Source organism: Agelaius tricolor, unplaced genomic scaffold, assembly GCF_023055355.1.
Source record: "Agelaius tricolor isolate 1412-34295 unplaced genomic scaffold, bAgeTri1.0.p SCAF_96, whole genome shotgun sequence".
Classification (NCBI taxonomy): domain Eukaryota; kingdom Metazoa; phylum Chordata; class Aves; order Passeriformes; family Icteridae; genus Agelaius; species Agelaius tricolor.
Genome location: NW_027269356.1, coordinates 57,860 through 332,880, shown reverse-complemented (window position 1 = coordinate 332,880; position 275,021 = coordinate 57,860). Strand labels below are relative to the sequence as shown.

Sequence of the window (275,021 nt, the reverse complement as noted above, 5' to 3'; positions counted from 1 at the left end):
CCTTCCCACCTCCCCAGACCACAGATCCACATGCCTGAGGCTCCCTTCTCTTCCCTCCTTCCATTTCTCATCACTTCTGCTCTTTTCTCTCCCTTTTCCTCCTTGTCTTTGCTCTTTGCCATGGCAACTCCCCATCGTTTAGACACGCAGCCATCACTTGTTTATAAATAGAGTCAAATACTTTCCCTGCCACGCTCCTGGGTGTGGAGCAGGGGGGTCGGGGTGGGGGGCAAGGACATGGTGCAGCAAACAGATGGACAGATAGATGGACACATGGATGAATTACTTGGCCCAGGGGAAGTGTGGGAGGCAGAAGTTGTGGTCCCTCTCCCAGCAGGCTCAGCACAGCCCCTCGGAGCAGGGACAGTGCTGTGCTCACCCCACTTCTCTCTGCCACAGATGAGACCTCGTTCGAAGCCGGGATCAAGGTGCAGATCCACAGCCAGGACGAGCCCCCTCTGATCGACCAGCTGGGCTTCGGGGTGGCTCCCGGCTTCCAGACCTTTGTGTCCTGCCAGGAGCAGAGGGTAGGAACTGGGCAGGTGTGGGATGTCCCCTCCCACCCTGTGCTGTGGGAGCAGAGCCTCCTCGCTGTGTCCCTGTCCCCACGCTGGATGGAGGGGAGGCCCTGTCCTGGGGCCCAGTGCCACGAGGGTGCCTGTCCCTGAACTGCAGGGGGTTCTCTCCTCACTGCCGGCTTCTCTCCCCTCCCAGCTCATCTACCTGCCGCCTCCCTGGGGCGACTGCAAGGCCGTGGCGGGCGACTCGGAGTTCTACGACACCTACAGCATCACGGCGTGCCGCATCGACTGCGAGACCCGCTACCTGGTGGAGAACTGCAACTGCCGCATGGTGCACATGCCAGGTGAGCCCCGTGCCCGGCCCAGCCCGGCCCTGCCCTCCGCTGTGCTCCCACCTGGAACACCTGCTCTGTGTCTCCCCAGGCGATGCCCCTTACTGCACCCCGGAGCAGTACAAGGAGTGCGCGGACCCGGCCTTAGGTGAGGCTGCCCGGCCCCGGGGGTGGGACGGAGCTGCGCCCTTGGGTTTCTCCATCTCGCCATCCCCCTCTCTCCCTGCACAGATTTCCTGGTGGAGAAGGACAATGAGTACTGCATCTGTGAGATGCCCTGCAACATGACCCGCTACGGCAAAGAGCTCTCCATGGTCAAGATCCCCAGCAAGGCCTCGGCCAAGTACCTGGCCAAGAAGTACAACAAGTCAGAGCAGTACATCGGGTAAGGTGCCACAGCCACGGCAGTGGAGCAGGGTCTGGTCCCTCCATCCCAAACCTTAGGCTGATGCCACTTCTGTCCTGCACAGGGAGAACATCCTGGTGCTGGATATCTTCTTTGAAGCCCTCAACTACGAGACGATTGAGCAGAAGAAGGCGTACGAGGTGGCGGGTTTGCTGGGTGAGTCTTGGTGGCTCTGGGGAGCCCTGTGACAGTCCCCAGCCAGAGTCCCCCAGCGAGGTGGCCTCGTGCTGGCCCTGTCACCATGGTCTGTTCCCAAGGCACCAGGAACAGCTGAGAGCACAGATGTGGAGCAGGGCACCTCAGGCACCAGTCACAGTGGTGACAAGTTCTGCCCCTTTCTCTGCTCCCTCTGCCACCCAGCTCTGGACTGAGGCCACCCTGGTGGTTTCCCTCTCCTCTGCAGGTGACATTGGAGGGCAGATGGGGCTGTTCATTGGGGCCAGCATCCTCACAGTGCTGGAGCTGTTTGACTACGCCTATGAGGTGAGTGTCTCCTCCATCCCAAGGCTGTGCCCGTGTGGGACGTGGGGACCCCTGAGCCCCACGGGGGTGACACGTGGCTCTGGCAGGTGATAAAGCACCGGCTGTGCCGGCGGGGCAAGTGCCGCAAGAACCACAAGAGGAACAACACAGACAAGGGCGTCGCGCTGAGCATGGACGACGTGAAGCGCCACGTGAGTGTGGGGCACAGCAGGGTCCCCTCTGCCTGTCCCCTCCTGCAGCTCGGGGGTGGGGAGCCACCGTTTTGGGGAGCCCCTGGGAAAGGAGCAGAAGGCCCGGGCAGAGATGCTGTGGGGGGATGGCACTGGGTCTCTGCAAGAACCTGGATGAAAGCAGCGGCCCCAAAATCCCATTTATCCTGCAGAATCCCTGTGAAAGCATACGGGGGCACCCAGCAGGCATGACGTACGCAGCCAACATCCTACCTCACCACCCGGCCCGGGGCACCTTTGAGGACTTCACCTGCTAACCGACGTCTGGATGTACAACCTGAGCTACCAAAGCCCTGCGAGAGCTGCCCTTCTCCCTGCCAGTGCCAGCGGAGAGACACATCTAGGGGGCCTTTGCTCCTCGGCACGGTGGGACACGGACAAGAGCGACGGCCTCGGATTTCGGGGCGGGCAGTGGGGTCGGGCAACGCCAGACCCTGGCGCAGCCCCCGCGGCAGCTGCTCTGAGCCTGCCCTGCTCCTTCAGAGACTCCAGGATGCTCCAGCCCGGCCGTCCCGCGGAGCGGGAGCGACACGCACAGTGGGCCAGGGCACGGGCCTGCCCCGGCTCCCCCTTGGCTCCCCTCGGCCTTTTTAACTAAAACCCAGAAGCCAAGAAGAAGCAGCCGTTCGGCCGCAGTCTCCATCCACAGCCCTGTCCGTCTGTCCTCCATCGTCTCCATGCTCATCCTACTCCAACGCCTTGGCCGCGCCTGCTGGGCCCCCTGTGCCTGCTGGGGGGCTCATCGGGGAGCCCCTGGCGTGCCCGGCACAGGGCAGCAGCCTGGGAATCCCTGGAGAGCCCCTCTGTCCCCCGGGACCTCAGCCCGGGCGCCCCCAGCACGAAGACGCAGCAGCTCCACCTGCCCAGAACGTCTCCCTTGGCCCTGCCCCGGGAGCAGCCCCGGGAGCACCGGAGGGGGCTCAGCTGGGAGGTGCCACCTGGGCCCTGAGGACACCGGGCACTGTCCCTCCCTGCCCGCCCCTCCTGGGCTCTGGGCAGCCTGGCCAGTTCCAGCACTGCCCCGCGGTCCCTCCTGCCCACAGGGAACCCTGTGGCCCCAAACCCGGCCATCCTCGGGGAGAAGGGCACAAGGAAACTCCTGGTCCCATCTGTCCCCAGCTGGGGACACCCTCTTGGCACCACCGTGGCTGGGCAGGCACCAGAGCCCCAACCCCTCGGGGTTCACAGGGGGCTCTGGGGCTCCAGCCCCGCTGTGCCCCAAAAGCTGCTGCCCCGGGGGGTTTGGGGTGTCTGTGGGTTCCCAGAACCTCTGCTGCCCCTCCCTGGCACAGCCCTGCCCTGGCTGGGGTCTGTGGCCACTGGGTCAGTGCCCCCCAGGCCTGTCAGAGTCCACCAGTCCCCTCTGGGGTCCCTGTCTGGCCCCCCGAGCCCGTCTCCTAGCCCCCAGGCCAGAGCCCTCCCCGGGCCCAAGTGCTACTTATCTTTAAGAGCTTTTGCAATAAGTCTTTTTAGTAATATTTTTTTTTCTAAACTGCAGTTTTGTTTTTTATTCTTGTCATTTTTATTCTTATTATTTGCTTCCTGACCAAAATTAGGAACTGGGGGTCAGTCCTTTGTATCCAGCGATCACCCAAAGACGACGGGTCGGCCACATCCATAAATTTTCTTATGGATTTCTCCTAATGTTTCATCACGTTTCATTTATTTATTTTCTTTCTTTCTCTTTCCCATTCAAGCTTTTAAAGATGGGGCTGGGATTTGACCTTGAGGCTCACCTGTGGAAGAAAACGCTTTTTTGTTATGTCATCGGCATTTTATATTTCTTATATATAATATATATGACTATATATATATGTGTACATATATATATATATATCTATATGCATCATGCCAGTGTAGATACCCATCCAGTAGCATTTAGGCCTTGTTCTTGTGCCATTTTTTTTTCTGTTACTGATCTCTGAATGCCTTCAAGTGTATAAAGTGTGGAATTCTCTCCGGTATCTGTACTATGTACACACATTTTCATAGGAAGCACAATAAGATGACAGATGCATTGTACATCAATACCTGCTACTCTTAACAACGATGATATAAAGAATGATATAAATGATATAACTCCCCCACGCCGAGCCTTTCTCTCTTGCTGAGCTGCTGGAAATGCTCCCCTGAGGAGGCAGGTGGGGACAGCCTCATCCCGGGATGGAGCCAAAAGGGAAGGGAGGAAAAAAGGGAAAGGGAAGGGGAGGAAAAAGCTTTGGGCCAGATTTCCAGAGCAGAGCAAAGCAGAGTGTGCCCTGGGTCAGAGCTGAGGCTGAGCTGAGCCTCCCTTTCCTGGGAGCTCTGGTGCCTCACCCAGCTCCAGCCTCGCTGCCTTCCCAAGGAGCTCCTCCCAAGGGACACAGAGCTGGAGGAGGGAGGTGATTCCTGCTCTCGAGCAGGGAAAGGAGAATTAACACTCACAAAGCTCTTAATCCCTGACAGCTCCAGCACCTCCATGGTTTGGGACCCACCTGAGGTCCAACAGGAGTCACCAGGTGGAATTTCACCCTGGGAGCACAACCCAAATATAACACACACCTTCCGTCCTAAAAATTTCCAGCTACAAAGAGCAATAGTAACAACAGAGCAGATCCAACAGTGGGCATCCAAAAAAAGCCCTCAGGACTCCATGGAGACCGAAGAATAGGGAGTGGGAGTGGGCAGGGAAGGCTGAAATGCCAACGCACACCCACACCCACCCTCCCCCCGGTCCCTTGGCTCCGACCGTGTCCCCTGGCTCCTGGAAATGGCAGAAATGCAGTTCTGCATCTCAACGAGAGCACTCTCACCCCGCTCTGGCGCTTCCCGGCCGGAGCTGGAGCTGCAAAGGCCAGGGGGTGGGATTGGAAGGCGAACGGGGCCAGGAGGGCGTTAATGAACCCGGTTAATCACAGCCCAGCCGTGCCCGCTCCCTCCCTGCGGCACCGCCGGCTCCGGGAGCCGTAATCCCCGCGGGAGCTGCTGGCCGTGCTGCGAGCAGCTCACCCCGTCCATCTGTCACAGCTCGGCTCCGAGGGCTCCAGAGGGCTCGGGGGAGGTGTCTGAGCCCCAGGGCAGCACAGCTCTGCAGTTCCCCTGGAACGCAGCAGGTACCGCCGGGATGGGCAGCAAACGCTGCTCCTTGCAGGCACAAGCCTCCACCGTGTCCATCAGAGCATCGTGGGACAGTAGGAGTGGGCTGGGAACATCGGCCTGCTGGGGATGCAGGGCTTCAGGCCGTTTGGGGTCTGGGGACCCGCAATCTGGTCAGGATCTGAAGCTGTTTTGGATCCAGGCAGTCTCACCCTGACCAGGATCCAGGGAGCTTCAGCGTAATTGAGATCTGGGGACCTTCAGCCCGTTCAGGATCCACAGAGCCTCAGCCCATGGAGACATCCATCCCACTCAGGCTCTGTGGAGATCCCGAGATTCCACCACCTCCCCTCGTGGGCCAGAATTCCCAGTCCCCCCTCGCTGGCTGCCGGGGCAACAGGAGCTGAGGGACAATGCCAGAGCCCGGGTGCTGCTGTCCTGCTGTCCTGCAGCCAGAGCCAGGCTGGCTGGGCACCAAAGTTTCCATGGAGCCACCAGCAGGTGCAGGGGAGGCATTTCCAAAGCTGTTCCACCAAACCCTCGGGGCAGGAGAAAGGAGGAAGAGCACAATGAGGTCACCCCGAGCCTCTCCAGGCTGAACCATCCCAATTCTCCCAGCCTTTCCTCCCAGTTCAGCTGTTCCATCCCTCGGATCATGCTGGTGCCTCCTCCTGACTCGCTCCAGCAGCTCCACGTCCTCCCTGTGCTGGGACCCCCAGGCTGCAGGCAGCGCTCATCAGATGATCATCATTAATTTTTTAATTAATACTCGTGGTGTGACTGCGCACTTGGCTTTTTCCATGGATTAATGCTGACTGGGTTTGTGTCCCTTTTCTCTCTGAGCACAGGAAACTGCTTCAGGGAGAAGGAACTTAATGTTAATACTTGCAGAAAGTGGCCTTTAACTCCAACCTCCTGCTCTGGAGGAACCCCAGGGGAGACAGGAATCCTTTTCCTCTGCCTGAACCTGCACAAACTGGGCCCATTCGTGGCCATTTGTTTTCCCCATAAATTTCATCCCTAATATCCCAGAATCCCTGAGGTTGGAAAAGATCACCAAGTCCAAACTGTGAGTGATCCCCACCAGAGCTGCCATGTCCAGCTGTTCCTTGGACACCTCCAGGGATGGCGACTCCACCACCTCCCAGGGCAGCCCCTCACACCCTTTCCATGGAGAAATTCCCCCTGAACGTTACAGAGGGCAGCTTAGGTGAGGGGTGTCACTGCCCCACCTGCACATCAGAGCCCTCCATCCCTGGGAAAGGCGCATCCACCTCCTTCCAAACACATCCCACAGCAAGGGAGGCTCCAGCACCAGGGAACAGGGGCTGTAATCACGGCCGGGGAGTGGGGGTTGAAACCCCCAACCCTTCCCAGCGTTTGGGACCATCCCGCACCCCAACCCCACCCCTCAACGTCCCCGATCCCCTTCCCGCACCCCCAAATCCGCCGTCCCCGCCGCTCGTTCCTCCCCTCCGGCAGGGGGCGCCACGGGCGGCGGGCGCGGGCGGCTCCTCCCCGGCGCTCCGCGCGCCGTGCGGGGCCATTTCCGGTTCCGCTCCCTTTGTGCGAGACAAGATGGCGGCGCGGGCCGGGTTCCAGTCGGGGCCTGCGAGCGGCGGCGGCGCCGGAGCCGCGCCCGGGGCCGCGCTGGGCCCGGGAGCGCCGGGCGGGGCGGTGCGCATGGGCCCGGCGCCGGGGCAGGGCCTGTACCGCTCGCCGCTTCCCGGAGCCGCCTACCCGGTGAGGCGGGGCGGCGCGGGGCGGGGCGCGGGGCCGGGCTCGGCGGGCGCTGACCGGCTCTGTTCTCTCCGCAGCGCCCCGGGATGCTGCCGGGCGGCCGCCTGGCGCCGCAGGGCCCGGCCATGGGTCCTCCCGGCTACGGTGGGAGCCCAGCCGTGCGGCCCGCGCTGGCGCAGGCCGGGCTGGACCAGGCTCGCAAGCGGCCGGCGCCGCAGCAGCTTCAGCAGGTGCAGCCGCAGGCGGTGCCCAACCGCAACCACAAGTAAGGCACGGGGGGCACGGGGAGAGGGCACATCCCGGGGTAACGGGGACATCCCGGACAATGGGAGCATCTCGGGGCACCAGCAACATCCCCTGGGCTGTCGTGGGCATCGGGAGGAATTTCTTCATGGAAATTGCCAGGTTTTGGAAGGGGCTGCCCAGGAAGGTGGTGGAGTTCCCATCCTTGGAGGTTTTCAAAGAATGATGGGCATGGCACTGAGTGCTCTTGGTTGGTGACAGGGTGGGGATCAGGCACAGGTTGGAGTCAGGGGTCTAGAAGGGCTTTTCCAATCTCAAAGATTCTGGAGTTCTCAGCCATCCTGCAGCGCTCAGGGGCTGAGAGGTCCTGTCAGGTCCTTGTGCTTCCCCTGGCACTGGAGGACAGCACTGGGCAGGGCTGAGTCTATGTCACGTGCCTGCATCCTGATGTGATGCCCCAGTGAGAATGAAATTCATGCTGAATTTAAAATGCTGTTCCTGGAAAAGCCAACCCAAAGTTGATTGAGGCAGGAAGGTCACTTGGTGTGGGCGTTGTGGCAGGTCTTCCTTCCCAAGGGATGAACCCCCTTCCCAACAGATGTAATTCCCTTTGTGAGTGCTCAGAGGGGTGGGGGGCATTGAGATAACCAGTTAGCCACACTGAGCAGGGCCCAGCTAACTGGGGAGCTGCAGGTTTTTGAGTTCCTGTGCCCAGAGCTATTCCCATTTTCACACCTCCTTTGCCTCTTGCCCCTGTCAGTGCCAAGAAGAAGAAGATGGCAGATAAAATCCTCCCACAGCGGGTGAGTGGGACATGGGGAGGGGCTCAGGGGGAGGTGAGGCAGCCTGGGGAGCTGATGGGCATTTCCATCCTTGCCTGGCCATAGATCCGTGAGCTCGTGCCCGAGTCCCAGGCCTACATGGACCTGCTGGCCTTCGAGAGGAAGCTGGACCAGACCATCATGAGGAAGCGCCTGGATATCCAGGAGGCTCTGAAACGCCCCATCAAGGTAGGGGGGTCCATGGTTGTATCCAGGCTCTGCAGGCTCCTGAGTTCAGGCAGCAGGAGGGCACTGAAGGGCTGTGTCCTGTGAGTGTGGCAAATCAGGGGTCCCATGCTCTGGACAGTGCCAAGGACTGGGACCAGCAGCTCTTCTGTCCTCACTGTGTGCACCAGGAGGGGGGAATGTGAGGCAGCTGAGAACACTGAGCTCAGTTGTAGCAAAGCTTGTGCAGCACAGTTGGCCCTGTGCAGGAGAATTAACTGATTATTAATTAGCTGATGTTTGTTCTCCTAGCAAAAGCGAAAGCTGCGTATTTTTATCTCCAACACCTTCAACCCCGCCAAGTCAGACGCGGAGGATGGCGAAGGAACCGTCGCCTCCTGGGAGCTTCGGGTGGAAGGACGGCTGTTGGAGGATGTAAGTGGGCAGTACCCAGCCTCAGAGGGGACTGTGGATCTGGAGTTGGCAATGAAACCAGTTTCCTAGTGTCTGAGAGCACAGCTGGGGCTTGATATCCTCCTTCATCTCTGTTTTCCAAGGAGTCTGATGGTGACGAGACCGAGAGCCCAGCTTGCAGACCGATGTGTGTCCCCATGGCAGGACATGAGTTGTCCAAAGTTCTTAGAGTTGTGAGAATCACTGGTGAGAGCAGCTCAGTGGCACTTGTGTCCCCGGCTCTGAGAACCAGGGCACTGGCATTGTACGTAACTGCTGAGGGGTTTAACTCCTGCGAGCTCATCTTTAACTCCAGTCTTTCCCTTTCTCACTTGGAAACTCGATTTTTGAGCACACGTTGGTGAATTCAGGTGGTCAGAACTTACAGGAGCTGTCGTGCACGGTGGCTGTGCTTGAGTGCTGAGACTTGCTGCCCTAACCCTCTTCCTCCCTGTGTTGCTTGCAGTCTGCTCTGTCCAAATATGATGCCACCAAGCAGAAAAGGAAATTTTCGTCCTTCTTTAAATCTCTGGTCATTGAACTTGATAAAGACCTGTATGGCCCTGACAATCACCTAGTAGAGGTGAGCTGCTTTTTGCTGTGTTTCCTCTAAAAGTGGGTTGGTGTTTCAGCAGGTGGGGTTTGTGTGTCATTTACAACTTGGGAGGTGGGAATCCTTGAGGCTCCTGGGAGCCAGGAGCTCTTGAATTCTCACTTTGGCTTTTCCTCTCACTTGCTGAAGGTCGGAACAAATGTATTGACTCTTGTTTAAACTCTAAGTAGGAAGAATTGGAGTTTTCTCTAGTTGGGTGGGATTTACTGGCAAAGCTTTTGGGTGCCCAGCAGCAGGAGCAGGGGGAATCATGTCTGGGGGGCTTCTGAATTCCCTTTCATGTTCCAGTGGCACAGGACTGCTACGACTCAGGAGACAGATGGCTTCCAGGTGAAGAGGCCAGGGGATGTGAACGTGCGCTGCACTGTCCTGCTGATGCTGGATTACCAGGTAACACAGTAGGGAAAAAATCCTCCCTCTGGGGGTGGTGAGGCCCTGGCATAACTGCCCAGGAAAACTGTGGCTATCCCTGGAAGTGCCCAAGGTCAGGTTGGACAGGGCTTGGAGCAACCCTGGGTAGTGGAAGGTGCCCCTGCCAATGGCAGGGGTGGAAGGAGATTTCTTTAAGGTCCTTCCCAACCCAAACCATTCCATGATTCCATGCTGGGAGCAGCGGTGCTGGGCGTGCACCATTACCTGTGTCTGGGCTGCCTCACCTCTCGGTGCTCTTTGTTCAGCCTCCCCAGTTCAAGCTGGATCCGCGCCTGGCTCGGCTGCTGGGCATCCACACGCAGACCCGGCCCGTGATCATCCAGGCCCTGTGGCAGTACATCAAGACCCACAAGCTGCAGGACCCCCACGAGCGGGAGTTTGTCATCTGTGACAAGTACCTGCAGCAGGTGAGCAGTGGCAGGGCTGGAGCAGCAGCGCCTGGAGCAGTTCCCAGCGTGGGCAGCCCCCGCAGGGGTGGCTGCAGCGAGCCCCTGCTCCTCCCTCAGCCCTGTCTCTGTCACAGATATTTGAGTCGCAGCGGATGAAGTTCTCAGAGATCCCACAAAGGCTTCATGCCTTGCTGATGCCCCCCGAGCCGATCATCATCAACCATGTGATCAGGTGAGGCTGCTCCACGGCTGTTCCTGTTTCCAGGAAGGAGTGGAAGGAGTGGGAGGGAGGGATGGATGAGGCTGGCTGGGAAGACAATGTGCTGTGTCCTGATTTTCAGCAGCAGTTCCCATGTTGCCTGTCACTGTTCTTTGTGCAAGAGCAGCCGCCTCTTTCATTACCACATCCATCTTCCAAAGGCACTCCCACATCCCTGCTGTCCTTTGCTGTGGATAGAAACCTTAGTGGAGCAATCATTCTTTTCTTTTGCTGCAAAGCTTTAGCTGTTTTTGGGGCTGAGGCTGACAGTGGCATGGCTTGTCCCTGTCCCTGCCTGCAGCCCGTTTGCTGCAGCATCCCAGAGGAGCTGCATTTGCTGCTTCCTTGAACTGGTCCCAGACTTTGCCTTCTTTCTGGAGCTGCTCCCTGATTTTGGCTTCTTGTGGATGTCCCCAGTGTTGACCCAAATGACCAGAAGAAGACAGCCTGCTATGACATTGACGTGGAGGTGGACGATACCCTGAAAACTCAGATGAATTCCTTCCTGCTCTCCACAGCCAGCCAACAGGAAATTGCTGCTCTGGATAACAAGGTAGGAAAAGCTCCTTCAGATCTGCTCTCCTTGTTGCTCAGCAGGGATGTCTCTCTGGACACAGAACAGGAGTGCTCTGTTGTTTGGAAGCTGCAGTGGGATGAGCCATGTTTACAAACGTGGCTGTACCTGGAAATGTAATTTTTAAAGCAACCAGTCTATGGGAAAATTGGTAATATTTAGAGAGCAGGAAGCTGGGAGCTGAACATCCTGGTAAGTGTAAGTGAACTAGAGAGTGTAAGAATTTGCCTTCATGTGTTGGATCCCTTGATGTTTCTGACTTCTCCCCTGTTCAGCAGTTCCATTCTGTGTTTGTCTCCTGCAGATCCATGAAACAATTGAGACCATCAACCAGCTGAAGACACAGCGCGAGTTCATGCTGAGCTTTGCCCGAGATCCTCAGGGCTTCATCAACGACTGGCTCCAGTCCCAGTGCCGGGATTTGAAGGTAGAAGCTTTGTCTTGTGTGGAAGGTGGTCCAGTTCACACGCTTCCCTCATTAGAATGAGCTCCCACAGAGAGAAGGAAGCAATTTCCTCCTCGGAAAGCGAGGCTGGGATTTGAGTCAAGCGTAAGAAGCTGACCTGAGTGCACTGAGATGTGTGTGAGGAAAGGGAAGGGGGTGGGTTTGCTCAGCAGAGCCAGAGCTTTTGCACTCCCTGAGCTGTTGTGCCTTTGTGCTCCCAGACAATGACTGATGTCGTTGGGAATCCCGAGGAGGAGCGCAGAGCTGAGTTCTACTTCCAGCCGTGGGCGCAGGAAGCCGTGTGCCGATACTTCTACTCCAAGGTGAGCGTCCCCAGGCTGGGGTGCCCCTCTGTGCTGGCACTCCTTGGGCCACACAGTGCTGGGGGAGGTGGTGGTTGCATCTTGGTCCCAGTTGGAGCTGCACCACCCAGGGGTGTTAATGCTGCAACTCTGCTCCTCTTGCAGGTGCAGCAGAGACGGCAAGAACTGGAGCAGGCCCTGGGCATCCGGAACACATAGGCTGCTCTGCTCCTCCCCAGGCAGAAGCATCACAGCTGTTGGTGGAGACAGAGCTGCAGAGCTCACTGTTCCAGCTCACCGAATCCCACTCTGGCAGCGAGGCCCACGTTATTCATCCTGGCATTGTCCCTTCAGGGGCAAGTCCAGGACACCTGGGGCGAGCAGACAGGCTCCAATGAGCACACATTTCTACCTGGTTTTCTTCCTGACTGTTGCCTTGTCAGTCCCAAGGCTTCCACGAGCGTCCCCGTGACTCTGCACTGCCTGTAGTGTCCCCGGTAGCCAGAGTGACTCAGAGCCTTCTCTCAGCCCATTCCTCCCCAACCAGCATCTGGTTGGGCTCTCAGAGCTGGCTCTGAAGCCTGGCTCTGCTTTAAGGTGTGGCTGGGCTCTTCCCTGCCACGTTTTACAGCCCGTGCCAGGCGCTGTCGTGGGCAGGATGCCATGAGCTGACATACCTCCCTGCCCTCACCCCCTCCTCAGAGGGTGCTGCTGCACTGGGCTGCCTCATAGGTCACTCTCCTCCTTGAGGAAGTTACTGAACTGTATAGAGAATTGCTTCTTCCCTTCTCCCTTCTCCCCTGCCCCATTCCCTGCGTGTTCCATGATGGACTGTCCTGGGCTGGGATCACAGGGAGACAAGGCCTTGGCTTCCTGCAGGGATGTGGAAGCGTTGGAGTGATGCAGCGCTCTGCACTTCAAACACCTCCCAGTGGCTTCCAGCAAACCACGTGGCTGCTTGTGTTCCCTGGAGCAGGGAGAGGAGATGGAGCAGCTGCCTGGAATTCTGCAGGGACAGTGTTGTAGGCTCATTCCTTCAGGACAGTTGTCCTGTGTCACTTGCTGTGGGGACCAGAGGCTCCTTCGTGTGGGTCCAAGGGTCCAAGGACAGGACAGTCCTTGGAAAAGGACATTTTTCCAAGCATATGTGAGTTAGCAGGTGTTTCCATGCTGAAGCTCCTGTGGTTTTTATTCAAGTTTTAGGCTGTGGGGCTGCCATAGGGCCCAGCATGGTTCAGGAATGTACAAATAGATTTTCTCCACTGTGAGGAGTAGCAGCCCCGATGCCTCCTCTTGGAATGAGGTACTGGTGGCCAGGCTTAGGAGAATGAAATAGCTCCTCTTCACTCCAATCCCAGTGTTTGTGCTCGCGACTATAATGCAAATGGACTCAAAGCTGGTCTGACTCTTGGAATAGCTGCAGGATCATGTTACTGATGAGCACTCACCCAGTTCAGTGCGGCTGGGGAGGCTGCTGTGAGTTGGAGCACCTGGGTGGCCCTACTACTTACTCCTTGTGTCTGTGTTACTACATGTCTGTGAGTAATAGACTCTCGACTTCCCCTCTCCTCTGCCCTTCTGAAATGCTCCTCCGTGGTACTGGGATGAAGGTCTTGGTGCTGGAGAAGCAGCCCCTGACTCCTCAGGGTACTCCCACAGGAGGGATGCTGAGTCCTACATAGGCAAACGTAGCTATTGCAGAGTAACTGCTTTTCTTAACTGAGTATTACGGTTTTTTCCATGGACCAAAATTTTTTTTTTGTACTGTATCCTTGTAGACGTCACCCAGTTTTAATAAAAGACTCCTGTGAAGGAAGCTGTCCTCCTCCTTCCGTGCTGACAGCTTGCACTCTCCCAGCTGCCATGGGGGATGAGCCTGGTGACTCCCAGGGAAGGGACACCATTATCTCTGCTTGCTTTCTTCTTCTCAAAGCCAGCAGGGTTAAGTGACTGGAGGGAAAATGTTCTTCATATTTTGGCCTTTTATAGCGAGCCCTTCATGGAAGGGATCTCCCAGCTTGCAGACTCTCTGCTAAGCCTTTGCAAAGTGCTTTTGTGGTAAACAAAGTAACTTGAGCAAAACTGGAAATCCAGTGGCCAGTGCTAATAAATCCTGAACTGCCTCGTGTCCACTTGGCTGGATTGTGGCAGCCTGGATTGTGCCGAAGGGAGTAGGGCAGAATTTGAAGGAAACTGAAGTACAGTTTACATGCAAGGTTTAAAATTATGCAGAAAGGGATTTATTCTCTTCACCCTGCTTGTTTATAGAATGTAACTGCTTTGCTGCAGACCTGGGAGCCCTTGGGGCAAGGGAAGGATCCTCTGTGTGAAGGGGAAAGTGCTGCTGGCTGTGGCAGGGGCAGGAGCTGAGTGCTGGGGCTGCACCAGGTGGTTCCTGCTCCTTCATTTTGGGGGAAATGGCACTTTGTAGCAAGAGGGGGACAATGAAAAGCTTCTCTGCAGAAAGGGTCAGCAGTCACGAGTCAGCTTAGCGAGTGCCCTGCCAAGGGGTCTGCAGCTTCCTCACGCGGGGCAGCAGAGGGACAGCTCTGATCCCTGCTCTCTGGGACAGTGTCAGGACCCTGGGGAAAGGCTGGAGCGGTGTCAGGGGGGATGGGATGGATATTAGGAAAAAGGTATTTTCCCCCAGAGACCTCAGGCACTGAACAGGCTCCCCAGGGAACGGTCACAACCCTGACCCTGCCAGAGCTCAAGGGGTGTTTGGACAACGCTGTCAGGCACGGGGTGGGATTGTTGGGGTGTGCTGTTCAGGGCCAGGGCTTGGACTCCCCAGTCTTTGGGGGTCCCTTCCAGCTCAGGGTATTGCATGACTCCGTGATTCTACGGCTCCTGGTTCTGGGGGACCTGAGCCGCTCCAGGGCAGCGCTCTGCACCTGCCGCGCACGGAGGGGGTGCCCGGGGCCCCCGGGGCGAGGCGGGGCCGGGGGCGGGCCGGGGCCGCCCCTGCTCCGGGCAGCCTTGAAATAGCAGAGGCGGCTTCCAAACCGCAGTGCCCCGCTCCCGGCACCATGGGTGGCAAGAAGGTTTGCGTCGTGGGCTCTGGCAACTGGTGAGCGCCGGGCACCCGGCTCCCCTCGGCGAGCACAGCGCGGTCCCTGTCCTGCCCTGTCCCCCCTCGGCAGCCGGTGCCAGCCGTCCCCATTCCTGCAGGTCACAGCGTGACCTGTGGTGCCCTGGGCTCCCCGGTGCCCACAACCACGGCCACCCTCTGCCCTCGCAGGGGCTCGGCCATCGCCAAGATCGCCGGCAGCAACACAGCTCGGCTGGGCAGCTTCGAGAACCAGGTGAACATGTGGGTGCTGGAGGAGGAGGTGGGCGGCCGGCGGCTCACGGACATCATCAACACGGAGCACGAGAACGTCAAGTACCTGCCGGGGCACAAGCTGCCCCCCAACGTGGTGAGTGTGGGCTGCCAGCAGCGTCTCCGAGGGGCAGAGCTGATGGCTGGGCTTTGGAGAGAGACCAGCAGCTCTGGGGGGCTGCTGGAACCCCGGGTGTGAAGGCAGGGTGTGCACCGGGCTGTGCGGGGCTCAGTTATGCCCTCCCACTGACCTTCATCTGTGCTTGGATGAGCTGCAGCCCTGGCTGCTCTCACTGCCCACCTTTGACTCTGCTCTGGCATCCCACAGGCTGGGCTGGAGGCCATGTGGCTGCCTCTGAGCTGGCATCATCCCCTCTGCTCTGGGATCATCCCACCAGCCCCTCTGCTGGCAGGGACCTCAGCATGGTGACTTTGGGCCCTTCCTTGCCATCCATCTTGCCAGTCCCTAACAACAGTCACACTCTATTCAGGTGGCAGAGCCAGACCTGCTCAAAGCCTGTGCAGGGGCTGATGTCCTCCTGTTCGTGGTGCCCCACCAGTTCATCGGCAAAGTCTGTGACCAGCTCAAGGGCCACGTGAAGAAAGAGGCCATTGGGATGTCACTCATCAAGGTGTGAGCAGGAGCAGCGCTCGCCAGGGTGTGGGGCAAGGGCAGGGGAGCTGGAAGCAGCCTGGCTGGGGGTGGCTGCTAAGGGAATCCAGGGATTTTGGAACAGAAATGGGCAGTGTGGGGAGGAAGGGAAGTGGGGGCAGAGTCTTTGTGGGGATTTGGAGGGGTTGGTGGAGAAGGGTGAGGGCATAAGGGGGATCTCGGTGCTGAGAGGAGCAGGGCACAGCTCTGCACATCAGGATCAGTCACAGCACTGCAGCACAGGGAATGGCAGGATTGGGGTGCAGGGCAGGTGTCCAGGAGGGGCAGGTGCTCATTGTCTGGTTGGCAAGGTGGTGTTCAGTCAAAGGCTGGACTCAATGTCCTTAGAGGTCTATCCCAGTGTGATTGATGCTGTGATCTCTGTCCCTGGCTGTCCCCAGGGTGTGGATGAAGGACCAGATGGGCTGAGGCTGATCTCAGACATCATCCATGAGAAACTGGGAATAGAAATGAGCGTGCTCATGGGGGCCAATATTGCCAATGAAGTGGCAGAAGAGAAGTTCTGTGAAACCACCATTGGTAAGGAGCCCTCCTCGTTAGCAGCTTCCATTTGTGATTAGCAGGAAGAGGCAAAGGGCAGAGTATGGTGCAGCTCAAACTCCTGCTGCCTTGGGTGAACTGGCCCTGTTCCCTGGGGAGACAGGAGGCTCCATAGGAGCTGGCTGAGCTCATTCCCAGGGTTTGTGCTGGGATCACTCGCTTCATTAACAATGGGGTTGTGCAGCTAAAAGTTCCTGCCAGCATGGAGCAGGAACAGCAGGCAGCTGCCTGGCACAAATTAAAGAGGTGGGCAACAAGAGGCCCTTTAGGAATAATTTCCATCCTTGATTTCCTTGGGCTTCACAGGATGCCCACCTGGATCTCATGTTATTGCTAGCCAGGGCTGCTTGGAAGTTCATCTGGCGACAGTTCCAACACCCTCCACACTGCTGGGGACTGTGCACAGAGCCAAGACAAACAGAACCGTTTGCTGGGTCAGAAGTTGTGGCATTCAAAGTGTTGTTTTATTAAACAACAGCAAACACACTGGGTAGGAGGCTGGGAGGTGGAGCAGAGCCCACAACCCCTGTGAGCACACAGGACCCTGCAGGGACAACCAGGACAGAAAGCTGCAACCCCAAATTTACAACCTTTGAAGATGCCTTTAACCTACTGAGCATTCAGAAAGTCATTTCTGTCTTGCGTGACAGCAGCATGGATTGTCCCCTGTGTTCTGGGAATGTCAAAGTTGAACATTGCTTATCTGTCAGGCAGTCTGTGCCTGACTCTGTGTGGACCTGCAACTGTTTTGCAACATTGGTTGGGCAATAGGTTCCTCTCACTGAATGACCTTCAGGAGAGCATGGACCTACCTCATGGGTCTTCCCCATCATCTTCTTCCTTGTCCCTTTGTCTCCTCAGGCTGCAAGAACATGAAGCACGGGCAGATGCTGAAGGACCTGATGCAGACCCCCAACTTCCGTGTGTCGGTGGTGCAGGAAGCTGACACTGTAGAGATCTGTGGGGCTCTCAAGGTGAGCAGAGCCTGGGGCTCTGCAGGGAGCTGGGGGGAGGAGGGATGCTGGGCACTGGCACAGACAGCAGCCAGTGCTTGGGATCACACAGGCTGCTCACGGAGGCAGCCAAGCCCCAAGCTCTGTTGGGAACAGATCCCTCCGCATTGCCACTGTTTTCCAGAATGTGGTGGCTGTAGGGGCCGGTTTCTGTGATGGGCTTGGCTACGGTGACAACACCAAGGCTGCCGTGATCCGCCTGGGCCTGATGGAGATGATTGGCTTTGCCAAACTCTTCTGTAAGGGCCCTGTCACCTCCTCCACCTTCCTGGAGAGCTGCGGCGTTGCCGACCTCATCACCACCTGCTACGGGGGCCGCAACCGCAAGGTGGCCGAGGCTTTTGCCAAGACTGGGAAGGTGAGCACAGCTGGGAGCGGCTGACACTGGTAAAAGTGTGTGGATAAAGCTGGTCAGGGCAGCTTTAGGTGGGATAGCAGGAAAACTTCTTCACACAAGGGTGGTCGGGCACTGAACAGGTTCCCCAAGGCTGCCAGAGCTCAAGGGACGTTTGGACAACACTCTCAGGCACAGGGTGGGGTTGTTGGGGTGTCTGTGGGGGGCCAGGAGTTCAACTGGATGATCCTTGTGGGTGCCTTCCAACTCAGGGTATTCCATGATTCTGTGATCTCTGCATCAAGCTGGTGAGCAGGCAGAGAGGTGATCCCCCTTAGCACTGTGGGATCCATCTGTGCTTGGCTAGCGCTGCAGCCCAGCTCCAGGGCAGGAACGTGGTGCAGCAGCAGGGCTGCAGGTCCAGCTCCTCACTGCTGTGTTGTTTCAGTCCATCGAGCAGCTGGAGAAGGAGATGCTGAATGGGCAGAAGCTGCAGGGTCCCCAGACATCTGCTGAGCTGCATCGAATCCTCAAGAGCAAGAATGCAGTGGAGAAGTGAGTGCTGGAATCTCTGTGCTTTGTTGGGGTGGAGCTGGGACCTTTTCAGGAGCAGCAGGAGGGGAAAGCCCCCACCAGCTGGGCAGGAGTGGCCTGTTGGATGGGGCACAGTGCCATTGGCCCCCATTCTGTCCTGCATGCCATGACAGAAGTCAAGGTGCTCTGACTCTGCCATCTGGGGGTGACTTTGTCTGCCCACAGGTTCCCCCTCTTCACTGCTGTGTATCGGATCTGCTACGAGGGAAAACCTGTCACTGACTTCATCACGTGTCTGCAGAACCACCCTGAGCACATGTAAGGGGCTCTGCCTGCAGAGCACAGGTCCTGCTGACATGTGCTGAGAGCTCCTGCCCACACCAACCTCATCTGCTGCCACAGCCTTGGAAGGACTCTGGGTCTCCTGGGAGCCTCTGCAGACTGCTGGAAGAGCAGAGGTTCCCTTCCCCAGCCCCAGACACTGCCCTGGACACTGAGCCTGCCACAGAGGTACCTGCTGACCTCTTCCTCTCTTTGAAGGGCTCGTTTAATTGCTGCTGCCAAGGTTTGCCCTGAGCAGGGCTGAGCATCTTCCTCCTTCCACTTCCTCACAGTGGATTCAGCTCTGGGAAGGACTCTGCCAGGCCATCATGATAGATAAGGGCTGGGCACTGCCTGGCAGGGAAAACAAGCGTCCCAAGTCCTCCCTCTTCGCCCCATGGGCCCTATGGGTGACACCAGCTCTTCCCTACCTGCTGCTGCTTTTGCATTCCCTGTCTGGTGGAGAGGGCACAGTCCCCTGCCAGGCTCCACCTGGTGAGTGGAGCTCTCAGGACTTCCAAAGGCACTGAGCATCTTTCTAGGCAGCACCAGCACAGACAATGGCATTCCTTGCCACCCAGCCATGTGCTGCTTTCCTCCAGCTGCTCCTGCTGACCCAGGGGCACATTGGAGTCTGTTTGTTTAGAGCTTTTGCTCTCCCCATGGCCCCAGCCCTGGGGAGCTCCCCTGTTGTCACAGGAGGAAGGGGGTCTCACACTTTTCCTCATGTGGGGATGCTGCAAGCTGCCCTCTGGCACAGGGGCAGGAATTGGCATATGATCCACAACAGGTACATGGAGATGTCCAACATCCCAGGACAGGACAGAGGTCCTGGGCCTGACACTGAGCCTGTGAAATTTGCCCCTTGTCCGGGGGGCAACATGTCCCTCTGCTCCTCTGAGCTGTTTGCTCAGGCCAGAGTGTCCAGCAGTCACTGATCCTACCTGGGCTGGAAGGCTGGAATGCTGCAAGGCTCCCTGTTCTCCCCATTCAAATCCCAGAACCAAGGGGTCTCTGACTAGCAGCGTTCCTTTGAAATAACAATAAACATGGAGAGGAGATAGGAGATGCTCTCCAGTGCATCACTGTCGCCGGGTTGGTGCCTGCTGGATTTGCTGAGCGCTCAAAACAGGGCACTGCCCGTTCCCTCCTGGCTCTGCACCCTCCTGTGCTGTCCCAGAAACAGCAAGAACGTCCCTGTAGGTCCCTGTTTAGCCCCAACATCACACAGTGTCCCACTTGCTTTGTCTCAGCAACGGTTCCAGGATTAAAATTTGGCCGTAGGACTATGGCGGGTTGGGATTGCAACATTGAGCCAGGTCCAGAGTCCTCACCTGGGGCCAGCAGGAGCCAGGCCAGGACTGCACTGGGCCCCACACACCCCAGGCCTCCCTTCCTCTGACGTTTGGGGCTTCCCAGGACACGCTGTGAGATTTTATTCATCTCTTCCCAGCTGCTTTTCCCAGACTCGCCTTGTCCCTGTGTGTCTTTAAAGGAGCCCCGTACTGAGTGACCTTTCCAGGGCTCTGAACCCTCTGCTCGGTGTCTTACAAGGGGAATTTAATCTGTTGGCACTGCACTTGTTTCTGTGCCTTTTATTAGCCACGTTTTCTCAGCAGGCACTCTGTGACCTTTAAATTCAGCAGAACTGTCGTGTGGGGGGAGCCAACACGGCTTCCTCTGCCGAGGAGCTTTATTGAGCTTGGAGGAAGGATAAAGGAAGTCCAGCGTGTTCCTGCAGGGCTGGCACCACTTCTAGTTCTCTTTGTCTTCAAGGGCTTCAAGGAATCCAAGTGTTTGGATACGAAGCTCATGCAGGAGAGAGGGTCCCTGGGCTCTGCTCCCTCATGCAAACTCCTGTCAGCACCTGCAGCAGAATCCAGCAGGGATTTGTGTTTAGCTGGGAGCTCCTCTGTGATGGAAATGCTTTGTGCATCCCCCTTGTCCATGTTTCTTTGACCCTGAAGCACTCAAATCACTACAGACCCTTGCTGAGGGTCCCAGGTCTCCAACAATCTCTTGCTTTTAAACACACCACACTGGAGCTGGATGTCCCGAGCTATAAAAAGTCTTCCCTTTGCCATTTGGAATTATGTTCTGCAGGCTCAGCACATCCCAGTGCTGCAGCCCTCGGAGCTGCTGCTGGGGGAAAGATGGATGAGGAGGGGAGAAAGAGTAACCCTGGCAGCTTTGGAGCTTGAGGGAGCCCCAGATAGAGCAGGACTGGGAGAGCAGAGCTCAAAGGCTGGAAAGGAGCTCCGGGAGGGGAGCAGCTGCCTCAGGGGGGACAGGAGGGGACCTGAGGGAACAGGAGGGGACCTGGGGGAACGCGGCCTGTTGGAAAGGAGGCTCTGGGCTGGGGGCACACTGGGACCCTGGGCAGGCACCCGGGCCCTTGGAATGGCACTGGGACCCTCAAGAAACTACTAGGACCCTCGGGGAGGCACTGGGACCCTCAGGATGTCACCAGAACCGTTGTGAAGCCACCGTGACGTTCGGGACGGCACCGCGCTGCTGAGCCTCAGGGCTGCAGCACGGCCCGGAGAGCCTCGGCCTCATCCACGCGTGGCCAAGGACTGTCCCCTGTGGGCCCTCGGAGCCGCACCTCAGAGGAAGGCCCGCGGGTTCCGTCGTGCAGGGAGGCCCGTCCGGGCTTCGCCGGGGGACCTGAGGCGGCGGCGATGGCGGCGGGAGCGGCCCCTGAGGGGAGACTGCGGCGGGGCTGCCGCCAGGGGGCGCTGCGGGCACCGCGCGCGCTTCCCGCGCTCGCCGGGGCCACACGTGACCGCGGCACATGTGACGACAGCAGGCACGTGACTGCCCCGCGCCACGTGACGCGGGCCGGGAGAGCGGCGGAGCGGGAGCGGAGCGGTGAGGCCGGAGGGACCGGAGCGGGATGGGACGGGGTGGAATGGGAGCGGCGAGTCCGGACCGGGCCGGACCGGGTGGGATGGGACAGGAGCGGGGAGTCCGGAGCGACCGGGCCGGACAGGATGGGATGGGACGGGAGCGGTTAGTCCGGAGAAACCGGGCCGGACGGAATGGGATGGGATGGGATGATGGACCGGACCCGCGAATCCGCGCTCCCGGCCCTGCTCCCCGCCGCCTTCCTGCGGGCCGGTGCTCACTGAGCTCATCAGGGACCGACCGTGTCCATGACCGAGCTGGGTGAAAGGATGGAAGCAGCCTGAGCGGGTCTGGTGATGGTACAAAACGCGGCTGATGCACCCGAAGGCTGTGCTGCCGTCCAGCAGAGCCTCCATCGGCTGGCGCAAAGAAAAACTTAATGATTCATTAGAATAACCTAATGAAGCTCAACAAGAGCAAGTGCAGGATCCTGCACCTGCGGAGGAATAGCCCCAAGGACCGGTGGGATCCTGGAATGCATGGGGAAGAGCGTGCCAGCAGCTCAGGGAGGGGATCCTGCCCCTTGGCCACAGTGAGCATCCAGTGCTGGCCAAGGAGCTGCTGGAGATGGTCCAGTGCAGGCCACAAAGATGTTGAGGGATCTGGAGCATCTCTCTGAGGGGAGGCTGTGGGAGCTGCGCCTGGTTAGTCTGGAGAGAAGACTGAGATGGGACCTTTTTAATACATATAAATATCTCCAAGGGGTCAGAGGATGATGGCACACTCTTTTTTTTATGATGCCCAGAAACAGGATGAGGAGGAACAGTCATAAACTAGACCACAAGAAGTTTCACCTCAACATGAGGAAGAACTTTCCATGAAGGGGGGCAGAGCACTGGAACAGTTCCCCATGGAGTCATGGGAATCCTCCTTTCTGGAGACACCTGGACATTCTCCAGTGTCACCTGCTCTGGGTGACCCTGCCTGGACACAGGGGGTTGGACTGGATGATCTCCAGGTCCGTTCCAACGCTGACCATGCTGGCATTGTGTGTCTCTCTCAGGTGCAGCCATGGTGTCCAGAAAGCAGCTGGCAGACTTTGGCTACAAGGCCTTCTCGGGCTCCATGATGCTGCTGACGGTGTACGCCGGCTACCTGTGCAGTGTCCGTGTGCAGAGGATGCTCCAGCACCGCCGCCAGCGGGAGAACACGCCCGGGCCTGAGAGCTGAGCCTGCCCCTGGAGCTGAGCCTGTGCTGGGAGCCCCCAGCCCCACCTTGCTGCTCTCCCCTGGCCTGGGGGAGGCACATGGAGTGCAATAAAACCCGTATCCAAGTGGCCAGTGTGGTGATGTGTGGTGTCCCCCAAATCATGAACTGGTCTGGGCTTAAAGGTCACTCTGGTCCACCCCTTTCCATGGGCAGGGATGCATTCCATGAGTCCATCACTTCTGTTCTTCCAAAAAGCTGTTTCCCTGTCCTGGCAGCAGCCCAGGTGCTCAGAGACAGCCAAGGGCCCCATGCTGTCCTCTGTTCTATTTCCTCAAGATGAAACACATCACCCCAGGTTTCTGAAGCAACTTTTAATTGGAGATAAGAGTAAACAACAGTATAAAATGGTAACAACTTTGAGAAGTTTCCAAAATTCTGCTCCTGATTGACCGTTCCATTGCCCCCAAGTACCATTGAGTAAAAAAAAAGAAGCAAAGCCCACAGTGTGGCTGCTCTTCCAGCCCTGGGTTCCTCCACAGCTCTAACATCAGAGCAGCAACAATCACTTGTCTCAGAGTACAGGGCCAAAACATCTCATTTTTTGGAGAGTTAAACCCAGCCCACCAGTTCTGATCCTCCCTCCGATCCCAGCTTAGCCAACTGAATCCAGTAGGTCTAGAGAGGTCCTCAAACCCACAATTTGCAACAGGAAGAAAACAATTTAAAACGCCTGGATTATGCTGGTTATCTCAGGGGCAATAAACCACCCCCCCACCCCCTTGCAGAAGGCTTTGGTCAAGACTTCAGAGGGGTTTGCAGCACCAAAAGAGGCAGCAGACGCTGGCCTGGTCCCTGGTGGCAGCAGAGATGAGCAGCTGGGACCTCCCCAGCAGCCTGGGGCGAGGCAGAGCAGTGGTTCTGGTTAGCACAGTTCAAAGCTCAGCTGGGAGCAGGGTCTCTGCCTCACCCAGGGCAGCTGGGACGCAGAACCTGCGTTCTCTGTGCTCTGAAGTGGCTCCTGGGGAGCATCAAGAGCTGCTGCAGCTGCCGGGAGTGAACCGTTGCTGAGTGGCACCGAACCCTGTGGTCCAAACCTGCTCTGCCTCGAGCTGATCCCAGTAAAAGCCAGTTTGTCACAAACAAAGACACTTCTGCAAATATCAACAGAACTCAGGAGTGTTTCCTTGTCCTTCTGAAATACAAAATGGCTTGAAGTGAAATCTGCAGCTTTGTTTTTGCCCCGGTCGTTGGCTTCATCCCTTGTGCCGTGCAAAGCCTCTGACTGGTCAGGGTTGTGCCCGTTTCAGGTCTGCTGGAGGTTTCTGGGGAAGGGGTTTTTGATTAAAGATCACTTGGGAATGTGGAGCTCAACACAACTAGATATTGAAAGAGAAGTTCGTGTTTGCTCAAGGCCAGCCCAGGGCCTTACTCCTCTCCTGTCCACTGGCCAGCGGCCACGTGGCCGTTCAGGCGGTTGGAACCGTTACTGGAAGTGCTGAAAATTCCTTTGGTGCTGTTGGAAGTCACATCCTCCTCCTCAGAGCTGCTCTCCACGTCACTGCGGTCATCCTTGGATACCTAAACATTGCCAGTGGAATTGGGGAGTGGGAGAGGAGAAGGGGAGTTGAAAAATTGACAGAAGCCAGCAGTTAGAAGGTTGTGTCCCTGTGATGAACCACCTTCACTCACATCTACCTCCTACATCTGAGCCTGGCTCAGTTCAAGCTCCCAAGAAGGAGCCTGTCATCACATTAGGAGCAAGACACAGACACTGAAAAAGACAATTTGGCAAGATGAGCTCCATTTTCCAAATATTCTGTGTATCTGTGAAAGCACTTCACTCTTGTTCTCACCAGATCAGATGATTCTACAGATCTGGTGTTTTTCTTGTCTTCCAAGGGCTCCTCTCTAGATCAGTTAAAGGCCATTTTTCTAAACCATTTGTTTTGAATCAAAAATTTCTCATGCCACGATCACAAGTGGGTCCAACAACCAAAAACCAGGAATGTGTCAGTTTGAGAGAGAACATTTTGTCCTACAGGGAGCAGCTTTGCTATTTTAAAAATTAAGCAGCTTTATTTATCACATCACTGCTCCAACAGAGCACCTCCATTTCCACAGCCCGTGCTTCATCTGGGAGAGACCATTTAGGAGCAGGAGCCTGTTTGGACAGGGCATGGAGAACAAAGGCAGTGTCTGATCCAGCAAACACCTGTTCAGAACAGGAGCAGCCTCAGCCCAGGGATCCAGGTCTGCTTACAGAGCCTGCCTTAGTTCAGAGACTGCTGCAAATCCAGCTCTGTTGGACTTGCACGTGGGATTTTGAACGTTCCCAGCAGGAGGGGAGGGGAAGAGCCCATAAACCCGGCCCCAGCTGCAAACACACACCTGGGGTGGTGGCAGGTGCCAGAGCAAACCTCCCCAGTGTCAGCTGGGCCTGGAGAGCAGCCCCTGCTCTGCCCAAGGCAGCTCCTCACTCCCCTCCCTCTGCAGCCTCAGTCCCTCCATGTGCCAGCACCCTGGCTTGCAGCTTTCCAAGGAGTCCAGGATTTCTCTCTCCTGGAGTCAGGGTTAGGGCTCTGCAGCAGCAGGAAGTGGATGAACTCCAGGGAAGATCTGGCTGGAAGCCAGGTGAAGTTAATGATCTCCAGGAGCTATTTGGATGTCCTGGCTTCTGCCTGTTGCCAGAACTTTTGCTATCTTTCCACAATCTCCTGCTATATTGGAAGTTCAAAGGGTCACTGGAAGGAAGCAGAAATCCCTTGACATTTTTTCTGTTCTTGGGGGAGAAGTGGCTGTTCACTCCTTTTCACAAGAAGGAGTGAATTCCTCCTGCCCTCTGCCCCTCAGTGTGGTGCTGATGGGGAGCAAAGACAGAAACTGGAGTGTGTGGGTGTGTAAAAGCACAAAGTGAAGGTTGTGCAGGCAGGTGACAGCAGGTGAGAACAGACCCCAGGACACTGCTCTGACCTTTGGAAAAAACAGTATTTTAGCACTCTGTCAGGACCAGGGAGAGAAGGAGAAGGCACCAGGGCTCTGCTTTTGTCTTGGGGCCTCGACACAGACGTGTTTCAGTGAACAAACAGAAACACAGGTCACACTTACATGCACAGGGTGAAACTGTCCAGCTCCAATCTGGCACAGAGAAAAGGAGAAAAGAATGAAGAAGACAGAGCTTAGAGTCCTTTCTCTGGCTAGGTCACCTGGACAGGAGAGAACCAAGGAAAGGGAAAAGGTGTAGAACTCAGGATACAGAAACAGCTGCAGAGAATGAAAATCAGGCATTTGTAGCAGCAGCTGTGGGGAACAGATGAAGAGCTCGTACCCTGAAACCTGCTTGCCCCCAGAGCCAACCAGAATAATTGTATTTTTCAAGGCCACATTCCATGTGTAGAGGCAGCTAAATTCAAACACAAAATAATGCAGAGCCATCAGGGAAACCCAGATCAGAATATCAGTATCTGATAGGAAAAAGCATTTGTGCTACTAAATCAGCTTTTTTGCTGGTTTCATAGAATCATGCAATGGTTTGGGTTGGAAGGACCTCAAAGCTCACCTTGTTCCACCCCCTGCCATGGGCAGGGACACTTTCCACTATCCCAGGTTGCTCCAAGCCCTGTCGAGCCTGGATGATCTTTAAGGTCCCATCCAACCCAGGCCATTCTGTGATTTTTGACAGCCAGCAGACCCCACTGAATCCCTGGGCGATTTTCCCTCAGCTCAGTGCCTGCACTGGCAGACAGAAGCCAGTGAAGCAGCACAATCCCAGCACATCCCAAGGACCAGCTGATGTTGGAAAACATCCTGTATGTCCATGCTGTTGTCCAAAAGAGAGCCTGCTACCACCTTAAACTCCAGAGTGCACAACAAAAGTGTCATAATTGCCATTTTAGGACATTTGAGTGTACTGTAAAATGGAGTTATCCCCCTGCATGTCCAGGAGAGACTCCCTGCCTTTGAACACATGTGGGAACTCACAAGTGCAGAGCAATCAAGGTAAAAACCACCATTTTTGTGAACTCTTGATGCAAGTCCCTTTAAGAACCAACACCAGCCCTCATTGAAAAGCTCAATTTCTCACGATTTCTTAATGGGGCTTGCAGGAATGACGAGCCAGAAGCCTCCCTCAGGCTTACCTTGCCCCTCACCAGGGCCTTGGAGGCCGTGCGGATGATGAGGTAAGACCAGATGACGTGCAAGACCTGCAAGGTCACCAGGAGCCCATTGAACAGCCACCAGGAAGGGTAGGGACCGATCAGCTCCCAGCTTTCAAACAGGGTCGTGTTCAAAATCCTGAAAGAGATCCAGAAACACATCTCAGATCAGCTGTGCTCAGCTCCGACTGGAGGTGCCAGGCCAGATGCACAACAGTTTGTGTCTCACTGAGCATCTGCTGCTCTGCTCCTGCCAGAGTCAGGAGACTGAGTAAAGCTCATTAGGAGCATTTGAACTGAGCAACAAAACAGAACATGTGAATGTGCTGCAATTTGGTTACACACACGGGATCTGCTGCCAATTTTCTTCTCCAAAGCACAAGCATTTATTTATAACAACTTCACAGGAAGTGATGTCAGGCTGCTCTGGTCACCAAAACAACTGTTAACACCTTCCTGCTTGGGCAGCTTTCACCCAGATTTAAAGATCAAAAATCATATCAAAAATAGGCTGGGCACAGGAGCTGCTCAGGGACTGTCCCTCTGTGAGGCTGTGGCCAGCTCTGGGCCCTCACAGCAGGGAGATATTGAGGGGCTGGAGAGTGTGCAGAGCTGGAACAGCTGGGGAAAAGGGGGTTCAGGGGGGCCCTTCTGGCTCTGCACAACTCCCTGACAGGAGGGGGCAGCTGGGGGGTGTCAGGCTCTGCTCCCACTGACAACAGGACAAGAGGGATGTGCCAGGGAACGTTCAGGTTGGACATCAGCAGCAATTTCTTCATGGAAAGGGTAGTGAGGCACGGGAAGGGGCTGCCCAGGGAGCTTTGGAGTCCCCATCTCTGGAGGTGCCCAAGAACAGCTGGACATGGCACTCACTGTTTCACTGGGGATTGGTCACAGCTGGACTCAGTGGTCTTGGAGGGCTTTTCCAACCTCAAGGATTCTGGGATCAGGAAGGAATTTTGTCCCCAGAAGGGCTCCCTCCCTCCCTGGGTGCTCTTCTCTTCCCTCAGAGTTTTATAGATTCCTCCAGCCAGGCTGGAAGACTCAAACCTGCTTTATGGCCCAAGCCTTGTGTTTCTTTCATTACTGTTTTGCTGTTCTTGTTGCTGGGAGTTATTACCAGTCCTTCAGCAATTTAATAAACACTTTAGATTTTATGATGCAGAGAGGTATGGAGAGACCTTTAACAACCACATTAATTTCACACAGCTTTTAACACAAGAAAAGCAAAACAAGCTTTTCAAACAAGAACCAAAATCCCCCAAAAGGCAGCTCCAGAAGTATTTAACTCCTAGCAGGTTTAAGAAAGAATGAAATGCAATTCCAGAGATCTGCTGATGTTTTACTTTACTAATTAGGGAAGGGAATACACGTGCAGGGTCTGCAGTGCTGCTGCAGCTTGCCAGATTCCTGTACAAAGCTGAGGAGTGACATTACAGCCAGTGGAAAACACATTAAAGATTTACAGGATGCTGAGCACTGGTGTGAGGTAAGAGCATCCCCTCACGACAGACAGCAGCTGCTAAAACAAATCTCTATTCTGTCCCTGGAAGGAGCCTATGAAGAAATAGGAATTAAAGCTTTTCTTCATCCAGAGTCCTTTGGTGCATTTACTGGAAAATAAGCAAGAGCTTTAACTGCAACCCTGATGCTAAAATGAAAGGATTGTTGCTGCCTACCAGGCACCCAGAAAAAATGGGAATGCCAGGTGCCCATGGCCTAGGAAATAAATGCAGGCAGTAAAATGGTGTAAGCAATTGCCACCACACACAATAAATGGACAACAGCTCATTAACCAAAGCACTGCTCCAGGTCTGACCTACTGAGGTGAGAGGGAATCTCATTATGGGATGATTCTCTCTAAGCCATTTATCCAGGGTTTTACCTCCCAAGAAACCTCAGACCTATTTCAGGCTCTGAATAGTCACGACACAAGGACAGGACAGAAGTGTCATAAGAATCAGAAACTGCAGTGATGACTAAGCCAAACACAAACAAAAATGACCTCAAGAGACTGTGCCTCACTTGTAATTATTTCTAGAACTTCTTCAGAGAAGCAGAGAATCCTTCAAGCTTCTCAGAGCAATTCTGGCTGACTCTGCCATCACTGCAGCAGGGGAGGGGCAGCTGTGATGGGACTCTGGGATCCTCCCCCAGTCCCTCAGCTGACTGGGGAGAGATTTCTTCATGTGCCTACTCAAACCTGCTGCCCCAAACAGCACCTGGGCCATGTGCTGCTTCAGGCTGCCTCGAGGGACAGCTGGGATGCTTGGGCAAAGCCTAAAACAAAGGCTCTGCTGAAAGGATTGGGAGAACAAGCAAGAGCTCCCAGCTCCAGTGCTTACCAGAAAGGGTAAATGCCCAGGCGGGTCACGATGAACACGACCCCAAAGAGCATGAAGAAAGCATCACACAGACGTTGGTACTTGGCATAATTGGCCAGTTTTGCAGCCTACAAGAGACAATAAACATGCAAATGTTATTCCCTTTGTGCACTCCTGTAATTACCGGGCTGGAGAGAGGCAAAAGATTCTCAATCACATTTGCAAGTTTGGAACAAAGAGGGATTATTACATTGTATTAGTATTTTTTACTGTTATTTATATGGTCCTACAAGGATAATGGGAGGGACTATTTACAAGGAATGGAATAATGACAGGACAAGGGGGAATGGCTTCTAACTGCCAGAGGATACAATCACCCTGTCTGAGAGGGTGGGGAGGCCCTGGCACAGGTTACCCAGAGAAGCTGGGGCTGCCCCATCCATGCAAGGGTCCAAGGCCAGGCTGGATGGGACTTGGAGCAACCTGGGACAGTGGAACTGGGTGATCTTTAAGGTCCCTTCCAACCCAAACCACTCCATGGTTTTTGGACTCTCAGCACCTGAGCGGTTTGGAGGAAAAGCTGACAGGGCAGGATCAGCAGCACGAATTTCATGGCACATTTAAAGCAGTTTATCAAGAACAAGCAATGTCAGCTTGCTCCCCTGAGATCACACCAGCATTAGGGATGCCAAGATTTGAGAGGAAATTCACCTCCAAGAGGAAATCTGAAGCATCATGGAGGCACAGCACCAGAGTTCCAACCCGCACCATGTTATTCATGTATGAGAATGTGATCAGTCCAATTGTGGCCAGGTGATGGACGAACATGATCAGGAAGTCCTGGAAACAGGAAAACCAGGAATGAAGAATCTTTGGTTGTCACACAAATGCAAAAGTTTGGAACAGAGCCACCCAACTGAGTCACTGGGGTCACAGGATTCCTTCAGTTCAGGCTGTGACTCCACAGCAATCACAGCTCATCACACTCCCACCATCTCCACAACAGCTTCCAGAAAGCTCTCAGCTTTGGTGCTGCTGAAGTCAGAGCTCTGCCTGCTCAGGGATCAGCACAGTCTCTCTGGCACACACAGAGCTGTACCTGCAGACCCCACAGATGAGATTCAGAGGACAAGGTGACCCTTATTTTCATCTCCTTCTGGTTTTCAGACACACTGAAGTCCCCTCAGCTCCTGGGACACATTCAAAGTGCTGCTACTGCTGTCAGTGACCAAACCCTGCCAAGGCAGAGCAGGCACAGAACACCAGGTAAACTCAGCAGGAAGAACAAAAAATGTTTACAATGCACAATATTCAGGGCTGGTTTGCACTTCAGCCCCTGGCTCCCTGTACCTCACCCAGCTGCCGTGGGGAATGTCATGCACTTGTTAAAGTCAAAATGAAATATTACAAACACAGTCCCAGAGGTTGTTCATCACTCCCTGTCTGCAGCTCCATTGTATTCCATAGTGCTCCACCTGCTCATATTTCAGCACAAAAAGCCTGGGTAAACTTGTTTTTTAACAGCCAATGCAAAGATTGGGATAATTTGCTGCTTTGCAGCTCATGTAAAGGAAGCAATAAGCCAGGATTTACTGGGGACTGTTCTCCAACAGCAACAATAAGCAAATCCTGGAACGCAGCATGACAGAATTAGATCTGAGCAACTGCAACCACTCATCATCTGCTCCTCACACAGATGAGAAATTCCTTTCAAAACCCCAGTTATTATTTCCTTAGTGTTTGCCATTTCCTCAGCAACTTCAGCAAGGTTGAAGTTCGAGCAGCTTTGAGTAGCTCATTTTATGCAAGCCTTTCAGTTAAATCTATTTTTAGGCAATGATTTGTTAACTTTTGATTGGGAGGTATTGAGTGAAGCTGCTCTGTCCCCTGGAAGGTGAAAGGAACTCAAGGATACACCAGGTCAGCCTTGCTCCTCCCTTTTTCTCAGGGCTCACAAAGGTGTAAATGAGCAAGAAAACATAATTATCACTACATTTTGGCTTTCCTGGCCATGCACACTCCCCTTTTTTGTTAGTCCTATCTATTATTATTGTTTTCATTATGGCTATTGAGTTGTTAATGCAATTCTGGGTCATCTCACCTTCCGTTTAATGTCTGTAAACTGAGAAAACATGAGAGACCAGTAGAAGGCCAGCTCCAAGATATAGTAATAATAAAGCCTGGATGTTAGAGGCTGGAAAACACAGAGAGAAAGTACAATAAATAAAATAATTCAAAATTTACATTAAAATCACTTTTTTCCTTCCTCCTTTTCCATCCCACTTTAACAATCTCAGCAGCAAATAAACATAAAGTAACTGAGTCAGATGTATCTGAGGAAACCCTGCTGCTGCCAGACCTAACCAGGACGTAAAGGCACAAAGAGTAAATGGCAGAGTTTTAATCCAGTATCAATAACAAAAATAAAAACTGAAATTGTCCAAAAAGTTGGAATTTAGGAGGTGTTTCTCTCATACCTGGAAAGGGTAGTTGTACCAGCACTGTCGTGTGTCCCAAAACCAGGGTGCCTAAAGGGAACAGGTAGGTCTTTATTATATATAAATAAGGAGTTGTATAAAACCCCAGTTTGTACTGGGTGTTTTCCTCCCTAGCACCTAAAGTCACCTGGCACTGGCTCACTGAAATTCCACCTTTATTCTGCCTTTATACTGTAAAAAAGCCTAGTGATTTAAAGTCTAATTCGTGCTGTCAATGGGAGGTCTGCTGCAATGGAAATTTCTAGAATAATCATACAGCTCTAATAATAATAAAGAGTCAAGGAGATGAACCTGTATCCCTTCAAGAGGGAAAGAGGAAAAAAGGAGCAGCTCTCCATAGCAAAGAAAACCCAAAACCCACCTTGTTTTTTTCCAACATTCTGGGGTAACATGTCAAATAATTTTATATTATTTCCAAATTGACAGATCTGTACAGAAGCTTCCCTACAGTGTAAGAAGGTCTTGAACAGAACCCCCAGGAGCCCAAATCAGGGATCATTCAACTGCAACCCCACAGAACAACAGCGTAGGTGACAGAGCAACTCACCGTCCAGAGAAACCTGATTCCATAAAAAAATATACTGAAATAAAATGTAAATCTCCACCTGGAAAAAGAAGTAAAAAATAAACTTAGGACATAGAATCAAGTTTTGATTAGCATTTGTGAAATTAATTTCAATAATTGGGGAAAATCTGACAAAATCTGACACCTGAAAAGCCTTCACCCACCTTCATTTCTAAACATTTCAGGTAACATAAACCTATTGAAGAGTTTTCACACCACACTTGGGTTTGCATCAACAGCCATGTTTGAAACTCAGGGTGAACATGCATCATTCCATATTTAAGAGATACCAAGATAACAACAAGCAAAGCTGTTGTCACCCAGAGATATCCTGATGTACGTATTTTTCCCTCTTACCTTGTGGCTTTAGGTAGACAAAACCATACTGGGGGAGGAATTGAAAGTTACTGGAAAGGAAAGAAACCAGCAGAGGAGAAACAAGTCAGGAAAAAATGCTGAGGTTCTACTGCACTACAGAGAAAACTGCAGGAGCTTGGAGGGAACAGGGAACAAAGAATGGGGTGAAGAGAAGAAAAGGAAACCAAGGAGTGTCTGGGACTGGGGAAGCCAGAAAGTGGGAATGGGAACGAGCTCTGGATGGGAATGGGGCCTGCAGGAGTGTCCCAGGGCATTCACAGCCAGTGTGGGCATGGGGACACACAGACAGGGGGACAGGGACACACGGACAGGGCCAAGGACACACGGGCACTGACATGGACACAGACATGGACACAAATGCAGAGACAGGGACACACAGACAGGGCCAAGGACACACGGGCACTGACATGGACACACAGACACAAATGCAGAGACAGGGACACACAGACAGGGCCAAGGACACACGGGCACTGACATGGACACACAGACACAAATGCAGAGACAGGGACACACAGACAGGGCCAAGGACACATGGGCACTGACATGGACACACAGACACATGGACACAAATGCAGAGACAGGGACACACAGACACTCCCAAGTGCCACAAAGGACCTGGCCCAGTGTCTAAAGCCGCCCAGCACTGACCCCTGTGCCCCGTTCTGGTCTCTCAGGCATGCCCACAAAATATTTCAGAATTTCAAAGCCTCCTTTAACTGCCCTGTTTGCTGGTACAGGAATTTTGGCCCTGGTCTGGCAGAGCACTGCCCCCAGCTCATCTAGAGCTCTGAGATGAAGCCCCTCTGCACAAACATACATGCTCTCACAAAATTTAGTGAGGGTGGTGGGTTTGTCCTGGTTCCTCCGATGCCGAAACCAGCGCTGGATCTTTCGGACATCCCAGTCCAGCTGCTTGGACAAGCCTTCTAACCTTTTTCCATCTGGAGACTGAAGGAAAATGAAACAAATGTCATTTCTCCCACTCCTTAAGCTACTTTGAGTCCTGCACTACGACAGAAATAATGCACAGATAACAAAAACCACACCAGGAAGGGACCACAGAGTCTGGAAGCAAGAACCCATTGCCACAAATGGTCGTTCAGGGTTAACCTTCATAAGCCACTAATTACTTAATTACTCAGAATGGTTTTGGTTGAGCATTTCCTCACCTATTTCATCAGCTGACAGCACATTAAGACAAAGGATGTGACTGTTCTGTCTGATAATTTGGGGGAGGAGCTGTTGAAGTGTTCTGTCCTACCTGTTAAAGCTGCACATCAATTCAAACAGCCCAGAACTCGGCAGCAAAGCTTAAAATGTTTAAGGTTTGCTACTCACAGCAAGGACAGGGAAACTTTAAAGTAAGAGTTGGTTTAACACAGTAGATATTTGTATATTCCATAAAGGCACTGTAGTAATTGTGTTATTTCTGTTATCAAAATTCATAAATGAAAATATATTTGAAGACTGAAGTACTTCAATGACAAATATAGATATTATATATCCCCGTTCTCCACCTGTCTGAATGAACAAATGGATTTATCAAAGTGAACCAAACCTGGTAGCTCCCTCTATAATAGCCCAGGAGTGAGATAATTCAGACCAACTCTGCCAGGAAGCTCTACCACTGAAAGATGATAACACATTTTACTATTTGAGTTACATACCAACCACAAAAACGATGCAGAATGTTGATTTAATAAAAAAATCATCAGTTCACCCAGCTGAAAATCAAAATCAGAGTAATTTGATTTTCAGCGTTGAGACCGTGACTGTCCTGTCGATCCACCACACATCCCTCAGCACTTTCCTGGGATTTAATGGTGGGGAAAGCACCTGACTCCAAGGGGAATGCAGAGCTCCCAGCCCAGAGCAGCAGTGAAATCCTTCCCCTGCTCCAGGGCCACCCCCAGCCTGACTCCCCACACCCCACAGCACACGGGCACAGTTAAAGGTTTCATCAGCCAGACAAATTCTGCACAGCTTGTGACCTCCTGCGTTTTCTAAACATTAATTTCAAGGACATCCCCTGCATTAAAGTTCTCCCAGCAAAGGGCATCAGATTCTGGGGATTTTTCAGTTCCAAATGCCTCAAAACTTCAATGTTCCCACAAGGCAAGTTTTTTGAAGTTTCCCTTTATCTGCTCCAGTAGATGAGGTTCAGCATCACCAAATCTCAACAGAAAACCTTCCATTTTGTTATCTTTAATGAAAATCGATTGCACTTATTCAATGCTGGATAAAGTACAGTGGGATTCTGTAAATCTGCAGGCCTGTGAGCTTAAGGGAAAGAAGGAAACAACCCAAAGAAACACCTCCAGCCACCATTAAATGTCCTGCCCTTCATCAGGACATCCTTCACTGGCTGAACAGCTCCCTGAATAATCCCCTTCCACTGACAACTGCTGTCCAGCTTTACAGTAAATGGCAAAAATGAGAGGAAGACTTTCACAATAAAACCAATAAAATCAGAAAAAGAACTGAGCTCAAGAAAAAGAGGAACACGTTCCCAACAAAAGTGGAAGATGCTGGGAAATCTCTTGTTAAACCAAGAATCCCCACTGTACAACTTGGACCAAAGGCAGGGAGCTGAAGGAAGCAGTTCAGGCCTATCCATCAGGGGAACATTTGTATCCCAAAGAAGATTCTTCTGTGCACAAAACCATAGGGGAGTGAACTCCCATACAGGGAATTTACTTTGCTACCAGAAGGACGTGCCAGAGGCAAAGTAAAACCAGACTGAGCCCGCTTGTGGAAGCAGAGGGTGAAATGTGCATCTCAATCCAGAAAAGTGGAAGCAAAAAGCCCCCCCTGAGACACTTGCAGGCCTCCATTCCCTTCGGGATGGAGGAGGAATTTGAAGCGTGACTCACCTTAGTGATGGATGTAAACACTTTCTCTAAAATTGCATTGGGCTGGGCTCTGTGAGGTCCACTGTCCTGAATGCCAAGGTTTATGGCACATGGCTTGGCAATAAACCTGCAAGAATTGCCCAGAAAGAGCTGGATTAAAACAAGATATTTATTTCCTTCCTCTGCCTGAATCACAAGGACCTGGATTTGTCAGCACCTGCAAAACCTGGTGGAAAAGCTTTTGAAATCTCCATCCCACTGCTTCCCAGGTGAAGAAACTTCTTTTATTAGTCCATGTGGTAACTACAGACACCACATACTGTGCACACCAGAATGAAAAATTAAATCTTAATGCCCTTGGCTTGTAAGGATCTGAATGTGCTCCCCAGGGAGATTCTCATTCCTCAGCAATAAAACAATAGACTGATAGCAGTCTGCTGTGAACAGAAATGCTGGAGATGAAGCCCTAAAACAAAGCATCTTGTTTCCAAAATAGGCCTTGGTGTCACATAGCTCAGGAAAAAGGGAAGTTCAAGTGACACAGCTCCCAAAAGTAACTTTTTCTCGGGGGAAAAATAAAGTGGCTCGTTTCCTTCAGGACAGACAGGAAGATGCAAGTACCCCAGTCTGAAAGATCCCTGATCTCGGGATCTCATCCATCCCATGTGCTCTGTGTATTCCAAACTCATTTAACTCTTCCTGGATTTTACAGCACAGACTCTGGAAACAAGCCTGGGTTTGAAATAAAACAAATAGAAACATGATCCAAATGGCCAGGTTTTGCTGCACATTTGTGTCAGAATGGGCTCAGGGTTCCGAGGGAAATGTCTGCATTACCTGACATGTGAATTGTTCCTCTCCTGTTGGTGGGCAAAAGGAGCAAAATTCAGTATCTTTTAATCAGTAATTTTGAGGAAGAACCTGTTTCTCAAACTGATTTTGAAAATCATTTGAACCATTTGAACCATTAAAACAATTTTGCTTTCACAGAGAGATTGTTTCAGAGAGGGCTAAGCTAAAATTACACATATTTAGGAGCCTCCCAGTGCCACCAAGCAGAAAATGCTGCTTTTTCCAACCACAATTGTTACAATTTCTCCTTGTGTTTAAAAGGAAAGATTAAAATTCAAGAGAATCGTGCCTTTAAGTGCTCCAACAGTAATTATTCTCAGGAATACTCACTGAGTGCTTCAGGAACAAATATCTGTGGCTGTGTTTAAGAACAGTCCCAGGTCGTGGAGTTTTCCCTTGAGGAATTACAGATCAGCTTGTGACTGATCCCAAAGGAACACCCAGCTCTCAGAAAACACTAAACAAACCATAGTCACTGTGGGCCCAGCCTTCCCTGTCTGCCCCAGCTCTTCCTGTGTCTCCATCCAGGATCTGTGAGGTTAAAAATCCCTCCAGGATCATCCAGCCCAAGCTGTCCCCAGCCCGGAGCACCGAGTGCCACGTCCTTGGACACCCCCAGGGATGGGGACTCCAAACCTCCCTGGGCAGCCCCCTCCAAGGCCTGACCACCTTCTCCATGAAGAAATTCCTCCTGGTGCCCAACGGGACCCTCCTGTCAGGAGTTGTGCAGAGCCACAAGGTTCCTCCCCCTGAGCCTCCTTTCCTCCAGGCTGAGCCACTTTCCCACCTCCCTCAGCCTCTTCTCATGCGCCAGACCCTTCCCAGCTCTGCTCCTGTCTCTGGACATGCTAAACTACATTTCAATGCCCACAGCTTAAAAAAAAATAATTAAAAAATAAAAAAGGAAGGAGTGATTTCCTTTGAGCTTGGCTCCAAAGGCTCACAGCTTCCGCCATAATCCAGACCACCAGCCAGAAATCCTGTCCTGATGTTGTGAAACATTTGGCAAGACCCCCACAAAAAATGTAAAAAATATCAAGTATTAAATGTCTTTATACTCTGCTTTCCTGCAGGACATGCCACAAGTACAGCACAGAAGTTCACACGTGAACTTGCAGGTGGAATATGAAGTGAGTGGTGAATCCCCTGCTCAGACAGGGAAATCCCAAGCTGACCTCCTATTTAGGTAAACTCAGCAAGGTGAACTCACACTTCAAATTTTTGGTCCCAGAGCAGGTTTTCAGATGTGTTTTGCACTGAATCCCACAGTGACAAAGTTCTGCACAGCCCCAAAACAGCCAAAAATGCTGCCCAGACAGCAGAATTTCCATTCTCGGGGATTTTCAAACTGAACAGCAAAAGACCATGGGTGACCTGAATTGCCTGAACACTGGCCTTGCTTTGAGGAGAGGACTGGGTGAGGTGGCCTTGAAAGGTCCCTTTTAATCTAAATGATTTTATGATCCTCAATGAACTATACCCAAGGTCAACTTACTGCCAACACCTTCCAGCAAGAAACTCTCATCATATAAATTCTTCTATGAAACCTTTATCAGCAGGGATCAGCTCACACCCCAGCCTACCCTTTCACACTACTTGTTAACACACACTGATTTTAAAACAGATTTTCAAGTGCACAGACTCCTATGTTAGAACAAAGAGTTCTCAGGCATGTTGTGCTTGACAAAAAGGCAAAATCTTTCTTTATGAACATTCCAGTTTGGCTGGTGACTCCTTATTACAGCTCTTAAAAGGAAGAACAATCTCCAAAGTGAGATGTATTGAATATGCATTTTTGAGTTTGTCTTTCCATAATCTCTCAATTTTGCTGTGTTAAGATTTAACCAATCCTCACCCTCTCACTTTCCACTGTCTTCACCTTCCTCTATGAGTCCTGCCTCACCCCTACAGTCATTAACTGCCCACAGACAGACAAATGAATTATTATTTTGTCAATGCCATGATGTAAAAGGTAGTTTTTAGTGGAATTCTAACTAACAGAAACGTGTCAGCGTTGTAGCACAAAGCACTTCCTCACAGTGAGGAGCTGCAAAAGGAGAGAGAAAAGAAGCAGCTCAACCAAAAGAGCTGCACGATTCTGTAATTCTCATTCTGAGTCACCAAGTCCAACTGTGAAATGTGTGTCAAGAGAGACATTTGACACAATCAAAGCCTGAATTGGGATAAATGCACCACAGGAGTTTATTGAGACAAAGCTGAACTTTTATGACATGTTCAAAGTGGCTGGAAGAAACAGAAAGGAGTTTATTCAAAGATATGAACTTTTAAAATAAACAAACTAGAAACTGCCTGAGATGGACTGTGACAATCTGCTTTCACTTTGGGACACCACTGAGACAAAGCTGAGATCAGGAACAACCCCCTCAGCAACCAAACCTCAGCCTCTGAGCTTTGCTCAGATGATTTAACTCCACCCTAAATTAACATCACAAAAGAAATTTCATAAACCAGGGAGACGTTATCAGGACATAGTAAATGCTGCCTGGAGCAGTGTGCCATCAGGTGTAGTGCATCTTCCACAACAGCTCCAGGAAAAGAGAATATTCTGCACCTCATCCCCAGACTGACACCCGGATTAGGAACCTCCCCACAATATCATTTTTATTGTGTCTCACTGTCTCTTTTCCTTATGTCCTGGCAAGTACCAAGGTTTGGCCAGGACCAGCACACACCAAGCTGAGATGGGATTTTGGCAGTGCCATGTGTGCTCCTGGGTTCTCTGAGGCCTTTTCCTAAGGGCAGAAAGACAGCATGGAGAAAATAGAGCCTCTCAATTCCTCACCTCTCTGCTGACCTGCTTCATTTTCCTCCTGTATTTGCCATCTTTTTACTTCATCCCAACCACCTCTTAATTTCTGAAAGCTCAGGAAAATTCACACTTCTTAAAGAAAACCCACAGGAAAAAACCCCAAAAAACTGACTCAATTCCCACTCACTTTAGTCCTGCAGCCTTTTTCATGCTTAGAAAATACCTATGGAATCATGGAATGGTTTGGGTTGGAAAGGACCTTAAAGCTCACCCAGCCCCACCCCCTGCCATGGGCTGAGACACTTTCACTAATCCAAGCTGCTCCAAGTCCATCCAACCTGGCCAACTTCTGCCCTTTCAAGGCAGAAATTTAAGATTAAATCAATGTTTAATGAACTACGTGCACAGCAATACAGGGTGTCTTGGTCCGTTTCACCTAAGGGTTTCCTAAGTAAGCCGCTTTACTAATTAATATCTCTGCCACCCACACACTGCGTGGCTGTGGCAGATCCACACCACACACACACAGGATCTACCTGTGCCCCGGGGCTGAGCTCACGTTTATGGATGCCCAGGTAAATGAGGAATCCCGTTTTACACCTGTTGATGGGCAGAGATGAAGATCCGCACTCACATCCATCGTGCCTGAGACAAGGGAGAGCCAGCGAGTATTTAATAATACATCAGGCCATGTGAACGAGCCCTATTTCCTCATCCAGGAACTCAGGGAAAGTACAATAAAGCACACACGGAAGCCAAGTGCGGAGCAGCAGCCGCCAGCTCCGTCCGTCACCCTGCGAGGTTCTCCCGGGCAGGAGCAGGAGTAAAAGTGAATTCCTCTATAAAACATGGGATTTTTCTTGGCACCACCTCAGCACTGCCGGACTGGAGGGGCCTCTCGTTATCCAGACCCAGGGCAGTAGAGCCCCACGGGCTTGTGCATGTCGCGACAGACGCGACTCCCTCGACAGCTTCCCTGGATTACACAATGTCCCCTTTCCACGCACGGAGGGCCTCGCGGAGGCCCCGCAGGGTGCGGGGGAGCCCCCGCCCAGCCACCCCCCGGCCTGGCCCGGCCCGGTGCTCACAGACCCCGGCGCTTCCCGGCCCCGCCGGCCCGGGGGCGGCCCCGCGCTCACCTCTCGAAGAGCAGCCGCACGGCGAAGATGCCGAGCGCCAGCGGGAAGGCGGAGAGGACGTGAGCGGCCCGCGGGTACTGCAGCCCGCTGCCCGGCGGGCCCGGCTCGCCGGCCAAGTCCGCCCACGTCACGTTGTGCGGGAGCCAGAACCGCTCGTTCCAGAACCAGGCCCGCAGCGCCGCCGCCGCGGCCGCCGCCATCTTCCGCCTGCCGCCGCCGCGCTCGGGCGGCCGCCACAGACACGGGGGCGCGGCCGAGCGCCGGCCCCGCCCTGTCCATCACGGCGGCAGCGAATCGGGCGGCAACCCCGGTCCCGAGGGGGCGGTACTTGGGGAGACCGCGTCCCTCATCGCCTCAGCCCTGCCGCCGCCGCCACACGGTGCCACCGACACGGCCGGGCGGGGCAGGACGAGACCGCGCCTCTCACCGCCCGGCCACGGCCCGTAAGAGGCGGGCTTCGAATACACCGCTCCCCTTGTTGCATCGTCCGCTACAGGCGGTGCGGAGCAGAGACGAGGCAGCGCTCTTTGTCGCCTCGCCCCGCCCCTGCCGGCGGCCGCAGTTCTGGCGGTCACCACAGCCACCAAACGAGGCCAAAACGAGGTCCCGGCGCTCACCGGCACACCTGAGCCCGGCCCTCACTGCGGCCGCCGCTCACGGGGGCCAGGCCGTTGCTCACGGGGGTCCCGTTCCGCCGGGCCCCTCGCGCGGCCCGTTACTTTGGAGCATGCGCAGTGCGGCGTTCCCGCGTTCCCGCCCGTGAGGCGCGCGCGGGCTCGTGAGGGAGGAGCGCGCGCACGCTCGTGAGGGAGGAGCGCGCGCACGGCCCCGCCACCCCCTCAGCGCGCCCTGAGGGAGCGGGACCGGAGTGACAGAAAAAAAAAAGTCACAGAACCACTGAGTTACAGAGCCAAAGCCAAAAAGTGACAGAACCGCAGGGTCACAGAATATACTGAGTTGGAAGGGACCCACGCGGATCATCAAAGTCCGACTCCTGGCCCTGCCCAGGACACCCCAACAATCCCGCCATGTTACGGCCGTGATGTCGATGCACAGTGCTGAGCCCTCGCGGTTTCCACAAGCAGAGACGACTTTTAACTGGTAAAAGTCCTCAAGGCAGCAAGACAGGGCAGCAAACGATCCATGGTTAGTGTAATGTCTCTTTTGGCACCTGTCCAGTGGAGAATAGATTAAATGGCCCATTAAGCACTCAAATGCTATGATAACTAATAGATTCAAGGATAGAGTAATTTATGATCTAGTCACCCTTTTTTTTTTTTTTTTTTAATCAATGACTTTATTTAGAAGTACCCAATGTGCTAATTTCTCCTTGAAGATGTTCAGCTGGATGTGGGCCCCTGTATGTCAGACTCACAGATGCCTCAGATTTAACTAGAATTAATGATTTTTTGATTAAAGTCTCTGGTAGTGCAGCCAGTATTGCTTCAGTATCATGTAACCGGGAAGACACAGTAAAATTCAATTGCGTTTCCTTAGAAACAAGCAGTTGGCATATTCCATAAATCCAAGTCCATGACAAATGATCTTCCCTCCCTTTTCAAATAGCACAATTTAGAGTCAGAGAGATCTCTGGTTGCTTAGCAATTTGAGGAAATCTGATACTAAATGGATTTTGTTAGGAGCAGAGAAAGGTGACAGAAAGCAGCTTGGGTTTGCACATCAGGTTTTTTAGCTTTTCCTTTGTACAAGAGCAAGCCTTACTTCTTAATTTAAAAGAAAGGGAAATGAGCAGTAGATTGTGGAACTGCTAACACCTTCCAACTAGGAAGGAGGCTTTTCCCTTCTTCCCAATACCCATGTCATACACATTTCCTCATTCTGCTGCAGCAGAATGTTCACTGCATTGCTTCTGGCTCTTATCCCACTCTCTCCCAACCAAACCCCTCACAGGCTCAAGTGACAACAACTTAAATTAAAAGCAGCTGATAGGAAGGGGGGAAAAAAACCCTCAGTTGTCCTCAGCTGCCCTCGAGAGCCACCTGGAGCCAGAAATGGAAGTGAAAAATCCCTGCATGTCCTTATTCCTTTTGCCAGTCCTGTTTTAATCCCTCCTCAATCTGAGAGCAGAAACTGCTCGTTTGAGTCGAGCAGCAAACCACGGACACACAGTGTCACCTAGTGGGGCACCAGAGCCAGCCCGGGCTGCCTTCCAGTGGGAGCACCGGGAATTCACCCATCTTTTCCCTCCAAGTTTATAGATGGAGAGCAGCCCTGAGGACAAGTTTGAGGTGCTGGACATGCCCCAGGAACCCCCCGAGCCTGGGCTGAGTCCCCAGCACGGAAAGCAGGGGAAGGGAGAGGCTGCTCCTGTGCCCTGCTCAGGTGAGACTGCAGAGCTGCCCCCAGCCCTGGGGCCCAGCACAGGGAGAGTCCGGGGGAGGCACCAGGAGAATCAGAGGGATGGAGCAGCTCTGCTGGGAGAATTGGGATTGTTGAGCCTAGAAAGAAATGATTTGGGGTGACCTCACTGTGGCCTTCCAGTGCCTGAAGGAGCTGCAGGAGAGATGGAGAGAGACCTGGAGTGCCAGAACAAGGGGCAGTGGCTTTCAACTGCCAGAGGGCAGGGTTAGAGGGGATGTGGGGAAGGAATTGCTCCCTGTAAGGGTGGCAGGTCATTGGAATGGATTTTCCAGAGAATGCCTCACCCCTGGAAATGCCCAAGGCCGGGTTGGTCAGGGTTTGGAGCAACCTGGGATAGTGGGAGGTGTCCCTGCCATGGCAGGGGAGGGAATGTGATGAGGTTTAAGGTCCCTTCTGACCAAAACCATTCCATGATTCCATGACAATTCTCTGGCCCTTTAAACGCTGCCTCTTTGTGAAACAAGATCAATCCAGACTTCAGTTAAAACGGAAATGACCCAAACTTTATTGAAGGTTTTGTCATTAGCAGAACTGTTAAGAAAGCAGAATATTTTACACCTCAAGAATCATTAAGATCTAATTCTCTTGAGAATACAGTACAAATAAAAGCTAATAATAATAAAAAAAGGACCTCCTCCTCCCCCCATTCAAGATTTTATTATTGTAAAATAAATGAAGTCAAGTTAAAAAACGTTCTGATCTTCAACACTGGCAATCTGAAAGTGTCACTGATTCCAGAGATTTTTGCAATGCAGCACAATTTCACAGCTGTAAGGAAAAGATTTATGGCAGCTTGATAAAAGTAGGATTTCAGAGTTGTCAAAAGGCCTTAAAAATCTTATCTGCAGTTTAAAATGATGATGAAGAACTCCAAGTAAAAAAAGAAATGACAACAAAACAAACAAAAGACTCCACTTCAAATGTGTGTGAAATGCAGAAGTAATGCCCTGCAGGCTGCTCCAAAGTGTTCACTTGTCTTTTGCAGAGCCTGCACAGCGCCTGGGATAGCACTGAAATACACATGGTCCAGCAACGGGCACCGTTCCAGTTGTGCAGGGACTCTCAACTGATCACAGGCAGGTTTGAGACACAAATTCACATTGCACTCCGTTTAGGATGCTTAGTTGTTGGACACTACACACAGAGATGCTTTTATTATTAAAAGAAAGCCCAGTTGTGCCCTTTCCATGTATTAAAGTGCACTAAGTGACCATTTTAAAGCAGGCCAGAAAGTCCCTTTGAAGTTGGTCCCTAAGCACTGCAGTAGCATTTGGAGTGGTAGGGGTGGTGTGTTCCAGAGGCCCTGTCCCACACCAGCACGGCAAGGACAGTGGAATTCCATCAACTGTTAGTGAAATACCTATTGAAGCTCAAAGGGATAAGACAGAGAACAGCTCTGTTCTCATGCTGGGGACAGACACTACCTGCTGAAGCTGTCCCACAGCCAGACACTTGTTCCATGCACCTAAAGAATTTGCAGGCTTCCAGAGTTTTCTAGCTGAGATAATTTGTATGTAGATTCCCTTAATGCTGATGTGCAGTGCAGCATCACTTCATCCAGGAGAGCTGTTTGGTAAAGCTAAAAATATCCATTTCAAAAGGCCCAGCACCTTGCAGCAAGTTTTCTAGTAAAAGGCCAATTTATTCATCATCATCATCATCTTCATAGTAGCGATTCCTTTTGATCTGCTCTTCCACAGATAGATCTTCCACGTCTTCACCCTCCCAAAAACCAACGTCTTGCGATTTGCGATTCTGGTTTGGAGATGATTCCTTAGCGGTCACAACACTGCCTAAGCTGGAATGTTTAGGAGAATTTGGTTCAAGGAGTTCTTCCTTTGGAATTTCTGGCTCCTCTGTAGTGTGTTCTTCCTCGTCTGTGTCTGCATTCATCTGGCCATTCTCTACAATGTTCTGCTCTGCTGTTTTGGTACCTGACAATTCCCGCTCTTCCTCCTCATTTTTCTCCCCGGAGTTCTGGATGTTCCTATGCTCAACCTTCTTTTCCTTTTGCTTTTTCTCTTCAACAACCTCTCTCTCCAGTTCCTCATTCCTTTTCAATGTGTCTCTCTCTTCCTTGGAAGGAGATGGTGAATTCTCTGTTTTATGGCCTTTAACAGATATTGTTCTAAAGGAGGCTGCGACTGTAAAGGGGCGACTTCGCTCCTTCAGCGAGGAAGATCTTCTTAACTTTTTGAGATCCAGATCCACATCCTCCTGCACATCGGGCTTGGAAATCTCTTCTTCTGGAGGCCACTTGGGTTTGAGTACTTTGATGCCCTCATCTAAGGCACTTCCTTGGATACTTTGGTCAGATGGGGGTGGCCAGGCAATTCTGAGCTTTTTTGTTTCTGCTGGTCTTTCTTCCCTTTCAGGCACAGCTGAAGCTTTTGCTTCCATACTTGCTGCCAGAACTCCTACTTTTGCAATCGGGGCATCCTCTACTCCTGGGCTTTGTGGAGTGTCTGGTGAATTCACACCATGGACGGTTTTCTCTGGGGATTCTTCACATTCAGTTTTACCTGCCCACAATTCCTTATGCTGCTTGTGTCCAAAGCCCTCATCATAATTGCCTTTGGACTTGAAGAGCTGATTGAAGTGAGGCTTGCAGTAGATGCTCCCACGCAGAGAGGCGTAAGTCCCGAGGCTGTTCAGGAAACAGATCAAACGTTACAGCTCAGGGCCACCAACACCAGCATGTTCCAGTTGTGTTACACAAGAGATTCAATTTCAGTCTTCCACATGTTCAAAAAACAAGCTTACAGCCCTCGGGGTTTGCATGGCTCTTTCTAGGAATTCTTTACAAAGCTGGACATTCTATTTTTCCCCACATAAAATTACATTAAGAGTTTAAAAATGGCATCAAGTGCACCAGGCACTGGCACAAGTAGGCCTGTGTTACCTCTCCCACACAAATCACTGGATTATGGTGACTTCCAGCTCAGCTAGGCCTGAGCAGCACCTTCCTCAGCTGTGACAGGAAAACTGACTTCCCAATTTTCCAGCCAAGGGAGCAGTGCACATACCTGAGTTTGCTGTTGCAATAGGAACAGCGGAAGCAGCTGATGTGAAACACCTGCTGGTTGGCAAAGAGCCTTTCCATGGGGTACACAGTCTTCTGACACCCAACACAGGTTTCCTTCATTGGCAACTGGAATTTCTATAGGGAAAAGAGAAAGTTTGTTAACTGGAAAACACATCAAGTGCTGGGGACTTGGCGTGGGTTCATGCACAGCTTCCTGAACTCTCAAGAACTGCAGAGTTCACTTTCTCTAATTATGGTGCAGCGGGGTCTGCTGGGCAGTGAGAGGCTACAACAGCCCCATGGGATTGCTGTGGCTTGACAGGGAACCAAGATCTCACCCCAGTGAATCCCACAGCTGAAGCAGCACATGCTGAGCAATGGTTGGGAAAGAACAATGAGAGCACTAAAACTGAGCCTGTTCCCCAAAGCTGTCTCATCCTTTCCTGCAACCTGTTTTTATTGATTGGAGAATGATGAAGCATTCCAGTTGATTACAATCAGTGTGAGACTTACCAAAATAATAAAAATAGTGCAGAAAAAAAAAGAATCTTGAAATGATTTGGGTTGGAAAGGACCTTGAAGATCATCTAGTTCCAATCCCCTGCCATGGTCAGGGACACTGTCCACCAGAAGAGTTGAATTGGCCTCACAAAGTACAGGGTGGGAGAGGAAAGGAGGGAAACAGGCTGCCCAATGGTTTGAAATGTTCCATTTTTGTTAAATCTTTTCTCTCAAAGAGGAGGAAATAGTCTCAGCACCAGTACAACAGCAGGAAACACTCCTGGCTTCACTGGTAAACAATTCCAGCTCTATCCCAAAGAAACCCCACTCAGGTTTCAGGACTCACAGCCCCCCAAACTTGCTCAAGATTCAAAGATTCAAAGTGAGCAGAGCTTTGAGGTTAAACAGCTACAATTCTTATGTGCTTACTGAATTTCCTGAAGGTTTAGTGCAAGGATAAACTTGAGCACTGAGGAGTCGAGTGTCACTGCTGTGCAGCAATGATCACAGGTTTGTTTTCAGACAGCATCAAGGAAGCAAGAACATTGGCCATGAGAAAAGGTCAGTGGATGCCATTTACTTCTTGAAATCTATTACCACCGGCCAATGGGGAGGGCACTTTACAGGATAAATTAAATAACACAACATTGGCATTTTGGGGCTGCATGTTGATTACAAGTGATTTAGCAGCCCAGCCTCCACTCCAGAGTGTGCTCAGACATACTTATAAGTGTGGCTTTTCCTTGGCAAAGAATTACCTGCTACAGACTTACAAAAAGATTTACGGAAAATCTGATGGCTAAAGAAAAGGCAGGAAGGTCACAGGAAGACATCATCACAGAAATTTATTTATAACAGTCTAGAAACAATGGTTAGGAATGAAAGTTCCAGCATGTAAGGGCAGATTGCTGAAGATGGAGCCAGCTCAAGTCACTTTGTCACAACCATAAAGTTTGCTGCCAATTTAATTCCATTTTAATATGTATTTCGGGGTTTCCAGGCATTGCTTGAAGTTACAGTAAAGTTCTGATGATAACAGCTTCACTAACAAAATTCAGAATTCCTTTTAAAAAGGAATCCACAGTTTCTAGGTGCTGCCAAAACTCTGCATCTTGAGTCACTACACAAAATCTCAAAAAAATGAGATTTACTGATGCAAACAAAAATCTAATCCCCCATGCTTGCCACATGGAGCAAGGCAGTAAAAATTTGCTTGCCCATGAAAACATTTTCTCCCTAAAGCTCAGTTTTGCACGAGGGCATTGGTTTTGCACGGTGACACAACAGTGCTGGCACGTGCTTCTGCAATCACACTCCCATCCAAGGAGAGGGACTTACTTGCATACAATGAGCCCTATGAGGCGTTTTGGGCTGTGAAGAGACAGAAATTCCTTTCCAGGATACTACAAATAGGAGCTACAGGAGGAAGATGAGGCCCAAGAAGTATAAAAAGGACTTGAGAGAAAGCTGAGAGTTGAGCTCACATTAGGAGGGAAGCAGAAGGCAGGAGGAGAGGTTAGGAACCAAGAACAGGAGACAGAAGCTGGAAGAGACAAATAGGAACCTTGCATGAATAAACAGAAGCTTCTATCTCACAGAGTGCAGCATCTAAAGCTGTAACTGGGCAAAAGGCTAAAATGGTTTTGATAATATCAAGAGAAAGCAGAGAGCACCAGGACATGCAGCTTTTGTGTCACAGACTAGGATCACACAACTCTCAGTGGCAGCTCAGATTTCCCATACTGGCATTCCTCCCTTGCACACTGGCAAGCCAGATCTCCCCAGTCTCTGAGCCCAGGGCTGTTCCTCCCAAAGGTGGGGAAAACAACAAAAGCCCAGTTGTTTCCTTAGGAGGGAGCCAGGAAGTGTGTGGCAGCCTAGGGAATCAGCATCCCAACCCCAGACAACACATGTGATGGGCAAACACAGCCTGAGCAAAATGTCCAGTGCTGCCATTTGTTATCTAATCAGATTAGCAAATACATCCCTGAACCAAAGTTCTCCATCTGCTTTATCGCTCCCTAAGGAAACTCTAACATCCAAGACTCATCACTCAGAAAGCCAGACCTGATTTTTATAGAGTCAGGCACCACACTGCCCTCACTATAAAGTTACTACCAGTTGCAGTTACCTTGGGAACAGCTGGAAGAGGAGCAAAGCCAAGTCCCAGCTTGCTAAAGGCTCTGGAGATCAGTACCAGGACCTCAGGGCCCATCTCCAGGAGCACAGACAAGCCCTGAGACCCTGCCCAAGCCCCTCTGCCACACTGAACTGGCACAGGGCTGTAACAGAGACAACAAATCCCACCCAGTCTCTGGAAAAAACCTGACTGCTTTGAGGTGCTTTTCCACCATGAATTCAAGTGTCCTCACAATCACACTCTGATGAGAAAGGAGCAGGTATTGATCCAGTTACTGCCAGACCTTTATGCTTAAGCACATTTAGGTTTTTCAGTATTAAACAGGGCCATCAGTTGGTTTTCAGCTTCACCAGGTGTGAGGATGAAGAGCTGTGTTACCTTCACGGCTTTTGGAGGAGAGGCCTCTGTGTGCCCAGCTGCTTTAGCACCAAGGTTCTGCTGCTTTGAGCTGACAGGTTTCTGAGCTTCTGCCTCGCTCTCTGACTGTCCAGCTGAGGGAGAAAAGGCAATTAGAATGAATTTAAACTCTGGGCAGCTTATGCTCACCAGAGCCATCAGATCTCAGTTCCAGTTAAATGGTGAGGGAGCTACACTTAAAAGTGTTCAATCAAGGCAAAAGGAGTTATAAATGTCTTAAAATTACAGCTGCAAATGAACTTCTAAACATGAAAGAAATTCTTATAAAGTCTGTGCTAGGCACAGTTCAGATTTTTAGTACAAAACAGTTTTTATTAATTAATCACTTGATAGGGCTCACCATGGCCATCCTCCAGCAGACCAGAGTGCAAAGACAAGCTGTTCTCACCTCCAGAAACCTGTAAGAGAAAATGAGACAATGAGAACCTCTGACCTTCTGAGAGCTGAACAGTCATGGCCCCAGGAAGGCAGCAGGCAGTTTGAGACAGGGAGAGACCTGAGGAGCTCAGGAAGGGAGCGGTGTTGAGGAACAAGAGGGTCCAGCTGAGTGTCAAGAGAGTCCTTGCTACAAGGCAGACACCCTCACAGGCTTCACACATACAAACATCAGATTTCTGGTTTCTGGTACATCTTTATTAACCCTCAGAAATCTTGGTTGATTTGCTGATGTTCCTCCCAGGTTTTCTCACTTACAAATCCCTTGACCCCACGCAGCACATTTACTGGAAATCTCATGGTTTTCTCCAACATTTGACCAATCTCTGACATTCAGCAGAGACTGTGCTCTTGGGGAAAAAAAAACCAAACCCAAAATTAAAAAGAACACCTGAATTTTAAAAAAAAAGCTTTTTTTTGAACCATAAGCCTGTTCCAAGGTTGGGACAAACATGCCAGATCTTCCTTGTTCATCCTCCTCCAGAAACAAATCAGTAACTTTAAAAAAACTTTCAAACTAGAGGAGTTGGGTCTAAACCAGTTTCAAATACTGCACAGATAGTAGTATTTGTTCATAGCATTGTTTAGTATGGAAAAGACCTTTAAGATCATCAAATGCAACCATGAACAAAACCTGCTACAGATAAAGCTCTTGATGTAGAACTCTTTATTAAACTTGGCACTATTGCTATTAAATCAAATAGTTTTAAGTAGCTACACTGAGGAACTAAAGTACTCTAACAAGATTAACTGCAAATCATCACTAATTCACCTTAATGATTGAAAAGTCCACTGCAAGCAACTGAAATTTGTAAATGAAGGAGGTAATGAGGAGGCAAAGTTACACGTGTGAACATCCCCTGGTCTGCTGAAAGCAGAGCTGACCCCAGTGTCCTGGGCAGAGCATGAACGTGTTCTGAGGCTGCTGAAGTCACACACGTCTGGCACTGAATGTGCCACGGGTGCAGTGTGAAAAATGACAGAGTGAAGTGTCTTTTGTTTCCTTTTGCCAGAGGATTCCCATTTCTGACACTAACGACAAGCAGCTTTAATTAGGCTCATTTCCAAGTTCACCGCGTCCCTTCCAAAGGACAATCCTGGCTCCCAAACAATGCCCTATTCAGGTTCTCATTGCACCTGGACACCTCAACAAGTAACTCTGCAATTACAGCTGAACACAAGAAATTTCATTCAAACCTTCCATTCACAGCTGGGAGATATTCTGATTTAACAGGTGCTCTTTTAATTAACTCACCTTGGAGCAGGAAGCAGCCTCGACCAGTCAGACACGAAGCTGCTCAGCTGTCTCTGAGGAACAGCTGAAAGCAAAGATTTGGCCCCTTGCCCAAGGAAGGCTGAAAAGCTCTAAAAGCCCTCCTGGCATTAAGCTGCCACGTGTTCAGCCTGGATGGAATACACAGTACCCCAATTATTATTCAGCTACTTTTATCCCGTCTGCTGTCCCCAGTTCAGGGAACAAATGCTCAAGTCCAGTTTACAGAGTCTCAATTTATAGCTGGAGCTCAAAACCAGGAACCAGCCCAAGCTGCCATTCTCAGTTACCCTAAAATTTAGCTACTAAATGCAGAAGAAACAGTGACAAACTCCTTTGACTTGGCTCATACAAAGCTGCTCATGGGGTTTTTTTAAATTGGTGGGGATTTTTTAGTTTATAAAAAAATCCACCATAAAACAAACCAACCAAGACAGAAAAATTCTCCCAGAAAACTTATCTCTAGACATTCTCTTTCACAGACACTTAGAGACAGTCTAAAAAGAACAACTTCAACAGGAATTTTGCAGCATGTAACTAATCTGCATCAGCTGCTCAATTCCCAGATGGCATGTGGAACATGGAACCAGTGTATCAGCTGTGCTTCCACAGCCAGTTCCACTCAAAATGGAGCCCTTGATCTCCACCAGCACAGACATCTTACCTTCTCCCCATCCTGACAGGAACTGGAGTCCTCAACTGGTGCCATATTCTCCTTCTGCCCAGATTTGTAATTCTTGAGTTCACTCTCACTGGCTTGAATCTCACTCTATAGGACAAAGCACTGGAAAGGTGACAGGTTCTTTTCCCCTAAGAAAATACTTGCTTTCTATTTTTCTTGAGATGTTTTAAGAACTGTTTTTCTAGTATGTGGAGTGATAATTGAAGGAGGGGCCATAAGAATGTACAGGCACTTGTTAAGTGACATATTCTAGTGAGGGAACAGGATTAGGCTGTAGGATTTTACTGTGCTCCAAGGAGGTAATGCCAGTGTTTTCCTGAGCAACCCTTTTCTTCCAAATTCCTGTTTAAAATCATTTAAGTATTCCCTGCTCAATGCACATCCTCCTTTTCAAGAAAGATAAACTTTTCACTTGGAATGACAAGTATTTCCATACAAGCACTGCCTAAAGTACAGTGAAATTGCTAAATACAATATGACATAAAAGCAAATCCCACATTTGCTTCAATTCTAGTCAAAACCCTGACTCTGTTTTCCTGAGATCTTTGTTCTTGATAGACTGACTGAAGACTTTCACAGAAGGATCTTTCAGACTTTAAAACCAATGAAATCCAGTGAAACCTCGTGTTTCTTTCATTGCCCCAGGACACAAGATCAGTGGAAGCCTCGTGCTTTTCACAAGGCATCTTCTCTGTGACATGAAAGAGGAAGAGCCACATGCCAGCACTAGCATCTTCCTGCACTGGGAAACAAATCTCCACAAAGCCAACCACATCCGAGAGGTTCATAGCAAATGTTGGAATTTCAATGCTTAGATCTCTGTATCTGCTGTCCAGCACCTTTCCCTCCCCTTCCAACACACAGAACTGATTGTTCCTCATCCCTACTCAAACCAAGTGTCCATCAGGTTTAATCCAGGCCTTAGTATAGCCCTAAAACAGCTGTTCCTAGGAGAGTCTGGCTGGCCCAGGTATGAAAAGGGCAACACAAATACACTTCCATAGCAAAAAAGCCCTGGTTGCTTTGGCAGCAGGGAAGGAGAAGATCCCAAGGTTAGGGGCACAGTGGCACTGCAAACACCGGCCTCAGGAATCCCTGGCTGCTCCCTCTCACTGCCCTCATCCACGTGCCAGGTCAAACTGGGAAGAGACTGTCCCCAAATGGGGCATCCTGAGAGCATCAGGCTGGACTGACACTAAACCAAGAGCTCTGGGGGCTGCAAACAGGAGCCTCTGCAGAAATGGCAAATCTCTTGCCATCAGGACAGAATTTAGTTACTCAGCCGCCACTCTAAGCCCCAAACTGGAAAAGGCATCAGGAAATGAGCCCAGGCAAGGCACAGGAGGCAGAAATGGGCAATTAGGTTAATCAGATTTGTTGCAGTGGCTGCAAGGACTTTCCATTCATGCAGGGAAGGTTTTACTGACCCTTCTCCCACAGCTGGGGAATCTGACCCATGTGCAGATGAAATTCAGGAATCACTTGAGCTCAGAAGAAGCCCTTGGTTCTCCACAGAGACTCCTGGAAAGCAGGCTCTCCTCTGAGGGAGAACCAGCACTTCGGGCTCTCATTTCCAGGGCAAGTTTTCCAACTTAAAAAGGCCTTTTCTCTTCAAATCTATTGCTCTGGTTAATAAAGGTAATACTTGAGCAATATAAGTTCCCATCATTCAGCAAAAATATCAGAAACTTCCAGCAAATGTACCTAAGCAGTTTTTAACAAAACCTGAGATTCCTGAAACTTCCTCAGCTGTAACACCTCATTAATTGTTCAGCTCCTGGTCAAATATTTGCAAAACAGGCAGAGGTTCATTCACTGCAAGAGTCTAATTGGATTCAGAGAGTGGTGAGAAATCCTGAAGGGAGGTCAAAAGTGAGGAAGACTGACTGGAGATCCCAAAGCTGCAGGCCAAGAGATCCAAGTTCTGAGCACTGTGTGACACAAAGTGACTTCACCTCACTGTGCCTCAGTTTCCCACAGCTTAGAGCTGCTGCACAACATAGAATTGAGTTTTCTTTTTAAAACAAAAACAACAAACACGTAGAGAGCTACAGACACTCAAAGTAAAAGAATGTCAACCATGCTTCAGAAGGACCTCAGTCAGGGTGCCAGCAATTAATTCCTTGGAAAATTTTCAACATTATTCCAGGAAGATGCAAATAGACTTATTTCTTCCTGCAGAGAAGAGGCAACTCTTCATCAGAAATTACTCCTATGGGCACAGAGTTATTTTCAAAGAGAATGGCATTACCCTCAAGAAGCCTGGTTTCCTTAAGAGCTGCTTTCCAGTCTCAGGCTGGGACAAAAATTCACTTCCACATAAACCAAGACTTACCATGGGAATGATGCCTGAGGAACTGCCCTGCTTGGACACAGCTGCCTGGTACTTGGCCAGCCTGTCCTTTATGGATGTCTCTGATAAACGGGGCATGTCCAGGTTCTTCCTGCTCTCTGCCTTGTCTGGGCTGAGTCCTGGACTGGTCTCTACAAGATACCCTGGTAAAAAAAACCAAACATGAATAACAGATAACTCCCAGAACACTCACTAAGATCCTTTTTGGGGAGAATAAACACATTGCCCTTCCCTCCAGGATCATGCCAGTGAGGACACTGTGCGTATCACTAAGGAGTGAGACCCAAGGGAACAGCTGCAGCTGTGCCAGCCATTGCTGGAAACCCCAAAAGATTGCAAATGGTTTGCTAGAAAAAGGTCTCCAAACAGATAAAAATGCATAGTTTTGTTTAAATCAAAGCTCACAGTAGCTCCCTGTGTCTGGTCAGGATAGGAGGGATGAGGATTGAAGGAAGGAGGCAGAAGAACATTGACTGTTCACTGCTTCCTAAATTACCTTGACTATTAAAACTAGTTCTAGGATTGAGACACAGGAAAGAATGGGCTGTATTCCTTAATTTGTTGGTTATGCCCTGTGCCTTGGTTTCCCATGCTCAAGAGTGGAATGGTTTAAAACTCCCAGCAAGGCTTCAGTAATTTAAGGGGATGCTGATGGACTTCCTTCCATTTTGGAAAGGCAGAAGTTACTCCACAGAACCCTTGGGATTGGAAAAGCCCTCCAAGAGCAGTGAGTCCAACCTGTGCCTGATCCCCACACCTTGTCCCCCGACCAGAGCACTGAGCACCACATCCAGCTGTTCCTTGGACGCCTCCAGGGGAATTTCTCTTGTGTAAAGTAGATGTATCTGTTCAGCAGAGCCCAACCCAACCCGCCCCAAGGCCAGCGCTGAGGTTTCCTGACCTGCTGTGCCGTGGCTCCGCTCTCCCTGGGCAGCGTCGCCGTCCTCCGGGGACGGGCCGTTCTCCGAAAGCCGCCTGCCCGCGCCTGCCCGGCGCGGCTCCCGGGGGCCCTGCTGGGGACAGAGCCTCCCGTCAGCGCCTGGGCACGCGGGGATTGCTCTGGGTAATCCCTTCAGAGGCACAGGTGTCACTAGCAAAGCTGCTTTGCTGCAATAAACAAGGCTAGCGGGCAACATCTTATTTAACCAATATGAAGTTTGATCACAGAGTACCTGACCCACTGTCACCTGGGAACACTTTCTTGAAGAGGTCAGTCAGTGCCCTTTGGAAGTTCTCTTGGTTTAAAAGGACCACAAAGATCAGATTTTTAGGTCGTTCACACTACAGATACAAAACTTCAGTCTAGATTTTTGCATTTCATGCAATTTCTGTTGAAGCCAATAGTCACGGTCATTGTATGAAGATTTAAAATCTTCATTTTAAATGAAGGATGCAAGGAACAACTTATCCAAAATCTGCATTCATTTTCAGCCACAGAAAAAGGAATTAATAGTATTGCAATGAAAGTTACCTAGAGTTATTTGTTTTGATTTGGACAGTTCATGCATTTGGTACCAAATAATTCCCTAATTACATCTGATAAGGCTGAAGCTTAAGCAGCAGTGTTAGAGATAAATATTCTCAGATCTCCAGGATAATCACTCTCTGCTGCAGGGCTGGACAGGGTGTCCTGGTAGCACCACACAGATGCTCTGGCTGCCTCAATCAGATTTTATTCTTATTTGTTGAGACAAATTCCCCAAGTCTAAATCTCAACAAAAGAAAGCACAAAAAGAAATTTCTACAGCTTTGATAAAAGTTGTTGAGCACAGTTAAACCGGACTCCATCAAGGCAGGATGTATTCACAGCTGAAAGTCAGCCTATAAAATCCTAGGAGGTGCTGGACCTCTGTTCTCTCTCTAGGAAGAGTTAAATCACAGTTGGAAATTCAGATTGAGGCTAATGTAGAGAAAAAGGCAGGTTTGGCAAGATGCTCCAACCACACATTCCCCCTCAGTTCCAAAGACTTTCTTATTTGCTGGTCACCAAACTGAAGGAAATTCCAAAGTTTTATTTTTGCAGAACTGCAGTGTAAGATAATCACTATGAAAAATCAGGCTGCTTTCCATACAAACAGCGACTTCACCAGGAAAGGAAATGCAGCTGGAAAACCTCATTTTCCATTAGCACGGGAAATAGTTTCTATTTCTGTGGTTTGAGACTTTGGTAGCTTTTCTTACTGGAAAAGAGCTTTAGCTCTGACAAGTCTTGTGCTCACCAATAGGCTCAGCTCTGGGAGTGCCTGCACACTTGTAAAGACTTGCAGGTCCCTCATTCCATGAAAACTATTCTTAGATGATCATTCAGTCAATGTCCCCTTTAACATCACCCCAGCCCACCAGTCTGGGCTTCTTGCAGCTCAGAAATGTGGGCTCCAAAGGGTCCATCAGGAAAAGTTCAAATCAGCAGCAGCAGATAAAGTGCTCCTGCCCTTTGCCACCTCACATCTGCAGGTGTTACAACTTCACCTGAAGAGCTTTTCTGTGGGTGAGCTGCAGAACACAGAGTAAAAATCCCAACAACCAGAATGCAAAAGCTTTAGAGGTCAGGCATAGTTCAGTAAACATACAAATATTCAATAAATCTATAAATATCCTACAAATATCTGTAGGTTTTATATCAACAGTTTTATCTTGGAAAAAAAAAGAGTAAAAGGAAAAGAAATGTTTAACAGAGAAGATAAGGGACTTTCCATATTACAATGGACTGACCAACTGCAGGGAGTCAGCAGGATCATGGCTCATGGAAGGTAACTCCTCTCACATGGAGGAAGCCCCCTTAGGGATTTGTCACTCTGTGGCTGGGCCATAATTCCCAGGGCACAGCTTCTGCTGCTTTGGCAAGGGGACAAAATATTCCTGGTGTGTGGAAAGCCCCAAGTTCTCAGACTTGGGCAAGTGCAGAAGCTCTGCTGTGAGCACAGGTAAAGCTTCACCTGGGGCACAGAGCTGGGCAAAAACCCAAACCAAAGTTACACCTATTTCACTACAAACCCAAACCAAAGTCACACCTATTTCACTACAAACCCAAATCAAAGTCACACCTATTTCACTACAAACCCAAATCAAAGTCACACCTATTTCACTACAAACCCAAACCAAAGTCACACCTATTTCATTACAAACCACCTGTGCCAAACATGACCCTGCCATGAGGTCACCTACACCCCACAGCCAGGTTTTGCCTTAAAGGAAAAACACAAACCAGCCTGGAGACAACTTTTCCAGAAATGTTGCAGATCTGATCCTCCTTTCCCCGGGTGTGCTTTCACTATCACTTACAGGAAGAATCCTTTGAACATCAGGTCTTTTATCAGTTCCAGTCTTTGCTTAGTGCTGAACCAATCCAGGCTGCCTGGCCTACCCCTAATGGGATTAGAGCAGTTTGTTTCCATGAAAATGCAATAAAAGATCTGCCTCCTATCTATTGCAAAGGCAGAGCAAGATCTGAATGAATGAATGAATAAATGATGAGATTTTAATTATAATCCTGAAAATGAGAGTAGGATTGTTTAAAGGGGGAGATGGAATCAGGAAATCCAGGCCCTGCCCAGCAAGCACGGGAGATGATTTATCAGCACTGCCACGAGCCTCCAGCCGTGCAGTTTTTGCCAGCAAACACAGGTTTTGCCAGCAAAGCTCTGGCAGCACCAACACATCAAGTCTTCAGTAAAGTCCAAGGAAAACTGCCATCTCTCAGCTGAATTTACAGTTGGACTCAGTGACAGAAAGGAATTTTCCACCAAAACGCTTCCATGAAGCCTTGCTCAGGAAAAAGCACAGGAAATAAATGGGAGAGGCAACTGCAGAGCTGCAGTGCTGTCGTGGCTCCCAGCTCACCGAGCCACACCTGGGTCCCACAGCACCTACTCCCTTCCCTCACTGACCCAGTCCTCCCAGCACAGATCAATTCCCAGAACGAGGAATGGAATTCCAAACACGCCCCCTCTCCCCCACATCTGAACTTCAGAACCCTCCTTTTCCCTTCTACCGTAACAGATTAACTTGGAATAGGGATTTTGAACCAAACCTCAGCAGTTTTGTGCCTTCTGGATGGCGTTTACTGGCTCTAGTTCGTTTTCAACAGTGTTTGAATTGCTAAACTTGACAAACTATCAGTTTCAGATTCACTCAGCTCCAAAACAATTTATTCCCCAGGCTGAGATAAAGTTACTCGAAGCCCATCTGCAGAATTCCTGGGGAATTCTGAGTGATTAATCCTGCAGCAAGAGTTCAGGGAAGGTCTGTCATGGGCAGCTCTCATACCATGACAAAGACTACAAAAATTCGAGTTGTGAAATGACTTCACACAGACCCAAAATTCCCTTTAACACCGAGTTGCTCCTCTGAGCCCTGAATTGTTACATATTGAAACAACTTTTATCCAAAATGTGTTTGCTTTAGTCAATACCTCAAGAAAACCAGTCTCAGTAAAACAAAGCCAGGAGGAGAGGAAACTATGAGAAAACTGGAAAATCCACCAGCATCGAGGCCTCGGGACTGTGTTGCAAGTCCCCAGCATATGCAACTCATTTTGGAGTTAAGCAATTCCCCCCGGGACACGCCGGCTGCAGTCCACATGCGGGATCAGATTTCATGAGCAGTTGGAAGAAAAATGCGAGCCCTGAGCATTTGCAAGTCAAAACTAGTGAGGGCAGGAGCTGCTCTGGCCATCTCGGCTTCGTTTTCCCTCAGTGAGATTTGTTTTTTCGATAAGAAACATTTTGTAAGACACAAAGATGAGGGAAGAGCGAGGGAAGGATGGGAGTGTTTCACTCTATGTGTGTGTGAGTTTGTGTGATTCATACTGATACAGATATCAAAACCTCTCACTTCTTATCTCGACTGCAACAGTCCCGATTGCCGAGCTCACTTCAAACTCTCTTACTTTTCATATATTAAAAAATACATAAGTACCTACATATGCATTTTATACAATTCATATTGCATTTGATACAATTCATATTTGCATTTGATACAATTCATATTTGCACACCTCATTGTAATCTTCACACGAGACACGAATAACCCCTACTTACTTTACAAAACTTAAGAAATTCCATACTTATTCTCCCCTCTACCACTGAAGGCTATCAAAGCAAATTCACTTTACTCCAACGAGCAATCACGAGCTGCCACAACTCCGAGCACCACGCACGTACTTGCGCGGCTCGAGTAAGTTACTAACAGCACGGTGTTCTATTTTCACTAAAACAATGAACACAATATTTGCAGAGTCAATAGCTGGAGCCACTCCCTCCCGGGATTTTCCCGATGCCGCGGAGGCAGCAGCTTCAGTTTCTCCGAGATCGGGAGGGACAGATCCTTACCTTGGGCTGAGGGGCTTCCCCCTTCTCGAACATCATCTTCAGCTTGCTCAGGGGCACGTTGTACTTCTCGATCCTGCCCGGAGACTCCGACCTCTCGCTGCCCTCGGGCTTTTCCATTTCGCGGGGCTCTCTCGCGCAGTTTTCCGCGGTGCCGCCCTCCCGGCAGCGGCCGCGGGGCTCGGCGCTGTCACCAGCGGGGCACTGCGGCCGCCCGGGGGCAGCTCCGGGCCCCGGCGAAGGGGCGCGCCCGGTCCCGACCTTGTGCCGCACCTCGGCGCCGCCGGCCCGGGCCGCTTCCCTCCCTGGCTCCGCTCCCAGCACCGGATTCTCCCACTTCTTCTTCAGCACGCTCAGATTCCCCCTCGTCAAGTGAGCGGGCAGGTTTTCTGTGTTCTGCAAAGAACAAGGAGTTAACTGCAGCTCTCCGAAGCACTTCCTTTCCATGCGGGAGGAAGCTCAGCACCGACCCCCGCTCCCGGCCAGCTGTGAACAGTTACAGCTGTGCCACATGGAGAAAGCATCCAGGATAGGGAAGGAAGGAGGGGGGAGAAGAGAAAAGTCAGGAGTAAGGCAGGAAGTGAGCAAACAGGAATGGCCTTATAAGGCAAAAGGGAGTCAAACCCCAGGAGTTAAATGCCACACAAAAGACCTGAATCCACATATGAAGGAAATGGGACTCAAATCCACACGAGGAGGGTCTCCAGTCCCAGAACAAGGCAACGGGAGCACAAGAGCCATAGGAGGTGGCTGGTGTGCCAAATACTGCAGTGTCTTGAGAAGACAACACTACCAGGCCTTCCAAAAGCTACAAATTAGCTCTCAGAATCCACTAAATCCTTGGAGTTACCTGTTTCTGCAACACTTCAGTTCCCAGAGACCTGCCCAGGATTTTACACCACGCAGCCAAAGCTCAAGCCAAGCGCCCACAACATGCATCCCTCTGCTCCAGTTTAAAAACAACCAGTAACTTGCTGGGGTTTTTGTTCTATTTCACTCAAGCCATTGAAAGCACCACTGGGGACACACACACACACACACACACCCCCAGAGTCACTGGCACTGCCTCACCCCCAGGGGAACACCCGGAGCAGCATCACCTCCTCCCATCCAGCTGCTGCCAGCAGTTCCCTCTCCCCAGAGCAACAGCGCAGCCCGTGCTGGAGCCATTCCAACCCAATACCTGCCACCATTGCATGTTTCCTGTCTCTCCCTTATGGAGACCACTCCAAACTCATTGCAAGTGGAGCAGGGCTGCCAGGCTTACAGGAATTAACCAGCATTAGTGGCTATATTGGGATTTAAGTCTCTCACCCTATTACTCTTCTGGTCACATTTTGAACGCTGCTTTGCAAATTGACTTGAATCCACTTACACTTCAAAAAAATCAGTGTGTTTGCTGACTGCATTGAAAAGAAAGTATTAAAATTGTAAGGGAAGTGTTGTAATGGAACAGAAATATTGAGAATTGTGTGACAGGTTTCTGTGGGAACACCTCCAGAATCTCAGCACACTTCCTAACACAAGTCCCTCCTGCTTGAGATTTGCCCGCTCCCTGATCACAGGAAGATTGACAGACACAAGCATTGAAGAAAATTTAAGACTGAAAAGTAATTTTTAGAATGCTTATTTTATCCCACCTACATCCCAAACAGCAGCTCCCCAAGCATTAGAGAAATCAAGGCAGCAACATTCCCATGGATCCTGAAAATACTGGCAGTGCTTTAAAACACAAATTACCCTGGGGACCAGGACAAAGCCCTGCAACCTTTGTCAGCCAAGGCTCCCTGACCTCTGAACACCTGAATGCAATGGAGGTTACAGGAAGGAATGTGGGGCTGTAACAGAGCCAAAAGGTTGGTGCTGCCTCATCCAGGGGCATTTGCAGCCCTGGGAGTCCCTTCAGAGAAGATCCTACAGCTCTCAAAGACATGCTGGGTTTCAGGGAGGCTTGGAGGCTCCTTTTAAGCACTTTTAAATTTAGTTAAGAAAGGAAGAGGCACCACACAAGTGCCTCCAGCTAAGAGCAGGAGGTGGGTACTCCTGGCTTGTGGTTAACTCATTTTGCCTTTTGCTTAGGAGAGAACTGGTGATTCAACACAGCTTTGGGCAAGAAACTTCATTTCCTTTCCTCCACACCGGGAAAAAGCATGAAGCAGAAGCAAAGCCTGTGTCTAAGCCAGGTTTTCTGTAGGATACACAGCAGCAATTTTGATATTCCAAAAATCAGCTGTCACAGCAATATTAATGCAGGTGATCCATCCTGATTTCAGGCTGTGCTTTTCCAAGGAAACAAACACTTATACAAAACACTTACACTTCTCTTCTTCTCAGCAGTGGCTTCTTCAGCAGCTTTCTGATACCTTTGAGAGAGTGAAAAACAAACAAAACCCCAGTTTTAACCAGAATACTGAATGCTCCTGAAGACAGCTGAGATTTTTCTTCCCCCACCCCCTGGATGAACTAAAAGGAGAGGCTGGACAAACAGCAGCAAATAACACAAAGCCAAGTGACAGACACATTTTCAGTCATCCAGTTTACAATAATAACACCCATTAATACTTTTCATTCCCTAAGCACTCCGATTCCCAAATAGAGACAGTTTACCTTGGAATAGCTGTATTGTTTCCGCCACCCAGCTGTCTGCTGTGCCCCCTTGCAGGAATAATTCAGCTCTTTATATAGCAGCTGCTGAACCAGAACAAATTCCAGCTTGGCACATGCCGAAAATCTCCCTAAGTGCCAGAGGATTTTACTCCGTGGGCTGGGAGCTGCCCCCATTCAGCATTTGCCTCCTGGGCAGCTGAGCCATCACAGCCCTCTGGAGATAAGCCACCCTGGATCATGAATCAAAGTCCTTTAAGGAGCTGCAGGGAACTCCCAGCAATCTGCACTCCCTCCACAGTCCTCACTGCTTACCACGCTGCACAAGGTGACTGCACTTGGCCTTTGAAATACGAAAATTAGTGACAAATTTTGCCATATTAAAGGAGAGCTCTGCCTTTCAGAGAGAAGGAACCCAGCATCTGCTTGGGCAAAGGGCCTTTCTGTTTTCCTGATTTGTGGAATTCTGCTTTTGACACAGCAGCGAGTGTGTTGCAGGCTGTTGCTCCTCTTTAACCAGTGCAAACACACTAACCCACATCTCTGCACTATAAAGGGTCCAAATTTGAACACGAGGTGCTGAGAAAGTGATGCTGGAGGAAGAGGGGTCAATACTGGAAGAAGAAACAAAGAGGAGCACAGATGAAAGTCAAGCAGCACCTGGAAAACAGATGATGACTGAGGAGTCCCAGCCCTCTCTCTGAGAGCCAGCCCAGCATGGGGCACTTTTCTAATCTCTGCTGTTGCCTTTTGTGCCTCTGACCTGACAAAACCGATTATGTGGGATGGAGAAAAACGTTTTCACATACAAATATTTAATTAACAGCACTTAAATGTCACGCTCCTCCCTGTGGGCATCAGGGTGGCAAAGCCAGAGAGCTGGACTGTGTTTTTCCAAGGCACTGACCCTGCCTATGTAGAGGGACACTACTTGATTAAGGAATAGCAGTTTGGATTACTTCCAGTAAGCCTTTTTCAAGGGATTATCAACATTTAGCAAGATGACCAGGTTTTGTAATCAAGCTTCAGTGAGTGAATAAATTACCTTAACAAGGTGGTGACAGCAAACAGCTTCTCCCTGGGCCTGAGATCCACAGAGGAGCTCTGGAGCTGTGGGTGTGTAACTATCCCTCTCCTGCAGATTCCATAAAGTTTGCCCCACTTAAGATCCAAATACTCCAAAACTTTGTTACACTATTAAAGCAAGAACCTCAGACTCTCAGTTCCCCAAATCCCATTGAAAACCCCAGCTGAAGCCTATATAATTCCTTAAGGGAATAAAGGCTTTTGTAGGGAATGCATTGGTTATTAGCACTCAGCTTTCTCAGGGTATACAATATTTATGGTTTGAGTTTAACCTTTTATCCATCTCTCCTTTTCTATCTAAGTCAGGAGAGGTTTAAGGTGGATATCAGGAAAAGGTTCTTCCCCCAGGGAGTGCTCAGGCACTGGAAAAGCCCCTCAGGGAATGGTCACAGTCCCAAGGCTGCCAGAGCTCCAGGAGCATTTGGACAACACTCCCAGGCACAGGGTGGGATTGTTGGGGTATCTGTGCAGGGCACAGCAACTGCGAGAGCAGCAGTCCCTGCTCAGGGTGGCAGCTGTCACCCACACACAGCTGGTGCTCTCCAGCCCCACAGCACTTACTTGGAGAACCTCTCCGCGAGGGCCGAGGACTTGTTCTTGTTGACCAGGGACAGCTCTTTGGCAGTGATTTTCAAAGACTGGGAGGTCCATTGCCTTCTGTTGAACGGGGAAGGCTCCATCTTATCTGCCCAAATCCCTGCTCAGGAGGAAGGAACAGTGTCAGCAATAGGAACTGTGAGCAGAAAACAAGTTCCACCAAGTGATTTGCTCCCAGCATCTCAGTGCCACCAATCCTAAACCCCTCAGGATCTCGTCCATTAACTGACTTTAAAAAGGCAGCAGATAACAGTTATAATTTCCTCTGCAGATGCCATTGAGATGGTGCCCTGATAAAGCCGTGGGCACAATGGGGAGCTGTGGACACAGAGGATGCCAGAGTGACAGTCCCGTGTCACACACACACAGGAGCTCCAGGAAGCCCCAAAGTGCCCTCGCTTGTTCCGGTTTCAAACCAAATGTGCTGGCATTTATGTAAGAGGGTTTGAGTTACGAAACTAAGAGGATGTAATTACTATACAAACATTTTTCATTCACTCTTGTGTTCACTCTCAGCACAGCAGCGTTTCCTCTGTGAGCTCAAACAAGTCTCGTGTTCATGGAGGCAGCTGTGCCCCTCCTGTCGCAGTAGTTACCATAATATCAGTTAAATAGTATTAATTACCTAAAAAACAGCTCCAACTATCCCATCCTCCTGGAAATGGGAAGAGATTTCATCAAGCTTTTCACCACAGAAGCCAGCAAGACTGTATCAGATTTATTTTTTACATAGTTTTCTTTCGTGGAGGAGGAAAGGAGGGGAGATTAATTTAAAGAGTTCTCTGATAAGACAAAAATAAAGCCTGCAGGGAACGCCTTTCCTTTTTTCCTCTTATATTTTATCCCTGCTCCCATGTCACACAATGCCTGTGGCAAGGGCGTGAACTGACCCTGCAATGCCAACTCCAGGCAGGCTGAGCTCTTCCTTGCATTTTCCATTAATTCCTTTAACGGATTTGCACAGTCACGGAACTCGGGATCCAGTGTGAGCCCAGGTCTGCTGGACAAATGGTCACACACAAACACCTTCAGACAAGGTGCAGCCAATCCAAGGGAGGAAAGACAACGTTTCTGAAATCCTCACAGGGACAGAATGCACCTGCTCAGAAATGACAGGGATGTGGGATTCTGCAACACCTCAGTGCAGGAGAATTCAGGGGCACGGGCAGAGTCTGGCAGCTCCCAGTGCTGGCATGGGAGCCCTGGGAACAGCAAAGCCTCTCCAGTGCTGTTCCCTGCCTGGAGCAGGTGAACACATCTCTGCACTGGGAGATGCAGTCAGGAAGAATGCTCCTTTCTCTCACATTCCATGATTTCTCTGATGTCCTGGAGAGAATAGCACACCATAACAGGACAAGTTTTATCAGAAGAATGATTTTGGTGGCATTTTTAAACGTGCAGGTTGAACTACTGCTGCGAACAAATGAGGCTGGTTTTGTGGGGATGTTGAAACAACTGAAACCACTTATCAATGTTGCCTTCCCAGGTGCAGCCACCTGCAGCCTCAGCCTCTGAAAGGCACACAGCCCTTTCCAACCAGCAAGAGAAACCCAAAGTGGGGTCACTTTGTGAAATTCCTGCATCACCAAGTCCCCTGCAAACCTCCATCCAGGCTGCACTGAGAGTGCTCTGCATTTGACAACAGCACAAATCACCATCCACAAAGACAAAGGATCTCATTTCCAACTTCTCTCTTTTTAAAAGTCATATTCCATACACGAATAAACCCAGTATTTCTGTGATGCAGAATATAGCCTCCACTCTCAATCCCCAGGAGCCTCAGAATGCACACAGAGAGATTACAGATAGAATTTACTGCTGGAAAATCCCACAGAAAGAATTCTGTCCGTGTTAAAGACCAACGCTGAATGAGCCGTGTCGTGCCACAGTTTGAACTTTGTTTTATGACTAATCTTGAGCCAAAGGGAGCTCACCTGAGGCCCCGCTGCAGTTTAAATGGCCTTTCACAGAGCAGAGTCAGCCGTGCCCAGGAAACAGGAGCGGGGCATTCATCAGAGCTCCCCTGGCACACGGAACAGGTGCCCATTGACACACGGAAGGAACAGCTCAGTAAAACTCTGAGAAACAAAACTGAATGTAATTGTTTGGAAAATAACCCCGGTCTGGATGCCTGAGCATCCCGCTGCATCTCCAACCAGCCCTGTTCAGGGCTGCATCTTCTCCCTGTTGAGTTCTTCTGTTTCCCTGCCATTCTCCATCAAAGCCACAGGTACATTGAGTTAATCTGGCCTGTTTAGGCAAAAATCTCTTTATAAAGTCAGTACCTGCTGCTGGGACATTCAGCTGGAAAGAGAAGCAGCCTATCTGGAATCTCAGTCACTAGAAATGACATGAAACAGAACTCTGACATGCCTTGAAACTTGTACTCCCACATTTTTATGCCATTCCACATTCTTAGCACTTTCCATTCATTTACAGTTTTGGCGTGTTCAAGTATCTCTGGGCTTTCTTTAGTGCTCTGAGTAGTTTACTCAGAGAAATTTCAGAAAACACATATTAAGATTTAAACAAGACAATGAACATTCTGCCTGCTGCAATGGAAGCAGGTTCTGTGGAAGGTGACACAGAGACCAGAGATGGAGACAGGGATGCCAGAGGTGTGCCAGATGTTAGGGAAGGGAAGGACTGTGATTGAGCCACAATCCAGCACAGCACATCAAATCTACCTCTAAGAACTTCACCCACAAGTTTAACAGCAGAATATAAATCCCTCTCTGTGGAAAGATTCTGAAAGGAAAACCGACTAATGCTTGCCCAATGCTGAAGTAGCCTATTCATTACAAGTGGCCACAGGAACGGGCCACCCACGGGCACCACGCTCCAGCCCCGGGCTCGAACCCGCCGAGAGGCTGCGGGCAGTGGAGGGCGCGGCCCCCCGAGCCCCCGGCCAGCCGGGCCGGGCACGGGGAGGGATCACCGGAGCGGGGCCCGGACTCACCACGGCCCAGCCGAGCCCCGCGGCGGGTCCAGCTCCGCTGTCGGGGGAGGTCCCAGGGCTCCCAACCCCCGCCCCGCGCTCTTATCCCGGCCGCACCGGGGGGAGAGGTCCCCCCGCACCTGTCCCGGCACACCTGGCCCGGCCCGGCCCGGCCGGCAGATCCCAGCGCACCTGTGCGCCGTCCTCCCGCCCCGCCCCACGTACCTGTCCCGGCGGAACTCGGGAGATCCCAGCGCACCTGTCGCAGCCGAAACAACGGGTCCCAACGCACCTGTCCCGGCCGAACCGGCGACTGCACCTCCGCGCCCGCCGCAGCAACGGGCAGCGGCTCCGGCCACGCCCCGGCCACGCCCCCGGCTCCATTGGCCCTTGCCCCATTGCACGGTCACGCCCCCGGCCACGCCCAGAGCCCTCGGGACACGCCCCGGGCCTGGCTCTGTCCCCCTGGTTTGGCTCTGTCCCCCTGGTTTGTCTCTGTCACCCTGGTTTTGCTCTGTCCCCCAGGCTTGGTTCTGTCCCCCTGGCTTTGCTCTGTCCCCCCGGTTTTGCTCTGTCCCCCTGGCCTGGCTCTGTCCCCCCGCTCGCCTCTGGCCGCAGGTGCTCCCCAAAACCGGCACAGTGAGAGTGGAATGAGTGGTCTCGGAGCTGGGGTTCGACCCCACTGTGGCTCCCGAGGGCTCAGGAGGGGCTGTGCTGGGGGAAGCTGTGCCTGTGCCAGGTGTTTGGGTCTCCTGCAGCCTTCATTTGATTGGAAACAAGAAAAATTGGCTTCAGCAGCCAAATGAGACAGCCAGCATTCCTGAGATTTAGAACATCCCTGTGTTCCTTAGCAGGACACCAGTGCTGCCCCTGGACAGCCTTGCAGCTCCTTGAGGGTTTTGTCTGAACAATTAATTGTGTTTCTTTAGGTGTTTCTAGTTCTTTCCTTGTTATTCTTCCTAATGTGTCAAGTACTAAATTCCTGAGTAAAAACAAACAAAAAAAAAGTATGTATTTGGTGCTCCAGCTCCTTCCCCAGCTGCAGGTCTTGGATGTTGATGTTGTCCCAAATTCTGGGCTGTCCCAAATTCCTTGGGAGCTGCTTGCAGAGCAGCAGCCATTAAGACAGGAAGTGACTAATTAAATTAATATGTTGATGTTACTTTTATGACAGTCTCAGCATTGGCATGTGAAATTTAGTCATTCCAGTCAAAAGTCTGAATTACAGCCCAGAAAATGCACACACTGTAAATTACAGCTCCCATGGTTGGATCTGGTGGGATGGAGGCAGTCCATCCAACCTGGCCTTGGATGGGGCTTGGAGCAAGCTGGGATAGTGGAAGGTGTCCCTTCTCACTGACATCCCCCCCTTTTTCTGGTGTCAGGAACACCATGGGGCACCTCAAATGGCACCAGATGCCAATGTTGAGGCACTTCTGGCAACCCATCCCTGCTTTTCCAGTGTGCAGCCTCATCTGGAATGCTGCAGTGATGTGCTTTGACTCAGGGTTTTATGGAAAACTTTTATTCCAATAGATTTACAGATTTTCAAAATGAGAAATGGATATATATATATATAGAGAGAGAATTTTTAGGTTACACAGGATGGAGTAGTTCTTTGGAAGTGTTTGGAATACAGGATGCACTGCAGTAGCACCTGGAAGTTTGACTGTCCAAATACCAAGGATAAAAGAATGGATCTCACTGCTTGCATTCCAGCAGCCCACAGACTGCTGACTGGAATCAGGGAGGAAAGATAACATGGATCAAAAATCAGACTGTGCATCAAAGACAGTGCAAAGCCTCAGCCTCTGTGCCCATGTGTGAGAGCCCCATGTGCCAGAGGGATCTGCTGTGGGATTAGTGTCCAAATGAGGCCATGCCAGAACGTGAGGCACCTCACAGAGCCATGGGATGGGCCATGAGGAGGAAGGGAGCAGCACTTAGGAGATGCTGCCTTGCCTTAATTAATTGTGTATGAGGTTTCCAGGGTTTAATTTAGGGTGTTACAAACATCCTCCTGGGTCAGACCACGACATCTCCAGCACAGGGACCCACCTCAGGAGGCAGCAAGAGATGCTGTGAGGGCGAGTGTATGAGCAGGGAACATGTCACAGAATCATGGAATCCCCTGAGCTGGAAGGGACCCAGCAGCCTGCGGCTGCAGAGAACTGGCAGTGACAGTGCTGTGATCTCACTCCTGAGGTGCAGCTGAGGCCTCTGAGCTCTGATCTCATTCCCCAGTTGCAGCTGAGGGCTCTGAGCTCAGCATTGATCTAAAATGGGGTTTCTGGTGCTTTGGTGAGGGGTGGTGAATTGCAGATTGATGGGTCAGTGAGATAGGAACATTTCTCCTCCGGGAAACGACCCCAGGTGTAATTATTAATCTGTTGGTAATGCCTCTTGCTTTCCAGGCATATCTGGAGTCACTTTTGGAGCTGCAGAATGGGACCACTCTGGCAGGTTTATACCCAGAGGAGAGAATCCAAAGCAACATTTTCTCTCTTCACCCCTGCCTTTCTGATGTTTCACCCGAGTCTCCTTCAGGCATTTCCTGAGGAGCCAGCACTGACTCTGAGTGTTGGGGCTCCTGAGCTTCCCACAGCCCAAGCCCAGCACCAGCAAACAGGGTGAAGAAACCCCCAGAAAAAGCCTGGGACACCCTCATGGCAGTTTTTTGGTTTTGAGGTCCCCACCCAATCCGTAAACTCCAAGTGATCCCTCCCAAGAGCACCACTGGTTTGTTTAATCAGTGATTAAACTGGAATTTTATTTCCATTTCCAAACACACTCTGTCAGTCTGTACATTCCCTTTTTGCTTTGTGATAAAACCAAGGTAACAGAAAAACACCATCATGGGACTTCTGTGGCATAGCTTTGCTAAGGCAGGGCTGCACACCTGTGGTTCTGATGGCACAGCCTGAGCTCTTCCCTGAGCTCTCCCCTTTCTGCCTGCAGGTAACTTTAGCCAGGAGCTGCTCACTGAGACTCTTTTATTCCTGGACAGTCAGAGCTGCTGCTCCTTCTTGGGTTACAGAATCCTTTCTTCTTCAGCCTTGGGGACTGGGAGAGACATTGGATCCACCTGCTGAACATGGCTGATTCCTTCCCACCCATGTCAGGTTATTGCAGAGGCCACAAATGAACAGGATGGATGGATGGATGGATGGATTCCCTGCAGGATGTGTGTTCCCTGTGGGACAGAGGCAGAACTACTGAGCCCGTTCCTGGCAGCTCTTGGCTGTCACTGGCATCCCTGAGGAGCAGGAAAATCTGAGTTCCTGGTCCTCAGCAAGGGAGCATCTGACAGCCACTCATCCGGTGTTTTTGGACCTTCCTAATTAGCCCTCAGACAGGATTCTGGCAGCGCTGGGAATTCAGGAAGCACCATTCCCACTTCACAAGGGTGAAGCGAGGCACAGGAATCCAAAACTGCTGTTGAGTAACCCGAGCCAGGACTAAGGTCCTGGGTCCTGCCCTGCCCTCGGGGCACTGTGTGGTCCTTTTTAGCCAAGACTGTCACACTTGGATTTAAATGCCCTTGGGAAGAGGAATGAGAGATGGGGAAAGAAGGGAGAGCAGGAAGTGCTGGGGCTTTGCCAAGATCCTTGGTAACAACACATCCAAACAACTCATGAGCTTTTCCTTATTGATGGTGGGAGCTGCTGTGCCCAGGGCAGAGCTGCTCAGATTAACAAATTAATGCCATTAACGTCATTTCTCCATCTCTTTTCTGGTGCTTATCAGGACATTGTGAGGCCCTTTGGACTTTTTTGGAATGTAGCTTTTGATTTAAGTGCCTTTGAGGCAGGAGTGCAGCCCTGAGGACCATCCCAGCACAGCTCCTGGCCAAGCAGGATGTCCCTGATGTCTCCAGGGCCTTTTGCTGAGCCGAGGCCTTTGGAGGAGTTAAACATTAACTCCTGGCCAGCTCCATCTGTCCAAGGTCCAGGAGGAGCCATGCTGGGTCAGCCTTGCAGCTGCATTTCCTGCTCCTGCCCTTTCCTGGTGATTCACCCGCTCCTCCTCCCTGCCAGGAGGTCTGACCTGGATGGAGAAGGTGGGACAGGGACACCTGAGCTCTCCTGAATGTGCCTCTGGAGATCAGCTCCTGCTGGCTGGATGCCCCGGAGGGTTTCCTGGCTGGAATACAGTGCAGCAAGAAGGGAAAATCCTGGGTACCAAAAGATCCACCTGAGCTACAGAAAAGTCCCCCCACACTGTGTAACCAAGCTGGAGCCACAGCAGGTCCCTGCTCCTGGCAGGCAGCTGTGAGTCCATGCGAGCCTGTTGTTGTCCTGCTGTCCCCTGCATGGATTGTTTTATTTGATCCTGTCAAATAAAAGGGTAAAACCTTTTCCCTGTGGCCATTTGAAGAGTGTGGCCCAGCAGCAGGGCAGGAGGCAGATGGGAAGAGCTGGTTTATTTTAAATTATAGCACAGTTTCTACACTGCAGCCCTGCCAAGGCTTTGGGTGCAGCCAGGGTCTGCCACAGGAGATGGATTGCTCAGGGCTGGCTGCCCTGGAGCTGGGTCTGCCTGGCATGGTGGGATCAGACCCCGTGATGGCTCTGAGCTGCCCAAGGCACCTCTCCCACCGCAGGACTCAGTTGTGCCTGGAAAAGCCAATCAGTTACTTCAGCACCGATGGAAGTTTGTGAAAATACAATGGCACAATCTCTGCTGAGCTCAGGCCCAGAAGCAGAGCCAAGAGTTTCCCTGGCTTTGGATAAAACTTTGCTGTGGTTACATGGAATCATGTGATGGCAGCTGATCTCTCCAACCTCCAAAGTTCTCACTCCAGGCCTCTTCTACTGCACAAAAACACCCTGAGTGTTCAAAACATCTCCCTGCTAGGGTTTATTGATAGCAGAATTATCAGCCAAGTGCTGTTGAGTAAACTGCCACTGCTGGTGTTTCTGATCCTGCCAAGGCCTTTTCCCAGCCCTCTTCCCAGCCTGCCAGCCCAGCACAAACCTTCAGCACCCTCAGCTGAAGGGATTTCTAAACAGACACAGTTTCTCCCTCCAGCCCAAGGACACCCTTTGGCCTGCTCAGCACAACATGTCACCTCTGTTGATTCTTCACTTTTGGGTTCTCAGCCCAGGGAATTTAGGGGCAATCTAAGCTGGACTCTGAGCCCCTTTGAACCATGCTGATGGAGAAATGTGTGTCTAGAAATGACTTTAAAGGAACTCTAGGGAGAGAGAAGAGCAGGAACCTGCCAGCTGGGAGCTGCTGCCCTCTCCAAGACCTCTCCCCTGTGAGGAGCACAGCCCTGAATTTTCTGGGACCTTCTTCCTGCAGGATAATGCAGGGTAAGGACAGGCAGAGTCAGCTCTGCCACAGGGTTGGTCCTCTGGAGAGATGAAAGGGCCGTGGTTTGGTGGCCAAATGAAAGTCGTGGCTTTAAGGCAGAATTAAAGCCAGATGTTTCCAGCAGCTGCTGAGCCCAGCCTTTTGTGTCAGAGCCACCAAAGAGGCCCTGGCAGCTTCAGCACAGCCCCGTGGTGGGAACACCCTGTGATCCTGCAGGCTCTGCCACGCTGCTGGAGGCTCCCTGGCCGGCTGGGAGGAGGCAACAGGAGCTGAGGCACAGATAGTGAAGCCAGCTCAATATTTATTCCGTGTCTGAAAATATTTATTCCTTGCTGATAGTGAGGATGGCAGCAGAGCTGTGGTAACCAAATTTAGCAGCTTTGGACAAAACACCGGGGCCAAGAGGTGGTTGAGCCATGTTGGCATCAGCTCTGCAGGCACAGGGCAAAATGTGGGGGACAGGGACAGAACATCCCCCCTGAGCCAGGGACTGGCCTTGGACCCCTTGGGCAGGTTGATGCCCAGGTAACCAACAGATAAATTTGCTGTGCAGGGAGCTCATCAGAGGCAGGGACAATAAACAGGCCCTGCCTTCCTTGTGGTGTTTGTACTCGGCTGGGACTGAAGTGAGCACCCACTGCAGAGTGGAGGTAACTCAGTGAAACTCCAGGAAAAGGGAAGCTGGCTCCTTGTTTGAGCACAGTCGTGGAGGGAGCAGCGCTTTGCACTGGAGGGAGAGCCCAGACCTCGGGGCTGCCAGGGGGAGGTCCCAGCTCACACCCAAAAGCCATAAATCTCTCCCAGCACTGCTCCTTCACGCTCTGCCTCGTGGTTTTAACATTCACTCCTGGCTTCCTAAGGCCAAATTCCTGGTGCCCTCTGCTCTACCCCGAGGTGGAGTTTCCTCTTGCGAAACCAGCGGGTGTCCTGCTGGCCCTGAGGGCTGGGAAAGGCTCTGCTCACAGTTCAGGTCTCTGTGCTGTGGTCCTCATCTTCCTCCTGCCCCGACCCGAGTGTTGGGATGCTCCTGCTCTAGAGGAGCAGGGGAGATGCCCTTGAATGCAGCTGGATCCCTTCTGCTGGGGAATGGGGAATAAATCCATGAGCTACGCCCGAAGCAAGGAAAAGTCAATAGAGCAGAGGGAGGTTGGTGACAGGAAATCCCAGTTTTTACTGGCAGTGGCTCACATCAGATAATCTGACTCTAACAAGAAAGAAATGGCTCCATATTCTGATTCCATGGAGCTGGCTGAGGGACTGCTGCAGGAAAGGAGCTTCTTGCCTTGCCCTTTGCTTGTTCTCAGACTGGGATGTCTCATTTGTGTGTCCACCAGCTCACTTTGCTCTGGAACACCCTGGGTAGGAGGAACAATTGTTTCTGCCATGATCCCAAACCCAGCTGTTTGGAGAAGGCTTTGGGAGCTCCTGGGCTGCCTGAATGGGGCTCAAGGGGAGCTGCCCATGCCTCAGTCACAGCTGGTGACTCACAGGAAAGAACCTGCCCGGGTATAAATACAGAACTGGCTGTTTCACCTCCCAACAGGTGACAGCAGGACCTGGTCATGTCCTGGCTCGAGCAGTGTCCCTCCTGCATTTCTCCCTTGGCTGACACAGAATTGTCACCCAGCAGGAATTCTTTCCTCACTCCATGGAGCAGGCCTGGTTTTCCACCCCAGCCAGTGAGGCTGGGGGTGTTCCTGAGCTGGAATATCCTGGTGACACTGAGCCCTTACCAGCTGGGTGTTTCCATGGAATGGGCAGAAGCAACTGCTGGGAAATGCTCTAATCTGAGCATTAGTGGTAATTTACATCCCAGCAAAGCCTAGGTCCAGGAGTCCTCAGCTCCTGCGGGATCTCAGGTGCTCAGCAGCTCTGGAAATGGGGCTAAGAACTGTTCCCTGCTGTGATCCCTCCATTGCTTTGGGAGCTCCATTTGGGCACATGCAAAATTAAGGAGCAGCTTTGGAGCTCGGGAGGTTTGTGAGCCAGGCTGATGCTTACCCTTCCCGGGGGCGTGAGTGAGGATTAAGGAGTTAATGGTTGCAAAGTGCTTTGGAGAGGACAAGTGTGGGGAAGGGGGTGAGAAGGAAGAAGTTCCCACTCCCACAATGGACCTATGAGAGTGTTGTTCAAACGCTCCTGGAGCTCTGGCAGCCTTGGGGGACTGTTACCATTCCTGGAGAGCATTTTCAGCGCCCGATGCCCCTCAGGGGGAAGAACCTTTCCTGATATCCAACCTAACCCTCCCCTGACAGAGCTCCAGCTGTTCCCTTGGCTCCTGTCCCTGGTCCCAGAGAGCACAGACCAGTGCCTGATGTGACAAACACTGATCTGACAGGGGTTTGCTCCCGTGCTGTCCCTGCGGACTGAGGTCAGGCAGCTCTTGGCAGTGAGAGGATTCAGTGTGTGAACAGTCCCCTCCCATTTATCCTGCTCCAACTTATTTATTTCTGTTTCTGATTCTTTTTCTTTCACTCCTCCATGTCTTGGAGCTGCTACCCACAGAACAGCCAAGGGCCTGCCAGCTGGGCCGTGTTTGCTGGGCAGCTTGTGCTCCGTGTCTAATCTCCTCAATGGACCCTGATTATTCCCTGGCTCCGACTTATCCACACGGATCTGCCCAGCCCTAATTGCAGGTGATGGCGTTGGTGAGGTCCCTCACAGGGCAGGGGACCTGAGGGCTGGAATTTCCATCCTCCACCCACACCACAGTGTTTAATTCTCTTACCAAAACCAACCAGTTACCCCTCAATGCACTGTAATGTATTTTGTGGGTCTTTCTCTGAAGCAAAGTGGTTTCAAGGTGTGTTTTCCTGGCAGGAATCCCCTCAGAGCATCGTTCCTGTCTGGGGGCAACACCCAAGATGGGGTGTAGGACAGGATTTTGGGATCTCAGGACTTTCACGGCACTTTGGACCTTGCTCAGCCCTCCTGATGCCTGAGCTCAGGTGTGCCATCCCCGCAGTGGGAGCGTTGCCTGGGCAAGGCACAGAATGGACAATTTGGGCTCCAGTGGACTCAGCCAAGCCCTTCCCGAACAGATGAGCTGAACCGAGGGCTGCCTTCTGCAGGAGCCTGCCGTGGGTTCGTGCCCCGGCTATATCGGTGCTGTCTGGAGGAAATCCTGCTCCTGTGACATTCCCACCGGAGCCACGGCCCCTTCCCAGCACTTCCCCACCCGTTCCTGGCCGGGCCGGGCCCTGGCAGCCGCTCCGGCCCCTTCGGCACCTGCGGCCGGGGTCCCGGGGAGGGCGGCCGGGGGTCGGCCGGCAGGATGGGGACAGAGGGAGGGGACAGGGGAGCGGAACGTGCGGGATCGCAGCGCCGGCGCTGCCCTGTTCCGCAGTGTCCCTGCGGGATCCGCGGGGTTGGCCCGAAAACTGGGAAAATCGGGAAAAAAAGGGACCGGGGCGGCCGGTGGGGTCGGAGCGGGGTCTGACCGTGCCGGTGCGTGCGGTTTGTTGGAAGAATAAAGGATTATGAGTTCTTTAATTAGAAAAAACAACCAACCAACCAAAACCACCCCCAAAACCCCAAATCCGAGAATTTTCCACAAGGCGGCTCATGGCCGTTCCACTCCCTCCGCGGGGGACGCCGCTTTCCCCGCGCGGCGCTGCAGCCACCGCGCCCTCTGGCGGAGCCCGGCGGGGCAGCCGCACCCCCCCCGCCCCGCGCGGGAATGGTCCGTCCCGGCCGTGCCCCGGACGCGCTCGGTGCGCCCGGAAGAGGCGGCGGCGGCGGGCGGGGAGCGGGCGGGACGGGACGGGCCGGGCCGGGCGGCGCGGCCGGAGGCGGAGCCCGCGTGTCCCGATCGCCGCTCCGGGCACCGGGGAGCGCGGGCCCGCCGGCCGCGGCGGCACGATGCTGCTGTTCGTGGAGGTGAGGTGACGGCGCCGGGCCATGTGGCGGGAGGCGGCGGCGGGAGGCCGCGCACGCCGCGCCGGGGGAGGGGACGGGGCTGACACAGCAGATCCGGGGGCGGCGGCCGCGGGCGGGTGGGGGGGTCGGGGGGCGCTCTGGAAGGTTCCGCCGGGGCAGGGGGCGGGGGAGGCGCCGCCGTGACCTTCGGGTGCCGCCGCGGCCCGGCCGTGAAGGTGACGCGGGACACGCGGGGCCTCCCCGAGGCCTCCCAGGAGCGGGCCCGGCCCGGCCTCTCGACACGCGGGGCGGCCCCGCGGGGCCGGCCCCGAGCGCGGCGCCTCGTTAATTGCGTTAATTAAACACTGGGGGTGGTTTGTGGCGCGGGAGCGTGGGGGGGTTCTGCCGTTTCCCGGCGCGCCGGGTCTGGGCGGGACGAGGAGCGCGGCCCGGCCCGGCCCTGGAGGTCACCGAGGAGGGCGGGCGCCGTGTCCGCTGTGGCCCGGGATGGGGCTTCAGCTGCTCACGGCCTTTCACGGGTTCGGCCAAGCGCTTTTAGCCTTTGCTGAACGAAGCCGGGTGGCCGCCATAAACTTTGCACCGAGTTTTGTCCCGAAACGTGCGCGGAGCAAGGAGCTGCCGGGCCCGGGGGAGGAACGGAGGGAGCCGGGTGGGCGCTGGGCTGTGTCTGCACGAGGGGTTCAGCTCGGGGGGTTCTGCCCAGGGGTTTTGTTCGGGTGCCGGGGGAGATGGTGCTGGTGGGCTCACACACAAACACCGACATGTGCTCCGTGCCTAGGAGCCTCTCAATAAAGCAGTTTAGGAAACACGTTCTGTTTTTTAAGTGAATCACCTCAGTTCTGAGCTGAATGTTCCTTGGCTTCGCGGGGAGGACTAAAAGTTGTCCTGAACACGGTGACAGGCCTGGAGAATTAGAGGTTGCAGTGTTCTGCTGGAAGAGGAACTGCTGAGGCTGACGGGAGGCACGAGCAGCTGCCTCATCCCAGGCTGAGCGTGGCGAGAGGCCCCGGGTGCACGAGGCAGGTTCTGGAATGCAGGGATGGAGATGTGGACGGGAGCTGGAGCAGAGCAGGGAGCACATGGCTGGTGCTGGGGATGGGAGCTGGAGCTCATCAGCACTTTGAGATTTTTTAGGGAGTCCTAAAGCACAAACTCAGCTCTGATCTTGCTCTGATAGTGTTGGGAGTTTCTGTGATCTTCATTCTGGAAGCCTCAATAATATTTAATTTAGAGTTCCTGAGGAACATATGGGCTTTCTGAAGGTTTCGTTTCACTGCCAGGACAGAGAGCTGGAGCTCAGAGCTAGGTGTCCTGGAATGCTGCAGTTGGATGCTTGGGAGCAGCCAGCAGCTTTATCTGAGGATCTTTGGGGATACCTGGAAAATAAGGCACAGAATGTGTGGAAGTCCCGAGGTTTTGAAGGGTATTGGCTGAGTTGCTGTAGCTGTCAGTGTTTGTTTTAGACCTGCTTGAGATGTAAACGTGGTGATTGTGCCCAGCCCTTCACAGTGTGTGAGGGGGAATTGGGTTTCCTTCAACATCCTTTAGTTCCAAATTTCTGCAGTGATGGCTGTGTAAGGGCTGTATAAGGCTTGTGCTGTTTCATACATTTATGTTTGGGGCAGGCCTTTTTTCTCTTTTCCCTCTAAGCCAGGATCTGTGTTAACAATTAATAATTAGGTGCATTGGAATATTAATAAATACATCCAGAGAAATGGAATTGATAATGGCTGCTGGGCTCCACTCAGATGGGTATGTGCTCCTAATTCCGTATATTTGTAATTTATTGGGGAAATGGGAGTCTGTGTGTTTCAGGTGGGTGAAATGCTGCCCATGCTGTCTCCTGGTTAGAAATCCAGGACTGTGGGAAGCACTGAGTGTTGCTGGGCCTCTGGAGCAGGTGAGGCTTCCTGTGACCCCACACTGCCCCTGTTCACACTCCTCTGACCCAGGTACCACCTTCAGACAGCACAGCTGTGCCTTGGCTTTTCCAAGGGCTGGAGGAGGCTCCTGAAGGGAAAACCCTGCAGCTCCTGGTGGGAGGGATGTTCCTGTGACCACTGAAGTTACTGTGAGGTTGGGAGTTAGCAGAGCACTGCTCTGTTACCTGAAACCTGCCAGCAGCTCTGAAGGAGTTCTGTGTGTTGGTTTGACACCAACCTGTCCCTATCCAGCCTCTGAGTCTGCATCAGCCCCCCTCAGGGAGGATGGCCACACCGTGTCTGAGCCCCTCAGGGTCCCCACCTGCCTGTGCCCCAGCCAGCACAAGGCTTCTCTCAGCTGCCCCCCGCAGCTTTGCTGACCTTGGGGTTTTTCCATCTGCTTACGTTTCCATTTCTGGAAAAGGGTTAGGTTCTCCCCTCACAAGTTTGGTTCAATTCTCTTTGGATTTTTTTTGCTTTGTTTCTGTTTCAGAGAATTTGTCTTCTCCAGGAAATCTATCACAAGATCTGAGCTAGGATTTTGGTTGCAGAATAATTTAATACTAAAATCAAATGCTTTAAAACTCTTGAGTGCCTGCAGTTTTGTTAGTTTCATTGAATCTGGTTGAGTGTAATTTAGATGTAATGACAATAAGAAAAATATCCTTTGCCATGTTTCAGAATGAGAATTTTCTTCAACAGCCAATTTTTAGGAGTTGCTGGAGGAGAATCTTTGATCCACGTTTGCTGGAAGTAGTGTGAGCGAGCGGGGAAGCTGTGCTGAGGAGGAGAGCTTTGTCAGCTCGTGGATCCCAGCGAGTGTTCCCAACCTTTGTCACTCTGTAAAGCTTTAACCTCGTCATGAAAGTTCCCGATAGCAGCTGGGAGGATCATGCTGCAGCCAATCCCACGGGCTCAGTGTTTGTAGCCTCAGTTAAATAAGCAAGAATTGATATTTTGGCCTTCTCTTCTGAAGAGCCGCTGGCCAGGACGGAGCAATTTTGCTCGTGGAGCGCAGCATGAATTTCCCAAAAGCTGATGTAAATTAGGGACTTTTTATCCTCTGCAGTCTGTGGGGTTTTGCTGTTAAGATGAGTGAGAGCAGGGCTGCATCCTGCTGGGCTGTTACAGCTCAGTGTTTCTAGCACAAGGGGAAGTGGCCCACGCTCTGTTCCAGGTGTGTGTCCCAGCCATTGTGTTCATCACTTCGTCAGAAAGCTTTTAGTCCCAATCACCTCCAGAAATGCAGTAACCACAACAAAGTGTTTCAGTTTCACTTTATCACATTTATTCCTGCAAATTACTTTAGGCCTGAGCTCAGTGCTACCCTTAGAGATGTAGGTAGCGAGGCATAGTTTATTTTTAGAAAAGAATGAATCATCTCCTGGATGTGTCTTGTTTCTTTTTGCTTTGTTGAGAAGTAAGTTCAAGGAACTGCTGGCTCTGGATCCGTGAACAGGAGCCCATGTGGGCAGGTGATGCTGCCCCAGGAGTGACCAGAAGCTGAGCACAACTAAGTTTGGAACTGCTGAACTGCAGTGACAGCCTGTGGTTACAACAGCTTACTGGGTTTTGCTTTGCAGGTTTTGTTGGGGAACAGCTACAGAAACCTGCAAAGGGAAATACACGCGTGTCCTTTCACCCTGAACTATTTCCAGTTTCCAGCTCTGTTCCTGGGCAAAGATTATCGGGAGGGGAAGACTCTGTTGCTATGTGGATTAAATCAGTTGTGTGTGGGGGGTTTGAATCTCAGAGCTTTGCAAAAAAAACCGTGGTCTTTGTTTTGCTTCTCACATGGTTGTCTTGAACTTCTCCAGTTTTTTGGAGGCTTCTTGTTACTGAGCTGGGGCTTGTCCTTGCAGCAAACAGCTCTGGCACGAGGTGTGACCTTGGCAGAGGAATTATCTCTAAAGCTATTGCAACTGCTTCCTTATCCTTGTGCTGTGTGTTTGAGGCCTGGTAGTGAGCCACTCCTTAACTTCAGAATCCAGGAGCCTGGCCTCCGACATGCCCAGCTCGCTTATCTGTGTGTTTGTGGATATGAGCTGCATTAATGGCTTTCACCTTTTAAAGTCCAGCAAATTGCAGCAGTGAAGTGGAGCATCGTTCAGTGGCTGGAGGAACTCTTACAGCTGCTTGTGGGGTGTTGGGATATCCTGGGGGGAGAATTTTTGCAGAAGGGTAGTTTTGTTCACTGCCCTATAACTACAGTTATTATTTCTCTACACGAAAGGAGCAAAAGCCATGTTTTTCCTCTATGTTGCTGCTGGATTGTTGGATTCCTCACCTCAAATGCCTTTGAGCAGCTCTGGGAGAGGGACCTTGAAGGACTCTATCTTGTGCTGTGGGAATGAGTGTTTCTCTGGGTCAGGTGCCAGGCTGGAGTCCTGCAGTTCTTCTTGTCTGTTTCCTTTGTAACCCTTTGACTCTAATTGTGGTCCTTGTTGCCCAGGCCCAAAGTGAGCAGATCCTGTTCTCTCCCCAGCAGGCTGGGATGGTGTGTAAGTTTGTCTTGGCAATTCAAACCTTTAATCTCCTTGGTTACCAGTCTGAGGAAATCATTAGTGTCTGTTGATGTGTGTAAGATTCCTGGGGAATGGGGTAGGACTGGGGTAAGTTCAGGAGGAATCCTGACACAGCACAGGTGATGCTTGGTTAGCACAGATGTCACTAATTCGGTTAAGTTATACAGTTTCTTCTCCTTGACATATGTTTTTTTACCTTCCTTTCTAGGAAGGGGTCTGGAGGAGGGAAAATTTCCCTTTCTGGTGAAAGGGGACTGGAGCATTATGACAGTCAAGTCTTTAAAAGCTTATGAGTTCCCAGAGTCCTTGCCGAGTAGCCGCTGCCTCCGCTGATGTTGTCGGATGTCAATAAAGAGAGGTTGAAGGCAACACTTCTCATGGAGGTAGAAACGAAATACTTGGAAAATACCAAGGATTTTCCTGTTTTCATTAATAAAAAAATCACATAGGTGCTTAATAGCTGGGTAGACACTTGAGATGTGGAACTCTAGAGACAATCACTAAATTTGCCTGTATTTCCTGGCTTGACTTCTGAGGCTTCTCTGGGTTGCTCTCACTCACCAAAGCGTTCTGCTCTCTTCAGCAGGTAACATCGAAAGGTGCTGGCTTGAACCCCAACGCTAAAGTGTGGCAAGAAGTGCCCCAGGGCAGTGGTGAGGCCGTGCCCCCCACCAATGGCACAGAGCACACGTGGCAGGAGACAGCAGCAGCCCAGGGGACTCCAGCTGAGGGTGAGGAGTTGGGACAGGGGTCGTGATACGGCCCCTCCTGGGGAACACTGGGGGAGTTCAGCTGTGAGGAGCAACCTCTGGCTCTTGGCCTTGAGGCTGTCAGTGCTGATGGAGCAGTGTTATAAAGGAAAATGAGAAAGCAGCAGCTGGTTTGTGAAGGTCCCAGCAGTGGGCTCTGAGCTCTGCTGGAACAGGATTCAGGGGCCCGGTGATGACCAAGTAACGCGCTAAGAGGGAGCAGGGTGCTGAATGTGTAGAAATGGATTCATGACATGGCTGCACTTGAGCATCCACTGGACCCTGTGAACAGGAAAATGAGATCTGAGGGCCACCTGCAATCCTGGGGAGCTGAGGTACTGCTGAGAACTGTCAGAACATTTGTTTGGGACTCCTTTCCATTCAGGCTGTTCCACTGCAGTCCCATTCCCATCCTTGCCACACAGGCAGGGTCCAGAAGTAAGGATTCAGCTGGTTTCACTTGTCTGGCTCAGACTTGATCTGGGGTGTAGCTGAGGTGACTCAAAGCATGGCAGAGGATGCAGAAGATTCCCTGCAAAATGGTTTAGTAAAAGTTAGGGATAAAGAAGAGAACATTCAGCTTGCATGGCCTTGTCAAAGGTTTCTGGTAAGTCAGCAGAAGTGAGGGGAGAGCGCTGGGTTTGTGCTTTGCCTGACAGAAACTCATTTGTCTCTTCATAACAAAGTGAAGCAATTGAGGCAGTGTAAGCAATTTTCATCCCTCGTTTTTAGCAACCTCACTTTAATATTTTAAATTTCATATGGATGGACTGGTTTTTAGATTCTCTGCCACTTTGGGGATCAATTTCAGGATCCTTTATTTACTTTTATTTGCTTTTCCCTGAGAGCCTGGTGCAAACCAGATCTTCCTGAAATTGGAGAGGTAAAAGTTCTATCCAACACAAAGCCTAAGAAGTACAGGCTAAGGTTAGACACTTTCAGGTACAGCTTTCTTGAGTATTTGTTTGAATGTTGGTAGCCAGAATTTTTCAAATGGGAAATATGCTGAAGCTGACAGGAGTTTTCCTGCTGCCAGGTAACATAGAGATCTCAGAGGACAGCTGCAAGCAGTATGAAGTGATGTATTCCCCATCCTGTGAAGCCACAAGGAATGGCACAGGACTTGATGAGGCGTCAGCAAATGGAATTGTCCTGGCGACTGAAGATCTGGGATACCAAATCTATGAAGTGTCTGGTGAGTGTCTAAGTTCAAATGCTGATGTCTGTAACCCCCCTGGAGCTGCTCTAAGTGTGCTGTGACCAAGTTAGAACTCTGACATGTCCATGTGTATCCAAGAAACTCCAGTATGGCCTCAACACGTGGCCAAACAAGAGCAAAGTGGGATCAGAGTCATTTTGAGACTGTGGTGTCTGGGGGTCTTTAATCATCTTGCATGAGCTTTTCCTCTTGGTCCTACCCAGAGGGATTTATTCTTGTATTCTGCAATGAGATGTGTCCTTGCCTGGTCTTGTTGCCATGAAAGTGGGAGCTGATGGTGGATGTGGTCCCTTTCAGGTGATGGCAGCTCCACTGTGTCCACAGAAGACATTAGAGAATGTTTGAGAAAACAGCTTGAATTCTGCTTCTCCCGGTAGGTGCAGTGGTACAAACCCTTTATTGAAATCCTTGGCAAATGTCCCTCCTCTTGGCTAGATATGTACCATCACCCTGATAAAAACACCAACCAAGATTTGCTGATGTGCTGTAGGAGCCCCATGGCACCTTCCAGCTGTTTCAGTCCTGTCTGTGCAGCTGTGTCCTTGGATGAGGATGACTTTGTGCTTCACAGTCATAAGATGTTGAGATCATACACTGTGTAGCACCAGAAGTCTTTCTGGCAGATCCTTTTTGCAGACCAAGGTGTAGGGCACTAGAACTTCATTAAGTTTTTAAAATTATCTTACTCTGCTTTGTGTTGATTTGCTAGGATTTGTTCTAGGAGAGAAAATCTGAGGCTGTTTTGGTTGTGAATGGTACTGGTGAATATTTATTTAAGCCTGTAGTTATCCTCTTGTTTTGAGTTTTCCTTAAGTTCAGGATCTTTATTAGATAATATTTTTCTAACTTTTTAGAGAGAATCTTTCAAAGGATCTCTACTTGATGTCTCAGATGGACAGTGATCAGTTTGTTCCAATATGGACAATTGCCAACATGGAAGGGATTAAGAAGCTGACAACGGACATGGACCTTATTCTTGAAGTTTTGAGATGTAAGTCTGGGATTTTGGTATCTGTATCAGCACAAAGAATCATTCCATGCTTCAGAGGGGTGTTGCAGTCTCTGAGCTGGTTATGGTTTGTTGTTCTGGTAAATGGGGACAGGAACTTTACTGAGTAGGAGGCTGTTCCAAACTCCTGAATTCTCATTCTTTGTTCCAAGTTCCATGAGAGAGTCTGCTACTGCTGAGATGTCCAAATTTTATACTTTATTTTCAGCTTCTCCTATGGTACAAGTGGATGAAAGGGGGGAGAAAGTCAGACCAAACCACAAGCGATGTATTATCATTCTCCGTGAGATCCCTGAAACTACACCTATAGAGGTAAATCAAGAGAAAGGAAATAAGGAACTGGTACTGGTTTTGGAAGGTGTTTTCAACAGGGCTTCAAAGAGCACCAGGCAAAGGTCAGCTGGTGTTTAATTGGATTAAACACGGATATTTTTCTTCTAGACCACATCAGTAACTTTTTCTGCTTGGGTGCAGTGTCAAAATATCCAAAACAAAAACTTATTGTCATTATCCCTTCCCATTATTTACTACTATATTTAAACCTTCTTAAGTAAACTTTTTTTCCACCAAAGCTGATCTAGCTTGGCTTTTCTGGAAGGAAGTTTGAACTGGTTTCTTTACAGATCCAAAAATAAATCAGTCCAGGGCATAGTTTGGAATTCAGGCTAAATTTTTGTCACAGCAATAATTTTACTTGAAGTCAGACAGTTGTTTTGGCAGCAAGAAATGTTACTAAACACTTCTCATTCATTGAGCCCCAGCATGAGCTGAGCTCATTATGCCCGAGGAGGGAGGATAATAAAATTCCTCCCGATACTTGGCAAACAGAATGATTTAGTTCTTTGTTTTTTAAAGTTGTAATACATGGTGTTAGTCTACCAGCATTTTTAATGAGTTCTTTTAATGCAAACTCCGAGCAGCTGCTTGTCCCTCTCTTTACAATCTGATTATTGCAAAGCTGTCAGGTCGCCTTGACTTAGAAATATTTCATGGAATCATTGCTGTCTCCATGACTCTGCTGATCTAAAGCCATGCTTTTCCTACCTGTTTCATATGAAAATATCACCAGGTCTACACAGATCTTGATTTTCTTACAGCTGTGGCTGCTCTGTTTTATCTTGGGGAGCCCAGGAGGCTGAAGGAGGATTTGTGGGTTAAGAAGCAGGTAGAGGGAAATTTGGTCAGGGGAATAAGAAAACATCCCTGGTCACGGGAGAGCAGCAGCTGAGGAGCTGGAGCATAAACTTGGGTCACTTCAGTGTTCACTGTACAAGGGCCCTGAACTTGTCTCCCCAGGAGGTGAAGGCTCTGTTCAAGAATGAGAACTGCCCCAAGGTGATAAGCTGTGAGTTTGCTCACAACAACAACTGGTACGTTACATTCCAGTCCGACACAGACGCCCAGCAGGTGAGGCTGCCTTCCTCTGACACCCCAGCTTTAATCCTTCCCCTGCTCAGGGAAAGTGCACCTGTGCTTCCTGTAGCTAAAAGAAATATTTATTTACTGATCCCCTTTTTGTTGTTTTAAGAGATTACTGGCAGATTCTGGTTAATAAGACCAAAGGTGGGAGATTGTGGGGTTATAATTCCCTTGCCTGGCTCTTGCCTTGGCATTCTCTGGCCATGACTGGCACTAGAGTCCTGAATTTGAAGTGTTAATGAATTTGGCTGGGCTGACAGGGAAGCACATGACTGCACATTTGTGTTAAATCATGGAACATCCTTTGGGAAGTATAACTTTATCAAGATATTCTAATGTTGATTTTTTTTTTTTTTTTGTATCTGCAGGCATTCAAATACTTAAGGGAAGAAGTGAAAACCTTTCAGGGCAAGCCAGTAATGGTGAGGCTGCTTTAGCTGCTGTTTCTGTTGGGATTGCATGGTGTTGTTTCTGTTTGGATGATGGTGGCCATTTCTGGGGGGTGATCCAAGGACTCAGCAGTGGGATCGTCCATAACTCTGGCTCTGGAGGCTGAAACGTGAACAAGGTCATGGGGAGCTCTGACAAATTACAGTTCAGTGGCTGCTGGTTACTCACAGCACTGTTCCCAGGGGTGGTGAAATACATTCCTGTGCTGGCTTCCCTTCTCCACTTGCCCCAGAATCTGGGTTTGCAGAGCTCAGGAGAGGGATTCCTGCCACTGTGAGCCTTGGGTTGCCTGCTGCACAAAGCAGGCTGGAGCAAAGCGCGTGCATTGTGACGGGAGCTGTCACGATTGGAGTCTGGACAGTTCCTACATTTATTTTCAGTTTTAGAGCTCAGCCAGCTAAAGCAACGTGTGTCCTTGCCCTTATCATGCTGTGGGAATACGAGCTGGCCTGATTTTATCAGTTTTTATTCATAAACAGTAATGAACCTTCACATCCCTCCAGCAGGCAAGAAAGATTCCACGTTCTCCTTTTCTCCCAGCTGACACCTGGTGTGATTTGCTGTCTTGCAGGCCAGGATAAAAGCCATCAACACGTTTTTTGCTAAGAATGGTTACCGGGTGGTGGATTCCAGTGTGTATCCCCAGCCCGTGCAGACCCAAGCCCAGTTTGCCTCCCCCCTGTTTATGCAGCCTGTATATAGCCCTCAGCAGTACTCCATTTACAGCATCGTGCCTCAGACGTGGTCTCCGAATCCTGCACCTTACTTTGAGACACCACTGGTGAGTAACAGCTGAGAAGGGGAGGAGCCCAGCCCATCGGGGGTGATTTGGTTAATGATCACTAGGGTGAGTGGGTGTTCCAGGTTTCTTGGTCAGATCCTTCTGGTTTGTGACACTTCTGTCTTGATAAAGCAACGCTGTCAGAGGAGCTGCCAGTCTCACCATTGGCTGCCACGTATTTCAAGGAATTTTGGTGTGAAATTCCATTATTCTGCAGCTTGTGTTACTGGAAGAGCCCATAGCTTTTCCAGGAGTGGGGGAACTCTGCTAAAGCAGATGCAGACTGTGAACCTGTGGAGATTTGGCTGGAGCAGTGAATTCCCACCCCAGCAGATGCTGTAGCCCAGTGTGAAATTACAGCCATGAGTAACTGCTGAAGCTGATCATTAATCTGCAAACGTTCTCTTTGTAGCTCAGCCACTGAGACTGTTGTGTCTGTTGCAGGCCCCGTTTCCCAACGGTGGATTTGTGAATGGCTTTAACACACCAGGATCATATAAAACAAATGCTGCTTCTCTGAGTATAGGTCGCCCATTCCACAGGAATCGGTAAGAGAGTTCTGCCAGGGGCTTGCTCCTGCAAAACTTGCACTGCTGAGATCCTCAGGTGTTCCTTGCATGCCACATGCAGTGTGATGGGATCACATTATTTGTTTTATTTTATGAAATGAGTAATGTTTTTGAACTTTACTAAAAAAATGAAGTAGAAGGTGGCAGCTTAAGAGCCTAAAATAACGGACACAGTGCTGGAGAGAACCAAGGTAACTCCTTTAAAAGCCTCAGAGGAATTTTTGCAGACAAATAAATAACTTCCTCCTGAGGTCATACTTGTAATTATGTTTGTTATACACAGATTATAAACTCCTGCAGCACAACATAAGCCTTTCCTGCTGGGATCAGGCTTGTGGAGCTGCTGGTTCCTGCAGTGGGAGTTGCTTGTCCTGATTGCTGCGTCCAACTGCTCAATGCTGGGGCTGTTCCTGTAATTTATTTGCTTTATCCCCATCTTTCCTGAGAGCTGTAAGGACTTAGCTCAGATACAAACACTGGGGAGGAGGAAACACTTTGTATTGCCAGAGCAATTGCTCTGTGAACACAATGGAGTTGTAACCTGTGTGTGGGGGTGGGAGTTGTTTGTGTGCAGCACTGGGCTGGGATCATGGGAATTGCTGTTGGTATTGTTAGAGAGATCAGTCAACAGCTGCCAGGGCTGTGAGTGGGTTTGTGGTGCAGCTCAGGTCTGTGGCTGTTGGCAGAAGGGGAACTTCAAGCTTTGCTCTGTGGTGACTCAGCAGAGTCTTAACCCAGACTGTGGACTGGGAACGTGACTGCCTGGAAGATGGAGCAGCTGCTCCAGTTGCAGCTGCTCAGCTCCAAACTCACATCTTGACAAAGCTGGTTTGGCTTTTTTTTTTTTTTTTGCTCTAAATTGTGCACAATCTTGAAACCTGTAAAGCTCTCAGGTACATGGACCCTTATGGAGATACAGATGCTGCAGCTGTGCAAGAGCTGTGGTATCCAAGTGCTAGCACCTTGAGATGCCTCCTTGTATATCACATCTGCATAATAACCCTAAGCTTTTAAAATCCTGGTGGTGTAAAGGCTTCAGTTTGTAAGAGTGGAGTGCTTGAGGTGGCAGCTTTAGGGTGAGTGTGTGCAGGTCCTGCCGGCCCAGTGATGATCAAGTATCGCGCTAAGAGAGAACAGGTCACAGTTGGGGCTGGGCAGCCTGTGCTCCCTGCTTGTCCTTCCTGCTGCTCTTCCTTCCTTCTGCTCTCACATGATTTCTCCTCCTCTCTGCTCTTTTTTTCCCCCTCCTTTATTTTTCCTTGTCTTTTCTGCTTTGCTCTTCTGCCCAGACAAGACTGTGGCCTTCTCAATGACGGTTAAGATTATGAGATCTGAGGGCTGAACAGTGACTTGAGAATATGCCATTTTGAGAACAACTCGGACAAAATGGAAGAATTCAGTTGACTTTGCCCCACCTCCTCCCTGTGGTTGTTGCTGATGGGAAACTAAAACTTTATTGGGCCCTTAAATCTGGTTCTTGAAGCTGGGAAGTGTGAATTCATCTCTGTTCAGCAAATCTCCTCTTGCCCTGCAGAAAAGCTTGTTTGGAGAGTTCATCCAGCTGCTGCTTTTGGGTTTCTGTCCTGGCCCATTAAACCTGGTTTGTTTTGTGCTACAGACAGTTAATAGTTAACTGCTGGAGTTTTCTCTGTAGCTAAACATTTGTTTAAGCCACTCGTATTTATTTTGTGCTGATTTGTTGCAACATCCTTGTGGGAAAGGGAGATGGAGGAATTGTACTTTGGCTGGCACTAGGAGAGTTTCTTCTGATTTCATGGAATGTTATAATGAGATTGTTTAAAAACAGCAAGTGTGCAAAATCCTCCTGCTGCCCTTAAATTATGAGATGTGCAGAGTTTACCAAAGGAGAGAGAATTTGGGTTCTTGTCTTTGATCAGTGCTGCATGGAAAACCAGTGAGGAGCAAAAGTAGAAAATAGTTGAAGACACCTAAATGCTGCTCCAGAAAACTGTTCCATATTGTGCTGGATCTGAACTTTTCTGGCGAATTCTGCATTTAAGACCCTGAGCCTGAACTTGCAGCAGCACCGAGAGTCAGAGCTGTGTCTGTGCTCAAAGGAACCACAGCTTTAAAGCTGAGTAATCAATAATGGGGTGGAACATTTGGGGGTTGGGAGCTGCAGAGTCAGTGCTGGGAGTTTGGGAATGGGAGCAGCCAGGCTGAGCCTGGCCGTGCATGGAAGGACTCAGCTGCCCTGGCCTGATCTGCCATGTTCAGTCACTCCTGGCCTTGTGGCTCAGTTCAGTTTGTTTGCCTGTGGCCAGATCAGTCTGTTCCTTGGCCTTGGCTTATTTCTCCAGTTCCATTTCCAATGCCCTGTGCCAGTGCTGCAGGCTCAGACAAAGGAAAAATTCCTCTTTGGGTTCTTCTGGCTCTTCTCTGACCCCTGGGTTTTGGGATTTTTTTTAATTGTTTGAGGTTTTGGGGCTTTTTTTCCCCTCCCAGGTATCTTTTTGGCAGCAATCTCAAACAGAGTTCTGGTGCTTGCTGACCTGCTTTTCTTGTCACTGTGAATCAGCTGCAGGTGGTGGTGGCTCTGCTGTGGTTCCTCAGCACGGGGGTCCCACAGCTCTTGCTCTCCTATGGTTTCTCAGCACGGGGGTCCCACAGCACGGGGGTCCCACAGCTCCTGCTCTGCTGTGGTTCCTCAGCACAGGGGTCCCACAGCTGCTGCTCTCCTATGGTTCCTCAGCACGGGGGTCCCACAGCTCTTGCTCTCCTATGGTTCCTCAGCACGGGGGTCCCACAGCTCCCACTCTGTCCCTGCAGGGTGAAGCCCCATTTCCGCTCGTCCAGCAGCTCGGAGCACTCGGAGGGGCCGCCCGGCGCCGGGGCCCTGCCCATGGGGGACCTGAGCAGAACCAGCTCCAGGAATTTTGTCATGGAGCGCCACAACAGCTCATTAAGTGGGCACCAAGAGCAAGGGTATTCCCAGAAGGATTCTCCCACGGCACAGCTGGAGCAGAACGGCGACTACGGCGTCGGCAGGGGCAGGTAAAGGGCTGTGTCCTGTGTGTCACACAGCAGCTGGGACTTGGCTGGTGTGAGCCAAAGATACCAACCATCAGCACAAAATACATTTCTGTAAGGAGCAGCCACGAGAAAAGTGATGCTTAAGTAAATCAGGAGCAGTAAATGCTGACCTGGGAGCAGGAATGGTTCCAGTTCACTCTCCAGCTCGTAGTTACTCTGACAAACAGCTGGCAGTAAGACAGTGAGGTGTCTTTATTTTAAAGTAACTGATTTGTTTCCAGAATTAAAACAGATGTTGAAGTAAAGTTGATATCTGTATTGGTGTAAATAAGTGAATCCTCAGTTGGGAATTTGATGCTCCTCAGTATTTTAAGATTAACTTTTTATCTCTTTGTAATTCAGGGTTTAGACACTTGAAAGGGCAGATCAGTGAGAAATCAGTCTAATAAGTTTATTACTATAAAATAATTGTCCCCGTGCTCGGTCAGATGCTCATGCAGGGAGCTGAGAAAGAGGAGCAGTTCCCATATTTACTCTTTTCCAACTTCTTCCAAAGTTGGAGCTCTGGCCCCTCCTGAGGAGGGAGAACACCCCAGAGCCATGTGTGGGGAAGGCTCAGCAGGCAGCTGTGCTGCCCCCATGCAGAGCAGTGCCCAGTGCACTGGCTGGATGCACTGACTGCTGTTCTTGTATTTAAAGGAGGAACGTGTTCAGAGGTCGGAGGAGACGGGAGGACGACCGGGTTTCAGTAAGTTCTGCTTCCCCTTTTGCAGGGAGTCACACAAAGTGCAGAGTGTTGGCTTCTCAGTTATTGAATGAATGGCAGAGTCCTTAAATCCTCAGATTACATTGGGGGCTTACAGTTTTCCTAGGAAGTTCCTGACACTTGCTCAGGGCTTTCACTGCTATGTTACAGCTCCAGTAACTTCTGTTTTCCCTCTCCAGAGACCTCAGCCTTCAGCAGAAACAAAGACTCAGACACCAAAGTTTGACTTGCTTGCATCCAATTTCCCACCTTTGCCTGGCAGCACAGCAAAAATTCTGGGAGAGCCTGTGCTGGAGAGCAGGATGTCCGACATCGTTAAAGGAGTCTGCAAAGAGAAGGTGCCTGCTCCTGTCTCTGTACTCACATGGGCATATCTGGGTGCTGTGACTCCCTTTTCCCTGTTAAAGGGTTGGTTTGTTAGAGCCACGTATTCACTGCTTTAATCCCAGACCTCATAGTGCATTTCCCAAGGGTTTTTGTGGGATGCAGTTATGGTGTTGTTAGGGCTGATGCAGTTATGCTGTTGTAAACTCAGTGGTGTTCAGGAATAAAACGGGCAAAGGAGGAATGTTGGCTGTTGGAGTGGGAACAGTTGAGTGAAGTGTGGGTAAGGGATCTCACCAGATGAATCCGCTCTTTGAGCTGGTAGGACTGAGCACTGACATTCTGGATGACCTAGCCTTAGTTCTGGTTTTACCCACAGCTTGTTTTGCCCATATAAGGAGGTATTGCTTTAGAGGTGATGATCCAAAAGTAGTAAAATTCCTGTCATCAGGACTTGAGCAGCCTTTGGGAGTACCCCACTTCTCAGATGTCTTACAGTGCCATATTGTGGAGCAATTTGAGTATTCTGTATTTTGCAACTTTTGTCTGTGTGCAGGAAAGCAAAGACTCCCTGTGCCCCTGCCCTGCTCCTGCTCCAGCTCCAGAAGAACAAACACCCAGCACTGCCCAACCGCCCGTGCCCAGCGTGAGCTCCCCAAGCCAGACTGAGCCTGTGGTGCTGAGGTATGCAGAGAACATCTCCCACCAGTGTCTAGCAGTAATGTTGGGTGGTATCTTCTCCAGAGGCCACCAGATGGAAAGAACAGATCATGCTGGGGATGGCTGTGCTGTTCTCTTCTGCACTTGTGACTTGAAAGCAAGGAAATAATCTCTGAAACCTGAGTGTCGGTAGGTTTTAATTTGAATTGTTGTTGGTTTATCAGCACGGTTCAGCCAGAGAGCAAACCAGAAGAAGTGTCTGCTCCAAAGGACGTGGCCAGCCCGGCTTCTCCGCCGGCATCCGTCTGTCCCATCAGTGCTGCAAAGCCACCGAGGACAAACACCTCCTCACCTTCTGCTCAAGCAAGTGCAGCTCCTGCTCTGTCAACACAGGTAAGGCCCAGAGCAGGAAATGGGAATGACACAGGGGGCGTGCTGCAGGCTGTGCAGCTGATGGTGCTCCAGGCTGTGCACCTGGTGGTGCTCCAGGATGAGCTGATGGTGCTCCAGGTTGTGCAGCTGGTGGTGCTCCAGGTTGTGCAGCTGGTGGTGCTCCAGGTTGTGCAGCTGGTGGTGCTCCAGGATGAGCCGATGGTGCACCTGGGAGCTCCTCTCTGCTCACTGTGCATGTTGCTGCTCTTGTGCCGTGGCTTTGTGCCTGGTCTAGGCTGGGAGGCGGCTGTGGTGCATGAACCTCACTCTTCTCCTTGCTCCCAAAGGAGCCTCGCAAGCTCAGCTACGCCGAAGTTTGCCAGAAGCCCCCAAAGGAGCCACCTGCAGTCCCCGTGCAGCCTCTGAGGGAGCACCGCACCAACATCGTTGCCCCAGCCAAAAATGAAGAGAACGGTCCGTCGGAGAAGGCTCCGGAGAAGGCTCCTCACGAGAGGCCCGAAGGGAGAATGAAGGATTACTGCGGGTTCCGCGGCAGCGGAGCTCCCCGGGGAGCTGCTGGGAAAATCAGGGAACAGAGGCGCCAGTTTGGACGCAGATCTTCGCCTCAGGGAGCGCCGCGCCGCGCGGGCAAGGAGCAGTTCGTGCCACCCCGGTCACCAAAGTAACGCTGGGCCAGCCAATGATTCTCTGTTTCACTTGAGCTGTGGACTAAAGAGCAGCAGAGAGACTGAGGAGGGAAGGATTCGGGAAGGGGAGTATTGAACTGGAGCGTGGCTTGTGTGGAGAAGTTGTGGAGGGTCCCAAAATTCATCTCTAAAAGTGATTTCACAAATGCTGGAGGATTCCAATCACTATAAATATAGAGATTATAATTTTTGTATTTTTTGTTTTTAATTTGCAGAGGGTTTCCTGCTTGAAATCAGCTTTGGGATTGTGAGAGTAGCGTTTTGACAAAGTGAAAGGATATGAGTTGACAATTAACCTGTCCCTCGGTGTAGGAGGAAAAGGATAAGAGAATATTATTTTTGGAAAAAGCATTTCTGTAAAATTAGAACTTTTTTTAACCTATTTAACGTTTGGCTTGCGGGCTGGTGTGTCTGCCATGGCCTGGCATTGCAGAGGCCTCTGCAGCAGCATGAGCGGAGCGAGTGCAGCCAGACCTGTTGTCATCACGTAGTCACTGATGATGAAAACTGAATGTACTACTGTAGTGTAACCCATGTGTTTCCAGCTTGAAGTAGAGTCTCTTGACCTTACTAATATTTCATTCAGCAAGCTTTTTAAGGTGTAAGTTTTGCAGGATACTGGATTGTAGATGAGAGTGTGTGGACAGCAGAAATTGTCTCGTAGACGCAGTGGAAGGAGGCAAAGGGAGCATGTGAGAATCTTTATTATGCCCTTTTTCCTCGCCTCCTTTTGAGGGCAACTCCTTAGGTTTGGGGTTTTGTTTGTTTGCTTTTTCCCTCTCTTGTTACTTTCTCTAATTTCTTTATTACAGACTTTAGTGCATTTTTCTTGGTGTGTTTTCCTGAGGCAGCCCCAGGGTAGGATGGGCAGGTGGCTACACAGCACCTGGTGTTACCTGCACAGGTAAGGAGCCTGGAGTTCCAGCTGCAGGTGCTGAATTCTGCCTTGCAGGTGGGAACTCAGGGCACTCTCTGTCATCTCTGGATGACTGGGCAGCAAACCAGAGCTGTGGCTGGGTTTTCTCTGTGCTGACTCTGGAATAGGCTGTTGGCTGCTGTATTGCCAGAAATCAGGGTTTAGACTCCTGGGAACTTGTTGTTTACAGCTGATGTCATAGCAACTGACTCTTTTTAACTGTTTCAAGTGGGGCTAAAGATGCAGAGTTAAGGAAATCCCCTCTGGAGCAGTGGCTCCTTGCCAGCTGTGTGCTGACTGAATTTCAACACTATTGTGCAGTAAGTGGTTAAGTTTCAGGGTGATTAATGACCGAAATAGGAACATTCAGCGCATTAATCTGCCAAAATCAGCATACCAGGGTTCAAAGTTCTGTATAAAGCGTTAGGGAAAAGTAGCTTCCAGCAGTAAGAATCACATCTTTATTTTTTCCTCTTTTTTTTTTTTAGTGAATAGCAAGTGTACAAATTTAAAGTTGTAAGTTGTGAACACTGGAAAACTCAATTGTGATATATTCCGTAACCATCTTAGTAATATATGCTCGTGTTGCCATAGAATGAATGTAAGTGGCAGTTAAAATAACTGTGAAATTTTTCATCTTCTGATTTCTTAGCCAGATAACCCTTGGCGACTTGGGCCTCAGTAGGATTCTCTATCAACTGCTTGGAGAACACTCATATCTATTTTTATAAATATATATATAAAGCCAGAGTTGTCATTTCTCTAACTTATTATTCAGCTTGGCAATTGCTTTGAGTTGATTCATAACACAATATAATGTATTTATGCAGTTAACTGTTCATTTCTAGGCATGTTACAAAGAGAGAGTCAGAGAATCATCGAATGGGCTGAGTTGGAAGGGACCCATCAGGATCATGGAGTCCAACTCCTGGCCCTGCACAGACACCCCCAAAATCCCACCCTGTGCCTGGGAGCATTGTCTAAATGCTTCTTGAGATCAGACAGGCTTGGAGCTGTGACCCCTTCCCTGGGGAGCCTCTTCAGTGCCCCACCGCCCTCTGGGAAAGGATTTTTTCCTCATCTCCCACCTCAACCTTCCCCAGCTCAGCTTCCTGCCATTTCCTCGGGTCCTGAAGTATGTATACATATATATATTTATATATATAGATATATATATATATATGTATATATAAACCCCAAAATCACTATTCACTTTGAAACTACCTGTACTGGGTTTGGGAGGTTTTTTTTTTAATTTAGTGAAAAAAAATCGTTGATCACATCCACAGTTAGGGATTCTTACAGACCCTTCTCCATTTATTTTGATGATGCTACTCTTCTTGGAGCGATAGGGAAGTATAAATATTTAGTGTCAGAGTCCTGAAATGCAGTGAATGCAAAGTTGAATTCGTTTTAAAGGCTCTAAACAATTCCTGCAGCCAAACTGGAACAAAACAAGCCTGTGTAGGGTGGTTCATGGCTGCTTAGGGGAGGCGTGTTCTGGGACGTGGAGGGAGCGTTGGGATGCTGACAGCTTTGCCTGTTTGGAGCAGGAATCGAGAGGGAAAAGGGGCTGGTGCAGATGTGGCTCAGAATTCCTTGATCCAGTGTCAGTGACTTGCTTGTGCTGAGAGGACCTGAGTGGTGAAGTGGAGCTTTGCCATGGATCACATGAGGGGAAACCCAACCAGCCGTGGCTCCATCTTCCTCCTTGTGGGCTGTGGGAAGGGGGTGCTCTGTGGGTCCTGGGTGTTTCCAGCAGCAGCAGCAGCTCGTGCCTCTTGTGCAGGGGATGTAGGTCAGGCTGTAACTGTTGGCTTTTCCCAGCATATCCAAACCTCTCTCAGCTTAGTGCACTTGGAATATTCATTTCACACCTGCGTGCAAGGATTTCACCTGAGCATTTCCCTTCCACCATTTCCAGCTGTGGTTTGGGGTTTGGTTTGGTTTTTGGTTTTTTTTTCCTTTCTATTCTTTTCTGTGCAGGGGGAAATTCCCAGTTGGATACAGAGGCTGTGGAGCTGTGTTGGGGTGGGAGTTCTCCTCGGCACTGGGACCTGGCAGGGGCTGTCTTTGCCTTTTCCTCTCGTGCTGGGCTGGGAAGGATTTTGTGTCTGTCCCCAGCAGTTTGCCAGCTGGGCAGACTGGGGAGGCTGGGCCAGAGGGGTGGTTTGGAACCAGACCCACAGCTCCTGGGTCCACGGGAGCTGCTCCCTGTACCTGGCTCCAGGTGCTCTCCAAGTGCCCAGAGCTCTCCGTGTTCCCTCTGGGTGTACGGACACAAACTGTCCTGCTCTGCTGATGTTAAAGACCAGGAGGTGCAAATCACACCTAACTTTCAGTTTTAGGAACTGTGACTTGTTTTCAGAGTTGTTGACTTCTGTTAGGGACAGAAATACGCTCCCCAGTTCAGGTCTTTTCCAAATTACTGCGTGTGGAAAAGATTGGGCACCCTCTCGTGCTTCTGCTGGGGAGCGAAAAGAAGAAATTCTTTGCATGTGATAGTAAAATTAAAAGTGCAAAAAGTTTTGTTTCTTTTGATTTCTAACATTAAGTTAGTTTTATAGTATCTTACATTCCTGCTCTTGTTGTTTTGTTGGTTTTTTTGTTTTTCTTTAATTAGCCTGGCACAGTATGATGGTGCAGTTTTAGCTGTAGGAAAAAAAAAAAAAAAAGTAACCCACTATTAACCAGAAGAGAAAGATGATACTGTGGCAGATCAGTAGCAAATAAGTGACTTAATCAATGCTTTACTGTAGTTAAATAGCTATGGCCTTACTACTTTGTCAATATCAGCTTAATTGTCTTGAAACTGTCTGCGATTTTTACTGTTCCCAGGTGAGTGTACCTGGGCTGAGATATCTGGTATGTACAGATGATATTTTAAATTTGTAAAATGCACCATTGTATTACAGATGATGCAACAGAAATGCACTTCGGGGGGAAATGGCTTCTGATGAGTTTTTTTGTAAATCCTTGATTACTACAGATATGCAATAGAGTTTTTGTTTCTAATTTTGATATTTCCTTCTGAAACGTAAGATTGTTGCCATTAATCTGAATGATTTATCATGCTCTTCTTTGCGTGTATATATTCCATATAGTCTGAGCTTCCTTTAGGATGGTACATAATTTTGGGTTGTTGTAGTATTTTAGTTGGCTCTTCTCTTCAGTGCCTTTAGTGTAGGCACTTCAAGAGGTTCATTGAGTCTGTTTTTAATGTACAGTTGGGAGGACTTGAAATGGAGTTAAAGCAACTTATTTCTGAAAAAAAAAATCCATCTGCAAACTAACCTGTAACAACTTTAAAATTTTATATTTAAGAACCAGATGTTTATTTTTATGGAACTTCAGTTATGGATACAGTTTCCAAAAAAAAAATGCAACTTCAAATGTAAACAGACTGTGCATAAATGGGTTTTGTTCTAATTTTTATAGAATACAAAATATTCAGATAATATATTGAGCTCGAGTTACTACAGACATCTTGTTCCTCCCGGATGAATCCAGCTTCCCCTTGGCATTGACGATCTCTCTTCAAAGTGTTAGGAAAGGAGAAAAAAGCGACTTATCTGGCTTTTAGACTGTCTGTTCTGGTTTATTCCTGTTGTCAAAATGTCCAAAACAAAATTTGTGTAAAGTAGGTTCATGCTTTAAGTGTTCAAATGATAATACATGTATTTGTATTTGTTTTTGACATTGCCAAGGTGCTATGGGAAATTGAAATAACAGTTAGAAAAATAAAGCTGATTTAAAAGAGAAAAAAAAAACCCACCAAAAAAAAAAAAAAAAAAGAAAACAAACCAAAAAAAAAAAGAAAAAAAACCCTTAAACCACAAATCCATGAGCTCTTACTTGTGTCTGTGGAGGGTGAAATGGTTTTTAGTGCAGGTTGGTGGTGGGGGCCTGAGAATGGGGGTGAAGGGGGCCCAGGGGCAGGAACGGGAGCAGAACCAAGGCCGGGCCCTGGAGCAGAACCGGGACCGGGGTCAGGGCCTGGGGGCCGCACCGGTACCAGGGATGGGTGGCAGGAGCAGAACCAGGGTCTGGGCTGGCTGTGGAACGGGTCCCGGCACCGGGGATCGGAATCGGCACCGGGAACAGAACCAAGACTGGCGGCAGGGCCTGGCAGCAGAACCAGGACAGCGTGGACTGGTGGCGGAACGGGGACTGAGGAGCGGGAGCAGAACCAGGACTGGGGATGGGGATCGGTCCCAGGACCGGGAGCAGGAGCGGCACCGGGATGGGTCCTGAGGCCGGGAGTCGAACCGGGACCGGTCCCAGAACCGGGACCCGAAACTGGACCGGGCTCGGTGCGCGGACCGGGAGCCGAACCGGGACCGGGCTCGGGGCGGCTGCAGCGCGGGGCGGGGCCGCGCGGGGGCGCAGCGGGGCTCGGGGCGCGCGCGCCGCGCGGTCACGTGCCGGCGGCGCCGGGCTCAGCCATGGCGGAGGCTGCGGCCGCTCCCGCTCCCCCCGCGCCCCGCGGCCGCTGAGCCCCGCCGGACCCGCGCCCGGACCCCGCCCGCCGCCATGGCCGAGCCCGCGGCCGTGTCCTCGCTGCCCCGCGAGGTCCGCGAGCAGCTGGCCGAGCTGGAGCTGGAGCTCTCGGAAGGTGAGTGGGGAGCGCCCGGAGCCCGGCCGGCCGGCCCGGCCCTGCCCGCGGGGCGCCGCGGAGCCTCCGTTTGAGGGGCCGGGGCTGCCGGGGTGCGAGAGGGGGTCGGGAGTGGCGGGGGTGCGGCGAGAGGCTCCGGCGTCTGTGTGAGAGGACCGGGGGAGGAGGGAAGGGCCCGGCCGGGGCTGGGGCTGTGTCTGAGGGGAAGGAGCGCTGGGAGCATCCTCTGTGCGGGGCACCCCCAGGAACCGCGGGGACAGCCCCGGACGGGCCCTCACCTGCCGGGGCTGCTGACCTGACCCCCCCTCCCTCTCTCCCTCCCTCCCTCGGGAGTGTTTTTTTCCTCGTGGCCTCTTTTCCGTAGCTCCCGAGCCGAGGATGCGGAGTGGGAGTGAGAGACCCCGGGACAGGCAGTTCTGGGGCGGGGGAGTCGCAGGAACTTCGGGCACAATAATGACGGCAAACCCTGTGTTATTCCCACTTTCTGAATAAGTTCTTTTGCCATAATCCGTTCAGAGCATGCGCTTTTTGCTGGGGTGGGTTTTTTTTTTTTTGTTGTTGTTTCCTTTTTTGCATGGGTTTGTCTTTGTTCCCCAGCGTTTAAAATGCTGCTCTCGGTACAGCTTTGTTGTGAATCTCCCTTGTGAAGCCGGAGGGCGAGGGATGAAGCTGAGGCGGAGGGGGAAGGTTGCAGAGCAGGTAGCTCAGATTTGCATAATTTAAATTTTCCTCCCCTCATCAGGGTACGGAACTTGATGCCAAAATCAGTGGCTTCTCAGGAGGGTTCACTGCATGGCTGGAATAACCAGAGAATCAGAATATCCTGAGTCCCAAGGGACCCTACAAGGATCATCCACGTCTCTCTTAGCATTAAAAATTAAGAAAAATCAAGTTGCAGGCACATCTTTCCTTGCTGTGTTTATCCCAGAGCCTACAGTACATAAAAGAGGCTTATTGACTCTTTGGAGATCAGGAATTCACTGCCAGGGTGAGCTGGGGACTGTCAGCCCCCGCTGCCCACACTGGCACTCGAGGCTTTGCCAGCAGAAAAGGCCATGGCACTGCTTTCCCAACACAGCTAAACCCCTGATGTTGGCTGCCTGGGGCTTTTGTTAACTCTTTTCCAGATAAACTTTCTGCAGACATTTAACTAAAGTGATAAAACTTTTATCTAGTGTTTGCTTTTGGGGACTCCGTGATAACAAAGAATGAGGAATGGTGGTGTTGCTCAAAACGTAACATTAAATAGGTTTTTTAAAAGAATTCATTAAATGTTTTAAGCGTTGGCTTGGATTTTCTGAGGTTTGTTTCCTGTGGCACTGAAAGCCCATTATGATTTGACCCTGTGATAGATTGTACTGCAATTTTAAAAATAAATGAACTCTGTTGCTGGACTGGCTGCTGTGACATCCCACTAATCTTTAACGAGCTGCTCCAACAGCTTCAACTTTGGTGCTACAGAGTGAAGTTTTGTGGGTTACGTAAGTAATTCTCTGAATATTAAATCCACTGTCCCTTTGTGGGTTTAATACTTGGGTTTCTTAATATGCATATCAGGGATTTGTTTGTGCAAATCACTTTTTCCTGTCAAAAAAACCCACGAGTGCAGAGAATTCTGGGTGACTGTGTCCCCAAACTCTTGGGAACATATTTCAGGGGATGTTGTTGCTGAGATAACTGAGCTGTGGGAAGGGGGAGTGAGGTAATGTCATTGTGGAGTTCTTGAAAAACACGCCCTAGTTTGAGGCTTAAGCTGAGGGATTTTGAGGCCTGTGTGTGCATTGTTCAGCTGAATATAACCATGGGCTGTTGACAGTAAACAATATTGAATAGAAGCATTTTATTAAAAATGGCAGCAGGGCTCCATGTGCCACTGCTCAGTTGTTGCTCAGATAAGAACACTTGATCCTTTTTTTTGCCACCCCCTTGTTGCAGCTTCGATTGTCACTGACTGTTGACTGTGTGGATATTTCTGTCAGGTTTTTTGCATAGGAACATCTCATTTTTGGGAGAGGAGAGGAACTGCAGCTGCTGGGAGCAGCCCCGGGTCCCTGACAGCAGGAGCTGGAGATGGCTCTGTCCTTGCTGGACGCTGTGAAAGTGGGGAGTACCTGACTCCAGGGCCTGGCAGCACAAACACTGTGTGTGTGCTGAGCCTTGCAGTGAATTTCACCCAGGCATTTGCTACTACTAACCACCACAGAGTAGAGAATTTATAACAAAACAGGGGGAAATGTAGCATTCAGACCTTATCTGGCGTTGTGGTTGTGAAAGGTGCTGTGTCAGCAAGCAGGATGCAAAGTGGAGCAGGATTACTTTAATGTGTGCTGGAAATAGAAATCAGAGTTTGCAATGGTGAGCCATGGAGTTCCTTGAGGAGCAATCTGTGCAGACGGAGCAACAGGGCCAATTATAGCCCTGGATTGTTCCTTCCTGAGCCTTGTGGTCAGTGCAGCAGGAACAGTCATCCCATCCCTGGGTGCAGTGCAAACGTCTGGGCAAAGGGGTGGGACGTGTTTCAGAAAACATTAATTGTTCAGAAATCAACAGAAATTGCATCTTACTCTATGTCTTGGGCCTTGGCAATGGATTTGAGCCCAACTCATTCATTTCTCAGTGTGCATAAGAATTCATTGTCTTCTGTCAATGTGAAGGGCGTTTAAACCTGAGTCTAAACCTAGGGAGAGCTTCCATTCCCTCACGGAAGGGATCAGTGTTGATACCTCTGAGGAAGAACCTTCAAGCAACAATATATCAGCTGAGAATTGGATCATGGAGCTGTGGGAGACCTGGAACCTGCTCATTACTCATGTTTTCCTTCTTTTTTTCACTTTTGGGATATTTTTCTTTCTGGAGCTTTTCTTCATCTGTCAGTAACACCCACATTATGCATCACTAATGATGGGAAGGGCTGTCTTTGTATTTACATCTGTTTCTGTTTGATGAGTGAAAGTGCTGGGGATATTAACTTTATTTAACTTTAACTTTCCCCCCGTTTTCACACTTCTGTGAGTGTGGCAGCTCAGTCTCACCTTTGGCTTGAGCTGCAGCCCTGGGTGAAGGTGACTTCAGATCCACCACGCGATGCTGTCCCTTAGAACGCTCTCAGTGTGTGCTGAAGGGTGCCCAGCACGAGGTAAATGTCTGAATTCATCTCATATTTGGTGAAAAATGTCAATATTGAAGCACTTCACCGCTGGGCTTGGGTGTTTCTACACCTTGGGTGAAGCATTGCAGCAGCTCCTCTCACATCAAGCCCATCCCAGCTGTTAATGGAGCTGGGAGGCTCTGGAGTACCCAGCCTCAAAGGCTCTGATGAGGCCCGTTCAGAGGATCTGCTCCTCGCAGGGCAGGTGGTGAGTGCTGTACTCCAGTGTGGGGAATGGGCTCTCCTGGAGGTGAAGCTCTGCCTGTGGCAGCAGGGCAGCCCCACTGCAGGGCCCAGCCTGGTCTGCAGGGTTGAACCCCTCATAAGGAGCTGATTTGGCTGCTGGGCTTCGTGTCGCTGCAGTTTCTGCCCTGCCTGGTGCTTCTCACTAGTAAAGGGGTGCCAGTGGAGAGAGCCCCAGCTGGAGATGCCCAACCCTCCAGGGAAGGGCAGGGAGTTCCACCTGGTAGTAACCAGGAGCTCCTGTGAGCAGCTCAGACCTTGGAGGTCATTTCAGCCACTTCTGGGCTCTGTGACAGGGTTCCTCCCTCCTGCCTAGTGGGCAGGAGCTGCTTTCTGTTTGCTTTCCTAGCCAAACACACGTTTGCTGTCTGCTTTGTGATCTGGGTGGGTGTTTCTGTGAATGGCTCCCTGCACCTGGGTCTGTTCCCTTTAAAGCTGATTGTGTCTCACTGGAGGGTTGAGGCTCTGTCTGCAGAGCAAAGCTTTGTGTGAGCATTTTCAGAGGAAACAGAAGGATGGTGGCATGTATGGAAAAAGGAGTATCAGCAAAATGGTTTTAACTCAGGACTAAGGCCAGCCAAATAGGATAGAACCTTACTGGAAGAAAACATGTTGACTCAAGCAAGTGGGTAGAGCCTTTATTTTGTTTGGCTTGAAAATTTCTTAGGGAATCAGAGTATTTCTCTGATCTTTTAAAAATTGTGTGTTTCAGGTTGCAATCTTTGATTGCCAGGCGCCTGTCAAAGTAGGTGAGGGCCTTTTTTATAGATTAAGCAGCTGAAGCACAGAATTTAAATTACAGAGTCAAAGGAAGTAATTGTCTGAGTAGGGACTGGCTGTATGGATTGTGCTGAGTGAGCAGAAATGTTTCACTTCAGTTTCTTCCCCCACTCAGGGAGGAACTGTGGGCAAAGCACAGAAAAGGTTGAAGAAGAGCTTTATAAACACAAGCAAGTTGGATCTGATCAGCCTGTAGCTAACAGGACTTACAGGTGGTTTTTGTGCATTTATGCAGCATCTCACCCACAAGTCTTGCATTAGGCAAAACCAGCACTGGGAAAGCTTTAATGTTGCTTCCTTAATTTACCTGCAGGACTGGCAGCAGATGGGTCCCAAATCTGCTGAGAAATCTGTGCAGGGCTTTGAGGCAGTCTCTGTGTGCAGGTACAGTCTGAGAGCTTTGAAATGCCTAAAACCCTCCTGGAGCTGTCACAGGGAGCTGGCTGTGCTCACCCAGGCAGGGATCATCAGGTTGGCTCTACAGAGATCCCAAGAAAGATCCCTCATCTGCTTTCACCGTGGATGAAATTGTATTTTCTTTAGCCTCACAGCCCAGGAAAAAGTGATGTAAGCACGGAGCACATGGGTTCTGTGCAGTGTCTGTGGCACAGGAAAAGGAAACCCAGCTCCAGTCGTGAGCAAGAGGAGCAAAGTACCAGATCTGTCACCAGTGCAGCAAACAGAAGGTCCACAAGATGATCACAGACTTCTGCTTTGCAGATGGTCAGAGCAGAATGATTTAAGTGATTAATGGTTTGGAGAGAGGGAGTTAAACACAAATACTGGATGAAATATTTTGGCTACTGTGAGTGGGAGTTGGGTTTACTGTTGGTGCATGATTGAGGCATGTAAACATGGGGAAGGGGAGGAAGGGTTTTGGAGCATCCAGACTGGAATAATAAAAAAAATACCCAGGAAGGGTAAAGAATGTGCATATTTTTGTGTTGTCCCTTTTATACTTAGGAAATGAAGAGCGAGTTTGGGGCTCTTTTGAAAGGCTGCAGCTCTGACCCTTTGCCTTGGGGAGAGGAGGAAATTAGAGGCTTTAAAGGGAGTCCTGCACCTCCTCCCTGGTTGCTCCTGTGAAGCTTTGCTGGAGTCTGAACCAGTTTCCTCAGCTGGGTGGAGGGGACACCTGCTAGCAGAGGTTCCCAGTGTGGATTTTAGGAGTGCTGGTGTTCCAGGATGGGTGATATTTGCCATTCCAGCTGGCAGTGCTCACCAGGCCTCGCTAAAGCCGCGTCTGGAGTTTGCTGTGGTGTCCTAGATAACTGATCTCCAGTTTGCTATTTTAAATGCTGTGGCATGAAATATTGAGTAGGAAATGTGATGGGTGGCAGAGGAGCTGCACAGAGCTGCTGCTCTTCCCAACGTGCAGCAACCCTTGGAGCTCCACAGGGAAGGGCACGTGGAGCACCCCCTGTGCTTCTGGCTCACTGGGGATGTTGTGGAAAGGGTGATGGTTCCTTCCTGATTCCCCCTCTCTGATTAGTGTTTGTCATGGAGTTCTCTGTTGGCTGGATTTATCATGTTTATTCAGTGGCAAGTTCAGGAGCCAAAGAGTGAACTCATGGTGAGCATTCCCGAGGGATGGGCAGAAGCTGGAGAGTTCCTGTTTGCATTTCTTTCAAATACAATGTGCAGATAATTTCTTAGGATGGTTTTCTTTAAACCATGTGTCTCAGTTATAAAAAGCATTTCCTGAATCTCTCAGTGAGTTGCTCAGTTGCTTTTTTGGACATGGATTCATAGAGAGAGGAACTGAAGCATTTCTCTCTGTGGAGGCTGATTCAATCCATTATTTTTTTTTGAGAGCTTGTGAAATCAGGGACGAGTCATCAGACCAGGATGTCTCGTTCTATTAATTAGAATGGAAGACTCTTACATTTGCACCATGTGTGAGGAAACAGTGATTTATAGCTAACGGATGCTCTGCAGGCAGCAGCATTCCATCTGCTGCATGAATTTTCCCATTGCATTTCATGAAAAGCCTTGGAGAAGCCTCACACCTGTATTTCTCATCTTGAATCACGTACTGGGTTGTTACTCTTGCCTGATATTTGGAGTAAAGTGCCTGTTTCCATCAGTTTGTGTTCTTTTCAAACTTCAAAGCCCAGAGTTTGTGAAACACCACTCGGAGTAAACATAGGCAGGACGTATGTTTAAGTTACACTGAGTTTATACCAAAGATAGTAATGTAAGAGTAACATAACTTTCCTTGCTGTGAGCAATCACCTTGTTTTATTTAGTGTAACTTAAGCTGATAAAAAGAAAAAGGAAATAAAAAAACGCTTAAAAGTTTTAGCACTTCTCTGCCAACATAAACTCTTCCTAATTCTTGTTGACTTGAGAATTGCTGATGCAAACTAGGTCTTCCTGGCCTCTGAATTCCACAGGGATGGGAGCCCACAGAGCCTACAGGGCATCCATGAATGCATTCTATGGACCCAGGATTCCAGTTCGTGCCCGAGCGATCGGCGACGCAGCCTCTCGGAATTGTTCCCCGGCAGTCGGGCAACCTTGCTTTCACCATGTCCCCAGGGAGCAAAAACAACCAGGAGAATTGTGTCCCTGCCTGATAAAATTAGGTCTTCTGTAATCTCCCTCGGAACAGCCGGATGGCTGGCTGCCTTGAAAAACATATGGTTTAATGCAGGAATAATGCATTCCATTTAGGATGGCTGTGGGAGCTGGGTGACTGAGTGCACGGAGAGCTCCCATTTTGCCTCTGGGATCAGGACTAATGTCAAACATCAGGTCTAAAGTGCACCAGTGGAAAAGAATTGTTTGGGATGTTTTTCCTGTCTTTTGCTCTTAGGAGGGATGTTGTTCCTGTGGCTTGGTCCTAAAGGAGTTGGGCAAGTGAGCCTTTTACTGGACATAAAGCATAAACTGCAAAGATGAGTCAGTGTTTGTATTCCTGGATTTCAGCTCACTGCATTAAGAAATTTACTTGGGAATAGCAACACTGGTGTTCCTCTAATACAGGTTTATAATTAATTCATTTCTCTGAGAGCAGCACAGGTAACTTTTGGAGGAAATTCTGCTTTATCCCCTTCCCAGAGGGGAACACCTGACACACACCTGAGGCTGGGTGTGTAGGACAAGCCAGGGGAGATTTTGAAAGTGCTAGGTTTGGAATGTAAGGTAAGGTCTGATGGGCCATAAATTGGAAGGATGTGATCAAAGAGGGAGTGATACAGAAGAAAAGGTTGAGAGCTGGAAGATTTGGTTTCAGGCCCTGTCCCTGTGTGTGATTCCAGAAAGGGCTGTCAGGTGAGGAGGTGCTTGAAGGAGGTTTGTGTTTCCTTTAGTGCATCAGCTGTTCATTTTGGCTCCTACAAGGAGCCATTCCAGTTTGAAGCACCTTTTCTGGAAATGCTGTGATTTGCTCCCAAAGAGCAGCAGCAGCAGCAGGGTACATCAGGGGTGGCCTGATACACCTGCCTGCTTTGCCTGGTGCTTGCATCTCTAGCATCAACTTTCCCTGTCCTTTTGAGTGTGCACTTCTCTGTGATCCCAGAGAGGAGCTGACCAGCCAAAAGAAGCCCCCAGGAGAGGAAGGAGGCTTTGAAGTTTTGTGCTCCTTTTCTAGCAGAGGTAAGAGCAGAGTTAACAGTTGTCCAAGGTCACTCTGGGCCATCCTGCTGTGACATTCCTGCTCACAATGTGCATTGTCACTGGGGTGAGGACAAGGAGAGTTGCTCCGAGGAGCTGGGAAGTGACATGGCAGATTCCAGGCTGTGATTATTCACCCTGGGATGGAGAGTGGGGTCAGGGAGTCAGGTGATCGGAGCTGGAGATAAAAGTCCCTGATCCTCTGTAGAGAATAAACAGATCTGCAGTTATTAAACTGTGCAGCCTTTTTTTCCCCCCTTAATTGAATACAAGTGGAAAATGCCTATTAAAGGTGCTCCATTTCTGGCATTCAGGAGATTGCTGTGTGTCCCATGGGTGTTGGAGCAAGGTCCTGATGGCATCTGCAGGGCTGCTCGTGGTGTGTGATGAGGAAAGGAGAAGTTTGCTTCAGATGTGCTGCATCTGCAGGCTGGAGAGAAGCACCTCTGCTCTGTTGTGTGTCCTCAGGAGCTGCACCCCAGGTTTCATAACAGAGCCCTTGGCAGCAGCGCTGGCTCAGGCTGCTCTCACCTCTTGGCACCTCACTCTTTCCATCTCGGGGAGCTCGGGTGCTGCGGCTCCACCAAAAGCCGTGAACTCTGGCAAACTGGAGAGGGCACGGGATGAAACCTTTAGGAATCCAAGCTGTATTTCTTGAGAGAATACCAAACTTTTCACTGCATTTCACTAGCGGTGAAAGAACCAAATTATAAATTATTTTGACAGGTTTTTTTGGGCTTTTGTGTCAATCCTGGCAGAATACTGAACATGAGACTCAAGCCCCTTGTGTTACAAAAAGGAGATCTCTGAATGGCCAAGTGCTGAAGTGTAAATGTTTTTTTGAGACTGAGACCTGTGTTTATTCTTAGGGCAGAAACTTTAAGTGATCCCTTGTGGATTAAAAAAAGAACAATTCTTATTGTAATTGGAATGAAAACCTCCATTCTTACGCAATTTGGGGTTGGAAGTATTGTTATTTTGAGTTGCCAAGCAGGAAGGGGGGGAGATGCACAGGGTGAGGTGAGCAGCTGGGACACAGAGCAGGGGACATCGGGCCCTTGGTGGCTGAGGGGATGTTGTCACTCACACTGTGACATGGGCACTCTGATTAGCAGGGAGTGGATGTCTCACCTGCCTGTTCAGGAAGCTTTTCCATGATGGTGATGGTCAGGTTTGGTTGAGGATGATATAAACCCACTGCATTTGTGGGATTTCTCCTCTCTGCTTTAAATCTTCCAAGTCCTCCTTGAAGATGTCCTGATTTTAAAAAATCGTGTGGTGCAGAAAGAAGTCAATTAGTGAGTCCCAAATAGGGAGAATTGTGGATGAAGGCGAAGCAAATGAGTCAGATATAAATAATCCTATTATGTCTTGGCTGCAGCCACACCTAGAAACCTTGAGCAAACATTTCTGTGTAGTTATTCCTGTGTTTGATACACTTTACTTGTTAAGTCCTGTTTTAAAATTGCAGCATGTAAAAATTGTGTAGGGCCAGTTGCCATTAATGTTAAAGGATTTTGGGAGCATTGTTTTAATCATTTTGACCAGAAGCACAGAGACCTGAGTTAATTTGCTCTCATATTTCCCCAAAATGAGAAAAATCTATAACCTTGGAGCTGGTGTTGCCTTGCAAGGCTTTCAAGGCAGTTCTTCTTGCAGCAGGCCTTCAAAAAAATCTCTGGCAAGAGCAAACAGGAAGCTGTAATTACCCTTTGCCTTTTGTGTATCAAATCCTTGTTCATTGGACAGAGCTTTGGTAAAACACTTTTAGAAGTAGCTGCTTGTAGCATGGAAGCTGTAAGGAAAAGCATTTGGATCCAGCTAAGTCATACCTGATGTTCCTGTGATTCCTGTCCTGTGTCTTTGGGGGTAATTACTCACCTCATGGTGTGGGTCTCCTGTCTTTCATGGTGGATAAGCTGATTTTTAATAAATCTGAACAAAGCTGTTTTTCCAGGTGTGACTTTAGGAAAAAAACCCCACATTTGGACCTTTCTCCTCCGTGCCTCCTCTGATTCCAATTCCTCTGTTGTAGCTCCTGTACAGGGAGGCCTGAAATGTCCCTGTTGCCTGTGGCTGCTGCTGACTCTGAGGGGTTTGTACCAGAGTCGGGGTTTGGATTTTGGTTCTTGTCAAACCCGTTCTGTTTGCTTTGCACTGTTCTCCTGTCCTGCCTGCTCTGCTTTGGGCTCTCTCCTGGGAAATGGGATCCTCTGGCCCAAGGGGGTTACAGGGATTTGTCCTACACACCACAATCCTTCCCTGCAGGATTCCTGTTCCTGCAGGGGTCCTGCTCAGCTCTCGGCGTGCGGTGGCACAGCTGGTGGTGTTCAACCCAGTCACTTCCCTGTGATGATTCCTGGGGTTGAACCCGACGGGAAAAGACAAATGGAAATCAAGGTTCATGTCCTGGAAGCTCTCAGGGATGTATTTATGGAGGCTCACACTCACCAACGTTGAGTCTGCAGTAAAGGTGACGTTTTCTCTTTCTCACCTTCCAGATATTTAATTGGATTCAGCAAAGCACAAGGGAGGGAGATACAAAATAGGGGATGATGGTCATAAAAAAGTTCTCCAGGATGCCAGAACTTGGCCTCTTCTCCTAGAAAAGTAATTACTTGTTTATGTTCTCTTGTTTAAAATGACAGAAGACCTTCCTGGGAATGTTTAAAATGACAGACCAAGTGAAATGGTGTGAGCACAGAGGTGAACACAGAGCGCTGCAGGCTCCTCTTCCAGCAGATGATTTGGGCAGAAGGATAAAAGGAGAGAGCTGGCTGGAGAACTGGAGAAGGGGAAAATGGTCTTCTCTGAGAGTTGAGTTTGGCTTCAGGTTGTGGAGGATCTGACCCCAGCTGCTCCTGGGTTTGGATGCAGGTGCAAAGGAATTCACAGTATTGCAGTGGAATCCTGGATACCATGAGAGCAGTCTGTAAAATAGTCCAAGAAAGGGAGAAGGAAGGGAAGTAGCGGAGTAGAGAGACCTGGGAAATGTCAGAGCTGGTTTTTCTATAGTTCTGCTGTCAGGAAGAGCTATTTCAGAATAGTTTTCTGTGGGTGAAGTGTGACAAGAAGTCCCCAAGAGGTACTGTCACACTGGGGTAAGCTGCAGTCCTTGGATTCTTTCCACCATTCAGAGAGAAGGTTTGAAGCTGTTTCGTGGATTCTTAGTTGAAAGGTGCATTTCTGCTCCTTCAGCACATTCTGCCCCGAGCAGCTGAAGACAGATCTGTGTCTCAACTCACTAAACCAGTTAATGGTGGAGCTCTGAGCACATTGTCTGCTGTCTCCTGTGACATTGTGGCGGGCATGCCAACCAGGAGGACTGTGCTGGCAGTTCCAGGGAGTTCCCTCGCCGAGGGGAAAAGCTGACTCGGGTTTCCTGTGCTGTCCTTTGCCTCTGATTGTGCAGGGTGTGAATTCAAAGCCACCCCTCCTTATCTGTGGATGGAAGCACATCTGAAGAGGAAGAAGGCAGCGAGGCTGGGCAATGTGCCAATTGCTCCGAGCCTTTGTTAGAGACTAAAGAAACCCGAGTCCGTTCAGGCACTGCTGCATCCCCAGGGCCTTCCTGGCCTCTCTGGGAGGGAGGTGAGGGCTCGGAAGTGATCACACACCTCTGCACGTCAGTGTCCATTAGCTCTCGGGGCCCTGGTGGTGTTTGAATTGGAGCATCTTGTGCTGAATTCTCCTCCTGAGGGTCTGACAGGAGGGCTCTGACCCTGTCCATTGAAACCAGACCATGGGCAAGCATCTTCTGCATGGAACTGGGTCCCTCTGGAACATCTGGGCCCACCTGTGACTTCCCTCAGGGCAGGACTGGCCTCAGCTCTGGCTTAGCTGCCTCTGGGATGTACTGGTTTCTCCATGTGATAAATTCCTCATTCTCAGCTTGCTGCATGCAGGAATAAAAAGGAGAGACGAGCTCAAGTATCAAAATAAACATCAATTTTAAACAAGTGCAACCAAGCAAATTAAAACTGGGCAAGATTTCATGTTCCAATCTTTACCGTTCCTTTTCCTCTGCATGAAAAGAAGATTTTGGAGTGATTTATGGCTGTCATGCCAGGCTTCTCAGCACTGTCTGTCAGTTGAGCGGTTGATTTTGACAGGCTGCACTTCTGGGCCAGGTTTTTTTTTGGTGGTTTTTTTTTTTTTTTTTTTGTTCCTCCTTTTAGAGCTTTGAACATGAAATATTCAATCCCTCCCTGTGCACAGCACAACTGATTCAGGTAGCACACTTCAGAGAGCTGTGACCACAGTGTTGGGTCGTGAGCACATCCTGCATTTGTGGCTTCTGTGTGGTTTTGTATTTTCGTGGAATTGGGGGCCACCTGTCTGTGACCTGGCAGTCCTAGGAGGGATTTTGTTGTGTCTTCCTCCAGCAGAATTAGGGCTGGAGGAAATAGCTCTCCAGAGTTTCCTGGGTCCATCTGAGCTACTGCAGCCTGCAGGTGTTTTTATGGGTGCTCAGACTGGCTGTCACTGCAGGTCAGTGCTGTGTTCAGTGGGAAGATCTCAGATTCTCCAAGGAATTAATTTTGTTTCTGCGTTTTTTATACAGTTCTGTGTTGTGCTTGTAGAATCCCAGTGCTAAGAAAGAAATAATCCTGTGCAAGCAATGTTGGAGAGAAGTGGTTGTTTTATTTCCCAAACATCATTTCTCTTGAGAGACTGTTACGTGTGGCATGAATTTTACTTCTGTGAAACACAGAGAGTCAGCAGAGAAGTCTTGGAGAACAAATTGGAGGGCAAGGATCCAACCCGGAGCTGTGTCCACAGTCCTTCTCTTTCAGAGGTTTTTGCTTAATTGCAGATTTTCTATTTGGTTGTTAATCCTTTAGGTTCTCTTTCTTGGCAGAATATCTCATTTTAAATTATTACTGTCAACACGTCCTTAGCCCTTCCTGCCCCTCCACCCCCTAATTGTGAGTGCTGTCTGTGGTGCTTTGCTTTGCTGTAAAAGGCTGTGGTGTTTGCAGCTGAAAGCAAAGCCTGCTGTGAATTTCATATTTTATCCAAAAGACACAAGCAGCTCCCCATTAATATTATTACATTGACACCCTGGTTTTATAAACAGTGGAATGTTCTGTGGAATGGTTGTTATCCTGTGATTATGGCTCCATTAGGCACAGGAACAGATGGTTCCTGTCCAAGTACTTTTTATGTTGTCATTTCTAGCAGGAATAAAAGGGAATGTTGAATTTTCATCTCTTCAGTGGTGAGGCTGAAAAGGTCACATAGGCTGTGGTGGAGGAACTCGTATTAAAGTGAGGTTGAGAGACCAAGCAGGAAGTGAACTGGAATCATGGGCTGGTTTTGGAAGGGGCCTTGAAGCTCATCTCATTCCACCCTGCTGCCATGGACGCCTTCTGTTCTCCCTGCTTGCTCCAAGGCCTGTCCAGACCGGCCTTGAGCATTCCAGGGGTGGGGAATGGCGTGGAATAGACTGAGCAGGACAGACCCCGTGGATGGAGCCAGACTGCAATTAGGGCATCCTCAGATGGGCAAACCACCAGGCTGTGTGGGATCTCCAGCTTTGGCAGGGCCTGGAAAGTCCCTGCCTTCCAGAGCAGCCTGACCAGAGGTGGAATTAGGGCACAGATGTCCAGGAGCTCTGCCAGGGTCCCATGTGGAGCTGAAGCAGCAGCTTTGCCCTGGGCACCTGTGTCCGTCCATGGCCTCCCTCCTGCCTTTTCATCGGGGGGATGTGGAACTGAGCACCTCAGGGTCCCCACAGGTGACTGACAGGTCGAATTCCATACCCTCTGCAAGTCTTACCTTGCATTTGTTTTGTGTCTTTTTTTGTAGGTTTGGGGTTTTTCTTGGATATTTTAGAGTTGTGTATTAAATCCTGCTCTGTCCATGCCTAGAGAGAATTTAGCTGGCAGGATTTTTTCCTGTTGTGAGAACCAGAGAGTTCAAAGCTGGGCTTCTGTTTTCAATGAGTAAGTTGGAGGATTTACCTGTCTTTTTGAATAGTAATAAACCCAAGCTAATTCTGTAGAATTAAGTGCTAATGAGAAATAAGGCAATAAAGTTTAGTTTGTTATTGAAAGTAATTCTGCTTCCACCTTGGAGGAACAATGGCTATTGCTGAGAGAAACTGCACAGTCACCTTTGCTTAGAATTTAATGCATAATGGAAAATTAAAATATGATCTCACTCTCATTAAAATTAAGTAATTGATGTCATCATTCAATTCCAAGATTTTTTAGGAGCTTTCGACAAATCTTTTCAGGTTGTTATTAAAACCTGACCAACCAGGGATCCTTAAATTGGAGGAAATGGGGGTAGTTCTCTGTTAGGTAACAGAGAGGAAAGGGAGCATCTCAGGAAAATGCCCATGTGGCAAACTCAGCCCTGAACTCCCCAAGGCAGGGTCCTTCTCCTTCATGGAGATTCCAGCCCAGCATCACCCAGTGCAGGAAATCTTTCATCTCTTGCTCTGGGCTGTAGAGCTGCAGTGGTGAAGGAGACTCGGGGTTTCGTGCTGGCTTCATCATTTTCAGAGTATGAATATTTAATTTAGGCTTCTTAAGGCTTTTAGCAGATTTATCAGGCTGCTTCCTGTGGTGGTGTATGTGAGGACAACTGGAGAAAACATTTGGATTCGCTTACAGTATGGTTTATTTGTTTTGATTTATTACTGAAATACTTTTAAGAAGCTCATCTTGTTCTGTGAGTAACTTCCCCATAATCTTAAGCAGAAAACAGAACCAGCAGTTCTTACTTTTCCAGTGCCAAGCAGTGTTTTGGTGACAGTGTCCAGCTTTTACTTGGTTAGGGCTGAAATCTGTTCATGCTGCTGTTGTGTGGTTAGAAGTTTATATAAATATTTCATCATTTTGGACCCATTTTTACAATAAGTTTGATCTTGGAGGGTTTGCACCTTGTTAGTGCAAATACACCATGGAATTTTTGCCTGTTATAGGACATAAAGTTCTTTCTTTGCCAAATTCATGATGTTCAAGTGAACAGTGCAAGACATGAGGGCAGGTCTGGTGGCCTTTCAGCACGTGAGAGCCCCTTTTGTTTGTGTTCTTTTCGTTCTTGTCAAGTTGCTGACTGTGTGCTCTTAAATAATCCTGCTGATTTCTCCATACTTCCTTCCCTCTACAAGCGAGACATTGGAGAAATCAGTTTATTTAAATTGGAAGAGGGGATATTGCCCCCTGAGAGAGGCAAAGGGAGGAAAATTCTCTGTCAGAAGTGGCTGTGGATTTGGATATGGCTGGTGAATAAGATCTTTTTTACTTTCAGGCCTGTTTATTTTGGTTCAAGGTCCACTGGTGTCAGTGTGGAAGGGATATATGTCCTCCTAGTTTTGTGAAAATATGGTTTGGCAGTGAGGTACTGATAGGAGGCAAGAAATTTCCACGTGTGAGGATGTTAGTGATTAGAACAACAGAAATATTGGGCTGATATCACAATATCCTGTGTAACAAGGGCAGTAAATTGACTGCTCCTTCTCTTTATGGTAAAAAGGTATTTTTTTCTACATAAAAAGGCCACTTAGCAGCAAAAACTGAATGTCATTTGTTTTAAAGAACTATTAATGTACTTTATTAATTAGGGTACGCTGGGAGAAAAGCCTCTTCTCCCCCGCAGCAGCCGAGTTCAGTGACTTTGGGGTGGGTTTGGCTTCTCTTTTCTCTCGAGTTCGCCTCGTTATTTTGATCTTCCACGCAGTTAAAGGCTCTCCCATGAGCCAGGACCTTGCCACATCCTGCTCTGCAGCAGGAACAAAGCTCTGCCGGAGCAGACCCTGACTCTGCCCAGAGAGCCCCGAACAGAAGTCGCCTCTCGCGTGATCCCTCTTGTAAAGAGCGTTGCAGCTGACAGGATAATGGGGTTTTTTAGGCCTGCTGGTGACGTGCCAACAGGGTTTCCTTAGCAGTGCCATTCTTTAGGAGCCGTGCATGCTGATGTAAACACAACTGAAGGCTTCACACAGCCCGGGCTGAGCGCAGGGCCTGGGATCTGCTGCTCATGCCATGCTGTGCAGGACATTTTTCTTCTGCTCTGTCTATTTAAATCTGGTTTCCCAGGCTTGTAGCCAGCTTGAATGGGTTGTTGTGCTGTTGAGTGCAGGAAAGCTGGCGTGGTGGCTGCGTGGAGGAGCTGTCCTGCTCCGTGGGCAGCCTCCCATTCCCAGGACACACAATCCTGTTTGGGATGGGGCTGTGCAGAGCAGGTTTAAGGCTATTGAACAAGGTGTTTCAGTTCCCACTAGTCAGGCTTGAAGGGAATGAGTAGGAAACCTCTGTGTGCTCCTGGAGCTGCTGCTGCTGCCTCTGTCAGGAGCGCGTTGGGAATTTGGTGGGAGTCTCCGCCAGTCAAATTACAGGTGTCGCACGCTAATTGGAGGCTGGTAAAAGTTTAATAATTGTATTGCTTTGCCTTTAAGTAGTGGGATCCTGCTCTGGTGACTAATCCTGTTTAATAGTGACTGTCCTCGAGTGAGCATTTGGGAGTGCAGTGACTCGGGGCTCTGTTCCAGATTTCAGTGCTTTGGGAGAAAAAAATGTATTTTACTCTCTTGAGCAGCCACCACTTTGTCTGCTGCTTTTTCTACAGAATGGGAGCAACATCCTTATGAAAACACCCTTGGTACTGGCTCCTAGGGAAAACCAGGGCAGGGAGGGTATGGGATACGTGTCTCACCTCTTGATTTTTGAAAGATTCGTTCTTGAGATTGATCGTTCACTGTGCTTGGTGTTGGTTCTGTTGTTCAGTTGAGTTTTGTTTGAGGAGGGATCTTATAAGTGGAAGTGCCTCCATCAAGTTCTCTTTCTTTGTTTCATCATGCATAATCATCGACCTCATTGCTGTGACTTGGAATAGCTCTATCCCATCTGGAAATACATAATTACTGTGCAGGGTGAGGTGCCAACTGGGTTAGGTTCTGTGCTGTGTTTAAGGGCAGGTCGGAGTTGCTGAATGCTTGGTGTGAGCAGCTGTGTTTGATCACTAGATAGGGCAGTAATTGCTCTTAATTTCTTTCTTTTCCCCTTCTTGCATCTTATTCAAGAATCTAGGATTTATTTAGGAAAAGTAATTTCAGGTCCAGCTGGAGTGAAGTGGGCTCTGTATCCAAGCTGGTATGGTTGGACACGGTGTTGCTGTGGAGTCAGGATGGGAGGAGAGTTACCAGCAAGGAGTCCCTGTGGCACTTGGCTTATGTTAAAAATTGAAGCCAAGAGAATTATTAAATATTGAGACCTGAATGCCAAGAAAAAGTGTCTGACAGGAGTCACGCAGAGGATTAAAACCCACAGTGACTTCTCTTTTAATCTCTTTGGGTGCCAGCATGCTTTTGTCTTTGTTTTAATTCCTGGGCTAAAACCAGGCTTGATTTGGAAAATCATTTGTCCACACTTGTCTGTCCTTTGTAAAAGTGCAGACTGCCAGAACAGGCAGAGTTTGTGTGTAATCCCTTGTTGGGCTGGACAGGCAACTCCTGGGACAGTGTTATCAGCACTCCCAGCTCCAACAATTCCGTGTGTACCTGGAGGGTGACAGTGCTCTACCTGCCTGAATCAAGTGCTGAATCACAGGGCTGTCACAGTTTGGTCATTTCCTGGGAAACTTTGCTTTTCAGGCTGGTGGGAGAGAGCGAGGTCTGCGCTTGCACCGGGGGTTGAATACTTGGGAATTTCTGTGAGCAGGAGGTTAGTCAGCAAAAAGAATTATTCAGGGCAGAATCACTTGAGCTGGGTTATTCAATGCTCTGGGAGTTGTCTTGCTTTACTCAGCTCAGCAGGTTCTTGGGTACGTGTGTGACACTGTCTGTGTCCCCTCCTGCAGCTTGTTCTGGTGCAGGGCTGCTGCTAAAACTCTGCAGTGCTCCTGCCTCTCCACTCACATGGTTCTCACTGACTGCATATTAAAAATAGATGAAAACATTTATCCTGAACAGATTTTGTAAAATCCTGCTTGTGACAAAGCCTTGGGTTTGTTGCCTTCAGAAGGGAAAATGCATTTTCCCTCAATGGTGAGTTGTAGCTATTTCAAGGATTTTTACTTTTTATCCCTAGGATGGGGTTGCATGTAAGATTTTTTATTTGTATTTGGGATTCAACTGTTTATGTGCATGTGCTGCACATAAATTTTGTGAGTAACATAACATTTATATGGCTGCACTTCACAATAGAATATCTCACATAAAGTTGACTTTGGTGATTTAATTTTGTAGGTGTTGGTTGGAGGCAGTTGAGCAGAGCTTGTGTTTCGAGTTATCAGGGCTAACACAATTAACTGAGGGAGCTGAAGATTTTAAGAGTTTATCTTCAAGAGTCTTTGGAGCCTTTTTTAAAACATTTTACCTTTTGGAAAGGTAGAGTTAGCTGTGAACTGGCAGCATGGTTTGTGTGGCTGATCACAGAGTCCCAGAATCACCGGGGCTGGAAAAGCCCTCTGAGGTCATCAGATCCACCCTGTGACTGATCCCCACCTTGTCCCCAGCACTCAGTGCCATGTCCAGTCATTTTTTGGGTACCTCCAGGGATGGGGACTCCACCTTTCAGTGTTTAACTGCCCTTTCCATGGAGAAATTCCTCCTGATGCACAAGGACATTGTGCATCCCCTTGTCCCAGCTGAGGATCTGAAAGGCAACGTCTTTCTGGCTTTTAGTTCTTCTGTAGAGGTGAAGAAGAAGAGCTTTGACCAATGTACCTGAGGAAGTCCTTTAAATAAACTTTTCTAGAGATACCAGGACATGGTGATGCTGCGTGAGCCACACACAGTCTTGGTGAGCACGTTCTCATGTCTGCTGTGAGAGAAGAATCAGCCAGAGCACACTTAAACCCATGAGAGGCTCTTTTATTTCCAGTCCTAGCTCCCAAAGCCCCTGAGACCTCATTTTGCTGACCCTGGGTAGTGCTATTTTCAGCAGAAATGCCCGGGATGAGTTACCAGATGTGTCCTTGTGTGGGGGACGGAGGGTTTGTGGCTGAGGCTGAGCTGGTGACACCTCCTTGTCACTGATGCCCCCAGCCCAGGTGTGCAGAGGGGACTGAGCCCTGTCCTGAGCTCACCCACTTGGGGATGCATCACATATGGCCTGGAAGATTACAGCTGGAAATGCACGGCCCAGACGGGTGAACCGAGGACGCCGCATCTGCTGCAACTCGGAAATGCTGCTGGAAGATAAAGAGATTCTTCAGAATAGTTTCAGGAGTTGGATTTACTGCTTAAAGTTAAAACAACAACAACAACAAAAAAAAAACCCTTAAGGTTTATGGCACCCGGTGAATGACCTGGGGAGAAGAGCACCTTGTGACCTGGAATGACCCAGACCTTGAACACAGGGCAGCCATGCCACAGAAACCTCATCTCGAACGGAATTCTTTTGAAATAATAAATGTTGAGATTAAAATAGTTTTAATTTGGTAAAACAACCCTCCTAAGCCTTTAGAAAAGGGTTTTGGAAGTGTAGAACAGAGCCCCCACAGTGCTGCAGCCAAGTCAGCTTGTTCTGTGTGTGTAAATTAATCTGGAGCTGATCTGTCTGTGAAACTTCTAACACCGAAGCTGGAGCAGTTTAATGCTTGTGCCCAACAAACACAGCTTTGTGAGCCCTGCTGGGTTTTCAGTGCCCTATTCATGCTCCTGGTGGGAATACAATGGTGCTGTTAAAGGAAACCACAGAGCCCAAACCTCTGCTGGTTGTTCGGTGACAAGAACAGTGAGTAAGGTGTTGTTTCTCTCAAGAAATCAGAGTTTTACTGGAAGACTGTTAGTTCATAGACCTTGCTAAGAAGGAAACCTGATATACAGCTTCACCCAAAGGAAGGAGGAGGGAATCTTTGAAGCTGCATCATCATTTGGCCTCAAACAGAACGAGGCAGTTGTCTAAACTTGTTTCAAATGTAGTTTTTGTGCTGCAGTTGTAGCTAAGAGTGGTAGGAGGAGTTTAAGGGCATTGCACAGTCTATTTGAGCACACAGCCTTAGAAAAAAAGGTTTAAATGTTGTTTTTAGGCTTGCTGAAGCCTGAAATTGAGGATGTCTCAGTTTTAACCCTTGGTAAAACCATTGGGGAGGGTGTGGGATGTCTAGAAGTTGCCAGTTCTCCAGGAAAATCACAGAAACCCAGAGTGGCTTGAGTTGGAAGGGAACTTGAAGCCCATCCAGTGTCACTCCCTGCTATGGGCACCTTTCCACTGTCCCAGGTGGCTTCAAGGCCTGTGCAGCCCTCCAGGGATGGAGCTGCCACAGCTCCCCTGGGCAAGCTCTGCCAGGCCCTCCCCACCCTCCCAGGGAGGAATTTCTTCTTCAAGAAAGGTGGGGAGCAGCTCTCAGTGCATGAGTGAGTGATGACAGCATTCCTGACTAGGTGCTGGCCCCATGTTGTGCCCATGTTGTGCCCAGGCCACAAGTGCACTTAGCCCTCACTTTGGATTTCAGTCACACTTGAAAGGCCTTATCTGGAGGTGACGTGCAGCAAAAGAACGTTCTGGACTTTCAGCAGCACTTCTGGTCTTCGTTGTGTCGATGCTGGTACTCCAGACCCAGACTCTGTGTTCTGCTCTTTCAGAGCAGGTTTGAGATGATAAAACCACAGGGAGATGTTGCCTGTCCTGTGCCTGGACACCAGCAGGGGAGTAGGCAAGAAAGGCCAAGTCACCAAGGTCATTCACTGGGGTGAGACCCGAAATCCAGATGAATCAGTGATAATAGAATAATTTAATTATTTTGTTACAGTCTTGTTGTCGTGTTTGCTTTCAGTAGAACAGCTGTCTGTGTTTTGGGGCTAATAGAAGTACCAGAAGCACCACCAGGATTCCCTGGTAGCACAAACTGCTGGAAACATCAACAGATTATTTTTTAAAGCATACAAACATTTTTTTAAATGTACACAAACTGCTTTCCAATTGGAATCTTTTCCTTGCTGCAGCCCAGTGTTTGGAGGCTTTGTTGGGGAGATGCTGTGCCCTACGTGATCATTTTCCTTAATTTCTCCACTGTAGTAATTATGGTTTTGTTAGACAGTAAATGATTCAGTGTTCTCATTCCATGGGGGAAGGGGAGCAGGGATGTTGAAAGAGGAGCATTGTCTGAGCTAGCAGGATTAGCGGGTGTTACCACCTTGCACTGACTGAGCACCACTGGTTAGAGCAGATCATCAGCGCTAATTGCTGAAAAGCAGCCTGGCGTCAGCGGCCGGGTGGGGAGTGAGGCTCCCGGGGCTTCTCCAGGGCAGGGTTTGAGTGCAGGTGTGACATCCAGGCTGCTCAGGTGTCCTTCCCTGGCGTCCCTGGGCGCTGCTGCCATTGCACGCTCATCCTTTCCCTTGCACTAACAACCATCAGAACATTCCAGCTGGATTTGTGCAGTGAGCATCGATTCTGTACTTCCTCCCAATAAATGAGGAGAATCAGATGATGATTGTGGCGCTGGGGGGTTGTTTTTTACACCTGCTCTGGTTACCTGGGCAAGCTGCAGACGCTGCTGCACCAGAGCTGTCACTGCGGCAGGGGTGGCAGGAAGGAAGAAGAGCCTCTTCCTCCAGCACAGCAACAGCTCAGCTCCCTCTCATCTCTCTCTAAAACCCCTAGAGCTGCTTCCCTTTGAGCAGAACCCCATTTCCTGGGCAGGGCCTCAGCCTGGGGAGGCTCAGCCTCAGCTCGCTGCGGATATGGATAAACGCAGAGTGAACGGAACAGAAATGGGCGGTGGCTGGGAGGGAGCCAGGACAGTCTCAACACTGTTGGTGTTTTAATTTCTTCCTTGGGAATGAACAAACACCATTTTATAGCCAAATTATCAGCTCTCATTTGCTTTGCTGGTGTTTCTCTGTGGTGCCCTGTCTTGCATCTGCCTGGAGAGGGGCTGTGGTTCTCAGGGTGGGTTTTGAGCTCTCTGGGAGCATTTAGCACCCCAAATGTCACAGAGTGTTTTATTTATGGAAGGGGTTAATGATTGACCAGGTTTATGTCAGAGGAGTGAATGGTTCCAGGGTTTGCAGCCCTTTTGTTCTTCCTGTGGCTGTAATTTATGATATTCCATAAGGAAGTCCATGTTTGTTTCCAGATCTCACCATTTCCATTTCCTGTAGATCAGCAGAAAAGGAATAGGCTGAAAGAAAACTTCTCCCTTAGAGATTCTTTTGTGTCTGTGTCAGTGGATTGGTACCAAATTTGGACTCTGCATGACCAGAAAAGAGGTTTTATTCAATAATTTTATTCAATAATTTCATTCCACCTGTGCCATGTGTCAAAGGCACGCTCGTTCCCAAGGCTGGCCGTGCCAATTTGGTTGTGACAGTTGTGGTTGCAATATTCAAATCATCACGTCCATGAGGTGACTACACCTGCCACCTATGCCTGCACATGAGGTTTTTCCCAGGAGGACAATCCCTGTGTCTTGCTGGAGCTTTATTTCAGGTAATTATGGTTTGGTTTATGCATGGATGGTGCTCAGAAAGAACTCAGATTTTTCTCCTTCCCCAAACCTTTCAGTCCCTGCTGCCCAGTTCCAATTCAGTAGGACTGGTCTCCAAATTGAGACTTTACATTTTCAAATCCTGTGCAGGTGTTTGGCAGTGTCAATCTGTTGGTCAAAATAATAGTTGATCTATTTTTTTTATGTTATAACAACATAAAAATTCAGATGGAATTGGAAATTCAGCACTAGGAAGACAGGGAGGGAGTGCCAGGGAGTCTGAGGAACCTATCAGCTTTATTATATTTATTGCTTGAATTTTTCTTCTTGAAACTTCCCTGCTTTTGCCAGATAGCATTAGGCTTTATTTTTTTATTGGCTTATGTGCAGGTAATCCTTTTTACAACAATAATATCAATCACGTGCACCACGTGGCAGTTGAGGTTGCAGGTGGTGTTGGCCTGAGTTAGCTCCTTGTTTCTCACTAGGATCTCACCTTGGCTTCAGATTTCCAAGTCAAGCCTGGGAACCATACTGCTTCCATTCCAGTGTGGGTGGGTTTGTTTTATTGGTGGGATATTAGTGTGGAACAAGTCATTAGAGAGAATTCTCTGTTTCCCAGCATGTGAAACAGAACGGGGTGCTAGTACTACTTATAGTTCTGGTATTTGTTCATAATGTACTTACATTATTTGTATATGTTGTATTCCTTATTAATTCCACCAATTTTCTGTGGCAAATTTTTCATTATATGTAGCGTGTAACCACCAATGTGAAGAGTACAATTAAACCTTGTGGAGAAATTAATCACAGAATAACCAGCTCTGAACAAACCTGTGGCTTGGCTTGTAAGGAGAAATCCCTCCCCTTCCTGTGTACCTGTGCTTTCCTGCAGTGTCCATGCCCTGGGTGCCTCCCAAGTGCTCTGGCAGCCCAGAGGGTCACCTTGTCCTGGGGGCTGCCAGGGCCAGTGTCACTGGCCAGGTGGGGAGGGGATGGTCACACTCTGCTCCAGGGTGGGCTGGCCTCACCTCCAGTGTTTCAAAACCATCTGAAGCTGTAGGAGAGGGGCCAAAGCAGGGCCAGGAGGCTCTGGAGGAGTGGCTGAGGGCTCTGGGTGTGTTCAGCTGGAGAAGAGACTGAGGGGAGACTCATTGGGGGCTGCAGCTTCATCCCCAGGGGCAGCTCCCATCTCTGCCCCCTGTGACCAGGGACAGGACACCAGGGCACCACTGCAGCTCTGCCAGGGGAGGGAAATCAGGGAAAGATTCTCCTGCCAGAGGGTGCTGGGCACTGCCCAGGCTCCCCAGGCAATGGGCACAGCCCCGAGGCTGCCAGAGCTCCAGGAGCTGCTGCCAGGGATGCCCAGGGTGGGATTGCTGGGGTGTCTGTGCAGGGCCAGGAGCTGCCCTGGATGATCCTTGGGGTCCCTTCCAGCTCAGGACATTCCACAATTCTCTGCAAACTGCCTCTGGAAGTGGAGGCAAGGCTGGTGGCTTTTGAAGCCCCTGCAGTCGCTCAGCACATGGCCCTTGGGCCCACAGGAGCTCAGCTGGACACGTCCCTGTCCTGTGAGCAGGGTCAGTGTCACCTGAGCTCTGCACTGCAACCAGGCTCTGAAATTACTGCTTTGCTTGGCATTTCAGTGCATCATGGACATTCTCCCTTTCAGCTGCTGGATCTGTTTGGACTTGCTGGGCCCTGACTCAAACATAATGTTGGAGGAGTGAGATAAAATTCTGTGTGCAGATGCACACCCTACCCTGAGCAGCACGAGTCAGAGAAGGATGGAATCATGGAGTGCTTTGGGTTGGAAAAACTCATCCTGTTCCACCCCCTGCCATGGCAGGGACAGCTTCCACTATCCCAGGTTGCTCCAAGCCCTGCCAGCCTGGCCTTGGGCACTTGCAGAGGTTGGGCAGCCCCAGCTTCTCTGGGCACCCTGTGCCAGGGCCTCAGCACCCTCACAGGGAGGAGTTTCTCCCCAGTATCTTATCTAAGCCTCTGTCAGTCTGAAGCCACTGAGTCCCACTCCAGCTCTGAAGTCCTGGTCTCAGTGTCTGAAGTGCCACTGGCATTTGAGGAGTGGAGTCCATTCCCTTTGCAGGCATTCCACAAATCCCCTTTGGAACCAAACTGGGCACTTTGCTGGAATGTTTTGGCAGCCTCTGGTGGTGTTGGGGGGCTTAGAGCCTGAAGCCTGGAATCCCCTTTTGTGCTGTGGAGGAGGCTGGCAGGAGGATCCTGTTCAGGGCAAACCCCACGGCCAGAGCTGCTCTGGGGCTGAGGCTGCTCCCTCTCCGTTCAGGCAAAGAAAACATCCTGTTTGTGCTCACTCACTTCTTGTCCTCGTGTAACTGTGGCTTGATTTTAGCTTGATAGCAAATGATTCTGTTTTCTTAGTGATGTGTGTTTGATGGCTCCCCATTTCTGGGAGATGGGAGGTTGTGAGTGCCGGGCAGGCTCTATGAGGAGCCTTGAAACGCTGCAGGGCTGTTTGTTTTAATCCCTCCAAGGTTCCAGTCTTTCTTGTGGTTCTGATGTAATGTGAGAAATTAAAACAAAAGACAGCAGCCAGATGGTGCATCTCCAGGATCAGACAGATTAGTTTTTTAAAAGAGGGAAAAGTTTACAAATGCTTATTCTGGTCTCTAGAGTAATCACTCTAATAATAATCACTCCAGAGGGGATTCTCCCCCTCTGCTCAGCCCACCTGGAGTCTCCTGTCCACTTCTGGGGCCCCCACCACAACAAGGATGTGGAGCTGTTGGAGAAGGTCCAGAGGAGGCCACGAGGTTGATAAAAAAGGGACTGGAGCACCTCCCTTATGGAGACAGGCTGGGAGAGTTGGGAACGTTCAGCATGGACAAGAGAAGGTGGTGTGGAGACCTCACAGCTCCTGCCAGTGTCTGAAAGGGCTACAGGGAAGCTGGAAAAGGAGAATTCACCAGCGACTGCAGTGACAGGACAGGGGGAATGGGCCCAAACTGAAAGAGGGGAAGTTTAATTTATAGATATGGAAGAAATTCCTCCCTGTGAGGGTGGTGATTCCCTAGCACCTGGACCATGTCCACCCTTGTCTCAGTTTTTGGAGATCCCCATAGCAGCTGCTGCAGTGGACTCACTTTGTTTGCTGTTTGATTAGTTGAAGATGAGGCTCTGAGTTTGCACTTCCCCTTCACCCTTTGGGTTGGGAATTATCCCACTTTGTTCACATAAGTTGTTTTTTGTGGTTACGGAATATTTTCATGTACTCCCAGTTTCCCTTTTTAGTTTTTCACTGCTTTGATATTCCATTTAGATAGCTGCTGTGATCCAAGTTATTGCATTTAAATAGTGGATAGTGAGGTCTCTGATCCCAAGGGAAACTGCAGAAGTTCTGTCATATGGAGCTTTGAAATCTTAATGTGCTCGTATTTATTGAGTTTCAGGTTTTCTTCAGCTGTGTTCAGGTCAAACCTTAATAGTACTGAAAAAAAAGCAAGCAGACCTCAAGTTGCAAAATTCCAATGTGATTAAATGAGGTTTCTTTGCTTGTTTTTAGGGGACATCACACAGAAGGGGTATGAGAAGAAGAGAGCGAAGCTGCTGGCTCCGTATGTTCCACAAACCCAAGGTAGGTCCTGGTTCTGGCTGGAATCACCTCCCACTCCCTTGGCTCCTCAAGGGCTCTGGATCAATCATGAAGGTCCTCAAGAACCATTCTGGAAACATTCTCCAGAATATCTGTGCTGTGTCCTTCTTAATGCCTTGTTGGAGAAACATTGGGATTTTTATAATTTGTCGCTTTATTTGGTCAGAGTAGCTGAAGTCACCTCCTTTGGGTACAATTGTTTCCTTTGGTTCAGAGATCCAGAGCAGCTCAGCTGGTTGTGTGTGGGATAATTACATTTAATTGTAAACTGAAGGACATGGCTGAATGTGTGTCTAATCATTATTTTAGGGCTTACCCAGAATAATTGTCACTGATATGCTGAGATGTTCAGCCATTAAAAACTGATGTGTCTGCTTCTGATTTCAGGCAGTGACTGGCTGTGACAGGGAGTCCTGAATGGGCCTACTGGAATTTACTGAGCCTGGTCTACTGCCAAAAAAAAATTGATAAAGAGTAAAAGCTCAAAGTGCATTTATTGCCCATCAACACCACGGGACTGGGGGAAATGACAGCAGCTCCCTTCAGGTGCTTGATGGGGGAAAATAAAGTTGTCATGTGGCAACTTCCTGACTCTGCCACCCCAAACCACTGCCCAGTTCCTGCTCTCTAGCTGGTTCTCAGGTTGGATTTGGTTGTTTATTCATCTCAAGGTGGGGCTCTTTGAGATTGGGTTTTATACAGTGTATTCTGTCCGAGCTGAAGGAAGCAAGGCAAGCAAAAATGTAATTTAGCCTTCAAAATGGAGATTTTGTTCCAAACAGCTCTCCAAGTGCTGAGGGCTCCCTGGAGCAGGATGTGATGGGAATCTCAGAGACTTGGTTGCTGCCTATTTATCAAATCTATTTCTGTTACTTAAAGAAACCAAAAACTAATATACACATGACTAATCCCTCTTGATAAGTAGGTATTTGTTGAGCAGGTTTTACAGTCCTCAGGCTAGCATTTGTGCCAGTGGAGATCTCGAGCCTGAGGAGGAAATGGGGAATCCTTGGGTAGTTCAGGAACTCTTGGCAGCCCTGCTTTTGTCCCGAGTATTCTGGAGTCTAAAGATGATACAATCCTGGCCCCAGCCCTGGCACTGTGCATGTTCGATTTGTCTCAGAAAATGTTTAATTAGGAGGGGGGAAAAGTGTTTGGCAAGAGTGGGCTCTGCTGTGTTAATTGTGGGGCTCTGAGAGCTGCCAGTGGAGCTGAGGTGCAGGCAGAAGCCTGGGATGATGGAGGTCACCAATTAACCCAGAGGTTTGATTGCCCTTCCGGCCCAGCTCTGCAGCTTTTTATCCATCTCACACCCAGCTGCCCCAGTGTCTGGGAACCTCCTGTTGTAAAAACCCCATGGAAGTCATGCGTGAGGGATTCAGAATCAGGTCACCTTGGTGATGAGAAGAAAATTCATTTAGTCCACAACAACAACAACAACAACAACAACAACAACAACAAAATACTTAGTGCTGGCATTTTGTGCCATTTCTGGGAGCACTGGACTGGTGTTGGCTGATGGAGTGTCTCCATTCCATGGATGTGAAATGGGAGGAAGGGAGGGAGGGTGACGTGTCAGGGCATGTCAGCAGGATCGTTTGGGACGTTCTCACTGCTTGATCTGCTCTCCATTCACATGGCCTCAGGAGTTCAGGCAGCACTGGTAATTACCTAAAGATGCATTTTTTCCTGGTGCAGTATCCATTAAGGTCCATCTGGCTGCTAACTCCTAAAGTCTCTGCAATCTGCAGATCCCAAAATCTGAAGTCCCTAATTCCAGGGACTTCTCCACGATGGGGGTCAAGCACAGCAAATGAAGCCCATGGAGTTGGGCCAGGTGTCCCTAGGTTCTGGGAGTGTGTTCAGGCTGCCCTGGAAACCCTGGAGGCTCAGGTTGGTTATTTCCATGTTTTTATGGGTATGCAGCTTGAAAAATAACATCTTCAAGGAATAGCCAGTCCAGCCCCAGCACTGCTGCTCCATTCTGTGTGCAGACAGTGGAGTTACAGGTTTGCAGCTGCTTCCTTGTGCATGTGGCACTTGTTCTCCTTGTTATTCATGCAAACATTTATCCTTGTTGATCTTCTAATGGTGCAGTCTCTGAATCTCTAAATCGTTGGCCCTTCACCAAAACACAGGGATCACAAAGCAGTCAATTCTCATTAGAAACTAAAGACAGTCAACAAATCCATGGCATCCTTCAAAGCCAATCTAAAATAATTCATTTTTCATCTCTCTGTCATATTTGTCATGTTTCTGCCAGCAGAAAGTGCAGCTGTAGCAGGATTATTCTGAAGGGAGCTCTAAATAAATCACCTGTCACCTGCCAGGCTGGGCTTACTTGTGCTGCTTTGTTGTGTAACATCAGTGATTTACACTCTTTTCTCCTCCGTGTCTGAACGCTTTGTGAGGCCACTGGAACATGTTATTATGTCAGAGCAAAATATTGAAACAAAGAGCTTGTTCTCTGTGTGTCATGTCACTTAGAGCCACCTCTGATCCCTTCCTAACTGCAATGTCATGTTTGCCTGTGATGCCCCATGGAGAGATGAGAGGCTTTTACAAGACTTACGAAAGAGAACTGAATATGAATTTAATAATTCATTTAAAATACTGTTAAATCTGCTGCTGACATCTAGTGGGTGCCTGAATTTGTAAATACTCAAGTGATCAGAAAACATGAAGCTTTTCTGTTTGGTCTGTGAAGTCGTGCTGGTTTTGGATCAAAATAAAACTGGGCTGGGTTTGGTGAAGGCAGATAAATGCTACAGAGATGTTAAACTGGTTATCAAGATGGGGAATTTAAAAAATATCTTTCTACAAGAGAGACACTGAGGGGCTGGGGTATGTGCAGAGATGGGCACAGAGCTGGGGAAGGGGCTGGGGAGCTCCTGAGGGAGCTGGGGGGCTCAGCCTGGAGAAAAGGAGGCTCAGGGGGGAATTTTCACTGCCCAACTCCCTGACAAGAGGGGGGAGCCAGGTGGGGGTCAGGGGCTTTGGGTTGGACATCAGGAGGAATTTCCCCATGGAAAGGGGGGTCAGGAATTGGAGCTGCCCAGGGAGTGCCCGTCCCTGGAGGTGGCCAAGGAGGGGCTGCAGGTGGCACTCGGTGCTCTGGGCTGGTGACAAGGTGGGCATGGAGCACAGCTTGGACTCGATGAGGCTTTTCCAGCCTGAAGAATTGTGTGATCCTGTGGAGATTCCTGCAGATCCAGGGTGATTTGCTGTTATTGGGAGTCCCTGAGCTCCAAGCATTCACCTGAAGTTCTTTACCTAAAACCACATGCCTCAAAAGCGGTGTGACTGGATTGGAAGCTCAGGATTTGTGGTTTCCTCTCCATTTCTCTGGTCCTTTGGTAGTTTGTGAGAATTCCAAAGCAGCACATACAGATGACACAGTTGCTCTTGGTTTTGCATGACTCCAGGTGACAGCCTGGAGGAAATTACAGCTGGGTGACCTCTGGGTTTTAGTTTTCAAAACTTCCCTCTGACACACAGATTCATTTTAGAATTGAATCTCCAGTAGCCACAATTCTGAGTTGCTCTTGCTGAATTATGTAAAATTATACTGTCTATCAGATTATCTATTTTCCTTCCTGTTTTAACGGGATAAACAAACTTTTCCTGGACGATAAAGCCACACACTGGACATGCTGTAAGCCAGAGCCAGACAACTGGAGGTCTCATTGGGTTTGTGGTTAATGGGAACAGCAAAGGCTCTTGCTGCTGGTTTATTATTGGGTTTTTATACAGTAAATGACAAGCTGCTCACTGGGACACTGAGTGAAAAAGCAGCTTTGTGACATCCACAGCCCTGTCATGGGAGAAGGGAAGAGTGTGCTCCAAAAAAGCTCCTTTTATTTCCCCCTCCCTGTTTTCCAGGGGTTGATCCAGCAGTACAGAAGGAATCCAAACCTCAGATGCCCGTTCCATCTGCAGCTCCAGCCTCAGCATCATCCTCCTCATCCTCATCCAAATTCCACCGAGCTCGCTCAGGGGGAGCCAGAGATGAACGTTACCGATCTGGTAAGGGCAGGGACAGGAGTTCCCTGGGTGGAAATTCACTTTTGTTCGTATCTTCTGGGGCCTGAAGGTGTCCTTGGATCACAGGCCCAGAGGGGCTGTTTTCCCTAACTAAAACGTGAAGCCAGTTAACTCCACTGTACATGGAGCTCAGAGCTGTGCACTGACCCAGCCCAGGGTTTGGAAATGAGAGAAGCTGCAGTGCTGAGGCATCCCCTTGGTGCTGTGCTGCTGCTGAGGCACTTCCCTCTCGCAGACATCCACACGGAAGCGGTCCAGGCGGCGCTGGCCAAGCACAAGGAGCAGAAGATGGCCCTGCCCATGCCCACCAAGCGCCGCTCCACCTTCGTCCAGTCCCCAGCAGACGCCTGCACTCCCCCAGGTGAGGCTCTGTGGTATAGAGCTAAAAACCTTATTAAAAAAAAATTAAAATATTTATTTATTCGTATTTATTTTAAAATATTTCTTTATTTTTATTTATTTGTAAGGTTTATATTTTTATTTTAAATATATATTTTTATTTTTATAATTTAAATATATATTATAATATGTATTTATAATATATAATATATATATAATTTTTATAATTTAAATATATAAAATTATTTTATTTATTTATTTATTTATTTTTACTTAAAATATATATTTTTATTTTTATAATTTAAATATATATTATAATATATATTTATAATATATAATATATAATTTTTATAATTTAAAGATATAAATTTATATTCATTATTTATTTTTATATTTATATTTATTTATTTTTACTTAAAATATATATTTTTATTTTTATAATTTAAATATATAAATTTATATCTTTATTTAAAATATATATTTTATTTCAAATATATATTTTATTTCAAATATATATTTGAAATAAAATTTGCATTTTAAATAAAATTTACATTTTATTTTTATTTAAAATATCTATTTATTATTTGTATCTTGTTATTTATTTCTTCTTATTTTATTATAAATAAAATATTTATAAAATAATTATAATTCTAATTATATTTATAAAATACAGTTATAATATATTTATAAAAAATCGTAACTTAAGCCTACTACTTCACCTAAGTAAAACTAACAGCCAGATTGTTATGTTCCCATGTAAAAAAAATTATAAAAATCAATGTACATAACAATCTATTCTTGTTTAAAAAAAACAGTTTGCACCTATAAAGAAGGAACTCTACCCCTAAGAATCCTTAAAGAAAATATGTAAACATCTGTGGAAAGAAAAAGCCTTAACACATACACACACACACACACACCCTCTAACCAATAAATTGAGTAGCAAAAAAGTTACTAGCCAATTAAACCAAATAACTTTTAAAACTATATAAAAATAGACTGTAGCATTAAAAATTCGGCTTTTCTGCATAAAAAAAGCCCTCGAATCCTGTCTGTTTCTGTTACAACGAGGCTGTGCTGGGCTGTCCAGGGGCTGCAGTGCTCCCTCCCAGTGTTGCAGCTCTTCAGGGAGTCTGTCAGTCCTTTCTCAGGGCTGGGAAGTGACCTCTCTTCCAGGAGTTCTTGAAGAACCATGTGGTGGGATCCTTGGGATGTCCTGGATGTCCTTGGTGGGATCCTTGGGATGTCCTGGATGTCCTTGGTGGGATCCTTGGGATGTCCTGGATGTCCTTGGATGGTCCTCGTGGGTCCAGCTCAGGGTGTTCCATGGTTCTGTGGTTCAGACTGGCCGGAGCTGAGCAGGTCTGGACTGAGGCCACTTCTCCCTGTTTCTGATGGATAACTCACACCTTGATTTCATGACTGGTTAATGCTCAGCACACAAGAGGAGGGTTTGCAGTGATGTTTGTTTCAGAGGGCTCTGGTGGGATTGCACAACTTGCAGGACTTCTCTCACCCCTGCCACGTGCTGGCTGCAGCAGAGTCCCTGGTGACCCAGTGTCTGTCACCATGCATGTGCAGCAGAAATCAATAACCCTCTGTTTTCCAGCAGCTGGATGCACTGATGACAAACCAGTCCGTGTGGTTTTTGGCAGTGATTTCTATGTTGTGTCTCATTGTGCAGAAGCATCGCAGCCATTTGGATTGACAAAGTCATCCAAAATGTTATGAATCCACATCTCCTGGTGAATTCATAGCTCTGAAACTGCTCTGCTAGGCCACGTCACTCCTCCTCCTCCTCCTCCTCCTCCTGATTTCCTGTTTTATCACACTTCCTTTTTCCCTTCCTTTCTCTGGGGGGCTGATGCATGTTCCTGGTGTCTGCTTGGGTCTCAGCTCTGTGCTCACTTGTCCAGGACTGCAGCACCTCCTGTGCTGGGGGAGTCACACCAGTCGAGGTCAGCACTCAAGCATGGCTGGAGTCAGCCTTTGCCTCAGCTCCTCACTCCGTTCCACTCTGGCAAGGGGGTAGAACATGATTTAGTACTTTGGTTTACCACTCCAGTGTAGGCAGAAAATCACTTTGAAGAACACCTAAATTTTAGGCCGAAGCCATCTGTGTGTTTGTATTTAGCACTGTACAACTCAACATCTCAAGAACTGAGTGCTTGCTTCATGGTAATTAAATAATTAGTTCACAATTTTGGGACAGCCGAGGTGTCTGTGCTCTGGGACACACAGGAAGCAGTTCCTTGCTGTAGATTTCTGTTTTGTTTTGGGGTTGGGCTTTTTGTTTGTTTTCTGCAATTGAAAGGGCCCCATTTAGAGCCCAGACAAAAGCATTTTCTGCTGTGGCCTTGGCACAGTTGTTTCCTGCATTTTCTTTGTTCCTGGGACTTTGCAGTTTGACAACGACCCTGACCCTTCACTTTCCAGTTCAGAATGACCAGAGTTAGGCAAAACAGCATCTGATACTGTGGAATGTGAACGGAAAAGTAATGAGAGTTAAGTTCTAGGCTTGGAGACCCCAGGGGAAGGATGTTGTCTGAGGAGGTGAATCAAAACAGGGGTGAGTGTGTTCCCACCAACAATTCTGCTGCTTTAACCTCTGGTTTGGCCAATGTGGAAAACAGATCTTCCTGTGAAAGCCTGTGCTGTTGATATGTGATTGGAAAGAGCATGTTCAGTGCCATGTGCTTTTCCCTAAGCAGCTAGATTTTCTTTCTGCTTCCACACAGACACGTCTTCCGCCTCCGAGGACGAGGGCTCGCTCAGGCGCCAAGCTGCTCTCTCTGCTGCATTGCACCAGAGCTTACAGAATGCTGAGTCTTGGATCAACCGATCTGTTCAGGGGTCATCCACATCCTCATCAGCATCCTCTACACTTTCCCATGGAGAAGGCAAAGGGACCAGTGGGTCACTAGCTGATGTATTTGCCAATACTCGAATAGGTAGGAGCTGGGTACCAACAGAACAATCGCTTCGAGCGCAGACTGTGTTGATAAAGGCGGAGCTGTCCCTTGCGGAAGGGAAATTCAGAGCAAGAGTTTAGCTGCTGTTGATGGCACTTGCTAGGATTGGTTGGAGTTGCACCCTCACGTTGTTGTTTTCCTGAAGAATTCCAGAAGGTTGAGGTGGTTGTACAAGGGAGAGTGGGGAGCAGAAGCTTCTGGAAGCAGGGAAGACTCCAGGGACAGTGTGGACAGAGCAGGAGGCACAACTCTGTGTCGTGTGTTGCTTTATGTCTCCAGCTCTTGGGAGCTCCCGTGGGTACAAAGCTGCCCAGTGCAAGTGGCTTTTTCATCTGTGTCCTGACCAGCCCCTTAGGGGTGTCTGTGCCTGTGGAGTGGGGAAATGCTGTGTTCAACATCCTCATTTTGCTCTGAGCCCCCATGGTTTATTGTTTGCGTTAGATCAGGGAAGAAAAGGAACCAACTCCAGCTCTGTGTGTGAACAAATGAGCCTGTCATTAAAAAACAAGGTTAGAGGAGTAAAGCTTTAGCCCAGCTCTTCGTGGCTGTCTGAGGAATAACCAGAGCATCCAGGTACTGAGGAGATGGAGCAAAATCTACAGATCTGGATACCCCGGGCTCAGTTTTCTGAGGCTCTGAGGTGCTCCTTGCTGCTGATGCTTCTGTATGAAATGGCCAAGTTTGTTTTTGCTCTGTGTATGTTTGTCCTTTTTAGCTGCTGGTGAGGAAATTCCTGCACCGTAGGACATTGTCTGTATTTCATGTGCTCTCTGCTTCTGCTTAACTGGGTTGGGGCAAGCAGTGCTTAGAAGTGCTGGTGATTTTATCTTTCACTTATTTATCTTTTTATCGCTGTTATTTTTGTTTGTTTATTTGCTGGGATGCAAATTGTTTCCTGAAATGGAAAACTGAGGAGATTGCCCATAAAATGTAGTCAATATAATTAATGTCTTTGAAGCAGAGAGGCTGTTTTTAATTGGAGCATGCAGAAGGCCACATTACCTTTTACAATGAATTAAGGTAACACAGCTTTTTACCTCCAGAATATCCACTGTCTAATCTAATTAGTGTCTTATGCAAAATAGAAGCTTTGGATCTTTGTCAGGATTCTATTTGCCACATTCTTACCTTGTTAACACCTGGTTTAAATGAAAAGAACTCTCACATACACAATTCTGTACATCTCTCTCTTGAGAGCAATAAAAAGTCCTGCAGATGTTTGGATTGTACAAATCCATGTCCTTTCCAGTGATTTTAGAAGTTCAGTGCATGAGAAATATTCCTTGCCACTGTGTCTCCAAAGGAATGCAGAAATGAGGGTTTTTTCTCCTTAGAAAAAGGGAAATCAGCACAGAATCAACCACAAAACCCTGTCAGTGGGAATTCTTTGGGATTTGACTTCACACTATCTGTAAAACCCAAGCCATGGTTTCAGATTGTTGGGTTTTTCCTTTGTAAGCAACAGTTGCTGGTGCTGTTAAGCCAGAATAGAATATTCTTGCCCTATCATGACTGAACCTGCTGGGTTGTGTAGAGAAACCCCACATTAGCAAAATCCCTCGTTCAAGAGGCAGTTCATGGGAGAACTCCTGCAGGATGCAGTTGCAGCCTTGGCTGAAAGGCAGGACAGTGCCTTGCAGCTTGAAGCAGAAGTAAGACCCAGCTCATGCTATTCACTGGATTTGTTCTGTGGCTGCTGGACCAGCTCTGTAACCACCCAGCTGGAAGGGATTGAAACCCAACACAAATTTTGCTGATCTGCTTTGGTCAAATTCCCACATGTTTTGTTTTCGAAAGCCCTCACTCACAAAAAAGCTAAATAGTAGAATTCTAGCAAGAGAGATCAGTGCATAGGTGAGGGAGGGATTTGTTCTGGACTTTGGATGTTTCAGAGCTCATGTGAATCACAAACTTTAAAAGAATTATTTATTTTTTTACAGTACTGAATGTCAAGAGATTGAGCTTCAAGGTTAGAAACCAAGAACAGGAATTCTGTTTTGCTGAAGCACTTTCCTGACATGGACACAACCTTGTGCCTTTGGTTTTTGGTTTCCAGAGCAGATGCTGTGCCTCTCCTAGAGCTGCTGAACCTTTAGGAATCAGTGTGTTTAGCATTAATGAGGGTTCCCATACATCCAACCATTCAATCCTTAGGATTATTGGGAACAGGTGACTGACACTGAAATAATAAAAGGTGTATTTAGCAGCTTTCTTCTTTTTCTAGAAAGTTTCTCAGTCCCTCCAGATGTCACAGCAACTACCTCCACCCCCTCACCACGGCCAGCAGCCATCGACCTCCCTCCCTCTGGGATTGTCAAGGGGATGCACAAGGGATCCAACCGCTCCAGTCTCATGGACACTGCCGATGGTACGGAGCCCTCGGGCAGCCAGCGCTGCCAGCAGGGCCCAGAGAGGCCTTAAATCACATCAGTTGTTCTCCCAGCTCTGGGTGAGCTCAGAATTCACAGAATCGCTGTGAATCACAGAAGAGCCCTCCCAGTCATGGAGTCCAGCCCAGCCCCAGCACCTCAGCTCAACCCTGGCCCCCAGTGCCACATGCAGGCTTTGGGAAACACCCCAGGGATGGTGACTGCACCACCTCCCCGGGCAGCCATTCCAGAGCTTTATCTCCATTTCTGTAAAAACTTTTCCCTGCTATCCAACCTGTATTGCCCTTGGTGCAGCTTGAGGCTGTGTGCTCTGGTTGTGTCAGAGCTGCCTGGAGAAAGAGCCCAGCCCCACCTGACTCCAAGCACCTTTCAGGGAGTTGTACAGAGTGATGAGGGCACCTCTGAGTCTCCTTTTCTCCAGGCTAAACACCCCCAGCTCCCTCAGCTGTTACCTCATTTACCTCTTCACAAAATCAGAATGGTTTTGGTTTTGCATTAAGGTGTTACTGTGCTGCACTTGTGGTGTTGGCATTCTGGAGGAATTCCTTCATGGATGGGGTGGTCAGGCTTTGGAGGTGCCCAGGGAGGTGGTGGAGCCCCAAACTCCTGCAGGTGAGTGGGAAGGACTGGACATGGGCACTCATTGCTCTTTCCCTCCAGGTGTTCCTGTGAGCAGCAGAGTCTCCACAAAAATTCAGCAGTTGCTGAACACCTTGAAAAGACCTAAAAGACCACCCCTGAAAGAATTCTTTGTGGATGATTTTGAAGAAATTGTGGAAGGTAATAGCACAAATAGTGATTTTATGCACATCTGTTACAACTGGACACTCTGGGAGTTGAGTTCTTTTTGCTGTTGCTCTCAAGGTTGGCTCAGATTCACTGTTTGCAGCAGCCTCCATGAGCAGTCTGACACAAAACCAGTGTTTGAAGTAATTCACTGTTCTGCTGAGTGAATTACTTAAAAAAAATTAAATAGATTTTAAAACCCCTTTCATTTACTACTTTTTTTTAATTTCCCAAAGGGGATTGTCCTCACTGGTAATTTTATTCCAGCATTATTTTTAAGTAAAGTTTTCTTTTCTGCAGTTCTGTGTTCTTTTCCTTACTGATGTGTTGAACACCTTTGAACAACATCCTGTGAGAAGCCTCTGTTCATGATCTCTTGTTCTGTGCAAGACTTCCCAGGAAAAGGGATGGAATGGCTTTTTAAATGCTTTTCCTCATTCCTTTAGGTTTATTTTCAGTTTATTCAAGCTGAACTGTCAGGCGATACACGGGCAAGGACGGGGAATATTATTTTACTTGGATTATATTAGAAATACCAACAGATTCTGGAAATAACATGGAATTTTCTCAGTTCCCCAGCCTGACCCCAACCAGCCCAAGCCCGAGGGCCGGCAGATGACCCCGGTGAAGGGGGAGCCCCTGGGAGTGGTCTGTAACTGGCCTCCTGCCCTGGAAGCAGCTCTGCAGCGCTGGGGAACCACTCAGGCCAAGTGTCCCTGCCTGACAGCCCTGGATGTGACAGGAAAACCAGTTTATACCCTCACATACGGTGAGTCGAGCCTCCCCTGCCCTCCCCTGCCCAGCTGCTGCCAGAGAGCAGCACAGGGCTCCCGGGTTCACCGGGGTTGTGAAAACCTTCCTGGGCTTTGCCGGGGTTGTGCACAGAGCAGTGAAAGTGTGGGTGGTAAAAAAAGCCAAGGTGGGAGCTGTTCCTGCTTGATCCAGAGCTCTGCAAGTCTCTGTTCTCTGCCTTCCAGGCAAGCTGTGGAGCAGGAGTCTCAAGCTGGCCTACACCCTGCTTAATAAACTGGGGACCAAAAACGAACCTGTGTTAAAACCTGGAGACAGGGTAAGGACTTTGGGACTCTCTGGAGTAAAACCAGGGCTTTGGGGGCTGGAACTTTCCACTGACTCCACAGTGAGGCTCTGACCCCAGGGACAAGGCTGCCTGGGACAGAAATTGCTGTGATTTTTCAGGGGTCCTGGCTCCCCTGTGAGCAGCTCCTTGTGTCCTGGCTGTGTGTGAGCCTTCACATGCCTGGGGACTGTGTGAGGGGCTCAGACACATTCCACGCATTCTGTGTGAGGAAGAGTGAGAAATAACACCAAGTTTTCCTAGCTTCGGTCACTCTAGATGTGGATTTTGAAATGTTCACTTGTGGGTTGCAGGTAGCCCTTGTGTATCCCAACAACGACCCCGTGATGTTCATGGTGGCATTTTATGGCTGTCTCCTGGCTGAGGTGATCCCAGTGCCTATAGAGGTACCTCTTACCAGAAAGGTAACGTTGATGGAACTTGGAGGAGTGATGTGGGATGGAAACCGAGTCAGGCCATAGCCTCTGACAGCATTTCACAGCCTCCAGCTGCTGCCTGGGCAGCTCTGTACCAACGAGGACTTTCGGGAGCTTGGCATTTAAAAATGGAAAAACATATTGATCAGAGCTGTGCTGAGCAGCTGGAGATGGTCAATTCTCCTAAATGATGCAGCCTCCACTTCCTTACTGCAAATAATTTATACAGAACAGAACAGAGTGTGGATCTACCCCCTGGTTGATGGGAGAGGACTCAGTCCAGCCTTGCTGAGCTCTGCCAGGCTCTGATTTTGCTGGACATGGAGCTGCTCAGTGTTCCTGAAGACACTGAGGTCCTTTTTGTAAATTATTTGCCCAGCAAAGTGTTTTCTTTACCCTTACCAGAATTTTTGCACTGTTGCCATGTTACTGCTGTGTCAAGAGCTGTGTGAAACAATGGGATTTCATAAGAGTAACAAAAACAATGGGGTCATGGCAAACACTATGGCAGGAGAGGTGGCAGTGAGCTGGGAGCTGGTCTGACAGGTGGCAGTGAGCTCAGGAATACTCAGGGACTCACAGAGCTTTGATTTCATTCTCTGCACTGTGACAGACTGCTATAGCAACCAAATGCAAAATTAAAACTTCTCCAGTCTTTGCCCAATCAGTTTCTGAGTGAGCCTCCTCATTTTATCATTGTGCAACAGAAATTGGCTCCAGGGGATGGAGAGGTCTCGTTATCCCAGTGTAATTACATGTTTGGCTTTTTTTGCCTCTCAATTCCTCTTTGCAGCATCTGGGCTTCCTTTGATGCCAGGAGATGGGGTGAGCTCCATGCCTGGGTGCTGGGCAGGAGCTCTGTTTTCCCCTGCATTTCACATCCAGTGCATTCTGATCTTGCCAGTGCCATGTTTCATGGGGTCACAGCATGGTTTGAGTTGGAAGGGACCTTAGGGACCATCCAGTTCCATCCTTTGCCATGGGCAGGGACACCTTCCAGTGGCCCAAGTCCTTCCAGTTGTGATTCTGTGATCCTGTGTGGAAATGGGTTGTTTTCTTCTTTTCCTTGCCATTCCTGCCCCCAGTCCCCAAAGCATTGTCAAGCCTTGGGTTTCAGTAAGGGAAAGCTGCCTTTTGCCATCTTTGAGCAGGAGTGACTTCTCCCCTCTTCCCTCAGGATGCTGGTGGGCAGCAGATTGGTTTCCTGCTGGGGAGCTGTGGCATTGCTCTGGCCCTCACCACTGAGGTGTGTCTGAAAGGGCTCCCAAAAACCCAGAATGGAGAAATTGTGCAGTTTAAAGGTGAGCTGGTTACAGATTGGCTTTTGATTGTACTTCTGCTGCAGCTGAACCACCTGAAAGGAGCTGTCAGGGCTCTGAAGGCACTTGGAGGGTAAAGGGGCAACTCCTGATCCCATCAGCAAAACGTGTAGGATTTGTTTGTGGTGTCTGACACAGCTGCTCTGCTCTTGTGGGGCTCACAAGGAGCCACCCCCCAACCAGGCTTGTGCTCAGGTCCCTTCAGTGGCATTTGGCAGGTTCCAAGGCAGTTTTATTCACAAGCTTTATTTAGGAATGCTGCAGGGATCTTCCCTGAGGAGAGGAAGTACCTGGTTGCCCACTGAACTCCCTGATGAGAAATGAGAGGAACCTTCTGGCTGGTGGCTGGGCTTGGCTTGGAATTTAGCTTGTGTAACTGAACTTGGACAAATGATGGGGTTTAGTGTATTCTTGCAGAATATAAATCCCTCAATAAATAAACTGATATTAATGTACCGTTTAATTTTGTTTCCAGGTTGGCCCAGACTCAAATGGGTTGTGACAGATTCAAAATATCTCTCCAAATCTCCCAAGGACTGGCAGCCCAACATCTCAGCAGCAGGAACTGAGCCAGCATATATTGAGGTAAGTGCTGAATGGGGAATAGAAAGTACCTTCTGTGAGCTGAATTTAATGTTCTAATCACCAGAGGGAGAATAGTTTCACCTCACTCCCTTCAAATTCCCATTTCCCTGCCCCTGAAACAAGCCTTTCACTGGGGACATCCTGCTGTGAAGCTCATTTTGGGTTTGAATCCCTCTGTGGCCTTGAGCACTGCTTGGAATAAGTTGGAGAATTGTTTTTGTTCCAAGAAAGTGAGGGATGGAGACAGCTGAGCTCTGAGGTGGTGCTTGATAACCCCATTTCTGCCAGTGCTTGAGCCAGCAGCACTGGAATTCTCTGTTCTTGCAGTAATGCTGATTTTTGTTCCTATGCCAGAAGGTAACTTGTAGGGATTGTGTTGGTTTCCTCAGCTTTTATTGAGACAGGGCAATTGAGAGGTGTTTTAAAAGATTTTATTCTATTATCAGTCTTGATGAGTAGCAAGACACAAGGAATGTAAACCTCAGTGCCATTCTGTCAGAAGCCAACTTGTTTTCTGGTTACAATACCTTATAAATTACAGTAACCTTTTTCAGCTTAAATGCTGCTGTTACTTCTAACACCAATCACCTCTGTTTTTTCCTACCTGGTCCTGCTACAATGCATCTTTCTCAGTTTGAATTCTCGAAAATTATGTAAGCTTTCTATCAAATTTTAAAAATTCCTTACAAATCCATTTCCCACGGGATTGCAGCAGTTTCAGTGGTGGTTTAGCCAGTCTGAAACACAGATTGGTTTTTCAGTTTGTTACAGGGGCAGGAAGAGATGTTGTGAGCAGCAGTGACACTGAAATAAACCCAACATTCATTTTTTCTCCCATCTCCATGGAGATTTTCCATGTGTGCCACCACAACCACCATCTCCTCAGGTCTAAGCTTTCACACAGGGAGAAAACTTTTTATTTCCACGTGGATTCTGTGATTTAACCTCCTTAATTTCTCTCCTCCTGAACTCCCTTTGACCTCTGTCCTCGCAGTACAAGACCAGCAAGGAGGGCAGTGTCATGGGTGTCACCGTGTCCCGTGTGGCCATGCTGGCTCACTGCCAGGCCTTGTCCCAGGCCTGCAACTACTCTGAAGGTGGGTGAGGGCACAGAGCATCAAAGGTTGACAGCGTTGAGTGGTTGCCTCTCACATCTTCAGCAGCTGCCTCTGAGTAACCAATATTTACTTCCAAAAATAAAAATAAAATTTGGAAGTGTAGATTAATTCTGCCCCCCCCCCCCAAAAAGTAAAAATTAGCTGTGGTGTTTTTCCATCCAAAATGGCATCGTTTTCACTGCCATGATGAAGAGGAATAAAAAGGGGGATTTATATAATTTCTGTGAATTTACTGAGTGTGTTTTGATGCACCAAAAGAGGAACAAATGAATGAAAAATGGAGCATCTTCCACCAAGCTGGAGTCCCCTCTCACTGCACTGATGGCCCATAGAAATATCTTTCATTGCTGATATTGTGTAAATACCAAAGTTTCTGGGGCAGGGGCTGTTCTGGTCCTGTGAGGGTTTTTGGGAAAGCCAGAAATGGAGGTTGGAAGGTGCTGGTGGTAATCCAGAGGGTTTTGCTGTGGGTTGTGGTTTATTCTGGTCTGCCTTGTAAATCTAAGCTAATCCCTACATCCATGAGTGAAACTATTTATAGAGCTGTAGCTCACACAGGTTTAAAATGCAAAGTTTGCCTTTAGAATCCATCACTTGAGCTCCCATCACTGCTGAGCTCCCCTTCCCTGCCCTGCTCCAGACCCTTCCTGTCCTGCTGATGCACATCCCAGGCTGGAATGTGATTTCCAGCTGGCAGCTGGATTTCCAAGTGTGATTTCCTTGCAGCTCTCTGGATGTGTTCCTGCTCAGGCATGGACGTGCAGTTGTTACTGTGCAATCACACAGGGCCCTGGGCTGCCCCTGGAGCAGGGCAGGGATCCTTGTGCAGATTCCAGAATTAGTGATGGGCACAGCTGTGCTGGCACGTTGCACTGACAGCCTCACCTTTCTTTTCCCAGGTGAAACCATAGTGAATGTGTTGGATTTTAAGAAGGATGCAGGGCTGTGGCACGGCATTCTAACGGTGAGTCGCTTCCAGAGCTCTCTGCAATGACAGATTCATGATTACATGGGATAGTCGGAAAAATTTCTTCCCTGTGAGGGTGAGCAGGCCCTGGCAAAGGGTGCCCAGAGAAGCTGGGATCCCTGCAAGTGCCCAAGGCCAGGTTGGATGGGGCTTGGAGCACCCTGGGACAGTGGAAGGTGTCCCTGCCATGGCAGGGTGGCACTGGATGAGCTTTAAGGTCCCTCCCAACCCAAACCATTCCAGAATTTCTTGATTCTGTGGTAACAGTAGCATTTGAGTCCATGGCTGGGAACATTACCTGTTAAAACAACCATTTCTCTTCCTGCCAAATCTCCAGTTCTCTGGGGGAGCAACAGAATCGTCCTGACTAAACCTCTGTGAACTCCTGAAGTTGATGAGCTCTGGGGGTGACTCTTATTTCTAATAACTCAATGAAAGCTTTGGGATCCCTTTCCTAACAATCTTTCTCCTGATTTTCAGAATGTAATGAACAAGCTGCACACTATCAGCGTGCCCTATTCTGTGATGAAAACCTGTCCTCTCTCATGGGTGCAGAGGGTTCACGCCCACAAAGGTAACTTGGGGGGATCCACAACTTCAGCTTGGAGTTCTCAGGATCCAGGAGTGAGGGGCATTAAAATCTCAAATGCCTTAAGCCCTTCTTGCTCCTCCATGACAAATCTCAGGGGCCAAGAGTTTCACTAATACCCAAAGGTAGTTGATTTTTATTTTGCAGTGTTAGATATGATTTTCTAGATGCAGTGATTTTCTAGATCCTCAGGCAGGGCTGGAGCTCATGTCTGTAGCACTCAGAGGGAGATTTTAAGCCCCCAGTCGTGTGCATACTTGTAAAACTCCTTGCATTGGTGACCTGCCAGAGGTTGGAAGAGGAATGTGACAGCTTGGGAGGACAGGGGACTTTGCCATTTATTTCTGTGCACAAAGTCCTGATGCCATGTCAGTGGTGGGGAGCACAATGGGGATCTCGTGACTTGGAGCCAGTTTCTTTTATGAAACCAAGGAAATGGCAGAGTGCAGCAGGAGCCCTTGGTCCCTGGCCTCCCTGAGGGCTTCCAGAGAGTGATAATGATTTATGGCCTTTGGAGGAGGAGCTGTGATGGTGACAGACCCTGGCTCAGGTGGTGGCAGTGCCACAGCAGATGCCATTCTGTGCTGGCTTTGCTGTTACTGCAGCCTCAGTTATTTAAGGCTTCCTTGCTTAGCTGAGAATTCCCTCATTTGGGGGTCTCACACCGTGTGAGTTCTACAAAAATAACTCTTGGAAAGCTTTGATTTTTGCCCTGAGGTGGTGTTTTTGTGTTGTTTGCAGCAAAAGTCGCTCTGGTGAAGTGTCGGGACTTGCACTGGGCCATGATGGCGCACCGGGACCAAAGAGACGTGAGCCTGAGCTCGCTGCGCATGCTGATCGTCACCGACGGCGCCAACCCCTGTGAGTGGCCCAGCCTCCCTGCAGGCCCTGGCAGCAGGAGCAGCTCCCTTGGAGCTCTCCTCTGGGGCACAGCTCTGCCTGCTGCTGCCTGGGCACAGGACAAGGGCGTTCCGAGGTTTTTGTGTTGCCATCCTTTGGGCTGTGAGGGATCCTGCAAAGCAGGAAAAGGGACAGTTGAAGGGGGAGCAGTGTTTATAAAATCAGGGAATTGTTCAGGCTGGAGAAGACCTTTAAGACCATCAAGTGTAGCTCTTCACCAGCACCATGTTCACCACTAAACCCTGTCCCTAAGTCCCCCACATCCACATGTCCTTTAAATCCCTGCAGGGATTGTGATTCCACCTGGGCAGAATCCACTGTCTGAATGTCCAGTCTGGGCTTGTTCCAATGCCTGACCATCCTTGGAGTGAGGAGATTTTCCTTCCTGTCCAACCTAAACCTCCCTAGCCCAACTTCTTGTGCTTCCTCCTGCAGTTTCCCAAATCCTCCTCCTGACCCTTCCTGTAGATGGGCATGAAATCAATATCTGTGAAGTCCTAATGGCATCTTTTCTTTCTTCCTAGGGTCTGTTTCCTCCTGTGATGCCTTCCTGAGCTTGTTTCAGAGCCATGGGCTCAAACCAGAGGCCATTTGTCCCTGTGCCACCTCCCCCGAAGCGATGACCGTTGCAATCCGGAGGTAACAGATTGAGTCAGCCAGCCTGGGCTTTCTTCACACTTGGGGTTGGTCAGAGTTGATTTAAGCATGTAATAAACTCCTCTGACATTTACTCTGTGTGCTCAGGTACTCAAGTTGCTGAGCTTTAAACCTCCCTCCTGAGATCCGAGTGATTTCTGAGGTGTGTGACAGCTCAGCAGTGCCTGAGCTCTGCTCTTCCTCCTCCTGATTTCCACAGCTGGGGAGGTGTTCTGAATCTGAGATGAGATTTGAGATCATTTGGATACTCTCATACTCTGTTTCTGTCCATTGCTGCCTTCTGTAAGAGACAGGGGTGGGAGCTGGGGTTTGCCATGGGGTGAGATAAGGAGCTGGCAGAGGAGCTGCAGTGCCCAGGAACACAATTCCTTAGAGACTGAAAATTTGGGTGGGGATCCTTACTGCCAGCACAGTTTGAAATGATTCTGCAAAGCAGAGACACTGAACACACCTCTTTCTGTTGCTGTGCCATCTCCATCTGAGTCTAACACCAGGCTGGGGGCCTGATTGAGTGCATTTGTTCATTTTGTGTCCTTCCCAGGCCTGGAGTCCCCGGGGCCCCTCTGCCAGGCAGAGCCATCCTGTCCATGAACGGGCTGAGCTTCGGTGTCATTCGGGTCAACACCGAGGATAAAAACTCTGCTCTCACTGTCCAGGACGTCGGGCACGTGATGCCAGGAGGTAAAAGCAGGCAGGAGATTGATGGGAGATGTTTTTGGGGATGTTCTAGGAGCAGAATGGGTCAATGTTCTCTCCCACATCAGCCTCAGTGTGGGAGAGGTGGGGCAGTGCCAGACTCAGTCATTCCTGTCACGATTTTTAAACGTGTCAGTTCTCACACAGGGCAACATTTGGGAGCTGTTTTTAACAAAGCCTGATTTGTCCTAGGCATGATGTGTATAGTGAAACCAGATGGGCCACCCCAGCTCTGTAAAACAGATGAGATTGGTGAAATCTGTGTGAGCTCCAGAGCAGGAGGAATGATGTACTATGGGCTGGCAGGGGTGACAAAGAATACTTTCGAGGTATGTCTAGCAGAATGCATCTTTCCTGCCCCATTTTCTGTGTCAAACTGGTGCTCTTGTACAACCCCTTGGGTTTGTAACTGAAGTGTTAATGCTGTATTTTATAAACATGCACTAGAAATCTCCTTGCAGTTAGAGATACTCACAGTCCCCTCCATAAACATCTCCCACCCTGGCTGTAGTGAGGGTTCCCTGCCCTTCTCCTCTTCCCTTCACTCACGTTAAGTGAAATTCTTGGGGTGGTTTTCCTCCACGATTTTGGGGTGGTTTGGGAAGGTTTTTCTCTCCTCAGGCCTCCAATGTCCTCCCTTGTGTTGCAGGTGATCCCTGTGAACTCCTCTGGCTCTCCAGTGGGGGAAGTGCCCTTCGTGCGCTCCGGCTTGCTGGGATTTGTCGGACCCGTACGTGAGGCAGCTCAGAGCCTGCACTGCTCTGGCCCTTCAGCGTTTCAAAGAAAAGCTTTTGGGGAGGGGGGATGTGTGAGAAGAGCTCGCTGTGAGCTCCTCACAGTTGCCCCCTTGTCTTGCAGGGCAGTTTGGTGTTTGTGGTTGGGAAAATGGACGGGTTGCTGACCGTGAGTGGGAGAAGGCACAACGCCGACGACATCGTGGCCACGGGACTGGCCGTGGAGTCAATAAAAACAGTTTACAGAGGAAGGTCAGCACAAGAAACCCCATCACCTGCTGCATGTAACACAGCAAAGCACAAGCTTTAGTACTTTCTTGGATTTCTCTTTGGTAGCTCAGTTAAAGTAAATGTATTTTTGATTTATGTAGTAACTGCCCTGATCCTGCCCAACACAGATCTTTTTCCCACTGTCCAGCCTGGCTTTTCATCAAGTCTGTGCTTCAGGGAAAGCAATCAAGTAACAAGATAAGTCAGGCACATGGAGAAATTAATTCTCTTGTCTCTGCTGACTGGTGCAGCAAAGAAGAGTTTCATTAATGTCCAAAGATATTTGATTTTTATTTAGCAGTTGTGCATACAATTTTCTAGATCTTCAAGCAGGGCTGGAGCTCATATCTCCGAGACTTAGTGAGAGATTTTAAACCATCCTGTAGGTGCCTTTAAATCTCCTTTCATTTGGGCTTTGCCAGAAGTTGGAACAAGAATGTGACAGCAGGTTGGGAGAACGGGGGACTGTGCCATATGGAAATTCCATCAGAAAGTGGAATTAACCCCTTAAATACTCCCCAGCCTTTCCTTTTGAGTCAATGTTAATTGTCTGATGCTTTTTCTCTTGTTTTTGCCCCATGGTTATTTTAACAAGTGTGAATTCTGTGAACAAGCCCTGTCTTTAATCTCTCCTTGGCCTCCTGTTTCTGAGGAGTGAAGCTGGAGTGTGGCTCTGCCCTTTTCCTTAGGATTGCTGTGTTCTCCGTGTCTGTGTTCTATGACGAGAGGATCGTGGTGGTGGCAGAGCAGAGGCCAGATGCATCTGAGGAGGACAGTTTCCAGTGGATGAGTCGGGTGCTGCAGGTACAGCCAGGAGAAATCCTGCAGCTTTTGGGGTGTGGGCAGAGCAGAGGCCACCAAGGGCCCCAGTGGAGTTGCCACAAGCTTGGCCATCCCTCTTGGCACAAGGTGTTTGTGCAGGGTCACAAGCTGTGTCCAGGCTGTTCTGTTGTGTCCTGAGGGAGCTGGAGTGACAGGACAAGAGGAATGGCTTCAAAATGAAATAAGAGGAATTTAGGTTAAATTTTGGGAAGGAATTCCTTGACCAGTCTGGGATTCCATGAGTCCCAGAGAGCAGAGGGGCTCTGGCAGTCTCCTCTCAGAACCGCAGAGCAGATCTCTGCTCAAGCTTTGGAGTTCTGCTTTTAGTCTGGATCATGTGGAGCTCAGAGTTTGGCTTCAAAGCCACCCTTTTCTTTGGAGATGCATTTTCAGCAGGGACCAAGTGGGCAGGGAAAGGCCAGAACAGCTGAATGAGTGTGGTCCTAAAAGAATGAGTAGCAAGTAGTTCCTTTGAGGGCTGCCTGCACTGCATGTGTGCCATTCCAGGAATGACATTCAGGGAGTGAAGTGTGCAAGCTGGGGTGGAAAACCAGGGAAGTACCTGGTGCTCTGAATAATGGCTCAGATGCCTGAATGCTGAGGCGGGCAGGAGGGAACAGAGTGTGATGGTTCAGAGGAGACAGATGGATGCAATCCCGAGATCAGAACCGTGTGATTCATCAGGCAGCCGTGGGTATTTTGGGATTTTGGTCATGAAGGATTTAAAAATGGATTTGGTGTCTATGAAATGGGCTGTAAAGACAGGGGTGTAGCCAACACTTCAGGCTCACTGCAGGACTCGCTGGTGGCACAGAGGTCAAGTGGGATGTCAGTGACTGACTCACAAGCCCAGGGATTTGTCTTGCAGTGTGTCAGTGCCTCAGCAGCAGCAGGCTGTGCCCAGCAGTGCCAGGAATGCCAGTGACCATCTCTCCTTTCTCTAGGCCATTGACAGCATTCACCAAGTGGGTGTTTACTGCCTTGCTCTCGTGCCAGCCAACACATTGCCAAAAACTCCGCTGGGGGGGATCCACATCTCCCAAACCAAACAGCACTTTCTGGAGGGCTCTCTGCACCCCTGCAACATCCTCATGTGCCCACACACTTGTGTGACAAACTTGCCAAAGCCCAGGCAGAAACAGCCAGGTAACCTGAACCTCTTTTGTTTGGTGGTGTTGAACTGGGGCTCAGTGCTCAGCCCCAGGGACCTGGGTGATGTCTCCTCCCTGTCCCACGTGCTGGGGACCAGGGCCTGTCTTGTGCTCCACGGCTGGGGCTTGTTCCAGGCCTCTCTTTGCGTGTGTTAGTCAGGAATTTTAATTCCCACCTTTGAACTCACTGGGATTCTCCCTCCTGGTGAATAGGCACCAGCAATGCCTGCTGAACTCCATCAGTGAGGCTCATTCCCAGGAGCACTGGGATCCTGCAGGGACTCTGTGCCTTTGCTCTGCTCCTTCCCAAAGTGCTGCTGTCTCTCCACAGGTGTGGGCCCTGCCTCTGTGATGGTGGGGAACCTGGTTGCTGGGAAGAGAATCGCTCAAGCCTCTGGGAGAGATCTGGGTCAAATAGAAGACAATGATTTAGTTAAAAAGGTAAATCAGTGTTTGTGACAACTGGAGAATGGGAAGGAGCTTTCCCTCCTGTGTGCAGAGCAGCAGTGGGGAGCACTGAAGGAGAAGCTGGTGTTGAATTCCTTCCTGTCTCTTCCAGCACCAGTTCCTGACAGAAGTGTTGCAGTGGAGAGCTCAAGCGACTCCTGACCACCCACTCTTCCTTTTATTGAATGCCAAGGTACAGTCAGTGCTGGGTTGTTGGGTTTTAAGGTCCATGTGCTATCCAGTGCTGGTTAGAGAGTCTTTAAAATGTTTGGCCCTCTGCAGTGCCTCTCTTTAACCTCTGTATCAGATTTTGCCCATAGATTTGTAACTTAAAACTTGACCCTTTGACCCTCTAGGTCCCTTCAGCAAATGGCTCTCATGGTTTGACACTTCATTTTAAAACTGAGCGTGTTTGTAGGTCCCACTGGTTCCTGTATCAGTTAATGGTGTATCCCTTGGTGCCACCATCCCTATCAATGGTGTTGAGTATATTCTGGCAAGGTTCTGGTGCAAGAAGACCTGAACTGACTCCCTGGAAGGTAGAATTTTCTAGAGCAGATCTAACTCCATCTCTGCCCTTCGGTACTGTAGTGGATGAGTGGCTCACTGGGCGCCAGCAGCCTTTAGGTAGAGATAACTCTTAGCTGTAGCCTCCTGCTAGCCAGCAAGCTTGGGTTTATCTCAGAGCAGCCAGTTTGTGTTGTGCCAGCCCCTGTTCAGAGCATTTTTGTCTCCTTTCAAGGGAACCACTGTGTGCACGGCCACCTGCCTGCAGCTGCACAAAAAGGCTGAGAGAATCGCATCAGTGCTGTGTGACAAAGGCCATCTCAATGCAGGAGACAATGTGGTGCTTCTTTATCCTCCTGGTGAGTGAGTCCCACTGGGGAAACACAGCCTGGCCTTGCTTTGGGATCTGGAAATACAGGAAGGGCACTCAGTGCTAGTGAGAGGAGCTCACTGGTGTGTCCTGACTGCCTTTGGAGTCATTTGATGTTCTTTTCCTCTATGATGGAGATGCTTTCCTATGTGGTTCCTTCATTGTCCCCATTCCCTATCCCAAGCTTTCTCAGTTTCCTTGTGCTGCCCTTGCTGCTGGGCTGCTGATGTTGCCCACGTGTGCTGTGGGAGGAGCAGCAGTGCCCTGCTGTGCCCAGGGGTGTAGTAAACCCCATAGATTTAGGAAAAGCACCATGGAGAATATGAACAATAGGAATGCTGAAACAGCAAAAGAAAATTCCTGTTTCCCTGTCCTCCGCCCTTAACCTATCTCTGTAACCCTATAAGGCAATGTCATGTTAACCCCTTACCATTGGTCAAGCTTGGATCCTTTCCAACCCTATAAAAGAAGCATACTGTACCCCATTAGGGGAGAAAGAAGAAGAGCAGAGACCCTTCACGGACCTCCCCAAATAAAGCCATCTTCGTGGAACAGCCTGCGCCTTCTCCTTCTCCTCTCTCTCCGTCTGCTGCAGCCTCCAGCCCAGGGCACCACTACCTAGCAAGCAGAGCTGAAATCCTGAGAGCTTGCAATCACTGTAGAGCTGATAATCACCATGCTTGCTAGATGGTAGCCCTGTGGCCTTGGCATGAGCGAGCCCCGGGCACCCGGTCCCTACCCAGGGACTGAGCCCCTGAGCCCCATTGCTCTGCTTTATGATAACCCCAAAGAGAGGTTATTGCAGGGGCCCCTCCCCAGTGTCCCCTGTGCTGTCCCTGCAGGCATCGAGCTCATCACGGCCTTCTACGGCTGCCTGTACTCGGGCTGTGTCCCCGTCACCGTGCGCCCACCGCACGCCCAGAGCCTGGTGGCAACGCTGCCCACAGTGAGGATGATCGTGGAGGTGAGTGCAGCCTGGGCTCCAGGGGTGACACAGTCAACAGAGCTTGTGGTGGCTGTGTGAGAGGGATTGAGGCACGTCTTGGAGCTGAGGGACAGTGTTCTCCTTCATAAAATGTCAGAGAGAGAACCCCCTCCTCACACACAGAGTGCAGGTGCTTTCTGAGAACACCAACGTGGTGTTGCCACCCAGAATTTCACCTTGACACTCCTTAATGCTGGGGAAGTCCACATCCTGCAGTTAAGTCACTTCCCAAGCCCAGTGACCAGGGGACAGCATGGGGAAGAAAGCTGGATCTTGCTGTGACACCTTCTCCCCTGCTCTAGAGGTTCTGCCAGGGTCTGTGCAGGCTGGGCTGCACTGGGGGTTTGGTGAAGGAGAAGCAGAGCAGAGTGTGCAAAAGGCAGAGAAAAGAATTCAGGTCTGCTGAAAGAAGCTGGCTGTAGATGATAAAATAGTCCCTACACATCAGCTCTTGCAGAGGCAGTGCTGCTGGGACGTGCTCCTGCCTCCTTGTTTCAGTGAGTGTTCCCCTTTGCAGGTCAGCAAAGCCGCCTGCATCCTCACAACCCAGACCTTGATGAGGCTGCTCAAGTCCAGAGAGGCAGCTGGTGCTGTGGATGTGAAAACCTGGCCAACCATCATTGACACGGGTGAGCTCCCTGGCCAAGAGGCTCCTTGAAGTCCTGTGGAGGGGTGGCTGGTGACTTCCAAAGGGACTGTCCCACATTTCATTGAATGGCTCTTGAAAATTTGTTTGAATATGCATAAAAGCCATCCAAAATGTGCCCTTGTTCACTGAGAACTCCTCTGTATTGAGCTGTGCATGGGAAATGATTACAGTGATTTCTGGAGACAGCTTTAGTCTGCTTAAGACAAGGACAAATTGGTATTTTCTCCCTTTTCCTGAGAATAAATAATTTTCTATGTGGGAGCTTTGGCAAGAGTTTTGCCATACACTAGCCTGTCTTTTCTGGAAAGAGATTTAATGGAAGGCTTTATCTTCCATCTCTGGTGTTTTGAATTGGTGTCCTCCTTTCAAATACCAGTCAAGTAACCCAAATTAACCCATTTCTTTCTCTCTTGCACAGATGACTTGCCCAGGAAGAGGCTGGCCCAGATCTATAAGCCACCTACACCTGAAATGTTGGCATATCTAGATTTTAGTGTTTCCACAACAGGCATGCTCACAGGAGTAAAGGTATAGTAACGGGTTAGGAGATGGGCATTTGTGTCTTGTATTGCCTGCCCCTCTGAGCCACCTCCCTTTGACCTCCACCTCCAAGCTGTAGCTTAAACAAAGACCCTGATTTTCTTCTAACAAAGCTGTGGGCTTCAGTTCACTGAGCTCTGCTGAGGAGGGCAACAGGTCTGCACAGTGGAGCCAGGAATTCTGCTGCTGCTTCCCCCTGGGGAGAGCAGCAGAGCTCTGAGCTCCACCAAGAGCAGCAGAGGGATGCAGTCAGAAAAAAAGAGGATAAGATACTGAAAAGGAAAGTCTTAGACTGTTGTTAGGGCTCATGTGGGTTTGGAGTTGGAATCACAGGACAGTCAGGGTTGGGAGGGACCTCTGGAGGTTCCCTCATCCAGGGCAGGGTCAGACAGAGCAGGTGGCACAGGAACACGCCCAGGTGGGTTTGGAATGTCTGCAGAGAGGAAGATTCCAAACCCACCCTGGGCAGCTGTTCCTGTGCTGCCACCTCCATGGAAAGTTCTGGCTCATGTTGAGGTGGAACTCAAACAACTGCAGCTTCAAGTTTAGCTGTTGGTGTCACTGTTGGTGTCACTGTTGGTGTCACTGTTGGTGTCACTGTTGGTGCCAGGGCTCTGCAGTCTCTGCTGTGGGAGCTCAGGAACCAAACCATGGCCTTGCCTGGCCACCAGCTCTCCATGAGCTGCCTTTGCTGTCTCTGGGGGACCCTGGCTGCTGTCCTGGCCCCAGCAGTGTCCCCCTGTGTTGCAGATGTCCCACGCTGCAGTCAGTGGCCTGTGCAGGGCCATCAAGCTCCAGTGTGAGCTCTACTCCTCGCGGCAGATTGCCATTTGTCTGGACCCCTACTGCGGGCTGGGATTTGTGCTCTGGTGCCTTTGCAGGTAGGACTTCCTGGGGACAGGGGCAAATTAACTCTTGGATGGTTGGAAGTGGGAAATGGGTGAAATTACAGACGTGTTGACATTACAGAATGGCTTAATTTACAGTAAGGGGGGAATTTGTCTTGGAGCTGACAACAACATGTTCCCTTTTGCTGCAGATTAGCAAGATGTTATCCCATCTTGATTATGTGTGTTTGTGCTGCCAAATATTCCTGGCTTCAGAATGTTTCTCTTCCCTTTCTTCCTTGATTACATGTTGCAATAAGGGAGGTTTTGTTCTCTGTGGGGTTGAGCCAGTTCTCTTCCTTCACTGTCAGTGTGTGTTTGTGTGTGGATAAATTGTTATTCTTGTACAGTAAGTTGCATTTTTAAAATGTTGCTGCTCCAGTTTGCCTCAGCTGCAGTCCCACAACCTGCCTTTGGACTAGCAGGAATGTAAAATGTGCAGATACAGTAAATATTAATTTAAAGACAGCTACAAGCTTCACTAAAATGTTTTCTCCCTTAATGTTCTTCACAGTGTGTATTCTGGACATCAGTCAATTTTAATTCCTCCTATGGAGCTGGAATCCAATCTTTTTCTCTGGTTATCTACTGTCAGCCAGTATAAAATAAGGGACACTTTCTGTTCCTATTCAGTCATGGAACTGTGTACAAAGGGACTTGGAAACCAAGTTGAAATGTTAAAGGTAAGAAACATTTCCTGAGTGTTATGTCACGTAAATTAAGGAAACTGGGAGTAAAGCAAAGTGATATAATTGTTAAACACAGATTTTCCTGTTGCACAAATCTCCCTGGGAGAGGAGAGGACTGGGGAGGAGCAGGGGCTGTGGCAGTGCAGGGAGCACCTGTCAGGGAATGCCAGGGCAGCCCTGAGCAGGGAGGATCCATCCCAGCGCTGCTCTGCAGCAGATTCCTTATGTAACAGTCTGCAGTGGAGGCTCACACCAGCACATGATGGAAAGCACATGTCAGGAGAGCTGCTCAATGGAGGTGTGTTCTCCTTGGAGATGAGAGAAGGGAAAAAATAGCTCCATGCCATGCCTGAGGTGGTTTTTTCCCTGGGATTTCCTGGATTGTGGCTCTGTGAGATCAAGGCTCAGCCTTGTTCTCTGGCTGGCACAGAGCTCTGCAGGTGCCTGGGCTGTGTCACCAGGTGAGCAGCACACAGGAGCTCCTGCCTGCTGCTGGTCAGAGCATTCACCATAGAAGTAATAATGGATTCAGGTGCCAGTGTTGTTGAAGAGTCCATGCAATCCCAGTGGATGACTTTATTCTGCTTGGGTTTGGTTTCCATCTGTATAAGCAGTGACTCAGAGGTGTAATCTCAGCTGAGCAGCTGTGCTGACGGCTGGGGCAGAGGAGGGAGCACTGTCAGTCCATGTCTTGCTCTGGCTGCATTTCCAGGCTCTGGTCAGGCACAATTCATAATTGCAAACAGAATCAGAGAGAGGGAGAGTAGCTCGGAACACAGGGACTGAGTTTGTCCTGCATTTCCTGGGTGATTTCACGGGCTAAGAAGCAAAGATAACCTGTTGAGAGGGGCCAGGTGAGCAGCTGCAGCCTTTGCCTGGTGTTTGTGTGCAGGCCCGAGGCATTAACCTGTCCTGTGTCCGGACCTGCGTGGTGGTGGCGGAGGAGCGGCCGCGCGTGTCCCTCACTCATTCCTTCTCCAAGCTCTTCAAGGACATCGGGCTCTCGTCCCGGGCTGTCAGCACCACCTTTGGCTCACGGGTCAATGTGGCCATCTGTTTACAGGTGAGGCTTCCCAGGGCCCCTGCTTGTCACTGGCACCAGGTTCCAGGTGCCAGGAGTGTGGGTTGTGTTCCACACTCCCCATCTGTGCACATTTCTGAAGCCCAACATCTGCCCTGGAGAGAACAGCTGGCACAAGATTTCAGCAGCTTCTCTCATTTTCAGCTGCCAAATCGTATCACAGATGCTCAAAACAAGTGAAACATGAATCTGAGCTGTTTATTCCCACATAAACAGTGCCTGGTTGCTCCAGGCTGAGAGGGCTGTGGTGTCTCCCCCCTCCCCAAGGCTCCTTCCCCACACAGGTGTTCCAGAAAGTCACCAGCTTACTCAAGGGTGCATCTGCAGAGGTGGGGGAATAGGAGTAGGAATTCTGCTGCAAGAAACCTCTGGAAATGTTTCTGGGCTCAGGCAGAAGTTCCCCTGATTGCTCTAAATACATCAATGTTTTTAAATATTAACTCCTCAGGGAACATCAGGGCCAGACCCCACCACGGTGTATGTAGACCTGAAATCCTTGAGACATGACAGGTACTGTAAGTTCACTTAAACCAATTTATGAACTGTATAAAACCCTGCAGTGGTGCTGAGTTTCCACACCACTCCAGACACTTCAGCTCTGTTTTCTCCCCTGACAATGTTTTTTTTCTTGAACTTCAGAGTCCGTCTGGTGGAACGAGGAGCTCCACAGAGCCTGCTGCTCTCTGAGTCTGGGAAGGTAAATCCGTGTGTCCCCACCTCCCACTGCCTTTGCAGCTGGGAAGGACAGTCCTGTGCCATGGGAGGGGGTGGCACTTGGTTACACTGTCCCCCTGGATTTGATTATAAGGAATTACCCATTGGTTTAGAAGTGTGTTTTGCTGGAGCTGTTGGGAGAATTGGTCTATTTTGCAGTAAATTAACCATATCAGGAGTGTGGGTTCTGGTATTCTTGAAATCAGGCTGTAGTTGGGATTTACTGTAGCTCTTACTCCCTCATAGCTTAACAGAAAGAAGTTTTCCTGTAGTTTTTTAGCTGAATTCTTCAAAATCAAGGTCAGAATATCTTACCTGTGTGACCTTGGAGCCGTGGGATACATCCTTACCCTGATCTTGCCTTGCTGTACCTGTCCTGCCTGTTTTATCCCTGTTTGTGATGTCCACGGGTGCAATCTTACCTTGATTGAACAGCCTGTGTGTTTTATTATGCTGAAGATAATCCAACAAGAATTGCACATTTCCTTCTTGTGCTCTTCAGATTCTGCCTGGGGTCAAAGTGGTCATTGTCAATCCAGAGACCAAAGGGCCTCTGGGAGATTCTCACCTTGGAGAGGTAAGTGCAGGTTTTGCTCCTTGGGGACCTTTTCCTGCTGCTCCTTGGGCTTTTCTCTGCTGGGGGACACTTTAGAGCTGTGATACAGGCCTTTGTAAAAGATGAATTCTTGCTGTAGCGTTCAGAATTTGGGTATTGTTTCACTGTCAGGTTTAAAGAAAACCCACTTGAAAAGAAGCTTGTTTCACTCTAAATCTTGCAAATGGGCTTCCAAATAGTATAATTTACATTTGGCTTTCCTTTCTTTGGTTACACACCGGTATATTGATCTGTGTTGATGGATTATTACCCAGTTTTGGACTTGACGTGTTAAAAATCCACAATTTATTTACTCAGTGAACCCTCAGTTACAGTTACTGCCAGACTACATCTCAAGGTGCATTTTTAAGGTTCTGCAGGTTATTTGGAAGTTCAAGCTGAATTTTTCTGATCTGAAAAACCGCAGATAAAACCAGAACCTTCTTGTTGCGGTTCCTTTACCCCCTCCACTGGGCAGGTGCTCCGTGTGGGCATTCCTGGGGGGATCTGACCCTTTCCCCCCTCCCTGCCCTGCACAGATCTGGGTGAACAGCCCCCACACGGCCAGCGGCTACTACACCATCTACGACAATGAGACCCTGCAGGCCGACCACTTCAACACCCGCCTGAGCTTCGGCGACGCCGCGCAGACGCTCTGGGCGCGCACGGGGTACCTGGGCTTCGTGCGGCGCACCGAGCTCACGGCGGCCAGTGGAGGTGGGGCTGGGGCTGGGACAGCCTGGGGATTTCTATGGGAGGGCACAGCTGGCAGGGGTACAGGGACAGCCTGGGCATCCCATGGGAGGGCACAGCTGGCAGGGACACGGGGTACCTGGGCTTCGTGCGGCGCACCGAGCTCACGGCGGCCAGTGGAGGTGGGGCTGGGGCTGGGACAGCCTGGGGATTTCTATAGGAGGGCACAGCTGGCAGGGACACAGGGTACCTGGGCATTCTATGGGAGGGCACAGCTGGCAGGGACACAGGGTACCTGGGCTTTGTGCCGCGCACCGAGCTCACAGCAGCCAGTGGAGGTGGGGCTGGGGCAGGGGCAGCCTGGGCATTTCTATAGGAGGGCACAGCTGGCAGGGACATGGGGTACCTGGGCATTCTATGGGAGGGCACAGCTGGCAGGGACATGGGGTACCTGGGCTTCGTGCGGCGCACCGAGCTCACGGCGGCCAGTGGAGGTGGGGCTGGGGCTGGGGCATGGCCAGGGACAGCCTGGGCATTTCTATAGGAGGGCACAGCTGGCAGGGACATGGGGTACCTGGGCTTCGTGCGGCGCACCGAGCTCACGGCGGCCAGCGGAGGTGGGGCTGGGGCTGGGACAGCCTGGGCATTTCTATGGGAGGGCACAGCTGGCAGGGACCCAGGGTACCTGGGCATTTCTATAGGAGGGCACAGCTGGCAGGGACACAGGCAGCCTGGGCATTTCTGATGGAAAGCAGAAATTGGAGCAGCCTGGGACAGTGGAAGTGTGGGACTGGATGGGCTTTAAGGTCCCTTCCAATGCAAACCATTCTGGGATTCTTAGGTTATACAAGAGATAATTTTTCTGTACAAAATCCCATTTATTCCCCTCCTGTCCCGTGTCCCCAGAGCGCCACGATGCCCTGTACGTTGTGGGAGCCCTGGATGAGACCCTGGAGCTGCGGGGGCTGCGCTACCACCCCATCGACATCGAGACCTCGGTGTCCCGAACCCACAGGAGCATTGCTGAATGGTAAAACACCCCTGAGCAGGGGAGCCATCCCAGCCCAGCTGAAATGCAGCAGTTTAGGCAAAGATGCAGGGTTTTAGCTGAAAAAAAAAAAGTAGGGAAATTCAGGGGTTTTTGTGCTGCCACCAGCAGGTCATACACCTGATTTCCCATCTGCAGATGGGAACAGACTCAGTGTTTTCTTAGTTCAACACAGAAATGGTGATTTCCTTCTCTGGGGTGTAAAGAGCCATTTCTGAGTCAGTGGCAGCAGCGTTGGGTTCCTGTCTCATACAGTTAGTGCTGAGATAGGTCTGATTTTTGTCACATCAGGACCAAGTCATGTTGCAGTTAGGTTGGAAATGTAGCCCAAAGCAGGTGATATCCACCTAAGGATAAAGAACTGAAAACTTTGGATCTTTGTGGCAACAACTTGGTTTTGTGTTGTTTTTCCTCTGTCATTTCAGTGCTGTGTTCACCTGGACCAACCTGCTGGTGGTGGTGGTGGAGCTGTGTGGCTGTGAGCAGGAGGCTCTGGATTTGGTGCCTCTGGTTACCAACGTGGTGCTGGAGGAGCATTACCTGATTGTGGGGGTGGTGGTGGTGGTGGATCCTGGAGTCATCCCCATCAATTCCCGAGGCGAGAAGCAACGGATGCACCTCCGGGACAGTTTCCTGGCAGATCAGCTGGACCCCATTTACGTGGCCTACAACATGTGATGGGAGCACACAGTGGTCAGGGCGCTTATGGAAGTGAAGCTGGTGAAAATTACTAATACTTGAGCTAAAGTTTGAGGTTGCTGCCACATTCCTTCCCTCCCGTCCTGGGGGTTTCAGTCCTGCTGGGGTGAAGGAAGTGGGAGAAGCAACAGCAAACGTTTGTAACAGTTTACTGAACCATGAGCTTTAGAGAACTGCAAAGGGGGAAAGTGGGTGAGCTACGAAATCCCCAAGGCCTTTACAGTAGTGTTACTTTTTCACCCGTTGTACATATTTGTATTTTTATCTAATCCCGGGTTAGGATTCTATAAGGGGTGGGTTTATTTAGTTAAGATAATAAACTATTAAGAAAAGGGTCATCAGAGTTCTGCAGTTCCCTACTCCATGATCTCCTTTGCATCTGGAGCTGTTCTTCCCACGGGATCACACAACTTATTGACAATTGTGCCATGACCAAATCAATAACTTACAGAATCAGAGTTACTTATTCATATAGAGATTTCTGGAATTTAAAAAGAATTTTGCCTATATTTTAAATATGTAAATATTATTATACATAATTCACTTAGATAGAAAATTAACTTGGCTAGTGAGGGCAGCTGAAGGTTGATGTTTTTAAGGACAGGTGACTTTTGTGGTCCTCAGCATCATGGCATTGGCTTAGGCACAATGTGAGATGCTCCCACCTTCCCCAGGTTTCTGATTTCATTTGCATCTTTATTCTGGCCAGAAGTGTGCAGAACCCTTTGGTTTTAAGGCACATCTTTCTCCAGGAGGCTGAATTCAGCATGGAACTGGGGAGAAATGGCAGTGCAGGGAAGGAGCTGAGGGGCAGCCTCTGCCTCATCCTGGGGCACCGGGTGTGGAAATGGAAACCATTCCTCAGGCTGACACACAGGTGAATCCCTGCTTGTGCCATTCCCCTGGGATTCCTTCAGCTCCCTGCAGGCAGAGCAGAGCTGCTGTGAGCAGGCTGTAGTGGAAACTGGGAGCAAACAAAAAACGCTTTCCTCAAAGCATTCCCCGAAAGAATGGGAGAATTCCAGGTTTAAGTCAGACACAATTTTACTGGAGGATCCAGCAATTCTGGCAAACACATTGTTAAATAACATTGTGAAAATTGCTGTCCCAGCCTTCCACATCTCCTGTGTCAGCTCCAGCATTAGGGAATGGAAGAAAGAGAAACCTGAAAGCAGCAGGTACAAGCTCTTCCTGCTGGGAGAAAGCTGGTGGTTGAGCTTTGACTCAAAATTATCTCTTTTTTTTTTTTAAAGTTCTTCATCTTTTAACAGCAATTACACTTCTCTGGGTGCTAATATATGATTTTGGAAGCTTCGGGAGCTGCTACCAGATCCTGCAACAGGGTTTTTTGAGTCAGATGTGGTATACAGTGTAAATAAACTTTTCAGATGTTCCAGATTACCTCACAAAAAAAGTTTTTAGGCAGTTTTTAAAAGGTTTGTGGTGTGGACTTGGAAGATCCTGTGGCAGTTACTGGAACAGAGTCCAGTGGATCCACAAGCAAACCCCAGCTGTGTCCTTGAAAAGCTCCTGCTGCATCCTGGTGGCTCCTCACTGAAAACAGGAGCTTTAAAACTCAGAAGCTTCAAATGGTATTTTTGAAAAATATTTGGTGGGGAAATAGGAACTGGAAGTTCTGTGGCAGGTCTGGACTTAAGGTTCTTTGCAAACACTTTGGTTTCAGGGGCACATTTTGGAACCTTGTCTGTGTTTTCCACCTGCAGAATATGCACAAAATCTACAATATATTTAGTTTTAACAAATTGAACACAAAGTGGGGACAGTGGCAGGTCAAAGACTAAAACACTTGGTCCTGCAGCTTATTTTGGGTGTAAAGTGCATAAAGGGTGTTCTCCCCTTTCAGCCAGAAAATTCCTGTTATTCCATGTTCTTTGTCACCATTTTTGTGTTTCCTGCACAGCCCAGGCCTGGCCAAGCAGCTTCACTCCAGTGTGACCTTTCCAGGAAAAACTGGTGGTCTTGAACCTTTTTCTTTACTCAAGGCTTTAGATAAATTGTTTCAACAAACATTTTTTGTCCGCTGAAGTAGATTTTAAGTCCAATCCCAGGATTGTCTTTTATTTTTATTCGTGATTTTTCACAAATAAAACAACGTGTGTATTAATTCCATCAAACGTGGCAGGTGAAATTCCTGAAATGGCATTTTTGATTTGTGACTGGATTGATCTTTTTTTATTTTTATTTTTTCCCTTATTTTTTGGTTTGGATAGGTCCTGATAGCTTCCTGTGGTTTGAGGTTTTATCTTGCAAGTTCCCCGTGCGCTCCAGATCTTCCAGCACGCTCCATTTCTGTGTGCTGGGGAACTGCAGGACAGTGCCCATGGGATGAGAGGACATTCCAGGGACAAGGAGAAGCTGCTCAGTTTGGCTTCCCTGAATTCCCTGAGCACTTTTGAGAGTTTTCTGTAAATCCATTTCCCACAGCGCCGGAGAGGAGGAGGGATGGAGCTGGGGCTCTGGAACCCCCAAAATTCCACCGCCAGCTCTGCTCAGGACTGAGCCTTCCACAGATCATTCCGCTCCTCTCTCTGTAGCAGGGGATGGTATTTCCGTGTTTTTTGGGGAGCAAAGCAAGATCTTTCACTCCTGACATTGGCAGGTGGGCAGGGCTGGGTGCTTCTCCCAAAAATCAGCCTCTCCCCCTGGTGTGGCTGCAGCTGCTGGGCTTGCACAGGGCTCATTATTCCCTTTTCTTGCCCCTGGGGTTCCAACTTAGCTGCAGTGAAACTGAAAAACTGGGAGTTCTTCCCACTGGACTGAAGTGTATTGTGTGTTGTCTCACTGTTTCTGAATCTTCTCTGAGCAAACGCTGTGGGAACAGGACAGATTTGTCCCGTTTTGTTAGAATTTGCACTTCATTTCTGGTTTAAATCAATTCAGCTGTGTCCTACTAACTGTCCTAAAATAAGGTTATAAAAACCAGATCAATTTTAGCCCTAGATGCTTTTTTTTTTTTTTTTTTTTTGCTTTTATTTCTGTCAACCTCTTTCTCATTGTCCAATCCAGACTCCGGCATTCTGTAATTATGTATAAAGGTTTTATTTATTTAAAACTAGATTAGTTACATTTTTAAATTTAACACCTGGCTGGACAGTGTCCCATTAACGCATTGATTGTGTTTCCTTTGTCTTGTGTTAATAAATATTGATGCCTGGTTGCTTGTTTAGTCCTTCCAGCGCTGTTTCCATGAAGGAATTTTATTTTTAAGGAAGAAAGCGCGGGTTAAAATTGATCCTGGGCAGAGGGAGAACTTGTAAGTACCTTATATTTTGTCAGTTGTATGGAGGAGTGTTGGAGTTCTGGGGGTGTGAAGGAGCTGGGCTGGGCTGTGTCCTGGACCTGTAGCTTTGGGAATCAATTTTTGGGGATCGGAGCAGGGAGTGGAGCTGGAGAAGGGGCTGGGGAATCCTGAGGGAGCTGGAAAGGGGCTCAGCTGGAGAAAAGGGGGATCAAGGGGAATTTCTGCCTCTGCACAGCTCCTGACAGGAGGGGACAGCCGGGGGATTTGGATTCGGGATTCATCGCAGGGAACAGGGACAGAGGAGAGGGAATGGCCTCAGGGGGGACACAGCAGGAATTTCCCCCTTTCCATGGGGTCAGGAATTGGAGGTGCCACTCAGAGCTCTGGGCTGGGGACAAGCTTGGACTCGATGTCTCGGAGGGATTTTTCAACCTCAGGAATTCCGGGATCCTGTGAAAATCAGATTCCTGTGAATTCCTAGAGATGCTTGGCTGCAGTTGGTGCTTTACAGGGAACACTGAATTTCCTGTGCTCCCCAGCGATGGCTGAGGAACTGTCCCGTGATGGGGGCCGACGACCGGATCCCAAATCCTTACTGTGATCCTAAAATCGCTGTGGAATATCCCTGAGAGGGACCAAACCCCGTCACCTGCCGCTTCCTTAAAACCCCTCAGTGCCAGCGGCCCGGCCGTGAGGAATCGCGGCCACAGTCCTGCCACACTCCGAGCGGGACGTGCCGGTGAAACCCGGCCGCACTGCCCTTTGCCCACGGCTGGGCGCGGGATTTTCGGGATTTTCGGGCTTTTCCCGCCGCGGTGGCGATCGCGCTCCCAGACCGCGAGTTCCCGCCCGCACCGCGCCGCTCCCACCGGCAGGGGCGCTGTTCCCGCGCCGTGCCCGTGAGCGGCGCTCTGCCGCCTCCTCTCTGTGGTGCGCCCGGGCGGGGCCGGCTCCAGGCGGCCGCTCTAGCCCGGCGCCCGCGCGCTCCGCGCCGCTGGGGCTCTATGGCGGGGGCCCCTGGGCGCGCACTCTATGGTCGCGGCCCGCCCCCCCCGCCGGCGCCGCTTCCCTGAGGCGGGACCGGGCCGGGACCGGGGCCGGGACCCGGCGGCGGCTCCGGCGCTCCTCACGCGTGGCCCTGCGGGGCTCTGAGGTAAGCGCGGGCTGGGGAGGCCGCCCCGTCCCCCTCGGCCCGCCCGCCGCTTTTCCCCCCCCGTCCGCCCCCGCGGGCCGTGAGGGGACGGGCACAGGCCGCGGCCTCGGCGCGGCGGCCGCTGCGGAAACCGCGGGGAGTTCCCCCCGCAGCCGGGCCTGAGGCGCTGCCCTGCGGCCTGGGGCTGCTGCCGGGCCCGGGCCCGCTCGCCCCTGGGACGGAGAAAAGGCTTCGGAGGGGTGACGAGGAGCCCCGGGTGCCGCTCCCCTCAGGGATGGGGGAAAGGTGCTCTGGGGGTGCCCGCGGCTCCAGCCGGTCCCGGGCAGCGGTGGCTGGGTCCCCGAGCCCTGCCCGGGCACAAATTCGGCTTTATCGCTAACTAAACCGCCGTTAATGGACGTCCCTACTCGGTCTCTATGAATTTTGCCCCAGACCCGTGTCTGAGCCTTGACTTCAGTGCTCAGTGAGGATCGGGTGGAGCCAGGGCGGTATAAATGATAAAAATGATGATCTAAATAATTTCTGGGCTATTTTTCTCTCACAACCATCATATCCCTGATGCGAATAGAATATTGACATCTTTAGGCTGCAGCGTTTATTCCTGAAGCTCTTGTCAGGGGATATTCCTGTATAGGCTGGAATTACGGGAGTGGGAGAAATCCTAGGAGGAAAGTGCTCCTGGAGTTTTAAGGAATAACTTTGTGTGTTTGTGGAATGGAATCTGGAGCAGTGACTGGGCACCTTGACTCAAGACTGCTCTCTTGCTCTCTGGCACATCTGGTGGGATGTGCTGCCCTTTGCTCTGTCTTTTACTGATTTCTGTGAGGAAAAAAAAAGGAGTTTTCCGGGTGAGCAAATTTTCTCCAAGTGTCCTAATGGCAAATTTAGGTAAATAATATTTTCAGTGCTGAAAGCAGCTGATTTTGAGGACCCCAAATTCCCCTAGATTACTTAAGTATCATTTAAGAAAATTGAAATCCCTTTGTACAATTTATAAATGTCAGAATTTGACTTGTGTCACTATTTGAGACTCGAATTCTTTGTCAAATATTCTTGATTTCTGATGTTATAAAAAATACAATCATTTGGCTCTTACAGTATTTCAGTGATGAAACATCATTCAGACCCTTCTTCTACTCAGTTTGCAAAACAGAACTTGGTTTCTTCCCCCGGTGCTCTCTGTAGCACTTAATTAGGGAATTTCCAGAATTGGGGAATCAGTGGAAGTTGTGGGAATGGGTTTCCTTTTTTAATTGATGCTCCTTGAGCATGTCAGGTGTTTCTGGTGGGTTTGTGTGGTGGTTCGTGCACTCTGAGGTATTTGGAGGGTGTCTGTGAACTTTGAGAAATGAAATGTGTCCCGATGGGCTGTGACATTCCTGTTCATGTTTCAGAGGAAGGCGGTTTTGAGGCTCAGGTTTGAGGTAGGATGAGTTTTCTTGGCTGGAGGGAGATGATGCCCAGAATTTTAGGAGTTCCTTAAAGCAAATTTCATGAGCTGCTGTTGCAAAATCCTTTCAGTTAAATGACTTCTGAGGTGGAGCTGCACGGAGACTTTGGGTTTACTGTGAAAATCATCACCCTTACCTGCCTGGGTATACAAATGTGGTGTTTGTACAGACTGGGACAATAATCATTCTCTGGAGGATAAAGCCTTGCTGTCTCTTGTCAGTGCTCTGTGACTGCAAAATTCTTCCTTCACCCCAAAGAGAGCTCCTGCTTTCAGCTAAATAAATTAAATGCAGTTTCAGAGCAGTTTTATCCAGGTATTATCCTTTTTGCTGCTTCTTCTTAGAGCTTGAGACCTGCAGGTTGAGGTTTTCCTCCCATTCCAGGGGGAAATTCCTGGTTTTCCAGCTAAATAAAGTTAAAGGCAGGGGAGTCTTGTGTGGCACTCACGTCCCCAGAGGCTGTGAGGTGCAGGATGAATTTCCATCTTGTTGCAATCCTTGCTAAATCTTTTTATTGACTGCTGTTGAATGGGTAATTAAATATTCCAGAGCAAGCAGAGATGAACTAAACTCAAAACTCATATTTCTAATGAGAAATGCTTTATCTTTTATTCCTGTAAGCAGAACTTCACAGCAGTGAAAGAAAGGTCAGCAAAACCCTCTGTGCTTTCCCCCTGGGGTGTTTCTTTGGGGTGGTTTTATTGGTTTCAGTGTTTCTTGGAGGCTGTTCTGAGTCTTTCATGGGACAGTAAGAGAGAGAAACGAAGAGCAGAGAGCAGGGAGGGCAGGCTGTGGTTTTGCACTACAGAAATGAACAGAGCTTTCTGTAGCACTGGAAATTTATTGTCATTTTTGCTGCTGTCTGGATTTCGGTTTGAGGGGCCTTTGTTACCTGAGACACTTTGCAGGGTGCAGAATTTTCCTTTATAAAATCCAAAACTGTGTTTGAGGACGGACAAAGTTGTGTCCAGTGCAGGTTCATCATTAGTTCTGCTCATGATCTTGCAGTGGTTGATGTTTGCAGCCACAGGGGAGGCTCCATCACGGGCTGGGGAAGGTTTGGGCTGTGCTGTAAAGGACACAAACCATGGGTTGGTTTTGGCTGCAAGAGACCTTAAGGGACAGGGGATCACCTTGCACCATCCCAGCCTGGCCTTGGGCACTGCCAGGGATGCAGGGGCAGCCTCAGCTTCTCTGGCCCCTGTGCCAGGGCTGCCCACCCTGCCAGGCAGGAATTTCTGCCAGGGTCCCATCCAGCCCTGCCCTCTGGCAGTGGGAAGCCGTTCCCCATGTCCTGCACTACCCTGTAAATGCCCTCTCTGCATCCTCCCTGCAGCTCCTTCAGCTGCTGCAGAGGCACAGTTCTGGTCCCCTGAAGCTTCTCTTTTCCAGGCTGAACAATCCCAGTTCTCCCAGCTCTTCCTCACAGCAGAGCTGCCCCATCAATCAATCAATCAATCAATCAATCACCAGTTTCCAGCAGTTTTCTCCCTCCAAAGCCCTGCTTTGGTGACTTTCTGGGGGTCCTGCAGCAGGACCCCTCGGAGCAGGGAGGCAGCAGGAGCAGGACTCTGCTCTGGGTTGACTCTTCCCCCCAGGAGCCTTCACTGGGCTGCGTGCTGTGGTTGGGCTCAGCAGGGAAAAATCAGTGACTCACATTTCCACAGAAAGAAATGTAATTTCCAGTCTCATAGCAACTGTCCTTTCAACACTTTCAAACCTTCTGTGACAAAATGTTTAACACTCACCCATCAGCTTCTAATGCTCCAGGCTGGTCCGCCCACCACCCCAGCTGAAACCTGCATTTGTGCATCCCTGAATCCCCCAGAATCCGAGGGGGGATGCTGGCAAGACGTTGAACAGTTAAATATAAAACCTTAGACATGAGAGAAGTGTTGCTGACTGCATTACATCAAGACAGAGTGACTCTTAAAATTCAAAACTGTGTTCTCTTCACTTTGATTTGAGTCCCTGGTTTGTTTTTATACACCTTCAGATAGTTTAAAATAGGTTTGGCTGGTGGCTTAGCTAAAATATTTTTGGAAATTATCTTACTTAGAGAAAGACATTCTTTAGTATAAAGAATCTTGATTTTCTTCCTGGATCATCCTTCAAACTGAAAGAGAGCAGGGTTAGATGGGATATTGGGAATTAGGTATTAATGGGATTGTAGCAGGATGGTGAGGCCCTGGCACAGGTGGAGCTGTGCCATCCTGGAAGGGCCCAAGGCCGGGTTGGACAAGGCTTGGAGCAACCTGGAGTAGTGCCAGGTGTCCTTGCCCATGGCAGGGGTGGCACTGGATGGGCTTTAAGGTCCCTCCCAGCCCAAACCAGTCCATGACTGATTGTGTGTCCTTCACAGCACAGAGCAAACCTGCTCCACTGCCAGCCTGGGCTCAGGAGGTGACCCCGGGGCGGGGGCTTCACCTGCCCAACCCACAGGGGGAGCAGGGCAGGGTCCCAGCGAGCCCCTCCCCTCGAGGAGGCACAGGAGGGTTCGGGTGGTGATGGGAAGTGACAAAAACCCAGGCTGTGCCTTCATAATGGCAACGGTGGAGGGCAGAGAGCTCATCCAACACCTCCCAGAGAGACCAGAACCATCAGGCAGGCACCGAGGCTGTAAAACACTGGTGCAGCTGGGCACCTGTCTGCTCTGCAAATGCTTTACTAACCTGATTGAACTGCTTTTCTCACAGCTGATGATGGAAGAGGTGCACAAGGGCAGCAGCAGCAGCAGCTCTGTCACGTCCCAGCCCTCAGCTGTACAAGGTACAACCCTCCAGGCAGCTCAGCTCTCTCATATTGCTCAACAGGTAAAGCCTGGGCTGGATCTCAGCAAACATTTCAGGGAGTTCTGAGCCACTTTCATGTGCTACAAACTATAGAGACATTCTTAGAAGTGCTCAGAGAAGAAAAAAACAGAAAGAGGCTAAGAAAAATGAGTTTGTTTGATGGTGGGTGACATAAAATTAATGATCAAGTGTTTAAAAGCTATTTTTTGTGTTTGTACAATGCAGAAGTGCAGCCCAGATCTGGGGTTAGTCCTCCACAGGAGCTGCTCAGGAATAAAATGAGGGCCTGGTTTCATTTTTTTTTCTTAGAAAAAGCATTTCCAGCTCCTTTTGTAGTAGCAGCAATCCTGGGTGCTCAGCACCATGGAAACCCTTGGATTTTAGCCCAACATGAATATATTTAATCTAATAAACCATATGAACTTGAAAATTGAGATTTTTCCTCTAAGGTAACATCCATGGCAGAGCTGTAACCTGAATCCCTTCGAACTGGTGAAGGAGTGAATCCTTCCAGGAGGGTTTTCCTGGGAGAAAGCAATTTTTGCAGCAATTTTTGCACTGTTTATCCTGTGAGGCAATTGGGATTTTGATGCAAAATTTAGATATAGGAAAGGAGAGAATATCAGCTGTCCTGGGGTTTGTTTCCAGGCTGGTTTCCTGATCTGTTTTTATCTAAAGTTCTGGTTGTCCCTTAATATTGTGAGTTATGATACAAAAGTAGCATTCATTGGAAATTCAGCTGTGTGTATTTTAATGATCCCCTCGTCTTATGTATTTCAGATGAATAAAAGTACTGAAGGAATTTAATTACAGAAGTGGTTATTTACCTACAATATTCATGTATAACTTGAATTATTTTTGTTTTGAGAACATATGGAAATGTGAACAATATAAATTGAATTAAAGTGTAAAGACTCATGGGAGTTCAACATCAAAACTACAAACCCTCTAGGAAGCTGAAGCATTTTCATGTTTTTAATATGTTATGTAATATCACATATTTGATTATGTGACATAATGCCACATTTGATTTTCTCCAACCAAAGGAAATAACGAACTGTTTCAGCCTTTTTCATATGCAAATAATGTCTAAAACCTGTGCATCTTTAAAGGTTCTTTTGTGAGTTAATTAGAATTAAAATAAGCTGCTAATGGTTTTCCTACACGTGTTGCACTTCCTGAGTCCTGTGGCACAAAGGTTTTACTGATGGTTTCTGGTCTGTTGTAGATGTCTCTCAGAGGTTCTGCTCCCCTCACCGTCGTTCAGCTTCCTGGAGAGCAAGTGCAGGTCCAGGGAGTCATTCAGACAGCTCAGTCCTCCTCTGTGATCCACTCCCCTCAGGTGCAAACCGTGCAGGTAACTCCACACTGCCTTCAAATGCCCCAGATCTGCAGTTATGTAGGTGAGAAGATGGGAAAAGATGTGCAGAGGCTTCTCTGGCCCAGCTGCCTCTGTGCCCTGCTGTAAGAGACAGTGAGCAATCCAAGGACAGCCCTGTGGGATCCCTCCCTCATTTAGGCTTGAAATTGTTCCTGGTGGGAGTCACCTGTGGAGTCAAAATAAAACCATTTCAAGTCACCTCCCTTCATACAAAAATCCAATCCACAGCTCTGTAATTGGTGTCTTGGCAGTCAGGTGGGGTCTGACACCCAAAGGAGGGGAGTGGGGAATAACAGAATAATTCAGTAGTGGATTAAGATGAGTGTTTGGGAAGGTGGAGCTGTGTGAAGGGGAATGAGCTGCTGGCTGCTCTCTCGTGCTGGAACTCCCTGTCAGTGGTACCCAGGTCTCTGCTTGTGTCTCTTATCACTTGCCATGTGATTTTTGTAAGAGTCCCTTCCTGAAGGTGCCCAGGGAGCTCCAGGGAACCTGATCCTGCTCCTCTCAGTCCCTGCTGCAGAGCCCCTGGGCACCTGGAGTTCCACTGGGAAGCCACTGCCTGCCCTAAAACGCAGGGATTTGTCCCTGATCCTTGTCCCCCACTCCTCACAGCACACTAAATTGATCAGCCATGAGGAGCAGACCTGGCAGGGACTGTCAGCTGTCCCTGCTGTAGCATCAGAGCAGGGAGAGGAGAGCACTCAGGCACCTGCATTGGCTGCTGCTCGTTGGTGCTCGTGTCTCTGTTCAGTCTCTTTGTTTTTCCCTCCCCCTGGTTGCACAGTCCCCACTGACTGGATTCATTCCTTTTCTGTAATTTATGAACTTTGTGGCCTTGGTGGAGGGAAAAACAAAGTACAACATGAGCAGGTTTTTTTCCCTGCTGATCATAGGCTGCTCTGTCTCTGCAGTTCAGTGAGAGGCTTTTCCCAGAGCTCTGTGCATTCCTCTGCACTCTGTCACTGGCACACGGATAAGAGCAAATAAATATTTTGTTCACTTATAAGGAGCATCAGAGACAAAATTACACTTTGAACTGGATGAGCACGCAGTGGAATAATGAAAATTGTAGATAGTACTTTGCATATTTACTCCCTGATATGGTGCTGCCTTAAATACTCTTTTCACTGGACTTTCACATTCTCACCAACAAACCCCACTGCTCCTTTTCTACACACAAGATTCCAGGTGCTTTCTGTCTTTGTCCTGTACATCAGTGGTGCTCCTGTTCCCTTCCTCACCAGGTATCTTCCCTGTCTGAGAGTGAGGATTCTCAGGACTCCTCAGACAGCATTGGCTCCTCACAGAAGGCTCGAGGCATCTTGGCTCGTCGTCCATCCTACCGGTACGGGTGTGATACACTTGGTGTTTGTGTTTGAAACCAAAACAGCAGCCCCTTGCCATGGTTTTCAGTATTCTGCTGCCCTCCAGGTTGTTTCCTTTCCCTTGAAACACTCAGTGAATTTGTTCATGCCCTGAACTTTCTGAGCCATCATTGCTGTGAGGAAACTTTGACTCCACTAACTGGAGATTGGCCTCAGCAGGATTTTGTAAAGGGCAAAATGTTCACCAGCTGTAATTTTACTCAGTTGTATCATTTTACTGAAGTGAGGAGTGCAGTCAAATGTCAGACTCCTTTTTTCACAGAAAAATTTTGAAAGATCTTTCTTCTGAAGACACACGGGATAGAAAAGGAGATGAGGAAAGTCCTGGGGTCTCCACTGTCGCCTCCATGTCCGTTCCCACGCCCATCTACCAGACAAGCACTGGACAGTACAGTATGTTACCAAAATATCCTCAGTTTTTCTTCTACTTGCCTCAAAATACAGATTTCATTAAGTATTTGAGTAAGATGAAGGACAAGAGTTGGTTATTATCTAGTAGTCAATAAAGTTAGTACATAGCAGTAACTGATAGCTACAGACTTCAGATAAACTCAGTAATTTTAAGTTTTGCATATGAAGACATTTATGGGTATTGGTATGGAGCACACAGCAGTGTTCTTTGCTGGATTTAACCCAATACATCAGTGAAGACACAGAGATATATATATATATTTTTTTATATATATATATATATATATATATATATATATATATGTATTATAGGCCATACTAAAAGGCTCTTGTGGTATCAGAGAGGTATGAAAAAATGAGGGTTTGTTCTTTTGATGTTCCCACTTGGTGTTCGTGGTGCTTCACGCTACTCCTCTCCATCCTGTGATTGGGTGAGGCCCTGGCACAGGTGCCCAGAGCAGCTGTGGTGCCCCTGCATCCCTGGCAGTGCCCAGGGCCAGGCTGGACAGGCCTTGGAGCAGCCTGGGCTCGTGGGAGGTGTCCCTGCCACGGCAGGGGTGGCACTGGATGGGCTGTAAGGTCCCTCCCAACCCAAGCCATTGTAGGACACTGTGATTTACCTGTGTTTTCTGCTGTACAGCTCCAAATCCTCCTGTCCCTGTGCCTTCCCTTGCAGTTGCCATCGCGGCCAACGGGCTGCAGCTGGCGGGGCCGGGGGCGGACGCGGTGCAGGGACTGCAGACACTGACCATGGCCAACGCCGCCGCCTCCCAGCCCGGCACCACCATCCTGCAGTACGCCCAGACCTCGGACGGGCAGCAGATCCTGGTGCCCAGCAACCAGGTGGTGGTGCAGAGTGAGTACCCGGGGACACGGTGACAGCCCCGGCGCTGTGAGTGCCACCTGCTAACGCTGCCCCCTTTGTGTCCCTAGCTGCCTCTGGGGACATGCAGACGTACCAGATCCGCACCACACCCACCACCTCCTCCCTGCCCCAGACCGTGGTGATGACGTCCCCAGTCACCCTGACATCCCAGAGCAGCAAGACAGACGACCCGCAGCTGAAACGGGAGATCAGGCTGATGAAGAACAGGTACGTGAGTGCACCCTGTAGTAAACCCCATAGATTTAGGAAAAGCACCATGGAGGATATGAACAATAGGAATGCTGAAACAGCAAAAGAAAATTCCTGTTTTTCTGTCCTCCACCCCTTAACCTACCTCTGTAACCCTATAAGGCAATGTCATGTTAACCCCTTACCTATTGGTCAAGCTTGGATCCTTTCCAACCCTATAAAAGAAGCATACTGTACCCCATTAGGGGAGAAAGAAGAAGAGCAGAGACCCTTCACAGACCCCCCCAAATAAAGCCATCTTCGTGGAACAGCCTGCGCCTTCTCCTTCTCCTCTCTCTCCGTCTGCTGCAGCCTCCAGCCCGGGGCACCACTACCTAGCAAGCAGAGCTGAAATCCTGAGAGCTTGCAATCACTATAGAGCTGATAATCACCATGCTTGCTAGATGGTAGCCCTGAGGCCGTGGCATGAGCGAGCCCCGGGCACCCGGTCCCTACCCAGGGACTGAGCTCCTGAGCCCCATTGCTCTGCTTTATGATAAGGCCAAATAAGAGGCTTTATTAGCACCCCAGCTGCTTGGCGGGGGAGTTCAATCACGTGCAGTCACTGGGGCTGGAAAAGACTTCCAGGATCATAAAGCCCAACCTGTGACACATCTCCACCATAACAATGAGTGGCACATCCAGGGATGGGGACTCCAAACCTCCCTGCCAATGCCTGACCATCCTTTCCATGAGGAAATTCCTCCTGATGTCCAACCTGAACCTCCCCTGGCACAGCTTGAGGCAGTTTCCTCTTGTCCCGTCCCTGTTCCCTGGGAACAGAGCTTGACCCCCCTGGCCCTGGTTGCCCCTCATGTCAGGGAGTTGTGGAGAGGGAGGAGTTTCCCCCTGAGCCTCCTTCTCTACAGGCTGAGCCCCTTTCCCAGTTCCCTCAGGAGTTCTCCAGAGCCTTCTCCATGTGCTCCAGCCCCTTCCCTAGCTCCATTCCCAGCTCTGGGTGTGCTCCAGCCCATCCATATTTCTCTTGCAGTGAGGGTCCAGAACTGGAGGGGCCCCAGCAGTGTCCAGCACAGGGGGACAATCCCTGCCCTGGTGCTGTGCCACAGCCCAGGTGCCCTTGGCCTCCTTCCCCACCTGGGCACACCTGGCCTTGTGGCAGATGGTGACCCAAACATGGGAATTTGTGACCCAGACGTGCTCCCTTGAGTCTCCCAGTGTGGAGAAGCCAAAACTGGGTTTCCCCTGCAGACTGGCTGCCATTTGTGTTACCAGATCCTGCTGAATTTCCTGCTCTCCTCGGGCAGTTCTGGCTCGGTTTTGTTCCTCGCTGCAGCTCCAGCTCTCCTGTGTTGGTCAGTATTGTGACATTCAGAAAATAGATCTCACAGCTAAAATCAAGAACTCTGCTTCTCTGTTGCAGAGAAGCTGCCCGGGAGTGCCGTAGGAAGAAGAAGGAGTACGTGAAATGTTTGGAAAATCGAGTGGCAGTCCTGGAAAATCAGAACAAAACTCTAATTGAAGAGCTAAAAACTTTGAAAGATCTTTACTGTCATAAAAGTGTGTAAGAAGAGAAGGTAAAAACCTTTGGGGACTGGTGAAATATCAGAGGAGAATTTTTTTTTTATACTGAATTTTTTAAACTAGATGAAAGGTCAAAAATGAAACTTTTCTACCTAGATTTCACTGCTCAAAGACTCTATAGATTTTCTTTACAACATGTTGGTGACAAAGTACAAAGAGGAAACAAGAAAACCTCACCAAAATTCCTGCTGGCACAACTGGAAACTGCTAAATTCAAGATTGCAGCTACAGCAGAAGGACAGTCACGTGTGGCAAGGCAGGTGATGAGAGTTTCTTTGAAAATTCCTATGAATGCCTCTTATAAGGGAGGCAAAATTTGGTTACAAAGAAAAAACATGGGTGAAACAGAATCCTTGCCATAGCTGACATTATTAGTAACGTTTATAACCAGTGTATGTTTTGATTTCTTACTCTTTTTCAAGCCTTTTTCCTTCAGTTATTTGTCTGTAAATATTTTTATTTTAACCTGTAAGTTGGTCTTTACAGGTGCAGATGATAAAAAAGCTGATACTTTGCTCGAGGTATAAATTATGTTTTTACTCTTTCTCAGATGACAATTTAAAAAGTTGGGATGATTTTTTTTTTCCACGTTTGCCGTGTTTATCAGATTGGGGAAGGATCTGCAGAAGGCAGCAAGAGGCCTGGTCCTGGAAATGTCTGAGGCACAGAAAATTGTGTTGGTTTTCTTAGAGAATTCAACACATCAGTGACTTTAAAGCACAGTGAGAGGGGCAAGGACTGGTGACAAAAGTTCTGAAGAATTTCTGAGATGAAACTTCTCAAAGTTGTTCATTTCACAAGAGTTTGTTCTTAGTTCTGGGCATGAGAAACATTGATCATTGAAAATTAAATTGTGTGCTGATCATATCTACAATTAAACACTCAGTGCTTGTCCTGGCTGGGGATTCTCCTGGGCTTTGGAACATGAAACCAAATAGAAGAAAAATGATGTAGTAAAAAATGAAAGATCTATACCAAAGGGTTATGAGGTTCTAATCTCTGGTTTATTGCTGGAAGTAGTGCAAAATTACAATTTCCAGCCTAATTTTGTAAGGTAGGAGCTATTTTGCAAAGTAATGGTATCTTTGTAAGCAAATACTATATTGCAAACAGGGAGATGGTTGGTATATTTTGTAGCTAAATTGTGATCTTTACAAAACCTGAAATTGAGTTTCTATACGTATTTTGACAGTTTATATCTTTCATTTTAGTAACCAAATGAAATATTTTGTGAACCAGATTTTCAAGGATATATTTTTATGGATAGTACAAAGTCAAATGAGATCCTCTTTGGTGTAGGAGATACTTGAATTAATTTTGTATGTCTGTAGGCAACTTGCAGAAAAAACCAGATCCTAAAGAGTATTCGGGGGGGGGGGGAAAGGAGGAAAAATAAAAGAAATTAGGGCTTTTTACTCCCCAGAGCTGACAATATCTGCACATTCGATCTCATTGTGTCAGAGAGTCCAGTTTGTACAATTTAAACTTGTTTCAGGTGAAAATCAACAGTTTGACATGATCAGGACTCCTTTAGCTGGGGAACCTCTGTGCTTGGAGAGCCCCGAGCTGTCTGGCCGTGGGCTCTGGTGGGACACGGTCCTGGGCGAGGCGTGACCCCGCTGGTCAGGCTGTGGGCTGGGCAGGAGCTGAGGTGCCTGCAGTGCCCCTGCATGAGCAATGAACCATTTCCATGGCTGGGATGGAATCCTGCTTCCATTCTGTCAGCGGGGATTACACCTGGACTGTGCTGGTGGAGGCGGGAGAGCTCCGTGTGTGTCGTGCCTGCTCTGGATGGAGTTCCAAGCTGTGCTCCCTCCCTGGATGTGTAGTGCTTATCCCATGGTCAGTCAGTATTTTGGATTTTGCTCCTTTGGCAGTTAATGGACTTGTAGCAAGCAGAGCTCTTTGCCATGAGGAATCTGCATTCTGCAGTCTCCTGGTTAGTGGGCTAGAAAAAGGTTTTGGTTTTTTTTTTTCCCTGAAGTTCCTAAAAATCTCTGATTGTTGTGGGCACGAGCCCCAGTGCATTTCCTTTAGGCCAGGCTGGAGTGGGACTCCTGGTTGCCATCATGTCAGAAAAAAAAGCTTTGTGACCCATCAGAAATAAGGTTGGGAAAGTCCCAAACTGAGGGAGCTGCTCCTGGAGAGGTGTTGGTGTTTCCCATTTCTTTGGTGGAATTTCAGGAGAATTGAACAGCCTGGAATGTGCCTGGAACATGCACCTCAGAGAATTGGACCTTTCCTCAGCTGTGTGTGTAACCTGGCACGTGGGAGAGGGTTTGACCTACAGTTCTGAACTGCTTTGGGAACTCTGTGGTAGCTGATCCTCACTGTGTTCTCTTTTTTTCCTTTTGTAAGATGGAACAATAATAAACAAAAACTATCAAGTGTTAAGACTGTAAAAACCTGGTGGCCAATTCTTCTTGTATCCAGCAAGGGAAGCACCTGTCCTGCCAGACACACCAGGAGTCAATTTTTATACTCTTAAAATGGTGTGTTGGAAAGAACAGATGGTTTTTCATCATGGGAATATTAAACAGTAACACAAGTTCGCTCTTTAAGCACTCATCATGAAGTTCTTAGTTTGGATTTACTTTCAAATCTCAGTTTTAAAGAGTAAAATCTCATTCCTGAGGGTAAGAGATGCAGCAGCTGCTGCTGTTCTGCTGGTTGGTTCCAAACAGTCCGTGCTTTCCATGAATTGTAAATATTTGTTGAAACAATTAATGGTTGCAAATTTTGATCTTGGTAAATAAAGTCGCTAAAATATTATAATTCTGCTGGTCCCTATTTATTTTTAAGCTGCAGTGGTGGTGACCAGGTGGGAATACCTGTGTGGGATCAAGTGATATGACAGCCAGGAATAAATAATAGTCAATTTTAGTGGATTAAATGGTACTTGTACACACCTGCCAGTGCTAAAAATCATGAGTGCAGAACAGCTTTTACCTTCCTGCAGGGTTTTTTACCTTCTTAGTTTTCAGTAATAAAACTGAGCCACAGGTAAGGTTTTGTTAATTAAATGGTTAATTAAAACCTTAGTGTGCTCTGCTGGTTTTTACCCGGCAGAGGGAGCATCTGCCCTCCCCAGACCCCGGTGGCGTCACTGAGTGTATTTAACCCTCCGATGGCTGCAAAAGCACAGAAATAGGGTGGGAGGAAAGCGTTTCCAGTCGATAACATTTCTATATTCAATTTTCCTCATTAGTGCCGAGGCTGTTACTGTTTCCTCTCCTGTCAGTGTGGATATCAGAGGCAGGAAACAAAAAATACAATGGCAGACATGACTCCTAAAAAGTAAGTGCACATCCTTTGGCTCTTGGATTTATTGTCAGTCAGGAGGGAGCCGGTGTCCCCACGCTTTCCCAGGCAGGACAGAGCTCCACGAGGACCGCGCGCTGCGTTCCCCTCACAAAGCCTGCGTGAGCACTGCGTGCAGCAGAGCCAGGAGGATGGTGAGTGTGCTGCTCTGGGGGCTCCAAGCCTCGTTGGTCACCAGGAGTTTGGCTTTTATCCATTTCCTGTACTGAGACAGGCGCACGTAGATGCCGGGGTAGCGCGGGCGGCCGCAGCCCACCCCGAAGCTGGCGATGCCCACCAGGTAGAACTTGTCGGTGTCAGGGTGGTAACACACCAGGGGGCCCCCGCTGTCGCCCTACAAATGAACACCACAAAAAGCAGCAGCAGGTGAGGGTTTCCTTCCAGGAAACACCTCGGGCACTAATCAGTCTGGCTTTTTAGATGTATTTTAAGCACCTCAGTGAACTGGACAGGCACAATGACAGTAGCATGTGGGCAATTCAAGGTCAATTTGGTGTTGCTGGAAGACAGAATCAGCATCCCTGAGGTTGGAAAGGCCCTCAAGACCATCGAGTCTAACCTGATCCCCATCTTGTTACCAGACCAGAGTGCTTGTCACCCACGTCCAGCTGCTCCTTGGACACCTCCAGGGATGGGGACCACCACCTTCCTGACAGTGCCTTCCAATGCCTGACCACCCTTTCCATGGAGAAATTCCTCCTGATTCTGGTCAAGACTGCACTGACCAGAGCCCCAGGCCTGCACTGCTTCTGTTAACTGAGTTAAAGGTAATCTGAGTATCTTTTAACTCAGATTCTATTGTTTTCTCTCTGCACCTTTTCATGCCTAAACCTAATCCTTCACTCCTCACTTGATGGGGGAATTTGCCCACACGGTGTGGGAGCTCCAAGAGACCCAGTAAGGAGCACACATCCGGTGTCTTGGCCGTGTCACCTGCTCAGGGAAAACTGCTGAGAGAGGCAGGAAGTGTGTCAGACAAAGCACTTAGGATACATTATGGGGTTTCATTAGTAATGTCTCTGTGTCCCAGCTGGTGCTGCAGCTTCTGCCAGTGCTTTGGACCTGAGAACTGCCTTTTCCGAGAAGGAGGTGGTGACTGCTCACAATTTAAACAATCATGGCACATCCCTGAGCCACTTCCTAGAGCCCTATCCCTGAACCACATCCCTGAGCCTTATCTGTGTCCAGTGCTGCTCCCCAGCATAAGAACAGTGAGACATCCATGTGCTTCACACACACTGTATGGTACAGTGTCCAGTGTTTTGTCTCATTTATAATTTACTGACACCTTTATGGCATAAATATGTCACCTTCTTTATCTTTCCTCTTTGTTCACCTGTCCCTGTCATCTTTCCAATATCACCAAATTCTTTGTGTACGTTTTGACTTTGTAATCACTGTCCCAACCCTTTTATGATGTTTCCTTTGCATTTGACATGTTTCCCAGTTAGTATTTCTGCTGTTTTAATTAATCATGCTACAAATCATGATGCTGCTGAGCCTCTGGCTTGGGAGTTCCACTGAGGCAGGTGGGGCACCACCTTCCCTCTCACCTGGCAGGTGTGGCACCACTCCCCTCTCACCTGGCAGGGGTGGCACCACTCCCCTCTCACCTGGCAGGGGTGGCACCACTCCCCTCTCACCTGGCACATGTGGCACCACTCCCCTCTCACCTGGCAGGAGGGGCACCACTCCCCTCTCACCTGGCAGGGGTGGCACCACTCCCCTCTCACCTGGCAGGGGTGGCAGCACTCCCCTCTCACCTGGCAGGGGTGGCACCACTCCCCTCTCACCTGGCACGTGTAGCACCACATCCCCTCTCACCTGGCAGGTGTCGGTGCCTCCAGCCCAGGCGCCAGCACAGAGAGCTTTGTCGTTCATGAGCCCTGCGTAGCCTGCAGAGCTGTTGCACAGGCTGGGAGGGAGGATTCCCACGTGGGCTTCTTTTAGCACAGGTGAGATTTTACCTTGAAAGGAGACAGAATTCGGAAAGGTGAAATATGCTGGGGTGTGTAGCAATTTTACTGTGGGGTTTTTTTTTGTTTTGCCAGCCTAGGTGTGTTCCTGGACATGTTTAGACATGGATATGACACAGACCCTGCCTGTTGCCAATGGATTGGAATTTGAGTGGGTTAAAGGTTTGAAGACTTGGGTTGGATGTAGATTTTGCAATTCTTCCTCAGAAGAAGCATCAGTGATAATATACATGCCTTGCTCAAAATGTCAGAGGTGACTTACCAAACAGGCTCATACAATCTCAGCTGACCCCAAAACTCCCACACACCAACTGGCATTGAATTTGTGCCCAGTGGGAGTAAAGAGAGAATTGGAGGGGGTGTAGTCATTCATAAATCCCATGGGAACCCCTCAGTTCACAACGTGTGGCATCAGAATTGTTGCTTTTCAATATAATAGCTGTTTCCAGCAGCCCACGCTGACCTGCACCACGAATGGGGTGAGTTTATTTTCCTTTTTTTTCATGTTATACTTGGAAGAAAGGCTGGGAAATCTATTCCTGTGGTTACAGCTGTGTGAGTCTAACCTGCTTGTGATGGAAAACCCCTGAGAGCAGATCCTCACTGCAGAGTTAAATGACATTGTGTGAGGAGACCATAACCTGTGCAAATCCACTGAGAATCACAGAATGGTTTGGGTTGGGAGGAACTTTAAAAATCATCCAGTTCCACCCCCCTGCCATGGGCAGGGACACCTTCCACTATCCCAGGTTACTCCAAGCCCCATCCAGCCTGACCCTGGACACTTACAGGGATCCAGGGCCAGCCACAGCTGAACTGGGCAATCTGTGGCAGGGCCTCCCCACCCTCACAGGGAGGAATTTCTTCCCAAGATCTCATCTGAACCTGTCCTCTTTCAGTTTGGTGCCATTCCCCCTTGAACGGTCGGGAAAGGCCTCTAAGGTCCGAGTGCAAGGAGAGTTTATAAACCCGGGGATTTAACAGGAGGTTCAGCAGAGGCAGAGCCCCGTACCCTTCTCGGTGGTGCGTCCCCAGCCGCTGATGTAGCAGTCGGAGCTGTTCTCCAGGGGCTGCACCAGGGCAGCCGGGGCCAGGCACACGGGCTGGATGAAGAGGCTGTAGCGCACCGCCGACCTCAGCTCGAACACCGCCACGTCGTTCTCAAAGGTTTCCCTCTTGAACTCGGAGTGCACCATGATCCTCCTGATCCTCCTCCTCGCCGTGTGGCGGCTGTGCTTCTGCAGGTTGTGCACGCCCAGAACGGCCCGCCAGGAACACGGGTCCCTGCCAGAGAATTCACAGCGTTGGACATCGGTTTCACCGTTTGTTTTCACAGAGCCCTGGGATCCAGGAAGGGCTTGGGTTGGGTTGGAGGCACCTTAAAGCTCATCTTTAGGATGAGAATGCAGGTGGGTTTGACATCAGTTTCACCGTTTGTTTTCATAGAGCCCTGGGATCCAGGTATGGGTTGGACTGGAGGCACCTTAAAGCTCATCTTTAGGATGAGAATTCAGGTGGGTTTGACATCAGTTTCACCGTTTGTTTTCATAGAGCCCCGGGATCCAGGAAGGGCTTAGGTTGGACTGGAGGCACCTTAAAGCTCATCTTTAAGATGAGAGTTCAGGTGGGTTTGACATCGGTTTCACAGTTTGTTTTCATAGAGCCCCGGGATCCAGGAATTGGTTGGGTTGGAGGCACCTTAAAGCTCATCTTTAGGATGAGAATTCAGGTGGGTTTGACATCAGTTTCACCGTTTGTTTTCACAGAGCCCTGGGATCCAGGAAGGGCTTGGGTTGGACTGGAGGCAGCTTAAAGCTCATCTCATCCCACCCCTGCCATGGCAGGGACACCTTCCACTGTCCCAGGCTGCTCCAAGCCCTGTCCAGCCTTGCCTTGGACACTTCCAGGGATCCCAGCTTCTCTGAGCAACCTATACCAGGGCCTTCCTCACAGGGGGAAATTTTTTCCATTATCCCCTCTATCCCTGTCTTCTTTTGCTTATGCACCTTTAGAAATACACATTGAAAATTCCTTAGTAAATATTTCCTGGAACAAATTTGCCTTGTTACCACTCTGCCCATGTGAACGCTCCCTTTGCTATTAGTGGTTATGGCTGTTAAGGAAAATTCAGATTAAGAATTTAAGCTGACACCCAGATTTTTCCCCCCCAGCCCATCTCAGCAGGAGATAATAGTCTGAAAAAGCTGAAAACATGGTTATATTTTGGATAAAGGAAGGAGGCTTATCCCCTACAATGCTCATAAAGACTCTTCTTGCACCTAGACCTCGGAAATCCATTATCTAGAAGTAAAACAATAACTATCTAGTTAATATTAAATTTATAAATAGGGGTAGAAATTTATTAAATGAGCTTTGAATTTGGCCTGAGATGAGCTATAAAATTCAAATTAGCCTCCAAAATTAAGGCAAAAATTAAATTGATAATTTAAAGAGAAATTATATTGCAAATAAATGTTTGTTAAACGCAAACAAGGAGTTGATGTAACGAAGTCCTGATAAAGGACAACAGTTCAAGTTTTGCAGATTTTTACAGTTCACTTTCCCCCAGGTCATGGTTGAGTCAACAGTCAATGTTGACAGATGCAGATTGTGCAACTGTGGTAAAGGCTGGGAAAGAGACCAGTGCTGGGAGCTGAAATGCTCCAGAGTTGCTGTAAGTGCACTTAAAAATCTGTTCTGAGGAGTTATTACCACATTGTCAAAAAAACCTCTTAAGTGCCAAACTGTTGGTTCTGATCAACAACAAAAAAAAAGGGAAATTGGGTTAAAGCTGATTAATTGGAGTGTTTGTAATCTAAATATCACAACATTTTGTGGTGAGGTTTCGTGGTTAAGAAAACTCCATTAACCAGAAAAATCAGAGCTCTGTGGAGCAAAGCAACCCAGACTACTTTGGGGGAGTGGGCTGGGAAAGGGGAAAACCTTCCCAGAAAACCTGGCATGGGAGAGGGCCAGTGCTGTGGCCTGGTGACAAGGTGGGGATCAGGCAGAGGTTGGACTTGAAGGTCTTGGAGATCTTTTCAATCAGTGCTCCAGCCCCTTCCCCAGCCCTGTTCCTAGTTCTGGATGTGCTCCATCCCTCAATGCCTTCCTTGCTGTGAGGGGAGAACTGGACACAGCACTGGAGGGGCCTCACAGTGCCCAGCCCAGGGGGACAATCCCTGCTCTGCTCCTTTGGCCACCCTGTGACACAACTCGGGTGCCCTCGGCCTCCTTCCCCCCATCCAGGGGGCTCGGCCATGGTACCCAGGGGGTTCAGACGTTCAGACTTGGTGTCCAGGGTTCAGCCGTGGTACCCAGGGGGTTCAGCCATGGTACCCAGGGAGTTCAGCCATGGTACCCAGGGTGCTCAGCCGTGGTGCCCAGGGGGCTCAGCCGTGGTACCCAGGGGGCTCAGCCATGGTACCCAGGGGGCTCAGCCATGGTGCCCAGGGGGCTCAGCCGTGGTACCCAGGGGGCTCAGCCGTGGTACCCAGGGGGTTCAGCCGTGGTGCCCAGGGTGCTCAGCCATGGTACCCAGGGGGCTCAGCCATGGTACCCAGGGGGCTCAGCCATGGTACCCAGGGGGCTCAGCCGTGGTGCCCAGGGGGCTCAGCCGTGGTACCCAGGGGGTTCAGCCGTGGTGCCCAGGGTGCTCAGCCATGGTACCCAGGGGGCTCAGCCATGGTACCCAGGGGGCTCAGCCGTGGTACCCAGGGGGCTCAGCCGTGGTGCCCAGGGGGTTCAGCCATGGTACCCAGGGGTTTCGGCCATGGTACCCAGGGGGCTCAGCCATGGTACCCAGGGCTCAGCCATGGTACCCAGGGGGCTCAGCCGTGGTGCCCGGGGGTCACCCAGTACGTACGTCCTGCCATCCACGCAGTGGCCGGCGGTCAGCACGGCTCTCCGGCTCAGCAGGACGCCGCCGCACAGGTGCATGAAGCGGACGCCGCCGCGCAGCACCTGCAGGCTCACCACCCACGGCCAGGCGCCCTCCGGGGCCTCGTGGCCCCCCACGATCCAGGACGCCACGCTCCGGGCCACCGCCAGCTGCTGCTGACACTCTGCAAAATACAATGGGCTCCTTAGAGAGCCTGGAGGGCAAAGCTCAGCTTTTGGGGCAGTGTTTGTGGGTGCTCTGGGTTTATGGGTTGGTCTTTTTTTCTGTTGTCTCGGGGGTTTTGTTTGGTTGGGTGTTTGGGGGTTTTGGTGGGTCTTTTTTGTTGCTGATGGTGGTGGTTTTTTGTTTTTTTTTTTTTTAATTTGAGTTTGGATTTTTAAATCTCTAGCATCACCACAGCACAGGAAGGACATGGACCTGTTGGAGATGAGGCCACCAGGTTGTTTAGAGGGATGGAGCAGATCTGCTGTGAGGAAAGGCTGGGAGAATTGGGATTGTTCAGCCTGGAGGAAAAAAGCTTGGGGCTGACTTAACTGTGGCCTTCCAGGGCCTGCAGGAGCTGCAGGAGAGATGGAGAGAGACCACATAAATGGGTATGGAGTGCCAGGACAAGGGACAACTGCCAGAGGGAAGGTTAGAGGGATATTGGGAAGAAATTTCTCGCTGTGAGGGTGGGCAGGCCCTGGCACAGGGTGCCTAAAGAAGCTGTGGCTGCCATGGATCCCTGGCAGGGTTTGAGGCCAGGCTGGACGGGGCTTGGAGCACTGGGACAGTGGAAGGTGACCCTGCCATGGCAGGGATGGCACTGGGTGGCCTGTAAGGTCCCCCCCTTCCAGCCAAAACCATTCTCGGGCTCTCTGTTCCGCAGGACGCGCTGCCTCACAGATCCCGGTGTCTGGAGATCCCAGTGCTTTCTCAGCCCATGCGAAACACAGTGTATTTATCTGACTAAGGTGTATTTCTGGTGTACAGATTTGCGGTTCAGTGCGCTCGGTTGCCGCTGCTTTACGGAATTCACCAGATTTCTGTATAAACCAGAGACTCTTCCACCCCGCCTCACCCCGCTCAGGCTCTTCCCCGCTCGCTGCCCCTTTCCCCGACCCCTCCGCCCCGGCCCGGCCCCGCCGGGTCCCGGTACCGTCCGCAGGGTCTGTGGGGGCCGTCCCCGCGGGCAGGGGCCCCGCGAGCAGCAGCAGCAGCAGCGGCAGCGCGGGCCGCGCCCCTCGCATCGCCGGCGAGGGCCGAAGATGGCTGCGGGGCCTGAGGGGAGCCCCGCGGGGAGCCCCGCGGGGAACGGCCGGCGTCGGCACCGCCACCGCCACCGGCACCGCCACCGGGCCGTTGGGGCGGCGGGGACGGCGCGGGAGCGCGGACGGAGGAGCCGGTGAGGGGCGGGAGGGGCCGCCCTGGCCTCAGCGACCGCTGGCACGGAGCCCTCAGCCGGGCACAGGGTCAGGGGGTTCGCCTTCACCTGGGCACAGGGTCAGGGGGATAAACTTCACCTGGGCAGAGGGACAGGGGGCTCAGCTTCACCTGGGCAGAGGGTCAAGGGGCAAAACTTTACCTGGGCAGAGGGACAGGGGGCTCAGCTTCACCTGGGCACAGGGACAGGGGGCTAAACTTCACCTGGGCACAGGGTCAGGGGGCTCAGCTTCACCTGTGCAAAGAGTCAAGGTTTTCAGCCCTGGGCCAAGGATCGAGGGTCTCACCCTCAGCTGGGCCAAGGTTCAGGGGTCTCACCCTCACCTGGGCCAAGGTTCAGTGGTCTCAGCCTCACCTGGGCCAAGGTTCAGGGGTCTCACCCTCACCTGGGCCAAGGATCAAGGGTCCCACCCTCACCTGGGCCAAGGATCAAGGGTCTCACCCTCAGCTGGGCCAGGGGTCAGGTTTGGAGGTTCAGGTTCCATCAGGTGCAGCAGCCGTGAGGGAGCGTGGGGAGGGGGCAGCGGGTGTGATGGAGCCCCGGTGACATGCCAGCTGGGGAGCACCTGAAGGGTCCCTGTCCCGGAGTCAACCAGGCACAGACAGCAGTCCCCTTCCATTAATACATTTATTTTCTGCTTCCCAAGCTGGTTTTTGTTGTCCTGGGATCCTCCCTGGCTGCCCTGGGCTCTAGCAAGGCAGGGTCAGCAGTGCCAGGGCTTCAGGAAGGAAACAGCCTCAAGGTATACCAGGAGAGGTTTAATTAGATAAGAGGAAAGATTTCTTCATGGAAAGAGCTGTCAGGCCCTGGCACAGGCTGCCCGGGGCAGTGATGGAGTGCCCATCCCTGAAGTGTTCAAAAACCGTGGGTGTGGCACTTGGGGACGTGGTTTAGTGGTGAACACCGTGCTGGTGCTGAGTTACCGTTGGACTGTGATCCAAAAGGGCCTTTCCAGCTTTGTTGATTGTGTGATTCAGAGACACTCGGAAAATTGACCCTCTCTTCTCACCTGACAGTTTGGTTTCTGATTCAAGCCCTTCGCTGGTTACTGATATGGGCACGTGTGGAGGAGTCTGTGCCGGGCAGGGTGTGTGGGTCACCATGAGGAATTTTGGGGGACAGGGGGGCAGGACAGGGGTTACTTCACCCCGTACCCCACGATGTGCGGCGCGATGGGCATCCAGGGTATCGCCACGCTGATGTGTTGTATCTTCAGCTCGGAGAACTTTGCCTCTTCCAGATTCTTCCACAGCTCTCTCGTGAGGCAGCATCCAGCAAAGACAAGTTTCCAAGTCGGGTAACAGACTTGCTGCCAAAAATACGTCCAGCTGGAATGCTCAGCGGCCACGTGCTCCAAGAAATAGAAAGCTCCTCCCTGGGAACACAGAGTCTTCTTACAGCGGGTGTGGGGGTCACACCAAGCGGCTCCCACTTCCCCCTCCCTTCCCTTTTCCCTTTCCTTTTTCCCTTCCCTCCGTTAGCTGGAATTAATGAAAGAAGGAAAATGTCCAGAGATTCAAAATGCCCGTTCAAAAAGCACAAAGGACTGACTTATTTGATCCCTCTTTTATTCTAGCAATAGTTTGTTGTGGTTTTGTTTCAATTAGTTGCTAGCATGACCGTTTTTTTGGAATTAAGTGATCTTTAAGGTCCCTCTCAACCCAAACCATTCCATGGTTCTATGAAAATGCTACTTTAAAGGCTGAAAGTCTGTTTTAAGCTCAAACCAACTCTTTTTCACTTGTTTATTGTTTGTCCATTTTGTTTTGGGGTTTTTTAAATTTTTTTTTTTTTATGTTTTTTTTGGTTGGTTGGTTATTTTCCCCCTTTCCTTGCTCATGGTACCTCTAGAGCAGAAGTTAAGGGTAGTGCCAGGCTCTTTGCAGGTACTCACCGGCCGGAGCACTCGGAGCACTTCCCTCAGGGTGCTGCTGACGCTGTGCACGGAGCAGAGCACCAGGGTGCAAACCACAGCATCCACCGAGCCGCTGGGCACCTGCCGCAGGTCCTCTCCCGCAGCCACCAGGAACTGCTCGTAGTGGAGGTGCTGGTTCTTCTTCATGTTTCTGGAGAGGCCCTCCTGGAAGTTGGGGTTGATGTCGCTGCAAGTGACTCTGCAGCCCGCTGGGTAGAACTGGAAGTTGGAGCCACTGCCGGTGCCGATCTCCAGCAGGCGCAGCTCCCCGGAGGGGCCCCTGAAGTCAGGCAGATTGCGGAACAGCTCCTGCTTGTACTTCTTTGACTTCTTGTCGTGAGCTCCAGAAATCTTTTCTAAGAAGAAGGGAAAGAAGACCTTCCTGCAGAAAGGCTCCCAGATGCCCAGGAAGGACAGCAGGTAGACGGGCCAGGCCAGCAGTGCCAGGCCAGCGCGGAGCAGGAGGGCGCTTGCAGTGGCCTCTGCCATTTTCAGCGTGGGCAGAGGATCTGTGCAGAGCAGAACTGCTTCTCCTGTGTGGCAGAGCTCCGGGAGCCCAGTCAGAGCTGCATTTGTGTCCTCTCAGAGTACATTCAGCTGCTTGGGTTGCTCTGGTGGATGCCTTTCTCCAGCTGATTTCTCAGTCCGGTCACAGGCGAGGACTGAGCAGTGCAGGTGCAGCCAAGCAGTGACCAGAGTCCAGGGGAGGAGCTGCCAGTTTGTTCCCAAGTGGGACAAGCTGGGCAGCACAACTTGGTGTGTAACCCCAGGCAAAGTTCTGCAAGTGCCCTCCTTCAGTTCCGGGTGCAGTCGCGCCTCTTAAAGCAGCCCGTGCTGCCCTCAGCTGAGCTCAGGATCTCTGCAGGAATTTTGTCAGGGCTTTGATTAATGTTTCAGTTCAGAGTTGTTAGGGAGTTGATTTTCCAGCTGCTGGGAGCTGCTGGGTTTGCTCAGCAGCTCTGTGCTCTCTCTGAACAGCAGTTTGAAGTCTTTGCAGTTTGAGGACACCTTAAATCTTTTGGTGGGTAAGAACGGGCTCCCAGTGATCTTCCAGACTGATGGAAATCATGGACAGAGATAAAACAATTTATTCATTCATTAGTTCTGCATGCAGCATGTGGAGTTTGGGTTTTTATGTGGGTCGAATCGACACTGACCACTCCACAAACACATTCTGGAAGACTTTGTCAGCTTTGCAGTTGACAGTTTTCCAAAGGATTTGGTGGCAGTGTGGGTCAGCCATTAACAGGTGACAGCTCTGCTCCCGGTGGCAGGAGGATCCAAGGTCCTTAATAGCCTTGGAACAGTTCTGCTGGGGGTGCGTTGGAGTTTTGCTTTCCTGGGAAAGCCACCGGTGTGTCTCCACTTCCCTCTGGTGGCAATAAAGCAAATTAAAGCCAGGAGTAATTAGGTGCTCCATTAATGATCTCTGTTGTATCTTCATGCCTCCACCTTGTGGCAGCTACAAACAGATTGAACAGTGGGAATCACTGAATCGTTTATGGAAAAGAGCTCCAAGATGGAGTCCAAGTTTTGGTTACTCTGTGGTGCACCAAATACAGGCAGTAATGGATATGGGGTGACGATGATGATGGTGATGGACACAGGGATGATGATGGACTCAGGGATGATGATGAAAATGGACACAGGGGTAATGATGATGATGATGGACACAGGGATGACCTTGGTGGACACGGATGATGATGATGGTGATGGACACAGGGATGATGATGATGATGATGGTGGTGATGATGATGATTATGATGGACACAGGGATGATGGTGATGGACACAGGGATGCTGATGATGGTGATGGGCACAGGGATGCTGCTCACGATGGACACACGGGTACCGCTGATGATGGTGATGGACACAGGGATACCGGTGATGATGGTGATGGGCACAGGGATACCGGTGATGGGCACAGGGATGCCGCTCACGGTGGACACACGGGTACCGCTGATGGTGATGGACACACGGGTACCGGTGATGATGGTGATGGGCACAGGGATACCGGTGATGATGGTGATGGGCACAGGGATACCGGTGATGGGCACAGGGATGCCGCTCACGATGGACACACGGGTGCCGCTGATGCTGACGCCGGGCCAGGCCCGGGGGTTCCCCGCTCCCCCCGCGCCGCTCCCGGTGCCTCCGGAGCGCCCCCCTGCGGCGCGCGCGGGGCGGGCGGGGGCCGGGCCGGCCGGGCGGGGGGAGCGCCGGGAGCGCACCAAGATGGCGACACCCGCAGTCCCTCCCGCAGCTCCCCCCGCGCCGCAGTCCGGCAGCGCCGCGCCGGGGCCGCGCTGAGCCCGCCCGACACGGTGAGTCGCAGCCCCCGAGACCCCCGCGGGCTCCAGCAGCAGCTCCCCTCGCTTGCTGTCCCGCTGGCTCCATCCCCCCCGTAGCCCTTGGCACAGCTCCCCCGGGGGCTCTGCCGCAGAGCGCGGCCCGGAGAGCCCCGGGGACACCGGCGGCGGCTTGTGGGGCGGTGCGGGGGAGGAGGGCCTGGGGAGCCCCCAGCCCCAAATCCGCCGCGTGAGGGGAGTCCCCGAGCCCTGCCCCTCAGCCATCCCCTCGCTGGATGCCCGGGCACCCCGCACCCAGGGAAGGGGGTCGGGGGCCGGTTCGGTGCCCGCTCAGCACTGCCCGCGGGGCTCCGGCAGCCGCTGCCCCGGCCGGGGAGGGACCGTCCGCCGCAGCCCGAGGCCCCCGGCCCTGCGGGGAGTGGGGGGGACGGTGCCGGGCCCGGGATCAGCGTCCCCCGGCCGGCGGGCTGGCTCTGGGAAGGGGCAACCACCCCCTGCGCCCACCCTGGACCTGGAGCCCCGTCTGGGCCCCGTCCTTCCATCCTCCCGTCTGTTCCTGCATCCCTCCCTGCATCCGTGCCTCCATCCCCCCTCCACCCCACGGCCTGGGGGGCTCACGGGACCCTCCTCCCACGCCCCAAATTCGGGGCCGTGCTCTGTGCATGGTAGGAAGGGAGAGCCCGAGTTCTGCTGGATGTCCCTTCCCCCTCGGCCCTCGCTGCAGCGCTGCTCTGTCCCTCCACCACCCCCTGCTCCCACCGCTCGGCATGCAGAGCTTCCCCTCCCAGAGAGGGGGGATTTTGGAGGACAGGAGGGTTTTTTTTGGTGGGGGGAGACGGGCAGGGGGATGCATGGGGCAGTGTTGGTGTTCCAGCTGACCCAGATGTTGGGTCAGCATCGTGGTTGTGCATCTTCCTTCCCTCTTTCCTTCCGCCACAGATTTTGGGGGGGATGGTGAGGGCAGATTTGGTTTATATTATTTTTTCCCTTCCTGCTGGGAGGGAATTGCACATTCACGAGGTTTTTCTATTAAAAAATCTGGGTGTCTTCCTCCCCTCCCCCTGCGTTCTGGTGCAAACCGATGCCCAGCTGATGTGGGGGTGGGGACACCGGGAGCCGCTCCACGGCAGCGGCTGCGGATGAGCCGGGGTGAAGTCGGAAAAGTCTGGCAAGGGGAGTGAGTGTGTGTGCAAGGGGCGGCAGCCGCATCCGGACCCCCGGGCCCTGAGCTGAACTGTGGAGGGTGATCCCGGCTGCGGGGGGATCGTCCCTGTCCCCCCCGTGCCGTGTCGCAGCGGTCGGCGGGAGCCCCCCGAGGGCCGCGCAGGTGGGGCGGGTTCCGCGGCTCCGGCTGAGCTTGTGCCGTGTGTGCCCGGCTAACCCGGCCCCGGCACACTGCAGCATTCCACCCGCGCCGGCAGCCGTGACCGGGACGTCCTCTTTTCACACCGGGAAGCTTTAATTGCGAGGAGCGGGGGGGCGCGGGGTCCCTGTCCCCCTCCTGCCGCTGCCTTCCGAGGCGGAGAGGGAGGAAGGCGTGACCGTGCTGGTTTTCCAGGGCAGTCCCGCTTTGGAGGGACGGGGCCTGGAAATGGCCCTGTGCTCCTGTGTCGGTCACGGAGGTTCTGGGAAGCTCTGGGGCCGGTTCCTCCAGCGGTGCCCGGTGTGGGTGTGGGTGAGGCTGGAGGGGCCCGTGGGACACTCCCCGTGCCCATTACTGTCCCCTCGGGCCGACACCGCCCTCCGCATCTCTTCAGGGGCAGCCAAGTAAAGTTGGTGAAGCTGTTCAGGATCTCTGCATAGCCCTGGGCGTGGGGACTCGGTGCCGTTGAGGGTAACAAGCCCCTGCACTCCCTTGGGACCTTTCCCTGCTGGGTCTGTCCTAAGGCCTTCCAGAGCCCCAGTGCAGGGGTTTTCCACCCTTTGTGTGGTTAGAAAGTCCCTGTTCTTCACTTTGGCGTTTTATATAGAACTAACAACGTGCCCAAAGGTTTCTTTGATCATTTTAACGTGTTTGGGTGCTTCTGCAGTGTTGTTCGCTCAGGGTGGAGGACCTGGAGCCATCACAGATAATTTAATCAGTTATATAAGCTTGTATGTATGGCTTAGATGTAGATCATGGTATAGATACTGTACTGCTCAGTGGAACAATTATAATCCTGTGGCTATTTGGTGGGAGGAGGTTTCTAATAGGCAAGAGGGTGAACGATCACGTGCCTCAGGAAATGGAGCATGGCTGTGCCTTCATTCTGTTAAATAAAGCAGAAACAAAGTCAGCATTGAATGGAAATGAAGTAGCTTCAAACCATAAATCACAGCATCATCTTCTCCCATTTGGTGCCATGTCTGTGCTTGGTGGTGGGGCTGCCCAAGTGTGTTTTTCATTAGAATGACCTGGTCTGGGTTTCCTGGTGGGTGGAGAGTTGCTGTTTTTCAATGGCTCAGAGGTGGCCCTGAGGCTGTGTGGCCCCATGGGCTCCTGCTGTCACATGGTGGCCCTTCAGCATCGATCGCCTTCCCCAGGCTGCTGCAACTCCATTGACATCGACAGATACTGGATCAATAATTTACTGTTGAGTTCAGAGCCATGGGCTGGGTTAGAGCTGGAGCAGTGAAACAACAAAACGAGTTGGGAGCAAGCACAGGGGAGCAATTTCAGGAATCACAGAGAGGAAAGGCACGTGGTGGCTCGTGTTGGTGATGGTGGGGTGGAGAGCTGGTCCTTTTGGGACATTGGCTGGAATCTGGTGGGGTCCAGGAGTGCTTGGACTGCCCCTCTTGTGCCTCGTTATCCCATTGCTGTGCAGAGCTGGAGAATACAAGTAGGGAGAAGTGGCTTCCTGCTGCAGGAGTGCATTACAAAACCTCCCTGACATGAGCTCGGCTTCCAGCCTGGCTTTTAACACTTCACATGTTCTCCTGGCTTAGGCAAAAGTCTCTCCTTTTCAGGAGGGATTTCTCCACAGAAGGAGTGGTCAGGCATTGGAAGGGGCTGTCCAGAGATTGGTGGGGTCCCCATCCCTGGAGGTGTGCAGAGAATGACTGGACATGGCACTGAGTGCTCTGGGCTGGGTGGCAAGGTGGGCATTGCTCACGGGATGGACTTGATGAACTTGGAGGGCTTTTCCAGCCTCACTGATTCTGGGATTCTGGCTTGAAATGCTGTTCCAAATTTAGAGCAACTTCTGCCTTCCCTTGCCTCAGCCTTGTCCTGTAACTGTTATTCCTGCCTAGTGGAGCACGCCAGAAAATGGGAGATTTTGAGGAGAAAGAGCAGCCAAAGCTGGGACTTTGCTCCTTCCTGAACAGAGCCATTTCAAAATTCAGAGTTCTTGCTACCCTCTGAAAGTCCCATTCCATGCTTCTGGTATTCTGCCCCAGCCAGGAGGTGTGAGGAGTTTGTCATGAACTCTACTGAGAGGTGATTTGGGGAGGAATGTTTGTTGAGTACTGCCTAACACTGCTGAATTGTCCAGCTAGTGGTGGTGAAGTTACAGGAATAGCTACACAGGTGGTCTTAAAGTTGTGGAAATAAACCTTTGATTGCTGGAGAGGGGAGCAGTGAGTGGTGGGGAGTGAGCAGGGGAGGCTCAGGGGGGATTTTCCTCAGGCTGAGCCTCCTCACTGTAAGGTCTCTGACACCCAGGTGGGAAAATGCCCTGGAAACAGGAGGTTGGATGGCAAATGTGGCCATCCCAGTGGTGTTCCCAGTTTCTGGCCTGTTGAGTGGAATCGGTGGCAGGATGGTGATGTCAAGACAGGCAGGAATAGCTGACAGGAGTGGAGGGAGGTGTTTGTCTGACCAGATATTCAGGGGGTGATGAGGAGGGGAGAAAAGTGTCCCTCCACAGGGAAAGCTGGGTTGTGTTCCAGCACACAGGAATTTTTAACAGAGCACTAGAAGGGAGCTGTTTATTCTCCCCCCCTTTCATATTTGCCCCCTTTGTACTCAAACCATCTGAGTGCTCCACAACAAGGAATTAATCCCCCCAAAATTACAGTGTAAAATAACCATTCCCTGACTCCTGTTTTATGGGTCATGGATGGGCTGAATGAACCGAACAAGGAATTAAGTGTGGGTTAGTGGCTGAACTCTTGCACAAAAGCTATTTTGAGCAGTTCTTTGTTCAGAAGTTGGAATTTAAAAGGGGGAAGTGGAAGCGCTTCAGGTTGTTTGGTTTGTGAACCTCCAAGTTCTGTGTGAGCTTGGAGATAAACACAGGCTGGCCTGGAGTAAGGACAGAATAGGGAGTTGGGGATTAACTAATTAACTAGGATTAACTAGTTCTGATTCTTGTAACTTACTGAGGGATGTTACTGAGGGCACCCAGCTGCTGGGAGGGAGGGAGGACCCTGCAGGAATCGGTCTTTAGTCGCTCTTCGTTAAAGTGTTGTTAATTAACAATGTTTTCTGTGTGGCCAGGTTGGACAGGGCTTGGAGCAGCCTGGGGTGGTAGAAGGTGCCCCTGCCCATGGCAGGAGGGGGAACAGAATGAGCTTTAAGGTCCCTTCAAACCCAAACCACTCAACCATTCGATGATTCTGATATTTTTCTGTTGCTGTTGGTTGCTTCTTCTCTTCCCTCTGTACGTTTCTGTTCTTTTTTTTTACTCTTAGAGGTGTGTGTGTCCAAGTTCAGGCCTTTTGTGGCCATTTCAATACCATTTCCCTGCCCTTGACCTCTCCTGTTGAGCCGAGCACTGGGAACTCCCACGAGGTTTTACACAGGGTGGGGAAACACCCAGCACCAAGCAAAAAATGCTGCTTGGGAGTGGAAATATTTCCTTTTTCTTACGCTTTGTCGCATCAAATGTGCCATGAGAGCTTTCCTCAAGGAAAGGTCCCTCCTTCACTGCTGCTGGTCACAACACTGACCCTTCCCATTGATAAACTTGGCCTGTTCTGGACACAGGACTCACTGCAGGTGGGGATTGGAGGCTGAAAGCCACTTCCAGCCGTGGATTTCCCCATGGGTGGATATTTTGCGCTTGCTTGGAGCCTTTTAGGCTCTCCTGCAGCAGGATTTCAGGGTGCTGTTCATCTACACCACATTTTCCTTCCTGCCTCAATCCTCATGTTGGAATCAAGAGGCACCTGTGTCCATGTGGGTTCTATAAAAATTCACACAGAAGGTTCTCTCTGCCTCAAAGACACACTGTGAATGGCTGACTCCTGGTAATTAATAAAGGAAGAAGTGTATTAAAGCAAGGAAATTGCCTCAAAAGTGTTTTTTAATTTATTTTGATGATCAGCTTGAATAATTTATTGGAATATTTCATAATGTAGCAGTAAATGGACTGCTGGGAACATTTAGGAAAAAATAAGTAAGTCTTAGCAATTGGGCACCTCAGTGCAGCAGTTTCTGGTGGAAAATCTTTGGCCTTTGAGCAGTGTGTGTGTTGTGTGGCCCCAGATCCCAGCTCCCAGGATGAGTTCCTGGCTCCCTGGCAGTGGCTGGGAGCAGCAGTGCAGTGTCACCCCCAGTGCAGGGATCCATGGGTCCCTAACCCAGTCACCTCTAGTGCAGCTCCCCTGCATGCTGAGTCTCTGGCACTGCTGCTTTTGGCAGCGTGGTGCCGTTCCCAGTGCAGTTCTCCGTGGGTAAAACTGGAAAAAAACCGTGTCACGATTTTCAGAACCTTTCTCTTGGTAACAGGTTGAAAAACCTGGTGTGGGAAGGGCCAAAATAAATGCTGGGATATATCCACCAATCCCAGCAGGACCATTCCTGGTTGGAAAATAACATTTACAAGGTTTTTAGCTTCCAGAAGCTTTACCAGGCTCTCCTACTTCTCCTTGATGAAGATGAGCTGGAGCCACACATCTTACTTTGCCCATTACCTTAATGGGGGATCATTTATTGGGAAAACAAATGAAGTCAGGACAGGCAAGACCATCCCAAGGAGAGAGACCCTCAGGTCCCTGTTGTGTGTTGATGCTACACAAGGAACAGCCCTGTAAGTAATTCCAGAATGCCAAAATGTGGAGAAGCTGCTGCCATGTGCAGCTGTGAACCAGATTTGGGGAGTGCTGTTGGTTTGTTGGGTTTGGTTGTGTTTTTCCCTTTAAATGGGCAGTCAGCTGAGCTGGTGCCTCCAGTTGTGGGTTGTGTAATTTTGCACAAATTCCTTCATGCCTTCATTTATTCCCTTTTTTATGCTGTGTCCCTGAGCTACTTTGGTTTCTAAATTCAGGCCTTACATATTTATCTGTGCCATTCAATTAGACCACATCCCCAATGCTGCTCTATAGTTTCACAGTATGTGGGAAATTTGGTAATTAAATGCATGCAAATGCTGCAAGAATAGAATAAATTAATTTTCCTTAATATCAGCAGGCCATTTGGTGATGTCTCAGAGATATTGTGACCAAGATACTGGCCCTTCTCTCCCCTTCTTGCCATCTTTTTTGAGTCTTTACTATTATTGCTCCAGAAATACCCAGTCAGGTTTATAGGAAGAGAATCCTGGCACTCTGGAATTACATAAGGAGGGAGATCTGTACTCCAGGATTTTTTGGATCTCCAAATAAAAACTGAGCTGGAAGACAGCATTTGAGCCCTAGGTGTGTGTTTCAGATTGATGTGAGGATCAGGGTGTGGAGGTTGTGTCACAGCAGTTGCAAGGGATAACCTGAGATCCCTCTCAATGGTTTGTACCGGCTGTTCCAGCTTTGGAAATGCCGTGCTGAGGGCTGGCACCTCCAGGTATTCTTCCCAAGGACTCCGTTATTTATTGGGTTTTTATTTGTTCCTGAAGCCCACTGCGCTCCAGAGAGTTGAGTTCAGCTTCCCTGAGCTCCTCCCACGTGAATCCAGCACCATCCTCATGGCCTGGGCAGGCTGGGGGTGCTTGACCTCATGCTGAAATAGCTGAATTTTAACAGTTCAACCCCGTGTCACAGTTTCCAAGGAATCCAAAAGTCATTTTTTTCTCCAGATCTTTAATATTTATTTGGATGCTGTGTTTGTGTTGCTTTAAAAGATCTGACCTTACTGCTTATCTTTTTCCTTGCTTGAGGGACCCTATCCCAGGCAGCTCTGAGATTTGTTCTGTGCCACATCCTCACGGTTTTTGTGCCATATCCTCATGGTTTTTGTGCCATATCCTCATGGTTTTTGTGCCATATCCTCATGGTTTTTGTGCCATATCCTCATGGGTTTTTGTGCCATATCCTCACAGGTTTTGTGCCATATCCTCATGGTTTTTGTGCCATATCCTCATGGGTTTTGTGCCATATCCTCATGGGTTTTTGTGCCATATCCTCATGGTTTTTGTGCCATATCCTCATGGGTTTTTGTGCCATATCCTCACAGTTTTTGTGCCTTTCCTCTTGGCTTTGGTGTTTGGGTCCCTCCCTGAGCACCGTGCCGGGGCTGGGTTCTCTTCCAGCCTGCAGCACTGCAGTGCTGTTGCATCAGTGCAGGGTTTCTGTCATCCCTCTCTCCCTTGGCCTCTTCTGGAGTGAGAGCAGGCTGCCGAGGTAGCAGCAGCTCAGAAGTGCAGGGTATTCCTGGTGTCCCTGCTGCTGGTTCTGGAGCTGGCACGAGGAGCAGAGCTGCAGAGCTCTGGTGGGCGGCTGCATTCGGGGGAACCAATTTCCTCCCAGCTCTGCTGTGAGCATGAAGTTGCTTTTCTGAGTGCTTTTTCCAGAATAGTTTGTGTTCAGGAGGGCCCAAGTTGGGGGGGCCACCAGTGGGGCTGGGGGAGATCCTACAAGCTGCTTCTTGCTTGTAGAACTCATTGAAGTGGCACCTTGGGCAGTGGCAGGAGGCTTCATCCAGCTGTGGTGTGCACGTGCCTGGAGCTCATTTTGGGAATGAAACCAGCAGCTCTGCTCCTCACCCTGAGGCCTTCAGTTTTACCTTTCATATTTTCCAGACTCTGTACTGCATTGGTACAGAGCTCTGAACTTCATATGAAGTGTTTTAGCCAGTTCTCCTCACAGTTCAGACAGACAGAACAGTCCTTTTCCAGCCCCAGGACCAAGGACAGAGCTGCAGCTTCAGGCCCAAAAAGTGTAAACAACAGGGAATTAAAGAGAGCAATCTGTGAGGATGGGACTGCATAACCTGGAGCTAGAACTGGACAATTAACCCAATATAGAAATGGACCAAAACTTATTAAAGTGTGGAAACTGGTGTCCATCTTGGGTGGAGTCACGGCCGGGCTCTTGTGCTGCCCAAGGTGGATCCATTGAGGAGATCCTTTTAATAAATCCATAATTTATTCTTTAACTGTGTCTAGCTCTGTTCCAGGAACCTCTCAAGGCATCACCTACAGCTTCAGGGCCTGAAAAGTATAAATAAAAGTTTTTAATTGTATGAAAACTCGTGACTCTGAGTCCATCTTGGGTGGAAAAAAGAGTCACGGCCAGGCTCTTGTGCTGCCCAAGGTGGATCCATTGAGGAGATCCTTTTAATAAATCCATAATTTATTCTTTAACTGTGTCTAGCTCTGTTTCAGGAACCTCTCAAGGCATCACCTACAGCTTCAGGGCCTGAAAAGTACAAATAAAAGTTTTTAATTGTATGAAATCTCGTGACTCTGAATCCGTCCTGGGTGGACAGTGAACCAAGAGCCAATGAGCCATCTTGGGCGTAGCCCTGGCCAGGCTCTTGTGCTGCCCAGAGGGGATCCTGTAGAGGCCTTTTGAATAATAAATTCCTGCTTTATTCTTCATCTAGCTCTGTTCCAAGGCATCTCCTCCATGGGGCTGTGACGAGCGGGGCTCCCCGTGCCTCTGCCCGTGCTGTTCTCACCTGGTGCCCGTGTTTTCTGCCCGCAGAGCTGACCTGCCCGGGGTGCAACATCTCTAAAGAAGCTGCTGCAGGATGAAAAGATGGCAGCGCGGCTGCTCGCACCACCAGGCCCCGAGAGTTTTAAACCCTTCACTCCGGAGTCCCTGGCCAACATCGAGAAACACATCGCGGAGCTGAAGAAGAAGCAGCGCTCCAAGCAGGACAGCAGCCACCGGGACGACGATGAAGACAGCAAACCAAAACCAAACAGTGACCTTGAGGCGGGCAAGAATTTGCCTTTCATCTACGGGGACATCCCTAAAGGGCTGGTTGCTGTGCCACTGGAGGACTTTGACCCTTATTATATGACCCAGAAAGTGAGTCTGCAAGGAAGGAGTTGCTAAAGCGCCTTTTTTTCCTTGGGAGCTTACAAGTTTGGGTGTGGTTTGAAGAGAAGATAAAGGAAGGGAGTCTTGGATGGGGATGGTTTGGTTGCTTTGTTTTCTTACATGTTTTTCTGTGGGGTTTAATAGAGGTGATATGATTGCCTCGATCACATCAGTCTTTAAGGGTGGAGTTAGGAGAGCAAGCTCTGGAAACTAAAAATAGTTCAGGTAGTGCTATTGTGCCAATTTTAACCATCAGGGCAATAAGAAGAATTTAATTGAGAGGTAACAGTAAAGGTTTCAGTGTGTATTTCATCACCTACATGGAATTCAGTCTGAAGTTGATGGTTATGAAGCACTGGGTCACCGAATCATGGCAAAAAAAGGAGACTAATTAACTCACTTTCATCTTAATTTTTATTTGTCTAAGGTGATGTAGCAGGAAGCATTTATGGGTGCTGAGGTGTTCGAAGAGATGGTGTCATGAGGGAGTGGTGGACAAACTCTGCTGGTGATGGAATGAGGAACACGGTCCCTGATTTTATTCGAAGGCAAAACCGAAGTTCTTTAGTGTTTAATTTCATTGCTTTCTTTGATACAAGTCCAATTGAGGCAGCTGAGGCAGTCACCATCTCAGCTGAGGCTCGGCTGTGCCTCTGGGGGAGCTGCAGGTTGAGCTGTGATGTGGCTGTTCAGGACTCAGAATTGGCTGCGTGTGCAATCTGTGTCATGGGTGACCAATGAGTTTGGTCAGAGTTTGGTCAGAGTTTGGTCAGAGTTCTTGTTGGGACAGACGTTTGTGCCACGCTCAGAAGGGACTCTGAGGCTGGCAGGGCATCATTCACGTGAAATCAGCTGAATGTGAGGAGTGATGAGTGTAACTGACCCTTCCTTACTGTGTTCACACTGATTAATTTAATTAATTAATCAGTCAATTAATCCTTGTGTCCAGAGTGCTGAGGGCAGGTTCTGAGTCAGAACAGGGCTGTGAAATTTGGGGATCTGTGTCCTGCATGGTGGTGCCCAGCTGATGTGCTCCTCCAGGAGAATGCACTACCAGGAGCTGCTGTGGGAAGAGGCTCCAAAATTTGCCCTGAACCGGGACAAATATCCTCAGGAATACTCTTTATTTATTAAACAAATATTTTCTCTTTATTCAACCAATCTGGCTCTGATGAGAGCAGGTCATGGACTTGCAGGATTGGGGTTGGGAGGGACCTTAGAGCTCATCCAGTGCTCATCCATGGCAGGGACACCTTTCCCTGTCCCAGGCTGCCCCAAGCCCTGTCCAGCCTGGCCCTGGGCACTGCCAGGGATGCAGGGGCACCCACAGCTGCTCTGGGCACCTGTGCCCACCCTCCCCACCCTCACAAGAGAACTCCCAAGGCCTCTCAACCCCTTTTTCCCACCTCAGAGGTGTTGGGAAATGTCTGTGGTCCCACTGCCAGAGTGCTGCAGCCTCTCTGTGTCTGTGAGGTGGAGGGGTGGTGGCAGTGGGAGAATTGGGCTGATTTGTGTTTTTTTCTGGCTGAAGGAGGGGGGCAGCGCTCCCTGGTTCTCAACGTTCCACCCCAAAAGGAGGCACAGGGAACCCCCTTATCCCTCCTGCTGCATCCGTCTCCCTCCGCCTTTGCCTCCCAACACGAGGCTATTAATAACCCTTTCATTTTGAGAGGAAGAAATGAGCTGCATTCCCCCTCTGAAGGCATCTGTCACATCTCTGGGAGCGCCGTGTGGAATCCTTGGCGGGCTGAGATGCAGGGAAGGTTCTGGAGATGGGACCAGAGCCCTCCCAGCCCTGCTGACCTCAGCAGGGTCTGGCTCTCCCCACACACCCTGAATCCTCTGCTCCCTGAATCCTCTGCTCCCTGAATCCTCTGCTCCCTCAATCCTCTGCTCCCTGAATCCTCTGCTCCGTGAATCCTCTGCCCTGAATCCTCTGCTCCCTGAATCCTCTGCTCCCTCAATCCTCTGCTCCCTGAATCCTCTGCCCTGAATCCTCTGCTCCCTGAATCCTCTGCTCCCTCAATCCTCTGCTCCCTCAATCCTCTGCTCCCTTCCTGTCGTGTCCACCTCAGCGTGGCCTTGCCTTAGTGCTCCTTGCTGCTTCCAATAGTCAGTGACTTTCCACAAAGAATTTTTTTTTTTTAAGGCCATTAAAAAAGGCCCTTCTCTGAATCATCAGGAATTACGAATCTGCTTGAATCATGGGAAGTTTTCCAAGATTTTTTTTTTCCCCCCCCACCCGCCTTTCTCCAGAAGGTTTTGCATCACAGGTCTTTGCTTTTGCAGCGTGCACAGGGACAAATCAGCTGGTTGCTTTTCCCTGCAGGAGGACACGGTGATCTTGGTTTGTCTAAGGAAACTGAAACTGCATTTTAACAGAGCAGCTGAACCTCCCAGCACCTGTAAAGTGATATTTAAAGGAGAAACAGTGTGACCTGGAAACAGAAGCGTGGCACAGGGAGGCACAAGCCCTGGCTTTGTAGCCCAGCAATGGTTTTGTCCAAGGTGCTGCTCTTTTCTCTGCTCAGCTTTGCAGTATGGGAGTCACAGAATCCTGGGATCCCTGATGTTGGAAAAGACCTTCAGGATCAAGTTCAGCTCTGGACACATTCTAACCCCTGAGTGTCATGAAGTGAGGGGTAAATCATGGCTCTGAGGAGGATCTGGAATCCCTTTGCTCACAGGCAGCAGGTTTGGGAGCTGCTTTAGCTCCCTTTTGTCTCTGTGTAAGGACCAGAAAGAATTTTTTCATGGTTTCTTGTTTTACAACTTGTAATGGCTTGTAATGTAACTACTGCTGGGTAGGAACAGTAGTTACCCATTTTTATTATGGAAACCCAAACCATGTATCATATATCCAAAAGGCAGGTACATGAACTTCCTCGTTCACACATGCAAACAAAATTCAGGAAAAACCCCGTGTGAGCAGCCCCAGCCTTGGGAGCAGAGCAGCCTCATGGCCTTGAATCCTTCAGTGTTTATTAAGGCATCAGGGCCATCTTCCTTTTCCATTCCTACAGCCAGGATTTCCATTTTGGAGATTTCTCCATCCTCTACACCTCTCTTTCCTTGTGATCCATTCATGGCCCAGCCCATCCCTGCTCAACACCTCCTCACCCTGTTCTGGACGTGGCCTTTGCCAGGCTGGAATTCTCCATTTCCAGTTCCCTCGAGTTCCATCCCTGCTGCAGAATGAGCTGAGGGTTCTCCTTTGCTTTCTGCAAAGGCTGCAGTGATGAGGCAGCAGAAGGCCTCTGGATATTCTGTGAGCTGAGGGGCTGTGGATAAGCTTAGGTGGATGGATTTCAGTGGGAAAAGGAAGAGTGTCCACACACACACAGGTGAGGGCTGAGGGTCCTGGGATGCCCGAGGTCACCTACGGCTGCCACAGGAGCACCTGAGGATCTCTCCAGAGCCTTCGTGCCAAGGGAGTGACTTGCAGCTTTGTCAAGTCACATGCCAGGTTTGGAATCGGGCCCCGTGGGTCCAGAATGTCACCTTGGCCCAGGAAAATCACAGGGATGTGAGGGCCCAGCTGCAGGAGGCACGGCTGGCTCTGGAATGTGCCTCAGGAGCCTTGGCCCGTGTGCCTGCAGGGAGAGCTGGTGACTCTGCAAGGTCACGGCACCACTCCTGGGTTTGCATTTCAGTGAAGTCACCAAAACAGAGGAGAGAGTCAGGAGCATCCCAAAAACCAGAGTTTTACTCTTATTTCCAGCGTCTCATTGCCTTTCCCAGGTCCTGAGTGCTTTAATGGTGTTTTTTCTTCCACTCTGTCTCTCCAATTGGCTTCAGAGGAGCAGGAAAAGTGAGCGTGGAAGGGAAAGAGTGAAGAAAGGAGATTGGATTCCCTGGCAGGCAGGGAGTGTTCTGCAGCCCTGTCCAGGTGTTGGAGGGAAGGCAGAGTGGGATGGAGCTGTTGGTGCTCCAGGCATGCAGTGCTGGGATCAGGGAGTGCCAAGTGTGGAATCTGTTCCCATCTCCTCAGTAACTGCAGCCCACTCCTGATGGGGAAAGGGTGGAGAGTTGTTCCTGGCCAGGAGGTGGGGAGTGGATTTCCTCGCACAGGCAGATTGTGGGGTCCTTAAAACTTAAAAATCAGGGACTCCCTCCAGCAGCTCCGCATCCTCCCAGGGCTGGGGCAGCTCTGCAGGTGAGGTCTCACCTGAGCAGGGCAGAGGGGCTCAGCCCAGCCTCGGGGGTTCCTGGGGCACCTCAAACCCTTCTGCCCAGGGCTGTTCTCAGGACTGATCGTGTCTGCAATTCTTCAGCCTCCAGGGTTTGCTGTGAATTCCTTTTCCAGCAGCCCCAGTGGCTTGCTCAGGGTGTCACCAGGAAGTCACTGCTCATGGTGTCGCTGCTGCAGGAATGTGCTCCCATATGTTCTGAGGCTGTTCCTGAAGCTGTTTGCTTCTGAGATCTCCTGCCCACTCCCCCTCGCTCCTCAGCCATTCCAGAGCTGCTCAGTGGCAAACCTGCAGGAAGCAGGAATGTTTCAAATCTTGCTGGAGCTGGAATGATTCTTGCCATCCCCCAGTTGGTTCTGTTGCTCTCCCAAGCAGAGTCATCACTTTGCAGATTGATTTTTATGAAACCTTCTTTTTGTGAAGAAGGTTTTGGTGAGTCCTGAGGAACTTGATGGAAACTAAAGAGGATGGAGTTTTTTCACAGCTCTAACAACAAAGGGAGGCTTTGGGGAGCGCAACCAGACAAAACCATCTCTAAAACTGACTGCAAAATACCTTTTTCCAGATATCAGCTTCCTCTGAGTTTTGAGCTTTGCTTCAGCACATCTTAAAAGCTCTTAAGGATGTCCTTGGCCCGGATCCAGAAAATGTTTTAAGAGCTTGCAGCCATTTTGAAATGGAGTTTTAATGTGTCAGCAGCAGAATGGAAAACTGGGAGAGGGTTTAAATTGCCAAACACTTTTTGGCTTTTGGGCTTTTCTTTCTATTGACAAGAGCAAGTGGAGATTTACTCAGGATTTTATAGGGTACACAGGGGAATGGTGGATCTCAGAACTGTCGTAATCCATGAGCAGATTGGAATTCTGACACCTCACTGTGCTGAAAGGCCCAGGGACGATGGCCTTTGCAGGCAGGAACAATTCAACTGGTTTTGTGGTCTAAAAGGAGAATTCTGGGCAGAGCACAGGGAGAAAACGAGGAACTGCCTTGGGTGCAGTCACATAACAGGTGAGAGAAGAACGTGGAGTTCACGTTTGATAGGCAATGGGATGGAAACTTAAATTTCTTCATGGAAAGAGTGGTCAGGCATTGGAAGGGGCTGCCAAGGGAGGTTTGGAGTCCCCATCCCTGAGATTTCCAAGGAGTGATTGGACTCTCAGCACTCTGGGGGGTTTGGGAAGTTCCTGTCTTCTTCCAGCTCCCCTTGCCCCATGTAATGTCCAGCATGGTCCTGCTGGGTGGTTCATTGCTCAAAAGGTGTGGGAGAGTTGGGAGATCCTTTCTAAAGAGATGTAAAAAGGAAGGGGATGCGGGTCCTGGAAAGTTTGTGGTGTCAGGGGCGGGGGCAGAGCTGATTCCTAGAATTGGGTGTCCCCTGAGCACTCTGTAATGGCAATTCTGCAAAACTTTGGGCCTTTTAGGGGCTTTGTCCATGCCAAGGTGATCTGGTCGTTAATTCTTGGTGCTGCAATTTAAGAGCTGTCCAGGGCTGTCTTTAAAGTGCTTTGGTGGGGATGCATTAGTGGTTCTGCTAACAAACCTTCCTCTCTCTGTGCTGAACCACAATCTGATTTTGATTTCCTTTGCAAATAATTTACTGCTCAATGGTCTAATTGAACCAAACGAGCTCAAACACATTGTTCCATTGACGAGGAACATGACAAATTTCCTAGGACTGAGCCTCCTGGGGAAGCCTGTGCTGGCAGAGAGCCCTGGTGGATTCCCTGGGGCTGGGCTCTGAGCTCAGGGCTGTGCCAGATGGGGGCTGGAGACAGGAGTGAGTCCAGCTGTGCTTTGGGGCCATCCTGGGGAGGATAAAAACGGGATAGATGGGGCCAGGGAAAGGGCTTTGGCTTCCCAGTGCACACAGATTGCATTGTTCCCCCTGGTTGGGATGGTGTGGGAAGCACCCACAGACCCAGTTTGCTCCTGATGCTCCTGGTGCTGCTCTCTGCAGGGAGATGGACCAGCAGAATTCTGCCCCATGCCCACATGGATCATTGCACAGGTTCTGAATGCAGAAATGGGCCTGAAATTCCTTCCACAGGTTCAGAATGCAGAAATGGACCTGAAATTCCTTAAATTCCTTCCAGAGGTTCTGAATGGAGACATGAACCTGAAATTCATTCCACAGGTTCAGAGTGGAGAAATGAATTTCATTCCACAGGTTCTGAATGCAGAAATGGGCCTGAAATTCCTTCCACAGGCTCTGAATGCAGAAATGGACCTGAAATTCCTTCCACAGGCTCTGAATGAAGAAATGGACCTCACATTTTCATTAGCTCTGTAGGGAAAAGCAGTGAGGTTGCTGTGCTGGGCATGGTGGGTGACCTGGAGACTCTGCCCCCACATTTTGGTCCTCTTTGCCTGTCAGTCTGTCTTTCCAGGGATTTGTTGTGGTTGTTTGGGAAGTGTGCTAATTCACTTGTGGGGAGTTTTGAATAAGTTTGAGACAAGACCTCTGAGTTGTTTCAGTGATGCAGTTTATTTTCTTATTTTTTGCATAGGTGAGAAAGGTGAGCTCAGCTCACATTGTTACAGCAGAATTCAGGAAGTCACAAGACCCTTGGTTACAAGACCTTTTAAAGGGTTATTAACCAATGAAACACTGCTAGCAAAGATATTTATTTCTATTTTTGACCCAGTCCTTAAATATTTCATTTTATGGAGCCATACTGCAGTGTAAACTTTCCTAGCCAATCATGTTATAACACACAAACCTATAGTGCTATATTCTAAACTCCTTCTTTACCTCTGTAACTACTTCTATTTTTTGCTACATCCTAAATTCTGAAACTTCAAACTTTCCTTTCCTTAGCTTAACATGTCTCTACTTTAAACCCACACTCTCCCCTCTAACACTTCAGTTTAAAGGCCTTTTCCAAGGTCTCAGATCAAATCTTGTGTTTAATTTTAAATCTCAGCTTACAAGCCCCAAATTGTAAGAGTTCTTTGCATTTCAGATTCCAGCAGGAGGGAGGCAGGGGCTGTTCCAGATCCGCTCCTGAGGCTCTGGGGAGCTGGGTTCCCGTCCTTAGGAAGGAATAATGGGGAATAATGGGAGAGCAGAGAGGGGCTTGGGTGGGAGGTTTGGCTTCTGCCCTGCCTGGGGTCTCACATTAAATGGATTTTTGGGGTAGAATTACCCCTAGTGTCCTGGTGGGTGATGCCTGTGATGTTCAGGTGTGTTGTACCCTAATGGGAGCTTCATAAAGGAGATTATTTAAAAAAAAAACCCAACAGAAAATGCTATTTTTTTACCCTGGAATCCTGTCTACTTTGTACAATTCCTGCTATGATTTTCCTGCATTAACTCTCTCTCTCTTTCTCTCTCTTTCTTTTTTTCTCTGCAGACCTTTGTAGTACTAAACAGAGGGAAAACACTCTTCCGATTTAGTGCCACACCTGCCTTGTACATTTTAAGTCCTTTTAATCTGTTTAGAAGAATAGCTATTAAAATTTTGATACATTCATATCCTTTTTACCACTGAATTACCTTTGTGGATTTGTTGAAAATCTCTTAGCTGTTGTCTTTTGCTAATCTTTTCCATTTGTTGAAAATCTCTTAGCTGTTGTCTTTTGCTAATCTTTTCCATTTGTTGAAAATCTCTTAGCTGTTGTTGTTTGCTCAGTTCAAATATAAATGCCTCAGAATATGCAAAAAATCCACATTTTTACTGGAGGAAAAAGCAGTTCTTTAGCCACATCCAATGAAGGGAAATTCTCCTTTATTTTCCCTGTTAAAATATGTGGATGAGTTTTGGAACAGATGTAACTCAAGGTTGTGCTGCACGTGAAGGAGTTAGGCTTTAGAAGCTACTGAAATGGTTAAATTGAATTAAACTACAATGAAATAAATGCTGGAATGTTACATAGGAATAAATAGAGTGATTATCTGGAGAACAAACCACAGCCACCTTGTCTGTAATCAGACACTGCCTCATTTCTTGCTCTTTTGGCATCTCTCAAGCATCCTCCTAATGGCAGAGCTCTTCCAGAGTGCCCCATTGCGGAGCTTTGGAAGCCCCACCTGATGCTGTTCTTAGGAGAAAAGCAATGCACTTTATTGACTTCTGAGCTGCTTCACCCTCTTTATTTATTTATTTTTAGAAAATGGATCTAAAATGGAATCACATCCACATGGTTCAGAGGCTTCTACAATCTCCCTTCCTGTGTCTCAGATGGAGGAAAAGCTTTTCCATCTTGTCAGAGTGGACCTGGGAATGTTTTCCTTGGCTCTGAGTGGTTTCTGGTGGCCTTTCCTCCCCCTGGATGTGCAGCTGAGGGGTGAATTCCTGTCAGGCTGAGCCTGAGGTGCTGCTGGAGCCTCTGGGGTCTGCTTGAGTCTCCTCAAATAATTTTGGAAGTCAAATATCTGCATTTCACCACTCTGCTCCTAATTCAGGAGTTACTGAATAGATGGATTTGGGGGCAAGGTTTCCTTTAGGCCTCTGGATTGAGTTGCTGAGGCATAGCAGAAAATATTAACATTGATTTATACAAAACTAATTTTAAAAGTATATTAAATTTATATAACCCAGAAGATTTGCCAAATGGTGACACAAAATGCTATTTATGTAGTCATATATATTATATAGTATATATAGTTATATGTATAGTTATATGGTTATATATATATACATAAATATAACTATATATATATATAGTTATGTAGTATATATATAGTATATATAATAGAATATATAAAAATATACTGTATATATTTATATTTATGTTGTATATAGTTTATATTTATATTTATATAGTATATTAATATTGTATATAATACAGTCTATATAACATATAGTATCTATGTTATATAGTATATAAATAGTATATATAATACAGTATATAAAAATATATAGCATATAGTTATAAATAGTATATAGTGTAAAAATGTTATCTATAATACAGTGTATACAGTATATAGATATTCTATGTAATACAATACATTAAAATAAAATATAAATAAAACTATAAAATAATATAATATATAAATATATAAAATATATAAAAATAAATATATATAATATATAATATATAAAATAATATAATGTAATTAAAAATATAAATAATCTTATTTCCCAGTACTGCTGGGAAATATTAGCAGCCCACAGGGAATAGCCTGGAAATGTTGGATTTTCCTCCAGTCAGTGACCTTTGGGGAATTGAGGGGATTTAAAGAGTCCCTGTGTGTCCCTTTGCTCCTTGACTCTGTCCCACAGTATTTAGCATGATCATTATGTGCACTATTTTGACCAACTGTGTATTCATGACTTTTAGTAACCCGCCAGAATGGTCAAAGAATGTGGAGTAAGTAGAAATTGTTGCATTTAATTACCAAATATGTGTTTGTAAGAACCTCCCAAAATGCTGAGTTTGTTCCTTTGAGGACCCTGTTCCTCCCTGTGATTTTTTCTTTTTTTGCATGTTCCCCATGTTTTGGGATTTTTTCCTTCTTTGTGTTTTTGTGGGTCTTTTTATTTTTGGTTTGGTTTGGTTTTTGGATTTTTGGGGTTTTTTTGGGGTTTTTTTTTTGTTTGTTTGTTTTGTTTTGATTTGATTTTTTGTGGGTTTTTTTGTTTTCCCCTTCATCTTTTGGCGCCTTTTATTTAAACCAAAATCTTTACAATTCACCTTTTTTTTTCCCCCCTTACTGAAATGACATTTTCCTCCTCCCAGGTACACATTCACCGGGATTTATACGTTTGAATCACTCGTGAAAATCATTGCCAGAGGTTTCTGTATAGATGGCTTCACCTTCCTGAGGGATCCCTGGAACTGGCTGGATTTCAGCGTCATCATGATGGCGTAAGTTGTGTTTTTCCAGGGATTTCTGTGCCTGGGAGGGAGCAAGGCCTTAGCAAAAGAGTAGGTTTATAAGGAAAAAAAAAACAAATCAAGGAAAACTTCAATGAACCCCCTTGATTTTTTCCAAGGAAAGTTTTAGCCTGGTGGGATTTCAGCTTTAAACTGCAGCAGCACGGAGTTAGTGGGGTTGGTACTGCAAATAAAAAATAAGATTTTCTGTAAATTGCCTTGATTAATACAAGATTTTAGGTGGTTCATGCACCCGAGGGCCAGATCAGCATAGGAACCAAATATCTTCAAATTCCAGTCCCTACCTCTCCTTCCTTGGGCTGTGACTGGAGGCTGGACTGTGATTAACCCGTTAATCACCTGCTAATGAGCCATGATTAACCCCTTTCCCATGAAGCTGCAGTGTCAGAAAGGAGACATTTGATTTTCCTTCCTCGTTTTTCTTCTCTTGGGCTGGATTGGGCTGATGCTGAGGATCATGGCCATGTCTGAGTCACATCAGGAAACACACCCAGAGCCCAGTGTGGGTGCACACAGACCAAATCCCACCTGGCCATTTGCAATCCCTTCATTTCTCCAGAAATTACCAAATCCCAGCAGTTTTAAGGCATTGGTCTGCAAGGAATGTCCCAAATCCCCCAGTGGGGATTGTAACCCTTTCCTTTCCAGAGGCCAGGCTTTGCCTGTGGGCTCTGTACAATTCCTTTTGTGTCAAGGGCATTATTTAAACCACACTGAGAGTTTTTCGAAGCCCTTGAGGCCTTTCTGCAGCAGGAAAAATCTTGAATATCGAGCACTTCTTTGCTTTTTCATAGCAAGTTTCTCCCCACACGGCACAGAGGAAATATTCTCTAAGCTGGGGTAAAATATAAAATATAATATATAAAATAATATATAAAATATATAATATATAAAATATATATAAAATATAAAAAATATATATAATATATAATATATATATATAAAATATAAAATATATATAATATATAAAATATATATAATATATAAAATATACTTTGCACTAAGCCTCTTCTCCCCTGTGTACCTTGGGTTTATCTGCTTGGAAAAAGAGAATCAAACCTTCCTGTGGCTCACAAGCAGACATTGAAGCAGAAAGGATTAAAAATGGAGGATGCTAATTAAAATGAAGGATGCTAATTAAATGGAAGGATGTTAATCAAAGCAGAAGATGATTATGTTTTCTTAAAAAACATGAAGTGAAGCGAATATGCCTGAAACCCCCGATCGGAGGTACAGTCATGGAATCATGGATTGGTTTGGGGTGGAAGGGACCTTAAAGCTCATCCAGGCCCATGGTCAGGGACATTTCCCACTAGCCAAGGTTGCCCAGGGTGGTGTCACCAAATCTCCTCAAATAATTGGCATTTTTACAATTGTCTTCTGTAGAGGTTCAAAATTCCAAATTCTCTCTAGGACTGTGTGGAGTTTGGGGCACCATGGTATGAAAACCATCTGAAGCTGTAGGAGAGGGGCCAAAGCAGGGCCAGGAGGCTCTGGAGGAGTGGCTGAGGGCTCTGGGTGTGTTCAGCTGGAGAAGAGACTGAGGGGAGACTCATTGGGGGCTGCAGCTTCATCCCCAGGGGCAGCTCCCATCTCTGCCCCCTGTGACCAGGGACAGAACACCAGGGCACCACTGCAGCTCTGCCAGGGGAGGGAAATCAGGGAAAGATTCTCCTGCCAGAGGGTGCTGGGCACTGCCCAGGCTCCCCAGGCAATGGGCACAGCCCCGAGGCTGCCAGAGCTCCAGGAGCTGCTGCCAGGGATGCCCAGGGTGGGATTGCTGGGGTGTCTGTGCAGGGCCAGGAGCTGCCCTGGATGATCCTTGGGGTCCCTTCCAGCCCAGGACATTCCATGATTCCAGGTGAGGATGGGTACCCAACCAAGTGCCTGGCTGAGGAGCAGAGAGACTTAAACCACACTTTCCCCCTGCACCTTTGTCTCTGTCTTTCTCTTCAATGCCAATTCTGAAGCATTTTAAATCACAAGCTGTTTCCTACAAGCAGACAATTTGTGCGAAGGAAGGTGACCCCAACGGTGCCATTAACTCTGGTTTAATTCTGCAGGTATATAACAGAGTTTGTAAACCTAGGCAATGTTTCAGCTCTGCGCACTTTCAGGGTTCTGAGAGCTTTGAAAACTATTTCTGTAATTCCAGGTAAGGCGGCCCCGGTTGGTGTTTAGCTGTCGGGTACAGGCCCCTGTGAGTGATGTATTGCTTTGTCTGTAGTTGTTGTTTTATTTTGGTGTGTGTATTGTCATGGTGTTTTTTGTGTGTGACCTCCCTCATTGCAGATATGTCACAGAGTTTGTGGACCTTGGGAATGTCTCAGCATTGAGAACTTTCAGAGTTCTCCGAGCTTTGAAAACTATCTCTGTAATTCCAGGTGAGAACCATTCAGCATTAAAGGCTGGGCTTGTGTGTGTCTCCTCTCTGTATCTCCCCTCCCCTCCTGCACTGCTCATTCCTCAGAAATGGCGCTGGGATTCTTTGGATGGGATTTGCAGTCTGTGGAACAAAGCAGTTTGAAATCAAGGCTCCTGAGCCATCAAATTTTGGGATGAACAGGCTGTTACTCCATATTTTTCTGTCCCTTTTTATGCACATTTCGTACTGATCTCTGAGACTAAAGCCAGGCTTTAAAGTTTCATTCCAGAGGAAAAGGATCAGGCTCCTCCTCAGGCTGAACAGTTTCTGGCTCAGGGACTCGCCCTGTTATTGCCAGTGGTTTTGGAGTTGCTTTGGGAATAATTTTATAAAGCAACAGAGCAAAACCAACTAAGATTAAAACCTTTTTGCCCATTTCCTGTGCCATCCAGAGCCGGACTTGTCAGGACCACCCTTCCCAAAGCTGCTTCTGGACTTGTGACTCAGCTGGGTGTCCCAGGGTGAGCAGTGGCCCTTCCTGTGGGACACCATGGAGACATTTTGGGCTGAGAATCCCAGAATTCCAGTCTGGTTTGGGCTGGGAGGGGCCTTAAAGCTCATCCTGTTCTACCTCCTGCCATGGGCAGGAGCACCTTCCACTAGACCAGTTTAATCCCAGCTCTGTCCAGCCTGGCCTGGAACACTTCCTGATCCTGAATTCCTGGACAGAAAAGCTCTGTGCACATGGTTCCTCAGAAGTGCCCCTAATTCTGAGGTCAAGCTCAAGGCCCAGGTCCTACAGGCACTCAGGCATCTCCAGCTTTTTGGTTTCAAGCCTGTTTCAAGGTGGACACCTGAAATAACTGCTCAATAGTTTTGGTCTCAGTTCCTTTGTGCTTTGTTGCCTCATGCATTCCCCGATCCTGCAGTGCTGGCTCTTGCTCAGGCTGCCAGGGACCAGCCTGTGGAGCTGTGGGGCTCATCCCTTTTGTCCCATCCCAGACTGCCAACCCCATCAGCTGGACCTGCCTGTTGTGCATGATGATGATGATGATGGTGATGGTGGTGATGCTCCTACACGGCACCTGCTTTCCTTGCACCCATTGAGAACGTGCTGGAGTGATGTTCCTACTGAGCCTTCCTTCATGTCTGGTGATATTTAGGAGCAAAAGCCCTTTGGGAATTGCTGTGAGGAGTGGGCCTGAGGGGTGGTTGTTCTCTCAGCCTGCTCCAGAGAGCTCTGCCTTGCTCAGAGGAGAAGCACTGATGTTAAACCAGTTTTGCCTGTGTTTTGCTTTCTTGGTTCCAGCAATGTGGAGATGATGCAGCTTTCAGGAGCTGGTTGCTGGCTGTGTGACAGCATGCCTTGTGTTCCCATGGAGGGGAGCAGAACAGCTCCGTTTTGGATCATTCTCTCCATAGAATTCAAAACTTACTGAGTTTTATTTCAAATGGCAGGGGTTGGGCTGAGCCCCGCTAAGTTCAGCACATTTTTGATGTAATTTTTTATTAGAAGGACAATTTGCTGCATATTTTCATTGAATAAAAGGGGTAATTTGCCACGCACAGCCAAGGAGATCCTGTTTGGGTGTTGGGGACACTGAACACACCTGAAATGGCAAAAACTTCAGGGTTTTGTATCCATTTTTGGGGGAGGGTTGTCCAGGTGTGTTTCTGCAGCACAAATCTTGGCCCCCTCCATTTTGTGACAGCAGGAGGAGTGTAAAGCATTTGAATAATTGGCCTTTCAGGTTATTTAATATGAAAGCATAAAGTGCTCTTTATGGGTTTTACCATTATCATTTCACAAGGAAAAGGTGATTTTTAGAATACACTCAATATTGAAATCTAAAGAGGCTTCCCTTCTGCTTCAGCACATGGAATGGGAATTTTAACTCTGCTGAGCTACTGAGAAGCTCATTTTAGTGTTTTGAGTGCCATCTACACCTTCTGTCAATAACTGGAATTAAGGTGTGTTTGAGACAAGATAAAAATGGGAAATACCACCAGAATTTGACATGCCATGGACAAAGTTCTGTGCTCTCTGTGGATCTGTGTGACAGGAGCAAACTGTGACACCCATGAACTGAACCACCAAAATACCCCTTTGGTCTTTTTTTGGTGGAAAACCTGTGTGAAACCCTGCTGGTCTCAGGAAATTTTCCATATTGGCACTTGAGTTCTTCCATTTTATAATTGCCATGTGGGTCACAGCTGCATTCCACAGGATCCAGGGAAACCTGGACCCACGGAGCACAGGGTGGTGGCTGCAGGGGGAAGTTGCTGGAGTTGTGTTTGTGGAAGTGCTCCCAGTCCTTGGACTGGGGTCTCTCCTGCTGCCAGTCCTGTCCTGGTTCCAAACCTCTCCTGGCACACCTGAGGGAGAGCAGCATCCAAAGCAGGAGCCCAGGTGCTGGTGCCCGTGGGTGCATGTGCAGAGCAGAGCCGTGGGGTGAGCATGGCAAGAGGTGCTGGGGGTGATGTGTCTGCCACAGCAGCAAAATCCTGCTCTGGGTTGGAAAATCCATGGAGAGTTTGGGTGATGGGAGTAAATGACACTTCAAAGTAGAATTCCTTTACAAGGAATGTGTCTGCAACTGTTTTGTTTTGGAAGCTTTATGTTCCTGGGAGGGTTCTAACCTCTGTTGGTTTACAAGGGTTTCTTAGGAGGAGGTTGGAAGGGACCAAGGTTTCTGCTCCAGGGTTTATTGCAAAATGTTCGTGTGGTCTCAGCTGAAACCTTGGATCTGTCTGACCCCAAATCCAGCAGTGATTTTTTTATTTTATTTCTTCTTTTCTCCCTTCACTGCTCATTTATAAACCACAGAATCATCCTACTTCACACCAGAAAGGCTGACTAAAGGAGCCTAATTCAGTGTTGTTTCTGCATCCAAAATTCTAGTTAGTTTAGACCTGTCACCTAAAAATCAATTCTGAGTTCTCCCCACTCATGAGTTCTGCTTCTCACAGACCAGACTGGTGTGGGAAACCAGCAGGATTCCTTTTGGAATATCTTATTTTTGATCCTGAGCCTGTTAATGATCCCCGGGGCCTCAGTAAATCCCAAAGCACCAATACTGTGGGTGAAGCCCTGCCCTGGCTGTAACCAAAGCCACTCTGAAAGGGAAGATTCTGCTCCTGCAAAGGAAGGGAAGTGCTGAGATGGTTCAGTTGAGCAGGAGAAACCCAGGATGTGGAGAGTTCAGGGTATTTGATCTCTGTGAGTTGTTGCAGCCTGTGCCAGCGAGCTCAACGTGCCCATGAGGATTCTTGTGGCAGCAAATCCCAGTTTGATCCTCATTTGACAAACCTTGTGTGTGGGGGGAAGTGATTCCCCGTGTTCTGCAGTCCTGCTGCGAGGCTCAGGCACTCTCAGAGGCAAAACTTTGGGATTCTGGTTGGTTCTGCCCAGTCCTTGCCTCCATCCCAGCGTTGCTCTGGCTGGAAATCGCGAGCACACGCGCTCGTTCCCAGGAACCTCCACCATTCACAGCCACAACCTTTCCCAGAGTAGAGTCACTCGAAGGTACTGTATTCATCTGGGATTTCAGTGTGTTTTCCTTCTACAGGAGTGATTTCCAGTCTTGTTTCCTTCTCCACAGGCTTGAAGACCATCGTGGGCGCCCTGATCCAGTCTGTGAAGAAGCTGTCGGATGTGATGATCCTGACAGTTTTCTGTCTCAGTGTCTTTGCCCTCATCGGGCTCCAGCTGTTCATGGGCAATTTAAGGAACAAGTGTGTGATTTGGCCAATTAATGTGAACGAGACCTTCCTGGACAATGGCTCCAGGGGCTTCGACTGGGAAGAATACACCAACAATATGTGTAGGTATTTCTACACTGAGGGTCCCTAAAACCTCCTGACTTGGCTCGATGCAGGAGTTCCAGCATGGCTCATGCTACGTGTGGTTTTCACAGTAAAAACCCTGTGTGCAGAAGTTTTTCAGGTTTTTTTTGGATCTGACCTTGTTGAGGTGTTCCTAGTTGAATTCATCCTTTAGGAGGGTTTGCATGTGCTCTTTTAGCTAAATAATTAGTCCAAAAAATGTTTTTACTGACAAATTTCTCAGCAGTGCTTTTGGGGGTCTTTTAAGTGAAGGTTTTCATAGTGTTACAGTCTCTTGAATCCTCTAACTCCACATGTGTGTGAATGTAACCTCTTCTTTTTCATCTTCAGCAAATTTTTACATCATTCCTGGCGCCCCCGACCCTTTGCTCTGTGGTAACAGCTCAGATGCAGGGTGAGTGTTGAGCTTCATTAACAATCAGTTTGAGCTTCATTAACAATCAGTTATCCCCGATGTTACCTAAAGCTGGCAAAACCTTTGGAATATTCCCTGTTGCTTCCTCTGTTGGTTCTGGTGTTACTTCACCAGGTTTCAAATTTCTTAACCTAATTTTGAATCCATTGCTGTTGCAATGTAAGGGACACTTTCCGTGTCAGGAGGCAGCTCTGGCCACCAATGGTTGCCAGTGGCATTATTTCCCTCTGAATCCCATCAGAGAAGGGTGGATGGAGGCTCAGAAATGGGAACTTGCCATGGGCTGTTGGTTTTCCACCCCGACATTCAGCTCTGGAGACCCTCCTGGCCCAAGCTCCTGCCTTGGGCTCAGGCTCAGTGCAAAGCTGCGCCTTGCAGCGTCTCATTTCTGTGGGACAGGGGGAGCAGGGCTGTCCTGCAATCCTGTCCCCTTGTCTGCTGAGCTTAAATGGCGTGGGAAGAGCTGCTGTTGGTTGGGAGAGTGGGCAGGGAGAGGCCTGACCTGGCTGTTGTCCCTCCCCAGCCAATGCCCAGAGGGATACACGTGCATGAAGGCAGGACGGAACCCCAACTACGGCTACACCAGCTTTGACACCTTCAGCTGGGCTTTTCTGGCTTTGTTTCGCCTTATGACTCAGGACTTTTGGGAAAACTTGTATCAGTTAGTAAGTAAACACTTCGCTTTGGTGTTGTGCACGGGGAGAATCTGGGGGCAAAACAGGAAAGGGAAATGTGAGAAGCTTTGTTTTATTCCTTCTCTCCAAAAGAGTGCAAGTAAAGCTTCACAGTGAGGTTTTTTGGGAGGAGGAAGGGGGACATTATTGTCAGTCCAGAAGGGATGGTGGGCCCAGCTGAGCTGTGAATTAATTTGGGAGGAGCCTTAGCCCTGGCTGCAGGAGGCTGTGAGCATTCAGCTCTGCTCACAGAGGGTGCTCAGGCTCTTTGGAGGGCACAGAGTTTTCTCCTGACCTGAGGGTGCTTTGGGGACCTTGCTGAAGCAGCTTTTTCTTGATTTGGTTCGTTTTAAGGGAGTCTGAGCATTGAGTTTCACACTGTGCCTCTGAATTCTTTTCAGTTTGGATGCTCCCTTAAGGGAGGAGCGTGGATGTCACCTTTTGTGTTCATGGCTAAGGAATGTGCAGGGGAAATGCTGAGCTCTGGAATATTCAGCACTGCTGGATTTTCTTAGAAACATTCAGGTCAAGAAACTTGGGATCAGCTCTTGCATCTTGTGTCAGGGAAGCCTGCAGTTGCTTTTCTTTCCCTTTTCTAATCCCTCTGCCATTCTCTTCCGCTTCCAGACTTTACGAGCGGCAGGAAAAACCTACATGATCTTCTTTGTGCTGGTGATCTTTGTGGGGTCCTTCTACCTGGTGAATCTGATTTTGGCTGTGGTGGCCATGGCCTACGAGGAGCAGAACCAGGCGACCCTGGAGGAGGCAGAGCAGAAGGAGGCAGAATTCAAGGCCATGTTGGAACAATTGAAAAAGCAGCAGGAAGAAGCACAGGTGAGAAAAAAAACCCAATTCCTCTCTGTAAGGGTGGTGAGGCCCTGGCCCAGGTTTCCAGAGAAGCTGATTTTACTACCTGCACAAGCAGACTATAAAAATTCTAACAAATTCTGGCTGCAAGTTTCTTCCAAGGAGAGAATAAACCTCTCAGTCCTGCCCCAGAGTCTTTTACTCAGGCGCATTAATCCAAATTCTCTCTTCAAGCAGCAAATGGAGCATCAGTGGTGGAAAGATGTGATTTATTTTTCCTTCCCTTGCCTGCACCCTCAGGCTGCTGCCATGGTCACCTCGGCAGGGACGGTGTCTGAAGATGCTGTGGAAGATGATGGCGGGGGGCGGATGTCCCGGAGCTCCTCGGAGATTTCCAAGCTCAGTTCCAAGAGCGCCAAGGAGCGGCGGAACAGGAGGAAGAAGCGGAAGGACAAGGAGCTGTCGGAAGGAGATGAGAAGTGTGACAATGAGAAGGTGTTCAAGTCGGAATCTGAGGATGGCATGAGGAGGAAGGCGTTCAGGCTGCCAGATAACAGGCTGGGAAGGAAGTTTTCCATCATGAACCAGGTATTTTTCTGTTCCTTCACTAACGTTTGTGGTTGGGGTCAGGATAATATTCTGGATTAGATTCCTGTTGGCACCTCAAGGGTTCTGCCCACTGTCCTGAGCTCTGTCGGGTCAGGAGAACACTCAGAGCCCAAGCTGATGACTCTCACACACATTTCCCCTGGCAGGAATTGTTCCTGAGGAATCCAGCCAGGTAACTCCTCCACTGAAACAGCTCAAGCAGCCAGGAGTGAGCAGCTCTGACAGTGCAGCCAAGGAGTGAGGGGTGATGGTCTGTGCAGGCCTGGAGAGGGAGGGAAACAGATGGACAGGGACCATTTACAGGCACCTGGAGTGCCAGGACAAGGGGCAGTGGCCTCCCCAGTGCAGAGGACAGGGCTGGATGGGGTACTGGGAAGAAATTCCCTCTCTGTGAGGGTGGGGAGCTCCTGGCACAGGTTGCTCAGAGAAGCTGTGGCTGCTCCATTCCTGGAAGTGTCCAAGGGCAAAAGTTGTTTTGCTGCATGGATTGGTCACTGAAACCCTCCCTGTGTACGTGCAGGGAAGGTTGTTTGTGAGAGATAATTTTCATTTTTCTGATTAACAGTGTAGAGTTAAGTCCAACAGTGTAGTTTCTGTCTAAACAGTTTATACAGGTGCCAGTTGTTTTTGACCCAGGAATAGATTGGTTTTGTTAACAAACTGCTCACAGCAGGACTGCTTTCACATGGGAACTGCAAAATGCTAGCTTGGCTTAGAAGAAATGACTTCTAAAAGAAAGAAGAGATTACTTCAAAAATCAGCCAGAGAAGGCCTGATTTTGAGAGGACTTTCTTTATTATTTTTCCACCTTACTGCAGTGTCATGGCAAAGGGGTTCCTGCTGGCTGATAACTGACATAGACTCCGTGTATGACACAAGGCTGATCATTTCCTTTATTAAGAAACCCACACTTTTATAGACAGTTACAATACAGCTGGACCTAATTGGTCCTCCAACCAAAACACCATCACCATTGCCTAATTAAGAAACCACCCTTTGGTAAACAAATCTCCATAACACATTCCTCACGTTCACAAACGCCAGGTGCAGCAAGTTAAGATTTGTTTCTCATTCTTTCCTCTGATCTTCTCACAGACTTTCCCAGAACGATTCCTGGGAGAGTTGTCTGTTTCTCTGTGTGGCCAGAGAGCTGCAACACTCACTCTGCCCTCCTCTTCCTCCGCCAGTCTCTCCTCAGCATCCCGGGCTCCCCTTTCCTCTCCCGCCACAACAGCAAGAGCAGCATCTTCAGCTACAAGGGGCGTTTCCGCGACCCGGGCTCGGAAAACGAGTTTGCCGACGACGAGCACAGCACGGTGGAGGAGAGCGAGGGCAGGAGGGACTCGCTCTTCATCCCCATCCGCGGCCGCGACCGGCGCAGCAGCTACAGCGGCTACAGCGGCTACAGCCAGGGCAGCCGCTCCTCGCGCATCTTCCCCACGCTGCGCCGCAGCATCAAGAGGAACAGCACCGTGGACTGCAACGGCGTCGTGTCCCTCATCGGGGGGCCGCCCTCCAGCATGCCTGGGGGCCGCATCCTGCCCGAGGTAGCACCTGAGCGTGGGGCGGTCTGAGCAGCGTGGGCTGGTCAGCATGGGCTGAGCAGCATGGGCTGAGCAGCATGGGCTGGGCAGCATGGGCTGGTCAGCATGGGCTGGTCAGCATGGGCTGAGCAGCGTGGGCTGGTCAGCATGGTCTGGTCAGCATGGTCTGAGCAGCATGGTCTGAGCAGCATGGGCTGGGCAGCATGGGCTGAGCAGCATGGGCTGGTCAGCATGGGCTGGTCAGCATGGTCTGAGCAGCATGGTCTGAGCAGCATGGGCTGGGCAGCATGGGCTGGGCAGCATGGGCTGAGCAGCATGGGCTGAGCAGCATGGGCTGAGCAGCGTGGGCTGGTCAGCATGGTCTGGTCAACATGGGCTGAGCAGCATGGGCTGGTCAGCATGGGCTGAGCAGCATGGTCTGACCACCATGGTCAGGTGAGCATGGTCTGGTATGACCAGCGTGATCTGCTCAGCATGGTCTGACCAGTGTGGTCAAACAAGCTTGGTCTGACCAGTGTGGTCTGGTCTGCTGAGCATGGTCTGACCAGCGTGGTCAAAGGAGCATGGTCTGAGCAGCATGGTCTGGTCAGTATGGTCTGTCCAGTGTGATCTGACCAGCATGGTCTGACTAGTGTGGTAAAACGAGCATGGTCTGGTCAGACCAGCATGGCCTAACTAGTATGGTCTGACCAGCATGTTCTGGTCAGACAAGCATGGTCAGACAAGCATGGCCTAACCAGCATGGTCTGGCCAATATGGCCTAACCAGCATGGTCAGGCCAGCATGGTCTGACCAGCATGTTCTGACCAATGTGGTCTGGCCAGCACGCCCATCTGTTTGGTTCTAGTACAGAGAATTAATGACATCGTATGTAATTAGACACGTTCTCTAAAATGCAGTCTCTGTAATTTGTCTAAGGCTGCAGAGCACTGGTCCAACAGAAAAAAGGGCTGGAGTTTTGGTTGGACCACTTGCATATTGTAGGAAGGTGGGAAGGACAGAGGGATGCACAGAATATAGAAAACACAGAATATGGAAATGCAGACTGAGTGCTGCATTTCTGGGCTGAGAGTGGGTAAGAGAGAAGACTCGAGTCTGTATTAATCATCATCTGAATTTTTCAGGGTACCACTGAGATTGAAATTAGGAAGAAGCCTGGTGGGTCCCTCTTGGTCTCGATGGATCAGGTGAATGCATCCTATGGAAGGAAGGATCGGACCAACAGTGTCATGACCGGGTTGACCAACACCCTTGTTGAGGGTAGGTGTGATTTAGGGATTAGAAGGACACCCTTGAGCCCTTTCCAGTGCCTAAAGGGGCTCCAAGAGAGTTGGAGACAGACTTTGGAGAAAGGGCTGGAGGGACAGGACACAGGGAATGGCTTCCCACTGGCAGAGAGCTGGGATGGATGGGATACTGGGACAGAATTCTTCCCTGTGAGGGTGGGGTTGCCCAGAGAAATTGCCCCATTCCTGGAAGTGTCCAGGGTCAGGTTGGGCAAGGCTTGGAGCAACCTGGTCTAGTGGAATTCAGCTCCCCCTGCTTTAGAGCAGTACGTATTCATGCATGGTTTTGCCTAAATCTGCTTCTTTTGGGTCTTTATTAGTAAAGAAACATTTATTAGACTTTATTTTACTTAGTTTTGGCATCCAAATTGCACAGAGATGGAGGTAAAGGCAACAAAAGAGTTGTAACTTTACAATGAAGAGAATGCAGTGTGGAGACCAGAGGGGTAAGGCAGTGTCAGGTCCGGGTGTTCTGTCTTCTGTCATCTCCAGGCACTGGAGAGACCTTGCTTTGCTCCAGGCCGTGGGAGAGGAGGCTTGGAGCTGCACTGGGAGCTGCAATGTGACAGCTGTCAGAAGAGAAAGGGGCTGGTGGCTGGTGGGAATTCTGGAATGGACAGCACATGGAGATGAGATTTCCCAATATGTCATGCAGGAGCCAGCAAGAATTCATGAACAGCAGCCACATGCGGTTGATGATCTCAAATTCCTGCTGTCTCCTGCAATAAAATCGTAGGAAAACTAAATATACTTAGAAACAGAGCAGGGTTTTGCTGCCGCTCCCCTCCTGCGCAAACGCCTACGGGCTCCAGTGCCACGGGCCTCTTTTTAACTTCAGAAATTCCAAGGCAACTAAATACTAAGCAACCAGAGAACCAATGGGAAGGAGAGCACAGTGGTCCCTTCCCTTCCCATCAAAAATAAAAGGTGAGGGTGCACAGCTGCATGGCCTGACTGGAACCAGCAAGTCAACAAATGGGGGCAACTCCTCGTTTGTATTTTTTTCCTTAAGCACTTGAGATAAGCCAATGTAAAAAAAAAAAAAGAAAAAAAATCAATGGACACAGCATTTCTGTGTTTGATTTCTGTAAATGGATGTAGTTAGTCTTAATCAGGTTATTCCTGTTGAAAATCCTTTGCAGCATTATGTCACCTCTTTCCTCTTTTAGACCGTGTCTGTGTTCAGCACAGAATTCATCTCAGTTATTTAAAAACTGGCAGCAAAGGCAGTTTGGAATCTGTAACTTTGGTTTTAACTGCTTTACCTTGATCAGTTCTGAGTTAAATATAACCCTTCATTTGGGATAATTTGCATTGAATCATGCTGATGTGGCTGAAGCACAGGGTTAGAGCTGCGGGTTTGGTGACCTGGTGCAGGTGTTGTGTAGGGACAGAGGAAAAGTCGTGGAGCTCAATAAAATCATGAAATCCCAGAAGCCAAGAATCCTTGAGGTTGGAAAAGAGCTCCAAGGTCGTTGGGTCTGACTTGTGACCAGTGCCCCCCCTGTCACCCAGCCCAGAGCACTGAGTGCCACATCCTGTCCTTCCACAGGCACGCCCAGGGCTGGGCACTCCAAACCTCCCTGACCACCCTTTCCATGAAGAATTTCTCCCTGATGTCCAGCCTGCCCACAAACTCGACCCAGCTCTTCTCTCGTGTCACCTCCATGGCCGTTTCCACAAAGTTCACAGTTTTGTAATTCTTTGGCCTCAGAGATAAAGCCTGAACTCTGTTTTGTTTTGTACCTGCAGAGCTGGAAGAGTCCCAGAGGAAGTGTCCCCCTTGCTGGTACAAATTTGCCAATACCTTCCTGATCTGGGAATGCCACCCATACTGGATGAAGCTGAAGGAGATTGTGAACTTAATTGTCATGGATCCTTTTGTTGACTTGGCCATCACCATCTGCATCGTGCTGAACACGTTGTTCATGGCCATGGAGCACCACCCCATGACCCCCGAGTTCGAGCACGTGCTCTCTGTAGGAAATCTGGTGAGGAAATCTCTAAATACTCCCCACAGGTCTGCTCCTGCTGGGATGCCTGGAGTGTTGATGTGGGCTTGGACTTTGAATCAGTTGCATTGTCGAGGCTTAGCCTGAAGGTCTGAAAATAAGTTAAAAATGACTCTGTGTGTGTTCTTTGCCTGTCTCTCCTCCCCACTCCAGGTTTTCACTGGGATTTTCACAGCAGAAATGTTCCTGAAGCTCATTGCAATGGATCCATACTATTATTTTCAAGAAGGCTGGAACATCTTTGATGGGTTTATCGTCTCCCTGAGTTTAATGGAGCTGAGTCTGGCAGATGTGGAGGGACTTTCCGTGCTGCGATCTTTCCGATTGGTATTCCAAATTCCAGCTCTTTTTCAATGTTATTTTCATGGAGCTTAGAATCACAGAATCATGGAGTGTTCTCAGTTGGAAGGGACCCACAGGGATCATGCAGTGCAGCTCCTGGTCCTGCACAGACACCCCAACAATCCCATCCTGGGCATCCGTGGGAGTGTTGTCCAAATGTCCTTTGAGCTGTGGCAGTGACCATTCCCTGGGGACCCTGCTCAGTGCCCAACCAGGGGAAGAACCTTTTCCCAATATCCAACCTATCCCTTCCCTGATACAGTTCCAGCTGTTCCCCTCACATAAGGAATTTTCCCTTTTACATAGAACAAGGGAAGATCACTTTTTTCTGGGTTTGGGGAGGAGAGAGATTGAGTGGTGCCATTTTTTATGGTCTCTTCTTTCTTCAGGACTGCTCTTTATGAAATCTGAGCAGCAGCTTGTTGCATTTGGGCAGGAAAGGGTGACTTTTCCATTGGGAAGGGAGATCAGTGTGTGGGGAACATCTGATTACAAAAGTACAAAATACTCAAGCCCAACTTTCCAGAAGGGTTAAGCATTCTCTGCTCCCTGTACCCTCAGCAGCAGAAGCATGGACTCACCTTTATGTGAAACACAAGATGGTTGTCGTTTAGGAAGTTCTGCTTTATTTTCCTCTTTGCTTAAGATTTGTTTGTTTTGTTGTTTCTTTTGCAGCTGAGAGTCTTCAAACTGGCCAAGTCCTGGCCCACTCTGAACATGCTGATAAAAATCATTGGTAACTCAGTGGGTGCCTTGGGGAATTTGACCTTGGTGCTGGCCATCATCGTGTTCATCTTTGCCGTGGTGGGAATGCAGCTCTTTGGCAAAAGCTACAAGGAGTGTGTCTGCAAGATCAATCCGGACTGTGAGCTACCCCGCTGGCACATGCACGATTTCTTCCACTCCTTCCTTATTGTCTTCCGTGTGTTGTGTGGGGAGTGGATTGAGACCATGTGGGATTGTATGGAAGTGGCAGGACAGGCCATGTGCTTGATTGTCTTCATGATGGTCATGGTCATCGGAAATTTAGTGGTCAGTAAATGGTTACTGGTGGGCTTTCTTGGTTGCCTCTGGATGGGGTAGGACTTGGGGAGACGCCCAGGATGAGGGAGTGATGGTTTGTGAGTCTGTTCCTGCCCTGTGCAGGTCCCTCTTGGCCTTTGATCTATCAATCAGCAGATTTTGGTAGCACAATGTTAAAGATATTTTTTGCTTGATGAGGACCATAAACAGTCACCTGTAAACGAAGCATTTTGCAAGAAAAGCTGAAGGTATAAAAGCCTCAGTCCAGGTGCACACACCTGACCTGAGGAGGAAAAGAAGCTAAAAGAAGCAAAACCTGGCATTTTAATTGCCAGAAAACAAAATAATTTGGTGCACAGGAGAAGGTCCTGAAGTGTTAAAATGAGGAATGGAGGTTTCTTCTAAAACCTGCCCACTGCTCAGTCATGAGGTGCTGTTGTGTGCAGGAATGGGCTGTGAAACTGCACGGCCTGTTGTGTGGGAGGTTGGACTAGATCATGATGCTTCCTTCTGGCCTTAAATTTCATGAAGAAAAGTCTGTGGAGGAAAATGTGAGCAAGAATGAAGTCACATGAACAGCTGCAATTCTTCAAAGTAGTTGTGAGCTCTCTCTGAGAGGTCCTGTCTTGCCAAAAGGTTTTGATAAAATAAGCCTTGGGGATGGTCACTAAATGTGGGTGAGGAAGTAGAGCTGGGAGTGATCACTCAAAATGCCAAGATTTTCCCCATTTTCTTTGGGGCAGAGATGGGACTAAATCAGTAAGGCTGAATTTAAATCCCGTGAGGATTAAATCCCTCTCTGTCATCTGCAGTCCAGATCCTGCAAGGGGCTCCATCCAGGGACCCCTGGGACTCCTCAGAGCTGCACCAGGGTCCCTGCTCAGGGAACTTTTTGCAGCATCAGGAGGTCATACCTGGGCACCTGGATGAGCTTGTGGGCCACCAGAGCTGGTGTTTGGAGACAGCTCTGCAGCATCAGCAGGGCACGGGTGCTGAGAGCTCTGCTCAGCTTTGGGAACCCCCCCTTTGTGTGTCAGTGCAGCATCAGCTCTTCCCTTTCAGGTGCTGAACCTGTTCTTGGCCTTGCTGCTGAGCTCCTTCAGCGCAGACAACCTGGCAGCCACGGACGACGACGGGGAGATGAACAACCTGCAGATCTCGGTGATCCGCATCAAGAAGGGCATTGCCTGGACCAAGGCCAAGGTCAGGGAGTTCATGCAGGCCCACTTCAAGCAGAGAGAGGCCGACGAGGTGAAGCCCTTGGATGAGCTGTACGACAAGAAGGTGAACTGCATCGCCAACCACACCGGGGCCGACATCAACCGCGACATCGACTTCCTCAAGAACGGCAACGGCACCACCAGCGGCATCGGGAGCAGCGTGGAGAAATACATCATCGACGAGGACCACATGTCCTTCATCAACAACCCCAACCTCACCGTGCGCGTCCCCATCGCCGTGGGCGAGTCCGACTTCGAGAACCTCAACACGGAGGATTTCAGCAGCGACACGGATCCTGATGGCAGCAAAGAGGTGGGAGAGAGGCCTCCAAACTCACTCGGGGTGTTGGGAGGGAGGGCTCCAAACTCACTTGGGGTGTTGGGAGGGAGGGCTCCAAACTCACTTGGGGTGTTGGGAGGGAGGGCTCCAAACTCACTTGGGGCGTTGGGAGAGAGGGCTCCAAACTCACTTGGGGTGTTGGGAGAGAGGGCTCCAAACTCACTCGGGGTGTTGGTTTGGAGGGCTCCAAATTCACTCGGGGTGTTGGTTTGGAGGGCTCCAAATTCACTCGGGGTGTTGGTTTGGAGGGCTCCAAATTCACTTGGGGTGTTGGTTTGGAGGGCTCCAAACTCACTCGGGGCGTTGGTTTGGAGGGCTCCAAACTCACTCGGGGCGTTGGTTTGGAGGGCTCCAAACTCACTTGGGGCGTTCAGCCCACTGGGAGGACCAGGAAGAGCTGGGTGGTTCCAGCACTCAGCTTTTGTTTGTGTTGGGACGTTGTCTTTGCACTCAAAATGGAATTTCTTGTGCTAGTAGATCTGTAGAAAGGCACAAATACTTATATAATAAAAATATATATAAAATAAATGTATGCAATCATAGAATTGTTATATAAATATATAGACTATATATAGTATATATTTATATATAAAATATAAAAACAGTATAGTATAACTAATAATAAAATGTAATAAATAATAATAAATATATATAAATAGTATAGTATAAATACTATATATTTATATATACTATATATATGCTATATATTTATGTATACTATATATTTATGTATCCTATATATATATACTAAATATGTTTGTATTTAATTTTATATTTAGTGTATATTTATATATTCTAAATATATACCATACATATTTACCATAGTTATAGTAAAAGAAATATAATCATAGTAAAATAAAATAGAAAATAAATAAAATATATGTATAATCACAAAATGCAATGTAAAAATACTAAATATATATATATATATATAAAAATTAAAAATATATTATCATAGTAAATTATGTGTAATAATAGAATTGCTTGAGTTGAAAGGAACTTAAACATGATCTAGTTCCAAGCCCCTCCATGGTCAGGGACACCTTTCATAATGCAAATATTTAATCCTGCCTGTCCTGTTAACATCAGACATAAGCTGGGTCAGGATCTCAGTGACTGAAGTGAGGAAACAACTTCCATGGCAGCAAACGTGGTGAACAAACGGCTGAGTCCTCGTGAAGTTTGGTGCTTTTTGGGGCTGATGTTTGGTGTTGGTTGAGCTGGGGTTTTGTGCTGCAGAAACTCGACGAGAGCAGCTCCTCTGAGGGCAGCACCATCGACATAAAGCCCGAGGTGGAGGAAGTGCCCGTGGAGGCTCCGGAGGAGTACCTGGACCCTGATGCCTGTTTCACAGAGGGTGAGAAGGGGAGCAAGGAGGAGGCTCTGGGATGTTCTGGGGAGCAGTCTGGATGGGCTCCCCTCAGGGCTAGGTCAGCCTGTGTCACAGCTGAGGCAGAGACAAAACAAAGCAAAAAATCCATTTTCAGAAGGTTCCAAACTGTTTTTGTTATAGCATGTGTGCTTTGTGTACACTCTTACAAAACTCATAAGTTTACGCTTTGTTCATTGGTCACGAGAGACAAACAAAGTGCTCATTGGAATAATTGCAGGTTTCTCTTATTTATCCTTTTCTTTCTCAGTTTCTACGTCAGTGACCTTGGTAGGAAATTCTTTCAGGGCTAAACACGGATCCTCTTATCAAATTCTCTCTGGCTCTCAGACACTGCTGTGAAACCTCTTCCACAAGCCTGGATCAGGGCTGGCCCTCAGCTTATCTCGAGGCCCTTCTTGGATGCTGGTGCACTGATTGAGGGGAATTTGCAAAGTGAAGCTCTCAGAGATGCAGCTGCCACCGCTAGGATGTAGACCACAAATCATTCAGTAGTTTGTGTGGGAAGGGACCCTAAACTTATCCAGATTTACCCCCTGCCATGGCAGGGACATCTCCCACCATCCCAGATTGCCCCAGGCCCCATCCAGCCTGACCTTGGCCGCTTCCGGGGATCCAGGGGCACCCACAGCTGCTCTGGGCACCTGTGCCAGGGCCTGCCCACCCTCAGAGGGGGAATTTCTAAAGAGTCAGAGATGACCTGTAATGGAACAAGATGATTTTTGTGCAGCTGGTGCCTCGAGTTCTCAGATGCTGAGTACTTTTCCTTTCCTTTCCTGTAATTGGCCTCGATGTCTTTCGAGGGCCGATCCGTTACAGGAATTCCCAAGGCAAAAATGCTTTAAATGGTTCAAGGTTATTTTATCAGCAAGTTTTCCATTTGTCTCCTCAAGAACGTGGACCTCACCAAACAGAACGAGCTGATCTGTTCCCAAATTGATGTCAGCTCTGGTGCCCAGGCACAGAAGTGGCAAAACAACCCTAAAATCCTCAAGAACGCGAAAATTTAAACTCGCTCAGCATGGTTCATATTGGTGACATCAAAGCTGCTTCTAGACAGTGAGAATTTAATGTTTTTACCATAAATCTTGTGTTTCCTGAGTGAAACTGTGCCCTGTCCCTGTTCCAGGTTGCATGCAGCGCTGCAAGTGTTGTCAGGTCAATATTGAGGAGGGGCTGGGAAAGTCGTGGTGGACCTTGAGGAAAACTTGTTTCCTAATTGTGGAGCACAATTGGTTTGAGACTTTCATCATCTTCATGATCCTCCTGAGTAGTGGCGCTCTGGTGAGTAAAATTAAAAATAAAAAGAAAAAGTAAAACCCCAGCAGTTCAGAGGGGTTGGGCTTGGGGACATCTGATGGTGTACAGGAAATTTTGGGAAAAAGCAAATCTTGGAAATCCCTACCTGGAAAACAAGACAAGCTTTTATTAGTGATTTTTGTTTAGTTTAAATTAAGAACAAAGCCTTCAGATCTGGGTTCTGATCCTAGTTTGACTAGAAATGTGAGGATCTGGGGAAAAGTCAGCCTGTATCTATGTCTGATTTCACAGAAAAAACCAAAAAACCCCAGAATCGCTGAGGTTGGAAAAGCTCTCCAACACCATGAAGTCCAGGCTGTGACTGGAACAAAATCAATTTTCTATGTTTGATTTATATATATATATAAATAAAATATGTGTATTTAATCTATATCTTTATCTATATCGTTATATCTATATCCATATATCTATTTATATATATTTATATATAGTGTGTATGTGTTTATATATTTATATAAAATATATATTTTTAATACTTAGTTTTTAATATTAAAAAATTTTAAAATCTATATATTTAGCTCATCTATAACTGTACATTGGACTCACTTCAGTGTAATTTGAAGCTCCTGGGCTGTGCAATAAATCCCATTTAATGACACTTGCACCTGGTTATTTCCAGGCTTTTGAGGACATTTACATCGAGCAGAGGAAAACCATCCGGACCATCCTGGAGTATGCAGACAAGGTCTTCACTTACATTTTCATCCTGGAGATGCTGCTCAAGTGGTGTGCCTATGGATTTGTGAAGTTCTTCACCAACGCCTGGTGCTGGCTGGATTTCCTCATCGTGGCTGTATGTATCCTCTCCTCTTCCTCCTGCTTGGGATGGTTCCTCCTCACATCCTACCTGGGTCCCACATTTAACAGCCCCAGCATCTGTGAGTTCCCAAAACGAGGAAGGAGCCCTTCACCTCTCAGTGCAGCCGTGGGATCTCTGCCCCGCAGGGACCAAGGAGGATTTTCCAGCCCTTGGCTCTTTTTTTCTGTGCTGAAAATGGAATTTTTTAGGAGACCTGGCCGTGTTTTGGAGGTGTTACCATGGGAAAGCTGTGCAGATGTGGAATTCCTTGGGGATGTTCCTGGGAGTTGCACCCTCTGTAATCATTTTCTTGCACTGTTAATGGTGAGGGGGTGATGGGGCAGCAGAACCTCCCCATCCCAGCACCCCCACTCCTGAACACTGGATTTGTGAAAATCTCAATCCTTGGAGAGCTGATTGAGCACAATCAGGTTCAGCATTATCCATCTTCTGTTCAAAAGAAACAGGAAAGAAAGAGCAGGATGATATCAAACAAAAAGCTCAGAGTGGTGGAGAGTGAGGGACAGATCCACCCTGGAATCCCCTGCAGAACGTCTTGGGAGGGAGGAGAAATCTAAGAAATAAAAAAAAAAAGGTGAATAAATTGTAGAATTAGGAGGGAAAAAAAGACAATAGAGAGAAGTTTTAGCAATAAATTTGGCTCTGAAGCACAGCGAGGGAATTTAAAATAAATGGAATTTAAAATAAATGGAATTTAAAATAAAAGGAATTTAAAATAAACGGAATTTAAAATAAACGGAATTTAAAATAAATGGAATTTAAAATAAATGGAATTTAAAATAAATGGAATTTGAAATGAATGGAATTTAAAATAAACGGAATTTAAAATAAACGGAATTTAAAATAAATGGAATTTCTGCTGTCCAGAGTGGTAGAAAATGGTGTAATTCAATAGGAAATTTCAGAACCAGGAAATTTAGAATCCCAAGTGCTTGGATTCTCTTGAAGTGTTTCAGCACATCCATCTGGGATTCAGTGGCTCTAGTGGCTGCCCCAAGAGCAAGTATGTTAAAAAAGAATTCCCAGTTTTTCCAAGCTTCTCCTTTGGAACACACTGTGTATGATTCAGTTGCTGTTCAGCACCATTATCACTCTGGAAATATTCCTGAGTAGGTGGAAGGAACTAAGCTTGGAATTCAGGGGCAGAAGTGACTCAAACTCTGCTTCCTGTAGGAAAATTGAAATTTTAAATTTCAATTTTTTTTTTATTTTTTTTTTAAATCCTCTCTGATCCCCTCAACACCTTTCCTTGGACGCGACCTGCGTGTTATAAGTTTTATTTTCTGACAGAAAAGAAATTTAAAATAAATAAATAAATAAATAAATAAATAAATGTAAATTTGGAAATAAATGAATAAATAAATTTATTTTCTGGATCTCTCTTGCTGCCTGAAGATAAAGTACAAGTTTAATTCCAGTTTAATTCCAATTTAATCCCAGTTTAATTCCAATTTAATTGCAGTTTAATGGGCAGGTGTGGTACAAGTTTCATTTCCTTCCCATTTGTCTGGGAGTGGAGTAAAGATCAGGAGCTTTCCAGGCAGGAAGGGAACAATGAGGGAACAAATACAGAAGGGTTTGCAATTCCCAGGGCTTTAGGAATTTTAGAATTCCTGTTTCCCCTTGATGCCGTGGACAGAAGAGTTGCACAATTTTCCCTGGGGAGAAAAAAAAAAAAAAAAAAAAAAATTAAAAAATCTGAAATGTGACTTTGAGGTGCCAAAACATCCCTCAACAAAACCTCAGCAATGCTTCGTGTCCCGTATCTGTTGAATCGCATTTTTTGAACCCCAAATTTTGTGGCGTGTCGTGGAAGGGGCTGGAGCGAGGCAGGGCAGCAGGGAATGAGCCTTTGCATCCTAACAACACTCTTGGATGTTATTTTGCAGGTTGCTATAGCATTGTCCAATTCCCCTCCTCCTCATCCCCAAAGCTTCCCGGGTGTGTTTGTGAAGACTTTTTCTGGGTAATAATGAAGGATTCTGCTTTTCAGTCAATCTGGGATTCCCTTTGTCCGACCTCGGTGCCTGCTGTGTCTTCTGTTGGAATGTCCTCAGGGAATAATCCTCAAAGATTCTTTATTAAGAGCTCAAACAGCCTTTTTCTGGCATGGTCTTAGAGTCCTGCTCGGGAGTAAGGTGTTACCCTGAGGGGAAAAATCTCTTGAGAGTGAGAATTCTTTGTTCAAGCGATGGTTTGGGCTGGAAGGGACCCTAAACTCAGGGACACCTTTAACCATTCCTGTCCAGCCTGGCCTTGGGCACTTCCAGGGATGGGACACTTCCAGTGTTACATTTACAGCGTTATTTAAACACACCACATCTCCAAAACCATTGAATTTTTATATTTAATTATATTCATATTTAGGATTTTAACATACCAGGATTGCCCTGGCCTGGCTGAGCTGATTTTGCCTCACAAAAGCTTTGTTGGAACCTTTGGGACACCCCTGGCATGGTTCAAAGCAGTAAAAATTTTAAAAGGGGGTGGAAATCACCAATCTATTGTGGCCACTTACTTTTGGGGAAGATACCATAGAATCCTGGGATGTTTTGAGTTGGAAGAAACCTTAAAATCATCTCATTCCAAGTCCTCTGGGGAAACCCTTAAGAAGATGGAAAAAGCACATCAGCCACATGCCCAAAAAAAAAAGAGAAAATCTCAATTTTCCCACACATTTATGCATTTAAAATTCAGATTTGATATTTCCCAGAAATAAGTGTGGAATAAGAATCATCCTTCTAATTGATTCTATTAATTCTAATTATTATTCTAATATCTCTTCCATAAAAAAATAACACATAGGAAGTGTCCTATTCTGAGAATTCACCTGAAACCCCAGCTGGTCCAGGAGGAGCTCCTGTGTTCTTTTGTTTGTTGCTGTACATGGATGTCTTTTTTTTTTTTTTTTTTTTTTTTTTTTTTTTCCTTAAAAAAGGTTTACGTCTCTTTTTTATCTGTCTGAAGTGTGATGGTAGAGAAAAATGGGAAAAAATGGTAGCAAAAAATAGGGAAAATGGTAGCAAAGAATGGGAATAGTGGCAGCTGCTGTGCTGTGTCTGTCACTGTTTACACGTGGCCGAGTTGTGTCTGGACTTGGTGGGTTTAAGGATCTCTGAAAATTCAGATTTAGAGCCTAAATCCGACTCCAGGCTGCTCAACAGGTCACCCAGTATAACCCAGTACATCCCAGTCCTTCACTGCACACTCCTGTGGCTGATGAGGTTGGGATTTGGGGAAAACCAGGAGAAATTTGGGATGGGACGCAGGGAAATGGGACAAAACAGGATTGGGATGAGGGAAAATGGAGCTGGGATTGGGAAAAATGGGAGGAAAACAGGATTGAGATGGGGAAAAAGGGAGAAAACACCTGGACTGGACGAAAATGGAGGATTCTGGAGCTGGGGTTGGGAAAAAATTGGGAAAACTGGAGATGTTGGTTTTGGGATGTGGAAGAAACCTTGGGAAAAGCAATTCCTGGGAGTCCTCAGGCACGGTGACCATTTTCCCTCATCCCAATCCTGTTTCATCCCATTTTCCCCCATCACATCCCTGTTTTTCCTGGCTTCTCCCCCAGTCCCAACCTCAGCAGCTGCAGGAGCGTGCGGTGAAGCCCTGGGCTGTACTGGGCTGTACTGGGCTGTACTGGGCCAGTTGGAAAGGCCTTGGAAAAGGGATCAGAGATGCTGTAGTTCAGCACAGGAATTTGGACAGCTCTAGAACAGAATCACTGTCAGAGCAGGCAGAAAGCAGAGCTGCTCTGTGTGCTACTGTCCTGGTTGTGCATGGGAGGCGTTTGAGGAAGTTTCCCTACCCTGGCAGTGATGTCCTTCCACTCATCAGCGGCCCAAAATTGGTTTAAAACCAAATTTCCCGGAAATTTGGGGGTTTGGTTTTAAACCAGTTTGGTTTGAAAAGTACAAGCAAAGCATTGAACTTAGCAGGCTTGAATTGGCACCACTCCCTTGGGTGTTTCAGTTATTGCAGTGTCTCACTGCTTTGCCACTAATATTCTGATATTTTGGTGCTTTTTCCCCCCATTTGGGATTGAAAGAGTCTCCTAAGAACATGCAGAAAAAAAAAAAAAAGTGCAGTAAAAAAAATGAAATAAAGGGTATTTCGTATCAATGGATTTCCCAGGTGCTTTTAGAACAAGAATGTGGAATTTTGTACTAAATCCCAATTAGCTCATAACCAGAGAGAAAATAATGTATTTGAAACCAATTTGGTTTAAAATTATTATTCACTATTATTTATTTTAAGCCAATTTGGTTGAAAATGACTACATTTTAAAATTTCAATTCATGGAAAAAAACGAAATTATTCATGTAACATTTTCAGAACATCTTCACCCGATGGGGTCCAACACCTGCCCCAGGCTGGGGCGCTGAGGCAGGAGGAGCTGGGCTGAGGCTCAGCGTTCCCAGAGCGCCGCGGTGGCTGTGCAGAGCTTGGCCCAGGTGTGCAGTGTGTGTATTTATCTGTATTCTTTCTCATAGGTACCTTTAACATTTGTCTGGCTTAAATTTCATGGGCGCCGCCGGGATCCCTGCAGCCGGTAAAGGGCGAGGGTAAGGTTTTTGTCATCGTTTGGGCTCTTCCTTCCAACAGCCCCTCTCCGTGTGTGTCTCTGCCTCTCTCTCTCTCTCTCTCTCTCTCTCTCTCTCTCTCACTGATCTCTCCCCTCTTGGTCTTTTCTCAACTGCATTATTTCCTTCCAGGTCGGTTCAGTCAAGTGAAGTAGGCAGCTGGTGTCATGGCTTCGGTATTTGGGGCGGCCCAGGTGGCTCCTGGGCTGGGCAATCAGGGCTAGGGGATCCAATCTAACAGTCTGGAACCTTTTTTTTTTTCTTTTTTTCTTTTTTTTTTTTTTTTCATTTCTTTTTTTATATTTTTTTTCTTTGTTGTTGTTGTTTTGTTTTCTTTCTTTCTCTTTTTTGTTTTTTGTTTTTTTCTCTATTTTTTTTCTGGTTTCTTTTTCTATTTTTTTTCTATTTTCTGTGTAGGTCTCTTTAGTCAGCCTTATAGCTAATGCCCTGGGCTACTCGGAACTAGGTGCCATAAAATCCCTTAGGACACTAAGAGCCTTGAGGCCTTTAAGAGCGTTGTCCCGATTTGAGGGGATGAGGGTAAGATGCCATTAGCAGCTGATCCTTCTGCATGCCCGTGGAGCATTTTATTTTTGAAAGCATGCTAGAACTGATCAAAACCGGTGGAAAGAAAATTCCAAACAGAATCATGATGCAGCTGCTGACTTGATCACCTTTATGTGGATGTACCCTCACCCTGCCCACCGCTGCACCCTCCCCTCTAACAAAGGGAGATGCATCAGCTGCCTCATTACATTAATTACTGGCCCAAACCACCCATTTGTAGCCGATGTTGACACTTGGCTGTTCTCATTTGGCCTGGCTTTGACCTCGAGCATCCGAGGGGCTTCTCAGCTGTAACTTTTTTTTTACCTAGGGAGAATCACCAGGTGCAAAGAAGCAGAATTGGAACCACCTCAGGGTCTCCAGGTGTTGGCTGTTGGTGGAATTGGATTGAAAGATTCTGTCTGAGAGGGGGTTTTTAAAAAAGTAACCAGGGGGAAAAGGCTGCTGCCTCTGGTGGGTCGCTGCAGGAAGGGACTGGGGGGAGCTCAGCTCTTTGAAAACTTTGGTTTCATTCCTCTTGTTGCACCTTGTTGTTCTCGGTCCAGTCTGGTGGTGACTGGCAGCCTTGTCTGGTAGTGAAGCTTTTCCTTTCTGTCCCCTTCCTTTTTTCCATGCTTTTTTGGTCCCTGTCCTGTCACTGTGGAACCAGAACAAAGCACAAGCAAAGCATTGAACTTAAACAAGCTCGAATTGGCACCACTCCCTTGGGTGTTTCAATTATTGCAGTGTCTGGCTGCTTTGCCACTAATATTCTGACATTTTGGTGCTTTTTTCCCCATTTGGGATTGAAAGAGTCTCCTAAGAACATTAAAAAAAATAGTAAAAAACTGAAATAAAGGGTATTTCATATCAATGGATTTCCCAGGTGCTCTTAGAACAAGAATGTGGGGTTTTGTACTAAATCCCAGTTAGATCATAACCAGAGGAAAAAATCACATATTTTAAATAATAAGGGAAGGGAATAGCAGTCACAGTTTTATTTCAGGGTCTGAGTGGGGCAATTCCACCTGGATCCTCCTGATCTTTGGAGCATAACAGCCCAGAATCCAGCCCAGGAGGAGCAGAGAGCTGAGGAGGCTCCTCAAACTCCCTGGGAAGTAACAGAAATACCTGAGCTCCAAATCCAAGGCAGGTGTTTCCTCTCTAAGACCTTCTCCTGCTGTTATTTCTTTGTGTCGTGAGTTTAATTCTAGATTTGAATCCACAGCAGAGGCACAAAGGAAGAAAAATTTCCTTTCACACAAAGGTGGAGCTTTCACTGGGCTGGGTTTGGGTCCGACCCAGAAGTTTGATCACAAAGAACAGGCCTAGCACTAAACCTGGAGAAACTAAAAGCTAGTTTTAAGCCATGCTGGGGAGAAGATTTCTGATGTACAGGCAGGAAATTCTCGTGCCTCAAGTGGGGGATTTTCACCACGGGAAAATTGATGGTTATGACTGCAGCCCTGTCAGCTCCCTAGGCCCAATTACCTTTCCTTTGTTTTGGAGACGAGTGTCAGTGCCCCGTCCAACCAGAGCAATTTAAAAGATCTGAAATGCCTTTGCAAAGGAGACTGAAACTGTAGTTCTTTGCTTTTCTCTCCTCCATAGCAATCTGCATTTCCAGGAGCTTGGTCTGCTCTGAGCTCGGTCAGGGAGTTTGATAGTGATGCTGTGAGACGTGCATGTGTTCTTGTCAGTCTGCACACAAAAGCCACGCTCCTCCTTTGCCTCCTTTTGGAAAGCTCTGTAGATTCAATGAACCAGAAAGGACCATATTGCAGGAGGATATTACCCTTCTTTTGCTTCACGTGGTAGCTGGAATAAATCAATGGAATAAATCAATGTATTCGTAGGAGGATGTGACCCAAAAAGTGCTGCTGGTCCAGCAGCTGAGCATCCTGCTGGGATGAAGGGAGAGCGAGAGCAAAGGCATCCACCTGCAGCCCTTTGGGGCTCTCACCTGTGCCCTCCTGGCTGTAGTGATGAATTCCTGACATCATTTACCAGCTGGAATGGAGGATTCACCATCTAGACCACTATGGTCTTCATTTTCCCTCCATTTTTCTATCTCAGACTGCTTTGGGTTGGGAGGGACCTTAAAACCCATCCAGTCCCACCCCCTGGACACCTCCCAGCAGCCCAGACCTCCCAGCCCAGTCCAAGCTGCTGTGGTGGCCATGGGTGGTGGTGGCTTCCAGCAAGGAGAGCAGAAGGACCAGGAGGAGCCGTGGCCGATGTTCCACCCCTGGGGCCTCCCAAGTCCCCGTGTGTGGTTGAGCTGCCTTTCAAAACTAAGGCAGATGGTTCAGCTGATGTTCATCTATTAAAGGAACCTAAATTAGGAGATCATAATAAAAGATTTAACATCCTGCTGACCTGCCTCTATTAAAAGCTTACATTTGGCCGTGTGGTGGCCGGGGATGCTCGGGGACGCGGCGCTCCCAAACCGTGAAGGGCTAAAATTAGGAAGAGATGAGCTCTGACAAAACCCATCCTCATTGCCGAGCGTTTGCTGCCCTGTGGAGGAGGGACCGTGGCTTTTGTGTGCTGGTGAGCCCGCCAGGCTGCATGCTCAGCTCTCTGCCTGGGACTACACGACTGGCCTTGCTTAGTCCACAGTATGATCTCGGTGTTAGTCCGTGCTTTAGTGTGACCACAGTGATGCTGGGCTTGGTCCTGGGCCCCTGCAGGGAGCAGGACCAGGCCCCGAGTGAAAACAGCCCTGTTTGAACGTGGGGAATGGCTGCAGGGGCTGCTGGCTGGGAAAACCTCTGGAACCCAGGAGCTGAAGTGTCCTCACACTTGGCTCTGAGAAAATTCCATCAGGAGCCTGTTTGTTACGACAGTCTGAGCCCCCCTCTGCCTTTGGGCAGTTAAAATGACAGAAAATAATTGGTTTGTTGAAGAACAAAGAGTCCAGACTCCATAAATCCAACGATGTGGCTTGAAAAGAGAAATTATTTTGAAATATATACGTATTATATACTATGTATATAATATAATGTAATATAATGTAATATAATGTAATATAATTGCAATATAATGTAATATAATTATAATGTAATATAATTATAATATAATATAATATACAGTATGCAATATATAGTATGCAATATCTAACATACAATATATAATATGCAATAGACAATATATCATATACTATATACAATATATAATACAAACAATACAATATACTATATACAAAATATAATGTAATACAATATACATTACAATAATCATAATACAAACACATATTTTGAAAACACAGCTTCCCTGGTTGCCTTTGAAGCAGAATTTGAAGCTTGCCACAAATTCACTGCCAGATTCTGCACGGATCAATGCCCAGCCCGATGTCAGCGGCCTCCCCCATTCCCCCCCAAAAACAGCTGTACTTTTGCTTGCTGTCTCCTGCCTCGTGTTTTATACTGAAACTTTTTCCCACCCCTTCCAACACAGGTGGTTGTCAATGCCTTGGTTGGCGCTATCCCTTCCATTATGAATGTCTTGTTGGTCTGCCTTATCTTCTGGCTGATTTTCAGCATTATGGGGGTTAACCTGTTTGCCGGGAAATATCATTACTGCTTTAATGAAACAGCTGAGCATCGCTTTGAGATAGATGTTGTTAACAACAAGACAGAATGCGAGGCTCTGATGCCACCCAACTCCACGGAGATCCGATGGAAGAATGTGAAAATTAACTTTGACAACGTTGGGGCAGGATATCTGGCTCTGCTGCAAGTTGTAAGTTTGGGTTTCTACCATTGTCCCTTTAAAGTACCCTAAACTGAGGGGCTGGAGCTGCATCCCCCCTCTAAAATACCCCAAACTGAGGGGCTGGAGCTTCATCCTCCCCTAAACCACCCCAAACTGAGGGGCTGGAGCTGCATCCCCCCTCTAAAATACCCCAAACTGAGGGGCTGGAGCTCTAAGACACCCCAAACTGAGGGGCTGGAAATACCAAATGCTCCTGGTGCATTTTATGGGTTTCCCTCTCTCTGAAATCCAGCATCCACTGGGGTTAGGGCTGGAATGAATTTGCCATTTTATATTTCTTCTCTTTCCTAATTTATGGGTCTCAATAAGAGGCCCCAAGTCCCCCCCTCACCCTCAGCCTGCTTGAACCTCGTGAGGTTCGACTCCTTGAGCTTGATTAATGTGATTTAGATGAAATGAAAAGAGAAATGTTGAAATAATATTAAAGTTCCTTATACAGGGCCATCAAGAGTGCCAGGGAGTCCCTGACAGAGCTGGCATCATTCTTATATTTTGGGTGAATTCTGTCTCTGTGTTTTCTCTGCCAGGCTACATTCAAGGGCTGGATGGACATCATGTATGCAGCTGTAGATTCCAGAAAGGTAACCTGGCAAAACTCCCCTTGTTTCTATCTGCTCTTTTGCTTTGCTAAAATCGAGAGTAAAAGTTGTAGAATTGTGTTTGTAGCGAGTATTTAATGCTGGGATTGTTTCCTTTGGGGGTCTGATGAGTTAAAAGATGCTGAAGAAAATCCCAAAAAGGGCAGGTTCTTCTGGTTGGTTTTTTTTGTTGCAACCGATTTTTGATCTTTGATGATTTGGAAACGCAACCAATCTCATTTTGGCTGTGCTTGTATGATGTCTTTGAAATGTTCTTTGTTGTTTTTCTTATCTCCCCTTCAGCAAGAAGAGCAGCCCAAATACGAGGACAACATTTACATGTACATTTATTTTGTTATCTTCATCATCTTTGGCTCCTTTTTCACCCTGAACTTGTTCATTGGTGTCATCATTGACAACTTCAATCAACAAAAGAAAAAGATAAGTGATCTGTGTTTGCTGATTCCAGCTCAGACCTGTTCCAAGACTGTTGGCTCTTCAGGCTGGTGGGTTTTTCTGCAAAATAAAGTCATTTTGGGGCACAAAGCTCCTTTTTTAGAGCTGTGGGCCTCTTGGTGCCTCAGAGGAATGGCTGAGCATGACATGCTTGGTTTAAACTACAGCCAGATTAAACATTTTCCCTAGATTTTCATGCATTTTGGGGTTTTTTTTAATGCCTTGACTAAAATCCAGACTGGAAGCAAGATGTCTTCCTTGCCTCAGTCTCTGTCTCAAATCCTGCTTTTCTTTGAAAAAAAAGTTGTGAATTTGGGTTTCTACCATTGTCCCTTTAAAATACCCCAGGATGAAGCTCTGATTTGGGATGGATTTCCATGGTTGCAGCTCCTGGAAATGCCCTCACAGCTGCTCACCACAGAGGGAAGAGAGGGGTGGGAAAGGAGGCAGTGCAATGAAAACCATAAATTTCAATTTATAGGAAATTTAAAATTTTATTTTTGATTAAGAGCAGTGCACCCTGGGTGTTGGTGTGAGTTATTTCTGTCTGAGGTAGCTGCCACCACCCTCTCACCTGGCAGGTCTCACCTGAGCTGGGCTTTACTCCTTCCCCTTCTGGTTCACGAGCTGATTGTAACCAGTTTTCCTTTTGCCCCTTTACTTTGGAGGTCAAGATATTTTCATGACAGAAGAACAAAAGAAGTACTACAATGCCATGAAAAAACTGGGCTCAAAGAAGCCTCAAAAACCCATTCCCCGACCTCTGGTGAGTACATGAGAAAATAAACCTGTGGAGGAGATTTCAAAGGAGCTTTTTCTCCAAAATCATCCCTAGTTTTAGCTCATGTTGGGCCCTCATCACCCTGGTTTTGTCAGTGTAACTCAGTTGTCACCTGCCAAGGTGGAAACACTTGTCCTGGGGTTGGTGTTAGTCAGTTCATCACCTGAACCAAGAAATCCCAGAACTTAACTTGATTGAGAGGCCTTAGATGTGGAGTAGGAGCCTCCTGGCACTCGCAGGAGAACCTTTGGCAATCATCCAGCCTTGGGGGCTTTGCTGGTGGAGAACTGAGCTCATTTCCCTGGTTTCTGAAGGGCTCTGGATCCCTCAGAAAGCCAAAAAGGGGGATTGGGTTGAGTCCTTTAGGGGCTGTGTGGATAAAGCATCCTGCTGGTGGTGCCAGGACACCAGAGGGGCTGGGTTCTCCTGCAGGTGCCCATCAGTGCAAGGATCTGGCTGCTCTCCCCAGCTGTGACTGCAAAGGCCCAGCAGAGAGCAGGAGGTGCTGCTAGCAGGGGTGGAGCAGCATGTTGGGCTATAGATAATTGCATTTTCTGCCTTTGCCCTAACCAGACTGGCTTGTGGGCAGGGTTTGCCTTGAAAGCTTTATTCAATACTGACACAATTACATCCTCGTCCCTCTTTCCACCAGTGGTGCAATAATTTGTTGGCTAATGGTAAATTAGGAGGAGATTCCTCCCTGTGAGGATGGCGAAGCCTTGGCTTGGGCTGTCCAGAGGAGCTGTGGGTGCCCCTGGGAGTATCCAAAGCCAGGTTGGACAGGGCAGGGGGTGGAATGGGATCACCTGAAGGATGTTTCCAATCCAAACCATTCCACGCTTCCATGGCTGTTGTTCAGACTTGGTTCCTTGTCTCTCCTGCTCCCCAGAACCGCATCCAAGGAGCCGTCTTCGACTTTGTCACTCAGCAAGCCTTCGACATCGTCATCATGATGCTCATCTGCCTCAACATGGTGACCATGATGGTGGAGACAGACACGCAGAGCAAGCAGATGGAGGACATCCTTTACTGGATCAACTTTGTGTTTGTCATCTTTTTCACCTGTGAGTGCGTGCTGAAGATGTTCGCCTTGAGGCACTACTATTTCACCATCGGGTGGAACATCTTCGACTTCGTGGTTGTGATTCTGTCCATCGTGGGTAAGTGTGACACCTCTCAGAGCTCGTGGCTGAGACAGAGACAACGCAAAGCAGCACAACTGCATTTTCAGAAGGCTTCAAACCCGTTTTTATTTTAGCGTGCATGCTTTCTGTACATTCTTACAAAGCTCGTAAGTTTGTACTTTGCTCACTGGTCACGAGAGACAAACAAAGTGCTCATTGGAATTTCTCTGATTTATCCTTCTTTTTTTCTTGGTTTCTGTGTCGACTACCTTGGTAGGAAATTCTTTCAGGGGTAAATGTGGATCCTCCTATAAACCTTCTCTCTGGCTCACAGAAGTTGCTGTAAAACCACTTCCACACTTAGAGGTCACTGAGTGCCAGGCTGGTTTGGCATTTTTAGGGTAGAACATGTCTTTGAAAGGGATCTGTAGGTACCAGGACCTCAAGGTTCTCTTTGAGCCTTGGGAAGACACTGTGGCAGAATTTATCTGAATTTATTTACGAAGCCCTGACTGATGCCCCTTCCCTCTGTTCTGATATTCCAGTTGTGTGGGGTAAACCACTTGACAATTGCTCTGTCTGTAAAAATGTGAAGTTTCAGTCACTTCATCAGAATATTTTAATGCTCAGTAACCCCTGAAAATTGCCCTACAGTGCTTCTTGCCATAGCACAGGCCTTTCCACATTGTTTGCAGTTTGCTTGAATGTTAAATCCGTGTTTCCTCCAACAGGTTTTGAGGTTTTTAGCATCTAATCTGCAAAATACGCACAACCTCACAATGGCTGTGCCCATTCCCTGGGGAGCCTGGGCATTGCCTGAACCCTCTGGGAATTTTCTCCTGCTATCCCTCCCCTGGCACAGCTCCAGCTGTCCCCTCACTGCTCACAAGGAGCAGAGATCAGAGCTGTCCCTCCCCTGCTCCTCAGGAGCGTTTACCTGCCTGAACACGAGACCCCTCCATCCCAGGCCCCCTCTGAACAGTCCACCCCCGCAGTTCCACGTGTCCCGTGCACCACTGAGCCCAGAGGAAGCGGCAGCCTGTGCGTCTCCCCTGTCACACCTGTTGCCTCTCTCCTTTAGGGATGTTCCTGGCTGAAATCATTGAGAAGTACTTCGTGTCCCCCACTCTGTTCCGAGTCATCCGCCTGGCTCGCATCGGCCGCATCCTGCGATTGATCAAGGGAGCCAAGGGGATCCGCACGCTGCTTTTTGCCTTAATGATGTCCCTGCCTGCCTTGTTCAACATCGGCCTCCTGCTCTTCCTGGTCATGTTCATCTTCTCCATCTTCGGCATGTCCAACTTCGCCTACGTCAAGCACGAGGCCGGCATAGACGACATGTTCAACTTTGAGACCTTTGGCAACAGCATGATCTGCTTGTTCCAGATCACCACCTCGGCCGGCTGGGACGGGCTCCTGCTGCCCATCCTGAACCGGCCCCCGGACTGCGACCTGGACAAGGAGCACCCGGGCAGCGGCTTCAAGGGGGACTGCGGGAACCCCTCGGTGGGGATATTTTTCTTTGTGAGCTACATCATCATCTCCTTCCTGATCGTGGTCAACATGTACATCGCCATCATCCTGGAGAACTTCAGCGTGGCGACGGAGGAGAGCGCGGACCCGCTCAGCGAGGACGACTTCGAGACCTTCTACGAGATCTGGGAGAAGTTCGACCCCGACGCCACGCAGTTCATCGAGTACAGCAAGCTGGCGGACTTCGCCGACGCCCTGGAGCATCCCCTGCGCGTCCCGAAGCCCAACACCATCGAACTCATCGCCATGGACCTGCCTATGGTAAGTGGGGACAGGATCCACTGTTTGGACATCCTGTTTGCCTTCACCAAACGTGTCCTGGGGGACAGCGGGGAGCTGGATATCCTGAGACAGCAGATGGAGGAGAGGTTTGTGGCTTCCAACCCTTCCAAAGTGTCTTATGAGCCCATCACCACCACGCTGCGGCGCAAGCAGGAGGAGGTGTCGGCGGTGGTGATCCAGAGGGCTTACAGGGCTCGTTTGGCACGACGGGGCTTCATCAGCCGGAGGCCTGCCGCCACCAAACTGGAAAACGGGGGAGCCAACAGGGAGAAAAAGGAGGGCACCCCCTCCACGGCGTCCCTGCCGTCCTACGACAGCGTCACCAAACCCGAGAAGGAGAAACAGCAGCGGGCGGAGGAGGGCAGGAGAGAAAAGGCCAAGAGACAAAAAGACGGCAGGGCGGCCAAGTCTTGAGACACACACACACACACACACACACACACACACACAGAGAGAGAGAGAGAGGAAAAAATTAACAACAAAAAAAAATAGTAGAATTGTACGAATTAAAATATTTGCAAGTGAAAAAAAAAAAAACAAAAAAAAAAGATTGTTTACAAACTTCCTGAAATATATCAATACAGAACAGCTGTGGAGACACTTACCTGAAGATCTTATACCAAACATAGTCTGCTTACTGTGTGACAGCGTTGCATCTAAAGCAGTGACCTACCACCTGTTTAAAGGACCCTGTAAACAAACATTTAAACACAAAAAAAAAAAAGGAAAAAAAATGGATTTTCTATTGTTTGGGCAGGTGGATACTGCATGTTCCACATCAGTCAATGCAACTTAGGACAAACAAGCAAAATAAACCACACACACACACACAAACACACACAGAGCAACAAAACCCGCTGCTGGGATTCATGTATTTTCCAAAGCAGCCCCAAATGGATTTTATTTTCCCATTTTGTTGATTATTCTCAGAAGAAAACCCAGGAGTCACAATGTCAATGGGTTTGTTCATGCAAAACTAGATTTGCGTTTAGTTAAGCAGCAAAATAAAATAAAAAAAAAAAAGAGGAAAAAAATTGAAAAAAAGTGTTAAAACAAGTAGAACCAAAAAAAAAAAAAAAAGAGAGAACGAAACAAAGCACCCATTAAGCCCACTGAGTTACCATAGTTTATTTGAGATTTATTATTTGCATTCTACTTTCTACATGGGCTTTACTTGGTTTGGGAGATGGGGCAGTCGGGCACCTTCAGCCTGGAGCCAGCTCGGGCTGATCCCCCCCCAAAGAAAACAAAAAGTGCTCGTTAACGCCTAGAAGCGATTTTTGCAGAATTTTGCAGATTTTTGCATGACGGCATGACCAGGGACCATGCATGAGGAACCACAACCAGGGGACAGGCAGTCACCTGTCCACAGAGGTGTGTGAAGCCATAAATTCGAGGCACTCCACTGAGTATCTCCCGCACACTGTATTTTGGAGAGAAACCTTAGTGATGCTCCTGCCCGGCACCAGTACTCCCAGTTCATAGAGAATCTTCCATAAACCTGCCAGTAGAAGACAACAAAAAACAAAACCAACCCAACAAAACCTCAGTGTTAACTCTAAAACCACAAAATCCCCCAACAGAACAAGCAGGTGAATGAATTGTGTGTGTCTGTTTAACAACTTTGACTTTCTTTTCCATACAGCCATGGTTTTTTGCACACTGAAACAGAACAAAATTCCAAAATGCTGCTCTGGACCTCACCAAAGGGGAGAGGATAAATCTGGGAATGGCTTGTTATCCATGTCACTGTAAATCCAAAACCTAGGGCTTCAACCAGCCAGCAAGGTCAGTTGTATCCTGCAATATTTAGCATTAATATTAATTATCCTTCAGCCTCCATCCTGCAGCGTAGACACTTCTTTTGGTAGAGATAAACGTTCAAAAACAACGAGAAAGCAGCACGATACCTCTGCTGGTAGGAACTTGGGGAGCTCACCCACAGCACTCCTGGGGTGGAGGGTGGGGTTGGGAATCACCCTTGGGGTCAGGAGTCACCTTTGGGGTCAGGAGTCATCTTTGGGGTCAGGAGTCACCCTTGGGGTCAGGACCAACCCTTGGGGTCAGGAGTCACCTTTAGGGTCAGGAGTCACCTTTGGGGTCAGGGGTCACCTTTGGGGTCAGGAGTCATCTTTGGGGTCAGGACCAACCCTTGGGATCAGGACCAACCCTTAGGGTCAGGACCAACCCTTGGGGTCAGGAGTCACCTTTGGGGTCAGGACCCATCTTTGGGGTCAGGACCCACCCTTGGGGTCAGGACCAACCCTTGGGGTCAGGAGTCATCTTTGGGGTCAGGACCCATCTTTGGGGTCAGGAGTCACCCTTGGGGTCAGGAGTCACCTTTGGGGTCAGGACCCACCCTTGGGGTCAGGACCCACCCTTGGGGTCAGGACCAACCCTTGGGGTCAGGGCCCAGCCTTGGTTGCCCCATGGCCATCGTGGCTCCTGCTCTGGGGGTGCAGAGCTGGCCCATGGGGTGCTGGGGTCTGGTCCTGGTGGCCAGGAGGGTTTTGGGGTCTGCAGCCCAGGAGGGCCCAGGTGCCTTCACCTTCCCCCCTGTTTCCCACACCTGCCCCCGGCAGCCCTGGGGTGGCTCTGGGCTGCTCTCACTGCAGCAGGAGCAGCATCACGGGCCAGGTCTGGGCTGTTTTCTGTTTCCTCAGCCCCAGCTCCCTCTTGGGGTGTCCTCAGCCCGTCCCAGGCCAGCCCCATTGGGGTGGGGGTGTCCCCTCAGGGTGGTGGCACCGGGGAGGAGAAGCCAGGGGTCACTGCAGGGGTGACGTCCAAAATAAGGGTACCCAAAGCAGGGGGGAAAAAACCAACCCCAACACACCAGAGCTTGGTGGGAGGAGGATGAACCTCAGTTTGCATAATCCCATAAACCCAGAAAACGCCAGGAACCACCCAAAATGAACCAAACCCAAGCAGGAAGCCATCCAGCAGCCATCTGTGCCACCTTGGCATCCTCGGGGCGTCCTGTGGGGCACCCAGCTCTGCCCCACAGCAGGGACCTCGTCTGTCCTGCCCCCATTGCTCCCAGGATGGGATGTAAAATAATAAAAATAATAACAAACAACAAGGAAAAAAAATAAAATCTACATACATATGTACAGGCTACGTTGTAAACAGCACAAAAAAAAAGGAAAAAAAAGGAAAAAAAATAGCTGAGAAGTGTGGTTGAACTTTTTAAGAGAATATTATAAATACTGTAATATATCATTTTATTTTATTGGCATGCCTTTTTGTAAATACAAAGAACTACAAAAAAAATTATAGAATGGCTTCTGGCTTATGCCATTGTCCATGGTTATTTTTATTTTTTTAAGATTTTTCTGTTGTCCTTAGATTTTAGATAGCCAGGAAATGTCCCCCAAAGGAAAAAACAAAAAACCAAAAACCCACAACAAAAAAAATAAAATTCCGAACGAAAACCTAAACCCCTCAAAATAGATTTTAACAAAAGCTTTATTGCAAGTGGTATTTGCAGCAGCAAAAGTGTCTATTTTTGGGTTCCAATGTGCAATAAGTCGACCACTTCTATGCAAGATTTGGCTGAATTTCATAATTGTTCCTAGGCTGGGCTGAGTCTTGTAGGTGACGCTCGGTGCGTTGGCGTTTGTGCTGGCAACTCATGAAGCTGCTCAATGACTTTAAAATAAAAAAAGTCCCTCCAAACTCTGTATATATATTATTTTTTTTAATGTTTTGTCAGTGTGAGATGCAGCAGGAAGGGGAGGGAGGAGGTTCTTCAGCTTCCTGTTGGCTGCAGTTGGTTCTTCTGCTCAAACAAAAAAAGGAGTTTGGGGTGTTTGGGGATGTTTTTCTCCTTTGGTTTCCTCCCCAGGGCAGATGTTTGAGTTGGGTCTTCACTGGGTGAAGCCAGGGTTGGAGGAAATTTTGGGCAAGGAGCCTCAGGGATCTGTCCCACCCAAATCTCCAAATTCTGACGCGTTTTTCACAGAATTCCCATTCTGGATTCAGGGTTCTGGGAGCAAATTAAGGGGGGTGGTGTTGTTAGGAAGGTGCAGCCAAAACTCACAACCACACCAAGGAGTTCCCTTCCCTCCCCCTCCTCTAAAATCCTCCCTTTTTGGGTTAATTTGTGACTCCCAAAGTATGGAGGGGAGGGCGTTGATGAAATGCCAGTCCAAGCTGCTTTATTCACTTTCCTCTTCACCTTTTCTGAAAATACAGAAGCCAATGTTGGGAAAAAAAAATAAAAATAAAAAATTCAGGTAACCCCGTGGTGTTCCGTAGAGGCCACACCTGAGTTGGAATGATTTTTCTGCTGCAAAAATAAAATAAAATTAAAAAAAAAACCCGACAAGCCAACAACCTGTTCAAGCTGTAAAAGCTCAATAGTGAAGATTAGTGTATTAGAAATTGCATGGTGGCTCATACCGGTCTTACCCAACATGACTAACAATTACTATAAGCCAAAAGAAAATGAAATAAACTGAAATAAATGAAATAAATTCCCTTTTCACCGTACAAGGGAAGGTTGTCTTGGTGTCCCAGTTATTCTCACCCCTCCTCCCCTTTTCCTGCCCCTCTGGGCTCTCCCCCCAAGGCATTTTAGGGTGGTTTTGGGGAGCAGAGTGAGGTGCAGGAGGAGCTGTTGGAAGCTTTTTGGTGTTAAAGGTGTCAGGTGGCTCAGCCCTGCTGGGGCTGTGGGGTCAGTGCCTGCCTGGGGCTCCCTTTGAGGCAGGTGAGGCCCCAGGCAGGTGAGGATGGAGCCCCAGGCAGGTGAGGATGGGGACCCCAGACAGGTGAGGATGGACCCCAGGCAGGTGAGGATGGGGACCCCAGGCAGGTGAGGATGGGGACCCCAGGCAGGTGAGGACCCCAGGCAGGTGAGGATGGAGACCCCAGGCAGGTGAGGATGGAGACCCCAGGCAGGTGAGGATGGAGACCCCAGGCAGGTGAGGACCCTAAGCAGGTGAGGATGGAGCCCAGGCAGGTGAGGATGGAGACCCCAGGCAGGTGAGGATGGAGACCCCAGGCAGGTGAGGACCCCAGGCAGGTGAGGATGCTCCGTGCTGGATCTGCTCTGGCAGGGGAGGATGCTGTTCTGTGATGGCTCACTCTGTAATTGCTCACCTGAACCCCTCACCTGTATCCCCTCACCTGTAACCCCATATCCTATAACCCCTCACCTTCAACCCTTCATCCTATAACCCCCATCCCCAACCCCTCACCTGTAACGCCCCCTCCCCTCACCTGCAGCCCCCATCCCTTGCCCTAAAAAACCCAAGAAAGGCCCCGAATCCCCCCCTGCCCTGGGCTTCCCCTCCTCGCACCAACCCTCAAAGGGATCCATGCCCTGCAGTGACAGGACGGGCTCAGCTGCTCGGTGGGGCTCAAGGGCCCTCAATGGGGCTGGCGCTGGCCACGGGTGACCCTCACCTGCCCCCCAGCACCTGCCTGCCCCCCTTCCCACCCCACTCCTGGCCAGAAGGGCTGAGCTGGGCACGAGCCTCACCAAAGGCAGATTTAACCCAGAGCTGAATGCCCGAGGCACCACCTTGGAATTGCTTTTGATATTTCAGTTTTAGGTCACTTTGGGATTATTTTTCGTAGGAAACATAATGATGAGTTTTGGTCCAGTTTGTTGAACAGGATGTGAATTTTGCTGCTCAGTTGAGGCCGGTCCAGGCAAAGCCAGAGCGCGGTTGTGCCGTCCCGCACCTCCCCCGTGTCACACACACTGGTTGAACTGGTTTAACTGGGCGCAGGGACGGAGGATTCCCAGCTGTCCCCGCCTGTGACCGTGGTGGCTCATTCCCTACCTCACAGGGGTGTTGTGAGGCTTCGCGGGCGCCCGAGCGCTGCACTGAGGGTCCCAGAGCTGTGGGCAGGCGCCGTGGGGCACTCAGGGGTGACCCAAATGCTGCTGTGACAGCCCCACACCCTGTGGGCCACTTCTCCCCTCTGACACCTGCTCGGGCCGCTGGCGCTGGCCCCGTGCTCCCCTCCCACCCCTGCCTTCCCTCTCTGTTGTGTTTTACCCGGGGAGAGGAGGAGGAGGAGGAGGAGGAGGCAGCTGGGGGAGGGTGGAGGAAGGCGATGGAGGGACGGGCTGGGAGTTCCATGGCTGAACTTTTGAGTTCCTTTGTACTGTACATCTTTTTACTTTGGAATTTGCAATAAAGAGGTATGTCCATCTTGTTTTAACAACTTCTCCTGCCTGCCCTGTCGTTCTGTTCCCCTCACTGCCCCAAACCCTCAGCTCAGACGGCTCCCGGGGCAGGGCAGGACTCCAGGGGTGGCTTTGCAAAGTGGGGCTGGTCTGAAATGTGGGGGTCAAACCCCAACCCCTGCCCTGAGGGAGAACCCAGGAATCATTTGGGGGGTGAGAGGAATTCTTTGGGCGGGTCATGGCTTCGAAACCCCTCCAGGCACAAGGCAGAGCTCATCCCAGCCCCATCCCGGCGTGTTCTGGCTCCTGCTTTGGGGAGTGCAGCTTTGGGAGACACATCCTGCCACGATCAGCCTTGCACTGCCCCATTCCTGCAGCTCTTTTCACTTTTCTTTCCAGGGAAATTTGCAATTTCCAGGGAAATTTGCAACCACAGCAGCCCTGTGGTTATGGGGAGCACTCCATCCAACGCCCCCTGCTTCACACAGGAGCTGGTGTTCACCCAGAGTTTTCCCAACTTCAATTTTGAATTTGGAAGAAAGGCCTTGTTCCATTTGCCCCGTTGGCTCTGACCACATCCACAGAATCCTGGCTCAATTGACCCTTTAGAGTGTTTGGCACAGAATATGCACAGAAATCCATCACCACCCTCCTCTCCCTCCACCCCTCCACTGAGCAGCTCCTTGGGCTCCCTTCTGTGCTGTGACACGGCCAAAAAAAGAGAAAAACCTAAACCCAGAGAAAGGGACAAACCCAGAGCCCCCCCAGACCTCTGGTTCAGGAGAGCTGCCATCCCAAATGTCCCCAAGCAGCCCAAAATGACAAAATGCCTCTGCCACAGCCTTTGGTCGGGTCATGGGCGTCACAATTAATCTCTCACCCACAAACAATTAACCGCAGGTACTGGCTCAGCCTGATGACCCAGCAGAGAATCCCAGTGCTGGCCCCGTGCTCCTTTTTCACCTGGAATTGAGGAATTTTGGCTCCTCCAAGCACTCGGGAGCCCTGGAGGCTCCTGTTGGGGGGGACCCAGCGAGGACGCGGCCGAGGGAGCTTTGCCCATCTCCAGCCCTGCCACGGGGAGCTCTGGCACCCAGGGACAGGGACAGGGACAGGGACAGGGACACGGACAGGGACACGGACAGGGACAGGGACAGGGACAGGGACAGGGACAGGGACAGGGACAGGGACACGGACAGGGACACGGACAGGGACAGGGACACGGACAGGGACAGGGACACCTCCGGCCCAGCACCTGGGGGTGCTGCGGGTGCCTGGTGCTCACCTCACCCTGGATGAGCCCAGCACAGGCCCTTCCCCGCCCAGGAGAACACACAGAGCCCATGGCTGGATGCCAACCCCTCCACGAGGCTTTACTGGGTCTGGTTTTCCCTCCAGCAGCTCCTGGCGGTGCCGCACCAGCATCAGGTGCCCAGGAGCCTCCTCCAGTGGCAGAAATACATCGCGGTGCCCGTGAGGAGCACGGAGCTCACGAAGGCTCCCAGGACGCCCAGGAGCAGGGGGCGGACCCAGCCCAGGAGGCCGCGGCTGTAGCGGGGGGGCCGGCGGCGCTGGAAGAGCAGAACGGCGGCCAGGGGAGCCCTCCTGCCCCGCGGCACCGCGGGCTGCAGCTGCGCCGAGCTCAGATGCTGCACGCTCCTCCTGTATCCCTCCACGTTCCGGCGCAGCTCCAGGCTCCGGTCTTGGTTCAGGTTTTTGCCCAGCTCCCGGGCGATGTCGGAGCGGCCGATGTGGTGCAGGGCGCGGACCAGGCGGTCCCAGGTGGTCGCTTCTCCTGCCGTCACCAGCCAGCGCCGCAGCGCTTCCGAGCATCCCCGGCTGCTGCGGCTGCCCCGGCGGCGGCGGGCGGGCTTCTTCTTCTTCTCCTCCTCCTCCTCCTCGGAGAGAGCCCCCGGCTCCTCCAGCTCGGGGATGTCCGGCTCCTCCTCGAGGCTGTTCAGCTCTGCCTGCAGCTGGCGGCACTCGGGGCCGGCCAGCAGCTCGGCGATGCGGCCCAGGCTGTGCCGGCCCACGGAGGCGGCCACGGAGTCATCGGCGCGGCCACGCAGGGCCAGCAGGAGCAGGACGAGCCCCAGCGGTGCCAGCATCGTCCGGGTGCCAGCGTGGGTTCCCCTGGGCATCGGGGAATCGTCCCAGGAACGTGGAACCCCCCTGACCTCACAGAGCAGCTCCAGGACGAGTTCCCCGTCCTGGGTCTGTTGTCCCGTGTCGCATCCTACAGCGGTGGCCCCTGTCCCTCCAGCCTGGCAGCCCTCCTGGCATTCCCAAATCCCCAAATTTGGCGCTGTAGGGACATGGGGACACACCAAACGTGTCCCCGATCCCCAGCAGGGGCCGACCAAAGCGCTGTAGCGCTGTCCAGGAGGAGCTCGGGGTGACATTTGTCCATCTGTCCCACATCCTCCTCCCCCTGGAGCATCCTGCCCTCCCTCCGTGGGACTGAGCTGAGCTGGCACCGGCCGGGCTCTGGATCTGGTGTCCCCCCTGCCAGCACCTCTGGCAGGAATCACCTAAAATAAACCAAATCCAAGCCACCGAGCAGCCATCTGTGCCAAATCCTTGGAGCGGCGGGACGGGGACAGTTCCGCTCCTTGGGACACCTCTGCCCCCCTCCCTCCATGCCCAGGGACGGGGGAAGCAGCACCCGAACAGCCCCGGACCCTCCTGCCCCTGTCCCGCCCCAAAGGGGCCGAGCAGAGCGCGGCTGAGCCGGGGCGGCCCCGCTCGGGACGGGCCCGAGGAGCCGCAAGGCGGCAGCGCAGCCCCGGGGCGCCGCCAGCGCCGGCTTCGAACGGGGGCGGCCGCGAACGGCGAATGCCCCGAATTTCACTGGATTGCCCTGAATTCCCTGATGGCAAAATGGGATTTCCCTGGATCTCCCTGGGTTTCCCTGGATTTCACTGGGTTTCCCTGGATCTCTCTGGGTTTCCCCGGGTTTCCCTGGATTTCCCTGGATTCCCTGGATTCCCTGGATCTCACTGGGTTTCCCCGGGTTTCCCTGGATTCCCTGGATTCCCTGGATCTCACTGGGTTTCCCCGGGTTTCCCTGGATTTCCCTGGATTCCCTGGATTCCCTGGATTCCCTGGCTCTCCCTGGCTCTCCCTGACACCAAACTGGGATTTCCCCAGACCTCCCCAAACCCCCCGGCGGAGGCTGCTGGCAGCAGAGAGGAGCCCCTACCGCCCTTTGCCGCACGGTGAAGAGGATGAGGATGAGGAAGGAGGAGCCTTCCTCCCGTTTTCCTGCCTCGGACCCCTCAGTTCACGCCCTGTATTTGCCTCGAGGGTCCCAAACCCCCCCGGACTGTTCTGGACACCCCCTGCCCAGAGATGTCCCCGTGTCCCCTCCCAGCCCGGGGGTCCCCAGCTGCCCCCCTGGACCCCCGCCCACCCTTCCCCATCACCCCCAAACCCCCCTGGGGTCCCCAAAACCGGCTGGGCCCCCCCTCCAGGAGCCCCCAGGACTCCCCACAGCACCCCAAGGACAGGAGCTGTTCATGTAATCTCTTTAATACTGTGTAATACTTTTTTTTTCTTTTTTTTTCATTTTAAAATACAGCATTTCTTGAGGTAGACCATCCCAGCCCTAGAGCTTGTCTGTCTCAGACATCAATAAGACATGAATTAAATACTTTCATGTACAATATGTTGCAAAATGAGGTAGAAATGGTTACAGAGAGTGTACAAATAGGATAATAATAATAATAATAATAATAAGTCTTCAGGAATCCAGCACGACTTTTTGGAGGTGGGAGGCAAAAGGTAATGCCCTGGATGCAGTAGGAAACTGGGGAAATTAGGAAAAATTGGGAAAAAACCTGGCAGACACCTCTGGGGGGAGCCCCTGAGAGGGATCTGCTCTCTGCACACGCAGACCCTGAGGTTTAGGGGGGCTGCTCTAAGGGGGAAGCCTTTAGAGCGCTAAAAATAATAAATTTATTTTTTTTTAAATGGGGAAATCCCCACCATGATGCAAAGAGGGGACCATGGATGGGTTGGGGGTTCATGCTCTGTGCAAAGCCCCTCGCTCAGCCCTGCTGGGCTTTTCTGGGGGGAATGGGAAGGGGGGAATTTGCCCAATTTGCTCCAAAAAGTGGTGCCAGCAACAGCTCCCAACCTACAGCACTAAACTTTCCATTGAAGACACGTTACTCCACCAAACGCTACGATAAACGATGTTAAACAAAATTTCAAATAAAATTATGGCATAATATATGTGGAAAGCACCTGAAATACATTCAAATTTCATCTTTGTAACAGCTTCAAGTTTATTTTTCCTTTTATTTCTTTCTTTCTTCACCCCCTTTGGAAGCAAATGCAGGAGGCAGCTCTGTCCCAGGTCGGAAAACTCTTTAAAAAATCTCCTTTTTTCCTTTTCTGAGAAGATAAAAAGTGTTTTTAAAAAAACATTCTTTAGTTTTTCTGAGGTAATTCTTTTCCTGAGTAGTTAAAAAAGAAAACAAACAAACAAACAAAAAAATACTACAGACCTTACAAAAATAAAAACCCAAGTCTAGGATATTCAACAATCTACAGCATTTTACTCCAAAACCCCCTGGTTTTGGGGTGTAACCCATTGGTTTGGGGTGCAACCCCCTGATTTGGGGCACAACTTCCTTGTTTTGGGGTGAAATTCCCTGGTTTTTGGGCATCTCCCCCGGCTCCCCCTTTCCCTGATCAAGGTGAGAAGGGGCTCCAAGGACACCCGAGGTATTTCTGTTGAGAATAATAAAATCAATTAATAAAAAAAAAAAAATGACAATAAAGCTTTTGGGGTGGATGGGGGAGCTCCTGAATCCGGCGCTGGAGCCGATGCCGGTGCCGGGAACCTCCGGGGGCGCCTCCGGCCCCGCTGGCACGGCCGCTCCGGGCACGAAGGGTCGGGAAAACAATAAATAGCTTATCCTGAGTGGTGGGCGAGGCTCCCCCGAGCCACAGCGGGGAAATCCCTGGAGGAGTCCCAAAGAGGAGAGGTGTGAGGTATGCGGGTGCTGAGAGGAGGGATCCAACCCCACTGAGAGAACCAGAGCCCCCAAGGACCCCAAGCCAGGGCCCAGATCTGTCCCCGTGGCCTCAGGGTCTGTCCCCATGGCCTCAGGGTCTGTCCCCATGACCTTGGGGTCTGTCCCCATGGCCTTGGGGTCCATCCCTGTGGCCTCGGGGTCCATCCCTGCAACCTTGGGGTCCATCCCTGTGGCCTCAGGGTCTGTCCCCATGGCCTCAGGGTCCGTCCCCATGGCCTCGGGGTCCATCCCTGTGGCCTCAGAGTCCATCCCTGCAGCCTTGGGGTCCGTCCCTGTGGCCTTGGGGTCCGTCCCTGTGGCATTGGGGTCCATCCCTGTGGCCCCAGAGTCCATCCCTGCAGCCTTGGGGTCCGTCCCTGTGGCCTTGGGGTCCGTCCCTGTGGCATTGGGGTCCATCCCTGTGGCCCCAGAGTCCATCCCTGCGGCCTTGGGGTCCGTCCCTGTGGCCTTGGGGTCTGTCCCTGTGGCCTTGGGGTCCGTCCCCACAGCCTCAGGGTCCGACCCCCATCAGTGCCTGGTGCCGTACATCTTATCCCACTCCAGGAACAAGTCCAGCTCCTTCTGGGACAGGGCAGGGCGCACCTTGCAGAACGCCTTCTCCAGGTCCTGGTAGGAGGCGGGGGGTCCCGGCAGCGCGCGGCGCGCGGCGGCCCCGGCGTGCTGGCAGAGCCGCAGCAGCTCGGCGCCGGAGAAGCTCTCGGTGCGCTGCGCCAGGGCCGCCAGCTCGCGCTCGCTCAGGCAGCAGCTCTGCTGGGCCAGGGCCTGGCGCAGGATGTGGCGCCGCGCCTCGCCGTCCGGCGGCGCGATGTACAGCCGCGTGCCAAAGCGCCGGTGCGACGCCTCGTCCATGCTGCCGGGCCGCGCCGTGGTGCCGATGACCACCACGTTGTGCTCAGATGAGGTAGCCACGTTGTCCAGGTAGGAGAGGAGCTGGGATTTGAGGTTGCTGGCCTGGCCGCCGTCCTCGCCCGCCCGCGCCGCCAGCAAGGACTCAGCCTCGGTGATGAGCACCACGGAGGGCTGCCGGCAGTTGGCTACAAAGAACACGGTCTGGAGGATCTTCTCGGCTTCGGCCTTCCAGGTGGACAGCAGCGCGGTGCCGCTGAGCCTCAGCAGGGTGGAGCCCAGCTGGGTGGAGATGCAGCGGCTCAGCAGCGTCTTCCCGGTGCCGCGGGGCCCGAAGAGCAGCAGGGTCCGCAGCGGGTGGCTCGCGCCGCTGTAGGAGCCGGGCCGCAGGATGGGCCACAGCAGCTCCTCCTCGATGGCCGCCTTCACCGACACCTGCCCGGCAACGTCCGACCACTGCACCGGCGGGCCCCTCTCCACCACCTTGGTGTTGACCAGCTCCAGGAGCAGCGGGTCGATGTTCTTGGGCTGCTCCTCCAGCGGGGCGCCGCCGAACACCGGCGCTTTGGATGGCAGCCGCAGTGGGAAGGGGGCTCCGGGCTCGGCCGCCCGCTCCCCGTTGGCGAGGGGGGGGCTGAACTTCTCGAAGGGCTCTGCCGGCCGCAGGGGAGTGTCCCTGGCGCCGTAGGACGGCGACACCATCCCCTTCATCTGCTGCCCACCATACTTGCTGCCGTGTTCTTCAGCGCTCCCGGCACCCGCTGGCCTCTTCCCGGGCTTGAAGGCCACCTGGGGGGACTTGCTGCTGCTGCTGAAGCCGTTGCCCCGGCACTCGCCGTTGTCCGACAGGGGGTAGGGGGACTTTGGCTGCTCGTAGCTGTATTTCCTGTACCTGCCTTCACCATCATCTTCCCCACCGATGTCGAACGCCTTCCTCTTCAGCGTGCCCGCCGCCTCGGTGCCCAGGGGCGGCACGGCCAGGGCGCCCAGCCCAGCACCCTGGTAGCCATAGGCAGGGACCCCCGGCGGGCGGGCGGAGGGCGGCGGGGCCGGGATGGGCGTGGGCGCGGCGATGCCGGAGGGCAGGTAGGAGGCAGAGGGGTGGGGTGGGTGGATGCCCCCGTAGCCCGGCTGGGGCGGGTAGCTGCTGCTGGCGTAGTTGTACATGGGGCCCGAGGAGCCGTAGCCTGGCACCAGGGCGGGCGAGGGGTGCGGAGGCTGCAGGAGCCCTGAGCTGTGGAGGCCGGGAGGGTGCGGGGGCGGCAGCGCTGCCGCCGGCTGGGCGCAGTAGCCAGAGGGCAGGTAGGTGCCACCATAGCCTGAGGGGTACTCCTGAGACGCCCCGAGTGCCCCGGAGCCGGCAGCAGCCGCCCCGCACGAGTTCCCGGCGTACACGGGGTCGCTGAGGTTGGCCGACACCACCGGGGAGCCCCCCAGCCCGATGGCCCCGCTGCCCGCAGGGACTGCAGGTGGCACCACGGCCTTGGCACCAGCCAGACCATCGTGGATGGGGGTCAGCGGGTAGGTGCCATCGGAGCCGTGCGCCCCCGGCCAGGGCTCCCCGTCCCCCTTCTGCCCGTTAACGGGGCCGAAGGCGCCATCCCCGTAGGCGCCGAGCGCCGGGCGCTCGTAGGGCGCATCCAGCACCCCCGAGTACTTCTCGGCGTACCTCTTGAGGAGGTTGGAGGCCGTCAGCGCCGAGATGTCGTCGTTGGCCCAGGCGTAGTTGAAGCGCTGGCGGGTGCTGGGGTACAGCTCGGTCTTGTGGGCCGGCGAGGAGGTCGTGGAGGAGACGTCCAGGTGCTGCTCCGGCCACTGGTTCAGGGACTGGGCATGCTCTGGTGACCAGTGCATCTTCGACAGACCTGTGGGGACAGCACAGGTGAGAGCAGTGGAACGGGAGCTGTGCACGGAGTGTCCCCAGATCCTGCTGTGCTCTGCCCTGTCCTTACCCCAGCACACCCCCGGGCTGTGAAACAACTGCTCCAGCTGACTCTGGATATTCACAGCATCATCAGCAAGGCCCTTCAAGATCATCGAGTCCAATAAATAATCTGATTGTGCTGAGTGGCTTAAGGGCTGTGGGCAGGGAGGGAGTGGGGCACAAGGTCCCCCCCAGTACCCCCTGAAATTATTGTTGTCACTAATAATGAAGGGATGAGACCATCCTCAGATTAAGAAGGATTTGTCAAAGTGCTCCTTAAGGATAAAGGCACAGGGGATCCTCCTGGAGCTGCCTGTGGGGCTGGCTGGGCAAGGGGCAAAGGTACCCAGGGAGCTCTAAAGGGAAAAATGAGCATTTGGCTGATGCTGTGATGAATAAGAATGATGATTCATGTGACGAATAAGGCATTTTCCCTGATATTTTAATTTTTAAAGGAATTTTAACCCTGGGAGTTTCCATCCCTGCTCAGCAGGTGAACAGTGCTGCTGCTGCTGCTTCTGTCCCCCAGCAATGTCAGGCTGCAAGTGCCCAGTGCTCAGGGCTTTGGGGACACCAAGAGAGGTGTCTGAGCACTCCTGGCCACCAGCACCACCAACAAATCCCAGTGGCATTCCCAGGCTTTTGGGACCGGGAGCAGCTGCCCAGGGCAGCGATGGACCCCGCTGCTCAGACACCAGTTAAAAAATCACCTAGAGGTGGGCCCGGGGATGGAATTGCTTCTCCAAAAGCCTGGAGCAGGGTGTGGTTGGAAGCCCAGCACAAGGGCACAGCTCCTCCCGCCCCGATCCCAATCCCGGATCCCAGAGCCGCTCGGGGGGAAGGCACAGGCGCAGCTTCGCAAGCCCCGGGCGCCAACCACCCCCTTTAAAGAGGCGAGAAGAAAAAAACCCCAAATCCATGCGAAAGCTGGAAAACCCAGCGAGGGGGAGGGCGGCGGGCAGGGACGAGTTGTCAGGGTTGAAATGGGACGTGAATGAGTGGCGGAGCGGGACAGATGTTTCAATGCTCCCCTTGGCAGTGTGAGAAAATTACTGTCCAGTGACCAAATGGCCGGGCCGGTTCCCACCCTCGCTGCTGCCCATTATCCCCAGCACAAGACAAAGGCGGGCAGGGGGGCTGGGCAGGGAGAATCCCATTGTTCCCGCCCGCCCTAATTATGGAAATCTTGTTAATCTATTCAGCAGCGAGTCTGAACTGGGCTTTTGTTCGGGGGTTTTGAGCGGGCGCGCCGCTGAGGGTGTCCAACGGCTCAGCGTGGGGATGGGGAGCGCTGCCTCCCCCGGGAGAGGCTCCAGGACAGCATCGCGGAGCGGGGACAGCTCATCCTCGGCCCTCGTGTGCAGGGCACGCCGCGTTCGCACGCGTGTGGAACGCTCTCACACTCGCTCCCCAGCCCCACGCACACGGCGCTGATGCTGGGGTATAAAAATTTGGGGAAAAAAAATCCCAGTGGAGTGACCCCCCCCCCCCCCGCCCCCAGGCAGCATCTGCTGATGGCTGTGATGACCCCACACTCCTGGGGGGATCAGGAGGAGACTCCAATGGGTTTGGAGGGGAAAAAAGCAGAGAAGAGCAAACACATCCAGGCTGAGGATGCACTGAAGCTGGGGTTTAAACGCTGTCAAATTCACATCCAGACTGAGGATGCACTAAAGCTGGGGTTTAAACGCTGTCAAATTCACATCCAGGCTGAAGATGCACTAAAGCTGGGGTTTAAACGCTGTCAAATTCACATCCAGACTGAGGATGCACTGAAGCTGGGGTTTAAACGCTGTCAAATTCACACCCAGGCTGAAGATGCACTAAAGCTGGGGTTTAAATGCAGTCAAATTCACATCCAGGCTGAGGATGCACTGAAGCTGGGGTTTAAACGCTGTGAAATTCCCCTGAGCCCCAGGAAGAGGGGCTGGCTCATGGAGGGAGTGATCCAGATGGGTCTCATCCCTTTGGGCAGTCCATGTCCAAGGAGCACCCTTGGACCATTCCCAAGGAGCATCCCAGCCCTTGGGTGCCAGGCTGAGCTGCCAAAGCCACAGCTCTGTGGCCATCCAGGGCCCATGGTCACCCACAGCTTCTTGGTCATCGACAGCTTCTTGATCATCCACAGCTCTGTGGCCATCCAGGGCCCATGGTCATCCAGGCTTCGTGTTCACCCACAGCTCCATGGTTGGTCACCCACAGCTCCATGGTTGGTCACCCACAGCTCCATGGTTGGTCACCCACAGCTCCATGGTTGGTCACCCACATCTCCGTGGTTGCTCACCCACAGCTCCGTGGTCCTCACGCTGCTGTCATGCCGGTTCAGCTGCTGCTGGCTGCTCCTCTGCTGAGCTTGGAGGATTCAGGCTTTTTCCAAAACCCACTGAGCACAGAATCATGGAATCACAGAATCCCATAGGATCACAGAATGACCAGGTTGGAAGAGACCTTCAAGACCATGGAGTCCAACCCATCCCCAACACCTCAGCTCAACCCTGGCACCCAGTGCCACGTCCAGGCTTTGTTAAACACACCCAGGGATGGTGACTCCACCACCTCCCCGGGCAGAACATTCCAGAACTTCATCACTTTTTCAGTAAAATCTTTCTCTTAATATCCAACCGAAGCTTCATGTGGTGAAGCCAGCTTAAGGCTGTGTCCTGTTGTTCTGCTAAAAGAAACCCACCCGTGACACTGGGGGTGTCACAACCCACCTGTGACACTGGGGGTGTCACAACCCACCTGTGACACCAAGGATGTCACACCTGACCATGACACCAGAGGTGTCACAACCCACCAGTGTCACCACAGCACCAGCCAAGGCCGTGAGGCTCCACCCCAGCCCCATCTGGGCAGGGTTCCTTGGCAGCCACCGAGTTTTCCCCAGATTTTTGTGTTTGGAAAATCCACGGGGAGGCGCGGTGACATCCCAGGATGGCACCGCCACCAGGGCAGGGCCAGGGCACGCGTGGCACAGGGGTCTGGGCTGGCTCTGCCGTGCCCATCCCGGGCTCGTCCCAGGCCCCACGGTCACTCTGGTCACTCAGAGATCAAGTGCAGAGCAGCTGGACACCAGCGAGTGACCGATGGGCCGCTGTCCATCTGTCCTTCCTGGCAGCAGCTGAGCCCGGCCCATCTGTCACTGCCAGGACAGACCCCCACGGCCTGGGAAAGGATCCATGGCCTGGGAACTCCGGGATGAGGAATGCTGCTCCAAGGACACACCCCAAAACCCCCAAAATCCCCCAAATCCTGCTCCAGGGACACCCCCCCGTTATCCCAGGCCAGGGCAAGGCCCCCGGCCATCACCACAAGGGAGGCCACGACGGCACCGCTGCAATGAACCAAACACTTCTGCCTTTTGCAGCTGTGCTCGGGAGGAAGGAGGCAGGAGCAGAGCCCCTCCTTGGCACCCTCCTGGAGGGACGAGCCCTTCGGAGCACACTCAACCTCCGTCACCCCCGCGCGTGGCCCGGCCTCGCTGCGCCTCACCCCTGGCCTTTAATTACGCATTTCTGCGGCCATTAGCCCTCTCACCATCAATTACAGCCGCATTATCCTGCTCCAGCAGCAGCGGGACACGGCCACCAGAGTCAAGTGCTGCGGCAGCGGCTCTCTGGCCACTCAGAGAAACAGAACTTCCCCAGACTTCCTTCTGGAAAAGTCTGTGAGAAGGTCAGAGGAGAGAATGAGAAACGGTTCTTTTCTTGCTGCACCTATTGTTGTGAACTCGTAGAATGTGTTGTGGAGATTTGTTCACCTAAGGGGGCTTCTTAATTAGCCAGTGGTGATGGTGTTTTAATTAAAGGAGCAAGCAGTTCAACCTGTAGCAAACTAAGATATTAAAAAACAATGGATTTCTTGATAAAGATTATTATTGATCAGCCTTCTGTGGATCAGAAGTCCACTAATTATCCTAATTATCCTAATTATGCTAAATATTCTTAATTATTCTGTGAATCATGGAGCCTGTGCTAATTATGACCCGGCCAGGGGCTCGTTGTAACCATAAAGTGCTCTGCAATTCTCTGCAAAAGGAGGAAAAGGATGTTCTGGTGGGAGCATCCCTCAGCTGCTGCTGCACAAAAAGTGCCCAAAAAGGTCCTGCTGCTCCTTGGGAAATGGGGAGATTCGATGCCTTGGGAATCTGGATTTGATATTTTTAATATATTTGTGATCCTGCAGTTCTTTAGTGTAGAACTCTGATCCCCATGTGCAGTGTGAGCTGCTGCCTTCACATTTGGGGCAGACACAACAATTCCTCTCCAGGCTGGGAATCAAGGATGCTGCCTCAAAGAAATGTAAAGAAAAGTGATTTGGAGGCAGAAAACTTGGGGTAAATGACTTCATTACGTGGGGCTGTGATTGGAACATTAACCCCCAATATGCAAATGGACCAAACTCATAAAAGTGTGAAAACCCAGAGTCCATTTTCGGGTGTAGCCCCTTGAGGGGGAAGCTTTGTCTGCCCAAAATCTACCTGAAAACCCTTCAATAAATAGAAATAAACTGCTTGTTATCCCCTAAAATAAAAAGCTGGTTTTAGGCAGCCCCCAAAAGGCACCAATTTAATCTTCTGGGAGAAGACCCAGCTGCAGCCTCCCCAGTGCCTGAGTCCCCCCAGGCTGGAGCTGCTGCCACCTCTCAGGGGTGGCACAGCAGAGCCTTTGTGCAGGGCAGGCAGAGCCTCCTCACCCAGCCATTACCCGGCTGCTTTTTTGTAGGAAAGACAAGCTTAAAGTGCAGTTTGTCCTGACATTTGTTTTCACTTTCCTGGGGAAAAAAAGGGGAAAAAAACCCAAACAAAACAAAACCAAAATTCTGGTTCTTTTCTCTCTGGAGGGAAAAGGCTGGCCTGGGTAGCACAGCTCAGGGAGCCTGGCATGGCAGAGGGGTGCCCACTCTGAGGAGGGCATTTCCACCCTGGAGAGGGCATCCCCAACCTGGAGAGGGCATCCCCAACCTGGAGAGGACCATTTTGCCATCCCAGCCTGGGAGGAGACCCCAGGATCTCAATCCAGGGAGGAAATCTCAGCATCCCAGTCCAGGGAGGACACCTCAAAGTCCTGACCAGGGAGGAAACCTCCACATCTGGATCCAGGGAGGACAGTCCAACATCTGGATCCAGGGAGGACAGCCCAGCACCTCACCCTGGGGATAAGGGGTTAACATCCTGCCCAGAGAGGGCACTCTGACATTCCACCCCGAGGGGACACCCCAAAATCCTGCTCCAGGGACCCCCCCCAGCATCCCAGCCCAGGGCAGGGCCCCAGGGCGTCACCATAACCACGCTGGCATCACCACAACCACGCTGGCGTCACCAGAGTGACACAAACATTTCTGCTCTGCCCTCCTCAAGCTGTGCTCAGGAGGAAAAGCCCTCCTTGGCATCCTCCAGCTCTCCCCCAAGGCCTCAGTGGCTTTATCAGGGCCACCATAAAGATCTGGGGCTGCTGATAAGTGACCCAGGCAGGCCCTGGGCCATGGGGACAATTTAAGTGACCTTAACTGCAGCTGCTTCTGGGACACGAGGCCGGGAGAGGTTTTACAGCACCCTCAGCACACAGCAAAATAAACTTTGCTGTGGAGAGCTGAGCTCCACGGGACTCCAGGGCTCACAGGACTTCCAGGTCCTGCAGCCCCAGCACCCTCTGCACACCAAGGATGGCGTTCCTGGGGCAGAAAAAGATCCAGGATCCCTCTCAGGACTCTGAAGAAAGGAGAGAATCCCCCCATGACATGACCAAGCCAACTCCAAAGGAAAAAAAACCAACATTCCAGGAGTTGTGGCAACCAACTCACGGTGGCAAAAGTTTGTAAGGGGATAAATTGGTTTTCAGAACTGGCACTGGGGAGAGCTTTATTCCCTGCCTGGCTGCTGCTCCAGCAATGGGAACTTTCCTGTCCTCAGGAATATCCCCTCAACTAGGAGGATGCCAAAAGAAGGGAGTGACCCCATGGCCACTCTGTTTTCACCCCAAAAAAACCCTGTTTAGGATTTTCTCCTCCCGTGGCTGCTGGGAGTGGAGGTTGGGGATGTGGGGAGAGGGCTCAGAACCTTCAGGCAGCTTGTGCAGGTGCTTTGGTACGGACCTGGGAGCAGAGGTTTGGGAAAACCACAGCCCCTGCTTGGGTCAGTCGGTGTGAACAGGCAAAGCAGCCTCAGGGTCAGGCCCCAGCTACCAAATAAAGAAAAGAGAGGGAGCTGCAGCAGGTGGGGGCTCATCCCTGGGCTCTTCGACAACTGAACTCCGCATCCCACAGCATCCGGGGAAAACTGCCCTGGAGATTTCTCAGCCTTTATTCCACGCTTTCCCCTGGAAATTAAGGAACTTTGACAGGACACAGCACAGGTTTGGGCGCCAAGAGCAGCCAGCACCAAAGCCAAGATGCTGCTAAAGCCCCAGCCCAGGCCCTGGGAGGGGAAAAAGGGCTGGGAAAAGGAAGGAGGGAGGGGAGGAGGGAGGAGGGAGAGAGGAGAAAACACCGGCTCCAGATAAGCAATTGTTAACATGATCCATATGGTACACAACACTCTGTTTAACCCAAATGATAATGGCAAAAGGCAAGAATGCAGCGGGGCTCGGCGGGAGAACAAAGGCGGCCACAGAACCCTTCCCTGCTCCAGGAATTCCCAAATGGAGGAGCTGAAACCCTTCCCTGCTCCAGGAATTCCCAAATGGAGGAGCTGAAACCCTTCCCTGCTCCAGGAATTCTGAGTGGGAAGAGCTGAAACCCTTCCCTGCTCCAGGAATTCCCAGTGGGAAGAGGCACTGAGCACAAAAACGCTTCCCTGCTCCAGGAATTCCCAGCTAGAAGAGCTGAAATCCTTCCCTGCTCCAGGAATTCTGTGTGGGAAGAAGCACTGAGCACAAAAACCCTTCCCTGCTCCAGGAATTCCCAAATGGAGGAGCTGAAACCTTCCCTGCTCCAGGAATTCCCAAATGGAGGAGCTGAAACCCTTCCCTGCTCCAGGAATTCCGAGCAGGGACAGCCAGAGGCTGTTTCCCCTTCCCTGCCCCAGAGGAATGAGGGGACAGAGCTGATTGATGGCTGCTCCCCCATTCCCCACTCCAGGAATTGTGGCTGCCCCCTCATTTTCCCCAAAACCCACTTGGCTCTCTCCTTCCCCTCCCCAAAACAGCCAAAACACAGAGCAGGGAGTGAGACCACAGCTGTCAGCAATAAAATAAATAAATCTGCATTTATAACAAGTAGCAACTTAGAAGTAATTAATATTTTCATAACCAGCAGCAGATGGAAATGAGAGCTGCGTGGATGTAAACACCGAGCCCATTCCCCGGGGAGCTGGGATGAATCCAGCCCTGGGTGTTTATGTTATTGCAGGATCCCGTGGCTTTCCAGGGAACACAATACAGTACGTGCCATTCATTATCCCCGCGGTCCCCCAAGAGAAAATGTCAACACACTTCTGCTGGAGAGAGCTAAAACAAATGTTTAATGTGATAAACAACTGCCAGGCCTCGGCCCCCGCCGAAATGTTTAATTCAGGAGCACCTCGAGAGCCAACAGGCGCCGGGGCACCCACATGGGGAGCCCTGGCAGGAACCTCCTCAATTCCCACCGGGAAATCCATCCTGAGCCACCAGAGAGCCCCGCACCTCCCCCAGAGCCACGTCCTCATCAATCACCCAAGTTCTGTCCAAAAATTCTGTTCCACAGCTGAAATCTGTCACAAAACCCGGATGCCTTCAATGGTAACGGGAATTTTTGGGATCCCGGGGTAAAACTAGGAGTGATGAGAACCAGCACATGGCGCCTCCAAACCCAGGAGAATTTAAACAGGAATACACAGCATAAAGTGATTTTAAACCCTTCCTGATGATTTTTCCCCTGAGTGAAAAAATGCCAACTTCCAAAAAAAAACCCAAAAAAACAAAACAACCAAAAAAAAAAAAAAAAGGAGATTTCGGGCAAAGCTTCCATTTCAAAATCCCCTTCAGCTCCTCAATGCCGCGACTGTTTTGAAGGCGAGCGCTCCGGCGTGCGCTTGACGTGCGCCAGCGGCTGTGGGAGCCGGCATTGTTCCAGGGGGTGAGGGAGGGAGGGAGGGAGGGAGGGAGGGAGGAGGGCAAGGCAGGAGGGAGGGAGGGATGGATGATGGGTGGAGGGATGGATGGAGGGATGTAGGGATGGATGGATGGATGGATGGATGGATGGATGGATGGATGATGGACGGACGGACGGACCGATGGAGGGATGGATGGAGGGATGGATGGACGGACGGACGGATGGATGATGGATGGATGGATGGATGGAGGGATGATGGATGGATGGATGGATGGATGGATGGATGGATGGACGTATGGATGGACAGACGGAGAGATGGATGGATGGATGATGGACGGATGGATGGATGGATAGATGGATGGACAGACGGACAATCTACCGCACCGTGCGCACTCTCTGGGCTTCACTCAGGGTTAGGCTCAGGACTGGGTCACCCCTGCGCCCCGGCTCCCCTCGGGACCGACACCTCCCGGGACCCCGCTCCCCGCATGTCACCAGCGCGTCCCCCGCAGCTCCCCGCGCCCATTCCGGGGGAAGCAGGGAGGGAGGGGATGGCCGAAGGGGCTGCCCCGTTCCCCGGCAGCGCTCGGGTTCCTCGCAGCCCTCCCTGACCCCTCCGCGCTGCCCGGCTCGGCCGCTTTCTCCCCAAAGCGGCGGCGGCGGCGGGGCGGGATCCGCGCCCCGGGCAGCGCGGGGGATGCTCGGCCGGGCCGCCCCGCATCCCCCCGGCCCAGCCCGGCCCCCACTCACCTCCTCATGCCGGCGGGCCCTCAGCGCAGCCCGGGAGGCCGTGCCGGGCGCCGCATCCTGCGCTGCCGCCCGGACAATGCGGGGCGGCGCGGCGGCCCCGGGCGGGCGGCGGGGGCTGGGGCCGGGCTGGGGCTGGGGCTGGGGCCGGGGCCGGGGCCGGGGCCGCGGCCAGGGCCTGGGCTGGGGCTGCCCCCCGCCTCCCACCGCCCACCGCCCGCCCCCGAGGCGCGGCGGGGCGGAGCGGGGATGGCGAGGGGCAGCGGCCGGCACAGATCGCGGCGGCTCCGCGCACCCCGGATCCGACCCCCAGCGTCCCAGCGCAAGCGCCAGCGTCCCGGCAGCCGCGCAACGCCAGCCCTTGCACCCCCGGATCCGTGCACCCCAATCCCCTGGAGCCCCGGATCCGTGTACCCCAATCCTCTGCACCCCAGCATCCCGGCATCCGTGTACCCCAATCCCCTGCACCCCAGGATCCATGTACCCCAATCCCCTGGAGCCCCGGATCCGTGTACCCCAATCCTCTGCACCCCAGAATCCCGGCATCCGTGTACCCCAATCCCCTGCACCCCAGCATCCCGGCATCCGTGTACCCCAATCCCCTGGACCCCTGCACCCCAAGATTCGTGTACCCCAATCCCCTGCACCCCCGGATCCGTGTATCCCCATCCCCTGAACCCCAGCATCCGTGTACCCCAATCCTCTGCACCCCAGTATCCCGGCATTCGTGCATCCCAATCCCCTGGACCCCTGCACCCCAGCATCCATGTACCCCAATCCCCTGCACCCCTGTATCCCAATATCCGTGTACCCCAATCCCCTGCACCCCAACACTCCGTACCCTGTCCCCCCAGCTCCCCATCCCCCTAACCCTCTGTTCCCCAATATCCCTCTCCCCATCTCCCGTCTTCCCTGCACCCCAACCCCTGACACCCCAACACCCCTAACCCTGCACCCCAACACCCCTGAGCCCTGCACCCCAACACCCCCAACCCAGCACCCCAACACCCCCGACCCCTGCACCCCAACACCCCCAACCCAGCACCCCAACACCCCTGAGCCCTGCACCCCAATACCCCCGACCCCTGCACCCCAACACCCCTGACCCTGCACCCCAACACCCCTGTCCCTGTTTCCCCCACCCTGTCCCTGTTTCCCCCACGCTGCCCCTGCACCCCAGCCCCGAGGCTGCAGCCCAGCCCCGCAGGGAGCCCTGCTCGGGGCCGGCTCCTGCTCAGCTGCCGAGCCGAAATCCCAAATGCCTGGAATATTTTCCTGCTATTAGCTTACCATGCAGAAATACAGCAGTTGCCCCAAGGATCGTGTGTCTCGGGGACGTGGCCATGGGACAAGCTGTTTGTCGGCATTATCCACCCCTCAAACACCCCATATCCACCCCTCAAATACCCCATATCCACCCCCTGAAACCCCCATATCCACCCCTCAAACACCCCATATCCACCCCTCAAATACCCTGTATCCACCCCCTGAAACCCACATATCCACCCCTAAAAAATCCCAATATCCACCCCTAAAAAATCCCAATATCCACCCCTCAAACACCCCATATCCACTCCCTGAAACCCACATATCCACCCCTAAAAACTCCCAATACCACCCCTAAAAAATCCCAATATCCACCCCCTGAAACTCCCATATCCACCCCCTGAAACCCCCATATCCACCCCTAAAAAATCCCAATATCCACCTCTAAAAAATCCCAATATCCTCCCCTGAAACCCCCATATCCCCTGCAAACTCTGCTCTTTGGAATCAGCTGGGCTGCAGCTCCAGGCAAAAAAAAAAATTCTGGTTCTCCAGCCCTAAAATTCCCCCTTTTTTGGGTGGATTTTCCCCAAGAATGCCTTGCAGCTGCCTCGCTTTTGCTCTCAGAACCCCTGAGCTGTTTTAATTAACCAGCCCAGGCTTTTCCCTGATGGATTCACATCGTGGCATCATTCCCTCATCCCAACATTGTCACGTCCCTGAGTAATTAGGGAATATTTTTCTTTTCAGGGACAGAATTGGAATATTTTTCGATTTTCAAAATTCAACATTTGAATATTGAATATTTTTCAATTCAAGGGCAGAATTCCCTGTCCTTGAATTCCATCTGTCCTTTTCAGGTGTTGGAGCTGCAGAAATCTCTGCCTGGGCCCTCCTGGATGACACAGTCACCTCGATTAATGAATGAATGAATTAATTAGGCTCCAGCAGCGGATTCTGCAGAGCCAGAGCTCACAGGACTGTGACTTTGGCTGTCCCCAAACCAGAATCTGGTGGCACTAATCCCAGAGAGCCATAAAAGCAGCTGTAAAACCACATTTACTGGTTTCACTAGGTACAAACTGCCTTTTATTAAACTGGGAAATTTGGATTTCTGGCTCTGCCTGGAGAGTTCAGCCTCACCTCATTAACCAAGGAAAAGCTGGGTGGGAACTGAGGGGGTCAGTTTTATTTTCACTAATCACTCCCCACGATTCCTCCAAAAAATAAACCCCTAATCAAAAGTCCCAATCCGTTAATTATTCCCGTTTGATCAGCAGTAGGAACCATCAGCAGAAATCCGTGCTGACACTTTCTCCTCAGGAGCTCCGGGGTTTCTCTCCTCCCACAGGGCAGCGGGAATTCCACCGCTCACTCTGGGCTTTCAAACCAAAATATGATAATTCCAGGGCTGTGCACATGGGATTTCTGCTGCTGGTTCACGGAGGGGTGACGCCTCCCTCTGGGTGCCTTTTTGGGGCCACCCTAAAATCAGAGGCCAGAGAGAATTTCGGGAATAAAAAAGCGGTTTGTTTGTGTTTATTGAAGGGCCTTCGGGCGGATTTTGGGCAGGCAAAACTCAAAAAAATTTAAAAAAAAATGACAACGGGTCATGGGTTTTCATATTTTCATAAGTTTGGTCCAGAAGAAGGAGAAGGAAAGGGAGGAGGAGGAGAAGGGGAAGGAGAAGGAGAAGGAGAAGGAGAAGGAGAAGGAGAAGGAGGAGGAGGAGGAGAGGGAGAAGGAGGAGGAGGAGGAGGAGGAGGAGGAGAAGGAGAAGAGAAGGAGAAGGAGAAAAGGAGAAAGAGGAGGAGAAGGAAAAGGAGAAGGAGAAGGAAGAGAAGGAGAAGGAGAAGAGAAGGAGAAAAGGAGAAAGAGGAGGAGGAGGAGGAGGAGGAGGAGGAGGAGGAGGAGGAGGAGGAGAAGACGACACTGTGGGAGCTGCTGTTGCTCTTCTGCTGCAAACATCAGACCTTGATTCCAGAAATCTTTTAGGCAGGGACTAAACAGAGGGCAAAGAACCTTGTCATGCATTTTGGGGACCCCCCCGTGCCACCCACCGCTGTAATAAACCTAATAAACATCATTCCAATTCTAATTTTAATTAATCAGAGGATCTTTGTTCACAATTTTTGGTTTTTACGACTCCACCTCCCAGCAGTGATTAAAACTCTTCCCAGGCCCCAGCTCCCTCCTCCAGCCTGACAACGTCAATCCACAAATTATTTTAAAGCTCTGTGCCGGGTGATTTATGCCCTGCAAGGCCCGAGCTATTTCCATTTATCTGATTTATTAATCTTACATAAAATTACTGAGAGCTGCTGATTTATTTGCAGGACCTTTGCTGCTTTCTCCCAGTATTGCATTTGTTTGTTTGTTTGTTTGTTCTGGGTTTTTGTTTGCTGAGGGTTGGGATTAAATGTGGAAGAGATGGTAATTTTGCTTATTATTTTTTATTTATATGATATGTATAAAAATGTATATATTTATATGACTAATATAGTATAATGTTATATATTTATCACATATTAATATAAATATATGACCTAATATATAATATAATATAATATAATATAATATAATATAATATAATATAAGTAATATATTATATAATACATATTATAAAATGTAATATAATACATCATTTATTTATATTATATTAATAAATTTATATTTTTAAAAAGTTGTGAATTTTACCGTACGTTATTAACAAGGTATTAAATTAAATTTATCTCTCGCTACAAAGTTTTTAAAGGGTAAACTGTAATTAAGAAGCGACACTTCAATTATTTTACTATTAACATAATAACAAATTACTTGTGCTTGCATTGTGAGTGTTTTTTATCTAATTACACACTACTACTCAAATTTATGAAGATGAAGGTGAAGAAGAAGGAGTAGCTACTGCTTTAAGACTTCTGTCTTGTTTTATATACATTACTATATATTAATATATACAACATATATAATATGTAATTGTATAATTAGATATTTAATATTATATATAATTATATATTTAATATATATTAATATATAAATATTACTATTCTAAAAAAATTAAGTTTTCTATTTTGTGACATTACACACTTTTATTTAAGCTACACGCTGGTAAATGAGCAGGAATTGGGGGATGTGGCACGAGGAATATTTCCCTGCAGAAATAAAAGAGTCGCCCCAAGGATAGTTTGTCACATGGCACAGCTTTATTATTTTATTATTTATTCATTATTTATTTTCATATTTATTTTATATTTTTATATATCAGCATTGATTTTTATTTTATTGGTTTACTGTTATTTATTATTATTTTATTGATTTTTATTATTTTATTTTCCTTTTTTTTTTAAATTTATTTCATCATTTAATTATCCACCCCCCTGAAAACTGGAATATTTTTAAGACAGAGGCTTAGTACCGGTTTTAGCAAGAACAGACCCCGCGTTTGTCACACGAGGGGCGGCACCGTCCCCTCCCCAGGCTTTGGTGCCCTCGGGGGTTGCTGGGGACCCCCGGGACCCCCCGGCCCTGCCCGGAGCACAAAGGGGAATTTAACAGCTCCGAGTTTAAAACAGCTCCGGGTTTAAAACAGCTCCGGGTTTAAAACAGCTCCGAGTTTAAAACAGCTCCGGGTTTAAAACAGCTCCGGGTTTAAAACAGCTCCGGGTTTAAAACAGCTCCGGCTGCCACATCTGGTTGTGCTTAAAAACCCCCGGGGCTCACGGGAGCTTCTCCAGCCAGGCCTAAACTGGGGCTGGGCTGGGGCTGGGGAGGGTCCCTGGGCTCAGCGGCCCCACTCCCACTCATGCATTGAATTTTAGATTTTGTATTTTTCCGATTCTGCGCTGCAGTTCTGAGATTCGTCTTGCGATGCCTCAGGTTTATCGGTTTTAAGTTTTATGTTTTTTCAGATTTTGTGCTGCCCGAGGTGGATCCATTGGGGAGATCCTTTTAATAAATCCCCGCTTTATTCCTTAACTCTGGCCAGTCTCTGTTCTAGTTCAGCCTTCCCAAGGCATCACCGCTTCAATTTAACCCATCCCTGAGCCTGCCTCAGTTTCCCTTTCTCAGTGTGAAGGGAATTAAACCCAGCTCTTCCCTGAGCCTGCCTCAGTTTCCCTTTCTCAGTGTGAAGGGAATTAACCCCAGCTCCTCCCTGAGCCTGCCTCAGTTTCCCTTTCTCAGTGTGAAGGGAATTAACCCCAGCTGCTCCCTGAGCCTGCCTCAGTTTCCCTTTCTCAGTGTGAAGGGAATTAACCCCAGCTCCTCCCTGAGCCTGCCTCAGTTTCCCTTTCTCAGTGTGAAGGGAATTAACCCCAGCTCCTCCCTGAGCCTGCCTCAGTTTCCCTTTCTCAGTGTGAAGGGAATTAACCCCAGCTCCTCCCTGAGCCTGCCTCAGTTTCCCTTTCTCAGTGTGAAGGGAATTAACCCCAGCTGCTCCCTGAGCCTGCCTCAGTTTCCCTCCCTCTCTCTGTGTGAGGATGTGACCCTCAGCGTGCTCAGTGGTCCCCCACAGGTGATCCCCGAGCCCCAGAGCACCCCAGGGACCCTCCTCACCCCCCCCAAAAAAAAGCAGAAGTTCCATTCACAGCTTTATTTACCCAATAAAATCCCTGTCCGTGCCGAGGAGCTCCTGCAAGGGGAGCAGGGAGAGCAGCTCTTTGTTCAACCCCGTTTGTACAAGGAAATTCACAGTTCAGCCCCGAGATCCTCCTCGCCCCGGGGCAAACACATCCCCTTAATTAAAAACAAAAATAGTCCCATGGATGTGAGAACAATCCGGGGGTGAGCCACCAGCACGGAGCTTGGGGCTGGCTCTGGCTGCAGGTTTAATCCCCAAAAATTCCCCCAAAATTCTCCCAAAATTTCCCTCAAATTCTCCCCCAAATTCCCCCTAAATTCTCCCCCAAATTTCCCCCCAATCCCCCCCCAAATTTCCCCCAAATTTCTCCCAAATTCTCCCCAATTTTTCCCCAAATTCCCCCTAATTTCCCCCCAATTTCCCCCCAAATTCTCCCCAAATCCCCCCAAAATCCCCCCAAATTTCCCATTCAGGAGCTCTGGCCACGGACCCAGGGCTGCCTGCGAAGGCACAAAGGGAGGAGATTTATCTGGAGAGGCCAAATCCACTCAGAGGAGCTTTAGGGGCCGTAAATGGATGGCTCAGGGGATGCTGTGATGGCCACAGGAAGCAGCTCCGTATTTCCCGGGGTTTCTGGGCTTTTTCTGCCTCATGGTCTCACGGTCCCCGGGGGGCTGAGACCAAAATCAAAGCCTCAGCTCGTGGGGTGGGATTTAAGGAGGTGCTGGACCCCCTTTTCCAACCCATGAGGGCCCCGTTGTGCTGCCACCAACCCTCAGGGATTTGGGACCAGAGGTGGAGTCCAACCCTCAGCAAAGGCAGATCCCTGAGGATCTCTGCATCCCAATTCCACATCCCAACCCCAATTCCCAATTCCCAATTCCACATCCCAATCCCAATCCCAATCCCAATCCCAATTCCCAATTCCAATCCCAATTCCACATTCCAATCCCAATTCCAATCCCAATCCCAATTCAATTCCAATCCCAATCCCAATTCCAATCCCAATCCCAATTCCCAATTCCAATCCCAATTCACATCCCAATCCCAATCCCAATTCCCAATCCCAATTCCCAATTCCAGCCTGCTGAGCTGTGTCCCATGGCTGCAGCAGCTCCTCAGAACCAGGAACCACAAGTGCAAACATGATTTTACTTTAGAATAAATCAATTTTATTTTATTAATAATTTTGTTGGGTTGACCCCATTCACAAAGGATTGCATCCCAATAAAAACAGCGTGGAAAAAACAGCAAATAACCACAAATCTGCCTTTTTTTTTTTTTTTTTTTACTCCTTTCATCCCTCCGACTCCTGCCTGGTTCCTCACTCTGCTTTTCATTTTCAGCCAATGAAATATTTCCACCTGAAGTGAAAAGCTGGATTTTCTCCTGGAGGATTTGGTCCCACAGAGCCGTGGGACTCACCAGGTTGGAGCATCCCCGAGGATGCCGCAGCACAGGGGGAACCCTGGGCAGTCAAACAACATCTGTGCAGCCCCAGCACTAAAATCCCTCCCCACCCTTTTTTTTTCCCCAGTTTTTATTTTTCTTTTTTTTTTTTCCCGGGGGTCCAAAATAAATTCCTTGGCACAAGCGGCCCCAGGAAACACCAGCCGGGGTGGGAGCTCCGCGTGTGAAGCAGAGCGCAGCGACGGCCGCGCTCCTCCTGCGTCTGCGTGGGGCCAAGCTCGGGGATGGGGTCTCACAGCCCCTTCCCCCGAGCCTTAAACTGGCTTAATTTAAACCTGGCTTAGTGCCGTGGAGAGCTGCAGCGGAAGAAGGGGATGGGATGCCCACAGATGAGGGGATCCCCCTGGAAAATGGGGTGAATTTGCAGAGATTCTGAGACTCCTCCTCGTGGAGCCTGATGGGGCTCCCCGCAATCCAGAGCAGGGCTTTAACTTCAGAGACGTCCCCAAATTTTGTCATTAGAGGCTCGTTTGCCCCTTGTGTTTAACCCCAGCAGTTTCTAAACGCTCCCAGTCCCCTTCCCGCAGCACGGCCGAGCCCCAACGGGAGCACAATGGAGTCTTGTTTCTGGTAACCCGAGATGCCTCAGCCCCAGCTCTTTAATTTTAGACTCCACCACCACCACGCTCGCATTCCTCAGCACTACAATGGCAGATATTTATACTCTGGAATGCAGAGCCCAGCGCTAATTTAGCAGGGCTGGGTAAGCCAGGGCTGCTCCCCAACACGGGCTCTCACCCTGGACAAAATTGGAGCAGGCAGAGTTTTGTGGGCTTACAAATCTTGGCGTTTGTTCGCCGGCCCCTGCGTGTCCCCGTGAAAGTAAAATAATGCTCAGCGGGCAGATGGACAAACCAGCTGGGATGGGTGGCAGAGGGAGCGTGGCCGCAGCCGGACACTGCCTGAGGAACAGGCTCTGACCTCCACTGAGGGCCACCTGGAGTGGTGGAATGGCTGGAAGGGACCTTGGAGGTCACCTGGTTTGAATGTCAAACCTGGAATGGCTGGAAGGGACCTTGGAGGTCACCTGGTTTGAATGTCGAACCTGGAACGGTTGGAAGGGACCTTGGAGGTCACCTGGTTTGAATGTCAAACCCACCAAAGGTCCAGCTGGGTGCTGTGTCCATCACCTGGACGCAGGAGAGGCCTGATGAGGTGTGCAGGGCGTGAGGGACCTGCAGAGGCTGGTTTAGCCCATCATTAGCTGGTGTGGTTGTGGGCATCCCATGTCCCAAGTCCATGCAACTCCAAAAATTCTGTTTTATAATGCTCAGCGTGATTCTTCTAGATTTTTCTTTTATAACCCTCAGCATGGTTCTTCTAGATTCTTCTAGCAAGCATTTCCTTGGGAAGGGCCTTCTGGCTGCACCCCAATCTGCTCCAAAGGGGTGACCTCCCTCTGCTTCACCAGCACACCCAGCGCTGTGAGAAACCCAACTCCAGAGAAACGAGAAAATCCTTGAAATATCTCCAGCATGGCTGATGAGGCCGGAGCTCTACAGAACCCTCACAGCAGCTCCATCTTTGCTTCCTCCCCTGCAGCAGAGGACAAGGACACAGCTCCGGACGCTCTGGTGGCCTTCCCTGAGGGAGGACGCTGCAGGACAGCCACAGCATGGTCTCTGTCCCAGGGCTGGGCACTCGAGCCTGGCTGCCCACTGGTGAGGAAGCCAGAAGAGCGGCCCAAGCCCAGAGGGTCGGCGGGTGGCAGCTTATTGAGAGAGGAGCAGCATTAGCAGATAAGGGAGGAGGTCAGCGCTGCGCAGCGAAATCCTTGACCTGCTGTTTAAAAGGTCGGGCAGAGTTCAATGGACTACTCCAGGTCAATTCACTCAATTAAAATATTAGAGGCTGGAGGTGGGAGCGGGGAGATGGAGGTGATTGGTGTCTCTTCGTGGTGGAAAGGGATTAGGGGTGGTGTTGGAGCGTCCTGGTGGGCAGAGGAACGTGCTGCAAGATGCAAGAGGCAGAGACTGATTCCCAAATGGGAGCGTGTGTGACCGTGTTCACAGGGGTGCTTGGGCGGGGGAAGAGACGAGGATCTGACTCCATGTTTCAGAAGGCTTGATTTATTATTTTATGGTATATATTACATTAAAACTATACTAAAAGAATAGAAGAAAAGGTTTCATCAGAAGGCTGGCTAAGGATAGAATAGGAAAGAATGATAACAAAGGCTTGTGGCTTGGACAGAGAGTCTGAGCCAGCTGACTGTGATTGGCCATTAATTAGAAACAACCACACGAGACCAATCCCAGATGGACCTGTTGCATTCCACAGCAGCAGATAAACAATGTAAATTGTTTACAGATAATATACAGTATTACAGTAAACAATGTAAATTGTTTACAGATAATATACAATATTACAGGAAACAATGTAAATTGCTTACAGATAATATACAATATTACAGGAAACAATGTAAATTGCTCACAGATAATATACAATATTACAGGAAACAATGTAAATTGTTTACAAATAATATACAATATTACAGGAAACAATGTAAATTGTTTACATTTTGCTCCTGAGGCCTCTCAGCTTCTCAGGAGGAAAAATCCTAAGGAAAGGATTTTCCATAAAAGATCTCTGTGACAATCGTGGAATCGCTGAGGTTGGAAAATCCCTCCAGGATCATCGAATTCACCCAGGAGTGTCACCCCCATCACCACCCTACATCCACCCCAAAGTGTGGTTTAGGTGTGGTGAGACAAAACCTCTGGCCATGAACCCAGCGGTCAGCAGAGCTCATCCCAGACTCAGGAGCCCAAACTCTGTAGATGCCACTGGGGGATAAGAGGGGACAATCCATGGACCTCCACGTCCTCGTGTCCCACCACCAGCCCTGGAACGCCACCGTGCACGGACCAAGCAGCAAAGCAGGGGTGACACCTGCCAGAACCATCTTCCCATAAATATTGGAGAAGGTTTGAACAAAGCCCCGTGTGGAGGGTCTGCATTGTGGGGTTTTTTTCCATGTCCATAAATCACTGCTCTCTGTGGCCCCTGCCCAGGCCCTACACAATTTGGGGTAGGTTATTGATTGGGCTCTTTCGGGCAGCTCTGGGTTCCCATCCCAACCCCAAAAATGATCCCAGGACTGCCTCCACCCCAAACTGTTCTGGGGCTTGTGGAACAACACCCAGGTCCTTCCCTGTGGGGCTGGAGGGGCTGGAGGGCTCTTCCCTGAGCCTGGAGGGTCTGCATTGTGGTTTTTTTTCCATGTCCATAAATCACTGCTCTCTGTGGGCCCTGCACAATCCAGTTGTGGTTAAAAATAGAATCTTGGGCTTTTTCAGGTTGATAAAGGAAGCTCTGGGTTCCCATCCCAACCCCAAAAAAGAGCTCGGGAGCTGCCTCCACCCCAAAACCATTCTGGGGTTTTTGGAACAACACCCCATGGGGCTGGAGTGGCTGGAGGGCTCTTCCCTGAGTGTGGAGGGTCTGCATTGTGGGGTTTATTTCCACGTCCATAAATCACTGCTCTCTGTGGCCCCTGCCCAGGCCCTACACAATTCATTATAAATACGGTTGGGTTATAAATAGGATCCTGGGCCCTGGCAGGTTGATAAAGGATAAATGGGATCCTGGGCCCTGGCAGGTTGATAAAGGATAAATGGGATCCTGGGCCCTGGCAGGTTGATAAAGGATAAATGGGATCCTGGGCCCTGGCAGGTTGATAAAGGATAAATGGGATCCTGGGCCCTGGCAGGTTGATAAAGGATAAATGGGATCCTGGGCCCTGGCAGGTTGATAAAGGATAAATGGGATCCTGGGCCCTGGCAGGTTGATAAAGACCCAGGGGAACGGAGCAGCGGGGAGGCCTCAGGACCACACCACCCTTCCATGGCCTGTCAGGATTCAGAACTCTGCTGCTGCTGCTGGGCACGGATTAGCCAGCCCTGGCAACGAGCAGCCCTAAATGGGGACTAAAAACCCCACAACTGCTCCACCCCTGCTTCCTGACAGGGCAGGGGCCCAGGGAGCCACAGAGACACGGCTGGTAGCCCACTCGTGGTGGACTTTGTGGGAGCCCGGGTGAGGTGGGTGGGATCCCAGGTGATCCCATGGGGTTTGGGGCTGTGGTGATCCCATGGGGTTTGGGGCCATGGTGATCCTGTGGGCTTTGGGGCCATGGTGATCCCATGGGGTTTGGGGCTGTTGGGGTCCCAGCCTGGGTTTGGAGCTGTGGTGATCCCGTGGGGTGTGGGCCCATGGTGATCCCATGGGGCTTGGGACCGTGGTGATCCCATGGGGTTTGGGCCCATGGTGATCCCATCCCCGGGTTCAGGGTTTGGGGTCCCAGCCTGGGTTTGGGGCCATGGTGATCCCATGGGGTGTGGGCCCATGGTGATCCCGTGGGCTTTGGGGCCATGGTGATCCCATGGGGCTTGGGACCGTGGTGATCCCATCCCAGGGTTCAGGGTTTGGGGTCCCAGCCTGGGTTTGGGGCCATGGTGATCCCATCCCAGGGTTCAGCCCCTCCTGCTGCAGGACCAGCACCAGGCCCACCCCAGAGCCTCCTCCCAGCCCCAGGAGGGCTCCAGCAGCCCCTTGCCCACCCCCAAGACCCCCAAACTCAACCCAGGGCAGGGAACTTCCCCCAGCAGAGCCAGCCCAAATCGGCCCCAGTGCTGCCTTTAACAGCTCCAGCGATAAAAAACCCCTTTATTGGAAACACATGGGGGATTTATGGGGGACATCAAAGTGGGAAGGAGCTTTACACAGCAAAGGGCAGATCCAGCAGAAGGCATCTGCTTTTCCAGCAGGCGGAGGGCTCGGGGCAACCCCACAAACCTGAGGGGTTTGGGGTGACCCCACAAACCTGAGGAGTTTGGGGCGACCCCACAAACTCAAAGGGTTCAGGGTGACCCCACAAACCTGAGGCGTTTGGGGTGACCCCACAAACTTGAAGGGTTCAGGGTAACCCCACAAACTGGTGGGGAGCTGCTCCCTTCATTCCATCCTTGGGGGTGAAGGCAGGGTTGGCAAAACAAAACCTGTAAAATGTAAAACCCACAAAAATGTAAAACCCACAAAACATGTAAAACCCATAAAACATGTAAAACCCACAAAACATGTAAAACCCATAAAACATGTAAAACCCACAAAACCTGTAAAACATGTAAAACCCACAAAACATGTAAAACCCACAAAACATGAAAAACCCACAAAACATGTAAAACCCATAAAACATGTAAAACACAGAGTAGGGAGACAAAACTATTCCTTCTCTAGCTGGGGACCGAGGACAAATAATCCAAATTTCAGCCCCAAGAGCACAAACAACGTGGGCTGAAGACAGAAAAACAAGGATGGGACTGCATAACCTAAAGCTGTAATTGGATAATTAACTCCAATATGCAAATGGAGCAGAACTTATAAAAGTGACAGCCCCCGTGGCTGTTTGTGCATTTTGTGACAGGGACGTGGTGGCCTTTACTGGGCAATTCCTTTTTGTCCCAGCTGCCTTGTAAGGGCTGATGGATGATGCTCATCAAGGAGGGAGCAATTAAACATATTCAATATAACAAATATATTCAATATATTCAACATATCAACTGTAGTAAAATAGATTAAGTAGATTAAATATAATAAACAGATTAAATATATGTTAAAATGTATTTTCAAAAAGATTATAGAATATATTTAAAGCTGATGGATGATGCTTGCCATGGAGGGCGCGAGTAAATATATTAAATATATTAAATATATTAAATATATTAAATAGATTCAATAGATTCAATATATTAAATAGATTCAATAGATTCAATATATCAACTATATTAAAATATATTCAATAGATTCAATTGATTCAATAGATTCACATATTATATTAAACAATCTATAATAAAATACATTTAAAGCTGTTGGATGACATCACGGAGGGAGTGATGAAATATAGTAAATATACGAAATATATTAAATAGATCAACTATATTAAAATATATTAAATAGATTTAACATAGTCAATATAGTCAATAGAATAAATAGATTAAGTAGATTAAATAAATAAAATATATTATATATATTTTTAAAATATGTAAAAATCTATTTCAAATTCTATTAAAAAAAATCTCTTATAAAGCACATTTAGAGCTGATGGATGATCTCGTCACGGAGGGAGCGCCGCTGTCACTTCTGTCCCTCCTCAGCCTCGATTTATCTTCTTTACAGCGGGGCTGCGGAGCCGGCACCATCTGCGGCCCCACAAATGCAATTATGGGGGAAAAAAGGGAAAATTGGAGCCTCCCCGCTCCCAAATTTCATCCAAACCTCGCAGAGGAACCCGGAATTACTCCCCGCACTCCAGGGACCTCCCGCTGCAGAGGGGGTTTTTATTTTAAGGATAATTACAGGAATTTGCAAGGCTGATTTTCTCATTTTCTCCCCCCTCCCCCTCCTCAAAAAGAAAAAAAAAACAAAAAAACAAAAAAAAAAAAACCCAACAAAAAGCAGAGTGAAATTGAAATTGATCTGCGGAGCTGGCCAGAGGTAATTTAATCAGAAAAACCTCTCTGCTGGCATTAATTTTGGGGGTTTTTTAACCCCAAGGTCCTAAATTAAACACGAGGATGCTGGGGTGGGAGAGGATCCTAAATTAAATTAAACGGGAGGATTTTGGGGTGGGAACAGATCCTAAATAAAATGGGAGGATTTTGGGGTGGGAATGGGTCCTAAATTAAATTAAACTCGAGGATGTTGGGGTGGGAACAGATCCTAAATAAAATGGGAGGATTTTGGGGTGGGAATGGGTCCTAAATTAAATTAAACACAAGGATTTTGGGGTGGGAACAGATCCTAAGTTAAATACGAGAGTGTTGGGGTGGGAATAGGATCTAAATTAAATGGGAGGATTTTGGGGTGGGAACAGATCCTAAATAAAACGAAAAGATTTTGGGATGGGAACAGATCCTAAATTAAATTAAACGGGAGGATTTAGAGGTGGGAACGGGAGCTGTGGGACTTTAGCCAGAAATCCAGAACCTCTCCCCAGCCCCTACGGAGCAGAAAATGAGAAAAATGTAATTTATAACCCACCCAAGTCCTTAATTACTGCCTGTGCCAGGGCTGGATCCCCTCTGCTCTGTGAAATTCTGTGTGGAATAAGGGAACTAAAGCCAGATTTCTATTTTATTTTGGATTTTTTTCCCCCCCAAACTTCACCTCTCCTCACCACCTTGCCGGTGTTTGTGCATGTCCAGGTGCTGCTGCTTTAGGGTTTTACTGGGGATTTGAGGTGCAGCATCCCTGGCTCTGGAATTGTGGAATATCCCCTGGGAATGTCCAGCGGGCTCCGGCCCCTCCCCAGTGCGGTCAGCGGAGTGTGACCGCCCTGAGAGCTCCGTGACATTCCTGGGATTGTCACCCAGGCTGGGGTGGGAAAGGCACAGCGAGAGTTTCAGAGGCGTTTGGGAGCCCTCGGACCCTGCTGTGCCCCAAAAGCTCCCGTCTGGGATCCGAGGAAAAGCCCAGATTTTAAGCCCAGCTTTGCTGCCTCAGCCCAGGCCTGGCTTTGTCACCTCCTCCAGGGGCAGCTGGCACCGGTTCGGAGCTGGGATGTGACACCCCAGACACCCCCCGGGCAGCGCCTGATGCCTCAGGAGTTTAGATTTTATTCATTTAGTTTTTATCATATTTGTGACCCTGCAGTTCTTTAGCGTAGAACTCTAAACTCCACGTGCATTGTTTGTTATTGCGCTCACATTCTGGGCAGATGCAACAATTCCTCTCCAGGCCGGGAATCAAGGACACCTCGCTGCCTCAAAGAAATGTAAACAAAAGTGATTTGGAGGCAGAAAACTTGGGGTAAATTACCTGAAGCTGTAATTGGAACATTAACCCCAATATGCAAATGGACCAAACTTACAAAAATGTGAAAACCCAGGGTCCATTTTTGGGTGTAGCCCCTTGAGGGGCATTGTGTGCCTGAAATGTACCAGAGGGCCCTTCAATAAATATAAATATAAACAAACCGCTTTTATTCACTAAGTTTTATTCCCTGAATTCTGGGTTCTGTTTTTTGGGAGCCTCCAAAGCTCCACCCGGCCCGGGGCCGTCTTCTCCCGCGGCCTCCGGCGCCTCCTCCCGGGGCCATGGGAACAGTGACATGAGGGACACCGTGCCACCCCTGAGGGGACACGGGGACCGCGACACCGAGCCACACTCCGAGGCCAGCCAGAGTTTGTTTTATTTTATTTTATTTTACCGCAGTGTTTTTCTGGGAGATATGGCGTGCCCCCTCCTAACCCTTACCTCCTCCCCTCAGCCTTCTCAGCCCTACTCGAGCTTGGAGCCCAGCCCTGCCCCATCCGTCACTCTGCCCTTCTCCCCTCCCCAGCCCAGGTCTGCGCCGTCCCTTGACAGTGCCAAGTCCCTCCTTCAAACTGTCACCAAGAACCTGGAAAACTCCCCAGAAAACTGAGTTTTCTTCTTCTGGGAAAGGGCCACCGTTGTTGTTCGGGGGCCT

The 275,021-nt window shown here is 49.8% G+C and overlaps 14 protein-coding genes across 31 annotated transcripts in view; 8 read left to right on the top strand and 6 right to left on the bottom strand.

The window, feature by feature from the left end:
• The window catches only part of ASIC1 (acid sensing ion channel subunit 1), a 19,048-nt gene extending 14,989 nt beyond the window's left edge, over positions 1–4,059 (top strand). For both annotated transcript variants that reach the window (XM_071418894.1, XM_071418893.1), the window contains 8 exons: positions 400–527; positions 715–865; positions 945–1,001; positions 1,085–1,238; positions 1,324–1,415; positions 1,663–1,742; positions 1,829–1,933; positions 2,125–4,059. In XM_071418894.1, the coding sequence (XP_071274995.1) occupies positions 400–527; positions 715–865; positions 945–1,001; positions 1,085–1,238; positions 1,324–1,415; positions 1,663–1,742; positions 1,829–1,933; positions 2,125–2,229 (872 nt within the window). In that variant the 3' untranslated portion in view covers positions 2,230–4,059. The remainder of the gene's footprint in view (positions 1–399; positions 528–714; positions 866–944; positions 1,002–1,084; positions 1,239–1,323; positions 1,416–1,662; positions 1,743–1,828; positions 1,934–2,124) is intronic.
• A 2,540-nt stretch (positions 4,060–6,599) lies between these two features.
• On the top strand, positions 6,600–13,299 carry SMARCD1 (SWI/SNF related BAF chromatin remodeling complex subunit D1). Its single transcript, XM_071418895.1, has 13 exons — positions 6,600–6,790; positions 6,865–7,052; positions 7,791–7,833; positions 7,918–8,040; positions 8,329–8,451; positions 8,936–9,052; positions 9,371–9,472; positions 9,760–9,921; positions 10,038–10,135; positions 10,580–10,715; positions 11,041–11,163; positions 11,403–11,504; positions 11,649–13,299. Exons 1-13 carry the CDS (start codon positions 6,626–6,628, stop codon positions 11,700–11,702), a joined length of 1,536 nt encoding a protein of 511 aa, XP_071274996.1. The 5' UTR covers positions 6,600–6,625; the 3' UTR covers positions 11,703–13,299.
• Positions 13,300–13,437: 138 nt separating this feature from the next.
• GPD1 (glycerol-3-phosphate dehydrogenase 1) lies at positions 13,438–19,286 on the top strand. The gene is made up of 8 exons (XM_071418898.1): positions 13,438–14,553; positions 14,725–14,902; positions 15,297–15,437; positions 15,859–15,997; positions 16,880–16,992; positions 17,156–17,389; positions 17,814–17,920; positions 18,125–19,286. Exons 1-8 carry the CDS (start codon positions 14,513–14,515, stop codon positions 18,219–18,221), a joined length of 1,050 nt encoding a protein of 349 aa, XP_071274999.1. The 5' UTR covers positions 13,438–14,512; the 3' UTR covers positions 18,222–19,286.
• A 1,693-nt stretch (positions 19,287–20,979) lies between these two features.
• Positions 20,980–22,404, top strand: COX14 (cytochrome c oxidase assembly factor COX14). The gene is made up of 2 exons (XM_071418899.1): positions 20,980–21,091; positions 22,131–22,404. Exon 2 carries the CDS (start codon positions 22,139–22,141, stop codon positions 22,295–22,297), a length of 159 nt encoding a protein of 52 aa, XP_071275000.1. The 5' UTR covers positions 20,980–21,091; positions 22,131–22,138; the 3' UTR covers positions 22,298–22,404.
• Positions 22,405–22,633: 229 nt separating this feature from the next.
• On the bottom strand, positions 22,634–40,466 carry CERS5 (ceramide synthase 5). 3 transcript variants are annotated; one of them, XM_071418896.1, is made up of 11 exons: positions 39,810–40,466; positions 35,070–35,175; positions 33,014–33,144; positions 31,801–31,858; positions 31,233–31,283; positions 30,857–30,949; positions 29,467–29,595; positions 28,777–28,883; positions 26,414–26,570; positions 25,383–25,412; positions 22,634–23,855 (listed from the first exon to the last, which is right to left on the bottom strand). In XM_071418896.1, the coding sequence occupies exons 1-11, from the start codon at positions 40,007–40,009 to the stop codon at positions 23,703–23,705; spliced, it is 1,215 nt and encodes a 404-aa protein (XP_071274997.1). In that variant the 5' UTR covers positions 40,010–40,466; the 3' UTR covers positions 22,634–23,702. The 3 variants fall into 3 exon arrangements, 2 of the variants coding, with proteins under 2 accessions (XP_071274997.1, XP_071274998.1); XR_011677392.1 differs by having other exon boundaries at positions 23,738–23,855; positions 25,383–25,480; XM_071418897.1 differs by lacking the exon at positions 25,383–25,412 and having other exon boundaries at positions 39,810–40,465.
• Positions 40,467–42,672: 2,206 nt separating this feature from the next.
• LIMA1 (LIM domain and actin binding 1) lies at positions 42,673–65,922 on the bottom strand. 3 transcript variants are annotated; one of them, XM_071418882.1, is made up of 11 exons: positions 65,795–65,922; positions 62,596–62,731; positions 60,662–60,707; positions 58,348–58,740; positions 53,919–54,030; positions 53,000–53,160; positions 50,647–50,751; positions 48,615–48,672; positions 48,236–48,348; positions 45,218–45,351; positions 42,673–44,838 (listed from the first exon to the last, which is right to left on the bottom strand). In XM_071418882.1, exons 2-11 carry the CDS (start codon positions 62,712–62,714, stop codon positions 43,833–43,835), a joined length of 2,247 nt encoding a protein of 748 aa, XP_071274983.1. In that variant the 5' UTR covers positions 62,715–62,731; positions 65,795–65,922; the 3' UTR covers positions 42,673–43,832. The 3 variants fall into 3 exon arrangements, with proteins under 3 accessions (XP_071274983.1, XP_071274984.1, XP_071274985.1); XM_071418883.1 differs by having other exon boundaries at positions 53,919–54,027; XM_071418884.1 differs by lacking the exon at positions 50,647–50,751.
• Positions 65,923–74,638: 8,716 nt separating this feature from the next.
• LARP4 (La ribonucleoprotein 4) lies at positions 74,639–95,948 on the top strand. Of its 7 annotated transcripts, none has more exons than XM_071418916.1 (17): positions 74,661–74,767; positions 79,423–79,597; positions 79,801–79,945; positions 81,000–81,158; positions 81,480–81,555; positions 82,037–82,173; positions 82,400–82,503; positions 83,488–83,598; positions 83,979–84,032; positions 84,632–84,841; positions 85,286–85,389; positions 88,201–88,425; positions 89,104–89,152; positions 89,350–89,508; positions 90,051–90,178; positions 90,379–90,547; positions 90,874–95,609. In XM_071418916.1, exons 2-17 carry the CDS (start codon positions 79,547–79,549, stop codon positions 91,210–91,212), a joined length of 2,220 nt encoding a protein of 739 aa, XP_071275017.1. In that variant the 5' UTR covers positions 74,661–74,767; positions 79,423–79,546; the 3' UTR covers positions 91,213–95,609. The 7 variants fall into 7 exon arrangements, with proteins under 7 accessions (XP_071275018.1, XP_071275021.1, XP_071275019.1 ...); XM_071418915.1 differs by having other exon boundaries at positions 79,798–79,945; XM_071418917.1 differs by lacking the exon at positions 79,423–79,597 and having other exon boundaries at positions 74,639–74,767; positions 79,798–79,945.
• A 604-nt stretch (positions 95,949–96,552) lies between these two features.
• On the top strand, positions 96,553–157,526 carry DIP2B (disco interacting protein 2 homolog B). Of its 3 annotated transcripts, none has more exons than XM_071418901.1 (38): positions 96,553–96,764; positions 122,486–122,557; positions 126,458–126,601; positions 126,855–126,980; positions 129,697–129,909; positions 132,155–132,298; positions 132,981–133,100; positions 133,678–133,875; positions 134,084–134,175; positions 134,496–134,588; positions 135,796–135,919; positions 136,413–136,522; positions 137,517–137,619; positions 138,540–138,604; positions 139,088–139,181; positions 139,938–140,057; positions 140,621–140,735; positions 141,295–141,434; positions 141,642–141,778; positions 142,099–142,179; positions 142,308–142,435; positions 143,143–143,257; positions 144,220–144,421; positions 144,758–144,867; positions 144,986–145,066; positions 145,616–145,739; positions 146,593–146,714; positions 147,253–147,364; positions 147,803–147,912; positions 148,675–148,805; positions 149,326–149,494; positions 150,393–150,563; positions 151,030–151,091; positions 151,221–151,278; positions 151,798–151,872; positions 152,430–152,607; positions 153,490–153,613; positions 154,057–157,526. In XM_071418901.1, the coding sequence occupies exons 1-38, from the start codon at positions 96,683–96,685 to the stop codon at positions 154,307–154,309; spliced, it is 4,698 nt and encodes a 1,565-aa protein (XP_071275002.1). In that variant the 5' UTR covers positions 96,553–96,682; the 3' UTR covers positions 154,310–157,526. The 3 variants fall into 3 exon arrangements, with proteins under 3 accessions (XP_071275002.1, XP_071275001.1, XP_071275003.1); XM_071418900.1 differs by having other exon boundaries at positions 134,496–134,606; XM_071418902.1 differs by lacking the exon at positions 129,697–129,909 and having other exon boundaries at positions 134,496–134,606.
• Positions 157,527–158,520: 994 nt separating this feature from the next.
• Positions 158,521–171,596, top strand: ATF1 (activating transcription factor 1). 2 transcript variants are annotated; one of them, XM_071418903.1, is made up of 8 exons: positions 158,521–158,745; positions 162,893–163,009; positions 164,217–164,345; positions 165,614–165,714; positions 166,017–166,147; positions 166,842–167,021; positions 167,099–167,258; positions 168,661–171,596. In XM_071418903.1, exons 2-8 carry the CDS (start codon positions 162,896–162,898, stop codon positions 168,803–168,805), a joined length of 960 nt encoding a protein of 319 aa, XP_071275004.1. In that variant the 5' UTR covers positions 158,521–158,745; positions 162,893–162,895; the 3' UTR covers positions 168,806–171,596. The 2 variants fall into 2 exon arrangements, with proteins under 2 accessions (XP_071275004.1, XP_071275005.1); XM_071418904.1 differs by lacking the exon at positions 158,521–158,745 and having other exon boundaries at positions 162,893–162,965.
• A 616-nt stretch (positions 171,597–172,212) lies between these two features.
• TMPRSS12 (transmembrane serine protease 12) lies at positions 172,213–179,248 on the bottom strand. Its single transcript, XM_071418881.1, has 5 exons — positions 179,158–179,248; positions 177,984–178,182; positions 175,131–175,402; positions 173,967–174,109; positions 172,213–172,476 (listed from the first exon to the last, which is right to left on the bottom strand). Exons 1-5 carry the CDS (start codon positions 179,246–179,248, stop codon positions 172,231–172,233), a joined length of 951 nt encoding a protein of 316 aa, XP_071274982.1. The 3' UTR covers positions 172,213–172,230.
• Positions 179,249–180,055: 807 nt separating this feature from the next.
• Positions 180,056–183,500, bottom strand: TMT1A (thiol methyltransferase 1A). The gene is made up of 3 exons (XM_071418889.1): positions 183,401–183,500; positions 181,337–182,819; positions 180,056–180,817 (listed from the first exon to the last, which is right to left on the bottom strand). Exons 2-3 carry the CDS (start codon positions 181,844–181,846, stop codon positions 180,581–180,583), a joined length of 747 nt encoding a protein of 248 aa, XP_071274990.1. The 5' UTR covers positions 181,847–182,819; positions 183,401–183,500; the 3' UTR covers positions 180,056–180,580.
• Positions 183,501–183,540: 40 nt separating this feature from the next.
• SCN8A (sodium voltage-gated channel alpha subunit 8) lies at positions 183,541–240,823 on the top strand. Of its 3 annotated transcripts, XR_011677390.1 has the most exons (28): positions 183,541–183,680; positions 192,453–192,782; positions 200,338–200,457; positions 202,209–202,297; positions 202,667–202,795; positions 204,889–204,980; positions 208,793–209,014; positions 209,367–209,430; positions 209,975–210,116; positions 210,753–210,959; positions 211,233–211,520; positions 212,729–213,088; positions 214,210–214,345; positions 216,124–216,362; positions 216,537–216,710; positions 217,401–217,757; positions 218,811–219,281; positions 220,548–220,665; positions 221,828–221,982; positions 222,638–222,811; positions 227,845–227,967; positions 231,433–231,717; positions 232,278–232,331; positions 232,632–232,769; positions 233,446–233,550; positions 234,455–234,725; positions 235,771–238,999; positions 239,033–240,823. XR_011677390.1 is itself a non-coding variant. In XM_071418886.1 (27 exons), the coding sequence occupies exons 2-27, from the start codon at positions 192,507–192,509 to the stop codon at positions 236,916–236,918; spliced, it is 5,937 nt and encodes a 1,978-aa protein (XP_071274987.1). In that variant the 5' UTR covers positions 183,541–183,680; positions 192,453–192,506; the 3' UTR covers positions 236,919–240,823. The 3 variants fall into 3 exon arrangements, 2 of the variants coding, with proteins under 2 accessions (XP_071274987.1, XP_071274986.1); XM_071418886.1 differs by lacking the exon at positions 204,889–204,980 and adding an exon at positions 205,118–205,209 and having other exon boundaries at positions 235,771–240,823; XM_071418885.1 differs by having other exon boundaries at positions 235,771–240,823.
• Positions 240,824–241,736: 913 nt separating this feature from the next.
• Positions 241,737–245,142, bottom strand: TMDD1 (transmembrane and death domain 1). The gene has a single exon (XM_071418887.1). The coding sequence runs from the start codon at positions 245,043–245,045 to the stop codon at positions 244,068–244,070; it is 978 nt and encodes a 325-aa protein (XP_071274988.1). The 5' UTR covers positions 245,046–245,142; the 3' UTR covers positions 241,737–244,067.
• A 1,014-nt stretch (positions 245,143–246,156) lies between these two features.
• Positions 246,157–259,576, bottom strand: FIGNL2 (fidgetin like 2). Of its 2 annotated transcripts, XR_011677391.1 has the most exons (3): positions 259,240–259,576; positions 247,779–250,399; positions 246,157–247,736 (listed from the first exon to the last, which is right to left on the bottom strand). XR_011677391.1 is itself a non-coding variant. In XM_071418892.1 (2 exons), exon 2 carries the CDS (start codon positions 250,386–250,388, stop codon positions 248,196–248,198), a length of 2,193 nt encoding a protein of 730 aa, XP_071274993.1. In that variant the 5' UTR covers positions 250,389–250,399; positions 259,240–259,576; the 3' UTR covers positions 246,157–248,195. The 2 variants fall into 2 exon arrangements, 1 of the variants encoding a protein (XP_071274993.1); XM_071418892.1 differs by having other exon boundaries at positions 246,157–250,399.
• Positions 259,577–275,021: the final 15,445 nt, after the last annotated feature.

What these genes read in the sequence shown, in the direction of transcription:
- TMDD1 (XM_071418887.1), bottom strand. Translation starts at nt 245,045, where the DNA reads ATGTCACCCCGAGCTCCTCCTGGACAGCGCTACAGCGCTTTGGTCGGC.
- CERS5 (XM_071418896.1), bottom strand. Translation starts at nt 40,009, where the DNA reads ATGGCGGCGGCCGCGGCGGCGGCGCTGCGGGCCTGGTTCTGGAACGAG. An exon ending in GTGCGGCTGCTCTTCGAGAG is followed by an intron (nt 35,176 to 39,809) that starts GTGAGCGCGGGG and finishes CAATTCTTGCAG; the next exon opens with GTTTATTGCCAAGCCATGTG. An exon ending in CTTCAGATTTCCTCTTGGAG is followed by an intron (nt 28,884 to 29,466) that starts GTGAATTTCCTC and finishes TGTCTCTTGTAG; the next exon opens with GCTGCAAAACTGGCCAATTA.
- ATF1 (XM_071418903.1), top strand. Translation starts at nt 162,896, where the DNA reads ATGATGGAAGAGGTGCACAAGGGCAGCAGCAGCAGCAGCTCTGTCACG. An exon ending in CTCAGGTGCAAACCGTGCAG is followed by an intron (nt 164,346 to 165,613) that starts GTAACTCCACAC and finishes CTTCCTCACCAG; the next exon opens with GTATCTTCCCTGTCTGAGAG. An exon ending in GCTCGTCGTCCATCCTACCG is followed by an intron (nt 165,715 to 166,016) that starts GTACGGGTGTGA and finishes CTTTTTTCACAG; the next exon opens with AAAAATTTTGAAAGATCTTT.
- SMARCD1 (XM_071418895.1), top strand. Translation starts at nt 6,626, where the DNA reads ATGGCGGCGCGGGCCGGGTTCCAGTCGGGGCCTGCGAGCGGCGGCGGC. An exon ending in GTGCCCAACCGCAACCACAA is followed by an intron (nt 7,053 to 7,790) that starts GTAAGGCACGGG and finishes TGCCCCTGTCAG; the next exon opens with TGCCAAGAAGAAGAAGATGG. An exon ending in AAGGACGGCTGTTGGAGGAT is followed by an intron (nt 8,452 to 8,935) that starts GTAAGTGGGCAG and finishes TGTTGCTTGCAG; the next exon opens with TCTGCTCTGTCCAAATATGA.
- SCN8A (XM_071418886.1), top strand. Translation starts at nt 192,507, where the DNA reads ATGGCAGCGCGGCTGCTCGCACCACCAGGCCCCGAGAGTTTTAAACCC. An exon ending in TTCAGCGTCATCATGATGGC is followed by an intron (nt 202,796 to 205,117) that starts GTAAGTTGTGTT and finishes CCCTCATTGCAG; the next exon opens with ATATGTCACAGAGTTTGTGG. An exon ending in TGTGATTCTGTCCATCGTGG is followed by an intron (nt 234,726 to 235,770) that starts GTAAGTGTGACA and finishes TCTCTCCTTTAG; the next exon opens with GGATGTTCCTGGCTGAAATC.
- COX14 (XM_071418899.1), top strand. Translation starts at nt 22,139, where the DNA reads ATGGTGTCCAGAAAGCAGCTGGCAGACTTTGGCTACAAGGCCTTCTCG.
- DIP2B (XM_071418900.1), top strand. Translation starts at nt 96,683, where the DNA reads ATGGCCGAGCCCGCGGCCGTGTCCTCGCTGCCCCGCGAGGTCCGCGAG. An exon ending in GGTGCTTCTTTATCCTCCTG is followed by an intron (nt 145,740 to 146,592) that starts GTGAGTGAGTCC and finishes CTGTCCCTGCAG; the next exon opens with GCATCGAGCTCATCACGGCC. An exon ending in GCTCACGGCGGCCAGTGGAG is followed by an intron (nt 152,608 to 153,489) that starts GTGGGGCTGGGG and finishes CCGTGTCCCCAG; the next exon opens with AGCGCCACGATGCCCTGTAC.
- LIMA1 (XM_071418882.1), bottom strand. Translation starts at nt 62,714, where the DNA reads ATGGAGCCTTCCCCGTTCAACAGAAGGCAATGGACCTCCCAGTCTTTG. An exon ending in CCTCAGGCATCATTCCCATG is followed by an intron (nt 50,752 to 52,999) that starts GTAAGTCTTGGT and finishes TTTGTCCTATAG; the next exon opens with AGTGAGATTCAAGCCAGTGA. An exon ending in TATTGCAACAGCAAACTCAG is followed by an intron (nt 44,839 to 45,217) that starts GTATGTGCACTG and finishes TTTCCTGAACAG; the next exon opens with CCTCGGGACTTACGCCTCTC.
- TMPRSS12 (XM_071418881.1), bottom strand. Translation starts at nt 179,248, where the DNA reads ATGCGAGGGGCGCGGCCCGCGCTGCCGCTGCTGCTGCTGCTGCTCGCG. An exon ending in CCCCACAGACCCTGCGGACG is followed by an intron (nt 178,183 to 179,157) that starts GTACCGGGACCC and finishes TGTATTTTGCAG; the next exon opens with AGTGTCAGCAGCAGCTGGCG. An exon ending in GAGGCACCGACACCTGCCAG is followed by an intron (nt 172,477 to 173,966) that starts GTGAGAGGGGAT and finishes GTTCATTTGTAG; the next exon opens with GGCGACAGCGGGGGCCCCCT.
- FIGNL2 (XM_071418892.1), bottom strand. Translation starts at nt 250,388, where the DNA reads ATGCACTGGTCACCAGAGCATGCCCAGTCCCTGAACCAGTGGCCGGAG.
- LARP4 (XM_071418915.1), top strand. Translation starts at nt 79,547, where the DNA reads ATGTTGTCGGATGTCAATAAAGAGAGGTTGAAGGCAACACTTCTCATG. An exon ending in CTTGAATTCTGCTTCTCCCG is followed by an intron (nt 81,556 to 82,036) that starts GTAGGTGCAGTG and finishes CTAACTTTTTAG; the next exon opens with AGAGAATCTTTCAAAGGATC. An exon ending in TACGGCGTCGGCAGGGGCAG is followed by an intron (nt 88,426 to 89,103) that starts GTAAAGGGCTGT and finishes TTGTATTTAAAG; the next exon opens with GAGGAACGTGTTCAGAGGTC.
- TMT1A (XM_071418889.1), bottom strand. Translation starts at nt 181,846, where the DNA reads ATGGCAGAGGCCACTGCAAGCGCCCTCCTGCTCCGCGCTGGCCTGGCA. An exon ending in TGCTCCGAGTGCTCCGGCCG is followed by an intron (nt 180,818 to 181,336) that starts GTGAGTACCTGC and finishes CTGTGTTCCCAG; the next exon opens with GGAGGAGCTTTCTATTTCTT.
- GPD1 (XM_071418898.1), top strand. Translation starts at nt 14,513, where the DNA reads ATGGGTGGCAAGAAGGTTTGCGTCGTGGGCTCTGGCAACTG. An exon ending in GTTCTGTGAAACCACCATTG is followed by an intron (nt 15,998 to 16,879) that starts GTAAGGAGCCCT and finishes TTGTCTCCTCAG; the next exon opens with GCTGCAAGAACATGAAGCAC. An exon ending in AGATCTGTGGGGCTCTCAAG is followed by an intron (nt 16,993 to 17,155) that starts GTGAGCAGAGCC and finishes ACTGTTTTCCAG; the next exon opens with AATGTGGTGGCTGTAGGGGC.